Raw genomic sequence first — 265,129 nt, forward strand, 5'->3', positions numbered from 1 at the left:
ATCCCTTTGTAGCCTCCACCTGCATCCAGGTGACCCACTCAGAAGTCTCTCCTTGCAGGAACTGGACTATGGAGCCCTGTATGAGGTGCGGACCCCCCACTTCTACGTTGAGGCCAACAAGATGCCAATGGCCAGGGTAAGGGCTGAGCTGGTGTTCCTGGGAAGTGGAGGGTGGTGGGACATGGCGATTCTAGGAGTTCCTGGGCAGTGCCCCCTCAGACCCACCACATCTCCCACCACTGACCTGAGAAGGGGTGATTTTTTCCTGCATTTTTCTGATCTTCAAGTGACGCTGGAGCTGATGGGACCTTTTCCATCTCCCCATCACTTGGAGACAATCTGAGTTCCAGCAAGAGGATCGTAACACCATGGTGGGCAAGGTCTGGATAGAGCCCAGTCTGGAGCAAGCACCTGACCCAAGTTTGCCCCAAAAGGGAGGATCTCTTTGTTTTGAGGAACCCCCCAAAAAGCAGGTTTAGGGGCAATTCCCAGGTGGTGTAGCCTCCATCCTCAGACGTTCGTGGGACCAGGCTGGTCTTGGAGCTGACCCAAGTGGCTTCAGAGCTGGTCCAGTCTCCATCCTTAGAGATTTTGGGGACCAGGGTTGTCTTCGAGCTGACCCAGGTGGCTTCAGAGCTAGTCCAGTCTCCATCCTCTGAGGTTTGTGGGACCAGATTGATCTCAGAGTTGACCCAATCTCCATCCTTGGAGGTGTTTGAGACTGAGCTGTTCTTGGAGCTCACCTAATCTTTATCCTCAGAGGTTTTGGGGACCAGGCTGGTCTTGGAGCTGACCTTGGAAGATGCTGTACTGGAGTCCCAGGGTTCCTTCCCTATGATCCTACAATCCCATGGTCCAAAGCTGTTGTGTCCTAAAGGCCCCTTTGCAGCAGGGAAGTTCTCAGGCAAAGACCAGATGGAGGAAAGCTTAACCCGACCCCCACCCCTCATTCCAAGGAATGTGGGACTATCAGAAGATTAACCCCTTCAGCACCAGGAGAAACCACTGGGGAAACCAGAAGAGGAACCCACCTTGTGCTGAATGTGGTGGTCCTACAGGACCATGGGTGCCTTCAAACCTCCTGTCCCCTCTAACATGTCACATGGGCTATGTGGAGGCATCATTTGGGGTATTGGAACCTCAGGAACACCCTTACTCCACCGTGGGGCCTTGAGAAGTAGGACTGAGCAGGGCACTGGGTGGTGACACATGTTCTTCTTGGTGGTCCAGTGCACAGTGAAGGCTCTCTACGACTACAAAGCACAGCGGGAGGACGAGCTGTCGTTCTGCAAGCAGGCCATCATCCACAACGTTGACAAGCAGGACGGCGGCTGGTGAGGGCGGTTGGGTGGGCATCACCGTGGGTTGGATGGAGAGGACACCTCAGGTTGTCCCACGTTGGGTTTTAACTGCCTCCTTTTTTGTCCCCCCACCCCTTCTCCAACCGCTTCCCGACATTGCATGCAGCATGGACATCCCTGTCCCCCCCCAGATCGATCCACTTGCCTTGATCCTCTCACCCCTTGCAGGTGGCGAGGGGACTATGGGGGCAAGAAGCAACTGTGGTTCCCGGCCAACTACGTGGAGGAGTTCGTCAGCGCCCAAGCGCAGGAGCAGGACGAGGCCGTGAGTGTCCTGTCCCCACACACCCGGCCACACCGAGGCTGCCTCAGATGCTTCCAGCCTTGTATCAGCGCAGATCCTCCTCCAGAGGCTGGGGGATGCTCACGGTCCTGCTCCAGCCCAGACCCTCATCTGGAGGCTGGAGGATGCTCATGGTCCTGCTCCAGCTCAGACCCTTATCCAGAAGCTGGGGTATGGTCCCAACCCTGTGCCAACCCAGACCCTTATCCAGAGGACTGGAGGTGCTCATGATCCTGCTCCAGCCCGGACCTTCATCTGGAGACTGGGAGATGTTCTCAGACCCACGCCAACCCAGACCCTTATCTGGAGCTGGGTGGATTCTCATGGTCCTGCTCTAACCCAAACACTTGTCTGGAAGCTGGTGGATGCTTATGGTCCTGCTCCAGCATGGGCCCTTGTTTGGAGGCTGGGTGGTGTTCTCAGCCCTGTGCCAACCCAGACCCTTATCCAGAGGACTGGAGGAGCTCATGGTCCTGCTGCAGCCCGGACCTTCATCTGGAGACTGGGAGATGTTCTCAGCCCCATGCCAACCCAGACCCTTATCCAGAGGCTGGTGATGCTCAACCATGGAGCAGACCATGCCGAGATGGTGGTTTTTCCCTGCTTTTGCTTGGAGTTGTCCGATTTGAAGGGCTGGAAGGAGGTTGCCAAACAGAGTGGACACTGGGCTCAGCCCTTCACACCCAACCCCTCACCGTCCCCTCTTCCTTCTTCTCTTCCAGTCATCAGAAAACAGCCCCTTGGGGAACTTCTTGAAAGGCTTCATTGATGTCCCATCCTGCCACGTTGGTGAGTGTCCCCACCATGGCCCAACCACAGCTCTGGGAGCCTGTGGGGATGATGTGGACCCAGCCCTGAAGCTCAGTACCATGAGCTGAGGCTCCCCAAACTCATCACACAACTTCCAGCTGGTTTCATGCTTGGCCCAACGTGTTGAGGAGCAACGTGAGGTTGGGTTCTGAGGGATCTGGTTGATTTTGGGTGGATTCAGAGGTTTTTGGAGATCTGGACGGTTCAGGGGCTGAAAGAAAAATGTGTTTCAGCATGGAAAGCTGAAGCCATTCCTTAGGAAAAAATGGGACCCTCCCATGAGGAGGACCTCAACGGCTTCTGGGGTGCCAGGGGAGGCTGGTGGGGGCCAGGGAGTGGGACTGCTGAGGTTTTGTTTGCTCCACAGAACCATCCATTGGGAATGTCTTCGAGTAAAGCCCCCCTCTGATGTCCTTATAGTTATCTCCAAAGACGGGAGGAGCTCCAAACCATTTGTCTTCACCATCCATTCCCAGCAGATGTCCCACGCAGCCCAATCGCTGGACGTGGCCGCTGACACACAGGAGGAGCTCAGTGAGTGGGTGGCCAAGATTCGAGAGGCCACGCAGAACGCCGATGCCAGGGTGAGGGGCACCAGGGCACAGTGGGTGGGGGTGGATGGTCCCATTGTCCAGCTGATCATCTCAAACATCTCCAAAGGAGGAGGCTGGGTGTAGACTTTCAGCTCCTATTTTCCCTTGTGCAGATGCAAGAAGGGAAGATCATGGAGCGGAGGAAGAAGATCGCGCTGGAGCTCTCTGAGCTGGTTGTGTATTGTCGCCCAGTGCCATTCGATGAGGACAGTAAGAGCTGGAGAAGGGGGATGATGGGATGAGTGTGGGAAGAGATGGGTGGGAGAACCAAGCAGTCAAACCCCAGAGAGTCCGATGTCATAGAATCACTAGGTTGGAAAAGATCTTAGAGATCACCAGATCCAAAACATCAAAGTCCAAAAACGTCTTCCACTGATGGCCACCTTGGTTCTTTCAGAGATCGGCACGGACAAGGCGTGTTACCGGGACATGTCCTCCTTCCCGGAGACCAAGGCGGAGAAGTACGCCAACCGCAGCAAGGGCAAGAAGTTCCTGCAGTACAATCGACGCCAGCTGAGCCGCATCTACCCCAAAGGGCAGCGCCTGGACTCCTCCAACTATGACCCGTTGCCCATGTGGATCTGTGGCAGCCAGCTGGTGGCCCTCAACTTCCAGACACCTGGTAAATCCTACTCCTGGGGTTACTGCTATGCTCATCCCCACAGGTCACTCCAAAAGTCCCATCCCTGGTGGCTTTGCCCTGGGTCCTCTTTCTGGAGGTGGTTTGGATGATCTCTCCAACATTTGTTCTCATCCTGATGGAGACACCTCCATGCAGTTCTTGGATGCTTCATGCAAAATCCAGCTGCACTCCCACCACGTTTGGGGGTTCTTAGTGGGAAGAGGGGTCCAAAGAAAGATCAGCTGCCTGGGGACCTGACGGACTCCCTGAGCCTCACAGCTCAGACCTTCTCTGTCCTCATGGCCACAGACAAGCCAATGCAGCTGAACCAGGCGCTCTTCATGCTCGGTGGCCGCAGCGGCTACGTCCTACAGCCTGACATCATGAGGGACGAGACCTTTGACCCCTTTGACAAGAACAGCCTGAAGATTGTGGAGCCCATCACAGTCCAGCTGCAGGCAAGTGGGCGAGGACAGCAAAGACCACCCTGAGGTGGTCGCCATCAAGATGGGGACTTGCTTCTTCCTTGGGTTTGGGTCAACTGGGAGTGTTTTTCACATATTTCAGCCCCGTGTTTTCTCCATAGAGATCATTATCCCCTTGATCTCCTCAGTTTGTTGGTCAAGCTGGTCCAAGGTTATAAAGAAGGTGCAGTGTGGCTAATTATGGCCAGGAAGGTTTTGGCAAGGCCAAAACACCCAAAATTTTTTATGATGAAGGTGGTCAAACGCAGGACCAGGTTTATCCGAGAGGTGGTAAATGTCCCATCCCTGGAAACATTCAGGGTTAGGTTGGACGGGGCTCTGAGCAACCTGATCTGGTTGAAGATGTCCCTGCTCGTTGCAGTAGGTTGGAGTAGATGACCGTTAAATGTCTCTTCCAACCCAAACCACTCAGTGATTTCTATGATTCTATAAAGAGCCTTTCTTCATCTCATCCTCCTCTTCCTCCTGCAGATCCTTGGTGCCCGGCACCTACCCAAGAATGGGAGGAGCATCGTGTGTCCCTTCGTGGAGGTGGAGGTTTGCGGCTCTGAGTACGACAACAGCAAGAACAAGACGGATGTTGTAGGTGAGAAACCTTGTGGCTGATGTTCCCATCCAGCCTCTACGCCCTGGTGACATGCGGTGATGCCAGGACAACCCTATCTGTTCCCTTTGAGGTCCTCTTGGACATGTGGGTGATGGGGCTGGGTTTCATGGAGGAACAAAGAGAACAAGCATCTGCCGCTACCATGCTGGTGCCATGCCAGTGATGTCCGTGTGTCCACCCCTGCTCTGACCTTCCCTGCTCTCTCCTCGGTCCCCAGCCGACAACGGCTTCAACCCTGTCTGGCTCTTCAAGCAGTTCGTCTTCGACATCAACAACCCCGAGTTTGCCTTCCTCCGCTTCGTGGTGTATGAGGAGGACATGTTCAGTGACCCCAACTTCTTGGCACAAGCCACCTTCCCCGTCAAGGGCCTCAAAACAGGTTTGGACCCTCCATCCTCACTATCCTCATCATCATCATATCACAAAAACATAGAATGGTTTGGGTTGGAAGGGACCTTTAAAGGTCATCTGGTCCAACCCCGCCCCACAATTATCATCATCGTCGTCATCTCCTTGGGGATATGGCCATGGTGAGGTGCTCAAACCCTGCCATGGGGCTGAGCTCGTGTTCTGGTGTTGTGTCCAGGCTACCGGTCGGTGCCGTTGAAGAACAGTTACACCGAGGACCTGGAGCTCGCTTCCCTCCTCATCCACATTGAGATCATCAATGCCAAGGCAAGTGGCCCAGGCTTCTTGAGGAACCCCGTGCCTCAATTTCCCCAGCCAGAGCAAGGGCAAAAAGTCTACCCTAGGTTGTCCTGTCCACCCCACCAGTCTCATACCTTTGTGTCAGAGCAGGAGGAAGATGAGGAGAACCTCTACTCATCCATTCAGCAACTACGGGACCGTGCCAGTGAGCTCTCCAGCCAGGTCTCCAGCTATGAGCGCACCAACGGCTGCGACTCCCGCTACCAGCAGCGCCTTGATGAGTTACGGGCGGCACAGGAGCGGCTCATGGAGCTCACCGAAGTCCGCAACCGCAAGTGAGTGTCCCCTCCCTGTGCTTTCAGGAGGTCCCTTTCAGGAGGACCCTTTCAGGAGGGTTCCTAAGGCCACTACCTTGCTCTCCACTAGGTTGATGGAGAAGAAGAAGAGGGACCGGCAAATGGTCACCAAACGCAGCTGAGCTGGATGGGCACAAGCCTGTCAGCACGATGTGGACCCACCTGCCACCTCCTCTCCTGCTGCAAGGGGAGGTGGGGTGGCCAGATCTGGACACCCTCCCTCCTGCCTGGAGATGGGTGGGGTGACAAATTTGGGGACAAAAGGGGACTTGGAGTAGCTCAATATTTCTCCATCGGGGTGGGGTGGGAGGCAGGATGCTCTGGCGTAAATCCCAGGTGCCTCCAGCTTCATCCTATGTCCCCTAGGGCTAGTGGCCACATCCCTGTCTCCATGAGGTGGCTACCACAGCTCCTCTTCACCCCGTATCTACCTTGTCCCACCACCCCATGGCGAGGTGGGGCAATGAGCCCCACAACCACTGGGGAAACTGAGGCACAGGAAAGGTCTCCAACCAGCCCAGGATGGGGCAGAACCCACCACCCCTTGTCCTGCCGCCTCCCCGATGTGGCCAGGGGACAGGAGTGGCTGGCAGCAAGGCACTGTGGTGGGGACACAGGGGACACCTGGGGGGACATTTTGTCCCCCTCGCTATAAATATCTGTATTTTCATCTTTTATCCAGCGTGTACATAAGGCGCAGGGGGTGGGGGCCGCACCAGTATTAGGACATGGGGGGACACCAAAAGGTCCTTGAGATACCCTTGAGGTGGGCAGGAGGAAGCAGAAGACCACGACTGGAAGTGCCCTGTAGGGCAGGGTGGCCAGTGATGGGTCCACCTCACATCTCTGTCCCCAAGGTGACTCCAGCATTGCCACCAAACTCTGGGAATGGGGATGGATCCTGCCAATGGAGGTGGCACCTGATGGGGACATCTCGGGGTGTCCCCTGGGGTCGAGGTGTCCCGGTGGGGCGGGGGAATCTGTGTATTCTTTGTATGAAAATAAATCTATTTAGCCAATATTTATACCCCGTGGCCATGGTCTGGTCACCCCTGGCTCTGTGCCCATCACCAATGTCCCCAGGGTGGTGGCTTGGTGGCCCTGGATCTCCTGAGCTCTTTATCCATGATGTGTCCCAGTGGCAGTGGGGACACTAGGTGGCAGTGGGGACACTAGGTGGCAGATGGTCTGGGGGCTGGATTGTGTGTGCTGAGGTGGGCAGGGCCACCAGGGAGGGGACAGAGGACACAGGACACAGGGCATGGGGCCAGGGAGACATGGGGACAATGGACACAGTGCTGTAGGGATGAAGGGCAAGGGGTCATAGGTACAAAAGGTGAGGGGGACGCAGAATTATGGGGACAGAGGGCAGTGGGGACAGAGAGCTAAGGGGGCATTGGATCATGAGGACACACGGCTATGAGGACACAAGGCCATGAGGACACAAGGGGACACAGGGCTAGGGGGACACAGAGCTTTTGGGACATGTGGTTTTGGGGACACAGGGCCATGAGGACACAAGGGGACCTGGGGGCACAGAGCGCAGGGGCTGTAGGGGCACGGGGTCATGGGGACACAAAGGGACACAGGGCTGTGGGGACATGGGGATGTGGGGACACAGGGCCATGGAGACACAAGGGGACACAGGGCTGTGGGGACATGGGGATGTGGGGACACAGGGCCATGGAGACACAAGGGGACACAGGGCTGTGGGGACATGGGGATGTGGGGACACAGGGCTATGGAGACACAAGGGGACACAGAGCGATGGGGATGTGGGGACACAGGGCCATGAGGACACAAGGGGACCTGTGGCACGGGGCACAGGGTCATGGGGACACAAAGGGACACAGGGCTGTGGGGATGTGGGGACACAGGGCCATGGAGACACAAGGGGACACAGAGCTATGGGGATGTGGGGACTCAGGGCTGTGGGGACACAAGGCTATGGGGACACATGGCCATGGGGACACAAGGGGACACAGGGCCATGGGGACACAAGGGGACACAGCTGTGGGGATATGGGGATGTGGGGACACAGGGCTGTGGAGACACAGGGCTATGGGGACACATGGCCATGGGGACACAAGGGGACACAGGGCCATGGGGAGTTGGGGACACAAGGGGACACAGGGCCATGGGGACACAAGGGGACACAGAGCCATGGGGAGATGGGGACACAAGGGGACACAGGGCCATGGGGACACAAGGGGACACAGGGCCATGGGGAGATGGGGACACAAGGGGACACAGGGCCATGGGGACACAAGGGGACCTGGGGGCACAGAGCGCAGGGGCTGTAGGGGCACAGGGTCATGGGGACACAAAGGGACACAGGGCTGTGGGGACATGGGCATGTGGGGACACAGGGCCATGAGGACACAAGGGGACACAGAGCGATGGGGATGTGGGGACACAGAGCTATGGGGATGTGGGGACACAGGGCTATGGGGACACAAGGGGACACAGGGCAATGGGGACACAAGTGGACACAGGGCCATGGGGACACATGGGGACACAGGGCCATGGGGACACAAGGGGCCACATCGCTATGGGGACTCAGGGTTCTGGGGACACGGGGCCCTGGGGACACTGAGCCAGACGGGACCGACGCAGCGCTCTGTTCTTCCCCACCACACGCGGGACCAGGCGGGGGGCGTGGCTTCTGCGCCGCAGGCCACGCCCCCTCGCTGTCATTGGCTGCCGCCTGGCCTCGCCTCTCTCCCATTGGCTGCCGCCTCCTCCCGCCTCTCCCCATTGGCTGCCGACCCGGAAGCGCCCCGGCTCGCGGCGGCGCCCGCGGAGGCGGAAGGCGAGTCCGGGGGCGGTGGCGGAGACGGTGAGAGCTGAGGGGGGGGGGCGGTGCTTTTCCTCCCCCCCGGGATCCCATCCCGGGATCGTCCTGCGGCCACAGCCCCTCAGCGGCTCCTGCTCCCCCGCCCCCAGTCCTGCGTGGCCCTCCCACCCCCCCCCGCACCTTAAGGGAGGCTCTTGAGGGTCGCTCTCCCCGCCCACCCTCCTCTCCCTCCATTCATTCCCCTTCGGGTTTAATTATTCCCCTCGGATTTTAATTATCCGGCGCTTTCCTGGTTCCTGTCGGCCTCACCCGTCAGGTTTCAGCGCTTTTTGAAGCAACGTGAGCCTGAACAGCGCGCGTGGCCCTGGACGGGCTTTTAGTTCCCTTAAATTCGGCATCTTGTGGTGTGAAAGAGGTGATTTGATCTTGGTCTTGAGGAGAGAACTACTCTGTTCCTGGGTTTTGAGAAGAAAAAAACACTTTATTCATGGGGTTTGAGGAGAAAAAAAGCTTTTTTTCCTGGGTTTTGAGGAGGAAAAATGCTTTATTCTTGGGTTTCAAGGAGGGGGAAATGCTTGATTCGTGGGGTTTGGGGAGGAAAGAAGCTTGATTCCTGGGGTTTGGGGAGGAAACATGCTTGATTCGTGGGGTTTGGGCAGGAAAGACGCTTCATTCATGGGTTTCGAGGAGGGAAAAATGCTCAATTGTCAGGGAATCATGGAATAGTCTAGGTTGGAAGGGACCTTAGAGCCCATCCAGTTTCAACCCACTGCCATGAGCAGGGACGCCGTGTGCTGGGTCAGGTTGCTCAAAGCCTCATCCAACCTGGCCTTGAACACCTCCAGAGATGGAACAGGGGAAAATTCAATGAAAACTCAATTTATCAAGGATTTATCTAGGACTTACGTAGACTCTACACACAAAAATGTACTTTTGAATCCAGAACTTTGAGCTTCTTTTAATATAGCAGCAGCAGAAGGACATGGAACTGTTAGAGCAGGTCCAGAGGAGGCCACAAAGATGATCCAAGTGCTGAAGCATCTCCCATACAAGGACAGGCTGAGAGAGTTGGGGTTGCTTAACCTGGAGAAGAGAAGGCTCCAGGGAGACCTTAGAGCAGCTTCCAGTACCTGAAGGAGCTCCAGGAAAGCTGGGAGGGGCTCTTGATTAGAGAATGCAGAGATAGGACGAGTGGGAAGGGTTTTAAGCTGAAAGAGGGGAGATTGAGATGAGATTTTTGGAAGAAATTCTTCCCTATGAGGGTGGGGAGGCCCTGGCCCAGGTTGCCCAGAGCCCTGGAGGTGTTCAAGGTCAGGTTGGATGAGGCTTGGAGCAACTTGATCCAGTGGGAAGTGTCTGTGCCCATGGCAGGGGGTGGAACTGGATGGGCTTTAAGGTCCCTTCCAACCCAAACCATTCTTTGATTCATTCTAAAACGCTTTGTTGCTGGGATTTCCAGGAGGAAAATGGTTTATTCTAGTTTCCCTTCTCTCCGCTGCATTTAAAGCACAATGAGGTTTATCTTATTCCTTGTGGAAAGAGGACTTTAAAATACAGTAAATTAAGCCCAGTGTCCCCTAAATGGGGAATTGTGACACAGAACGTGATTCTTTATTTCTATCCTTTAAAAATCACAGATTTTCCAGCCTTTGCTCCACCAGCAGAGTTCTAAAAGGTCACCAGTGAGCTGTGTGCGTGAGACATACGGGAAGTTCTGTGCGCTACAGGATTTCTTCCACTTCTACAGCCTGTTGTCACCTCTCAGCTTCCTTATGGCAAAGTCGAGGAGCTCACTCAGGCACAGCTTTTCCCGCGTACCACCGTGACGTTGAGGTGGACATCCTGGAGTGACCTGCTCTAGGTTTCCTGCAGATCTGGGCTTCTCCAGGTAAGATTCCTTCAGCAGAAAGAAGTCAGAGGGTGGTTTCATAGAATCATGGAATGGTTTGTGTTGGAAGGGATCTCAAAGCCCATCTAGTTCCAACCCTCCTGCCATGGGCAGGGACACCTCCCACTGCATCACGTTGCTCAAGGCCCCATCCAACCTGGCCTTGAACACTTCCAGGGATGGGGCATCCACCACTCCTCTGGGCAACCTATGCTAGTGCCTCCCCACCCTTGTTGTGAAGAATTTCTTCCCAATGTCCCATCTCAATCTTCCCCCTTCCAATGTAAAACCATCCCCCCTCCTCATATCACCCCAGGCCCTTGGAAAAAGTCCCTCCCCAGCTTTCCTGGAGCCCCTTCAGTCTGCTATGAGGTCTCCTCAGAGCCTTCTTTTCTCCAGGCTGAACAACCCCAACTCTCTCTGCCTGACCTCGTGTGGGAGGTTCTCCAGCCCTGAGATCATCTCTGTGGCCTCCTCTGGACCCTTTCCAACAGTTCCATGTCCTTCTTGTCTTGAAGATTACACAGCTGGACACAGGACTCCAGGTGGGTTCTCACCAGAACAGGGTAGAGGCGCAGAATCCCTTCCCTGGCCCTGCTGCCCACGTTGCTTTGGATGCAGCCCAGGACACAGTCGCCTTTCTGGGCTGCAGGCACACATTTGCACCACTTTGGCTGAACCCGTGAACTCAGGTTCCTGAACCACTTTCTCTCCACGTGAAATCAACCCCACTCTAAAGGCAAGATCCCCTGCTTGAGGACACCTTTTGTACTTTTGGGGGCAGTTATTCCTTTTTGAGACCAGATCTTCAACCACAACACAGTATCATAACTACCTGAAAGGACGTTGTAGAGAGGAGGGTGCTGGCCTCTTCTCCCAAGTGACAGGGGACAGGACAAGAGGGAATGGCCTCAAGCTCCGACAGGGGAGGTTTAGGCTAGACGTTAGGAAAAAATTCTTTACAGAAAGGGTCATTGGACACTGGAACAGGCTGCCCAGGGAGGTGGTTGAGTCACCTTCCCTGGAGGTGTTTAAGGCACGGGTGGACGAGGTGCTGAGGGATATGGTTTAGTGTTTGGTAGGAACGGTTGGACTCGGTGATCCGGTGGGTCTCTTCCAGCCTGGTTATTCTGTGATTCTGTGATTTCCTCCAGGTCTTCAAGCCATCCTCTCATCCTCTAAGGTTAAAAGCTCAGAGTCAAAGTGTAGGAAGGTGCCATCATGCGCCTCAATGCAAGGAAAGCTCTAGGATCTATTTTTTCATAATCCATTAAAAACTGAGCTCTCCTGATATGAATCCCCGGGGATGTCCCTGGAAACACAACCCCTCTCTCTCCACCCTTTCTCTTCGAGTTCTGCCTACATTTTCCTCCCAACCCTCCTCTTTATTGTTCTCCTGAGCAGCCACATTCGTGCTTCCTGCCGCAATGCCCCAAGCGTGTTTCCGCTTCCCTTAATTGCATCAGCACAATTCCTCCTTTCTCCACTTCAGTCTTTTAAGGAGCTTCTACCAGGCAGCCCATAGAAAAGGCATCGGTTTTCTTCCTTAATTTCCTCCGTAGCCAAGAAAAAGGCGCATCTCTTATTTTCTGTCTAGTGGCCAGGCTGGGCCAACCCCTTCTGTCCCCCTGCAGGGAGAAGTTTCTGTATTCACCCCTTTTTTTGTGCTGTAACAAAGTGTCTGGGTCCTGACTGTGCATGGGATCATCAAAAGTGAGATGTGGAGGGGTAAATTCAATGAAAATTCAGTTTATCGAGGGTTTATCTAGGATTTATGAGACTTTAGGCACAAAAATTAATTGCTGATTCCAGGTGTTTGAGCTTCTTTTAATTAAGCAGCACAGGAAGGAGATGGAACTGTTGGAACAGGTCTGGAGGAGGCCACAAAGATGATCAGAGGGCTGGAGGACCTCTGCTCTGAGGACAGGCTGAGAGAGTTGGGGTTGTTCAGCCTGGAGAAGAGAAGGCTTCAAGGAGACCTTAGAGGAGCTTCCAGTACTTGAAGGGGCTCCGGGAAAGCTGGGGAGGGACTCTTGATCAGGGAGTGCAGGGATGGGACAAGGGGGCTGGTTTTAAGCTGAAAGAGCAGGGATTGAGATGAGATCTTGGGAAGAAATTCTTCATCATGAGGGTGATGAGGCACTGGTTCAAGTTGCCCAGAGAAATTGTGGCTGTCCCATCCCCGAAGGTGTTCAAGGCCAGGTGGATGGGCTTGGAACAACCTGATGCAGTGGGAGGTGTCCCTGCCCCTGGCAAGGGGGTTGGAATTGGGTGACCTCTAAGGTCCCTTCCAATCCAAACCAGTCCATGATATTTGTTTTGAAGGATGCTGATCTTCTGTGCCTCAGCGTGGTCATGCGGTAGGTGCTGTACTTTGCATCTACTTTAAATATTAATGTGGCGTTCCACAACGTCCAAGAGCTCTGCCCACAGACCAGAACTCCCTTTTTAGGGGGTTTGTCAAAGGCAGGATTTAGCCTTTACTCTGCTCCCACAATTAAGATGCAGAAGAACGCAGGAGGCGGAATTTAATGAGACCATTCTGGTTGTACGGTGTCATAGAGAACAGGACAGACAAGTTGCTCCTCTGTGCAGCTCCTTACTGGGAGCCTTTAGAAGACAAGACGTAGCCAGACTTGTCCTGTGGATGCATGGTGAGGGGACAGGAGGCAATGGGGACAAGCAGGAACGTGAGAAACCTTGCTTAGATGCCAAGGAAATTTTCCTTATCCACTGTGAGGGTGGTCAGACACTGGAACAAGGAAGGCTGGGGGATCTGTGTGGTTGGTGAGGTTCAAAACTCAACTGGATGAAGCTTAAAACTCAACTGGGTGAGGCTTTGGGCAACCTGATTTAAGCGCAGGGTTGGGCTTGACACCTTTTCCCACTGGAATTCTGACATCCTGCAAGAACGTGCACGTTTCCTCACTGGTGCGACTCTCGTTTCTCCCAACCCAGGGCAATGGCGATGACCAACTTCCTGCCTTCAACAGGGGATGGAAACTGCTACTACATCCTGACGGAAGACTGTCCGTATGGCAGCAAGTACTTCCAAGCTGGGAACATGTGCTACTGCAGTGAGAGAAGTTACCTACGCAACTTCTCCGATGAGAGGCACCCGGCTTGCTTCTTGAAGGTTATCATGCTGGATGACAGCTCCACCGTCACAATCAATGTTGAGATCCTTCAGCCGGTGCGTGAGGAGATGGCCGTCTTCCTCCTGGCTGTTAGCAGCCACAACGAGCGGTTGAACTACTTCTTGGAGAGGTTGGGGCTCGAAGCGGCTCTACGGGCAGTGCCAGGGCAAAAGGTGATGGTGGAGGTCGACCGGCAACATTTCCCCGGTGTTGTCCGCTACATTGGGACCATTTCCAAAAACACTTCTGCTGTGCTGGCTCCGTTCTTCTTCGGGGTAGAGTTACAGGTAAAGTTACAGATTTTTTGTTTCAGTTGGGTTCCTTGCTTCATTGTTGTCCTTTCTTTGCAGTGAAAGCACAAGGTGTTGCTTCTGATTGCGAGGTGACAGCTCAGATCACGTTATGTAGGTGTTCAGCTGGTACTACACCTCTGTTAGGTCTTACTAGGAGTCAGATGTGACGATCCCTGCCCTTCTTGTATCATGCATGGCGTTCATCACGTCTGTTCTCTGCTCCACCATCAGGCTTGTGCTTCTGAGCAGGACCTTCCAAGCTTCTGTGTGAACCTCATGAGGTTCAAGTGCAAGGTCCTACACCTTGTTCAGGGCAATCCACTGTTTCAGTACAGGCTGGGGGATGATGTGATTGAGAGCAGCGCCAAGGAGAAAGACTTGGGCTGCTGGGGGATGAGAAGATCAAAGTGAGCTGGCAGAGTGTACTCGCAGCCCAGAAGGCCAACTGTGCCCTGGGCTGCATCCAAAGGAGCGTGGCCAGCAGGGTGAGGGAAGGGTTTTTCCACCTCTGCTCTGCTCTTGTGAGACCCCACCTGGAGTCCTGTGTCCAGTTCTGGAATCCCCAACACAAGAAGGACATGGAACTCCTAGAACGGGTCCAGAGCAGGCCACAGAGATGATCCAGGGGCTGGAGCACCTCCCATATAAGGACAGGCTGAGAGAGTTGGGGTTGTTCAGCGGGGAGAAGAGAAGGCTCTGGGGAGACCTTAGAGCAGCTTCCAGTGCCGAAAGGGGCTCCAGGAAAGCTGGGGAGGGACTTTTTCCAAGGCCCGGAGTGATGGAACAAGGGGGAATGGCTTTAAATTGGAAGGAGGAAGGTTTAGGTGAGACATTGGGAAGAAATTCTTCCCTGTGGGGGTGGTTGAGGCCCTGGCCCAGGTTGCCTAGGGAAGTCATGGCTGCTCCATCCATGGAGGTGTTGAAGGCCGGGTTTGATGGGGATTTGAGCAACCTGATGCAGTGGGAGGTGTCCCTGCCCATGGCAGAAGGGGATGGAACTGGATGATCTTGAAGGTTCCTTCCAACCCAACCCATTCTAGGATTTTTCCTTGACGTCCGTGTGTGTAACATGCCTTTCTGATGTGTTTCCAGGGTGATGGTGAAAACAGAGGGCGCAGCGATGGATCTTACCATGGCACCGAGTATTTCAAGTGTAAGCGCAACTGTGGGATCTTCCTACCCTTCAGCAAAGTCCAGTTTGCTCCCGTGCCAGATGACAACTATGCTAAACAGAAGCCGAAAGTGGACGCGGAGGAAAGGGTTCCTGTGAAAGTGGGTGATGCAGTCAGCTTCTACGTGGATGAGGTCCTCACGAAAGGCATAGCGATGGCAGTTTACAAGGAGGGAACCCAATGGTTCGTTAAAGTTTGTCCGGTATGAGCGATCCTGCTGTCATTTCTTAGGTTTGGGGGACTTCAAAGGTGATGTTATGGTGGGACATCAAAGAGGAGCAGAAGGAACATTCAAAAGGGACATGCAAACTTTCCAGACCTAAAAAAATTCGTTCATTCTCCAGAAATGCTCCGAGTCTGATAAGTCATTATGGTGACAGAATTTTCTTTCCTTTCAGGAAGAAGAAGGCACAATTGACATTTTCAGAGAGATCCCTATGGATTCAGTTGTGAAGGAAAACTTGCAAAGTAAGTTATCATGGAATGGAATCCTGGAATGGTTTGGGTTGGAAGGGACCTTAAATCCATGGGCGAGGACATCTCCCACTGGATCAGGTTGCTCAAGGCCTCATCCAGCCTGGCCTTGAACATCTCCAGGGATGAGGCAGCCACAACTTCCCTAGGCAACCTGGGCCAGGGCCTCACCACCCTTATCATTAAGAATTTCTTCCTAATGTCTCATCTAAAGCTTCCCCCTTCCAATTTAAAGCCATTTCCCCTCATCCTATCACTCCAGCCCCCCTGCTCTGGGCCCTGGATTTGAGTCCATGGAGAAGTCTTCGGCCAAAACTCTTTGCATTAGGCAACTAAAGTCAAGTCTCCCATGTGTCAGGAAGAAGAAGAGTCTGATTGTGGTGCTGAAGCTTTTCCTCATGGAGAACACACCACTGGATAGAGTCTTCTCACCACTGGAAGGTTCTTTAATTTAGCTGTAGAAGGTGGAGCAGGAGATGCTAGACAAACTCAGAACGTCACCGATTCCAGCAGCATTGGTGCGAGTCGTTGGACAAAACAAGAAATTAATGGAAACTCTGCTGCTATCAAAAGACACCGTGAAGCTCTCAGGGCCAGACCAAGAAGAGGCATCATTAAACTCCTCCCTGAGTTGATTCATCTCACTAAAGGCAGAAAAATTGTTTGGAAATGACTACCCTGCTCTCTTTTCAGCTGTCTAAAGAGCTGGATTAGCTCCAGGGCCACCGAGAGGCTGGAGCGTGATACCTTCGGGGGGCAAATGAGGAGAAGAATCATCTCTTCTCAGCCTGTTAGACCAGCTTGGCCGTATCCCTGGGAATTACGCCTTGTGTCTCTGTAGCTTAGCTTGTCTGTGTGGTCTGTAATTCCAAAGCAGAGCTGGAATTAAGTGACATTTTGGACAGGTTGGATCCATGGGCCAAGGTCAGCTCTACGAGGTTCAACAAGGCCAAGTGTTGGGCCAAGTAGCACTCCAGGCTTGGGGACAAGTGGCTGGAAAGCTGCCTGGAGGAGGAGGACCTGGGGGCGTTGGTCAACAGTGGCTGAACATGACCCAGCAATGGCCCAGGTGGTCAGGAAGGCCAACAGCATCCTGGCTGTATCAGCCATGGTGTTGTCAGCAGGACCAGAGCAGTGATTGTACCCCTGGACTTGGCACTTGTCAGGCCACACTTCGAATCTTGGCTTTGGGTCCCTCACTCCAAGAAGAATATGGTGGACCGTGTCCAAAACAGGAACAGAGCTGGGGTTGTTTATCCTGGTGAAGAGGATGCTGAGGGGAGACCTCATGGCTGTCTACAACTCCATGAAAGGAAGTTCTGGTGAGCTGGGTGTTGATCTCTTCTCCCAAGGAACAAGTGATAGGACGAGAGGAAATGTCCTCATGTTGCACCAAGGGAGGCTTAGATTGATTATTAGGAAGAAATCCTTTACTGCAATGAGTGGTGAAGCATTGGAAGAGGCTGCCTAGGGCCGTGGTGGAGTCCGCATCCCTGGAGGGGGTCAGAAAGCATGTGGCCATGGCTCTCTGGGACATGGTTTAGTTGACATGCTAGTGTTGGGCTGATGGTTGGACTAAATGAGCTTAGATGTCTTTTCCAACCTTAATGATTCCATGAGATTCAGAGAATTCTGTCACTGGGTGCTGACTTCCTCCCTCCTCTGATGTCCCATGTCGCCCACCAGGTTTATATTCATCACTTGTGTCCGACGTTGGCGTGGGGCACCCAAACCAAATGAAACAAGGCATCAGAGAGAGCGGTGAGGAGTGTGAAACTGAGAATTCATCTCTGGAAGTGAACTCCATGGTCCAGATCACCTTGGACAAGGGAAATCAGGTTTCGGGAATCATCCGCTGGTTGGGCTACCTGCCCCAAATCAAGCACAAAATGGCAGGGGTTGAACTGGTAAGGAGCAAAATGTTTCCTGCTGGGCAATTGTATGTTGGAATGGGGAGGTTTTGGTTGCTCTTCTCTTCTCCATCCACTTCTGGATGTGTATCTTGGAGCTTAACCTAGGCGTCTGACTTGTCAGAGGGTGACCTGTGAGGACAAGCCCACAATTAGAGGTGTCGTGGCCTGTATCAGGAACAGAATGGCCGGCAGGAGCAGGGAAGGGACTTTCCCCTTGGACTCAGCGTTGGTGGGGCCACACCTCGAATCCTGGTTTTAGTTTTGGACCCCTCGCTCCAAGGACATTGAGGAGCTAGAGCACGTCCAGAGAAGGGCAATGGAGCTGGTTAAGGGACTGGAGAACAAGGGTTATGGGAGGTGGCAGAGGGACCTAGAGCTGTTTAGCCTGGAGAAGAGGAGTCTGAGGGGAGACCTCATCGCTATCTCCAGCTCTCTTAAAAGGATGTTGTGGCGAGGTAGGTGTTGGTCTCTTCTCCCAAGGAGCGAGTGATAGGATGAGAGGAAATGGCCTCTAGTTGCACCATGGCAGGTTTAGATTGGGTATTAGGATAGATTTCTTCATCAAAAGGGTTCTCGGGCATTGGAAGAGGCTGCCCAGGGCTGTGGTGGAGTCCCCGTCCCTGGGCAGGTTCAGAAAACCTGGCTGTGGCACTCTGGAACATGATTTAGTCGGCATGGTGGTGTTGGGCTGATGGTTGGACTGGATGAGCTTAGAGATCTTTTCCAGCCTTAATGATTGTATGATTCTCTGCGTGTCTATAGTTGGAGAATTTGACCCTGGATCCAAGCATGATGTACCCTAAAGCTGAGGGTGATTTAATGCTGCTAAAAGTTGCTTCCCCATGTTGACCATTCTCTGGGTCCACCAAGACCTGCAAGTGGTTTGACTTCTCCACTGATTTTGAAGCTTATCAGTCCTTTCCTTCCGGAGATCATGGATTGCTTAGTTGGAAAGGACCCCATTCCTGGAGGTCTTTAAAAGGCGGGTAGATGAGGTACTCGGGTTTCTGGTTTAGTAGTGGACAAGTACGGTTGTCTTGATCTCAAAGGTCTTTTCCAACTCAAGCGATTTTATGATAATTGTGCCTTCCCTTAGGCTTGGGAGGGGAGCAAGCAACATGATTATAGGGTTGGTTTGCTCTTTTCCACGGCAGCGTTATTGGAATGTGGGATGGAATAATCCTGAATGCATCAGTAGATACTACAAACACCATCAAGAGGTTCCAAACATAACCTGAATAAATGAAAACAGATGCAAAACGGGTCCAAACTCTTAATATCCTCAACAAAGAAGCTGTTCTCATGTTATTCCTCAATGTTCTTCTACAGGATGAAGATAAGGGCGTCAGTGCTGGTGAATGGTTGGGCAAATACTACTTCCGCTGCGCTCCCAAGCGTGGCCTCTTTGTGAAGCTGCAGTCCTGCCAACCTGACGTTCGCTTCCAGTGTTCACACTCTGGTGAGCTGGGCCTTGTGGATTATGGTAAGTTCTCTGAAAAGCAGGGAGAAACATCACCATGGTGGGACAGGGAATGCTATGGAGAAGCCTCATGCATCGTGTCTTAATTAATGGTTTAATATTCATGGTTTTCATTGAGTGTCTCAAAAGTTGTTGGTTTTAAAGATGCTGAGGTTGTCATGGGGGTATTTATAGGGAATGTCCACCAGTGTGAGAAATGGTAAGAATCATAGAATCCCTGGGTTGGAAAAGACCTTAGAGATCATCAAGCTCAACCAAACCTGTCCACGACTAAATACTAGATCCCCGAGCACCTCATCTGCCTGGCTTTTTAAACACCTCCAGGGATGGGGACTCCCACCACCTCTCTGGGCAGCCTCTGCCAGTGCCTGAGAACCCTTTTGGTGAAGAAATGTTTCCTAATGTCCCATCTGGACCTGCCCTGGTGCAACTTGAGGCCGTTCCCTCTTGTCCTATCACTTGGGAGAAGACACCAACACCTGCCTTGCTACAACCTCCTTTCAGGGAGTTGTAGACAGTGATGAAGGCTCCTCTCAGCCTCCATTTCTCCAGGCTAAACAGCTCTAGGTCCCTCAGACACCTCTTACAACCCTGGTTCTCCAGCTTTGAAGCGTAAGGAGGTGACAGGCCAGCAGGATGAGGCCTGTTTGTCCTCTTGCTACTGGTCTTTCAACAGAGAGATCCCAAGGGTGCCTATAGCAGAGCACGTGCTCGTTTGTGGCTCTTCTCATCTTCGTTAAACTTGGCAGAATGATGGCAGAGGGGGTTTGGTTTCCTAGGGCGCAGCTCTGGTGGAGAAGAGATGGTTTTGTCTCCATTTCCAGTAGATGAATTACTAAAGACGCAAGTCTTCATCCCACCATGGTTGGGAAGGTGCGAAGGAAGATGCAGAGCTCTGAGGTGTCAGGAAAGAGCAGACCTGACCCAGACAAGGTGGGAAGATAAAGGATGTTCCTTCTGTTCCTTCTTCTGCAGGAGAGCAGGAAGCTCTTCCACAAGCTCCAGAGAGTTTTCCACCCCTCAGGAATGAGACAGCGGTGCGCGTCCTGCGTGGGCGGATGAAGGGGATCCAAGGCCACTGTAATTCCTGCTATATGGACGCAGCTCTTTTCAGGTGAGCACCCGCTCGGGGGATGCCAATTCATTACACGAGTGCTTTTTGTGGCCCTAAACTGCAGCTGGGTTTCCAAGGTGGCCGGAAATTCACAGTGGAATTTAACAGTGTGGAGATGCAGCCTCGATGCTTGGTGCTCCTTGATCTCCTTCCCAGATCTGGTAGGTTCTCAGGCACCTTGTGAGTGCCTAAGGTGTGTCCATCATGCAAGGGGGTGAGAGATTTGGATTTGGACCGTGCTGAGTCTCCTTTACTGAGGGATCTGGCCAGGCTGGATCCATGGGCTGAGACCAATGGGATGAGGTTCAACAAGGCCAAGTGCTGGGACCCGCACTTAGGAAACAACAACCCCGTGCAGCTCCAGGCTTGGGGAAGAGCGGCTGGAAAGGTGCCTGGAGGAGAAGGACCTGGGGTTGCTGGCTGATAGAGGCTGAACATGAGCCAGCAGCGGCCCAGGTGGCCAAGAAGGCCAATGGCATCATGGTTGTAGCAGCCATGGTGATGTCAGCCGGACCAGGACAGTGATTGTACCCCTGGACTTGGCACTTGTGGGGCCACACCTTGAATCCCAGGTTCGTTTTTGGGGCCCTCGATCCAAGAAGGACATTGAGGGACTGGAGCAACGAAGTTAGTGAAGGGGTTGGAGAACGAGAGATCTGAGAAGCAGCTGAGAGACCTGGGGTTGTTTAGCCTGGAGAAAAGGGGACTGAGGGGAAACCTCATCACTGTCACCAACTCCCTGAAAGCAGGCTGTAGTGAGATGGGTGCTGATCTTTTCTCCCAAGTGACAGTTGAGAGGAAATGGCCTCAAGTTGTACCAGAGCAGGTTCAGACTGAATGTCAGGAAAAGGTTCTTCACTGAAAGGGTTCCCAGGCACTGGCAGGGGCTGCCCAGGGAGGTGGTGGAGCACCCTTCCCATGAGTTGTTCAAAAGACACCTGGTGATGTTTTAAAAGATTATGTGCTCAGGGATGGACAGGTATGATTGGTCTTAATGATCTTAAAAGTCTTTTCCAACCAAGCAATTCTACGATTCTGTAACTCTGTCGGTGGAGATAATGGCTGGAAACATTACAAAGAAACCGCCCCGGAGTTCCCAGCTGGAGAGGAAAAGACTCAGTGGTGCCCCCACGTGAACAGTTTTGGGTGCAAAGTATGAGATTAAATTTTCTCTGGGCTGGTTCCTTGCTTGCCACCAGATTTATCTCATTGTGGTGACGTGCTGTCACACACCTTTCGGTACCTGCATGCATGGATAGTTTGGAATAAAAGCCACCAACTGTCATCAGGCACAACGGTTTGGCTCCAAGTCCTTCTGGAAACCCACCAGACTTATGCAGTGCTCTTTTCACAGCCTCTTCTCTTGTACGTCCGTGCTGGACTCCATGCTTTTCAAGCCCTTCCCACTGTGTGACAGGAATGTCCAGAGCATTCTTCGGGATGAGATTGTTAATCCTCTCCGAAAGTGAGTAGAGTCATCCATCTGCCTTCGTGCGTTCTTTGCTGCCCTGCTAAATGATTCCTATCCCTGAGGGAAAGGGTTGCCTGGAGGGTTTCTCCTGTCAGGAACATCCATGGGTCTTCATATCAGGATTCTGTTCCAGTTGTTCCCTTCCCCAGCTTGTGACACTGTCCTGAATCCCACTGCACGTGCATAGAGTGATAGAATGGGTTGGGTTAGAAGGCACCTTAAAGCCCATCCAGTTCCAGCCCCCTGCCATGGGCAGGGACACCTCCCACTGGACCAGGCTGCTAAAAGCCCCATGCAACCTGGCCTTGAACATCTCCAGGGATGGGGCAGCCATGACTTCCCTGGACAACCTGAGCCAGGATCTCCCCATCATCATTGTGAAGAATTTCTTCCTAATGTCCCGTCTAAATCTTCCTCCCTCCAATTTAAAGCTGTTCCCCATCGTTCTGTCACTCCAGGCCCTTGGAAACACTCCCTCCCCAGCTTTCCTGGAGGCCCTTTCAGTCCTGGAAGCGGATCTAAGGTCTCCTTGGAGCCTTTTCTTCTCTAGGCTGAAGAACCACAAGTCTCTCAGCCTGTCCTCAGAGCAGAGGTGATCCAAGCCTTGGATTATCTTTGTGGCCTCATCTGGACCCATTCCAACAGTTCCATCTCCTTCTTGTGTTGGGGATTCCAGAACTGGACACAGGACTCCAGGTGGGGTCTCACCAGAGCAAAGCAGAGAGGCAGAATCCCCTCTCTCGCCCTGCTGGCCATTTGTATCAAAGATACCGTGTTCTTTCCTCATCCTCCCTTGAGAGGTGGGGAGAACAGTCATGCAGAGTCAATTGACCATAAGACGTTAGCATCTTCCCGATGGACCAGTCTCCTGGCACTGGCTGCAGAAATTACAGCCCTCAGGTGTCCTGTGATGCTGTCATTTGATTGAGAGCAGCCCTACAGAGAAGGATCTGGGGATGAAAAACTGGTAAGTGTGCGCTCACAGACCAGAAATCCAACTGTATCCTGGGCTGCGTCCAAAACAGCGTGGCCAGCAGGGCAAGGGAAGGTGTTCTACTCCTCTGCTCCGCTCTGGTGAGACCCCACCTGAAGTCCTGTGTCCAGTTCTGGAGTCCTCAGCACAAGAAGGACGTGGGTCTGTTGGAGTGGGGCCAGAGGAGGCCATGAAGATGATCTGAGTGCTGGAGCATCTCCTGTACAGGCTGAGAGAGTTGAGGTTGTTCAGCCTGGAGAAGAGCAGGTTCTGGGGAGACCTTCTTGGGGCCTTGCAGTGCTTAAAGGAGGCTGATAAGAAAGATGTGGATGGACTTTTTAGTAGGGTTGTAGTGAGATTTTAAACTGAAATAGCAGAGATTTAGATTGGACATTGAGAAGAACTTTGTTAAGATGAGGGTGGTGTACCAGGTTGTACAGAGAAGTTGTGGATGCCCCATCCCTGGAAACCATCAAGGCCCGGATGGATGGAGCTTTGAGCCATCTGGTCTGGTTGAAGATGCCCCTGCCCACGGTGAGGGGTTGGACTGGGTGACCTTTAAAGGTCCCTCCCCACCCAAACTGTTTGATTTGATGGTTGGGACAGATCATCTCTAGCTCCTTGTTTCTAGGGATGGTTTCGTCAACGCTAGGAGCATGATGCACCTTAGGGAGCAGCTAACGGAGAAGGGCCAGTGTTCGAGCTTTACCAATGCTGAGAAAGGTAATGTGGGGCCTTCTTCAGGCTACTTTGCTCTTCACCACCTCATCCAGGCCCCAGGTTGACAACTTAATTGCAGGCTTCACCCAGGAATGTGCCTTTCTACACCTTCTGCGTTCCTCATTTATGGAAAAACGCACGTCAGATACTTTCAGCTTTTAAAATTCTGCAGGCTTTTCAACTGCAACTTGTCCTGAAATTGGATAGAAAGGTAGGAATTGCTGGTGGCAGATGTTGCCAAGATCTGTGTGAACGGAACGCACAGAATCAGAATGGTTTGAGTTGGAAGGGACTTTAAAGCTCATCCACCCTCCCACAGGCATGGACACCTCCCACTGGATCAGGTTGCTCAAAGCCCCATCCAACCTGGTCTTGAACATTTCCAGGGGTGGGGCATCCACAACTTCCCTGGGCAACCTGTGCCAGGACCTCACCGCCCTCATGGTGAAGAATTTCTTCCTAATCTCCCATCTAAATCTTCCCCCTTCCAATTTAAAGCCAATCCCCCTCGTCCAATCACTCCAGGCTCTTGGAAAAAGTCCCTTCCCAGCTTTCCTGGAGCCCCTTCAGGTACTGGAAGGTTGCTCTAAGGTCTCCCTCTCTTCTCCAGACTGAAGAATCCCGACTCTCTCAACCTGTCCTCAATATCAGAGGTGCAGGGGGTTGGAACTGGAAGATCTTTAAAGTCCCTTCCAACCCAAACCATTCCATGTTTATGCTTTTGGTGGTAGCTCTAACTGTCCATCAAAGCCTCTGAGGTAGTGTTGCTGTGATGGCCGAGCTTCTGAAAGTGCAGTATCTGAGGGTGGTTGGTTTGATTTTTCTCATCATCCTCACCCTAGGATTTATGAATTCACCAGGTCCTCTCAGCTTGTAGCCCAGCTGACCTAAAACAAGAGGCAGTTCCGGGTTCAGGAAGCGCTGGCTCACGTTTTCATGGCAACTTCTGCCTCCTGGATGCTGTGGGGGGAAAACATCATTCCCAGTGGTGGTGTGACCCATGCTTTTCTCTTACCTTCCAGATCCAGAGGAGTTCCTCAATCTCATAATGCAGCACATCCTAGGAATAGAGCCACTTCTGAAGCTCCAGTAAGTTGCTGTAGCCAGGCTCGTTAAGTGTTCGTCTAACAATCACAAGGTGTTCCTTGCACCTCTTCATCAAAGTTCTGGACGCAGAGCTCAGTGAGTTGTCCATGTAACCTTGCTTGTCCCAGGTGACACATCTAGGAAAGGAGACTTCTAAACACTTCCTGGAGAGAAAAGGATGGAAAAAAAACTTCTGTCATCCTTCAGAAGAGCCCAAAGTGGTGTGGGAGATGTGGTGTCCAAACTTAGTGCAGAGCCAGTGCTATCTGACAGCTTTGGATGTGTTTGGGAGGTGTCCAGACTGCTGAGCTAGCTCGGGTCTTCCAGCCACTCCACCTGGAAGTGTGGATCTCCGTGAGGGTAGGGAGGCTCTGCAGAGGGATCTGGACAGGCTGGATCCACAGGCCAAGGCCAACAGGGTGAGGTTCAACAAGGCCGAGTCCTGCACTAGGGACAAAACAACCCTGTGCAGCGCTCCAGGCTTGGGGAAGAGTAGCTGGAAAGGTGCCTGGAGGAGAAGGACCTGGGGTTGTTGATTGACAGCAGCTGAACATGAGCCAGCAGTGGCCCAGGTGACCAAGAAGGCCAGTGGCATCTTGGCTTGGATCAACCATGGTGTGGTCAGCAGGAGCAGGGCTGGCAGGACTTGGCATTGGTGAGGCCTCACCTCGAATCCTGGGTTTGGTTTTGTGCCCCTCACTCCAAGAAGGACATTGAGGGGCTGGAGCATGTTCAGAGAAGGGCAACGAAGCTGGTGAAGGGGCTGGAGAACCTGAAGTGGTCTGAGAGGGTTATGAGAGGTGGCTGAGGTTGTTCAGGCTGCAGAAGAGGAGGCTGGGGGGAGACCTCATCACTGCACTGTTTGGGAGCACAGAGGGGGATTTGTTCGCTTTCTGTGCTCCTTTGTGGAGCTACGTCAGTCAAGCCGTAGACCGTGGAGGGCTCAGAAAGGCTGAGCACAAAGATGACTTTATACTGCAGCTCTTCTGCAGGGTCATCTAAAGGAAATCCTCTCTCTGGGGTGTTGGGGTTGTGGGAGAGCTGTTGCACAAAACTCACCTTCTGAATGCACCCAATTCTTGCTCTTTGGATTCTCTACGTGCAGATCTTTCATCAGAGAAGGGAGTTTATGCCGTAGTGAAGCTGATATCAAAAACTATTTGAATGTGTCCTGGGTTGCATCCAAAGCGTGGCCAGCAGGGCGAGGGAAGGGATTCTGCCCCTCTACTCTGCTCTAATGAGACCCCACCTGGAGTCCTGTGTCCAGTTCTGGAATCCCCAACACAAGAAGGAGATGGAACTGTTGGAATGGGTGCAGAGGAGGCCACAGAGATGATGCGAGGGCTGGAGCACCTCTGCTATAAGGACAGGCTGAGAGAGTTGTGGTTGTTCACCCTGGAGAAGACAAGGCTCTGGGGAAACCTCATAGCAGCCTTCCAGTACCTGGCGGGGCTCCAGGAAAGATGGGGAGGGTCTTTTTCCAAGGGCCTGGAGTGGTGGGACAAGGAGGAGTGGTTTTAAGCTGAAAGCTTGAGATGAGATCTCAGGAAGAAATGTTTTCCTGTGAGGATAGTTGAGGCCCTGGCCAGGTCGCCCAGAGAAGTCGTGGCTGCCCCATCCCTGGAGGTGCTGAAGGACAGGTTGGATGAGGCTTTGACCAACCTGATCCAACGGTGTCTCTGCCCATGGCAGGGATTGGAACTGGATGGGCTTAGAGATCCCTCCCAACCCAAACTATTCCACGATTCTGTGAGGTGTTATAACATTGATGAGGGGAAACTGAGTCTTGCTCATAGGATGCAATGGAAGGATGACAAGACTGAAGGTGGTACTCAAATCCTCCTCTCATGGCATCGATTTAGTATTTCTAGGTGGAAAAAGTGCTCTTATTGGTGTTGCCCTTGGTGCTAAGGCCCAGGAGCTCTTGCAGGACAAGACCATTACGTCCTCTGAGAGCTCAAGACGCTTGTGGCACCACATAAACAAGCCCCATGACCACTCCTTGCAGGTCAGGAGGCCAGAAGGAGCAGGAATGTTACTGCTACCAGATATTTATGGACAAACAGGAGGACCTGGTGGTTCCAGACGTGCAGCAGTTAGTGGAACACTCCTTCCTGTCCTCCAACCTGAAGCTAGTGGAGGTGAGCCCAGCTGCCTTCTGCCTACGCTGCGATCTGCTGCCTCTTTCTTGCTTCCTCCACTGTCCCTTCACCTGCCAGCGAGCAGTCTTCTATGTATTATCTCCCACATGGCATAGAAGCCACCAGAGATAGGTCTGGGACCTGGGAAGAGGTCTACGCTTTCCCTGTTTCCATTTGTCTTGTGAATAATGGGAGTGGAAAGTCTTTCCTCCCAGCAGGAATAAGGAGAGAAGAAGTCTCTGGGGCTTTGTTTCTTCTGGTGACTTGTTTGACTTTCTCTTCCCAGATCCCATCTTGCTTCATTATCCAAATGCCACGTTTTGGGAAGGACTATAAGATGTTCAGCAAAATCGTTCCTTCTTTGGAGCTGGATATAACGGATCTCCTGCTCGACAGTAAGTTGTTGGGTGATGGTAGCGCTGCCAGCTAGGACGGTGAGCAGCCAGGGGACAGGTCTCACCTTTTCAGGTTGTGAGATGGCATCATGGTGGGATTCTTCATCCCTGAACACCAGTTTTGGCAGGATATGTTGATTGCCAGGCAAGACCTGGAGAAGACACAGTCATAAGTGGTGGCACCAGGGCTCAGCACTGGGTCTGATTCTGTTCAATATCTTTATCCGTGATCAGAGAATCATAGAATAGTTTGGGTTGAAAGGGACCTTCAAGATCATCCTGTTCCAACCCCCCTGCCATGGGCAGGGGCAACTCCCGCTGGATCAGGGTGCTCAAGGCCTCATCTAACCTGGCTTTGATCAATTCCAAGGACCTGGATGAAGGGATTCATCCAGCCACTCCACCAGGAAGTGTGGATCTCCGTGAGGGTAGGGAGGCTCTATAGAGGGATCTGGCCAGGCTGGATCCACAGGCCAAGGCCAGTGGGGTGAGGTTCAACAAGGCCAAGAGTCCTGCACTTAGGACACAACAACCCTGTGCAGCGCTCCAGGCTTGGGGAAGAGTGGCTGGAAAGGTGCCTGGAGGAGAAGGACCTGGGGTTGTTGGTTGACAGCAGGTGAATATGAGCCAGCAGTGGCCCAGGTGACCAAGAAGGCCAATGGCATCTTGGCTTGGATCAACCATGGTGTGGTCAGCAGGACCAGGGAAGTGATTGTGCCCCTGGACTCAGCATAGGAGAGGCCACACCTTGAATCCTGGGTTTGGTTTTGTGCCCCTCACTCCAAGAAGGACATTGAGGGGCTGGAGCATGTCCAGAGAAGGGCAACGAAGCTGGTGAAGGGGCTGGAGAACCTGAAGCGTTCTGAGAGGGTTATGAGAGGTGGTTGAGGGACCTGGGGTTGTTCAGACTGGAGAAGAGGAGGCTGAGGGGAGACCTCATTACTGTCTACAACTCCCTGAACGGAGGTTGTGATGAGGTGGGTGTTGATCTCTTTTTCCCAAGTGACAGGCGATAGGACAAGATGGAATGGCCTCAAGTTGCACCAGGCCAGATTCAGATTGGACATCAGGAAATATTTCTCCACCAAAAGGGTTCTTGGGCACTGGCAGAAGCTGCCCAGGGAGGTGAAGGAGTCACCATCCCTGGAGGTGTTTAGAAGCTGGGGAGATGAGGTGCTCAGGGCTGTGGTTTAGTAGTGGACCGGTATGGTTGGACTCTGATCTCAAAGGTCTTTTCCAACCAAGTGATCTGTGGTTCTAAGACATCTCCTGTCCCCTCCAGGTCCCAGGGAGTGCTGCCTGTGTGGTGACGTTGCCACCTTGGAGTGTTCCGAGTGTTTCAAAGACAAAGTATTTGCAGCTACGGGCCTGAAGCAGTTCTGCAGCTCCTGCTCCAGACAGGTATTCTCATTTCTTTGGGTGCTTCTCAAATCCACCTTGGTGGCTGAACATCAGATGGAACCCACCTGAAATTCCCACTGTTCCCCCACTATCCCTTCAGCCATTCAGGTTGGGGATGGAGGGGTCCCTTCTTGAGCATCCATCCCACCAACCATGTCACCTGAGGGAGTGGGGTTAATGGTGGTGGTAGTTATGGAACTTTGGGCTTAGAGAGAGAAGAAATAAGGACTGGTCCTGTGTGTACTGAGCCTAAATAAGGACCGATCCTGCCCAGACTAGGCCTAAATAAGGACCGATTCAGTTCCCCAGGTAAAAAACTGGCTGGATATTCAGGAGCAAAGAGTGGTGGTAAAGGGAGTTCAATCCAGTTGGTGGCCAGTCACAAGTTGCATCCCCAGGGTTCAGTGTCGAGTACAGCTATCTTCAGCGCCCTCATCCATGATCAGGACACTAATGCGGGCAGAAGTGTTGAACTCCTTGAGGGCTGCGAGGCTCTACAGAGGGATCTGGCCAGGTTGGGTCCGTTGGCTGAGACCAGCAAGATAAGGTTCAACAAGGCCAAGTGCTGTGTCCTGCTCCCGTCTTGGGGAAGAGTGGCTGGAAAGTTGCCAGGAGTGGAAGGTCCTGGGAGGTGTTGGTCAATAGCATGAGCCAGCAGCAGCCCAGGTGGCCAAGAAGCATCTTGGTTGGGATCAGCCATGGTGTGGCCAGCAGGACCAGGGAAAGGATCGTCCCCCCTGGATTTGGCAATGGTGAAGGCGCACATTGAATCCTGGGTTGAGTTTTGGGCCCCTCACTCCAAAAAGGACATTGAGGGGCTGGAGTGCAGGCAGAGAAGAGCAACAAAGCTGGTGAAGGGTCTGGAGCACAAGGGTTATGAGGAGCAGCTGAGAGACCTGAGGTTGTTAAGCATGGAGGAGAAGAGTCTGAGGGGAGACATTATCACTGTCTACAACTGCCTGAAATGAGGCTGTGGTGAGGTGGGTGTTGGTCTTTTCTCCCAAGTGATAGGATGAGGGGGAATGGCCTCAAGTTGCACCAGGGCAGGTTCAGATTGGACATCAGGAAAATTTTTTTCACAGAAGGTTTCTCGGGCACTGGCAGAGGCTGCCCAGGGAGGTGGTGGAGTCACCATCCCTGAAGATGTTGAAAAGATGGGGAGATTAAGTGCTCAGGGCTATGGTTCAGTAGTGGACAGGTACGGTTGGACTTGATGATCTCAAAGGTCTTTTCCAACTTATGGATTCTATGATCTCTCCTCAGGTTCACTCCCACTACCGACGCAAAACTCACAAACCAACTAGGCTGCACATCCCAGAAGAATTCCACAGCCGGGGCAGCCAACAGGTCCCTCGCGAGACGATGGAGCTCTTCGCAGTGCTGTGCATCGAAACCAGCCATTACGTCTCCTTCGTGAAATATGGCCCCGAGAATGAACACTGGATGTTCTTCGACAGCATGGCTGACAGGCATGGTGAGGACGTGGTGGTGGGCTTGGAGCTTGGATTGCAGCCAGGTGCTTGCGTGATGGGCAGCTGTGAGGGTCTGCCATGCTCATTGTGTAGGCGCTGGTCCCATCAGCTTTGTCCTCTGAATTTCCTACATGATTTAGGGTCTCTCTGGACCCTGCTTCCAACAGTGGCCATTCAAGAAGACCTCAGAGCAGAGCATGACCAGGCCAAGCACATATGAGTTCCTCCTACTGCTTTCAGCTTCTGGCTGTGCTCAGTCAAGGGCTCATCTTGAGCTATATGTTCAGTTCTGGAGTCCTCAGCACAGGACTGACGTGAAGCTGTTGGATTGAGTCCAGAGGAGGCCATGAAGATGATCTGAATTATAGAATCATAGAAAAACCAGGTTGGAAGAGACCCACCGGATCATCGAGTCCAACCATTCCTATCAAACACTAAACCATGCCCCTTAGCACCTCGTCCACCCGTGCCTTAAACCCCTCCAGGGAAGGTGACTCAACCACCTCCCTGGGCAGCCTCTGCCAGTGCCCAATGACCCTTTCTGTGAAGAATTTTTTCCTAATGTCCAGCCTAAACCTCCCCTGGCGGAGCTTGAGGCCATTCCCTGTCATCCTGTCCCCTGTCACTTGGGAGAAGAGGCCAGCACCCTCCTCTCCACAAGCTCCTTTCAGGTAGTTGTAGAGAGCAAACAAGGGCTGAGGGGTCTGGAGCACCTCCTGTATGAGGACAGGCAGAGAGAGTTGGTGTTGTTCAGCCTGGAGAAGGGAACCCTGGCTCCAGGGAGACCTTCTAGCAGCTTCTGGTACAGAAAGGGGTTCCAGAAAAGCTGAAGAGGGGCTCTTGATCAGGGAGTGCAGGGATGAGACAAGGGAGGACAGTTTTAAGCTGAAAGAGGGGCGATTGAGATGAGATCTCAGGACGAAATGTTTTCCTGTGAGGGTGGGGAGGTCCTGGCCCAGGTTGCCCAGAGAAGCTGTAGCTGCCCCATCCATGGTGGTGTTCAAGGCCAGGATGGATGGGGCTTTGAGCATCTTGATCCAGTGGTGTCCCTGCCTATGGCAGGAGGTTGTAACTGGATGAGCTTTGAGGTCCCTTCAATCCAAACCGTTCCACGGTTGTATGATTCTCAAGCCAGCTGGGACCACCTGCCCTGGGGATGAGAATCATTCTGTCCTTCTCATTGTGTTGTTGGTCTCCAAGAACAGATTGGGTCACGTCCAGAGAAGGGCAACAAAGCTGGTGAAGGGACTGGAGCACAAGCCTTATGAGGAGCAGCTGAGGGAACTGGGGTAGCCTGGAGAAAAGGCGGCTGAGGGAAGACCTTATCACCCTACAGCTCCCTGAGTGGAGGTTGTGGTGAGGTGGTTGCTGGTCTCTTCTCCTAAGGAACAAGTGACAAAATGAGAGGAAAGAGCTTCAAGCTATGCCAGGGGAGGTTTAGATTGCACATTAGGAAACCTTTCTTCACTGAAAGGGTGGTCAAGCACTGGAAGAGGCTGCTCAGGGCAGTGGTGGAGTCCTCATCTCTGGAGGTGTTCAGAAAACATCTAAATGTGGCACTTTGAGACATGGCTTAGTCAGCACAGTGGTTTTGGGCTGAAGGTTGGACTGGATGTTTTTGGAGGCCTCTTCCAACCTTAATGATTTCATGATTCCAGATCTCTCAGCTTATGCACCAAGTTACTGTCAAGCGTGATGGTACCTGCTTGACCTGTAGGCCCTCAACCCTTGGGACCTGGATTGGACTTTTCTCCTTCTTTCTGGCTTAGGTGACCAAAACGGCTTCAACATTCCCACGGTGATGCTGTGCCCCGAAGTTGCCAAATATCTGGACTTGCCACTGGCCGTGCTGGCCCTGGAGCAACCTCGGGACATGGACGGAGTGGCTAAGCGCCTCTTCTGTGATGCCTACATGTACATGTACCAGAGCAAGAAGATGGCACTTTATAAGTGATCCAACCTTGGGCTGGTACCACAGAGCAGTGAGACATCGAGAATGTAAGCTTGGATCAACCCTGTGGCTTGGAAGTGCTGAAAGCAGCAGAGTTTGGGTCTACTGAGCTTGTGCTTCTGCCCCTTCTTACCTCTTCTAGTGTCTGGTGTCAAGCTGTCCATGTCAACCAGTCTGGGTTTGTTAAAGCCTGCATGTGGACGTATCAAGCGATGGTTTGTGCGTACAGAGGACCTGGACTCTGAATTCTTTACACTCAAATTCATTCACATTTCCTACCTCCCTTTCCAGCCTCCTCCTTCCTCCCTAGTTGTTCTGTCCTACATCAAAGTCCTCTCTAATGTCCTTTTCTCCCTGCTCGCCCTTCCCTCCAAAGCTGAGGACCAGCATCTAATGAAAACGTGAGCAGTTCTCCTCAGGTTTGCAAAGAGCACAAGAAAACCACAGTTGCGTCCTGAGGACATTTTCTCCTGGACCTGTGGAATCACAAAGTGGTTCCTAAACATTAGGATGAGGGTACTGAGATGAGTAGGCACTGGAACAGGACCAGCAGCTGAGCGGGAGAAGAAAGAGTTGCAGATTCACCAAGGGATCATCTTGAGGATGGGTTTATGCTGCTCCTGATGCCACGTGACCACAGAAAGGACTGAGAGGCTGGAGAGTTGTACCATCTGGTATGGTTGGGGTTCATGATATCAAAAGATTGTTCCCAACCTATGATCTTGCTGTTTCCCCTCATCTACTTCAAGCTGCTTCCTTCTCTCCTAAGAACTTGTGACAATCTGTGCTCAGGTACTGGGGGTTGGGCTTTTGTGTCTGCTCTAAAAATGTAACTTTTAATAGTAAACTTGCTCATTTTCCTAGAGTTTTGTTCCTCTCTTCAAAGGTCAAGTGTGACCCCTTGTGTTGGAGTCCCCAACACAAGGAGGATGTGGAATTGTTAGAGCAGGTCCAGAGAAGGCCATGAAGATGATCCGAGGGCTGGAGCCCCTCTGCTCTGAGGCCAAGCTGAGAGAGTTAGAGTTCTTCAGCCTGGAGAAAAGAAGGCTCCAAGGAGACCTTAGAGCAGCTTTGAGTACCTGAAGGAGCTCCAGGAAAGCTGGGGAGGGACTTTTACGAAGGGCCTGGAGTGATGGGACGATGTGGGATGGCTTTAAATTGGAAGGGAAAGATTTAGAGGGGCCATCACAAAGAAATTCTTCATGATGTGGGTGGTGAGGCTGTGGCACAGGTTGCCCAGGGAAGTTGTGGCTGCCCCATCCCCGGAGGTGTTGAACACCAGGTTGGCTGGGTCTTTGAGAAGCCTGCTTGAGTTGGAGTTGTCCCTGCCCATGGCAGGAGGGGTTAGAACTGGATGGGCTTTGGGGTCCCTTCCAACCCAAACCATTCCATGTGTCCAGGTTTGGAGTCCTCCACCCAGGAAGGATATGGAGCTGTTGGAGTGAGTCCAGAGGAGGCCATGGAGATGATCCAAGGGCTGGAGCACCCCTGCTCTGAGCACAGGCTCAGAGAGATGGGGTTGTTCAGCCTGGACATGGGCCTGGGGAGACCTTAGAGCAGCTTCCAGTACCTGAGTGGGCTCCAGGAAAGCTGGAGAGAGGCTCTTGTTTGGGGAGTGCAGAGCTAGGGTGAGGGGAACGGTTTTAAGCTGAAAGAGGGGAGATTGAGATGAAACCTTATGAAGAACTTCTTCCCTGTGAGGGTGGAGAGGCCCTAGCCCAGATTGCCCAGAGAAGTCATGGAAGCCTCATCCCTGGAGGTGTTGAAGGCCAGGTTGGATGAGGCTTGGAGCAACCTGATCCAGTGGGAGGTGTCCCTTCCCATTACAGGGGGTCGGAACTGGGTGATCTCTAGGGTCCCTTCAACCCAAATCAATCCATGAGTCTATGAATGTGTCTCAGAGAAGATTCAGTCTGTGCAGGTCTTTTCCCATTCCATGCTACAACTTCTCTTAACCCTGTTTTGACAAACCTTTCAGACTGTCACTGCCTGGGCAGAAGACCTTCCCTCAGTGGTGCTTGAAAAGGGGCTTCACTGTAATTTGGGTCATAGGATGCCACAAAAGGGGTCTGTGAGGGACCTTCTGAGGCCACCCCAGGTGCTCTCCTGGGTCAGCATTTGGTTCTTCATTCCAGCTTTTTTCAGTCATGAACCACAAAGCAAAGTGAAGGACGTAGAATTAAATGTTTAAGCTGAAGGCAATAAGTGTTTTGAAGGACCAGAGTAGCCACGTGGTGTGGCTGGAGCAGGTGAAGACCTTTATTTTGGTTGTTACTTAGGTTAATTGTGAGGATTAGTGGTTCCTCAATCGGGTTGAAGAGCGCTGGTGTCAACTCAGAGCTGGTGTCACCCTGGAGCAAGTATCAACCTGGACCTGCCTCCGTGCCCCAGGGAATGCAGACAAAGTGGAAAGAGATGAAGCACAGCCACAGAGCCAAAGCTGAGGATAAGAAGGACAAAGTGCATCTGCTGTGGATGTCCCACAGAACATGGGGTGGGCCACAGGTTGGCCCTTCTCATGGCAGGACCTTGTGTGCTCCAGACTTGGTCTCTGGTGCCACTGAGGAGCTTCAGCACGGGCTGTCACCACAGAAGGCGCAAAGCTGGTAGGGCCACCAAGGGACAGCGCTAACACAGCAGAAGGCACAAGGCTGGCAAGGCCACCAAGGTGGACAGTGGTGCCACAGTAGAAGGGGCAGTGCTGGGCAGGGCCACCAAGGATAGCATGGAAGGAGAGAATCACAGAATCACTACGTTGGAGAAGACCTCCAGGATCATCGAGTCCAACCATTCCTATCAACCTCTAAACCATGTCCCTGACCATCCCTTCCAGCACCCAGGGTCCTCCCAGCTCTGTCCACCCCCTCCCTCCATGCCTGTCTTCACTCCTAGGACCCCAGTGAGCCCTTCTAGTTCCCGCAGGCTCCTCAGCTCAGCACTACACGCAGCAGCAACCTCATTAACATCATTAATGCCCAATTAATCTCCCGGTCTTCAAAAAAGCCTGGAGGAGAAGACCTCACTAGGTGGCCTCCTGCAGCTCAGCAAGCAGGCGGTGCAGCTTCTCTGTCACAGCCACCTGGAATGGGAATGAGAAGAGATAGTGAGCATGGGGGCTGTAAGCTCATGTCCATCATCCACCCACCACTGCAGCTCCATGGTGGGCTTTGTCCAGGCCACCAGGATTCCTGTCTTTGTGCCAACCACGTCTGGGAAGTGGTGGACGTACCGGGTAGGGCTGTGGCTTATAGAGCTGGTGATGAGCTGGGTGGAGCTGGCTGAGGGACACTTGCGCATGGTTCCTCACCTCCAACAGGCTTGGCAGTGGCTCACACACCTGCAGGATGAAGATACAGGACCATGTTCGTGTGGAATGATGCCCCAATCCCCAATGAGCCAGCTCCACACCGGACTTCAGTGTCACCACTGGAGCAGGGGACATTGTGGATGCAAGGAAACCCAGGTTTAACCCTTTGATCCTGACAAGACACCAGCACCACCCTGGCTTGGTCCTTCACTCAACGTGGAAGAGGACATCCTAGCACCAGAAGGCAGAGGTGCTCCAACCTGGCCATTTCTGAAGTACGTTTGATGGAGACGCTCTACGGTGATAGGAATGACCGTGCTGGCCTCACCAAGCTGCCCCAGGACATGGACCACCAGCTCCTGCCCTACACTGGGTGAGGGCTCCTCCTCCAAGGCCATGAGGTCCATGAAGGGGTGACCTGCAGGGATGCCAGGTTAGGGACCAGCAGCTGCATGGGACAGGGTTATGGAGCAGGAATGGGGTATGGAGGCCAACCAGGCAACACCGTGGCAAGGGTGTCCATACTCACCATCAGCATCATAGAGCCGATAGATTGTCTTAGTCCCTGGGATGGTCATCTTCTCCTCATCTTCTGTGAGCTTCAGGCATGGGGAGCTATTGACCTCCACCAGCTGTAGGAGAAGGTGGTTATGGAGATGGCACTGCAAGAGGTTGCCCAGAGAAGTGGTGGCTGCCCCATCCCTGGAGGTGTTGAAGGCCAGGTTGGATGGGGCTTTGAGCAACCTGATCCAGTGGGAGAAGCCCCTGGTCATTGCAGGTAGGCTGGGCTGGATGACCCATGAAGACCCTTGCAACCCAAACCATTCCATGATTTGATGTTGGCATCTCTTAGGGCTGGATTCCCCTTAGAACTTGGCCCCATCCACACAAAGCCTGGGAGAAGCTGAGGAGCTCCCATCCCAGAAACCAAATAAGGAGAGAGCCACCACCCCTACCTTGTAAACACATCCCAGAGATGGCTGCAGGGGACACGTCACCAGGTTTGTCCCAACACCGATCACATCAATGTCACTCCCCTGGTGCAGCAGAGAAGACAGCGGCCATCAACAGCCCAGTCCTGGTTTTGACACCCAACACTGGAGCCAAGAAGCGAGTCAAATGACACTCTGCCCAAAGGTGCCTGATGTCCATCTGTCCCACCCAGAAACCATTTTTCCCAGCCTAGAAACCCTTCTCTTCTCAACAAGGGTGAAAGACCCTTATGTCTCCTGTCCACCCCACCCACCCCACACCTCAGCAGCACCAGCAAAAGTCAAGGTGACATCCCAGCCCTGATGGCAACCACCTCACCTCCCGGCTGAACTCCTCTAGACTCTGCTCGCTGATGTCGTTGCTGACAGCGATCGGGATGGTCTCGAACCACGGCACCTGGAAGCTGGAGGAGAACAGAAGAGTGAGCAAGGGAAGGGATAAGGACTTGAGGGCACCCGTGGCTCCACTCAAGGTACCTCCTTGCACAAGGAGGTCTCCCGCTCTAGTGTGGAAGCTGGAGATGGGGAGCAATCAACTTTGGTGGAGAACTCACTGGGCTCCGCAGGCTCGGAAAACTTTGCGGACCTCCTTGGACTGCTGGGCCAGGTCCCCGCTGTCCAGGCGCACCCCGATGGCCTTGTAGCCCAGTTGGTGAAGGGCCAACGCCACAGCGCAGAAGTTTGGCAAACCACTCCTGGGGTGGGTGAGATGAGGGTTAACATCCCTTGCCTGGTGAGACAGGAACCCAGGGCAGAACCAGCAGGAGCGCTGCCAGGTAGAAACGTCCCAGCTTCCTGGAGGAGATGGTCAACAGCAGCTGAACATGAACCAGCAGTGGCCCAGGTGGCCAAGAAGCCAACAGCATCCTGGCTTGGATCAGCCATGGTGTGGCCTGCAGGACCAAGGAAGTGATTGTGTCTCTGGACTCGGTGCTGGTGAGGACACACCTTGAATCCTGGGTTTGGTTTTGGGCCCCTCTAAGAAGAACATTGAGGGGCTGGAGTGTGGCTAGAGAAGGGAATGGAGCTGGGAAAGGCCTGGAGAACAAAGATTATGAGGAGCAGCTGAGGAGCAGCCTGGAGAAGAGGAGGCTGAGGGGAGACCTTATCACTGTCTACGACTGCCTGGAAGGAGGTTGTGGTGAGGTGGGTGCTGGTCTCTTCTCCCAAGAAACTAGCAATGGGACGAGAGGGAATGGCCTCAAGTTGCACCAAGGGGAGGTTCAGATGGGACATCAGGAAACATCACTTCACTGAAAGGGTTGTCAAGCAGTGGAAGAGAGATAGTGGAGTCCCCATCCCTAGAAGTGTTCAAAAAAAGGTGGAGACGTGGCACTTAGGGACATGGTTTGGTCACCCCAGCAGTGTTGGGCTGATGGTTGGACTGGATGAGCTTAGAGATTTTTCCAACCTTAATAAACCCATGACTGGAGGCCAGCAGGCAAAGAGGGACACATCCATTCCAAAGCCACCTTGGGGGTCCCAGCATCCTCACCTCTTAACGCAGTACGTGTCCAGCAGCCCCTGGAAGTCCTTTGGGAAGGCGATGGCATAGGACACGAAGGCAGCCAGCTCGCCCCGCTTGGCCTTCTCGGGGGGTGTCTGGAGCAGCTCACACACCCGTCCCAACCATGACTCGGCCAGAGCTGGGAGATCCACCGGCTGTCCTCCTGCCAGTGGTGACAGCTCCTGCACGGGGAATGGGGACATTGCTCATCCTGTGGTCTCCTGCATGGCACCAAGAACATGCCCATGGGAAAAGCATCCCATTCTCTCCCCATGGTGATGCTCACCCGGGGTTCCACCTCCTCCAGCGAGGTGAAGGACATGATGAAGGAATGGGCGATGGTGCCACACACCGGAATGCCGAAGAGCTTCCCAGCCAGGATGTTGCTGGTGAAGTCAAAGCCTACAAGGCAGGACAAGGGCAGAGGACACAGGTGACAGCACAGCCAAAGAGCCATGGGACACCACAGGGCAGCACTCACCCCCAATGTAGGAGTACTTGGATGCTGAGAGGGCACCATCTGGTCCCTGAGCGCGACGGAGCCCAATCTCCATCAGCTTCATGTCTGGGCCGGCGAGGAGGCGGAAACGAGCAGCATTAGTGGCCACCAGGCTGGAGGAGGAAGGGATGGGTCACACCAAGCCAGGTTTGGTGCCACCTCACAGCCAAGATTGGGGAGATTCCATCTCTGCTCCAATGCATAGGGATGTGGTAGGAACCACAGTGGAGACAGACATTGTTTCCAGAGACTGGAGGATGAAGGGATGGATCACACCAAGCCAGGCATGGTGCCACCACACGGCCAAGGGTGAAGAAACTCCATCTCTGCTCCAACATACAGGGATGTGGCAGGAACCACAGTGGAGGCAGACGTGGTCTCCAGCACGTGGAGAACAAATGGATGGGTCACACCAAGCCATGCTGATCATGGGCCACCACATGGCCAAGGGCGAGGAGACTGATCTCCATCATATTTTTGTCCAAGCCAGCAAGGAGATGGAAACAAGCAGCATTAGTAGCCACCAGGCCAGAGGACAAAGGGATGGGTCATACCAAGCCAGGCTTTGTGCTACTATATGGCCAAGAGTGAGGAGACTCCATCTTCACTCCAATGCATAGGGATGTGGTAGGGACCGCAGTGGGGACAGACATGGTCCCCAGCACCTGCAGGACCAGAGCAGGATGAGACCTTACCTGGCGTAGCTGACCAGGCACAGCAACGTGGTCTCCAGCAGCTGCACCACCAGTAGCGGCCCCTTGACCTGCAGGAACGGGACCTGTTGGGACAACCAGAAAGTGACATCCCCCTCCTCTCTGGGGACATGGGCACCAACAGTCCCTCAGGAGAGGAAGGTACCAAGCGTGTCCCACCCGTGGGAAGACGACAGAGCCCTCTGGCATGGCAGACACTGTCACCTCCGAGGTGTCCAAGGTGGCCAGGTAATCAAAGAAGGCATCTTCTGTGGTGGTGGGCAGGACAGAGCGAAGGTAGGCGACATCTGTGGGGAAGGAGCTCAGCGAGGGCAAGTGAGACCCCAGGACACTGAACCCCACCATGGCCCTCCAAGAACCTCTGAGGGATGTCCCTGTCCCACCATGTCCATCTGTTCCTTTTTAGCCTTCCATGTACCTCCAGGTCCTTCTGAGAGATGTCCCTGTCCCCTTAAGGTGTCCCACTCTTCTCCTAAGGGATGGCCCAGCCCCCAGCAACCCACCAGAGCCCCCTGGAGTCACCCTTGTGTCCCTCAGGCCTCCCTGAGGGCTGTCCCTGTCCCCTAGATCCCCCTGAGGGATGTCCCCATCCCCTAGAGCTGTCCCTGTCCCTTTGAGCAATGTCCCTGTCCCTATTAGTGCTCTCCCTGTACCCCAGCCCCCACTTAGGCTGTCCCTGTCACCCTGAGGACTGTTCTTGTCCCCCAGGCTCCCCTTGACAGATGTCCCTGTCCCTCTCAGAGCTGCCTGTGTCCTCCAGATCCCCCTTAGGGATGGCCCTGTGACCCTGAGGGATGTCTTTGTCCCCAAGCTCCCATTAGTGATGTACTTGTCCCTCTGAGAGCCAACCCCGTCCCCCCAAGTGATGTCCCTGTCCCCACGGCCCCGTTGAGGGATGCCCCCATCCCCTAGGGCTATCCCTGTCCCCTTGAGAGATGTCCCTGTCCCCCTGTGGGATCACCCTGTCCCGTCTAGGTGTGTCCTTGTCCCCCAGACCCCCTAAGGGCCATCTCTGTCCCCCTATGGGATCACCCTGTCCTCTCTAGGTATGTCCTTGTCCCCCAGCCCCCCCTTAGGGCCATCTCTGTCCCCCTGTGGGATCACCCTGTCCCATCTAGGTGTGTCCTTGTCCCCCAGCCCCCCCTTACGGCCATCTCTGTCCCCCTGTGGGATCACCCTGTCCCCTCTAGGTGTGTCCTTGTCCCCCAGCCCCCCCTTAGGGCCATCTCTGTCCCCCTGTGGGATCACCCTGTCCTCTCTAGGTATGTCCTTGTCCTCCAGCCCCCCACTTCAGGGCCATCCCTGTCCCCGGTAAGGGCTGCCCTCTGACCCCTTGTGAGGGACGTCCCTGTCCCCAAGCTCCCACTGAGAGCCCGTCCCTGTCCCCCCTGGTGTCCCCCCATCCCCACGCACCGGTGGCGGAGAAGCGGAAGGCACGGAGGCTGCGCAGCCCCTCGGCCACCCCAGCCACCAAGGCGAAGCCCCCCTGGAAGGGCGCACGGCGGAAGAAGAGCTCGGCGGCAGCGGGGAGGCGGTGGCGGCCAGCGCGCCACTGCCCGTAGGCCATGGTCAACTGGTAGAGGTCGGCCAGAGGCGCCATGGGCCAGCGCGGGGCAGGCTGGGAGAGGGAGGAGGGACGGGAGACAGGGATGGTGGGACGTGGGGACACTGGGAATCAGGGATGGTGGGACATGGGGAACACCAGGAATTGGGGATGGTGGGACGTGGGGATGGTGGGATACAGGGAACACCAGGAACTGGAAATGGTGGGTCATAGGGAACACCAGGAACTGGGACGGTGGGACACGGGGACACCAGGAACCAGAGATAGTGAGACACAAGGATGGCGGGACATGGGGAACACCAGGAACTGGAAATGGTGGGTCATAGGGAACACCAGGAACTGGGGATGGTGGGACATGGGGGACACCAGGAACCAGAGATGGCAGGACACAAGGATGGTGGGACATGGGGAACACCAGGAACTGGGGATGGTGGGACATGGGAACACTAGGAATCAAGAGATGGTAGGACATGGGGACACCAGGAACCAGAGATGGTGAGACACAAGGATGGTGGGACATGGGGAACACCAGGAACTGGGGATGGTGGGACATGGGGAACACCGGGAACCAGAGATGGTAGGACACAAGGATGGTGGGACATAGGGACACTGGGAATCAGGGATGGCAGGACACAAGGATGGTGGGACATAGGGACACTGGGAATCAGGGATGGTGGGACATGGGGACACTGGGACAATGGGAATCAGAGATGGCAGAACACAAAGATGGTGGGACATGGGGAACATCAGGAACCAGGGATGGCGGGACATAAAGATGGGGGCACATGGGGGACACAGGGAACCACGGATAGTGAGACATGGGGAAACAGGTGGCAAGCGAACCAGGGATGCTGGGACACAAGGGTGGCAGCACAGAGGGGACACAGAGCACACAGGGCACTTAGGGGGGACAGAACCCCAAGGATGGTGGGATAGAGGGGACATAAAAGACTAGGATGGTGGCACACAGGGGACCCATGGCACATACGGCACCATGGAAGGCAGCACTAAGGTGACACAGGGGACGTGGTGGTGGGGATGGCAGCACATAGGGATGGTGGCACCCATGGACCCACCTATGCCAGCACCCAGGACACCAGGGACTTGGTTGGTGGCACCTGGGACACCAGGCACCCAGCTGCCAGGACCATAGCAGGGAGGACACACGGGACACTGGGTAGGGGGAATAGCCAAGAGACACGGGGATGGTGGCACCAGGGATGGCAGCACAGAGGGACATAGGGCACAGGGATGGTGGCACACAGAGCACCGGGGTGGCAGGACATGGGAGACACAGGACACTGGGCAGTCAGGATGACATTGCACAGGGTACACAGGGATGGCGGCATACAGGTGACAGAGGACACCAGGGATGGTGGCACATGGGGGACACACGGCACTGAGCTCAGCCAGGGAAGCCAACACTGAAGTCATCGTCACCCAGCTGTCGTGCCCCACTGCGGCTCCACTCCGTGCCGAGAGGACAACCCCATAGCACGTCCATCTGCTTGGTGGTGCCACCACAGGACGTGTGCCTAGGCCTGGGACTCTGTGATGGGCAGCGTGTGCTGCCACTGGAAATGTCACCTTCCCTTCCCCCGGGCCACGCCCAGCATGTTCCTGGCTCTTGATGGGCCAAATGATCAGCTGATGTGGCCACCACGAGCAACAGGCAGGAATGAGGGAGGAACTTCAGCTCAACCCAGCAATTCGTAAGTCACTTGGTTAGAAAAGACCTTTGAGATCAAGTCCAACCACTCCTGTCCACTACCAAACCATAGCCCTGAGCACCTCATCTCCCTGGCTTTTATAACCATCAGGGATGAGGACTCCACCACCTCGCTAAGCAGCCTCTTCCAGGGACTGAGAACCCTTTCGGTGAAAAAATGTTTCCTGATGTCCAACCTGAACCTGCCCTCATGCAACTTAAGGTCATTTGCTCTTGTTCCATCACTTGTTCCTTTGGAGAAGCAACAAGCACCCACCTCACCACAACCTCCTTTCAGGCAGTGATAAGGTCGCCCTTCAGCCTCCTCTTCTCCAGGCTAAATAACCCCAAGTCCTTCAGGTGCTCCCCCCAACCCCTCTTCTCCAGATCCTTCCCCAGCTCTGTTCCTCTTCTCCAGACGCACTCCAGGACCTCAATGTTCTCCTTGGAGTGAGGGACCCAAAACCAAACCCAGAATTTGAGGTGCAGCCTTACCAGTGCCGAGGGCCAGGGGCACAATCCCTGCCCTGCTCTTGCTGGCCACACCGTGGCCAATGCAAGCCAAGATGCCAGTGGCCCTCTTGGCCACCTGGGCCACTGCTGGCTCACGTTCAGCCTCTGTCAACCAACACTCCCAGTTCCTTTTCCACCAGGCAGCTCTCCAGACACTCTTCCCCAAGCCTGGAGCTGCATGGGGTTGTTGTGCCTTGAATGCAGGACCCAACACTTGGCCCTGCTGAACATCGTCCCATAGGTAGCATCCCATGGTGGTTCATCCTGGTTTGGTTTCTTTTGGAATTCCATCTTGGGAAAGGTGATCACAAACACCCTGAGTGAGTGCAAACGCCCTGGACACTGGGACAGTTGCCACTCACACCATCATTCCAGCCTGGAAACAGAGGTCACCCCTAGCTCAAGGCCTTTCCTTCAATGATGGGACATCCCCAAGTCTTGCAGAGAAGACCATGATCCCATCTGCACTCCCACTCTTGCTCTTTATTAGTTACAGTTTCCGAAGGGATACAGTTTGACTTCTAAATCTTGTTGAAAGCAGCAATGTCAACACTTTGCACCTGTGAGGGAACAAAAGCAGATGAACCAGTGGTCACCAAGGTGGTTTCTGACACAATTATCTTCACAGATCAAACATGATCCAGGTCGCTCAGAACGCCAAGAGGACCTTTAAGAACTGTTATTTAAGCAACATCTCAATCAGACACTGCCCTGTGCCAGTCTTTAGACATTCCAGCCTATGAAGAACTCATATTCTGAGTTTCTACCAACATGAAGATCAAAGTTCCTGATTTACTCTAAATAGAAGCAAAAAAGCAGGCAAAAAGGACAGTAACTCCAGTTATTGGAACTGCTGATCTCCCAACAGTGAGACAGGAGCAGCGCTAAGCCTTACAAACCACTTGGCTGGGCAACCAGGGAAGGAGAAAGGATGGGGATGGAGATATCTTCTCCACCAAGCTCCAGGGAAGGAGGAAGGATGGAGATGCAGATGCCTCCTCCACCCAGCTCAAGGGAAGGAGGAAGGAAGAGTATGGAGATGTTTCCCCTGCCCTTGAACACCTTCAGGGACGGGGCAGCTACAGCTTCCCTGGGGGAAGATCATCCAGTTCCAACTCCCTCCATGGGCAGGGACACCTTCCATTAAAACCTGACCATAAAGTGACCCAGCAGGTCAGGCACCACCCAGCACAGCTTGCTGAAGGACTTACGTAGTCTTCAAACTTGGTGATCTCCTCCTCCAAGATGTCTGTCCCAACTTTGTCATCCTCCACCACACACTGGATTTGGAGCTTCTTGATGCCATAGCCTACCGGGACCAGTTTGGAGGCTCCCCAAACCAGCCCGTCCATGTGGATGGACCGGACACACTCCTCCATCTTCGCCATATCAGTCTCATCATCCCACTGCAAAAGCACAAGGTACGAGTGTTACTGTCTTCCCAGAGACCACTGTTAGGCCCAAGAGGTGTCCAGTGACCTCAAATTCAAAGCTGCTCCTCTCAGAACCTTTCAGCTAAAGCAAGTTGCCCTTTCTTGGCTGCCAGAAGTAGCCGATGGGCTCAACCAAGCCAACTGGGACTTTGCAGCAATGCTGAATGGGACATTGTTTTGATTCTACCTACAGGCACTGAAGATCATGGAATGGTTTGGGTTGGAAAGGACCTCAAAGATCATCCAGTTCCAACCCCCCTGCCATGGGCAGAGATACCTCCCATTGGACCGTGTTGCTCAAAGCCCCATCCAACCTGGCCTTCAATGCCTGCAGGGATGGGACAGCCATGACTTCCCTGGACAATTTGGGCCAGTTCCTCACCACCCTCATGATGAATTTCTTCCTAATGTCCAACCTAAATCTTCCCTTTTCCAATTTAAAGCCATTCCCCCTTGTACCCATCACTCCATGCCCATGGAAAAAGATCCTCCCCAGCTTTCCTGGAGCCCCTTCAGGTACTAGATGCTGCTCTAAGTTCTCCTCAGTTCTTCTCTTCTCCAGGCTGAACAACCTCAACTCTCTCAGCCTGTCCTCATAGCAGAGGTGCTCCAACCCTCAGATCATCTCCATGGCCTCCTCTGGACCTGTTCCAAGAGCTCCATGTCATTCCTAGGACAAAAGCGTTGGTCCTGGTGAGGAAAACCTCAGAGGAACACTGCACTTGCCACGGTGCAAGAAGCAGGGCAGCAGCGCAAAGGCTGCAGATCCCACCTCGCTCTGACCCCTTGATTTGGACATCTGGAGATCCTATCATCACCAGCCTGCTCGGATGTGCCAAGTGAGCTGATTTACATCCCCCACCAGAACAAGACACAGCTCCAAGCTCCCACCACTTTGGTTACTCACTGGTTTCACATCCAACAGGATAGAGGACTTGGCAATAAGACCTGGTTTCTTGGCCTTCTTCTCCGCATACTGACGCAGCCTCTCCTCCCGGACTTTGGCAGCTTCTTGGTCTTCCTCTTCATCATCACTACCAAAGAGGTCAATGTCATCGTCATCATCTTCCTCTGCAGCAGCTGGCTCAACTTTCTTCGCTGGTGAAGCAGAAGGAAGCTCCACTTTCTTGGAGGGAACACTGAATGGTTCCACTTTCTTTATTGAGGTGATGTGCGTTCACACAGACATTAAGGAAAAAGGGGAGAAGATTAACCTGAAGGTTGATTGAGGAGAACTGGGAAAAGCTGAGGAACAATGCTCACAACAGGGAACATGGCCCACACCATGCAATTTGACTGAAGAACTGGCCATCAAAATAGGACATTTAGAATCATAAAGGTTGGAAAAGACAGCTAAGCTCATCCAGTCCAACCATCAGCCCAACACCACTGTGCCCACTAAACCATGTTCAAAAGTGCCACGTCTACACATCTTTTGAACCCGTCCAGGGATGGAGATTACACCACTGCCCTGGGAAGCCTCTTCCAGTGCCTCCCTGCTCTTTCATTGAAGAAATGTTTCCCAACGTCCAACCTAAACCTGCCCTGGTACAACTTGGTGCTATTTCCTCTTGTACTACCACTTGTTACTTGGAAGAAGAGACCAACGCCCACCTCGCTACAACCTGCTTTCTAGGAGCAGCAGACAGTGATAAGGTCTCCCTTCCTGCTCTCCAGGCTGAGCAGCCCCAGGTCCCTCAGCCACTCCCCATAACCCCTGTGCTCCACACCCTTTCCCCAGCTCCCTTCCCCTTCTTGGATGCACTCCAGCCCCTCAATGTCCTTCTTCTAGTGAGGAACTCAAAACTGAACCCAGGATTGGCTGTGTGACCTCAACAACGCTGTTTACAGGGGAACAATCGCTTCTCTGCTCCTGCTGGCCACACCATGGCTGATCCAAACCAGGATGCTGTTGGCCTTCTTCCTCACCCGGGCCACTGCTGGCTCACGTTCAGCTGCTGTCAACCTGCACCCCAAGGTCCCCAGGTGCTCAAAGCCCCATCCAGCCTGGCCTTCAACACCTCCAGGGATGGGGCAGCCACAATGTCCCTGGGCAACCTGTGCCAGGACCTCATCACCCTCATCGTGAAGAATTTCTTCCTAATGTCTCATCTAAATCTTTCCCCCTTCCAATTTAAAGCCATTCCCCCTTGTCCCATCACTCCATGGCCTTGGAAAAAGTCCCTCCCCAGCTTTCCTAGAGCCCCTTCAGATTTGGAAACTGCTCTAAGGTCTACTTAGAGCCTTCTCCAGGCTGAACAACCCCAACACTCTCAGTGTGTGCTCATACGGTAGGTCCTCCAGCCCTCAGATCATCTTTGTAGCTTCCTCTGGAACTGTTCCAACCATTCCATATCCTTTTTATCTCGGGGATTTGAGGCAGCTGCCAAAGCTGTTGGAAAACCTACAACCAATTCATCCTAATTATGAGCACCTCTTCATCTTCAGACAGCCCGGAGACCTTGAATGTGTCCTGGCACTTTGTGACAGGAAAGCATTCAAGCTACTTTCCCAAGGCTCACCTGGGTTGGAGGAACTGGTGCGGGCTGGTGGGAGGTAGATGACTTTTCCAGAGCGTTCAGGCGGCTTTCCAACTTGTAGATGGCCTTCTGAAGGTCTGCCACAACTGCAAGAAGAAGGGTGGGGAAGGGAATTGAACCTTATTTTGTAGGCTCTGCAGGACAACTTTGCTTCTGCTGAATGTTGGCTTTAATAACCCCATCAGATATAAGCCTGCAAAGCTCTGATGGAGACTCTGCCACCTCATCTGATGACACACAAGCTCTGGAAGGGATACACTCCATAGGAGCAGGACCCTATCCAGTTTTGCTTTCAGGCCAAAAGATTCTCCTACTTACCACTGCGAAGGTTTTGATTTTCTACCTCCAGGTGAGAAATTCTGGAAACGAGATCATTTTGGTCAGCAGAAGGCCCAGGAGATGATGTGCTTGCGCTCTGCAACAAGGAAAAATGAGATCAAACAGTGTTGTTAGCCTATTCCCGAGCCCAGTGAAGCAAAGCAGAGTTGTGACTTCAGGGAAGAAGGAAATATGGGAGCTATCTAAGAACAACGACATGTTCTCTAAAGGGGTAGGAATCTACTGGCTCTATAGAATGAAGCATGGAACGTATCTCAAGAAGTTTCAGCTGGCACCAATGAGGAAAGGATAAAATTCCTCATGGTCCCACATCACAGATGGCCACTACGCACACACAAGTTTCTGGAAGTATCATGGAAGTATCATTCTGGAAGTCCCTCCCAGAGAGGCAGCTGGTCTCCTCTACAAGTGAGGCACAGAGCACAGAATGACCCACCTGACATCACTGTGGGAGCTGGAAAGAGATCTGGCTTCTAGAATCATGGAATGGGTTGAGTTGGGAGGGACCTCAAAGTCCATCCAGTTCCAACCTCACTGCCACAGGCAGGGACACATCCCACTGGATCAGGTTGCTCAAGGCCCCGTCCAACCTGGCCTTGAACACCTCCAGGGATGGGGCACCCACTTCTCTGAGTAACCTGGGCCAGGGCTTCACCACCCTCACAGGGAAGTTCTTCCTAAAATCTCATCTCAATCTCCCCTCTTTTGGCTTAAAACCATTCCTCCTTGTCCTGTCCCTTCACTCCTTGAACAAGTGCCCCTCCTCATCTTTCCTGGAGCCCCTTCCAGTACTGGAAGCTGCTCTAAGGTCTCCTCAGAGCCTCCTCTTCCCCAGGCTCAACAACCCCAACTCTCTCAGCCTGTCCTCATACAAGAGGTCCTCCAGCCCTTAAGATCATGCGCTCCCAACTTTTCTAGTCCAACCTTTACTCTAAACAACACAATCCTACGTCAACACATCCTGAGGGAGCTATTAAACCCAACCGGATTCTAAAGGATCCGCTTTGACAGCAAAAATCGAACTTTCATCGTTTTTAAGGAGGTCTTCATCTATAAATTTGTCAAAGTGGAAGAAAATGAAAGGTCTTCATGCTTTCAGTATCATTTATAACCGAGTACAACAGCAGAGAAGATGATTTCTTCTCTTTCAAGGGCACCTTCCATGGAATCACAGTGAGGTTCTCAGTTGCAACTGAGCTTCTGAGACCTCTGCAGTCACTTAAGATGGAGAGAGAGAAACCAAAGGGGTGGAGATGAGGAACACATGGTGCACAGAAAGCACATTTGGGAGATACCTGGCCCTGGTAGACACACGGGAGGAGGAAGGTCAGCAACTTCTCTCCACCCACCCAAATAGCAGAAATGGTCAGACACCAAAAGCACCAGGAAAACCATCTCCAATGCAGCCTCTGTGGGCTCTGGAACACAAGTGCAAATCCACAGTCTCCAAACACCAAGTTATGAGATCCAAATGCTAGAATACCCTATTTATAGGATGAGCTATGACCTCATGCTGAAAGACAAGTGTTTCTCGTCCTATGGAAGAAGAATTTGGTTCACGCTCCAAGGCAGGACTGTCCTTGCCCTACACTATCCTCTCACATCACACCACCAGCTCTATCCGTGCGCAGGTAACTTACAGTTGAGCGGCCCGACTGCTTCTTCTGACGGGCAGAAGGAGCTTCCTTACTACGAGGACCTGTCTTCTGCTGCAAAGGGCAAGAGGTTCGGGGGATGCTTGGTTCAACAGAGAAGATAGGAAAGGATTTCACACATGCTGGAAGAGTTCAGGCGCAAGAAACAGATCCACATGCAGGATAAATCTTCAAGCAACGAGATGCAGACTCACACCAACCACACACCAAAGCCTTCATAGAAACATCTCTCTGTGAACTTTGCCACCTTGCGGAACACAAGGACACACGATGCAATACCAACAGATGCCAAAAGACATGCAAGGCTCTTGGTAAGTCCCAAATAATCACAAGTTCATCTCTTCTGGAGAGGAGCAAAGCAACACAACACCTTTCTGCAGCAAGAACTTGATCGGACCTTCCATATGCCACCGAAGAACAGAGACCATTAGCTATGGTGGGCTCATCACACCTTGTACACCAAGGACAACTCAGGTGGACTCGTTGCCCAACCTCTTCCTGCTCTACCTATGCCATCAGGGCCAAGGTCTAAGTGAACTCAGTGAAAGTGAATTCTGGCAATGGTCACATCTGCCCTCATTCCCTGGAAAAGCACTTTTGACTCCTGGACAAACACAGGAGCTCTGTCACCTGCAAAGAAGACACACAGCTGAGGTTTCTTCCCCAAAAGCAGCTTCTGGATTCAACGAAGCAGTAAGCGCCACAGATAAATGGCCATTTGAAATGTAGAATGGTTTGAGTTGGAAGGGACCTCTAAGACCATTTAGTTCCAATCCCCTGCCAGGGGGGGATCTCCAACACCTCCCTCTGGATCAGGTTGCTCAAAGCCTCATCCAACTCAGCCTTGAACACCTCCAGGGATGAGGACTCCTCCACCTCCCTAGGCAGCCTCTGCCACTGCCCAAGAACCCTTTCAGTGAAGAAATGCTTCCTAATGTCCAATCTGAACCTGCCCCAGCACAACTTGAGTCCATTTCCTCTCATCCTATGGCCTGTCACTTGGGAGAAGAGATGAGGACCCACCTCACCACAACCTCCTTTCAGGCAGACATAGACAGTGATGAGGTCTCTCCTCAGCTTCCTCTCCTTCAGCCTAAACAATCCCAGCTCCCTCAGCCACCTCTCATAAACCTTGTTCTCTAGCCCCTCCACCAGTTTTGTTGCCCTTCTCTGGACACGTTATTGAACTTGAACAAGCTCAGGAAAATCCTCCCTAAACTTCTGGTTGAAATAGGAAACTGGCATCGGAAAACAGAATCCAAGCATTTTCTTCCTTGAAATGTTTTGGTTTGGTTTCAATATCACCAAGATGTCCCAACTTTCCATCGATTCCCTGCATTCAGGGCCACTTGAATCTCTGCAAAGCCAATTTCATCCTTTCCCACCATCGTTTAACCCTGCTCTTCCACTTCCAAATTTCCAGTGCAACACTGAGTAGGCTGGATCACTCACAAGAGCGGTTGCAGAGGTTGCTTTTGGAGTGATGAGACCACTGTGGAGAAAGCAACCAGCCCAACTCCTTCATATTCACCCCAAATGTATGGTTCCTTTATCCTTAAGGAGGAATAAGAAATATTCCTTTGGGAAATGCTCAATTCCCTGTTATTGTACTGATCTAGAGAGAAATTGAGGGTGGTAAATACCCTGTGAGGGAGCTATGAGGCCAATCAACTCAGAGAAAAGTTGGATGCCCTCGGATGGAAGATTTGTGCAGGCATGGAGGGAAGAAATCAAAACACGTGGGCTGTATTCTGTGAATTTTCTTCACCTAGTCCACTTACTAATTAAAGATCTCCACTTCCTCTTGAAAAATGAAGAGTTTTAACAGTGCTGCTTGTACATATCAGGACAAAAACATTTTCAGAAAGGATGTTACTCAACTATGGGATAGTCCAGACTTTGAACTATAGGATATCCGCAACAGGACGAGGATATGGAACTGCTAGAATGGGTACAGAGGAAGTCATGAAGATGGTCTGAGGGCTGGAGCTCCTGTGCTATGAGGACAGGCTGAGAGTGTTGGGGTTGTTCAGCCTGGAGAAGCCTGAGGAGACCTTAGAGTGGCCTTCCAATACCTGAAGGGTCTCCAGGAAAGCTGGGGAGGGACTTTTTCCAAGGGCACGGAATGACAGGATAAGGGGAAATGGCTTTAAATTGGAAGGGGGAAGACTTAGATGAGACATTAGGAAGAAATTCTTCACCATGAGGGTGGTGAGGAACTGGCCCAAATTGTCCAGGGAAGTTATGGCTGACCCATCCCTGGAGGTGTTGAAGGCCAGGTTGGATGGGGCTTGGAGCAACCTGATCCAGTGCGAGGTGTCCTTGCCCGTGGGAAGGGGTTAGAGCTGGATGAGCTTTAAGGTCCCTTCCAACCTAAACCATTCTATGATTTTCCAGCCTCTGAGCCAGCAGCCAAGCTGAATTCCCTCAATACAGCTGATGGAAAACAACATTTTTTTTTTGCACATACCCTAAACTCAAAGTGGAAGAGAAAAGAGAAGGTGGCATCTCAGCGTACCTCAGGAGGGACAAACACACTCCTGCTGGCAGCTCAGCGCTCTGCTACCCAGCAAGGTTATTTTAACAATGACTCAGGATGCATTAAATAAGACTTATGTGATCGTTTCATCAGGAGAAAAAGCAAAGAAAAGCACAGTTGGAGAATTTTAAGCCAAATCCAGTTAGTTTTTATAAAGCACTGCAGGCTAGCAAGCAGGTAAGCAACATGCACTCAACACTCTTGATGGGATGGAGCTATGGTGGTGGTATAAGGCACGGCACACCTTAAGCCTTCTCCTCTAACTTAAAAATACGAAGCCACACAAATCTACAAAGTGGTGAGAGCGGAATTGTGTGAGATGCACCCCAGCTAAAAATGGTTGCGGGCAGCCAGCTGGTGAGAGAGCTCGGGTACTCACTCCGGCCAGCGATTTCTGGATATTCTCCCTGGCTCTGGCAATGTCGCGTAGGATCGTGCTGGCTCCGTTCTCCTGCAAACAGCGCAGAAAGAACCAAGATTTGGGTTTTAAATAAAAAAAAAAAAAAAAAAGAAAACATGGGAAACTGGTTCAAAAAAAAAAAAAAAAAAAGGGAAGGGGTGGCAAGAACAGGGTGAGGGTTCCTTGCCATGATTCAGCAAGGGATTGCAAATTTAGCCATGAGGAGGACTCGTTCTAAATCAAGCAGCACCAGCTGCAAATCCCTGGTCACCTCAGGCCACGTGGCCAGAAGAGCTTTTTAAATACTGTGTTATGACCTGGAATGGTCTGGACAGCTGCCAGGCAGGCAGAGGGCTGGATTTACTGTCGCAATCCCGACAGATCCATCATTAGGGAGCTCTTTTTTGCAGCGTTCCCTGTCATCACGTTCAGGCAAGAAGCGTGAGCCCTAATCGAAGGTTTCTACCCAGAGAGCTGTGACCCAGGCTACAGCAGCACAAGTTTTTGCCCTCATCCTGCTGCCTGGACCTGGAAAAATAACCTTTCCAGGGTACAAATTCAGTTTCTATGATCCATTCACTCCTTGCCCTTCCCAGGCTGCAACCCCGCAAGCAAGATTTGGGACACGAAACTGGCCACAAGCCCAAAACCTTGTGTCAAACAGACCACAGAAGAGCAATAGTCTGGATGCCTCAGATTGGATATGGCTTCCAGGTTGCAGGAAGGTTTTAAGGAGCATGGATTCTTTTATCCTCAGAAGAGAAGTGCCCGATAAACTGCTGCAGATTCTCCCCCAAAGCCTTCACACCACCTCTCAAAGGCAGAAGTCCTTCAAGAGAAGGCATGAAATAGTCTGTTCTCCTAAGATCACAGCAGAGCTTTGCTCTTTAACATCTACTTCAAGCGCTTACCTATAGCTCCTGACTTTTAGGCAAGTGTCCTACGTGCTGCGCCACCACTACGGGCAGAGTAGCAGCCAGAGCATGCCTAGACTTAAGCAAAATGCTTCCCCTTAACCCCTTGTAAGGCAGGCGTTTAAAAGTCTAAGCAGCTTTCTATGTAACCACCCAAATGCATAAGCAGTTAACAGCTCTTTACACAGCAGGAAGAGGTTATGGTAGCTCTGTACCTTGAAATAGGAATGATTTCAAGCTAATATTTAAACTTGAAGGACTCCAGGTACACTGCAGCAGCCTACGCTTCCCCTCCATCTCACCACGACTGCAGTTTCCTGCAGGAGTACGCTGAATATTCCAGGGCGTACAGAGGAACATCATTGCCAGTCTCTTTAGAGCCATAATGCCTCTCCAGACATCAAATGTGTCACAAATACTCAGTGCATCCCTCACCAAAGGAAGGTGACCTGCTCCCAAACAGCGTTTTTCCTGGCTGAATGGGAACAGGACAATTCTTTGCCTGGCTCAGACTGTGTTTCCATGAGATCACAGTGTCCGTGCCCTGTTGGAGCAGCGTGGAGAGATTAAGAGGAACTGCTGCAAGCTGTAACTGGTTCACCTGCTCTTAAAAGTGTATCTCATCTTCCAGGACACTGGTTGCATTGGAAAAAACATTCACAACCCACAAACAGTCTTTCAAAAGGGGCCATAACTGGGAATAGGCTTAGAGTGCTCCAGAAAAGAGGAAAAAGCAGTGCCCAGAGTGGAAATAACACAGAAATGCACATCCAAGTGGATTGTGTCTGTTCTCCTGCTTGTAAAGCTCCAGCGTTCTGCTAAATCCCAGCTGGGAACAAGCATTACCTGCTGGCGTGAAGGGCTGCCGACCGGCCCATTCATCTGCTCGTAGTATCTTCTCTCGGCATCATCGTACTTGTATTTATCAAACCAGATCTTCTCGTGCATGAAGTAGTCAACTGCCATTGTTCTGCAGGAGAAAAAAACACCCGAAGTGAGTTCCTAGAAGTATTTAATAGCTCAGAATGAGCGCGGCAGAGAGGGCTTTCTACCCCACAGAGCTGCGCTCGCAGCTCTCTCCTTGGCCGTTTCCCTGCCGGTGGAAAGCTTTAAGTAAACCGGATCCTATTAAGAAAGCAGGACAGTCGAATCACCCACCCGTCTGTCCAGCCTGACCTGCATTTAGTGACGGGGGACCGGCATAAATCAGCTGATCTGTACCTTCTTTCCCCCCCAAAAAGCTTTCAGAACGGGATTTTCTAACATCACGAGAAACTGGTTGTGTAGGAGAATAAAAAAGAGAACAATTTTTAAGATGCCTGGCCATGGTGAAACTAGAATACACAGTTCCAAGCTACTCCTGACACACCAGCTCACCAGTCTGAACACATTTCAGTCTCCCTTGGACACCAAGGTTCATTCTTAACTTGAAGCCAAATGATGTGGCCCTTGCAACACTATAAGAAGATTTCAAGACAGAGGACAGCGAGAGCCAACATCAGATTGGAGAGGTGGTGACAGAGCATCACAGCATAACCACACGGTTACCAGGTTCTCCCACAAAGAGAGCAATTAACTGCAAATCCATCCCTTGTCAGGTCCAACACCACAGCTCTCTGGTCAAACATTCCCATGGAAGCCAATGGATGAGTTTAGAAAAACAAGCACCCTTCTCATCTGCCCACGAGGAATAGACCAGAGGCCACCACACAGGTCCTCTCCATGGAAGCCATTTCCAGCACTCAACCCTTCAAAAGGTCTAAAAGCTTCCCAATAAACCTTAAGGAACTCAAGGATTCCCAGAAACAAGGACTGATGGTTGCACTGCACCTCATCCAGGACTTAAAGAAAAACCTTCTGAAGTCTGTAAACTGATTTATAACTGCAAATTACATCCCTGAAGGTCATCTACAATTTGAGAATGCACTCTTCCTGCCCAGCCATGTGCGTCGAAGAGGCTGTAATCCAGACAGCCCCAAAATCAACAGATCAATGGTCTAATGAACTCCAAAGGCAACCTCCTCCCTCAATGGGGCAAACGAAACAGGCTCGCGCCAGATCGATGCCCTAAATTACATTTCCCTGCCATCCCCAAGCCTTCTTCAGGCTGGATGTGATGTTCAAACGTAGTCAAGTCTTGTAGAGCCCACTGGCAGCCTCCAGGGTAAAGTGAGGTTCTTCTCTGAAGGACCTTCTGTTTTAATACAAACACACAATAAATAAACACCCCTTCGTTTCTCAAAGACAAAGCACTGCACCCTCTGCAGTCGCAGTGCACCCAAAACACATGGTTACTCCCTCTAACGTCTCACCTCCATGAAAAGTGAAAGCTCGGCTCACTTACGAGCCCTGCTTAACCTCTAGCACGACAAAAATGTCACCTTCGGCCTTTCATCAGGAGAAGGGGGCTCCTCACAGGAGTTTTCCCCAGTTACTCTGCCCACAGCCTCCTGTTTCTGCACACACAAAGGACGCCTGTCTTCTACACATGCAAACTCCGCTCAATCCCGACCCATGTGTTACCCCAGAATAAACCACTCCTACTTTGTCTCTGGTGCAGGAATGGCTGGAGCAGAAGCAGCCGGCTGGGAAGGTTTTACTACAGAGGATTCCTGCATCCCCGCACTCTCTCCCGCTCTCGATACTTTTAGAGCCTCAGCTGCAAAGTATCGTGACTCAGCTCTGTCGTATGTCGGCTTATTAAGCCACACGGTTTCACTGTCCTCATGTAGGAAAAAGCTAGTAGGTGGAGGTTGCTCAGCATCATCAGGGAGCAGAGAGTTGGTGGTGATCTCATGTTTGATGCCTGCTTGCTTCTCAATGTCGTTCTTGACCGCTTCAGGGCAGCCACGTTGCTGCTGTTTGGCATTGCCAGGTGGATGATCATCAAACATCTTCTCATAGAAGCTCTTCTCGGCATCATCATAGAGAGGTTTCTCCAACCACACCTCCGACATGAGAGCCTGCAAACTCGAAATCTGCGGCTTCCCATTCACCGTCTGCTGTATGGAGCCAGGCAAACTGGTAACGAAGGAAGTGGAATTAGCAACGATGTCTGGGGCCAAGCTTGGTGTAGCAGGAGTAGGCAGGGCTGTGACATAGCCCTCATCTGGCGTTCCTGGCCCAATACTGCCAGTGTTTGACCACACAGCCGGGATGGTCAGGACATTTGGTGGAAGTAAGGCCATTGATTTTTCGATAAACGCCTCCTCTGCTCTATCAAAGTCAAGCTTGTTGACCCAGACACCCTGAATGACATGGTGACACGCAGACAGGTTCCCATGGGAGCAAGACAGGGCTGCTGAAACCACCCGTGGCTTAGGAACATCTTGGACAGCTTTGGCCACAGCCACTAATGGTGACGGCTCAGCAGTTGATGCCACCTCAGATGCTTCCTGGTTCTCACAATCTGCTAATTTTTTCCTGTAGGCATTCTCAGCGTGATCGTAGAACGGTTTGTCAAACCACACATGGTCAGCTGACAAACCGGTCAGAACAGAGTCTAACTTTGAGGCCACGCTTTTAGGCTTTGGAGATCGCTTCCGTTTCCTTTGTTTCTTCCCATTCTTGGCTTTCTTCAGGTCTCCCTTAAGTTCACTTTCAATGGAGTCATCGTTGCAGACTCCATTAACAGCCTCCACCTCCTGGCACTCATCAGGGGCCGCGGCAGCAAGCATCGCTTCTCTTTCATAATGCAGTCTCTCTGCTTCATCGTATTTGTGCTTGTCTACCCAGACTTTTTCTGCTGGGCAGGGTGGCTTCCTTGTCCTCATCCTCCAAAGAGCGGCAGCATTAAAAGATAAGCACAATAATGTAGTGGCAGCAAAACTAAATCAAGCAAGGGCATGCATCAGATTTCAGTCATTTCTTAAGCAATACAAGAGCGTCAAATACTATCCTGCCATTGTTACTCGTGGTAAAGAGCATTTAGTTTCATTTTTTCTTCATTATGTATTTTAATCTAAAGAAATTAAAGAGTCAAAGAGTTTAAGCTGTCACCGAAAATACTTCTGCTGTCTGACAAGTATCTTGCATGGTAACGTTTAAAAACAAAAGTGATTGGTGAAGGCACTTCAAATGTTACTTCTGAAAACAACTAGAAGGGAAAAAAACCACCCAGCGAGGCTTTGTTCAAATCATAGAATGGTTTGGGTTGGAAGGGACTTTAAAGATCACCCAGTTCCAACCCCCTGCCATGGGCAGGGCCACGTCCCACTGGATGAGGCTGCTCCAAGCTTCATCCAACCTGGCCCTAAACACCACCAGGGATGAGGCTTCCACAACTTCTCCAGGCAATCTGGGCCAGGGCCTTGCCACCCTCACAGGGAAGAAATTCTTCCTAAGATCTCACCTCAATCTTCCCTCTTTCAGCTTAAAACCATTCCCTGTTGTCCCATCCCTGCATTCCCTGAGAAAGAGGCCTTCCCAGCTTTCCTTGAGCCCCCTTCCATACTGGGAAGCTACTAGAAGGTCTCCCTGAAGCCTTTTCTTCTCCAGACTGAACAACCCCAACTCTCTCAGCCTGTCCTCACAGCAGAGATGCTCCAGCCCTTGGATCCTGTGGCCTTCTCTGCACTCTCTCCAACAGATCCATGTCCTTCCTGTAAGGTCTCACCAGAGAGACAGAATCACCATTTCTCCAGGTTAGGTTAGCGCTTCATTACTTGTCCAGGTTTCTCAACTAGGCACAGATTTGAGAAGATGGACTGAAAAAAGAAAGATGCCCCAGTTCTGGAGGATCTTTAGAGGTTGTTGCTTCCCCCTATGTAACCAGCAGAGGGAGCTGCCTGACTAATCTATGACCCCAGGTTTAAAATCCCAGTTAACAGAAAATTAAGACCAACCAAGAGTTGGAGATCTCATTTTTAATCCTGCTTACTGAAAAGATCTTGCAGTGAAATGAAAAATACTGCATCTGCTTTGTGTGTACAGTTGGACTCAATGATCTTAAAGGTCTTTTCCAACCTAAATGATTTTGTGATTCTGTGTTTTCCTGCCCTAGTCAGAAAAAAAACCCCAATCAAGCAGCTCGTAGGTGCGTGAATTATTGGGAATGCTATAGGAAATGACAGTTCCAGTACAGAGTTTCCTGCATTGCTCCAATATCCAACTGCAAACACTGGGTGGGCTGATCCCTTGAGTTAAAGAGAGGTTAGAAATGAGGCACCATTAATCCAGCTCTCTTTAGCTAACAACAGCTGTGTGTTTACAGCTATAAATCTGTTTGGGACAGGTTGGCAGTCACATACAGCCAAAATATCCTTTGGGATTCAGGCAACGGCTCACAGCTCCAGGCGTTTCCAGAAGACTTGACAAGCCTCAAGTCTGGGGCTTAAGCAACCCGAGAAAACAAATTATTATAAACATTTTTGCCTCTTCAAGTTTTCAATTTATAGGCATACAGTGTAGAAATGTAAATATATAAATAAATGTATATGCATACAGCTTAAAATAGCACAGAACCATTTAGGCTGGAAAAAGTTTAAAATATTAAAGCAATGTAATCATAGAATCAGGGAACAGTTTGGGTTGCAAGGGACTTTAAAAGCTCATCCAGTTTCAAGTTCCATGGGCAGGGACACCTCCAACTGGATCATGTTGCTCAAAGCCTCATCCAACCTGGCCTTGAGCACCTCCAGGGATGGGGCAGCCATAACTTCTCTGAGCAACCTGAGCCAGTTCCTCACCACCCTCATCGTGAAGAATTTCTTCTTAATGTCTCATCTAAGTCTTATCTAAGTCTATCTAATGTCTCATCTAAGAGCAGGTCTTATGAGGAGCGGCTGAGAGAGCTGGGGGTGTTTAGCCTGGAGAAGAAGAGGCTGAGGGGAGACCTCATTGCTCTCTACAACTACCTGAAAGGAGGTTGTGGAGAGGAGGGTGCTGGCCTCTTCTCCCAAGTGACAGGGGACAGGACAAGAGGGAATGGTCTCAAGCTCCACCAGGGGAGGTTTAGGCTGGACGTTAGGAAAAAATTCTTTACAGAAAGGGTCATTGGTCACTGGAACAGGCTGCCCAGGGAGGTGGTTGAGTCACCTTCCCTGGAGGTGTTTAAGGCACAGGTGGACAAGGTGCTAAGGGGCATGGTTTAGTGTTTGATAGGAATGGTTGGACTCGATGATCCAGTGGGTCTCTTCCAACCTGGTGATTCTATGATTCTATAAGTCTTCCCCCTTCCAACTTAAAGCCAGAAGGGGTCTCATGAGGGCAGAGCAGAGGGGCAGAATCCCCCCCTGGTGGCCACACTGCTTTGGATGCCACCCAGGATATGGCTATGTATGTATAATTATATGTATATTGAAATATATACAGTTTAAAACATTACAGAATCAGAGTCATTTAGATTGGAAAAGGCAGAATTGAAAGTATCAAAGCAATGTAAGGCTTTATTTCAGTTATAAAAGTTAGTAAGAAGAGCAGAATTAGGTCTTTCTTTTTCTTACACGACTGGTGGAAATCCTCTTCTACCTGAAAGCACTGAAACTCAATTTAAACCCTCTAAAAGTAGGTATATTGAACCTTATTTTCAGTACTTTATTTTAGTTTGCCCTCTTTACTTGCAGTTTGCAGACAACAACTGAAAACAGCCCTGAGGAGAAGGACTTGGGATGCTGGGGGAGAAGCAGCTTGACATGAGCCAGCAACATGAGCTCACACCCCAGAAGGCCAACCATGTCACGGGTTGCATCCAAAGCAGTGTGGCCAGCAAGACGAAGGAGGGGATTCTGCACCTCTGCTCTGCCCTCATGAGACCTCACCTGGAGTGCTATGTCCAGTTCTGGAATCCCCAACACAAGAAGGGGATGGAACTGTTGGATCAGGTCCAGAGGAGGCCATAAAGATGATGTTAGGGCTGAAGCACCTCTGCTCTTAGGACAGGCTGAAAAGCGTTGGGGTGGTTCAGCCTGGAGAAGGATCTGGGGAGACCTTGGAGCAGCTTCCAGTACCTGAAGGGGCTCCACTAAAGCTGAAGAGGGACTTTCTCCAAGGGCATGGAGTGATTTGAGGAGGAGGAGGAATGGCTTTAAATTGGAAGGGGGAAGATTTAGATGGGGCATTAGGAAGAAATTCTTTATTATGAAGCTGGTGGGGCTGCCGAGGGAAGTTGTGGTTGCCAGTCCCTGGAGGTGCTCAAGGCCAGGTTGGATGAGGCTTTGAGCAACCTGATCCAGTGGGAGGTGTCCCTGCTCATGGCAGAAGGGGGTGGAACTTGATAGGCTTTAAGGTCTCTTCAAACCCAAAGTGTTCCACGATTGTATCATTTCAGTCACACTGCAGGCTGGAAAAGGGTTAAATAATTCAAAGTAGAAGTGTTGTGCACAAAGGCCCCTGCTTTGCAGCATCAGCGTTCTAAAAATCACAGCCATCCGGATCCAGCGTCAGCACAAAAACCACAGGGAAAAGCAAAACACTCAACGGTAACTGCATGGGTAGGGGAATACACTTAAATTTTTAGGTTGGTAAGGACAACCAAGCAGAATGTAAAGTTACTGCTCTTCAGGGTCAGGTTGGAGGGGACTTTGAGCAACCTGATCCAGTGAGAGGTGTCCCTGCCCATGGTAGGGGGGTTGGACCTGAATGGGCTTTAAGGTCCCTTCAAACCCAAACTATTTCATGAATCTGTGATCTTCAAGGCCCCTTCCAACCAGAACCATTCTATGATCAAGCCCTCACCGACCACTCCTGCAGGAACCCCTGCTCTTACACCTACCCTACATGGACATAAATGTTTAACCTTGGTGGCTGAGGCTGGAGGAGACACCTCCATCTCCATTCCTTCCGCCTTCCCTAGAGCTCCAGCCTTTTGCTGGGTGGTCTTTAAGGTCCCTTCCGAGCCAAACCATTCTATGACACTGTGATTTATTCTACAATTTGCTGTTAGACTCCACATTCCCATTTGAGTTATTGCAAGGGAAAATCAGAGTCCAGAGCCTTTGAGGAGATCCCTCTCGACAATAACTCACTGACCTAGCACAGTTGTTATCCTGAGGTTACAACTTGAACCCTTTCAGTGGGCATGACAAGAAACCTGGCTGTGACTCAGAGCTGTGCACCTCTAAATATTTAATTCATAGTACAGCCATTAACATTTCCTACTCAACAAAACCAAAATTAATATCTAAGAACTAGTATTTTGGGGGTTTATTATGTGTGATTTTGTTCAAATCCCCGAGCAACCAGCCTCATGCACCCAAGCTGCACCCCCCCATCACTCAGCTCAAGGCTGAAGGGCTTGAGGACTCGAAGAGGTTCTCTGAAATCAAAGAACCATCCTGAATAAATGAGAAACATCTGAATTTAACAAATCAATCCAAAAAAGCACACTTATTTCCAGCAGAAACCAGAAAACTGTGCAATAATCTGTCTAGTAAGGAGCATTAGATCAGCGCTTGTACCTCTTGACCTTCCAGAAAACACTGCAACACAGCTTAAAACATCTAAAAAAACCTAAATTGCACTTTATATTCAGGTTTTCCTTTTACTTTATCCTCTCCTCTCACATCTTACGCCACTTATGGAACAATAAAACACACAACACCTAGAGAGTACTTACTTTTTCTGCTCCTACGAAAGCATTAAGAAAAGAAAGATAAGGTTAGAAGAAGTTTCCAGTTCTAGAGACATGTCAGCAAGGACACGGAATGACAACAGCAAAAGATTCCATCACACAGTTAATTCCCTCCATCCAAAATATATTGAATTAAACTTACAGCTGCTCCAGAATGACATCTTCATCAACCAAGGTCACAGACACTCAGTTCCTTCTAATTTTAAGTAACAGGCAATTAAGACAAGTATCCAAAATAACCTCCCCATCAGGACAGGGAAGCAGACAGAGAAGCTCCCACATTGCCACACCAACATTATCACCTAGTACAAGTGATGTTCAGCTCCCTTTGTTACAGGGAAATGAGCACCTGAACTAATTATCATGTCCACTAATGAATTCACATGATTGGTGAGACACTGGCCCAGATCACCCAGAGAAGTTGTGGACACCCTATTCTTGGAAGTGTTGAAGGCCAAGCTGGATGAGGGTTTGAGCACCTTGATCCAGTGGGAGGTGTCCCTGCCCATGGCAGGTGGGTTGGAACTGGATGGGCTTTGAGGTCCCTTCCAACCCAAACCATTCCACGGCTCTGTGAAGTCAGTGACACGTGCATCTTCGAAGGATCAGAGAAACACTGGCACCAATGCTCACCCTACTAGTTTGTGAAGGCAAGCATCAAGTTCACAGATGAATGCAGGACAATTTAAGACTTGAAGAGCCATAGCTATGAGGCTCCAGAGAATCACAGCATGGTTTTGGTTGGAAAAGGCCTTTCAGAGTCCAACCGTCAATCTAGCCCTGCCAAGTCTTCCACTAGACACGTCCCCAGGTACATCTACACCTATGCAAACACCTCCAGGGACGATGACTTAATCACCTCCCTGGGCAGGCTCTGCCAGTGCTTAACAACCCTTTCAGTAAAAGAATTTCCTCCTTAATATCCAACCCAAACCTCCCCTGGCACATCTGGAGGCCATTCCCCTTCGTTCCACCACTGGCTGGCAGGGAGAAGAGACCAACACCCACCTCACTACAACCTCCATTCAGGGAGCTGTAGACAGCAATGAGGTCTCCCCTCAGCCTCCTTCTCTCCAGGCTAAACAATCCCTGCACCCTCAGATGTTTCTCACAATGCTTGCTGTCCAGAACCTTCACCGGATTCACTGACCTTCTCTGAACATGCTCTTGAGTTCCTTCTTGGAGTGAGGGGTGCAAAACTGAACTCAGGATTCAAGATGTAGCCTCACCAGTGCACAGTTTGGTGGCACAGCCACTTCCCTGGTCCTGCTGGCCATACTGTTCCTGATACAAGTCAGGATGCTGCTGGCCTTCTTGGCCACCAGGGCCACCAGTGGCTCACATTCAGCTGCTGCCAACCAACAACCACAGGTCCTTTTCCACCAGGTGGCTTTCCAGCCACTCTTCAGCAAACCTGGAGCACTGCATGGAGCTGTGTCCCAAGTGTAGGACCTGGCCACTAGGAAACATAATTGTAAATGTTTATCAATACCAAATAATTAAATACTCCCAAGTAACAAAAAACCAAAAATCACAGGTTAAAACCTAACAGAAGAACTTTTAATCACAGCTTCTGCTTCAGAGCTTTGGACTTGGTGCTGTTATTGCCACGTCCTACGTATTTCAAGCCACAATAAATCTGTGCTGGGGCTTCCACCGCTGCAGAGAGGCGTAGAGTTAAAAATAGGCAGTGAAAGGTCTCTGTTGTTGCGTAAATCCAAAATAAGCTTTGGAGTTCAGCTGTGTGGCTGCATTATTCCCTGTAAATTTCCCTGCTTTCAAAAAGTCAGTAAAACAGAAACTGTAGCCATAAAAAGAAAGTGAAATCAACTCTTTCAACTCATCCTCTCTGTCCAGGTCACATTACAGAGGGACCTGGGCAAGATGTAGAAGTGGGCCTGTGTGAACCTCAAGAGCTTCAACAAGGCCAAATGCACAGTCTTACACCTTGGTCAGGGCAATCCCATGGTTTCAATACAGGATGGGGGACGATGCAATTGAGAGAAGCCCTGAGGAGAAGGACTGATGAGAAGCTCGACATTAGCCAGCAACATGCGCACGCAGCCCAGACCAACCGCATCCCAGGCTGCATCAGAAAAAGCATGGCCAGAAAGGCCAGGAAAGGCACAGCAGAACTCTGCCCTTCTACTTCACTATCCTGAGAGCCCCACCTGCAGTCCTGTGTCCAGTTCTGGAATCACCAACACAAGATGGAACTGTTGGAATGGGTCCAGAGGAGGCTACAAAGATGATCCAAGGGCTGGAGCACTGCCCGTACAAGGACAGGCTAAGAGAGGGCTAAGAGCTGGGGTTGTCCAGCCTGAAGAAGAGAAGGCTCTGCGGAGAACTTAGAGTGGCCTTCCCATACCTGAAAGGGCTACAAGAAAGCTCAGGAGGGACTTTTTCTAAGGACATGGAGTGATAGGACATGTGGAGAATGGCTTTAAATTGGAAGGGGGAAGGATTTAGGTGAGACATGAAGAAGATATTCTTCATGATGAGGGTGGCGAGGCCCTGGCCCAGGCTGCCCAGGGAAGCTGTGGTGGCCTTGTCCCCTGAGGTGTTCAAGGCCAGGCTGGATGGGGCTTTGAGCAACCTGATCCAGTGGGAGGTGTCTGTGCCCATGCAAGGTGGTTGGAACTGGATGGGCTTTAAGGTCTCTTCCAACCCAAACTGTTATATGATTCTATAAATCCATTTGTCCCAGCCACTCAGAGACCTCAATTACATCAGGCCCCTCGTAATTCCCTGTGCTGGAACTGAACTGTGATTTTCATTCCAGCTGTGGCCCAGGTTGATCCGTCAGCTCCCAACAAGGCACAGCGCATCATGCAGCACCACAATCTGGAAACAGCTTGCCCAGAAATCATTTAACAGCTTGATGCGGCTTAAAATATTTCCAATAGCGCTGAAAAATGATCTAAATATGACGAATTCTAAATGACAAGAGCAGCAAATCTCATCCATCACAGCTGTCCTGAGGGACATCAAGGTCCCTTCCAACCCAAAGCATTCTACAATCCCATGACATGGAAGTCACTTTCTGGAAGCCAAAATGATCAGTCAAGTTTTAACTCCTTTCTTCAGGAAAGGCATGAAAACTAGGCTTCAGGTGGCACCAGAGTCAAAGCTTGACAGAGACACAGGGCTGTGGTTTGACCCCAAAACACCCAGGGGCTCAGCCCCAGTGGCTGAGGCAGGAAAGCCCCGATTTCTGCATGTCCCAGCAGCAATTGAGCTGACACCGGCTGCTCTTCCCGCAGCCAGGTTCCCACTGCAGGAGATTCCATCCCAATCCTCCATCTGCGTAGTCGCTCACATGCCTTGGCACAGCTCATCTGCACCAGGCCAACACGGTTGTATTTTTAGTGCCCCTGTCCTACCGAATGTCCCACCACAAGCTTCGTATCGCTCAATCCCAGAAGCGGTGAGAAAAATAAATGCCAGTAAACCCACAGAGGGCCCACTTGATGTCAAGAAACAGAGCAGAGGAACAAGAAGATCCACAGGCAACAGCCTGTTCCTTCCTCAGCCTCATACCAGCACCTGTCAAAACATCTCCACTGTCCATGCCTTCCTAGGGAAATGTTTCATCTCTTCCCAAAATTCTAACTCACACAAAAGCAAAGGCCACTCCAGCCAAGCCTCTGGGCACCAAACAGTTGTCTCATTCCTACCTGCTCTACAGCACAGGAAAAGGTATCAACCCCACCCCGCTTCCTGCTCTTGTGATGATCCAAAGTGAAAAGATGCGAGACTGGTTTCACACCCAAAGGTCCGAAGGCCTCTTGCAGCTGCAGGGAGCAAATACAATCCCTCCTCAACACCGGCGCAGTGTTCATGCAGGCTGCAAAAGCAAAAGAAAACGCCAACGCTTGTGTAGAGTTGCTTTTCTGCTGGTTCAGGTCCCTAAATTGGCTCTCACTCCACTCCAAGCAGCAGAGCCGGTGGCTTAAAGCAGCAGGAGAGCAATCACCTTCCTCACTTCCATGCTTAACCTTCAGCCAGGGAAACAACATTGATTCCCAGCCTCAATCACCTAAAACCGCACCTCTTTGTTGATGCTAATGAAGAGATTAATTAGGAGTGGGGAAAGACAGGAAAAGAAGTCACCTTCATGAGAGAAAGGCAAAGCAGTAGAAAGCAAGAAGCTTAAGTGAAGAGAGAAGAGGCATACCTGCAAGGTCAGGGAGAAAGAGGGCACACCTGGAAAAGGAGAGGAAAGAATTACAGCCGTACAGCCAAGCAAAGTTATTTTCTCCACCACAACGAGTATGACAGGGTTGTCCACCTTAGATTACAATGAATTCCAAGCCACCAAACATCTAGAGGTGAAAGAACAAATCCATACTGATTTCCTTGAACACCAGAGGGGAGGAATGATGGCCTGAAGCAGCCTCAGCAACTGCTGCAATTCTTCACAACCCCACAGAGAGCAAAACAGCCTCTGCGTAACCCCCTCCTCCTTCCAGGCTCTGCCCATTCCCAAATATAGTTTCGGAATGGATACTTCCCAAACAAGCTGTTGGAAAAACAAGGAGAGAGCAGGACAGGCGGCTGGAGGCACCAGCAAGGTTGCAGCAATTAGGAAGAGCAGAACATGATGGGAAAAGCAAGGGGGATGACAAGAACAGGGAAAAACATGATTTCGTGGATCTCCTGGCTCCAAACTGAGGGTGTCTGGATGAGGGATAGGGAAAAGAGCAGATCCACAAGATACCTGGAGCTGCTGGGTACACGAGGGTCCCTTGAATTTCCCTCCCTGCCACAGCAGATCTCCCTGACTTGAAGGGATGAAACTTCATGTGGCAGGGACATCCCAGCAACCAACATCTCAAAGGAAAGAGAATCTGTCCCCGATCCCAAAAGCTCGACAGGTTTACGGGGATCCCAAGCCCTTGTACCAGTAAAAAAGTAGCTCTTGCAACCACCTACCTGCAACCTGAGAAGGTGAGAATCTAACAACCCAGTTCCCTAGGCCTTAGAGGGGAAAAGGGACCTCACAGACAATGAATGTTCCCTCCAACTTCATTTCTTGGTGTGTGAGGGGTGGGGCAGAGAATCCACAGGGAATAGGAGGGCTCCCACAATCCCCTTCCCAGATCTATTAGAGCCTTAGAGATCATGAGGAGCATGGGGTGCATCACCCCGATATTTCCTAACACTGAGACACGGTGAAAGTTAATTCCAAGGAAAAAGGGAATCCTAAGCCCTCTCTCTCTGGACTCCACAAGAACAAGGAAGGCCACAGGTAACAGGGAGGAGGGAACAATCCCCATTCCAGAGGCCATGAGGATGAAGGGATCACCCAGACAGTGGTGAAATGCTCCAATCTGAGCCTATAACAGAGGAAAAGACGCCCGCAAACAACAAAGGGCCCCCCAAACCCCCTTCCCCTCCACTATAGGCAGAAAGAGACCCCTCAGACCATACCAAAGTGTTCATAACCCCCTTCCTGGGGGCTCTGAGAGGAGAAAAGGCCCTGCAGCGATTGTGAGGAGACTCCAACAACTTCCTCTGTAAGGAAATGAGCCCTGTTTATAACAGGGGACCCCTAAAAGCCCCTTCACCTGCTCTATAAGAGGGAAGGGACCTTGTGGGGTGATGATAATCCCCTTTCTGCAGTCTGTGAGAGGAGAAAGGGTCCCACAACCACTGTGAAGAGTCCCCACATCCCCCTTTGTAAGGGAAGGGACTCCATGTACAACAAGGGATCCCCAAGTCATAGAATCACCAGGTGGGAAAAGATGCACAGGATCGAGTCCAACCATTCCTATCTACCACTAAACCATGTCCCTGAGCAATTCATCAAAGTCCTTTAAATACCTCTAGGTATTTAAAGTCAACCACCTCTCTTGGCAGTCTGTTCCAGTGCCCAATGAGCCTTTCCATGAAATTTTTTTTCCAGATATCCAGCCTGAACCTCCCCTGGCGGAGCTTGAGGCCATTCCCTCTTGTCCTATAACCTGTCACTTAGAAGAAGCAGCCAGCTCCCTCCTCTCTACAACCTCCTTTCAGGTAGTTGTAGAGAGCAATGAGGTCTCCCCTCAGCCTCCTCTTCTCCAGGCTAAACAACCCCAGCTCTCTCAGCCGTTCTTCATCAGGCCTGTTCTCCAGCCCCCATCACCAGCTTTGTTGCTCTTCTCTGGACTCGCTCCAGAGCCTCAACATCCTTCTTGTGGTGAGGGGCCCAGAACTGAATCCAGGATTCGAGGTGCGGTCACACCAGTGCCGAGTACAGAGGGAGAAAAACCTCCCTGGACCCGCCGGTCACGCCATTTCTGATACGGGCAAAACTCCCTCCTCCTCCACTATGAGAGGGGAAGAACCCCGCAGACCACAACGAGGTCCTCCTAATCCCCTTCCTGGAGGCTGTGAGGCAAGAAAAGGCCCCGCAGCGATCGGGATGAGCCCGCCCCCCAACCCCTCCTCAAGGCCCCTCATCTCCAGGGCCTCACTCCCCTCCCAAGACTGTGAGAGGCCGGTTACCAAGGCGCAGGGCGGGTGATGGGGCTCGGGGATAGGGGAAGGGGAGCGATGAGGTCCGGGGGGACCGACGGAACCCAGGGAAGCAGCGGTTGAAGCGCTCACCGGCAGCGCTGAGCCCCGCGCAAGCTCCGAGCCGCTCCGCTCCGTTCGCCTCGGCCCCCGCGAGGCGAAAAAGGAGGTGAGGGGCGGTGCGCGGGGGGTTGTGGGAGCGGCTCGCACCAACGCGCGAGGAAGGCGGGGGGCGAGAGGGACGACGGGGCGCGCGCTCCCAACGCAACGCGACGGCAGCGCGAGCCCGGCTCCCCCCTCTAACACTTCGTCATAATGGAACAATCCGGCAGGGCGGGGCGGGGCGGGAGAGCGAAGAGCGGCGCGCGGGGGATTGTGGGAGTGGATAGAGCCCCGCTGTTCTTCTGTTCTTTCTTAAGGTTAAGGGAGCGGCGCGTACCATGTGAAGCGAAGGGGGGTGGGGCGTACCATGTGCAGCCCTGGTGGGGGGAGACAACAGCAGGGCCACCTGTCCAATGAATGAATGAATGGACTTCTCAGTGGATAAGGGTGGGCTGCTCAGTAGATGAGGAATTAGTGGGATCGGGTGAAACCAATTGGAGTGGTGGAACTGCTCCTCCACCTGAAAACGCTGCGACTCACCTAAAACCATCTAAAAGCATCTATGTTGAAACCTCTTTTCAGGTCTTTATTTTACTTTGGCCTCTTCTCTTGCGTTTTGGGGACGTGATTGAGAGCAGCCCTGAGGAGAAGAACTCGGGATGTTGGGGGATGAGAAGCTCAACGTGAGCCGGCAATGTGCACTTGCAGACTAGAAGGCCAACCCTGTCCTGGGTTGCATCCAAAGTAGTGGGACCAGCAGGGCAAGGAAGGGGATTCTGCCCCTCTTCTCCACTCTCTTTAAACTCCACCAAGAGTCCTGTGTCCAGTTCTGGAATCCCCAACAGAAGAAGGAGATGGATTAGTTGGAATGGGTCCAGACAAGGCCAATAAGATGATGGACACCCTCTGCTCTGAGGACAGGTTGAGAGAGTTGGGGTTGTTCAGCCTGGAGAAGACAAGGCTTCTGGAAGACCTTAGAGCGACCTTCTAGTACCTAAAGGGGCTTCAGGAGAGCTGGGGAGGGACTTTTTCCAAGGGCCTGTAGTGCTGGGATGAGGAGGAATGGCTTTAAATTGGAAAGGGGAAGATTTACATGGGACATTACAAAGAAATTCTTCATCATGAGGCTGGTGACACACTGGCCCAGGTTGCCCAACACCCTGGAATGTTCAAGGCTAGGTTGAATGGGGCTTTGAGCAACCTGATCCCATGGGAGTTGTCCCTGCCCATGGCAGAGGGGATGGAACTGGGTGGGCTTTAAGGTCCCTTCCAGCACAAAGTGTTTTATGATTCTATGAAGAGGCTGTACAGGGAGTTTGTTGAGTTGCCATCCCTGGAGGTATTTAAAAGATGGGTCGACGAGGTGCTTAGGGCTACGGTTTAGTAGTGGACAGGTATGGTTAGACTCGATCTACACGGTCTTCTCCAGCTGAGTGATTCTATGATTCTACACTGAAGAGTGAGGAGGCACTGGCCCGGGGTGCCCAGAGAAGTTGTGGTTGCTCTGTTCCTGGAGATGTTCAAGGCCAGGTTGGATGGCATCTTGTGCAACCTGATCCTGTGGGAGGGCTCTCTACCCATGGCAGGGAGGTGGAACTGGACGATCTTTAGGTTCCCTTCTAACCAAAACCATTCTCTGTTTCTATGAATCCCTGAAGATCAGCTCCTAAATCCTTTCTTGGAGCTGTGTGTGCTCCTAGGAGGCATCTGTGGAGGCGGCCCAGGAAGGTAGTTGAGTCACCTTCCCTGGAGGTGTTTAAAGCTGGATGAGGTGCTGAAGGACATGGTTTAGTGGTTGATAGGAATGGTTGGACTCGATGATCCAGTGGGTCTTTTCCAACCTAGTGATTCTGTGGGAAAGGTCTCTACCCATGGCAGGGAGGTGGAACGGGATGATCTTTAGGTTCCCTTCCAACCCAAACCGTTCTCTGATTCTTCAAGCCCCTGAACATCAGCTCTTGAATCCTTTCTTGGAGCTGTGTATGCTCCATCCCTGGAGGCCGTCAAGACCTGGTTGGATGGGGGCTTTGAGCAACCTGATGCAGTGGGAGGAGGTGTCCCTGCCCATGGCAGGAGGTTGGAACTGGATGAACTTTAAGGTCCCTCCAACCCAACCCATTCCATCACTCTCAGCGCCACCTTGTCCCCCCCCCCTCACAGTGGAACAGGCTAGGGAGGGGGGGGAACCAAGGAGGCTCCTTCCCCCCCTTTGCGGCAGCGTGGTACAACCCAAACGCGTTGCCGGCGCTGTGGGGAAGAGTCCAAGTGAGGAAAAAAAAGGGGGGGTTCGGAGCAAACGAAGGCTTATGGAGGGGAGGGCTGCGCATGCGCAGTGCAGGCGGCCCCGCCTCTCCCTGCAAGCTCGGAGACAAAGGCGCTGCTGCCCCCCCCCCTCCATCCCCATCCCCATCCCCGGTTATAACGCGCCCACCTCCCCTCCCAGTAGCACGCTGGTTCATGGCTGTGGGAGCTGGAATTGGGTGGGAAGTCGGGTGGGATGGCAGGAGGGAGGCGGGGAGGCAGCAGCAAAGGGGTTTCGGTGAAGATGGCGTTGAGAAGGGCTTATTCCATCAAGGACAAGCTGCAAGCCATCGAGAGGGTGAAGAAAGGAGAGCGGCAAGCGTCTGTGTGCCGGGCGTTCGGGGTACCTGGTGGTACCTTGAGGGGTTGGTTGAAGGATGAAGCCAAGCTACGGTGGTTCCTGGAGCAGCTGGGGGGTGAGGTGGGCACCCAACGCAAGAAGATGCGCTTGGCCAACGAGGAGGAGATAGACCGCGCCGTCTACGCTTGGTTCCTTGCCCTCCGACAGCACGGAGTTCCGCTCTCCGGGCCGCTCATCCAAGCTCAAGCCGAAGCCTTCGCCCGGCAGATCTACGGCCCCGAGTGTACCTTCAAGGCGAGCCACGGTTGGTTCTGGCGTTGGCAGAAGCGTCATGGCATCTCCAGCCAACGTATCTACGGCGAGGGTGGCCTCCCTGCCGAGCCGGAGCGAGCTCCTACCACTTGCCCGGAGACTTTGCCGATGCCGGCTACTGATGCCGGTGGCTATGGGGACGAGCAGATCTACAACGCCAACGTCACCGGGCTCTACTGGAAGCTACTGCCAGGACAGAGCGGTGGGATGACAGCAACACCACGGCGGCGTCCATCTCCTCGCGAGCGGGTCACTGTGCTGCTGGCTGCCAACTTGACCGGCTCCCACAAGCTCAAGCCGTTGGTGGTTGGAGGTCTTCGGGATCCCCCCAGTCTCCGTCATCACAACCAGGACAAATTCCCTGCTTCCTATCGCTACAGCCCCGAAGCCAGGTTGGGGCCGGCTCTTCTCCGGGCTTGGTTCTTTGAGGACTTTGTGCCGAGCGTCAAACGCTATCTGCGCCGGAGCTGCCTGCAGCAGAGGGCTGTGTTGCTGCTCAGCTCCCCACCATCCCACTCCAGGATGGGCTCTGAGGAATCTCCGTTGCTCCAGACACCCGACGGCTCCATCCGCGCCCTCTTCCTCTCCAAGGGTCCTTCTGGGAGCAGCTCGGCTGGTGGAGGTGGCCGAATCCCAGCCCCGCTGGAGCAAGGGGTGGTGTCCACCTTCAAGCAGCTCTACAAACGGGAATTACTGCGCCTGGCTGTCTCTTGTGTGGCTGGTGGTGGTGGCAGCTCTGGTGGCCCCATGGACTTTGTGCAATCCTTTCTTCTCAAGGACATGTTGTACCTGGCTGGCCTTTCCTGGGACCTCATCCCTGCTGGCTCCATCGAGAAGTGCTGGCTGCTGGGGCTTCGTGCTGCCTTTGAGCCTCATCTTGGGAGCGAAGAGCATGGAGATGCGCCACGTGGGGAGGAATGTGGTGGGGACGAATGTGGTGGGGACAGCAAAGTCCTTAGTGACTTGACCCACCTTGCTGCATTGGCCTACAAACGCTTGGCTCCTGAGGAGGTGGCCAACTGGTTGCACTTGGATGATGCAGCTCTGGGTACAGAGGACGATGGGGAGGACGCTGAGGAGGAAGGCTCTGAGGGCTGTGGGGCAGAGGAGGCAGTGGAGGAGGAGGCAGCTGCTGGAGATGGGGATGGAAAAAAGGGTGGGGAAGGAGGGGATTCCTTGCTGCCTACAGCTCGGGAAGCCATCAAAGGTCTGGAGACGGCGTTGCGCTGGCTGGAGGGTCAAGACCCCGGGCAGGTGGGGCCGCTGAAGCTGGTGCAGCTCCGTTCCCTCATCAGCATGGCCCAGCGGCTGCACCGCGGTGCCAGCCTCCATTCCTAGGACGAGGCTCTCCATGACCTCTCGGCTACCAACCACCCCACTTGGGGTGGAGGGCATGGGGCTGGGGACACCCTGAATGTCCCAAGGGGCTGGTGGTGGAGGTGCCAGCTCCACTCATCCCTCCATCAGGGCCCAACCCCCCCTGGATTACCATGGCTAAGAGGGAGGGGGTTGCAATTTAGGGCTAACGGGGGATTTTGGTGCAACAACTTCTCCGTACATTATGTATCCGAGGGTTGTTCTTCATCCTAAGGATATTTTGGAGGTGCTATTTTCTAAATCCCATAGGACTGGTCACTGGCATCCCAAGAAGGGGGTGGGTGGATGCCCTCCACACTGCCTGGTCCCCCCAACTCCATGGGGAGAGTGGGTGAGGGAGGGCATCACCATGAGGAGCTGGGATGATGGGAGGTTGCACAAAGTAATCTCCCACATCTTGGAACGGGGTTGAAGTGGTAATAGCCACCTGGATGGGGACCACTCTTGAGGTGCTATCAGGCAAATGTTCTCAATTGGAAGGGGCTGGTGATGTCCTTCCCGCTGCTGGAATGGAGTTCTGTTAAAATGGGGAGATTTGGGGCTGGTTTAAGACAACTTTCTTTGTGCATTGGATTGGGACACTTGGGTGGCATCTAAGAAGCTGGAGAAGGTTACCTCCATCATTCACATGACAGCCCCACGCCAGGGAATACCTGGACCACGGAGACCTGCTGAATCAGGTACCATCATCCAAGCATCCTCATAAAGCCAAAGGCTCCAGGAATGGGGGTTGAGATGCCCACCATGGGATCTGTGGGGTGGTTGAGCTGGAGGATGGGTCTCTTGCAGGGGAGGTGGGTGATGTGTGTTGTGAGTTGAGATGGGAGCTGGGCAAGCTCCTGCTGCTACCTTCAAATACTGGAGACATCAGATTTAGCAGCTCTTCACCTGATTTTTGGTGTCATTTTAGCCTATTTAGCCAAAATTCTTGAAAGAAAGAAAAAAACCCAACACATCTGGGCCCCGTGTCAGCAGGTAGGGTGGGTGGTTCTTCTCATTGGGTCTTTGTCTCATGACTTGAGAGCTGATGGAAATTAAATGGCTTTTTATTCCCGCTTTGAGGTTGTTGTGTGTAAACGGTCACATGGAGACATTCCAGTGTGGCACAAAGGGGACCTCCATGCCATTGAGTCCTCTTGGTGTGGTCTTCAACATCATCTTCTCTATGTCTTCATAGCCCATTTAATGTGGCCGGGCCAGGCAGGTGCCCAAGCTGCTGCGGCTGCTCCTCAAGTTGACTTTGTGGAGTTAATTTCCTGATAAACGAGGCTGACAGGGAATTTAAGGAGCAGCAAGGATAAACGACCACACGAAATGTCAAATATGGACCTGAGGTTTGTCCTTTCATGTAACTCCCCTGCAGAACCAATGTCAGGAAAAGCTTCAACACGATTGAGGGCAGCCCTGAAAAGGACTTGGAGTGCTGGCTGAGGAGAAGCTCAACATGAGCTGGCAGTGTGTGCTCACAGCCCAGAAGGCCAACTGTGCCCTGGGCTGCATTCAAAGCAGTGTGGCCAGCAGCTTGAGGGAGGGGATTCTGCCCTTCTACTCCACTCTGGTGAGACCCCACCTGGAGTCCTGTGTCCAGTTCTGAAGAAGAAGGACATGGAACTGTTGGAATGGGTCCAGAGGAGGCCATGATGATGATGTGAGGGCTGGAGCCCCTCTGCTCTGAGGACAGGCTGAGAGAGTTCGGGGTTGTTCAGCCTGGAGAAGAGAAGGCTCCGTGGAGACCTTGTAGCAACCTTCCAGTCCCTGAAGGGGCTCCAGGAAAGCTGGGGAGGGACTTTTTCCAAGGGCCTGGAGTGATGGGACAAGGGGGACTGGCTTTAAATTGGAAGGGGGAAGATTTAGATTAGACATTAGGAAGAAACTTTTCACACTGAGAGTCGTGACGTTCAAAGATTACCCATTCCAAGCCTCCTGCCATGGGCAGGGACAACTCCACTGGATCAGGTTGCTCAAGTCCCCATCCAACCTGGCCTTGAACACCTCCAGGGAATGGGCAGCCACAACTTCTCTGGGCAACCTGTGCCAGGGCTTCCCCACCCTAGCGTGAAGAATTCCTTCCTTACAGAATCATGGAATAGTTTGGTTTGGAAGGGACCTTAAAGCTCGTCCGGTTCCAACCTCTTCTGCCATGGGGAGGGACACCTCCCACTGGATCATGTGGCTCGAGGCTCCATCCAGCCTGTTCTTATGTCCAGTCTAAATCTATCCCTCTTTAAGCTTAAAATTGTTGTTCCATCTTAATCTCCAAAGAGCCTTCTCATCTCCAGGCTGAAGAACCTCAAGTCATAGAATCATAGAATCACGTCGGTGCCATGAGCCCCTTCCCTGGATTCATGTCAAAGCATGGAGATGGACAAGAGTGACAGACAGGCTTGAGTTCCATCTCCAGCTTTCGTGCACCTCTGGTAATCAATGGTAATTAGATGCCTTGAGAAGATGCGCAGGGTAGTCATGGCTTGGCACGACCATCGTCCTGCCAGCTCCCCACTTCTGGAGGCCCCCTGACATCCTGATGGCACCTGTGATGGTCCTGGCCTCCTGCCACAGGGATGCGGCTGCTCTGCAAAGCCCCAGAAGGCTTGACTTGGGATCAACCCAAGCACCAAACCCCATCCCCATCCCTGTCCTCAGTGCCATCCCAACACAGTGCTGGTGAGCACGGGGCCAGTGTGGCACCAGCTCCATCCCTGGCACCAGCTCCATCCCTGGTGGCATCAGCTCCATCCCCGGTGAGCACAGAAACATGCTGGCATCACCTCCATCCTTGGTGAGAACAGAGCCAGGGTGGCATCATCGCCAATCCCTGGTAAGCCCAGGGGCCCATGGCTGTCACCTTCCTATGGAGGTGGCCCCGTGCCAGGTGTAGTAGCCCCTCAGGACAGAAGTGAAGGCTGCCATGAAGACAAAAGGTTGACAGAAGACTCAGGGTTGCCATGGTTCTGCCTATGTTTATTTGGTTCCAGCCCTGCAGAGGTAGCATATGGCATGGATGTGGATTCCACCATGGGTGTGGACTCCACCACCTCCCACCCCTAGCCAGGGTCTCCTGGGGCTCTCAGGATCCCCCTGCTCCCTGAAGGAGTTCAGTCTGGTCCCCATTGCCTCTCCTGCCTTATGAGGGACAGGATGGAGGAGCTCATCCGCAACCAAACTGCTAGTCCTTGGCCATGTCACGTGCTCGGTTGGTGGCCATCTCCACAGCATTCATGACGGTGGCCCTCAGCGCGCCCTTCTCCAGCTGGTACAGTCCGTGGATGGTGGTGCCTCCAGGAGTGCAGACATCTCCTCGCAGCTTTGCTGGGTGCTCACCTGTCTCCAGCATCATCTTCGCTGCACCCTATGGAAGACCAGGGCAGGTCAGAGAGAAGGCAACCTCCCCAAACTGCTTCTCCTTGCCCGGGGATTGGATGGCAGCGTCCTCCCATCACCACAGAATCATGGAATCATTGAGGTTGGAAAAGACCTCTGAGCTCATCCAGTCCAACCTTCAGCCCAACACCACTGTGCCCACTAAACCATGTCCCAAAGTGCCACATCTACACATTTTTTGAAGCCCTCCACAGGGATGGTGACTCCACCACCTGCCCTGGGGAGCCTCTCCCAATGCTTCACTACTCTGTCAGTAAAGAAATTTGTCCTAATGTCCAACCTAAACCTCCTGCCCTGGTGCAACCTGAGGCCATTTCTTCTGGTTCTATCACTTGCTCCTTGGGAGAAGAGACCAACACCCACCTCAGTACAACCTCCTTTCAGGCAGTTGTAGACAGTGATGAGGTCTCCCCTCAGCCTCCTTTTCTCCAGGCTAAACAACCCCAGGTCCCTCAACCGCTCCCAGAACCCCTGGGCTCCAGATCCTTCACCAGCTCCACTCCCTCCTCTGGATGTGCTCCAGCCCCTCAATGTCCTTCTTGGAGTGAGGGGCTCAAAACTCAACCCAGGATTCAAGGTGTGTCCTCACCAGCGTGAAGTCCAGGGGAACAATCCCTTCCTTGGTCCTGCTAGCCACGCTATGGCTGATCCAAGCCAGGATGCTGTTGGCCTTCTTGGCCACCTGGGCCACTGCTGGCTCATTCTCAGCTGCTGTTGACCAGCACCCCCAGGTCCTTCTCCAGGCAGCTTTCCAGCCACTCTTCTCGAAGTGTGGAAGTGTGGAGCTGCATGGGGTTGTTGTGTCTCAAGTGCAGGACTCAACGCGTGGCTTTGTTGAACCTCACCCCGCTGGTCACAGCCCATGGATCCAGCCTGGCCAGATCTCTCTGCAGAGCCTTCCTGTCCTCCAGCCCATGGATCCAGTATGTCCAGATCCCTCTGTAGACCCTTCCTGCTCTCCAGCAGATCAAGACGCCTGCCCAATTTGCCATCTGCAGACTGAGAGTCAATCCCCTCATCTAGATCATGGATAAAGACCCACAGCCCTGCGGTGGGGTCCAAGGTGCCAAAGCATCTCTCCCACCACCATGGCCTTCACCGTCTACTGGTGACCTCATCTTGGGTTTCAAGAGGGGAAACTGAGATCCAGCACCTCCTCCTTCACTTTGCCATCACATCAGGTACCACAGAGCCCATGGTGCCCAAGCTGGTGGAAGCTACGGAGATGTCAGGTGTCCCCAGGCAACGGCACTGACTCACCAGCAGCGTCTGAGCCGCGATTCTGCTGGCCAAGCCACCTGGCATGCCCATCTTCACCGCTCCTTCAGCCAAGGCTTCGGCAAACAGGTAGACCTGGAGGAGAAGAGTGTCAGGGCTGAATGTGAACAAAGGAGAAGGACCCCAAATCCCAACCCCACATGGGTGGGATTTCTGCTCGTGTCCTGTGTCCTGCTGGTGAGCCGGATCCCACCAAGCGCAGGTTCTTACATAGGCTACCCCGCTGCCGCTAAGGCCAGTGTGGATGTTGATGTAGGATTCGGGGACCTCCTCGCAGAGCCCGCAGGAGGACAGCAAGCTCTTCAGCAGAGCGGCTTCTCCATCACCAGCACCGCTGCCCCGGGCGAAGACCATTGCCCCTGCTTGCACCACACATGGAAGGTTGGGCATCAGCCGCAGCACTTTGGTCCCAGCAGGGAGAAGCTGGGGAGAAACAGGAATGGAAGAGGGGTTACCAGCTCTGGGAAGCACCCAAGGGTGTCCTGAGATCAGCAGAGAAGTGTGGTTCATGGGGAAGGACCTCAGGATGCAACCTGGGTTGGGAAAGCACCACAGTGACGTGGGCTTCTCCATGGGCCCAGGTGCAAATGGGATGAGAAGGAAGAGAAGAAGGAGGAAGAACAAAGAGGAGAAGGAGGAGATGGAGAAGGAGAAGGAAGGATGAAAAGAAGGAGGAGATGATGGAGGAGGAAGAAGGAGAAGATGGAGCAAGAGGAGAAGGAGGAAGGATGAAAAGAAGAAGGAGGAGATGGAAGAAGGAGGAGGAGATGGAGGAGAAAAAAGATGGAACAGAAGGAAGAGAAAGAGGAGGAGAAGGAGGAACAGGCAGAGAAAGATATGAAGGATAAGAAGGAGGAGGAAGAGAAGAAGGAGGAGGAGGAGGAAAAGGAGGAGAAGGGGGAAGAAGAGGAGGAAGAGGAGGAGGAAGAGAAGGATCTGAAGGATAAGAAGGAGGAGGAAGAGGAGGAGGAAATGGAAGAAAATGAAGAGATGGAGGAAAAGAAGGAGGACAAGGAGGAGGTGGAAGAAGTGGAGAAGGAAGAGATGGATGAGGAGGAGGCTCACCCGCTGCAGTGTCTGGAGGGTGACGCCGGCCGCCAGTGAGACAACAATGTGGTGGGGTCCCACAGCAGGACGGATCTCTTGCAGGACGCCTGGCAGGACATGGGGTTTGGTGGCCAGGAAGACCAGCGTGCTCTCCTGCAGCACCTCCAGGTTGCAGTGGGTGGTCCGGCAGCCCGATTCCTGTCCATGAGCAAGGAGAGGTGTCACAGCCTGGCACCCTCCACCCCCATGGACAAGACATGTCCCAGCTGGGTCGTGGGGACACAACTTGGGGACCTGCTCTGCCTGCAAAGCCACCAAGGCTCTGCCTGGGTCTAGAATCCCTTGGTTGGAAAATACCTTTGAGATCATCGAGTCCAACCGTGCCTGTCCACCACTAAACCATCCTTGAGCACCTCATCTCCTTGGCTTTTAAACACCTTCAGGGATGGGGACTCCACCACCTCCCTGGGCAGCCTCCGCCAGTGCCTGACAACCCTTTTGGTGGAGAAATTTTTCCTGATGTCCAATCCGAACCTGCCCTGGTGCAACTTGAGGCTATTTCCTGTCATCCTATCACTTGGGAGAAGAGACCAACACCCACCTCACCACAACTTCATTCCAGGCAGTTGTAGACAGTGATGAAGTCTCCCCTCAGCCTCCTTTTCTCCAGCCTAAACAACCCCAGGTCCCCCAGTCACTTCTCATAGCCCTTGTTCTCCAGCCCCTTCCCAGCTCTGTTCCCTTCTCCAGACGTCTTCTGGCCCCTCAATGTCCTTCTCCAAGCCTGGAGCTGCATGGGGTTGTTCTGTCCCAAGTGCAGAACCCAACACTTGGCCTTGTTGAACCTCATCCCGTTGGTCGCAGCCCATGGATCCAACCTGTCCGGATCCCTCTGCAGAGTCTCCCTGCCCTCAAGTAGATCAACTCTTCCATCCGACTTGGTGTAATCTGCAAACTTCTCAAGGTTGCACTCAATCCCCTCATCCAGATCATGGATAAAGACATTAAACAACCCCAACATGGAGCCCTGGGGACACCACTTGTAACCGGCCACCAAATGGATTTAGCTCTGCTCACCACCACTCTTTGGGCTGGGCCATCCACCCAGAAGAAGGAAGGATGATCCAAAGCCATCTGTGGTGGGAATGGATGCCCCAAAATCACGGTGAGGGACATCTCAACAGGCTTCCCACCACTGTGGCCACCGCGTTTGTCATCCCGCCAGCCCCACTCACCCGCCAGGCATCCAGGTTCTTGTCCGAGGGGGCACTGGTCAGGATGCTGCTGGGTGGCACCTTCCCTTAGGGACAATGGGGACTGGGGTGAGGACCAGAAGGAGGAAAAGGAGATGGAGGAGGAGATGGAGATGGAGGAGGAGATAGAGAAGGACGAAGAGGAGGAGGAGGAGATGCAGATGGAACGCCCTGATCTCCAAAGGAACGCCAGGAAGGGACCAGACAGGGCTGTCCCTGTGTCCCCAGCCCGACCTGTGGGGTAGGGACCCAAGGAGGGGACAGGATGGCGATGTCCCCGTGTCCCCACCCTGATCTGTGGGGCAGAGGCCCTGGGAGGGGACTGGATGGGGCTGTCTTTGTGTCCCTCTATGGGGCAGGGACCCCCGGAGGGGACAGGATAGGGCTGTCCTCGCATCCCCTCCCCGATCTATGGGGCAGGGATGCCAGGAGGGGACAGGATGGGGCTGTCCTTGTCCTTCTATGGGGCAGAGACCCCAGAAGGGGGCAGGACAGGGTTGTTCCCGTGTCCCTACCCTGATCTATGGGGCAGGGATGCCAGGAGGGGACAGGACAGGATTGTTCCCGTGTCCTTCTATGGGGCAGAGACCCCAGGAGGGGACAGGAGGGGGCTGTCCCCGTGTCCCCTCCCCGATCTATGGGGCAGAGACCCCAGGAGGGGACGGGATGGGGCTGTCCTTGTGACCCCACCCCGACCTGTGGGGCAGGGATGCCGAGAGGGGACAAGATGGGGCCGTCCCCGCGTCCTTCTATGGAGCGGAGACCCAAGGTGGGGACAGCACAGGGTTGTTCCCGTGCCCCCACCCCGATCTATGGGGTAGGGACCCCGTACCTGCCCGCAGCAGCCCCCGGGCCAGGCCCCCCGCCATCCGCCCGGCGCCCACGAACCCGACCCGCAGCTCCGCCGCCTCCATCGCCCCCTCGCTCTGAGCCCGCCCCCCCCGCCCATTGGTTGAGCCTCTCCCATCCCTCGAGGAGCCCGAGCCACAAGCCACGCCCCCCAGCGCGCCCATTGGCTGCGGCGCTCCTGACTCTGCGCCCATTGGCTGCGCCGCTCCCGCCCCCCCATAGCGCCCGCCTCAAGCCACGCCCCCTGCGTGCCCATTGGCTGCAACGTTGCCCTCCCTGCGCTTCCTATTGGCTACGCAGCTCCCGCCCCTTCCATAGCTCCCGCCTCAAGCCACGCCCCCTTCGCTCCCATTGGCTGCGCTGCCCCTATCCCCCAGCTCCCGCCCATCCTAAGCCACGCCCCCTTCGCTCCCATTGGCTGCGCTGCTCCCACCCCAGCTCCCTCCCGCCTAAGCCACGCCCCCTTCGCTCCCATTGGCTGCGCTGCTTCCGCTCCTCCCTCAGCTCCCGCCCACCCGAAGCCACGCTCCCTGCTCCCATTGGCTGCGCTGTTCCCGACCCCCGAGCCTTCACCCCCCCCAAGCCACGCCCCCTGCATGCCCATTGGCTGCGACGCTCCCGCCCCCCGAGGACTCCCAAGCCCCGCCCCCATGCGTCCATTGGCTGCCGAGCTTCCGCCTCTCCGCCAATTGGCTGCGACTCTGCCGCCCCCCGAGACCCCGCCCAGAGCCCCGCAGGCCACGCCCCCTCCTCTCTCATTGGCTGCGGCGCTCCCGCCCCTCGCAGCCTATTGGCCGCGCTTGGCTACAAGGGGCGGGGCTTGCCCAGCGTGGCGGGAGTTTGGGCAGGTGTGCGGGCTCTGGGACTGGCCGGCTCCTTTATTCCTTTATCTTTTATTCTTCTCTCCTTCCCTCATTGTTTCTTATTCCATCTGCCGTTCTTTTTTTCCTCCTCCTCCCCCCCTTCCACCTTCTTCCTTCTCCTCCTCCCCCCCCCTTTCCCCTTCTTCCTCCTTCTCCTCCCCCCCCTTTCCCCTTCTTCCTCCTCCTCCTCCTCCTCCCCCGACTTTCCCCTTCTTCCTCCTCCTGCCCCCCTCCTACTCCTCTTCCCCCCCCTTTCCCCTTCTTCCTCCTCCTCCTCCCCTCCTCTTTCCCCTTCTTCCTCCTCCTCCTCCCCTCCTCTTTCCCCTTCTCCTCCTCCTCCTCCCCTCCTCTTTCCCCTTCTTCCTCCTCCTCCCCTCCTCTTTCCCCTTCTTCCTCCTCCTCCCCTCCTCTTTCCCCTTCTTCCTCCTCCTCCTCCCCCCCTCTTTCCCCTTCTTCCTCCTCCTCTTCCCCCCCACTTTCCCCTTCTTCCTCCTCCTCCTCCTCCTCCTCCCCCCACTTTCCCCTTCTTCCTCCTCCTCCTCCTCCCCGCCTCTTTCCCCTTCTTCCTCCTCTTCCTCCTCCCCCCCTCTTTCCCCTTCTTCCTCCTCCTCCCCCCCCTTTCCCCTTCTTCCTCCTCCTCCCCCCCCTTTCCCCTTCTTCCTCCTCCTCCTCCTCCCCCCTCTTTCCCCTTCTTCCTCCTCCTCCTCCTCCCCCCCTCTTTCCCCTTCTTCCTTCTCCTCCTCCTCCCCCCTCTTTCCCCTTCTTCCTCCTCCTCCTCCTCCTCCCCCCCCACTTCCCCTTCTTCCTCTTCCTCCCCTGTCACCCCTCGGTGTGGTGTTGCCGTCCCCCCAGTTGGGTTCCTCCCCTTTAACAGCTTAGTCCCCCCTCAAATCTCCCTAGGTTTGGGGGGTCTTGTGGTGCTCCCCCCTTGCCTTTTCTCCCCACAGGACCCCACCACTATGATGCTTCTGCCCCAGAGCTCCTCGTCTCTGCTGCTCCTCTGCGCTGCTGCTCAGCTTTGGTGGAGGGCAGGCCTTGGCACCTCCCTGGAGGAGATGGGAACCCCACCAGAGAAGCTCAGGGTCCCCACAGAGCTGGGGCTCTCCACGCAAATTCCCTTTGAGGTGACCGTGGTCGACGAGCGGTTCCAAGCTGAAGCCACACGCTGGGAGCCGTCAACTTTGGACTCTGGCCACCATCAGGTGTGGTGGTGGGGATTCATCCTGGATGGGAAATGGGGGTCTCAGAGAGCTCCCACCCCACTTTTCCAGACGTGGAGTTCTATGTCTTGGTGTCTCATGTCTACATTTTGGGGTTGAAGGGCAAGTTTTGGCCTTGGCTCACACCTTTCTCCTCATGTTCCCACCTGAACCCCAAGCAGTGGGTGCCCCATGTCCATGTTTTGGGGTTGAAAGCTAAGTGGTGAGGTGGGTTCACACCTTTCTCCTTATGTTCCTACCTATGAGAGCACATGTGGGTGCTGAGCCCTGTCACTGGTGCTGTCACCTCGTTGTAGTGGAGCTCTGCTCACCCTGGGCCAGTCAGAATGAGGAGGAGGCAGCAGCCAAGATGGTGGTGGCCCTTTCCAACTGCAAGGCCAACGTTGAGGGTCACCAGACCCACCTGTCTACCCCAGACATGGGTAGATGGTGCCAGGACAGCGCACCCCAAGACCTCTTTTCTCCAGTTCCACGCTGGGAACAACGTGATTGAAAGCAGTCCTGAAAAGGGTTTGGGGTGCTGGTTGAGGAGACTCTCAACATGAGCTGGCAACGTGTGCTCACAGCCCAGAAGGCCAACTGTGCCCTGGGCTGCATCCAAAGCAGTGTGGCCAGCAGCTTGAGGGAGGGGACTCCACCCTTCTACTCTGCTCTGCTGAGACACAACCTGGAGTCCTGTGTCCACTTCTGGAGAACAAGGACATGGAACTGTTGGAATGGGTCCAGAGGAGGCCACAATGATGATGTGAGGGCTGGAACCCCTCTGCTCTGAGGACAGGCTGAGAGAGTTGGGGTTGTTCAGCCTGGAGAAGAGAAGGCTCCATGGAGACCTTATAGCAACCTTCAAGTCCCTGAAGGTGCTCCAGGAAAGCTGGGGAGAGACTTTTTCTAAGGGCCTGGAGTGATGAGACAAGGGGGACTGGCTTTAAATTGGAAGGGGGAAGACTTAGATTGACATTAGGAAGAAATTCTTCACACTGAAGGTGATGAGGCCCTGGCCCAGGTTTTCCAAAGAAGTTGTGGCTGTCCCATTCCTGGAGGTGTTGAAGACCAGGTTGGATGGGGGTTTTGAGCAATCTGATCCAGGAGGGGTCTTGGAACTGGATGAGCTTTGAGGTCCCTTCTAACCCAACCCATTCCATGATTTATGAAATTCCAAGCCTTGTAGCTGCAGAGCCCCAGAAGGATCCAGCTGTCTCATTTTGGGGTGAAACCTGCCCTTTTTTGCTCATTTCCCTCATGGGAGATGAGGTTTTTCCACCCCTAACCATCTTTCCTAGCTTCACTCTCTTCCAAAATCTCTTTCCTCCATGCCATGGGATGGACCTTCATCACTGGGGGATCCTTTTGGGATGCTGAGAGGTTGCCCATGGGGAGAACTAGCGTTCACCTGGTACATGGAGTTGGGCATCACCATGGGGTGTGGTGGTTTGCGTAGGTTGTGGAGTCACCTTCTCATCGTTCACCCCAGGAACAGCCAGCTGGAAGGCTGCGGCCAGGACTGGAGACCCCCAGCCTGCTGTGGCCAGCGCTGGATGAAGCCCTCATTGCCGGCGGGCAGCGCCAGGTGGTCCAGCTCATAGAGGACATCACACAGCGGACGGGTAAGAACCACCATCCAGGATGCTGCTCCATCCTCTGTCCCACCTTGGGGACCAACCTAACCTCTCATGCCTTCCTACAGGGAACGCGAGTGGCCATGGGACTTTGAGACTCCAGGAAGGCCCCCGGGCCAACCTGTCCAACCTCCAGCACATGCAGGAAAGAGCTTGGGATGTCTATTCCCAGCTAGGTGGGAATCCAACAAACCCCATTCCCAGCTCTTTTTGCACCTCTCCCAATGGAGAAGCTCATCCTGACACCATGTCCACCTCTTCCATGTGCAGAGAGCAACCTGGCCCTTCTCCTGGCCCAGCAGCACCAGATGGAGGAGGTGATGGAAAAGCTGTGGCAGATGAACCAGAGCCTGGGCTTGGCACTGCTGGCTGTAGAGGATGCACGGAACCAGGTGGAGAAACATCTGCAGCACCTCCAACGTGTCCAGGATCCAACTGGTGAGCCAGGAATGGGTGCTGGAGGTCTGATGGATGCTGGTAGGTGCCACCATCAGGCTATTCCTCCCTGTCCTGCAGGTCAGAGCCCAAATGTCATCTCCACCTGCATCCTACACGGATCCTACTTTGTGCTGCTGGTTTCGCTACTGGTGCCCATGCTGCCCCGTGCCATCCTCCTCCTCCTCTTCCTCGCCTCCAGTGTCCTTGCTGAGCTCCTCGGCATCTCAGCACTCTTCGCTCTCCTGGTCCTTGCTCTGGCAGGTGGGGATGGATGTGGGGGGACCTGTTTGGGGAGATGCCACCCTGGGATGTCATGAGGGTGAGATTTTGGGGCTTTTGTCCCCTTCCGATCTCTCTTCTCCCTGCAGGGAAGTGGCTTTTTGTGACCACCTCCCGTGGTGCTGGAGGAGCTTGCCTGGTAGTTCCTCCGGAGAAGCCCCGTACCTGGCTCACTTCCACTCCAGAGAGGTAGGAGATGGCTGGGGAGAATGGGCATGGCAACCTCGGGAGCTGCTAGGACCCATCCTGGATGTCACCTCCTGCTGCTATCTGGCAGAGGTCCCCAGGGTGGGCTACTGGTCCCCAGAAGGGAGCAGAACGCATCTTGATGGATGGCTTGCAGCTTTTGGGCACCTCATTCCAGCTCTCTTCCCTGGTTCTGCCCAGAGGAGGGTGTGGAGAGGCTGGAAAGGGGGCTGCTATCATGATGGGGGTGACCAAGGAGCCACCAAGGTGGTGGAACTCCAGGTTTCCTCCTTCCTGTGTAGGGAACACGAACTGGAGCTGTTGCAGGTGGAGCTGGACAAGATGGAGATGAGCTACCTGCAAGGTGAGAGCTGGTCAGGCAAGGGGGGGGGAATGTGGGAGGGGTGACCATGGGGTGGGAGGTGTGGTGGCTGTAGGACAGGGTCTGATGCCCCAGCATGTCCCCATCCTGTACTGGGGCACGTGTGTTACTCCAGTGTCTCCAAACTACATGAGGTGTACACCACCCCAAGGTGTCTCCATCCAACATCTGGTGACAGCAGTGCTGGCAGTGTCACCACCCGTGCTCATGAAGTTCAACAAGGCCAAGAGCAAGGTCCCTGCACCTGGGTGAGGGCCATCCTAGTACAAATCCATGCTAGGTGGAGAAAGGATTTGGAGCAGCCCTAAGGAGAAGGACTTGTGATGCTGGTGGATGACAAGCTCCACGTGAGCCAGCAACATGCCCCTCCTCATGGCTGCCCCACCTCTGGAGGTGTTACAGACCAGACTGGATGGGGCTTTGAGCAACCTGATCAAGTGGGAGGTGTCCCTGCCCACAACACAGGAGTAGGAAGTGGATGGGCTCTAAGGTCCCTTCCAACCCAACCCGTTCCATGATTCTATGTTCTTGCAGAGCCTTCATGCCTGAAGCAGCCCCCAGCAGTGGCTGGGGATGTCCCCAGCTTAGCAGGGCGGGTGTCATCCATCTGTGGTGGCTGGAGGACAAAGCTGAGATGTGGGGTAAGCCTGAGCTCCATGGCATGACCCAGGTTGGACCAGACCCTGTTCCTGGGGCCCAGCTGGGCCCTCCTGAGGGTCAGTTCCTCTAGGGTTGGGGTGTCCTCCTTGTGACTGCACCTCTAGGTGCTGGACACCCTGCTGGGAGAGGGGCCAGGGCTGGTCCTGCAGTGCTTGGGGGGAACTGATGCTCAAGGAGGACTTCTGGATGGAAGGGGATGTCCTTTAAGGATGGGTAGCCAAGGCACCCATCCTAACCCACACGGCCCCAGGGGACAAGGGACATCTTAGGCAGGACAGGATGGCCACCAAGGATGGAGGATGTAAACCCCTTTTTCCCCAACCAGGAGATGCTGGATATGACCACAGGTTCTGAGAAGCCCAAACCCTACAGCCCAAGCCGATCTCTGACCAGCGATGTGTGAGTACCAACCACAGGAACCATCCTTTCTCCAGGGCCATGCTGGGGCTGGTGTCACCTTGGACAGCAAGTGGGGGTGGCAGCCCTGCTGGGAGCTTCCTGAGTTACTCATGGTCTCTCTTCCATAGGTCCTTGCGGTCTCGATGCCAGGGGCTCACCAGGGCTGGGCAGCCGTGCAGGAAGAAAGCCAACCCTGGGCAAGACTTCTGCTATGTCCACACCACCAGTTGACCTTTGTGCAGTGGCTTGGCCACAGCCTTGTCCCACCAGAGTGGTTTTAAATCCTTCTTTTTGGCTCTTCCGGATCCTGCTGGAGAACACGAGGTGGTGCTCAGGGCCTTAAGGGTGCCATTTGATGTGTGAATGGGACCATGATGGGACGTAAATGTTCCTCATCCCACCAGTTTTAAACTATTTGCATATATTTTAATAAATGCCTTATTTACAGCTGGAGCCTTCCCTGTTCTGGTCCCAGCTGGTGTGGCTTTGGGACCATCCTGATCTGCTGAAGCCACCATCAAAAGCCTACCTGCTGTTCCTCCACCAACCACCAGCAGTGCAGCCCATTACAGCTCAGCAGGAGCCACCAGCCAAGGTGGTGGCTCCAGTTGGTGGCTTCCACCTGGTCTGGGGTCCTAGAACGTTCAGGATGCCCAACCTTCTACCCACCTGGGCATCCTGAGGAGAAGGCAGGAATGTGCAGGTTGCTCAAAGGGATCAGGACCCCCTTTACTTTGGAAATGTCACTGTCACCACCCCAGCCCTGTCCTCTGCCCCTGCAAAGGACAACCCTGAGTTGAAGATGATGATGCCGGTGCCAGGTGAGGCTGGTCCTGTGCCACGGTGGCTTCGTCACTTCCTAGCGCTGGCGTAGTTGGTGCTGAACCAGGTGCAGGTCTCCTTCACAGCTGGAGAGGAAGAAGATGGGATGGGGTTTGGGCTTAGGAACACAGTTTATTCATGGAATCATCAAAGGGTATTGGTTGGAAGGAACCTTTTGAAGTCCACTCAGTCCACCCCTCCCTGTAATGAGGAGGTTGCACTGAGTTCTGTCCAACTAGACATTGAATTTCCAGGAATGGGGCATCCACCATCTTTCTGGACAGCTTGGGCCAGTGTCCCACCACCCTCAGTGTGAACATAGAATCACAGAATGGTTTGGGTTGGAAGGTTCCTCAAAGTCCACCCAGTTCCAACCCCCTGCCATGGGCAGAGACACCTCCCACTGGATTAGGTTGCTCTGCTCAAAGCCCCATCCAACCTGTCCTTGAACACCTCCAGGGATGGAGCAGCCACAACTTCTCCGAGCAGCCTGTGCCAGGGCCTCACCACTCTCATCACGAAGAATTTCTTCCTAATGTGCCATCTAATGTCCCTTCCAATTTAAAGCCATTCCCCCTCGTCCTATCACTCCGTGCCCCTGGAAAAAGTTCCTCCCCAGCCCTTTCAGGTACTTGAAGCTGCTCTAAGGTCTCCTCAGAGCCTTCTCTTCAGGCTGAACAACTCCAACTCTCTTAGCCTGTCCTCATAGCAGAGGGGCTACAGCCCTCGGATCATCTCCGTGTCCTCCTCTGGACCTGTTCCAACAGTTCCATGTCCTCTTTCTCTTGGGGATTCCAGAACTGGACACAGGACTCCAGGTGGGGTCTCACCAGACAGGAGTAGAGGAGGAGAAATAATTCCTTCCTTTTATCCAATCTGGTTCTCCTCTCTTTCCATTCAAACCTTTCCTCCTTGTCTTGTCACCACTGGCTCTGGTAGAAAGTCCATGCCCATCTTTCTTATCTGCCCCCTTTAAGCACTGAAAGGATGGACCACCCTGATGCCATCAAGGCCCAACTGCATGAGTAGGACCTCTATGTTCCATGGAGCCTTCATCTCACCTTGCTTGAAGGGTGTGAACTGGAAGCCGGGCAGGTAGTGCTGGAGCTTGGCATTGCTGGCCGTCTTCTTGAACTGCCCATCTGCCTTGGTGGTGTCAAACTGGGATGGGAACAGTTAAGGAAAACCAAAGAGGAAAACTAGATCTCAACCAGGTCCTAGCTGGGGCGGTGGGAAGGATGATTGGACAACAGCATCTCCCCTGCAGCCCTGGTGGACACTGGGATGCCCTCCATGCTGCAGCAGCTCCAAAAGCAGGTTGAGCCAACCAGCACTGAAGGATACAACGAGCTCTCCCCTGAAGTCCATGGCCTCCACGATCGCCTCTGCTGCCTCCCTGATGGAGACTTCATCATCTTCTCCCACTGTGGAGAAGGGCATGGTGGTGGCTGTTCCTCCATCCTCTTGGAAAGGGGCTGGAGAGGGTGTCCTAGGGGGGCTTACCTGACAAAATGATGGGCTCTACCTCATCATATTCCCGCAGGACCCAAAGGAAGAGACGGGCCAAGTCCTGTGGAGGAGCAGATGTCTCTTGAGGTGCGGTGGCTGCTCTTCCCCAGCCCTCCCATCGCAAGGAGGACCCAACCCTGAGGATCTCCAATGCTGCCCAGGACAATCCAGGTGGGCTCAGATCCTACCGGGTTCCAGGTGCTGGACCCACCCCGAGTCCCATAGACTGCCCTCCCCAAGCCATGGGAGGCAAGATGTCCCTAAGGCCACACATACCAGGGAGTAGATGAATTGTCTTCTGGGCTTGCCTGTACCCCAGACAGTCAGAGCAGAGCCAGTCTCTGCAGGACGAAGGAGAACATGTCCATGAGGATCAGAGCCATCTCCACCCTCCTTGGCTACCCTGTGGAGTAGCTCATGGAGCAGGTAGAGGGGGGAAAACCCAAGCCAATTCAACCTTCTCCAAAAAAGCCACCAGAAGTTCTGCCACACTCACGTTTGGCCAGGTAGACCTTATGGATGAGCCCTGGCAAGACGTGGCCATCCTCAATGTTGAAGTTGTCATGTGGTCCAAAGACATTGGTGGGGATGACGGCAGTGAAGCGGCAGCCGTGCTGCTCAAAGTAGGCCCTGGGTGAGAGCAGGGGGGTTCAGGTGGGTTGTCTACAGCCACAGTCACCCCTCTCCCACACAAAGCCCAGAAGACCCCAACCAGAAGCATCCTCTTCTACTGAGCCCAAGTATCTCATAGAATCATAAAATGGTTTGGGTTGGAAGGGGCCTTAAAGCCCATCCAGTTTCAACCCCCTGACATGGGTCAACATCTTCTACTGGATCAGGTTGCTCAAAGCCTCATCCAGCCTGGCCTTGAACACCTCCAGGGATGGAGTATCCATGACTTCTCTGGACAACCCGGGGTAGTATCTCACCACCCTCATAATGAAGAATATCTTCCTAAGATCTCATCTCAATCTCCCCTCTTTCAGCTCAACCCCCTTTTCTCTCATCCTATCCCTGCAATTCCTGATCAAGAGCCCCTTCCCAGCTTTCCTGGAGCTCCTTCAGGTACTGGAAGTTGCTCTAAGGTCTCCCTTGAGTCTTGTTTTCTCCAGACTGAGCAACTCCAATTCTCTCAGCCTCTCCTCATAGCAGAGTTGCTCCAGCCCTTGGATCAACTCCGTGGCCTCCTTTGGACTCGCTCCTTTAATGTGCTGAGGACTCCAGTATTGGACACAGGACTACAGGTGGGGTCTATCCAGAGCAGAGTAGAGGGGCAGAGTCATCTCCCTCACCCTGCTGGCCACATTCCTTTGGAAGCAGCCCAGGATATGGTTGGCTTTGTGGGCTGCAAGTGCTCTGTTCAATTTCTGGAAGCCTCAGGAGACTCCCCTTGCCCAGAGGTTGCTTGCAGCCAACAAAAGCTCTTCGATGTCTCCCACCCACACCTATTCTGGACGTCGATCATCCTCTTGGCATAGGAGTAGCCGAAGTTGGAGCTGTGAGGTGGCCCGTTGTGAATCTGGGGACAAGAGAGCAGAGAATAAAGCAGGGCAGGGTTCTCCACCAGGCTGCATGTGGGGATGGAGATGCTCACCATGCTCTCGTCGATAGGGTACGTTGTCTTGTCTGGGAAGATGCAGGTGGAGAGGCAGGAGACCACCTTCTGCACCCCTGTCTCGTAAGCTGAGTGCAGGACGTTGTCATTGATATGGATGTTTCTCCTCTAGGGATGAAGAGATTAGTCAGATCCATGGGGTGGAGACCTCCAAAACCCTGTGCCCTCATTAATAACTCCAGAAATCAGAGAAGATCTGGTTTGTCCCCAGTTTGGAGTGAGAGGAGGTTGCTTCATCCACAAGGATCCCAATAGTGCCCCATTTCCTCGTTGCTCACCCAAAAATCCAGGTTGTAGCGGATGTTTTTGAAGAGGCCCCCAACCATGGCGGCCAAGTGGATGACGTGGGTGGGTTTGTGCCGCTCAAACAGGGTTTTGGTCTCCACAGCGCTCCTGGGATGGGAAATTTTGGGGTTCCGTGGGGTCAACAGAGCAGACAAGGGGGCTTTCCAAGCAAAAACCTGTGCTATCAACTCACGTCAAGTTGGCATCTTTGGAGGACACAAAGATCCACTCCTCATCTGGCTGCCCTTCTCCATCAGCCACCACCTTCTCGATGGCTTTGCCCACCAAGCCGGTGCCACCTGTCACCAGGATGCGCTTAGTTACTGGTCCCACCGCCTCCGTCATGGCCAAAACCCTTAAGGAGAGTGGAATTAAGGTGGGGTCACCTTGAGGTGCACCACGTTACAGACCAGCCACCTCAACCCATCATGATGCGGGCACCTGGGGCATCAGCCATGCTGGTGAGATTCATTTTTGGGGAGTTTTTACCCAATTCCACGAGGAAAAACAAAATGGAAAGCGGAAGCGGTGAGTTTGGCACAAATCCACACCTCTCTGCACCCCAGGTCTGCACCCCACGCCCTAGGTCTTCACCCCACACCTCCCCTGCACCCCAGGGCTGCACCCCACACCCCAGCTCTGTGCCCCACACCTCCCCTGCACCCCAGGGCTGCACCCCACACCCCAGCTCTGCGCCCCACACCTCCCCTGCACCCCAGGGCTGCACCCCACACCCCAGCTCTGTGCCCCACACCTCCCCTGCACCCCAGGGCTGCACCCCACACCCCAGCTCTGTGCTCCACACCCCAGCTCTGTGCCTCACACCTCCCCCGCACCCCAGGGCTGCACCCCACACCCCAGCTCTGTGCCCCACACCTCCACTGCACCCCAGGGCTGCACCCCACACCCCAGCTCTGTGCCCCACACCTCCCCCGCACCCCAGGGCTGCACCCCACACCCCAGCTCTGTGCCCCACACCTCCCCTGCACCCCAGGGCTGCACCCCGAGCCCCATCTCTGTGCCCCACACCTCCCCTGCACCCCAGGGCTGCACCCCACACCCCAGCTCTGCACCCCACACCTCCCCTGCACCCCAGGGCTGCACCCCATACCCCAGCTCTGCACCCCACACCTCCCCTGCACCCCAGGTCTGCACCCCACACCCCAGCTCTGTGCCCTGCACCCCAGGGCTGCACCCCGAGCCCCAGGGCTGTGCCCCACACCTCCCCTGCACCCCAGGGCTGCACCCCACACCCCAGCTCTGTGCCCCACACCTCCCCTGCACCCCAGGGCTGCACCCCGAGCCCCAGGGCTGTGCCCCACACCTCCCCTGCACCCCAGGGCTGCACCCTGAGCCCCATCTCTGTGCCCCACACCTCCCCTGCACCCCAGGGCTGCACCCCGAGCCCCATCTCTGTGCCCCACACCTCCCCTGCACCCCAGGGCTGCACCCCACACCCCAGCTCTGTGCCCCACACCTCCCCTGCACCCCAGGGCTGCACCCCACACCTCCCTGCACTCCAAACCCCAGCCCTGACCCCCACAACTCCTTTGCACTCCACCCCTGCACCCCACTCCCCCTCCGTCCCCTCCTTCCTCCCTCTCCCTTCCCCCCCCGAGCTCCGCCCCCTCCCCTCCGCCGCCACATCCCCCACCTCGGGGCTCTCCCCTCCGCACTGTGCCCCCCTCCAGGGGGTCTCCCCACTCCCACCTCTCCCCGAGAGCCTCCCAAACGCTCCCCAATGGGCCTGGGGGGAGGCAGAGTCTCACCCAGCCACGGGGCTCGGCTCCTCTCGGCCGGACTCGGCTCCTCTCGGCCGGACTCGGCTCCTCTCGGCCGGACTCGGCTCCTCTCGGCCGGACTCGGCTCCTCTCGGCCGGACTCGGCTCCTCTCGGCCGGACTCGGCTCCTCTCGGCTCGGCTGCCTTCGGCTCCGCTCGGCTCGGCCACGTTCGGCTCCGCTCGGCTGCCTTCGGCTCGGCCACGTTCGGCTCTACTCGGCAGGACTCGGCTCCGCTCGGCTCCCTTCGCTTCCTTGGGTGCGAGCCCAGGAGCTTGCGGACCCGAGCAGCGCTGAGCAGGGGAAAGGGGTCGTAGAATCATACAATCACCAGATTGGAAAAGACTGCTTGGATCATCGAGTCCAACCATCCCTAGCTGCCACTAAACCATAGAATCATAGAATCAGTATGCTGGAAAGGACCCACTGGATTATTGAGTCCAACCATTCCCATCAATCACTAAACCATGTCCCTCAGCACCTCGTCCACCCCTTAAACACCTCCAGGGAAGGTGAATCAACCACCTCCCTGGGCAGCCTGTTCCAGTGCCCAGTGCCCCTTTCCGTGAAAATTTTTTTCCTGATGTCAAACCTGAACCTCCCCTGGCGGAGCTTGAGGCCATTCGCTCTTGTCCTGTTCCCTGTCACTTGGGAGAAGAGGCCAGCTCCCTCCTCTCTACAACCTCCTTTCAGGTAGTTGGAGAGAGCAATGAGGTCTCCCCTCAGCCTCCTCTTCTCCAGGCTAAACACCCCCAGCTCTCTCAGCCGCTCCTTGTAAGACTTGTTCTCCAGCTCCTTCACCAGCTTTGTTGCTCTTCTCTGGACTCGTTCCAGAGCCTCAACATCCTTCTTGTGGTGAGGGGCCCAGAACTGAACACAGGATTCGAGGAGCGGTCTCACCAGTGCTGACTACAGAGGGAGAAGAACCTCCCTGGACCTGCTGGTCACACCGTTTCTTATACAAGCCAAGGTGCCATTGGCCTTCTTGGCCACCTGGGCCACTGCTGGCTCATATTCAGTCGGCTGTCAACCAACACCCCCAGGTCTTTCTCCTCCAGGCAGCTTTCTAGACAGACTTCTCCTAGTCTGTAGCACTGCATAGGGTTGTTGTGCCCCAAGTGCAGGACCCGGCATTTGGCCTTGTTAAACCTCACGCCGTTGGACTCTGCCCAGTGGTCCAGCCTGTTCAGATCCCTTTGCAGAGCCTCCCAACCCTCCAGCAGATCCACACTTCCACCCAGCTTAGTGTCGTCTGCAAACTTGCTAAGGGTGCACTCGATGCCTTCATCCAGGTCATTGATAAAGACATTGAAGAGGGCTGGACCCAGCACTGATCCCTGGGGAACCCCACTTGTCACTGGCCTCTAGCTGGAGTTAACTCCATTTACCAGCACTCTCTGGGCCCGGCCATCCAACCAGTTTTCCACCCAGGAGAGTGTGCGCCTCTCCAGGCCAGAGGTGACAGTTTCCAAAGCAGAACGCTGTGAGAAACTGTGTCAAAGGCTTTGCTGAAGTCCAGGAAGATACATCCACAGCCTTTCCCTCATCCAGTAGCCGGGTCACTTTGTCATAGAAGGCGATCAGGTTAGTTTGGCAAGACCTGCCTTTTGTGAACCCATGTTGACTGGGCCTGATCACCCGGTTCTCTTGCATGTGCTTCATGATAGCACTCAAGATCACCTGTTCCATGACTTTCCCTGGCACTGAGGTCAGACTGACAGGCCTGTAGTTCCCTGGGTCCTCCCTGCGGCCCTTTTTGTAGATGAGCACAACATCAGCCAGCCTCCAGTCCAGTGGGACTTCCCCAGTCTTCCAGGACTGTTGGAAGATGATGGAAAGGGATTTGGCCAGCACATCCGCCGGCTCCTTCAGTACCCTAGGGTGAATCCCGTCCGGCCCCATAGACTTGTGACTGTCCAGTCGGGCTAGCAAGGCTCTGACCACCTCCTCTTGGATCATGGGAGCCTCATTATGCTCCTCTAGCTCCTGGGTTTGTACACAGACGGAACAACTTGCTTTACAGTTAAAGACTGAGGCAAAGAAGGCATTAAGTACCTCAGCCTTTTCCTCATCCCCTTTCACTGTTGTTCCTTCTGCATCCAACAGGGACTGTATGGTCTCCCTGGTCCTCCTTTTATTATTTATATATTTATAGAAGGATTTTTTGTTATCTTTCACTGACTTGGCCAATCCAATTTCTAGCTGAGCCTTAGCCCTTCTGATTTTTTCCCTACACAATCTCACGTCCCTCCTGTAGTCCACCCAAGAGACCTGTCCCCTCTTCCAGAGCCCATAAACATTTCTTTTCTTCTTGATATCCCTCAAGATCTCTCTGTTCAACCAAGCTGGTTTTCTCCCCTGCCGGCTTTTTTTTTGGAACATGGGGATGGCTTTCTCCTGAGCTGCTAAGGAGGTTGTAGAGAGGAGGGTGATGGCCTCTTCTCCCAAGTGACAGGGGACAGGACAAGAGGGAATGGCCTCAAGCTCCACCAGGGGAGATTTAGGCTGGACATTAGGAAAAATTTTTTCACAGAAAGGGTCATTGGGCACTGGAACAGGCTACCCAGGGAGGTGGTTGAGTCACCTTCCATGGAGGTGTTTAAGGCATGGGTGGACGAAGTGCTAAGGGGCATGGTTTAGTGTTTGATAGGAATGGTTGGACTCGATGATCTGGTGGGTCTCTTCCAACCTGGTTATTCTATGATTCTATGATTCTATGATTTACTTTTTGAAGAGCTCTCAGCCCTCATGGGCTCCCTTGCCCTTAAGGACTGTCTCCCATGAGACTTTGCCAACCAGCCTTCTGAAGAGTTCAAAGTCTGCCCTCTGGAAATTTAAGGCTACTGTCCTACTAACCACCCTCTTCTCTTTCCCTAGAACAGAATACCCTATCATCTCATGATCACTTTGTCAGGGGAGATTTTGGCTGGACGTTAGGAAAAAATTCTTCACAGAAAGGGTCATTGGGCACTGGCAGAGGCTGCCCAGGGAGGTGGTTGATTCACCTTCCCTGGAGGTGTTTAAGGCACGGGTGGACGAAGTGCTAAGGGGCATGGTTTAGTGTTTGATAGGAATGGTTGAACTCGATGATCCGGTGGGTCGCTTCCAACCTGGTTATTCTATGGTTCTATGATTCTATGAAGAACTTCTTCCTGATGTTGAATCTAAATCTTCTCCTTTCCAATTTAAAGCCATTCCCTCTCATACTATTACTCCATGCCCTTGTAGAAAGTTCCCCCCATCAGCTTTCCTGGAACTCCTTCAGGTAGTGGAAGGTTGCTTGAAGTTCTCCCTGGTCCCTTGTCTTCTCCAGGCTGATGAACCCCAACTCTCAGCCTGTCCTCAGAGCAGAGGTTCTCCAGACCTCACATCATCTTCATGGCCTCCTCTGGACTGGTTCCAATAGTTCCATATCCTTCTTGTGTTGGCGATTCCGGAACTGGACACAGGACTACAGGTGAGGTCTCACCAGAGCAGAGTAGAGGGGCAAAATCCTCTCCCTCACTCTGCTGGCCACGCTTCTTTGGATGCTGCTCAGGACACAGTTGGCAAACATAAAAGATCATCTAGTTCCTACCCCTCATGACATCTTCCACTGGATCAGGTTGTTCAAAGCCCCACCCAACCTAACCTTGAGCCCTTCCAGTGATGGGGCATCCCTGAGATAAGCCAGGGAAATACAAAAGGCCAAGAAAGATTTTTCCGGTGCTAGTGGGAGAAGAGCTTCCTGGTGCACCCTGTGAGCTTTGGAGAGCTTTGGAAAACTCTTATTTCAACCAAGAATTGCTGGGAGGTGGCACAGACGGAGCTGCTGTGGCAGCAGCTGAAAAACCGCTGCTCTGGATTTAAATATGGTAATTTTGGAGGTCGTTCCCAAAGGAATGTTAGGGCATGAGGGAAGATCACAGGGGAGAAAGTGCAAACTTGCAATGACCTCACAGGATGGAGCAGGACTCTTGTTAATGAAATATAGCCCAGGCTTTTGATGTTATCTAGCAAGATCATGTGGGTTAAGGATGAAAGCCTGGAGGAGACCCATTAACTCAACTGGGCAGGTCTTCTGCGTGACCCAAACAAGAGGACAGTCCAAGAACTTGCAAGCAGGCAGGATAACGCGTGGGTGGCTTGGCCAGATCCCATCACTGTTGGAGAACTGCTACTTCACCTGACGCGTGGTTTCCATAATGAAGCTTCCCTGTGGGTGACCTCTTTCTCTCAAACTGGTCTGGTTTCTGCTCCAGCCCCACTCCCTGCTCTGCCCTTCTCATTTATCCTAGGAAAAAGCCAGCTGCATGCAGCAGATCCCAGCGTGGAAGACAGGTTGTGATGCTGCTGCACGGCTACAGCCAAGCGCCTGGAGCCCAGGTGAGACCCACCAGCTCTAAGCTCTTCCTCCCACTTGGATTTGAGTTCTGTGGCTCTTTTTTACACTTTTAGGTAGACATCCCGCCAATAGTGAACCTCTTTCCATGTCATGTCCTGCAGTACAACCTCCCTCCATGAATGTTTTTGGTCATTTGAAGTCCATTTCATCCCAAGCAGACAAGCTCAAACCAGTTTCCATAGGGGTTAATGGTTGTTCCCACTACCATGAAACCGCTTGGCAATGGGAGAGTGGTCCAAAAACATGGGAGACTGGGACAGGAACAGGAGCAACACCCATAGCTTCTTGTAGATCCTCGTGATAACATGTGGTTTCTCATCTGACTGACTTTTGAGCAGGGCCTGTTGCAACAGGATGAGGGGGAATGATTTTAAACTGGAAGAGGGGATATGCAGACTGGATAAAAGGAAGGAATTGTTCATGCTGAAGATGGTGAGACCTTGTCTTAGGTTGCCCAGAGAGGTGGGAGATGCCCCATCCCTGTAAACACTCAAGGTCAGGTTGGGTGGGGCTTTGAGAAATTTGGTTGAGGATTGCCCTGCTTGCTGCAAGGGGGTTATTCTATGGTTCTTCTGCAAGGGGGTTGGACTGGATGATCTTCAAGGTCCCTTCCATGATTCTATGGTCACATGGAATACAACCAGGAACAGTTTGAATGGAAAATATCTGACTTGGTTTGAGACAGGGATGAACTGGACCACTTGCAGGCTTCCAGTTCATGGGACTGGGAGTAGCTGCTGTACAAGAGATCTGTGCTGGTCATCACTTTGCATTTGGCCCTGGTCCAGTCCAGGAGGGAGAGAAGGGAGATTGGAGTCTCCTAGGAATGAGGTACAGAGAGCTGGGCAGAGGGCAATCAAAGGGACCTGGCTTCCCCTGGTTGAACGGAACAAAGGCATGTGCTGGTCCGTCCATCCTCTGAGCAGAGAGTAATCATAGAGTACAATCATAGAATTGTTAAGATTGGAAAAGACCTCTAAGATCATCAAGTCCAACCATCAACACACCACCACTGTGCCTACTAAACTGAGTCCCACAGCGTCCTATCTACACATTATTTGAACCTCTCCAGGGATGGTGACTCTGCCACTGTCCTGAGCAGCCTCTTGCAATGCTTCACCACCCTTTCTGTAAAGAATTTTTTCCTGCTGTCCAATCTAAGCCTCCCCTGGTGCAACTTGAGAATGTTTCTTCTTGTTCTATTGCTTGTTACTTGCGGGAAGGGACCAACACCCACCTTGCTACAACCTCTTTTCAGGGAGCTGAAGAGAGCAATAAGGTTGTCCCTCAACCTCTTTCTCTCCAGGCTAAGCAACCCCAGGTCCCTCATCTGCTCCTTATAAGACTTGTGCCCCTTCACCAGCCTTGTTGCCCTTCTCTGGACATGCTCCAGCCTGTCAATGTCCCTCTTGGAGTGAGGGGCCCAAAAACTGAACACAGGATTCAAGGTGTGGCCTCACAAGTGCTGAGCATAGGGGCACAATCCCTTCCCTGCTCCAGCTGGCCACACCATGACTGATCCAAGCCAAGATGCTGTTCACCTTCTTGGCCACCTGGGCTCACTGCTGGCCCATTTTCAGCCGGTTTTTGACCAGCAACCCCCAAAAATGTAGCTACAACCTCCTCCCAGTGCTCCTTTGAACCCATCTGAGCTGACTGTGCCCAAAATGAGCGGCTCTGGAGCAAGTTTGGGCAGAGATATCCTCTGAAGCTTGAGGCAGACATCCCAATGGGCCTGGTTGCTCAGGCATGTCGTGGGGCTGCAGGGAGGTGAGATTCTGCAGCTGTTTCAGTCCAAGGTTTGGTGTCAAGCTGGCTGAACTCCAAGGTGAATATCACTCCTAAGAGAAGGTATTACTTGAGTTCATCATTTATTGATTAACCATTACTTTGAGATGAGCTGAAAGACCCTCTTGAGCCAATGAAGACTATCTACAGGGCATTTTTTCACTAACTGACCACAAAAAAAAGGCCAAGCAGATCCAAACCTGGCTCCAAGACAGCTGACGTTTGGTTTGGATGTTAGGGATGGGCTTTGTTCCTAGGCAAAAGCTTCTTCTTTAAAGGAGGCCAACTCCAACTGTGCACAGACCTCTCCAGCTGTCTGGACTCCAGCTGCTCAGGAGTCATTCTCTTAATTTGCTTTTGATGATGTTTGATTGCTTTTTGAATTTTGCTTAATTTGCTTTTTTTTTTCAGTGCTGCCAAGAGCCCTGGAGACTGCAAGCTCCTTTCTCAGTCAAGGCCTCACCTGATTGCCTGAAGCCTTTTATTTTTCTGCTTACAGACAGTGAAAAATGAAAGCAACAAAGGAGTAAGAAGACTAAGTGGCATTGGTACTGAGCAATTTGGGGGTTAAAGGCCTGTTAGAGCAGGTTCAGAGGAGGCCACAGAGATGGTCTGAAGGCTGGAGCACCTCTGCTATGAGGGCAGGCTAAGAGAGTTTGTGTTATTCAGCCTGGAGAAGACAAGGCTCTGAAGAGACCTTAGAGCAGCTTCTAGTACCTGAAGGGGCTCCAGAAAACATGGGAAGGGGCTTTTACCAAGGGCATGGAGTGATGGGAGGAGGAGGAATGGCTATAAGTTGGAAGGAGGAAAATTTAGATGAGGTGTTAGGAAGAAATTCTTCACACTGAGGGTGGTGAGGCACTGGCCCAGTTTGCGTAGAAAAGTTGTGGATGTTCCATCCCTAGAGGTGTTCAAGGCCAGGTTGAATGAGGCTTTGAGCAGCCTGATCCGGTGGGAGGTGTCCCTGTCTGGCAGTGGGATTGGAACTGGATGGGTTTTGAGGTCTCTTCCAACCTGAACCATTCCGTGATTCGAAGTGGAGTGCTGCAATGGATGGCTACAAACTTTTCAGAAGGGAAAGGCAAGGAAGGAGAAGTGGTGGGGTGGCTCTGTATGTTAGGGATATTTTGGATTGTCTAGAGCCTAATGATGGTGATGGTAGTGTTGGATATGGGTCAGAATCAGGGGGAAGGCCAACAAGACAGATATCACCGTGGGAGTCTGTTACTGTCCACCCAAAAAGGATAATGAGGCAGATGGATTATTCTTTAAGGAACTGGGAGAAGCCTCACTAACACTGGCCCTTGGTCTCGTGGGAGACTTTAATCTACTAGATATCTACAGGAAATACAATATAGTGGAGAAGAAACAATCTAGGAGGTTACTGGAATGTGTGGCAGACGTCTTCCTGTCACAGCTGGTGATGGAGCCAGACAGGGAAGCACATCTGTGGACCTGTTGTCCATGAACAGAGAAAGATTTGTGGAAGATGTGATGATTGGAGGCTGCCTTGGGTGCAGCAATCCATAAATGGTAGAGTTTTTGAGTCTTGGAGAAGTGAAGAAGGAGGTCAGCAGAACAGCCACCTTGGACTTCCATAGGGGGCACTTTGGCCTGTTCAGGATACTGGAGTTAAATCCAGTTGGTGGCCAGTCAGCAGTGGTGTCCCCAAAGCTCTGTTAGGCCAGTTCTGTTCAATATCTTTACCAATAATGTTGATAAGGGCATTGAGTGCTCCCTCAGTGAATTTGCTGATGACACCAAGATGTAAGGGATTGTTGATCTGCTTGAGGGAAGCAAGGTTCTACAGAGGGATCTGGACAGGCTGGATTGATTGACCAAGGCTGACTCTACAGGGTGCAACAAGGCCAGGTACCAGGTCCTGGATTTGGGTCACAACAACCTCATTTAGTGCTCCAGGCTTGGGGTCAAGAAGGCCAACAGCATCTTGGCTTGGATCAGAAATGTGTGGCCAGCAGGAGCAGGGCAGGGATCGTCCCCCTGTACTCGGCACTAGTGAGGCCATACCTTGAATCCTGGGTTCAGTTTTGGACCTCTCAATCTAAGAAAGACATTGAGGGGCTGCATCATGTCCAGAGAGGGCAAAGGAGCTGGGGAAGAGGCTGGAGCACAGGGTTTATGAGGAACGGGGAAGGATCTGGGGTTGTTTAATTTGAAGAAAAGGAAGCTGAGGGGGGACCTCATTGCTCTCTACAGCTCCCCGAAAGGAGGTTGTAGTGGGGTGGGCGCTGGTTTCTTCTGTCATATAACAAGCAATAAGACAAGACAAAATGGCTTCAAGTTGTGGCGAGGGAGGTTTAAACTAGATAATTAGGAGATAGTACTTCACAGAGAGGGTGCTCAGGTACTGGAAGAGGCTGCCCAGGGCAATGGTTGAGTTATCATCCCTGGAGGTGTTTAGAAGATGAATAGATGTGGCGATTAGGGATGTGGTTTAGTGGTGTCAGTGTAAGGTTTACATTTGGACTTGATAAGCTTAAAGGTCTTTTCCAACCTAAATGATTCTATGTTCCATTATTTCCTTGTGCTGGACATACAGGAGTCTCAGGCAGTTGAGCGAAGTCCAGTTTCTGGGGAGGAGTCAGCCCATACAGCAAGAATAGCTGGAAGTCAAGTAGATAGAGACCAACTGAGCAGAGAAGGACCTTGTGATCATTGTGGAGAACCAATGGACCCAGAGCTGGCAACACACTTTTGAAGGAAAAGGGGCCACCAGTCTCCAGGATGGCATTAGAGAAGCATTGCTAGCACATCAAGGAAGGCCTTCCTATCTTCTCTGCACTGGTGAGGACCGATGTGGGGTGTCAAGGGAGCCTGGTGCTTCTGAGTGGTGTGCAAGGACTTCGTAGTGTGAGGGTGGTCAAAGACTAAAGGAGGTGGTGAAGTCTCCATCCAAGGAGATGCAGATTACTCAACTGGCCACAGTCCTGGAAAACCTGGTCTAGCTGGCCCTACTTGAGCAGGGGGTTGATGAACATGTTTTCAAGATGTTCTTACTGAACTAAAAGATTCTGTGATTCTGTTTGCTGGGATGGGAGGGATTGAGGGTCCTGCTGGGGAAGAGAGTCAGTCATATGAGTGCTGGCATGGAGAGACTTCATCAGTGCCATGTGCATGGGAGTGCTGTTGTGTTGAAGCCTTTGAGGAAGTGATGGGCTTATGTCACGTTCTGGAAGTCCCCCAGGTTCGGCTTTGTGCTGTTGGTGGTAGGGGCGTTGACCTACTTCATAAGAGAGTCTTGTGGCCCCTTTCCACCCAATACAATGGCCTGTGAGTCTTGGATTGTTGATGAGCGAAGTTGGAAAAGCCTTTGAGAAGAAATGAACGCTAGGAGTCTCAGGCTGGGATGCAAGAGAACTTTATTAAAGCCAAAGAGTAAAAAGGCAAAAACACCAAGTGGAAGGGCGCTAGTCTGAGGGGAAAGAATGGCAACCATCAGCCGAGATCACTTGCGTGCAGTAGTTTTGTTCAGAGCACTGAGATGTTCCTGCACTGTGGTGGGTGGAGACCACTGGGTCTTCCTGGCTGTCTTTATATTGTGAAAATTTGTTGTGGCAGCGGAGAGTAAAGGATACAGCAGAAGGAGAGATGCTCAGAAGGAAGCAGGAGAAGAGGAGGAATTAGATGGTCCATGTTTTCAGGTACCTGTTGTGACCACTTCCTTCCTTCCCTGCTTGTTGCCTTTAGAGGATGAGGAGAGGAAGGTGAACACACATGCCAGCAATGGCCTGGAGGTGCATCCTCAGTCCATGGTGTGGCTTCCAGGGTGTGGGTGGTTTGTGTCAAGGGTGTTGGAGAGGACCCTTAGCAGGGGTAGCAGCCTCTCCTGCCACCAAAGCAGCCCAGGCCTCCCAAGCCGTAGCCGTAGCCATAGCCGAAGGCCCCATTGGAGATGGGCACTCCCTGGTAGCTGAGTTCGCTGCCCACGGCAGCCGATGCAGAGGACCCGACGGCGGTGCTCTGGGGGAAGGAGGTGAGGATGGGTCCTGGCAGGGTGACCAGCACGGCGGGAGGCTGGATGATGACGGAGGAGTCCTGGCACTGCCTGACGCAGGGCTCGTTGCAGCTGTTGGCCAGTGGGGCGGGTGCGCAGGGGCGGCAGAGGTCGTTGCAGGCCATGGGTGTGGTGTGGAGGGTCCCTGGAAGAGAGGGTGTTGAGCAAGCGGTGGGGCATGGGGGTTTTGAGGTGTGGAGTGTGAGGAGGGCAATGGAGTGGGGAGGCGTGGGGTAGGTCTGTGAGGAGGGTGACAGTGGGGAGGTGTGCGGGATGGAGAAGCTGGGGCAGAGCGTGGTGGAAGAGAGGGTTCAGATGGAACAGGAGGAGGCTCAGGGGGTTGAGACTCACCTTTGTGAGAGTGGAGGAGAAAGCGTCCAGATACGAGTGTGAGGGAGAGAGGTGCTGGGCCAGCTTTTATGGTGGTGCGCGAGGGGCGGGACAGGCTTGGTGCGTGAGTGCATTTTGCAGGCAGCAGCTGTGTCCTGGCCCAGCGTGGCGAGTCATGAGGTGGGGTGTGTTTTCCTTGCCCCAGTTCTTCAATGTCATGTCCTCCTCTTGAGGACGTGTCCACTTGGTGGTGGCGGCATCTTTGAAGTGAGAGCGTTAGAGACCAAAGGCTTGGTGATTATGGCATGTGTCATGGCAAGGAGAAGAGGAGACCAAAGCATTGCAGATTTGGAGTTTTGTCAGTGGTATCATCACATGGCACTCGTGCTGTAGTTTATGGGTGTGCTGTGAAGAGGAAACCAAACTTCCTCACAGCCACAGCAGGTGCTGGTAGACCCTGCTGAAAAATTTGATGCAGTGTCAGCATGGATTCAGAAGAGTTAAACATCGTGCATGACTAAGCACTGTGTTTTCTACATGAAAGTGACTAGGTCTGTGAGTGACAAAATAACTTAGGCTGGTGTTTACCTTGAGTTTTGAGTAAAGACTTTGATGATTTCTCCCAATGCATCCTTATGGACAAGGCCAAAATACACGGTTTGAGTAAGTGGCCAGTGAGGTGGACTGCAAAGAGTTTTAATGGTTGGTCCCAGAGGCTTGAGATGAGTGTTGAGAAATGCCACTGGAGGGTAGTCTCAAGTGATGTAGCCCAGGACTTGTGTTGATGGGACCAACACTGTTGTACATCCTCCTCCTCAATGACCCACTGCTCAGTGGGACGGAGTGAAGACTCAGGAAGGTGACAGATGATAACCCTCATTTTTAAAGAGGCCAAAAAGGGAGACTCAAGTAATCTACCATCCCTTCAGTGTCCCCTCTATTCCTGGCATGTTCCATTTTGTCCCAGCAGCAGGTATGAAGAGAGAGTGTTAGAGGCCAAAACATTGGTGTTAATGACGTTTTTCTTGGCAGGCAGAAGAGGAGACCAAAGCATTCTAGAGGTGTTGTGTTGTCAGTTAGGTCATTACCTGGCATATTTCTTGTGTGGTTTGTGATGATGGGAGCCCATTTCCTGGCAGCCTGACCCAGCTCAGCCAGAATCAGGACAGGCAAGAAGGTCATCAACATGTCATGTCATCTTCTTGGCCCTGGAGGCAGCTTTTAAGGCAAAGGTTTGGAAGTCGAAGTCGTGGTGGTGATGGTGAATGTCAGGGTGGGCCGAAGAGGCAACCAAAGCATCGCAGAGTTGGGATGTTTTCCGTGAGGTCGTCATGTGGCACTCGTGTGTCGTGGTTCGTGGGTACATTGGGAAGAAGGCACCCCAAGCAGGGAGACCCAGAGCTGTCAGACAGCTCAGACAGAACAGACAAGAAGGTTGTGGGTAATCCTAAGCGTGTCGTATCAAAGGGGACATTGTGTTTGATAAGAATACGTTTCTTGTACATGAAGGTGGCTAGGTTTGTAGAGAAGTAAAGAACCAAGGCTGGTGTTTTCTGTGAGATTTGAGTAAAGCCTTTGATGATTTCTCACCTCGCATGCTTTAGACAAGACAAAATTTTTGTGTTGCATAAGTGACCTGTGAGATGGACTGCAAAAGGGAGACCAAAGTCAACTACCAGCCTGTCAGTGTCACCTCTGTTCCTGGCATGGTCACGAATCCTGGTGGATCCTGCTGGATATTATGTCAAGGAAGATGGAAATTCTGGAGGCGATAGCTGAAAGGCAAGAGGGCTTCCCAAAGTCAAATTGTTTCTGACAAGTATTGAGGCTTTCTGCAATGGGGCTACAGCAGTGGGGGAGAAGGGAAGAGCAAGTGATCTCATCCACCTGGCCTTGTGCAAAGCATGTGATACTGTTGCACACAGCGCCCTTGTCTGTATCATGGAGAGATGTGGATTTGATGGGTGGACATCTTGGTGAGTAAGGAATATGCAGGAGCGTTCCACTGAAAATGTTGCGGTCAATGCCTTGATGCCCACGTGGAGACCAGTAATGTGCGGTGTCCATCTGGTGTCTGCAGTGGGGCCAGGAATATTTACTGTCTTTGCCAGGCACGAGGATAGTGGGCTTGAGTGCACCCTTAGCGAGTTTGCAGATAACACCATGCTGGGTGTTGCGATAGATACCCAAGGGGGGAAAGGTGTGCCAGCCAGAGGGGCATTGACAGGCTAGCGACACGGACCCCGTGCGTACATCACGACACTCCACAAGATCAAGCGTCTAATTCTTCACCTGGGTGGAGGAACTCCTAAAGAAGGATACAGGCTCATTGTTAAATGGATTGTGAGTTGTCCCGTGGAGAAGGATGTGTGCATAGTGGTGGATGACAAACTGAACATAAGCCAGCAATGTGCCCTTGTGGCCAAAAAGATCAACAGTATCCTGGGGAGCATGAAGTAGAGTGTAGCAAGCAGGTCAGGGGAGATTCTACTCCCCGTCTATGAGGAGATGCTGAGAGACGTGGGTGTGTTTACAATGGAGAAGAGAAGGATGAGGGCCTCGTATACATGCTTATGAATATCACCAGGGCCTAGGCCAACAGGATGGGTCCAGATCATTTTCAGTGTTTCCCTACGACAGGACAAGGGGCATCAGGTACAAAATTGAACTTGCCACGTTCTGCGTGAACATCTCAAAATGCTGTTCTTGTGAGAGTGATGGTGCACTGGAATTGGCTGCCCAGAGAGGGAGTGGAGTCTTGTTCCCTGGAGACAGTGAAATCCAATCTGGATGCATTCCTATACAGCCTGATTGAGGTGTCCCTGCTTTAGCAGGAGGTTTGGACTTGGAGATCTCCAGAGATCTCTTCCAACCCAACCCAACCATTCTGTGATTCTGCAGTTCTGTGATTTTGCTTCTGTGGTGGGGAGAGAGTCATCCTGGGGAAGAGAGTCAAGTGTCTGCTTTCCTGGGAAGCTGGCATCAGAGGTCTGGATAGTGGTGCATGAGCAGGGGCAATTTTTGTCTTGGCAAGTGAAGGGGTTGTGTCATGTTCTGGAAGTGTCCCTGTGCTGCTCTGTGTTGTTGTTGTGGCGGGGGACGTAGAGCCTAGGAGGAGCTTGTAATCTCTTTCTGCCCACCCCAATGGCCACTGTAGCCCTGGCTTTGTGCTGGGTGGGGTTGGAAGAACCTTGGAGAAGAAAGAAGAGGAGGCTTCTCAGGCTGGGATGCAGGAAAACTTTATTGGGTGGGTGCGGAAATAGAGAAGAAAAAAGTGTCAAGAGGTAAGGAGGCGGTCTGAGGCGTAAGGAATTGCATCCTCAAACCCTGGTGTGGGTTCCAGGTTGTGGGTGGTTGTTGTCAGGGGTGGTGGAGAGGACCCTTAGCATGGGTAGCAGCCTCTCCTGCCACCATAGCAGCCCAGGCCTCCCAAGCCGTAGCCGTAGCCATAGCCGAAGGCCCCATTGGAGATGGGCACTCCCTGGTAGCTGAGTTCACTGCCCACGGCAGCCGATGCGGAGGATCCGACGGCGGTGCTCTGGGGGAAGGAGGTGAGGATGGGTCCTGGCAGGGTGACCAGCACGGCAGGAGGCTGGATGACGACGGAGGAGTCCTGGCACTGCCTGACGCAGGGCTCGTTGCAGCTGTTGGCCAGCGGGGCGGGTGCGCAGGGGCGGCAGAGGTCGTTGCAGGCCATGGGTGTGGTGTGGAGGGTCCCTGGAAGAGAAGGTGTTGAGCAAGCGGTGGGGCATGGGGGTTTTGAGGTGTGGAGTGTGAGGAGGGCAGGGAAGTTGGGAGGTTGGGGTGGTTCTGTGGGGAATGTGGCGGTGGGGAGGAATGTCGGCGGGAGAGGCTGGGGCAGAGCGTGGTGGAAGAGAGGGAGGAGGTGGGTCAGGAGGAGGAGGCTCAGGGTTTTGAGACTCACCTTGTTGAGTGCAGAGGAGAAGGTGTGCAGAGAAGGTTGTGAGGGAGAGAGGTGCTGGGCCAGCTTTTATGGTGGTGCGCGAGGGGCGGGACGGGCTTTGTGGATGAGTGCATTTTGCAGGCAGCAGCTGTGTCCTGGCCCAGCGTGGCGAGTCATGAGGTGGGGTGTGTTTTCCTTGCCCCAGTTCTTCAATGTCATGTCCTCCTCTTGAGGACGTGTCCACTATGTGGTGGCAGCATCTTTGAAGTGTGAGTGTTAGAGGCTGAAGACTTGCTGCTGCTGATGTGTGTCAGGGCAGGCGCAAGAGGTGACCAAAGCGTAGGAGAGGTGTAATGGTGTCAGTGAGGCCATTGCTTAGCACTTTTGTTGTGTGGTTTTTGGGTGCATTGTGAGGAGGAAATGGCAATTGCTGGTAGCCACGCAAACCACTGCTCAACCCTGGTCAGAAAAGTTGATGACGAGGTATGAATATGGATTTCTGAAGAGGACATCATGCTTGACCAAGCTATGCATCTTCTGCATTAAAGTGAGTAGGTCTGTAGAGGGGGAAAGAACAAAGGCTTGTGTTTACCTTGAATTTTGCATGAAGCCTTTTATGTTTTCTCTCCTTGCATCCTCCTAGAAAAGACCAAAATGCATGCTTTGCATAAGTGACCAGCAAGTTGAACTGCCAAGTGGTTGAATGGTTGGGGCCAGAGGCTTGTGATGGGTGGCAGGGTGTCCTGATGGAAAGAAATCTCAATTAATGTAGCCCAGGAAGTGGATCTTTGGGAACAAATCTGTTCAGCATCCTTCGCAATGACATGAGCAGTGGGATGGAGTGAACCCTCAGCAAGGCGGCAGATGGTAACTCTCATTTTAAAGACGCAAAAGGGAGACCCAGGTCAACTATCAGCCTGTCAGTGTCACCTCTGTGCCTGCCAATGTCACGGATTGTGGCAGATCCTCCTGGAAACTATGCCAAGGCGTGTGGAAATTAAGGAGGAGATTGCTGAAAGACAAGATGCCTTCCCAAAAGGCAAATTGTTCCTTAGAAATTTGGAGTCTTTGTGCGATGGGTCTACAATGTTGGTGGGGAAGGGAAGAGGAACAGAACTCACCTACCTGGCCTTCTGCAAATCATATGGAAGTGTCTCACGCATCATCCTTTTCTAAATGGAGGCTGCGTGCAGTGAGGCTACAGTGTTGGTGGAGAAGGGAAGAGGAACTGGCCTCATCTACTTGGCCTTGTGTAATGTATTTGATACTGCCACTCACAGCACCCTTGTCTCTGACATTGAAAGATGTGGATTTGGTGGGTGGACCTCTTGGTTTGTAAGAATTATGCAGGATTTTTCCACTCAGAGTGCTGGGGTCAAGGTCTCGATGTACAGGTGGAGATCAGTGACTAGCGGTGTCCACCTAGTGTCTGTCCTGGGACAAGGATTATTCACTGTCTTTGTCAGGGACATACAGAGTGGGAGTGAGTGCACCCTCAGGGAGTCTGAAGAAGACACCAAGCTGAGTGGTATGATGGATACCCAAGAGGAAAGGTCTGTCCTTGTCTAAATGGAGAGATGTGGATCTGATGAGTGGATCGCTTGGTCGATAAGGAATCGTCTGGATGCCGAAGTATTGTGGTCAATAGCTTGTTGTCCGGGTAGAGACCAGTCACGATTGGTGTCGTCAGGAGTCCATATTGAGACCAGTATTATTTACGGTCTTTGCCAGGGCCGCAGACAATGGCATTGAGTGCACCCTCTGCCAGTTTGCAGATGACACCAAGCTGAATGATGTTGTGGACTCTCCAGAGGAAAAGGTTGCCAGCCAGAGCAGCCTTGACCAGCTAGGGACATGAGCCTATGCAAATCTGCGAGTTCGACAAGGCCAAATGCCAGGTCCTTGTCCTTGATATGAGTCAGCAATGTGCACTGGTGGTGAAGACTGAGGGTATTCTGGAGTGTGTCACGAAGAGTGTAGCAGGAGGGTTGAATGAAATGCTCCTCCCCATCTACTCTGCCCTAGGGAGGCTGCATAGAATCCTAGAATAGTTGGGGTTGGAAGGGATCTTAAAGATCATCTAGTTCCATCCCCTTGCCATGGGGAAGGACATCCCACTAGATGAGGTTACCCAAGCCCCTATCCAATCTGGCCTTAAACAAGTCCTGGGGTGGAGCATCGCCAGCTCCAGAAACTCAAGGAACTATTGGAGAGAGTCCAGTGGAGGCCATGGAGGTGCTTAAAAGGCCTAGAGCTTCTCTCTGACTTTGAAAGGTTGAAAGACCCTGGTTGCTTTTGCTTGGAGAAGAGAAGATTGAGAAGAGAAATCATCAAAGAAGATCAATATGCAAAGAGAAGGATTCAAGAGGATGGGGCCAGACTTTTCTAAGTAGACGCTAGCTACTGGACAAGGAGCAACGGGCGCAAATAGTAGCACAGGAAGTTAAACGTGAACATGAGCAAAGCCTGATTTATTGTAAGGGTGATAGAGCACTGGGCAGCCAGTTCTGGAAAAACTGAAATCCAATCTGATGCATTCCTGTACAGCCTGATTGAGGTGACCCTGCTTTAGCAGGAGGTTTGGACTGGGAGATCTCCAGAGATCTCTTCCAATGCAACCCAACCATTCTGTGGTTCTGTAGTTCTGTGATTTTGCTTGCTGTGGTGGCCAGAGAGTCATCCTGGGGAAGAGTCAAGAGTTTGTTAACCAGGGGAGCTGACATCGGAGGTCTGGATAGCGGTGAACTAGCATGGGCATGATTTGCCTGGGCAAGCGAAGGGCTTTTGTCATGTTCTGGAAGTGTCTCTGCCCTGCTCTCTATTGTTGTTGTGGCTGGGGATATAAACCATACGTGGAGATTGCAACATCTTTCCAACCACCTCAATGGCCAGTGTAGCCTTGGTGTTGTGCTGGGTGAGGTTGGAGGAACTTTAAAAGAAGAGAGGAGGCGACTCAAGCTTGAATGCAGGAGAACTTTATTGAATGGAGAGAAATTGAGAAGGCAGGAGCGCCAAGAGGAAGAGAGCAGATCTGAGGTGCAAGGAGGTGCATCCTCAACCCATGGTGTGGCTTCCAGGGGGTGGGTGGTCAGTGTCAGGGGTGATGGTGACGACCTTTAGCAGGTGTAGCAGCCTCTCCTGCCACTGAACCAGCCGAGACCTCTGCCACCATAGCAGCCCAAGCCTCCCAAGCCGTAGCCATAGCCGAAGGCCCCGTTGGAGACGGGCACTCCCTGGTAGCTGAGTTCGCTGCCCACGGCAGCCGATGCGGAGGATCCGACGGCGGTACTCTGGGGGTAGGAGGTGAGGATGGGTCCTGGCAGGGTGACCAGCACGGCAGGAGGCTGGATGACGACGGAGGAGTCCTGGCACTGCCTGATGCAGGGCTCGTTGCAGCTGTTGGCCAGCGGGGCGGGTGCGCAGGGGCGGCAGAGGTCGTTGCAGGCCATGGGTGTGGTGTGGAGGGTCCCTGGAAGAGAAGGTGTTGAGCAAGGGTCAGGATGTTGGTTTGCAAGGGGCAAAGTGTGAGGAGGGCAGGAGAATGGGGAGGCGTGGGTGGGTCTGTGAGGTTTGTGGTGGTGGGGAGGCATGTGGGCTGTTGAGGCTGGGGTAGAGCATGGTGGAAGAGAGGGAGGAGGTTGGACAGGAGAAGGAGCCTCAGGGTTTTGAGACTCACCTTGTTGAGCGTGGAGGAGATGGTGTGCAGGGAAGGTTGTGAGGGAGAGAGGTGCTGGGCCAGCTTTTATGGTGGTGCGCGAGGGGCGGGACGGGCTTTGTGCATGAGTGCATTTTGCAGGCAGCAGCTGTGTCCTGGCCTAGCGTGGCGAGTCATGAGGTGGGGTGTGTTTTCCTTGCCCCAGTTCTTCAATGTCATGTCCTCCTCTTGAGGACGTGTCCACTATGTGGTGGCGGCTGCTTTGATGTGAGGATCTTAGAGGTAAAAGGCTTGGTGTCGATGTTGGGTGCCAGGGCAGGCGCAAGAGGTGACCGAAGCGTAGGAGAGGTGTAATGGTGTCAGTGAGGTAATCACATGGTACATTTCTTGTGTGGTTTGTGAGTGCGTTGTGATGATGGGAGCCCATTTCCTGGCAGCCTGACCCAGCTCAGCCCGAATTAGGAGAGGCAAGAAGGTCATCAACATGTCATGCCATCTACTTGGCCCTGGTGGCAGCTTTCAAGGCAAAGGTTTGGAAATCTAAGTCTTGGTGGTGATGGTGAATGTCAGGGTGGGCCAAAGAGGCAACCAAAGCATCGCAGAGTTGGGATGTTGTCCGTGAGGTCGTCTTTTGGCACTCGTGTGGCGTGGTTCGTGGGTACATTGGGAAGAAGGCACCCCAAGCAGGGAGACCCAGAGCTGTCAGACACAGAACAGACAAAAAGGTGGTGGGTAGTCCCGAGCGTGTCGTTTCAAAGGGAACATTGTGTTTGACAAGCATCTGTGTCTTCTACATCAAAGTGGCTAGGTTTGTATAAAAGTAAAGAATCAAGGCTGGTGTTTTCCTTGAGTTTTGATGATTTCTCGCCTCACATGCTCCTAGACAAGACAAAAATGTACGTGTGTCAGAAGTGACCTGCGAGATGGACTGCAAAAGGGAAACCCAAATCAACAACCAGCCTGTCAGTGTTACCTCTGTTCCTGGCATGGTCACGAATCCTGGTGGATCCTGCTGGATATTATGTCAAGGAAGATGGAAATTCTGGAGGCCATAGCTGAAAGGCAAGAGGGCTTCACAAAAGGCAAATTGTGCCTCACAAGTTTTGAGGTTTTCTTCAATGGCACTACAGCGTTGATGGATAATGGAGGATGAGCTACCTCATCCACCTGGCCTTGTGCAAAGCATTTGATTCTATTGCACACAACAGACTTGTCTCTATGATAGAGAGATGTGGATTTGATGGGTGGATGTTTCGGTGAGTAAGGAATATGCAGGAGTCCAAGTGCACTCAAAGCGTTGCGGTTAATGCCTTGATGTCCAGGTGGAGACCAGTAATGTGTGGTGTTCATCTGGTGTCCTTAGGGGAACCAGGACAATTTACTGCCTTTGCCAGGCACACGGAGACAGGGATTGAGTGCACCCTTAGCGAGTTTGTATGTGACACCAAGCTGAACGTGAGCCAGCAATGTGCCCTTCTGGCCAAGGAGACCAGTAGTATCCTGGGCTGCATGAAGAAGTGTGTAATAAACAGGTCAGGGGAGATGCTCCTCCCTGCCTACTCTGCGGTAGTGAGGCTGCATCTGGAGTCTTGTGTCCCGTTCCATGCTCCTCAACTCAAGACAGAAAAGGTACCAGTGGAGAAACTGCAGTAGAGTACAAGATGATGTTTGGACTGGAATTTGTGTCTCCTAAGGAGAGGCAGAGACGTGGGTGTGTTTATCCTGGAGAAGAGAAGGACGAGGGGCTCCTATCACTGCTTATGAATATCACCAGGGCCTAGGCCAACAGGATGGGCCCAGATCATTTTGAGTGGTGCCCAGCTACAGGACAAGGGGCATCAGGTACAAAATGGAACTTGCGTTTCCCAAGCAAACATCTCAAAATGTTATTCTTGTGAGAGTGATGGTGCACTGGAATTGGCTGCCCAGGGAGGGAGTGCAGTCTACTTCTCCGGAGTTCCCGAAATCCAGTCTGGATGCATTCGTGTAGAGCCTGATTGAGGTGACCCTGCTTTAGCAGAAGGTTTGGACTTGGAGATCTCCAGAGATCTCTTCCAAAATAACCCAACCATTCTGTGATTCTGCAGTTCTGTGATTTTGCTTCTGTGGTGGGGAGAGAGTCGTCCTGGGGAAGAGAGTCAAGTGTCTGCTTTCCTGGGGAGCTGGCATCAGAGGTCTGGATAGTGGTGCATGAGCAGGGGCAATTTTTGTCTTGGCAAGTGAAGGGCTTGTGTCATGTTCTGGAAGTGTCCCTGTGCTGCTCTGTGTTGTTGTTGTGGCTGGGGACGTAGAGCCTAGGAGGAGCTTGTAATCTCTTTCTACCCACCCCAATGGCCACTGTAACCTTGGCTTTGTGCTGGGTGGGGTTGGAAGAAGCTTGGGAGAAGAAAGAAGAGGAGGCTTCTCAGGCTGGGATGCAGGAAAACTTTATTGGGTGGGTGCGGAAATAGAGAAGACAGAAGCGTCAAGTGGAAGGGAGCAAGTTCGAGGTGCAAGGACGTGCATCTTCAAGCCATGGTGTGGCTTCCAGGGTGTGAGTGGTTGGAGTCAAGGGTGGTGGAGAGGACCCTTAGCAAGGGTAGCAGCCTCTCCTGCCACCGAACCAGCTGAGACCTCTGCCACCATAGCAGCCCAGACCTCCCAAGCCGTAGCCGTAGCCGTAGCCGAAGGCCCCGTTGGAGACTGGCACTCCCTGGTAGCTGAGTTCGCTGCCCACGGCAGCCGATGCAGAGGATCCGACGGTGGTGCTCTGGGGGAAGGAGGTGAGGATGGGTCCTGGCAGGGTGACCAGCACGGTGGAAGGCTGGATGACGACGGAGGAGTCCTGGCACTGCCTGACACAGGGCTCGTTGCAGCTGTTGGCCAGCGGGGCGGGTGCGCAGGGGCGGCAGAGGTCGTTGCAGGCCATGGGTGTGGTGTGGAGGGTCCCTGGAAGAGAAGGTGTTGAGCAAGGGTCAGGATGTTGGTTTGCGAGGGGCAAAGTGTGAGAAGCGCAGGGGAATTGGGAGGCGTGGGTGGGTCTGTGAGGTTCGTGGTGGTGGGGAGGCGTGTGGGCTGTTGAGGATGGGGTAGAGCATGGTGGAAGAGAGGGAGGAGGTCGGACAGGAGAAGGAGCCTCAGGGTTTTGAGACTCACCTTGTTGAGCGTGGAGGAGACGGTGTGCAGGGAAGGTTGTGAGGGAGAGAGGTGCTGGGCCAGCTTTTATGGTGGTGCGCGAGGGGCGGGACGGGCTTTGTGCGTGAGTGCATTTTGCAGGCAGCAGCTGGGTATTGGCCCAGCGTGGCGAGTCATGAGGTGGGGTGTGTTTTCCTTGCCCCAGTTCTTCAATGTCATGTCCTCCTCTTGAGGACGTGTCCACTTGGTGCTGGCGGCTGCTTTGATGTGAGAGTGTTAGAGGCCAAAGTCTTGGTGCTGCTGAAGTGGGTCAGGGCAGGCGCAAGAGGTGACCAAAGCGTAGGAGAGGTGTAATGGTGTCAGTGAGGTAATCGCATGGTATATTTCTTGTGTGGTTTGTGAGTGCGTTGTGATGATGGGAGCCCATTTCCTGGCAGCCTGACCCAGCTCAGCCCGAATTAGGAGAGGCAAGAAGGTCATCAACATGTCATGCCATCTACTTGGCCCTGGTGGCAGCTTTCAAGGCAAAGGTCTGGAAGTCTAAATCTTGGTGGTGATGGTGAATGTCAGGGTGGGCCGAAGAGGCAACCAAAGCATCGCAGAGTTGGGATGTTGTCCGTGAGGTCGTCATGTGGCACTCGTGTGGCGTGGTTCGTGGGTACATTGGGAAGAAGGCACCCCAAGCAGGGAGACCCAGAGCTGTCAGACACAGAACAGACAAAAAGGTTGTGGGTAGTCCCGAGCGTGTCGTTTCAAAGGGAACATTGTGTTTGACAAGCATCTGTGTCTTCTACATCAAAGTGGCTAGGTTTGTATAAAAGTAAAGAATCAAGGCTGGTGTTTTCCTTGAGTTTTGATGATTTCTCGCCTCACATGCTCCTAGACAAGACAAAAATGTACGTGTGTCAGAAGTGACCTGCGAGATGGACTGCAAAAGGGAAACCCAAATCAACAACCAGCCTGTCAGTGTTACCTCTATTCCTGGCATGGTCACGAATCCTGGTGGATCCTGCTGGATATTATGTCAAGGAAGATGGAAATTCTGGAGGCGATAGCTGAAAGGCAAGAGGGCTTCACAAAAGGCAAATTGTGCCTCACAAGTTTTGAGGTTTTCTTCAATGGGACTACAGCGTTGATGGATAATGGAGGATGAACTACCTCATCCACCTGGCCTTGTGCAAATCATTTGATTCTATTGCACACAACAGACTTGTCTCTACGATAGAGAGATGTGGATTTGATGGGTGGATGTTTCGGTGAGTAAGGAATATGCAGGAGTCCAAGTGCACTCAAAGCGTTGCGGTTAATGCCTTGATGTCCAGGTGGAGACCAGTAATGTGTGGTGTTCATCTGGTGTCCTTAGGGGAACCAGGACAATTTACTGCCTTTGCCAGGCACACGGAGACAGGGATTGAGTGCACCCTTAGCGAGTTTGTATGTGACACCAAGCTGAACGTGAGCCAGCAATGTGCCCTTCTGGCCAAGGAGGCCAGTAGTATCCTGGGCTGCGTGAAGAAGTGTGTAATAAACAGGTCAGGGGAGATGCTCCTCCCTGCCTACTCTGCGGTAGTGAGGCTGCATCTGGAGTCTTGTGTCCCGTTCCATGCTCCTCAACTCAAGACAGAAAAGGTACCAGTGGAGAAACTGCAGTAGAGTACAAGATGATGTTTGGACTGGAATTTGTGTCTCCTAAGGAGAGGCAGAGATGTGGGTGTGTTTATCCTGGAGAAGAGAAGGACGAGGGGCTCCTATCACTGCTTATGAATATCACCAGGGCCTAGGCCAACAGGATGGGCCCAGATCATTTTGAGTGGTGCCCAGCTACAGGACAAGGGGCATCAGGTACAAAATGGAACTTGCGTTTCCCAAGCAAACATCTCAAAATGTTATTCTTGTGAGAGTGATGGTGCACTGGAATTGGCTGCCCAGGGAGGGAGTGCAGTCTACTTCTCCGGAGTTCCTGAAATCCAGTCTGGATGCATTCGTGTAGAGCCTGATTGAGGTGACCCTGCTTTAGCAGAAGGTTTGGACTTGGAGATCTCCAGAGATCTCTTCCAAAATAACCCAACCATTCTGTGATTCTGCAGTTCTGTGATTTTGCTTCTGTGGTGGGGAGAGAGTCGTCCTGGGGAAGAGAGTCAAGTGTCTGCTTTCCTGGGGAGCTGGCATCAGAGGTCTGGATAGTGGTGCATGAGCAGGGGCAATTTTTGTCTTGGCAAGTGAAGGGCTTGTGTCATGTTCTGGAAGTGTCCCTGTGCTGCTCTGTGTTGTTGTTGTGGCTGGGGACGTAGAGCCTAGGAGGAGCTTGTAATCTCTTTCTACCCACCCCAATGGCCACTGTAACCTTGGCTTTGTGCTGGGTGGGGTTGGAAGAAGCTTGGGAGAAGAAAGAAGAGGAGGCTTCTCAGGCTGGGATGCAGGAAAACTTTATTGGGTGGGTGCGGAAATAGAGAAGACAGAAGCGTCAAGTGGAAGGGAGCAAGTTCGAGGTGCAAGGACGTGCATCTTCAAGCCATGGTGTGGCTTCCAGGGTGTGAGTGGTTGGTGTCAAGGGTGGTGGAGAGGACCCTTAGCAAGGGTAGCAGCCTCTCCTGCCACCGAACCAGCCGAGACCTCTGCCACCATAGCAGCCCAGACCTCCCAAGCCGTAGCCGTAGCCATAGCCGAAGGCCCCGTTGGAGACAGGCACTCCCTGGTAGCTGAGTTCGCTGCCCACGGCAGCCGATGCGGAGGATCCGACGGTGGTGCTCTGGGGGAAGGAGGTGAGGATGGGTCCTGGCAGGGTGACCAGCACGGTGGAAGGCTGGATGACGACGGAGGAGTCCTGGCACTGCCTGACACAGGGCTCGTTGCAGCTGTTGGCCAGCGGGGCGGGTGCGCAGGGGCGGCAGAGGTCGTTGCAGGCCATGGTGTGGTGTGGAGGGTCCCTGGAAGAGAAGGTGTTGAGCAAGTGGTGGCGCATGGGGGTTTTGAAGTGTGGAGTGTGAGGAGGGCAGGGATGTTGGGAGGTTGGGGTGGTTCTGTGGGGAGTGTGGCGGTGGGGAGGAATGTCGGCGGGAGAGGCTGGGGCAGAGCGTGGTGGAAGAGAGGGAGGAGGTTGGACAGGAGGAGGAGGCTCAGGGTTTTGAGACTCACCTTGTTGAGTGCAGAGGAGAAGGTGTGCAGAGAAGGTTGTGAGGGAGAGAGGTGCTGGGCCAGCTTTTATAGTGGTGCACGAGGGGCGGGACGGGCTTTGTGCATGAGTGCATTTTGCAGGCAGCAGCTGTGTCCTGGCCCAGCGTGGCGAGTCATGAGGTGGGGTGTGTTTTCCTTGCCCCAGTTCTTCAATGTCATGTCCTCCTCTTGAGGACGTGTCCACTATGTGGTGGCAGCATCTTTGAAGTGTGAGTGTTAGAGGCTGAAGACTTGCTGCTGCTGATGTGTGTCAGGGCAGGCGCAAGAGGTGACCAAAGCGTAGGAGAGGTGTAATGGTGTCAGTGAGGCCATTGCTTAGCACTTTTGTTGTGTGGTTTGTGGGTGCATTGTGAGGAGGAAATGGCAATTGCTGGTAGCCACACAAACCACTGCTCAACCCTGGTCAGAAAAGTTGATGAGGACGTATGAATATGGATTTCTGAAGAGGACATCATGCTTGACCAAGCTATGCATCTTCTGCATTAAAGTGAGTAGGTCTGTAGAGGGGGAAAGAACAAAGGCTTGTGTTTACCTTGAATTTTGCGTGAAGCTTTTTATGTTTTCTCTCCTTGCATCCTCCTAGAAAAGACCAAAATGCATGCTTTGCATAAGTGACCAGCGAGTTGAACTGCCAAGTGGTTGAATGGTTGGGGCCAGAGGCTTGTGATGGGTGGCAGGGTGTCCTGATGGAAAGAAATCTCAATTAATGTAGCCCAGGAAGTGGATCTTTGGGAACAAATCTGTTCAGCATCCTTCGCAATGACATGAGCAGTGGGATGGAGTGAACCCTCAGCAAGGCAGCAGATGGTAACTCTCATTTTAAAGACGCAAAAGGGAGACCCAGGTCAACTATCAGCCGGTCAGTGTCACCTCTGTGCCTGCCAATGTCACGGATTGTGGCAGATCCTCCTGGAAACTATGCCAAGGCGTGTGGAAATTAAGGAGGAGATTGCTGAAAGACAAGATGCCTTCCCAAAAGGCAAATTGTTCCTTAGAAATTTGGAGTCTTTGTGCGATGGGTCTACAATGTTGGTGGGGAAGGGAAGAGGAACAGAACTCACCTACCTGGCCCTCTGCAAATCATATGAAAGTGTCTCACGCATCATCCTTTTCTAAATGGAGGCTGCGTGCAGTGAGGCTACAGTGTTGGTGGAGAAGGGAAGAGGAACTGGCCTCATCTACTTGGCCTTGTGTAATGTATTTGATACTGCCACTCACAGCACCCTTGTCTCTGACATTGAAAGATGTGGATTTGATGGGTGGACCTCTTGGTTTGTAAGAATTATGCGGGATTGTTCCACTCAGAGTGCTGGGGTCAAGGTCTCGATGTACAGGTGGAGATCAGTGACTAGCGGTGTCCACCTAGTGTCTGTCCTGGGACAACGATTATTCACTGTCTTTGTCAGGGACATAGAGAGTGGGAGTGAGTGCACCCTCAGTGAGTCTGAAGAAGACACCAAGCTGAGTGGTATGATGGATACCCAAGAGGAAAGGTCTGTCCTTGTCTAAATGGAGAGATGTGGATCTGATGAGTGGATTGCTTGGTTGATAAGGAATCATCTGGATGCCGAAGGATTGTGGTCAATAGCTTGTTGTCCCGGTAGAGACCAGTCACGAGTGGTGTCGTCAGGAGTCCATATTGGGACCAGTATTATTTACGGTCTTTTCCAGGGCCGCAGACAATGGCATTGAGTGCACCCTCTGCCAGTTTGCAGATGACACCAAGGTGAATGATGTTGTGGACTCTCCAGAGGAAAGGGTTGCCAGCCAGAGCAGCCTTGACCAGCTAGGGACACGAGCCCATGCAAATCTGCGAGTTCGACAAGGCCAAATGCCAGGTCCTTGTCCTTGATATGAGTCAGCAATGTGCACTGGTGGTGAAGACTGAGGGTATTCTGGAGTGTGTCAAGAAGAGTGTAGCAAGAGGGTTGAATGAGATGCTCCTCCCCATCTACTCTGCCCTAGAGAGGCCGCATAGAATCCTAGAATAGTTGGGGTTGGAAGGGATCTTAAAGATCATCTAGTTCCATCCCCTTGCCATGGGGAAGGACATCCCACTAGATGAGGTTACCCAAGCCCCTATCCAATCTGGCCTTAAACAAGTCCTGGGGTGGAGCATCGCCAGCTCCAGAAACTCAAGAATCTATTGGAGAGAGTCCAGTGGAGGCCATGGAGGTGCTTAAAAGGCCTAGAGCTTCTCTCTGACTTTGAAAGGTTGAAAGACCCTGGTTGCTTTTGCTTGGAGAAGAGAAGATTGAGAAGAGAAATCATCAAAGAAGATCAATATGCAAAGAGAAGGATTCAAGAGGATGGGGCCAGACTTTTCTAAGTAGACGCTAGCTACTGGACAAGGAGCAACGGGCGCAAATAGTAGCACAGGAAGTTAAACGTGAGCATGAGCAAAGCCTGATTTATTGTAAGGGTGATAGAGCACTGGGCAGCCAGTTCTGGAAAAACTGAAATCCAATCTGATGCATTCCTGTACAGCCTGATTGAGGTGACCCTGCTTTAGCAGGAGGTTTGGACTGGGAGATCTCCAGAGATCTCTTCCAATGCAACCCAACCATTCTGTGGTTCTGTAGTTCTGTGATTTTGCTTGCTGTGGTGGCCAGAGAGTCATCCTGGGGAAGAGTCAAGAGTTTGTTAACCAGGGGAGCTGACATCGGAGGTCTGGATAGCGGTGAACTAGCATGGGCATGATTTGCCTGGGCAAGCGAAGGGCTTTTGTCATGTTCTGGAAGTGTCTCTGCCCTGCTCTCTATTGTTGTTGTGGCTGGGGACATAAACCATACGTGGAGATTGCAACATCTTTCCAACCACCTCAATGGCCAGTGTAGCCTTGGTGTTGTGCTGGGTGAGGTTGGAGGAACTTTAAAAGAAGAGAGGAGGCGACTCAAGCTTGAATGCAGGAGAACTTTATTGAATGGAGAGAAATTGAGAAGGCAGGAGCGCCAAGAGGAAGAGAGCAGATCTGAGGTGCAAGGAGGTGCATCCTCAACCCATGGTGTGGCTTCCAGGGGGTGGGTGGTCAGTGTCAGGGGTGATGGTGACGACCTTTAGCAGGTGTAGCAGCCTCTCCTGCCACCGAACCAGCCGAGACCTCTGCCACCATAGCAGCCCAGGCCTCCCAAGCCGTAGCCGTAGCCATAGCCGAAGGCCCCGTTGGAGACAGGCACTCCCTGGTAGCTGAGTTCGCTGCCCACGGCAGCCGATGCGGAGGATCCGACGGCGGTGCTCTGGGGGAAGGAGGTGAGGATGGGTCCTGGCAGGGTGACCAGCACGGCAGGAGGCTGGATGACGACGGAGGAGTCCTGGCACTGCCTGATGCAGGGCTCGTTGCAGCTGTTGGCCAGCGGGGCGGGTGCGCAGGGGCGGCAGAGGTCGTTGCAGGCCATGGGTGTGGTGTGGAGGGTCCCTGGAAGAGAAGGTGTTGAGCAAGGGTCAGGATGTTGGTTTGCAAGGGGCAAAGTGTGAGGAGGGCAGGAGAATGGGGAGGCGTGGGTGGGTCTGTGAGGTTTGTGGTGGTGGGGAGGCATGTGGGCTGTTGAGGCTGGGGTAGAGCATGGTGGAAGAGAGGGAGGAGGTTGGACAGGAGAAGGAGCCTCAGGGTTTTGAGACTCACCTTGTTGAGCGTGGAGGAGACGGTGTGCAGGGAAGGTTGTGAGGGAGAGAGGTGCTGGGCCAGCTTTTATGGTGGTGCGCGAGGGGTGGGACAGGCTTTGTGCATGAGTGCATTTTGCAGGCAGCAGCTGTGTCCTGGCTCAGCGTGGCGAGTCATGAGGTGGGGTGTGTTTTCCTTGCCCCAGTTCTTCAATGTCATGTCCTCCTCTTGAGGACGTGTCCACTATGTGGTGGCGGCTGCTTTGAAGTGAGGATCTTAGAGGTAAAAGGCTTGGTGTCGATGTTGGGTGCCAGGGCAGGCGCAAGAGGTGACCGAAGCGTAGGAGAGGTGTAATGGTGTCAGTGAGGTCATTACCTGGCACATTTCTTGTGTGGTTTGTGAGTGTGTTCTGATGATGGGAGCCCATTTCCTGGCAGCCTGACCCAGCTCAGCCCGAATTAGGAGAGGCAAGGAGGTCATCAACATGTCATGCCATCTACTTGGCCCTGGTGGCAGCTTTCAAGGCAAAGGTTTTGAAGTCTAAGTCTTGGTGGTGATGGTGAATGTCAGGGTGGGCCGAAGAGGCAACCAAAGCATCGCAGAGTTGGGATGTTGTCCGTGAGGTCGTCATGTGGCACTCGTGTGGCGTGGTTCGTGGGTACATTGGGAAGAAGGCACCCCAAGCAAGGAGACCCAGAGCTGTTGGACACAGAACAGACAAGAAGGTTGTGGGAAGTCCCGAGCGTGTTGTTTCAAAGGGGACATTGTGTTTGACAAGCATCTGTGTCTTCCACATCAAAGTGGCTAGGTTTGTATAAAAGTAAAGAATCAAGGCTGGTGTTTTCCTTGAGTTTTGATGATTTCTCGCCTCACATGCTCCTAGACAAGACAAAAATGTACGTGTGTCAGAAGTGACCTGCGAGATGGACTGCAAAAGGGAAACCCAAATCAACAACCAGCCTGTCAGTGTTACCTCTATTCCTGGCATGGTCACGAATCCTGGTGGATCCTGCTGGATATTATGTCAAGGAAGATGGAAATTCTGGAGGCGATAGCTGAAAGGCAAGAGGGCTTCACAAAAGGCAAATTGTGCCTCACAAGTTTTGAGGTTTTCTTCAATGGGACTACAGCGTTGATGGATAATGGAGGATGAACTACCTCATCCACCTGGCCTTGTGCAAATCATTTGATTCTATTGCACACAACAGACTTGTCTCTACGATAGAGAGATGTGGATTTGATGGGTGGATGTTTCGGTGAGTAAGGAATATGCAGGAGTCCAAGTGCACTCAAAGCGTTGCGGTTAATGCCTTGATGTCCAGGTGGAGACCAGTAATGTGTGGTGTTCATCTGGTGTCCTTAGGGGAACCAGGACAATTTACTGCCTTTGCCAGGCACACGGAGACAGGGATTGAGTGCACCCTTAGCGAGTTTGTATGTGACACCAAGCTGAACGTGAGCCAGCAATGTGCCCTTCTGGCCAAGGAGGCCAGTAGTATCCTGGGCTGCGTGAAGAAGTGTGTAATAAACAGGTCAGGGGAGATGCTCCTCCCTGCCTACTCTGCGGTAGTGAGGCTGCATCTGGAGTCTTGTGTCCCGTTCCATGCTCCTCAACTCAAGACAGAAAAGGTACCAGTGGAGAAACTGCAGTAGAGTACAAGATGATGTTTGGACTGGAATTTGTGTCTCCTAAGGAGAGGCAGAGATGTGGGTGTGTTTATCCTGGAGAAGAGAAGGACGAGGGGCTCCTATCACTGCTTATGAATATCACCAGGGCCTAGGCCAACAGGATGGGCCCAGATCATTTTGAGTGGTGCCCAGCTACAGGACAAGGGGCATCAGGTACAAAATGGAACTTGCGTTTCCCAAGCAAACATCTCAAAATGTTATTCTTGTGAGAGTGATGGTGCACTGGAATTGGCTGCCCAGGGAGGGAGTGCAGTCTACTTCTCCGGAGTTCCTGAAATCCAGTCTGGATGCATTCGTGTAGAGCCTGATTGAGGTGACCCTGCTTTAGCAGAAGGTTTGGACTTGGAGATCTCCAGAGATCTCTTCCAAAATAACCCAACCATTCTGTGATTCTGCAGTTCTGTGATTTTGCTTCTGTGGTGGGGAGAGAGTCGTCCTGGGGAAGAGAGTCAAGTGTCTGCTTTCCTGGGGAGCTGGCATCAGAGGTCTGGATAGTGGTGCATGAGCAGGGGCAATTTTTGTCTTGGCAAGTGAAGGGCTTGTGTCATGTTCTGGAAGTGTCCCTGTGCTGCTCTGTGTTGTTGTTGTGGCTGGGGACGTAGAGCCTAGGAGGAGCTTGTAATCTCTTTCTACCCACCCCAATGGCCACTGTAACCTTGGCTTTGTGCTGGGTGGGGTTGGAAGAAGCTTGGGAGAAGAAAGAAGAGGAGGCTTCTCAGGCTGGGATGCAGGAAAACTTTATTGGGTGGGTGCGGAAATAGAGAAGACAGAAGCGTCAAGTGGAAGGGAGCAAGTTCGAGGTGCAAGGACGTGCATCTTCAACCCATGGTGTGGCTTCCAGGGTGTGAGTGGTTGGTGTCAAGGGTGGTGGAGAGGACCCTTAGCAAGGGTAGCAGCCTCTCCTGCCACCGAACCAGCCGAGACCTCTGCCACCATAGCAGCCCAGGCCTCCCAAGCCGTAGCCGTAGCCATAGCCGAAGGCCCCGTTGGAGACAGGCACTCCCTGGTAGCTGAGTTCGCTGCCCACGGCAGCCGATGCGGAGGATCCGACGGTGGTGCTCTGGGGGAAGGAGGTGAGGATGGGTCCTGGCAGGGTGACCAGCACGGTGGAAGGCTGGATGACGACGGAGGAGTCCTGGCACTGCCTGACACAGGGCTCGTTGCAGCTGTTGGCCAGCGGGGCGGGTGCGCAGGGGCGGCAGAGGTCGTTGCAGGCCATGGTGTGGTGTGGAGGGTCCCTGGAAGAGAAGGTGTTGAGCAAGTGGTGGCGCATGGGGGTTTTGAAGTGTGGAGTGTGAGGAGGGCAGGGATGTTGGGAGGTTGGGGTGGTTCTGTGGGGAGTGTGGCGGTGGGGAGGAATGTCGGCGGGAGAGGCTGGGGCAGAGCGTGGTGGAAGAGAGGGAGGAGGTTGGACAGGAGGAGGAGGCTCAGGGTTTTGAGACTCACCTTGTTGAGTGCAGAGGAGAAGGTGTGCAGAGAAGGTTGTGAGGGAGAGAGGTGCTGGGCCAGCTTTTATAGTGGTGCACGAGGGGCGGGACGGGCTTTGTGCATGAGTGCATTTTGCAGGCAGCAGCTGTGTCCTGGCCCAGCGTGGCGAGTCATGAGGTGGGGTGTGTTTTCCTTGCCCCAGTTCTTCAATGTCATGTCCTCCTCTTGAGGACGTGTCCACTATGTGGTGGCAGCATCTTTGAAGTGTGAGTGTTAGAGGCTGAAGACTTGCTGCTGCTGATGTGTGTCAGGGCAGGCGCAAGAGGTGACCAAAGCGTAGGAGAGGTGTAATGGTGTCAGTGAGGCCATTGCTTAGCACTTTTGTTGTGTGGTTTGTGGGTGCATTGTGAGGAGGAAATGGCAATTGCTGGTAGCCACACAAACCACTGCTCAACCCTGGTCAGAAAAGTTGATGAGGACGTATGAATATGGATTTCTGAAGAGGACATCATGCTTGACCAAGCTATGCATCTTCTGCATTAAAGTGAGTAGGTCTGTAGAGGGGGAAAGAACAAAGGCTTGTGTTTACCTTGAATTTTGCGTGAAGCTTTTTATGTTTTCTCTCCTTGCATCCTCCTAGAAAAGACCAAAATGCATGCTTTGCATAAGTGACCAGCGAGTTGAACTGCCAAGTGGTTGAATGGTTGGGGCCAGAGGCTTGTGATGGGTGGCAGGGTGTCCTGATGGAAAGAAATCTCAATTAATGTAGCCCAGGAAGTGGATCTTTGGGAACAAATCTGTTCAGCATCCTTCGCAATGACATGAGCAGTGGGATGGAGTGAACCCTCAGCAAGGCAGCAGATGGTAACTCTCATTTTAAAGACGCAAAAGGGAGACCCAGGTCAACTATCAGCCGGTCAGTGTCACCTCTGTGCCTGCCAATGTCACGGATTGTGGCAGATCCTCCTGGAAACTATGCCAAGGCGTGTGGAAATTAAGGAGGAGATTGCTGAAAGACAAGATGCCTTCCCAAAAGGCAAATTGTTCCTTAGAAATTTGGAGTCTTTGTGCGATGGGTCTACAATGTTGGTGGGGAAGGGAAGAGGAACAGAACTCACCTACCTGGCCCTCTGCAAATCATATGAAAGTGTCTCACGCATCATCCTTTTCTAAATGGAGGCTGCGTGCAGTGAGGCTACAGTGTTGGTGGAGAAGGGAAGAGGAACTGGCCTCATCTACTTGGCCTTGTGTAATGTATTTGATACTGCCACTCACAGCACCCTTGTCTCTGACATTGAAAGATGTGGATTTGATGGGTGGACCTCTTGGTTTGTAAGAATTATGCGGGATTGTTCCACTCAGAGTGCTGGGGTCAAGGTCTCGATGTACAGGTGGAGATCAGTGACTAGCGGTGTCCACCTAGTGTCTGTCCTGGGACAACGATTATTCACTGTCTTTGTCAGGGACATAGAGAGTGGGAGTGAGTGCACCCTCAGTGAGTCTGAAGAAGACACCAAGCTGAGTGGTATGATGGATACCCAAGAGGAAAGGTCTGTCCTTGTCTAAATGGAGAGATGTGGATCTGATGAGTGGATTGCTTGGTTGATAAGGAATCATCTGGATGCCGAAGGATTGTGGTCAATAGCTTGTTGTCCCGGTAGAGACCAGTCACGAGTGGTGTCGTCAGGAGTCCATATTGGGACCAGTATTATTTACGGTCTTTTCCAGGGCCGCAGACAATGGCATTGAGTGCACCCTCTGCCAGTTTGCAGATGACACCAAGGTGAATGATGTTGTGGACTCTCCAGAGGAAAGGGTTGCCAGCCAGAGCAGCCTTGACCAGCTAGGGACACGAGCCCATGCAAATCTGCGAGTTCGACAAGGCCAAATGCCAGGTCCTTGTCCTTGATATGAGTCAGCAATGTGCACTGGTGGTGAAGACTGAGGGTATTCTGGAGTGTGTCAAGAAGAGTGTAGCAAGAGGGTTGAATGAGATGCTCCTCCCCATCTACTCTGCCCTAGAGAGGCCGCATAGAATCCTAGAATAGTTGGGGTTGGAAGGGATCTTAAAGATCATCTAGTTCCATCCCCTTGCCATGGGGAAGGACATCCCACTAGATGAGGTTACCCAAGCCCCTATCCAATCTGGCCTTAAACAAGTCCTGGGGTGGAGCATCGCCAGCTCCAGAAACTCAAGAATCTATTGGAGAGAGTCCAGTGGAGGCCATGGAGGTGCTTAAAAGGCCTAGAGCTTCTCTCTGACTTTGAAAGGTTGAAAGACCCTGGTTGCTTTTGCTTGGAGAAGAGAAGATTGAGAAGAGAAATCATCAAAGAAGATCAATATGCAAAGAGAAGGATTCAAGAGGATGGGGCCAGACTTTTCTAAGTAGACGCTAGCTACTGGACAAGGAGCAACGGGCGCAAATAGTAGCACAGGAAGTTGAACGTGAACATGAGCAAAGCCTGATTTATTGTAAGGGTGATAGAGCACTGGGCAGCCAGTTCTGGAAAAACTGAAATCCAATCTGATGCATTCCTGTACAGCCTGATTGAGGTGACCCTGCTTTAGCAGGAGGTTTGGACTGGGAGATCTCCAGAGATCTCTTCCAATGCAACCCAACCATTCTGTGGTTCTGTAGTTCTGTGATTTTGCTTGCTGTGGTGGCCAGAGAGTCATCCTGGGGAAGAATCAAGAGTTTGTTAACCAGGGGAGCTGACATCGGAGGTCTGGATAGCGGTGAACTAGCATGGGCATGATTTGCCTGGGCAAGCGAAGGGCTTTTGTCATGTTCTGGAAGTGTCTCTGCCCTGCTCTCTATTGTTGTTGTGGCTGGGGACATAAACCATACGTGGAGATTGCAACATCTTTCCAACGACCTCAATGGCCAGTGTAGCCTTGGTGTTGTGCTGGGTGAGGTTGGATGAACTTTAAAAGAAGAGAGGAGGCGACTCAAGCTTGAATGCAGGAGAACTTTATTGAATGGAGAGAAATTGAGAAGGCAGGAGCGCCAAGAGGAAGAGAGCAGATCTGAGGTGCAAGGAGGTGCATCCTCAACCCATGGTGTGGCTTCCAGGGGGTGGGTGGTCAGTGTCAGGGGTGATGGTGACGACCTTTAGCAGGTGTAGCAGCCTCTCCTGCCACCGAACCAGCCGAGACCTCTGCCACCATAGCAGCCCAGGCCTCCCAAGCCGTAGCCGTAGCCATAGCCGAAGGCCCCGTTGGAGACAGGCACTCCCTGGTAGCTGAGTTCGCTGCCCACGGCAGCCGATGCGGAGGATCCGACGGCGGTGCTCTGGGGGAAGGAGGTGAGGATGGGTCCTGGCAGGGTGACCAGCACGGCAGGAGGCTGGATGACGACGGAGGAGTCCTGGCACTGCCTGATGCAGGGCTCGTTGCAGCTGTTGGCCAGCGGGGCGGGTGCGCAGGGGCGGCAGAGGTCGTTGCAGGCCATGGGTGTGGTGTGGAGGGTCCCTGGAAGAGAAGGTGTTGAGCAAGGGTCAGGATGTTGGTTTGCAAGGGGCAAAGTGTGAGGAGGGCAGGAGAATGGGGAGGCGTGGGTGGGTCTGTGAGGTTTGTGGTGGTGGGGAGGCATGTGGGCTGTTGAGGCTGGGGTAGAGCATGGTGGAAGAGAGGGAGGAGGTTGGACAGGAGAAGGAGCCTCAGGGTTTTGAGACTCACCTTGTTGAGCGTGGAGGAGACGGTGTGCAGGGAAGGTTGTGAGGGAGAGAGGTGCTGGGCCAGCTTTTATGGTGGTGCGCGAGGGGCGGGACGGGCTTTGTGCATGAGTGCATTTTGCAGGCAGCAGCTGTGTCCTGGCCCAGCGTGGCGAGTCATGAGGTGGGGTGTGTTTTCCTTGCCCCAGTTCTTCAATGTCATGTCCTCCTCTTGAGGACGTGTCCACTATGTGGTGGCGGCTGCTTTGAAGTGAGGATCTTAGAGGTAAAAGGCTTGGTGTCGATGTTGGGTGCCAGGGCAGGCGCAAGAGGTGACCGAAGCGTAGGAGAGGTGTAATGGTGTCAGTGAGGTAATCACATGGTACATTTCTTGTGTGGTTTGTGAGTGCGTTGTGATGATGGGAGCCCATTTCCTGGCAGCCTGACCCAGCTCAGCCCGAATTAGGAGAGGCAAGAAGGTCATCAACATGTCATGCCATCTACTTGGCCCTGGTGGCAGCTTTCAAGGCAAAGGTTTGGAAATCTAAGTCTTGCTGGTGATGGTGAATGTCAGGGTGGGCCGAAGAGGCAACCAAAGCATCGCAGAGTTGGGATGTTGTCCGTGAGGTCGTCATGTGGCACTCGTGTGGCGTGGTTCGTGGGTACATTGGGAAGAAGGCACCCCAAGCAGGGAGACCCAGAGCTGTCAGACACAGAACAGACAAAAAGGTTGTGGGTAGTCCCGAGCGTGTCGTTTCAAAGGGAACATTGTGTTTGACAAGCATCTGTGTCTTCTACATCAAAGTGGCTAGGTTTGTATAAAAGTAAAGAATCAAGGCTGGTGTTTTCCTTGAGTTTTGATGATTTCTCGCCTCACATGCTCCTAGACAAGACAAAAATGTACGTGTGTCAGAAGTGACCTGCGAGATGGACTGCAAAAGGGAAACCCAAATCAACAACCAGCCTGTCAGTGTTACCTCTGTTCCTGGCATGGTCACGAATCCTGGTGGATCCTGCTGGATATTATGTCAAGGAAGATGGAAATTCTGGAGGCCATAGCTGAAAGGCAAGAGGGCTTCACAAAAGGCAAATTGTGCCTCACAAGTTTTGAGGTTTTCTTCAATGGCACTACAGCGTTGATGGATAATGGAGGATGAGCTACCTCATCCACCTGGCCTTGTGCAAAGCATTTGATTCTATTGCACACAACAGACTTGTCTCTATGATAGAGAGATGTGGATTTGATGGGTGGATGTTTCGGTGAGTAAGGAATATGCAGGAGTCCAAGTGCACTCAAAGCGTTGCGGTTAATGCCTTGATGTCCAGGTGGAGACCAGTAATGTGTGGTGTTCATCTGGTGTCCTTAGGGGAACCAGGACAATTTACTGCCTTTGCCAGGCACACGGAGACAGGGATTGAGTGCACCCTTAGCGAGTTTGTATGTGACACCAAGCTGAACGTGAGCCAGCAATGTGCCCTTCTGGCCAAGGAGACCAGTAGTATCCTGGGCTGCATGAAGAAGTGTGTAATAAACAGGTCAGGGGAGATGCTCCTCCCTGCCTACTCTGCGGTAGTGAGGCTGCATCTGGAGTCTTGTGTCCCGTTCCATGCTCCTCAACTCAAGACAGAAAAGGTACCTGTGGAGAAACTGCAGTAGAGTACAAGATGATGTTTGGACTGGAATTTGTGTCTCCTAAGGAGAGGCAGAGAAGTGGGTGTGTTTATCCTGGAGAAGAGAAGGACGAGGGGCTCCTATCACTGCTTATGAATATCACCAGGGCCTAGGCCAACAGGATGGGCCCAGATCATTTTGAGTGGTGCCCAGCTACAGGACAAGGGGCATCAGGTACAAAATGGAACTTGCGTTTCCCAAGCAAACATCTCAAAATGTTATTCTTGTGAGAGTGATGGTGCACTGGAATTGGCTGCCCAGGGAGGGAGTGCAGTCTACTTCTCCGGAGTTCCCGAAATCCAGTCTGGATGCATTCGTGTAGAGCCTGATTGAGGTGACCCTGCTTTAGCAGAAGGTTTGGACTTGGAGATCTCCAGAGATCTCTTCCAAAATAACCCAACCATTCTGTGATTCTGCAGTTCTGTGATTTTGCTTCTGTGGTGGGGAGAGAGTCGTCCTGGGGAAGAGAGTCAAGTGTCTGCTTTCCTGGGGAGCTGGCATCAGAGGTCTGGATAGTGGTGCATGAGCAGGGGCAATTTTTGTCTTGGCAAGTGAAGGGCTTGTGTCATGTTCTGGAAGTGTCCCTGTGCTGCTCTGTGTTGTTGTTGTGGCTGGGGACGTAGAGCCTAGGAGGAGCTTGTAATCTCTTTCTACCCACCCCAATGGCCACTGTAACCTTGGCTTTGTGCTGGGTGGGGTTGGAAGAAGCTTGGGAGAAGAAAGAAGAGGAGGCTTCTCAGGCTGGGATGCAGGAAAACTTTATTGGGTGGGTGCGGAAATAGAGAAGACAGAAGCGTCAAGTGGAAGGGAGCAAGTTCGAGGTGCAAGGACGTGCATCTTCAAGCCATGGTGTGGCTTCCAGGGTGTGAGTGGTTGGAGTCAAGGGTGGTGGAGAGGACCCTTAGCAAGGGTAGCAGCCTCTCCTGCCACCGAACCAGCCGAGACCTCTGCCACCATAGCAGCCCAGACCTCCCAAGCCGTAGCCGTAGCCGTAGCCGAAGGCCCCGTTGGAGACTGGCACTCCCTGGTAGCTGAGTTCGCTGCCCACGGCAGCCGATGCGGAGGATCCGACGGTGGTGCTCTGGGGGAAGGAGGTGAGGATGGGTCCTGGCAGGGTGACCAGCACGGTGGAAGGCTGGATGACGACGGAGGAGTCCTGGCACTGCCTGACACAGGGCTCGTTGCAGCTGTTGGCCAGCGGGGCGGGTGCGCAGGGGCGGCAGAGGTCGTTGCAGGCCATGGGTGTGGTGTGGAGGGTCCCTGGAAGAGAAGGTGTTGAGCAAGTGGTGGCGCATGGGGGTTTTGAAGTGTGGAGTGTGAGGAGGGCAGGGATGTTGGGAGGTTGGGGTGGTTCTGTGGGGAGTGTGGCGGTGGGGAGGAATGTCGGCGGGAGAGGCTGGGGCAGAGCGTGGTGGAAGAGAGGGAGGAGGTTGGACAGGAGGAGGAGGCTCAGGGTTTTGAGACTCACCTTGTTGAGTGCAGAGGAGAAGGTGTGCAGAGAAGGTTGTGAGGGAGAGAGGTGCTGGACCAGCTTTTATGGTGGTGTGTGAGGGGCGGGACGGGCTTTGTGCATGAGTGCATTTTGCAGGCAGCAGCTGTGTCCTGGCCCAGCGTGGCGAGTCATGAGGTGGGGTGTGTTTTCCTTGCCCCAGTTCTTCAATGTCATGTCCTCCTCTTGAGGACGTGTCCACTTGGTGGTGGCGGCATCTTTGAAGTGTGAGTGTTAGAGGCCAAAGACTTGGTGCTGCTGAAGTGTGTCTGGGCAAGCGCAAGAGGTGACCAAAGCGTAGGAGAGGTGTAATGGTGTCAGTGAGGCCATTGCTTACCACTTTTGTTGTGTGGTTTGTGGGTGCATTGTGAGGAGGAAATGGCAATTGCTGGTAGCCACACAAACCACTGCTCAACCCTGGTCAGAAAAGTTGATGAGGACGTATGAATATGGATTTCTGAAGAGGACATCATGCTTGACCAAGCTATGCATCTTCTGCATTAAAGTGAGTAGGTCTGTAGAGGGGGAAAGAACAAAGGCTTGTGTTTACCTTGAATTTTGCGTGAAGCTTTTTATGTTTTCTCTCCTTGCATCCTCCTAGAAAAGACCAAAATGCATGCTTTGCATAAGTGACCAGCGAGTTGAACTGCCAAGTGGTTGAATGGTTGGGGCCAGAGGCTTGTGATGGGTGGCAGGGTGTCCTGATGGAAAGAAATCTCAATTAATGTAGCCCAGGAAGTGGATCTTTGGGAACAAATCTGTTCAGCATCCTTCGCAATGACATGAGCAGTGGGATGGAGTGAACCCTCAGCAAGGCAGCAGATGGTAACTCTCATTTTAAAGACGCAAAAGGGAGACCCAGGTCAACTATCAGCCGGTCAGTGTCACCTCTGTGCCTGCCAATGTCACGGATTGTGGCAGATCCTCCTGGAAACTATGCCAAGGCGTGTGGAAATTAAGGAGGAGATTGCTGAAAGACAAGATGCCTTCCCAAAAGGCAAATTGTTCCTTAGAAATTTGGAGTCTTTGTGCGATGGGTCTACAATGTTGGTGGGGAAGGGAAGAGGAACAGAACTCACCTACCTGGCCCTCTGCAAAGCATATGAAAGTGTCTCACGCATCATCCTTTTCTAAATGGAGGCTGCGTGCAGTGAGGCTACAGTGTTGGTGGAGAAGGGAAGAGGAACTGGCCTCATCTACTTGGCCTTGTGTAATGTATTTGATACTGCCACTCATAGCACCCTTGTCTCTGACATTGAAAGATGTGGATTTGATGGGTGGACCTCTTGGTTTGTAAGAATTATGCGGGATTGTTCCACTCAGAGTGCTGGGGTCAAGGTCTCGATGTACAGGTGGAGATCAGTGACTAGCGGTGTCCACCTAGTGTCTGTCCTGGGACAACGATTATTCACTGTCTTTGTCAGGGACATAGAGAGTGGGAGTGAGTGCACCCTCAGTGAGTCTGAAGAAGACACCAAGCTGAGTGGTATGATGGATACCCAAGAGGAAAGGTCTGTCCTTGTCTAAATGGAGAGATGTGGATCTGATGAGTGGATTGCTTGGTTGATAAGGAATCATCTGGATGCCGAAGGATTGTGGTCAATAGCTTGTTGTCCCGGTAGAGACCAGTCACGAGTGGTGTCGTCAGGAGTCCATATTGGGACCAGTATTATTTACGGTCTTTTCCAGGGCCGCAGACAATGGCATTGAGTGCACCCTCTGCCAGTTTGCAGATGACACCAAGCTGAATGATGTTGTGGACTCTCCAGAGGAAAGGGTTGCCAGCCAGAGCAGCCTTGACCAGCTAGGGACACGAGCCCATGCAAATCTGCGAGTTCGACAAGGCCAAATGCCAGGTCCTTGTCCTTGATATGAGTCAGCAATGTGCACTGGTGGTGAAGACTGAGGGTATTCTGGAGTGTGTCAAGAAGAGTGTAGCAAGAGGGTTGAATGAGATGCTCCTCCCCATCTACTCTGCCCTAGAGAGGCCGCATAGAATCCTAGAATAGTTGGGGTTGGAAGGGATCTTAAAGATCATCTAGTTCCATCCCCTTGCCATGGGGAAGGACATCCCACTAGATGAGGTTACCCTAGCCCCTATCCAATCTGGCCTTAAACAAGTCCTGGGGTGGAGCATCGCCAGCTCCAGAAACTCAAGGAACTATTGGAGAGAGTCCAGTGGAGGCCATGGAGGTGCTTAAAAGGCCTAGAGCTTCTCTCTGACTTTGAAAGGTTGAAAGACCCTGGTTGCTTTTGCTTGGAGAAGAGAAGATTGAGAAGAGAAATCATCAAAGAAGATCAATATGCAAAGAGAAGGAGTCAAGAGGATGGGGCTAGACTCTTCTAAGTAGACGCTAGCTACTGGACAAGGAGCAAAAGGCGCAAATAGTAGCACAGGAAGTTGAACGTGAGCATGAGCAAAGCCTGATTTATTGTAAGGGTGATGGAGCACTGGGCAGCCGGTTCTGGAGATACTGAAATCCAATCTGGATGCCTTCCTGTACAGCCTGATTGAGGTGACCCTGCTTTAGCAGGAGGTTTGGACTGGGAGATCTCCAGAGATCTCTTCCAACCCAACCCAACCCAACCATTCTGTGGTTCTGTAGTTCTGTAATTTTGCTTGCTGTGGTGGCCAGAGAGTTGTCCTGGGGAAGAGTCAAGAGTTTGTTACCTAGGGGAGCTGACATCGGAGGTCTGGATAGTGGTGAACTAGCATGGGCATGATTTGCCTGGGCAAGCGAAGGGCTTTTGTCATGTTCTGGAAGTGTCTCTGCTCTGCTCTCTATAGTTGTTGTGGCTGGGGACATAAACCATACGTGGAGATTGCAACATCTTTCCAGCCACCTCAATGGCCAGTGTAGCCTTGGTGTTGTGCTGGGTGCGGTTGGAAGAACCTTAAAAGAAGAGAGGAGGCGACTCAAGCTTGAATGCAGGAGAACTTTATTGAGGGGGAGAGAAATTGAGAAGGCAGGAGTGCCAAGAGGAAGGGATCATGTCCGAGGTGCAAGGAGGTGCATCCTCAACCCATGGTGTGGCTTCCAGGGTGTGGGTGGTCAGTGTCAGGGGTGATGGTGATGACCTTTAGCAGGCATACAGGACAAGGGGCATCAAGTACAAAATGGAACTTGCGTTTCCCAAGCAAACATCTCAAAATGTTATTCTTGTGAGAGTGATGGTGCGCTAGAATTGGTGGCCCAGGGAGGGAGTGCAGTCTACTTCTCCGGAGTTCCCGAAATCCAGTCTGGATGCATTCCTGTAGAGCCTGATTGAGGTGACCCTGCTTTAGCAGTAGGTTTGGACTTGGCGATCTCCAGAGATCTCTTCCAAAATAACCCAACCATTCTGTGATTCTGCAGTTCTGTGATTTTGCTTCTGTGGTGGGGAGAGAGTCGTCCAGGGGAAGAGAGTCAAGTGTCTGCTTTCCTGGGGAGCTGGCATCAGAGGTCTGGATAGTGGTGCATGAGCAGGGGCAATTTTTGTCTTGGCAAGTGAAGGGCTTGTGTCATGTTCTGGAAGTGTCCCTGTGCTGCTCTGTGTTGTTGTTGTGGCGGGGGACGTAGAGCCTAGGAGGAGCTTGTAATCTCTTTCTACCCACCCCAATGGCCACTGTAGCCCTGGCTTTGTGCTGGGTGGGGTTGGAAGAAGCTTGGGAGAAGAAAGAAGAGGAGGCTTCTCAGGCTGGGATGCAGGAAAACTTTATTGGGTGGGTGCGGAAATAGAGAAGACAAAAGCGTCAAGTGGAAGGGAGCAAGTTCGAGGTGCAAGGACGTGCATCTTCAAGCCATGGTGTGGCTTCCAGGGTGTGAGTGGTTGGTGTCAAGTGTGGTGGAGAGGACCCTTAGCAAGGGTAGCAGCCTCTCCTGCCACCGAACCAGCCGAGACCTCTGCCACCATAGCAGCCCAGGCCTCCCAAGCCGTAGCCGTAGCCGTAGCCGAAGGCCCCGTTGGAGACAGGCACTCCCTGGTAGCTGAGTTCGCTGCCCACGGCAGCCGATGCGGAGGATCCGACGGTGGTGCTCTGGGGGAAGGAGGTGAGGATGGGTCCTGGCAGGGTGACCAGCACGGTGGAAGGCTGGATGACGACGGAGGAGTCCTGGCACTGCCTGACGCAGGGCTCGTTGCAGCTGTTGGCCAGCGGGGCGGGTGCGCAGGGGCGGCAGAGGTCATTACAGGCCATGGGTGTGGTGTGGAGGGTCCCTGGAAGAGAAGGTGTTGAGCAAGGGTCAGGATGTTGGTTTGCGAGGGGCAAAGTGTGAGGAGGGCAGGGGAATGGGGAGGCGTGGGTGGGTCTGTGAGGTTTGTGGTGGTGGGGAGGCGTGTGGGCTGTTGAGGCTGGGGTAGAGCATGGTGGAAGAGAGGGAGGAGGTCGGACAGGAGAAGGAGCCTCAGGGTTTTGAGACTCACCTTGTTGAGCGTGGAGGAGACGGTGTGCAGGGAAGGTTGTGAGGGAGAGAGGTGCTGGGCCAGCTTTTATGGTGGTGCGCGAGGGGCGGGACGGGCTTTGTGCATGAGTGCATTTTGCAGGCAGCAGCTGTGTCCTGGCCCAGCGTGGCGAGTCATGAGGTGGGGTGTGTTTTCCTTGCCCCAGTTCTTCAATGTCATGTCCTCCTCTTGAGGACGTGTCCACTATGTGGTGGCGGCTGCTTTGAAGTGAGAATCTTAGAGGTAAAAGGCTTGGTGTCGATGTTGGGTGCCAGGGCAGGCGCAAGAGGTGACCGAAGCGTAGGAGAGGTGTAATGGTGTCAGTGAGGTAATCGCATGGTATATTTCTTGTGTGGTTTGTGAGTGCGTTGTGATGATGGGAGCCCATTTCCTGGCAGCCCGACCCAGCTCAGCCCGAATTAGGAGAGGCAAGAAGGTCATCAACATGTCATGCCATCTACTTGGCCCTGGTGGCAGCTTTCAAGGCAAAGGTCTGGAAGTCTAAATCTTGGTGGTGATGGTGAATGTCAGGGTGGGCCGAAGAGGCAACCAAAGCATCGCAGAGTTGGGATGTTGTCCGTGAGGACGTCATGTGGCACTCGTGTGGCGTGGTTCGTGGGTACATTGGGAAGAAGGCACCCCAAGCAGGGAGACCCAGAGCTGTCAGACACAGAACAGACAAAAAGGTTGTGGGTAGTCCCGAGCGTGTCGTTTCAAAGGGAACATTGTGTTTGACAAGCATCTGTGTCTTCTACATCAAAGTGGCTAGGTTTGTATAAAAGTAAAGAATCAAGGCTGGTGTTTTCCTTGAGTTTTGATGATTTCTCGCCTCACATGCTCCTAGACAAGACAAAAATGTACGTGTGTCAGAAGTGACCTGCGAGATGGACTGCAAAAGGGAAACCCAAATCAACAACCAGCCTGTCAGTGTTACCTCTATTCCTGGCATGGTCACGAATCCTGGTGGATCCTGCTGGATATTATGTCAAGGAAGATGGAAATTCTGGAGGCGATAGCTGAAAGGCAAGAGGGCTTCACAAAAGGCAAATTGTGCCTCACAAGTTTTGAGGTTTTCTTCAATGGGACTACAGCGTTGATGGATAATGGAGGATGAACTACCTCATCCACCTGGCCTTGTGCAAATCATTTGATTCTATTGCACACAACAGACTTGTCTCTACGATAGAGAGATGTGGATTTGATGGGTGGATGTTTCGGTGAGTAAGGAATATGCAGGAGTCCAAGTGCACTCAAAGCGTTGCGGTTAATGCCTTGATGTCCAGGTGGAGACCAGTAATGTGTGGTGTTCATCTGGTGTCCTTAGGGGAACCAGGACAATTTACTGCCTTTGCCAGGCACACGGAGACAGGGATTGAGTGCACCCTTAGCGAGTTTGTATGTGACACCAAGCTGAACGTGAGCCAGCAATGTGCCCTTCTGGCCAAGGAGGCCAGTAGTATCCTGGGCTGCGTGAAGAAGTGTGTAATAAACAGGTCAGGGGAGATGCTCCTCCCTGCCTACTCTGCGGTAGTGAGGCTGCATCTGGAGTCTTGTGTCCCGTTCCATGCTCCTCAACTCAAGACAGAAAAGGTACCAGTGGAGAAACTGCAGTAGAGTACAAGATGATGTTTGGACTGGAATTTGTGTCTCCTAAGGAGAGGCAGAGAAGTGGGTGTGTTTATCCTGGAGAAGAGAAGGACGAGGGGCTCCTATCACTGCTTATGAATATCACCAGGGCCTAGGCCAACAGGATGGGCCCAGATCATTTTGAGTGGTGCCCAGCTACAGGACAAGGGGCATCAGGTACAAAATGGAACTTGCGTTTCCCAAGCAAACATCTCAAAATGTTATTCTTGTGAGAGTGATGGTGCACTGGAATTGGCTGCCCAGGGAGGGAGTGCAGTCTACTTCTCCGGAGTTCCCGAAATCCAGTCTGGATGCATTCGTGTAGAGCCTGATTGAGGTGACCCTGCTTTAGCAGTAGGTTTGGACTTGGCGATCTCCAGAGATCTCTTCCAAAATAACCCAACCATTCTGTGATTCTGCAGTTCTGTGATTTTGCTTCTGTGGTGGGGAGAGAGTCGTCCTGGGGAAGAGAGTCAAGTGTCTGCTTTCCTGGGGAGCTGGCATCAGAGGTCTGGATAGTGGTGCATGAGCAGGGGCAATTTTTGTCTTGGCAAGTGAAGGGCTTGTGTCATGTTCTGGAAGTGTCCCTGTGCTGCTCTGTGTTGTTGTTGTGGCGGGGGACGTAGAGCCTAGGAGGAGCTTGTAATCTCTTTCTAGCCACCCCAATGGCCACTGTAGCCCTGGCTTTGTGCTGGGTGGGGTTGGAAGAAGCTTGGGAGAAGAAAGAAGAGGAGGCTTCTCAGGCTGGGATGCAGGAAAACTTTATTGGGTGGGTGCGGAAATAGAGAAGACAGAAGCGTCAAGTGGAAGGGAGCAAGTTCGAGGTGCAAGGACGTGCATCTTCAAGCCATGGTGTGGCTTCCAGGGTGTGAGTGGTTGGTGTCAAGTGTGGTGGAGAGGACCCTTAGCAAGGGTAGCAGCCTCTCCTGCCACCGAACCAGCCGAGACCTCTGCCACCATAGCAGCCCAGGCCTCCCAAGCCGTAGCCGTAGCCGTAGCCGAAGGCCCCGTTGGAGACAGGCACTCCCTGGTAGCTGAGTTCGCTGCCCACGGCAGCCGATGCGGAGGACCCGACGGTGGTGCTCTGGGGGAAGGAGGTGAGGATGGGTCCTGGCAGGGTGACCTGCACGGTGGAAGGCTGGATGACGACGGAGGAGTCCTGGCACTGCCTGACGCAGGGCTCGTTGCAGCTGTTGGCCAGCGGGGCGGGTGCGCAGGGGCGGCAGAGGTCGTTACAGGCCATGGGTGTGGTGTGGAGGGTCCCTGGAAGAGAAGGTGTTGAGCAAGGGTCAGGATGTTGGTTTGCGAGGGGCAAAGTGTGAGGAGGGCAGGGGAATGGGGAGGCGTGGGTGGGTCTGTGAGGTTTGTGGTGGTGGGGAGGCGTGTGGGCTGTTGAGGCTGGGGTAGAGCATGGTGGAAGAGAGGGAGGAGGTCGGACAGGAGAAGGAGCCTCAGGGTTTTGAGACTCACCTTGTTGAGCGTGGAGGAGACGGTGTGCAGGGAAGGTTGTGAGGGAGAGAGGTGCTGGGCCAGCTTTTATGGTGGTGCGCGAGGGGCGGGACGGGCTTTGTGCATGAGTGCATTTTGCAGGCAGCAGCTGTGTCCTGGCCCAGCGTGGCGAGTCATGAGGTGGGGTGTGTTTTCCTTGCCCCAGTTCTTCAATGTCATGTCCTCCTCTTGAGGACGTGTCCACTATGTGGTGGCGGCTGCTTTGAAGTGAGAATCTTAGAGGTAAAAGGCTTGGTGTCGATGTTGGGTGCCAGGGCAGGCGCAAGAGGTGACCGAAGCGTAGGAGAGGTGTAATGGTGTCAGTGAGGTAATCACATGGTATATTTCTTGTGTGGTTTGTGAGTGCGTTGTGATGATGGGAGCCCATTTCCTGGCAGCCCGACCCAGCTCAGCCCGAATTAGGAGAGGCAAGAAGGTCATCAACATGTCATGCCATCTACTTGGCCCTGGTGGCAGCTTTCAAGGCAAAGGTCTGGAAGTCTAAATCTTGGTGGTGATGGTGAATGTCAGGGTGGGCCGAAGAGGCAACCAAAGCATCGCAGAGTTGGGATGTTGTCCGTGAGGACGTCATGTGGCACTCGTGTGGCGTGGTTCGTGGGTACATTGGGAAGAAGGCACCCCAAGCAGGGAGACCCAGAGCTGTCAGACACAGAACAGACAAAAAGGTTGTGGGTAGTCCCGAGCGTGTCGTTTCAAAGGGAACATTGTGTTTGACAAGCATCTGTGTCTTCTACATCAAAGTGGCTAGGTTTGTATAAAAGTAAAGAATCAAGGCTGGTGTTTTCCTTGAGTTTTGATGATTTCTCGCCTCACATGCTCCTAGACAAGACAAAAATGTACGTGTGTCAGAAGTGACCTGCGAGATGGACTGCAAAAGGGAAACCCAAATCAACAACCAGCCTGTCAGTGTTACCTCTATTCCTGGCATGGTCACGAATCCTGGTGGATCCTGCTGGATATTATGTCAAGGAAGATGGAAATTCTGGAGGCCATAGCTGAAAGGCAAGAGGGCTTCACAAAAGGCAAATTGTGCCTCACAAGTTTTGAGGTTTTCTTCAATGGGACTACAGCGTTGATGGATAATGGAGGATGAACTACCTCATCCACCTGGCCTTGTGCAAAGCATTTGATTCTATTGCACACAACAGACTTGTCTCTACGATAGAGAGATGTGGATTTGATGGGTGGATGTTTCGGTGAGTAAGGAATATGCAGGAGTCCAAGTGCACTCAAAGCGTTGCGGTTAATGCCTTGATGTCCAGGTGGAGACCAGTAATGTGTGGTGTTCATCTGGTGTCCTTAGGGGAACCAGGACAATTTACTGCCTTTGCCAGACACACGGAGACAGGGATTGAGTGCACCCTTAGCGAGTTTGTATGTGACACCAAGCTGAACGTGAGCCAGCAATGTGCCCTTCTGGCCAAGGAGGCCAGTAGTATCCTGGGCTGCATGAAGAAGTGTGTAATAAACAGGTCAGGGGAGATGCTCCTCCCTGCCTACTCTGCGGTAGTGAGGCTGCATCTGGAGTCTTGTGTCCCGTTCCATGCTCCTCAACTCAAGACAGAAAAGGTACCAGTGGAGAAACTGCAGTAGAGTACAAGATGATGTTTGGACTGGAATTTGTGTCTCCTAAGGAGAGGCAGAGACGTGGGTGTGTTTATCCTGGAGAAGAGAAGGACGAGGGGCTCCTATCACTGCTTATGAATATCACCAGGGCCTAGGCCAACAGGATGGGCCCAGATCATTTTGAGTGGTGCCCAGCTACAGGACAAGGGGCATCAGGTACAAAATGGAACTTGCGTTTCCCAAGCAAACATCTCAAAATGTTATTCTTGTGAGAGTGATGGTGCACTGGAATTGGCTGCCCAGGGAGGGAGTGCAGTCTACTTCTCCGGAGTTCCCGAAATCCAGTCTGGATGCATTCGTGTAGAGCCTGATTGAGGTGACCCTGCTTTAGCAGTAGGTTTGGACTTGGCGATCTCCAGAGATCTCTTCCAAAATAACCCAACCATTCTGTGATTCTGCAGTTCTGTGATTTTGCTTCTGTGGTGGGGAGAGAGTCGTCCTGGGGAAGAGAGTCAAGTGTCTGCTTTCCTGGGGAGCTGGCATCAGAGGTCTGGATAGTGGTGCATGAGCAGGGGCAATTTTTGTCTTGGCAAGTGAAGGGCTTGTGTCATGTTCTGGAAGTGTCCCTGTGCTGCTCTGTGTTGTTGTTGTGGCGGGGGACGTAGAGCCTAGGAGGAGCTTGTAATCTCTTTCTACCCACCCCAATGGCCACTGTAGCCCTGGCTTTGTGCTGGGTGGGGTTGGAAGAAGCTTGGGAGAAGAAAGAAGAGGAGGCTTCTCAGGCTGGGATGCAGGAAAACTTTATTGGGTGGGTGCGGAAATAGAGAAGACAGAAGCGTCAAGTGGAAGGGAGCAAGTTCGAGGTGCAAGGACGTGCATCTTCAAGCCATGGTGTGGCTTCCAGGGTGTGAGTGGTTGGTGTCAAGGGTGGTGGAGAGGACCCTTAGCAAGGGTAGCAGCCTCTCCTGCCACCGAACCAGCCGAGACCTCTGCCACCATAGCAGCCCAGACCTCCCAAGCCGTAGCCGTAGCCGTAGCCGAAGGCCCCGTTGGAGACAGGCACTCCCTGGTAGCTGAGTTCGCTGCCCACGGCAGCCGATGCGGAGGACCCGACGGTGGTGCTCTGGGGGAAGGAGGTGAGGATGGGTCCTGGCAGGGTGACCTGCACGGTGGAAGGCTGGATGACGACAGAGGAGTCCTGGCACTGCCTGACGCAGGGCTCGTTGCAGCTGTTGGCCAGCGGGGCGGGTGCGCAGGGGCGGCAGAGGTTGTTGCAGGCCATGGGTGTGGTGTGGAGGGTCCCTGGAAGAGAAGGTGTTGAGCAAGAGTCAGGATGTTGGTTTGCGAGGGGCAAAGTGTGAGGAGGGTAGGGGAATGGGGAGGCGTGGGTGGGTCTGTGAGGTTCGTGGTGGTGGGGAGGCGTGTGGGCTGTTGAGGCTGGGGTAGAGCATGGTGGAAGAGAGGGAGCAGGTCGGACAGGAGAAGGAGCCTCAGGGTTTTGAGACTCACCTTGTTGAGCGTGGAGGAGACGGTGTGCAGGGAAGGTTGTGAGGGAGAGAGGTGCTGGGCCAGCTTTTATGGTGGTGCGCGAGGGGCGGGACGGGCTTTGTGTGTGAGTGCATTTTGCAGGCAGCAGCTGTGTCCTGGCCCAGCGTGGCGAGTCATGAGGTGGGGTGTGTTTTCCTTGCCCCAGTTCTTCAATGTCATGTCCTCCTCTTGAGGACGTGTCCACTATGTGGTGGCGGCTGCTTTGAAGTGAGAATCTTAGAGGTAAAAGGCTTGGTGTCGATGTTGGGTGCCAGGGCAGGCGCAAGAGGTGACCGAAGCGTAGGAGAGGTGTAATGGTGTCAGTGAGGTTATCGCATGGTACATTTCTTGTGCGGTTTGTGAGTGCGTTGTGATGATCTGACCCCATTTCCTGGCAGCCTGACCCAGCTCAGCCCGAATTAGGAGAGGCAAGAAGGTCATCAACATGTCATGCCATCTACTTGGCCCTGGTGGCAGCTTTCAAGGCAAAGGTCTGGAAGTCTAAATCTTGGTGGTGATGGTGAATGTCAGGGTGGGCCGAAGAGGCAACCAAAGCATCGCAGAGTTGGGATGTTGTCCGTGAGGTCGTCATGTGGCACTCGTGTGGCGTGGTTCGTGGGTACATTGGGAAGAAGGCACCCCAAGCAGGGAGACCCAGAGCTGTCAGACACAGAACAGACAAAAAGGTTGTGGGTAGTCCCGAGCGTGTCGTTTCAAAGGGAACATTGTGTTTGACAAGCATCTGTGTCTTCTACATCGAAGTGGCTAGGTTTGTATAAAAGTAAAGAATCAAGGCTGGTGTTTTCCTTGAGTTTTGATGATTTCTCGCCTCACATGCTCCTAGACAAGACAAAAATATATGTGATGCATAAATGACCTGCGAGATGGACTGCAAAAGGGAAACCCAAATCAACAACCAGCCTGTCAGTGTTACCTCTATTCCTGGCATGGTCACGAATCCTGGTGGATCCTGCTGGATATTATGTCAAGGAAGATGGAAATTCTGGAGGCCATAGCTGAAAGGCAAGAGGGCTTCACAAAAGGCAAATTGTGCCTCACAAGTTTTGAGGTTTTCTTCAATGGCACTACAGCGTTGATGGATAATGGAGGATGAGCTACCTCATCCACCTGGCCTTGTGCAAAGCATTTGATTCTATTGCACACAACAGACTTGTCTCTACGATAGAGAGATGTGGATTTGATGGGTGGATGTTTCGGTGAGTAAGGAATATGCAGGAGTCCAAGTGCACTCAAAGCGTTGCGGTTAATGCCTTGATGTCCAGGTGGAGACCAGTAATGTGTGGTGTTCATCTGGTGTCCTTAGGGGAACCAGGACAATTTACTGCCTTTGCCAGGCACACGGAGACAGGGATTGAGTGCACCCTTAGCGAGTTTGTATGTGACACCAAGCTGAACGTGAGCCAGCAATGTGCCCTTCTGGCCAAGGAGACCAGTAGTATCCAGGGCTGCATGAAGAAGTGTGTAATAAACAGGTCAGGGGAGATGCTCCTCCCTGCCTACTCTGCGGTAGTGAGGCTGCATCTGGAGTCTTGTGTCCCGTTCCATGCTCCTCAACTCAAGACAGAAAAGGTACCAGTGGAGAAACTGCAGTAGAGTACAAGATGATGTTTGGACTGGAATTTGTGTCTCCTAAGGAGAGGCAGAGACGTGGGTGTGTTTATCCTGGAGAAGAGAAGGACGAGGGGCTCCTATCACTGCTTATGAGTATCACCAGGGCCTTGGCCAACAGGATGGGCCCAGATCATTTTGAGTGGTGCCCAGCTACAGGACAAGGGGCATCAGGTACAAAATGGAACTTGCGTTTCCCAAGCAAACATCTCAAAATGTTATTCTTGTGAGAGTGATGGTGCGCTGGAATTGGCTGCCCAGGGAGGGAGTGCAGTCTACTTCTCCGGAGTTCCCGAAATCCAGTCTGGATGCATTCGTGTAGAGCCTGATTGAGGTGACCCTGCTTTAGCAGAAGGTTTGGACTTGGAGATCTCCAGAGATCTCTTCTACAATAATCCAACCATTCTGTGATTCTGCAGTTCTGTGATTTTGCTTCTGTGGTGGGGAGAGAGTCGTCCTGGGGAAGAGAGTCAAGTGTCTGCTTTCCTGGGGAGCTGGCATCAGAAGTCTGGATAGTGGTGCATGAGCAGGGGCAATTTTTGTCTTGGCAAGTGAAGGGCTTGTGTCATGTTCTGGAAGTGTCCCTGTGCTGCTCTGTGTTGTTGTTGTGGCGGGGGACGTAGAGCCTAGGAGGAGCTTGTAATCTCTTTCTACCCACCCCAATGGCCACTGTAGCCCTGGCTTTGTGCTGGGTGGGGTTGGAAGAAGCTTGGGAGAAGAAAGAAGAGGAGGCTTCTCAGGCTGGGATGCAGGAAAACTTTATTGGGTGGGTGCGGAAATAGAGAAGACAGAAGCGTCAAGTGGAAGGGAGCAAGTTCGAGGTGCAAGGACGTGCATCTTCAAGCCATGGTGTGGCTTCCAGGGTGTGAGTGGTTGGTGTCAAGGGTGGTGGAGAGGACCCTTAGCAAGGGTAGCAGCCTCTCCTGCCACCGAACCAGCCGAGACCTCTGCCACCATAGCAGCCCAGACCTCCCAAGCCGTAGCCGTAGCCGTAGCCGAAGGCCCCGTTGGAGACTGGCACTCCCTGGTAGCTGAGTTCGCTGCCCACGGCAGCCGATGCGGAGGATCCGACGGTGGTGCTCTGGGGGAAGGAGGTGAGGATGGGTCCTGGCAGGGTGACCAGCACGGTGGAAGGCTGGATGACGACGGAGGAGTCCTGGCACTGCCTGACACAGGGCTCGTTGCAGCTGTTGGCCAGCGGGGCGGGTGCGCAGGGGCGGCAGAGGTCGTTGCAGGCCATGGGTGTGGTGTGGAGGGTCCCTGGAAGAGAAGGTGTTGAGCAAGGGTCAGGATGTTGGTTTGCGAGGGGCAAAGTGTGAGGAGGGCAGGGGAATGGGGAGGCGTGGGTGGGTCTGTGAGGTTTGTGGTGGTGGGGAGGCGTGTGGGCTGTTGAGGCTGGGGTAGAGCATGGTGGAAGAGAGGGAGGAGGTCGGACAGGAGAAGGAGCCTCAGGGTTTTGAGACTCACCTTGTTGAGCGTGGAGGAGACGGTGTGCAGGGAAGGTTGTGAGGGAGAGAGGTGCTGGGCCAGCTTTTATGGTGGTGCGCGAGGGGCGGGACACGCTTTGTGCATGAGTGCATTTTGCAGGCAGCAGCTGTGTCCTGGCCCAGCGTGGCGAGTCATGAGGTGGGGTGTGTTTTCCTTGCCCCAGTTCTTCAATGTCATGTCCTCCTCTTGAGGACGTGTCCACTATGTGGTGGCGGCTGCTTTGAAGTGAGAATCTTAGAGGTAAAAGGCTTGGTGTCGATGTTGGGTGCCAGGGCAGGCGCAAGAGGTGACCGAAGCGTAGGAGAGGTGTAATGGTGTCAGTGAGGTTATCGCATGGTACATTTCTTGTGCGGTTTGTGAGTGCGTTGTGATGATCTGACCCCATTTCCTGGCAGCCTGACCCGGCTCAGCCCGAATTAGGAGAGGCAAGAAGGTCATCAACATGTCATGCCATCTACTTGGCCCTGGTGGCAGCTTTCAAGGCAAAGGTCTGGAAGTCTAAATCTTGGTGGTGATGGTGAATGTCAGGGTGGGCCGAAGAGGCAACCAAAGCATCGCAGAGTTGGGATGTTGTCTGTGAGGACGTCATGTGGCACTCGTGTGGCGTGGTTCGTGGGTACATTGGGAAGAAGGCACCCCAAGCAGGGAGACCCAGAGCTGTCAGACACAGAACAGACAAAAAGGTTGTGGGTAGTCCCGAGCGTGTCGTTTCAAAGGGAACATTGTGTTTGACAAGCATCTGTGTCTTCTACATCAAAGTGGCTAGGTTTGTATAAAAGTAAAGAATCAAGGCTGGTGTTTTCCTTGAGTTTTGATGATTTCTCGCCTCACATGCTCCTAGACAAGACAAAAATGTACGTGTGTCAGAAGTGACCTGCGAGATGGACTGCAAAAGGGAAACCCAAATCAACAACCAGCCTGTCAGTGTTACCTCTATTCCTGGCATGGTCACGAATCCTGGTGGATCCTGCTGGATATTATGTCAAGGAAGATGGAAATTCTGGAGGCCATAGCTGAAAGGCAAGAGGGCTTCACAAAAGGCAAATTGTGCCTCACAAGTTTTGAGGTTTTCTTCAATGGGACTACAGCGTTGATGGATAATGGAGGATGAACTACCTCATCCACCTGGCCTTGTGCAAATCATTTGATTCTATTGCACACAACAGACTTGTCTCTACGATAGAGAGATGTGGATTTGATGGGTGGATGTTTCGGTGAGTAAGGAATATGCAGGAGTCCAAGTGCACTCAAAGCGTTGCGGTTAATGCCTTGATGTCCAGGTGGAGACCAGTAATGTGTGGTGTTCATCTGGTGTCCTTAGGGGAACCAGGACAATTTACTGCCTTTGCCAGACACACGGAGACAGGGATTGAGTGCACCCTTAGCGAGTTTGTATGTGACACCAAGCTGAACGTGAGCCAGCAATGTGCCCTTCTGGCCAAGGAGGCCAGTAGTATCCTGGGCTGCATGAAGAAGTGTGTAATAAACAGGTCAGGGGAGATGCTCCTCCCTGCCTACTCTGCGGTAGTGAGGCTGCATCTGGAGTCTTGTGTCCCGTTCCATGCTCCTCAACTCAAGACAGAAAAGGTACCAGTGGAGAAACTGCAGTAGAGTACAAGATGATGTTTGGACTGGAATTTGTGTCTCCTAAGGAGAGGCAGAGACGTGGGTGTGTTTATCCTGGAGAAGAGAAGGACGAGGGGCTCCTATCACTGCTTATGAATATCACCAGGGCCTAGGCCAACAGGATGGGCCCAGATCATTTTGAGTGGTGCCCAGCTACAGGACAAGGGGCATCAGGTACAAAATGGAACTTGCGTTTCCCAAGCAAACATCTCAAAATGTTATTCTTGTGAGAGTGATGGTGCACTGGAATTGGCTGCCCAGGGAGGGAGTGCAGTCTACTTCTCCGGAGTTCCCGAAATCCAGTCTGGATGCATTCGTGTAGAGCCTGATTGAGGTGACCCTGCTTTAGCAGTAGGTTTGGACTTGGCGATCTCCAGAGATCTCTTCCAAAATAACCCAACCATTCTGTGATTCTGCAGTTCTGTGATTTTGCTTCTGTGGTGGGGAGAGAGTCGTCCTGGGGAAGAGAGTCAAGTGTCTGCTTTCCTGGGGAGCTGGCATCAGAGGTCTGGATAGTGGTGCATGAGCAGGGGCAATTTTTGTCTTGGCAAGTGAAGGGCTTGTGTCATGTTCTGGAAGTGTCCCTGTGCTGCTCTGTGTTGTTGTTGTGGCGGGGGACGTAGAGCCTAGGAGGAGCTTGTAATCTCTTTCTACCCACCCCAATGGCCACTGTAGCCCTGGCTTTGTGCTGGGTGGGGTTGGAAGAAGCTTGGGAGAAGAAAGAAGAGGAGGCTTCTCAGGCTGGGATGCAGGAAAACTTTATTGGGTGGGTGCAGAAATAGAGAAGACAGAAGCGTCAAGTGGAAGGGAGCAAGTTCGAGGTGCAAGGACGTGCATCTTCAAGCCATGGTGTGGCTTCCAGGGTGTGAGTGGTTGGTGTCAAGGGTGGTGGAGAGGACCCTTAGCAAGGGTAGCAGCCTCTCCTGCCACCGAACCAGCCGAGACCTCTGCCACCATAGCAGCCCAGACCTCCCAAGCCGTAGCCGTAGCCGTAGCCGAAGGCCCCATTGGAGACAGGCACTCCCTGGTAGCTGAGTTCGCTGCCCACGGCAGCCGATGCGGAGGACCCGACGGTGGTGCTCTGGGGGAAGGAGGTGAGGATGGGTCCTGGCAGGGTGACCTGCACGGTGGAAGGCTGGATGACGACGGAGGAGTCCTGGCACTGCCTGACGCAGGGCTCGTTGCAGCTGTTGGCCAGCGGGGCGGGTGCGCAGGGGCGGCAGAGGTTGTTGCAGGCCATGGGTGTGGTGTGGAGGGTCCCTGGAAGAGAAGGTGTTGAGCAAGAGTCAGGATGTTGGTTTGCGAGGGGCAAAGTGTGAGGAGGGTAGGGGAATGGGGAGGCGTGGGTGGGTCTGTGAGGTTCGTGGTGGTGGGGAGGCGTGTGGGCTGTTGAGGCTGGGGTAGAGCATGGTGGAAGAGAGGGAGCAGGTCAGACAGGAGAAGGAGCCTCAGGGTTTTGAGACTCACCTTGTTGAGCGTGGAGGAGACGGTGTGCAGGGAAGGTTGTGAGGGAGAGAGGTGCTGGGCCAGCTTTTATGGTGGTGCGCGAGGGGCGGGACGGGCTTTGTGTGTGAGTGCATTTTGCAGGCAGCAGCTGTGTCCTGGCCCAGCGTGGCGAGTCATGAGGTGGGGTGTGTTTTCCTTGCCCCAGTTCTTCAATGTCATGTCCTCCTCTTGAGGACGTGTCCACTATGTGGTGGCGGCTGCTTTGAAGTGAGAATCTTAGAGGTAAAAGGCTTGGTGTCGATGTTGGGTGCCAGGGCAGGCGCAAGAGGTGACCGAAGCGTAGGAGAGGTGTAATGGTGTCAGTGAGGTTATCGCATGGTACATTTCTTGTGCGGTTTGTGAGTGCGTTGTGATGATCTGACCCCATTTCCTGGCAGCCTGACCCAGCTCAGCCCGAATTAGGAGAGGCAAGAAGGTCATCAACATGTCATGCCATCTACTTGGCCCTGGTGGCAGCTTTCAAGGCAAAGGTCTGGAAATCTAAATCTTGGTGGTGATGGTGAATGTCAGGGTGGGCCGAAGAGGCAACCAAAGCATCGCAGAGTTGGGATGTTGTCCGTGAGGTCGTCATGTGGCACTCGTGTGGCGTGGTTCGTGGGTACATTGGGAAGAAGGCACCCCAAGCAGGGAGACCCAGAGCTGTCAGACACAGAACAGACAAAAAGGTTGTGGGTAGTCCCGAGCGTGTCGTTTCAAAGGGAACATTGTGTTTGACAAGCATCTGTGTCTTCTACATCAAAGTGGCTAGGTTTGTATAAAAGTAAAGAATCAAGGCTGGTGTTTTCCTTGAGTTTTGATGATTTCTCGCCTCACATGCTCCTAGACAAGACAAAAATGTACGTGTGTCAGAAGTGACCTGCGAGATGGACTGCAAAAGGGAAACCCAAATCAACAACCAGCCTGTCAGTGTTACCTCTATTCCTGGCAGGGTCACGAATCCTGGTGGATCCTGCTGGATATTATGTCAAGGAAGATGGAAATTCTGGAGGCCATAGCTGAAAGGCAAGAGGGCTTCACAAAAGGCAAATTGTGCCTCACAAGTTTTGAGGTTTTCTTCAATGGCACTACAGCGTTGATGGATAATGGAAGATGAACTACCTCATCCACCTGGCCTTGTGCAAAGCATTTGATTCTATTGCACACAACAGACTTGTCTCTACGATAGAGAGATGTGGATTTGATGGGTGGATGTTTCAGTGAGTAAGGAATATGCAGGAGTCCAAGTGCACTCAAAGCGTTGCGGTTAATGCCTTGATGTCCAGGTGGAGACCAGTAATGTGTGGTGTTCATCTGGTGTCCTTAGGGGAACCAGGACAATTTACTGCCTTTGCCAGACACACGGAGACAGGGATTGAGTGCACCCTTAGCGAGTTTGTATGTGACACCAAGCTGAACGTGAGCCAGCAATGTGCCCTTCTGGCCAAGGAGACCAGTAGTATCCTGGGCTGCATGAAGAAGTGTGTAATAAACAGGTCTGGGGAGATGCTCCTCCCTTCCTACTCTGCGGTAGTGAGGCTGCATCTGGAGTCTTGTGTCCCGTTCCATGCTCCTCAATTCAAGACAGAAAAGGTACCAGTGGAGAAACTGCAGTAGAGTACAAGATGATGTTTGGACTGGAATTTGTGTCTCCTAAGGAGAGGCAGAGACGTAGGTGTGTTTATCCTGGAGAAGAGAAGGACGAGGGGCTCCTATCACTGCTTATGAATATCACCAGGGCCTTGGCCAACAGGATGGGCCCAGATCATTTTGAGTGGTGCCCAGCTACAGGACAAGGGGCATCAGGTACAAAATGGAACTTGCATTTCCCAAGCAAGCATATCGAACTGTTATTCTTGTGAGAGTGATGGTGCGCTGGAATTGGCTGCCCAGGGAGGGAGTGCAGTCTACTTCTCCGGAGTTCCCGAAATCCAGTCTGGATGCATTCGTGTAGAGCCTGATCGAGGTGACCCTGCTTTAGCAGTAGGTTTGGACTTGGAGATCTCCAGAGATCTCTTCCAAAATAACCCAACCATTCTGTGATTCTGCAGTTCTGTGATTTTGCTTCTGTGGTGGGGAGAGAGTCATCCTGGGGAAGAGAGTCAAGTGTCTACTTTCCTGGGGAGCTGGCATCAGAGGTCTGGATAGTGGTGCATGAGCAGGGGCAATTTTTGTCTTGGCAAGTGAAGGGCTTGTGTCATGTTCTGGAAGTGTCCCTGTGCTGCTCTGTGTTGTTGTTGTGGCGGGGGACGTAAAGCCTAGGAGGAGCTTGTAATCTCTTTCTACCCACCCCAATGGCCACTGTAGCCCTGGCTTTGTGCTGGGTGGGGTTGGAAGAAGCTTGGGAGAAGAAAGAAGAGGAGGCTTCTCAGGCTGGGATGCAGGAAAACTTTATTGGGTGGGTGCGGAAATAGAGAAGACAGAAGCGTCAAGTGGAAGGGAGCAAGTTCGAGGTGCAAGGACGTGCATCTTCAAGCCATGGTGTGGCTTCCAGGGTGTGAGTGGTTGGTGTCAAGTGTGGTGGAGAGGACCCTTAGCAAGGGTAGCAGCCTCTCCTGCCACCGAACCAGCCGAGACCTCTGCCACCATAGCAGCCCAGGCCTCCCAAGCCGTAGCCGTAGCCATAGCCGAAGGCCCCGTTGGAGACAGGCACTCCCTGGTAGCTGAGTTCGCTGCCCACGGCAGCCGATGTGGAGGATCCGACGGTGGTGCTCTGGGGGAAGGAGGTGAGGATGGGTCCTGGCAGGGTGACCAGCACGGTGGAAGGCTGGATGACGACGGAGGAGTCCTGGCACTGCCTGACACAGGGCTCGTTGCAGCTGTTGGCCAGCGGGGTGGGTGCGCAGGGGCGGCAGAGGTCGTTGCAGGCCATGGGTGTGGTGTGGAGGGTCCCTGGAAGAGAAGGTGTTGAGCAAGTGGTGGCGCATGGGGTTTTGAAGTGTGGAGTGTGAGGAGGGCAGGGATGTTGGGAGGTTGGGGTGGTTCTGTGGCGAGTGTGGCGGTGGGGAGGAATGTCGGCGGGAGAGGCTGGGGCAGAGCGTGGTGGAAGAGAGGGAGGAGGTTGGACAGGAGGAGGAGGCTCAGGGTTTTGAGACTCACCTTGTTGAGTGCAGAGGAGAAGGTGTGCAGAGAAGGTTGTGAGGGAGACAGGTGCTGGGCCAGCTTTTATGGTGGTGCGCGAGGGGCGGGACGGGCTTTGTGCGTGAGTGCATTTTGCAGGCAGCAGCTGTGTCCTGGCCCAGCGTGGCGAGTCATGAGGTGGGGTGTGTTTTCCTTGCCCCAGTTCTTCAATGTCATGTCCTCCTCTTGAGGACGTGTCCACTTGGTGGTGGCGGCATCTTTGAAGTGTGAGTGTTAGAGGCCAAAGACTTGGTGCTGCTGAAGTGTGTCAGGGCAGGCGCAAGAGGTGACCAAAGCGTAGGAGAGGTGTAATGGTGTCAGTGAGGCCATTGCTTACCACTTTTGTTGTGTGGTTTGTGGGTGCATTGTGAGGAGGAAATGGCAATTGCTGGTAGCCACACAAACCACTGCTCAATCCTGGTCAGAAAAGTTGATGAGGACGTATGAATATGGATTTCTGAAGAGGACATCATGCTTGACCAAGCTATGCATCTTCTGCATTAAAGTGAGTAGGTCTGTAGAGGGGGAAAGAACAAAGGCTTGTGTTTACCTTGAATTTTGCGTGAAGCTTTTTATGTTTTCTCTCCTTGCATCCTCCTAGAAAAGACCAAAATGCATGCTTTGCATAAGTGACCAGCGAGTTGAACTGCCAAGTGGTTGAATGGTTGGGGCCAGAGGCTTGTGATGGGTGGCAGGGTGTCCTGATGGAAAGAAATCTCAATTAATGTAGCCCAGGAAGTGGATCTTTGGGAACAAATCTGTTCAGCATCCTTCGCAATGACATGAGCAGTGGGATGGAGTGAACCCTCAGCAAGGCAGCAGATGGTAACTCTCATTTTAAAGACGCAAAAGGGAGACCCAGGTCAACTATCAGCCTGTCAGTGTCACCTCTGTGCCTGCCAATGTCACGGATTGTGGCAGATCCTCCTGGAAACTATGCCAAGGCGTGTGGAAATTAAGGAGGAGATTGCTGAAAGACAAGATGCCTTCCCAAAAGGCAAATTGTTCCTTAGAAATTTGGAGTCTTTGTGCGATGGGTCTACAATGTTGGTGGGGAAGGGAAGAGGAACAGAACTCACCTACCTGGCCCTCTGCAAATCATATGAAAGTGTCTCACGCATCATCCTTTTCTAAATGGAGGCTGCGTGCAGTGAGGCTACAGTGTTGGTGGAGAAGGGAAGAGGAACTGGCCTCATCTACTTGGCCTTGTGTAATGTATTTGATACTGCCACTCACAGCACCCTTGTCTCTGACATTGAAAGATGTGGATTTGATGGGTGGACCTCTTGGTTTGTAAGAATTATGCGGGATTGTTCCACTCAGAGTGCTGGGGTCAAGGTCTCGATGTACAGGTGGAGATCAGTGACTAGCGGTGTCCACCTAGTGTCTGTCCTGGGACAACGATTATTCACTGTCTTTGTCAGGGACATAGAGAGTGGGAGTGAGTGCACCCTCAGTGAGTCTGAAGAAGACACCAAGCTGAGTGGTATGATGAATACCCAAGAGGAAAGGTCTGTCCTTGTCTAAATGGAGAGATGTGGATCTGATGAGTGGATTGCTTGGTTGATAAGGAATCATCTGGATGCCGAAGGATTGTGGTCAATAGCTTGTTGTCCCGGTAGAGACCAGTCACGAGTGGTGTCGTCAGGAGTCCATATTGGGACCAGTATTATTTACGGTCTTTGCCAGGGCCGCAGACAATGGCATTGAGTGCACCCTCTGCCAGTTTGCAGATGACACCAAGCTGAATGATGTTGTGGACTCTCCAGAGGAAAGGGTTGCTAGCCAGAGCAGCCTTGACCAGCTAGGGACACGAGCCCATGCAAATCTGCGAGTTCGACAAGGCCAAATGCCAGGTCCTTGTCCTTGATATGAGTCAGCAATGTGCACTGGTGGTGAAGACTGAGGGTATTCTGGAGTGTGTCAAGAAGAGTGTAGCAAGAGGGTTGAATGAGATGCTCCTCCCCATCTACTCTGCCCTAGAGAGGCCGCATAGAATCCTAGAATAGTTGGGGTTGGAAGGGATCTTAAAGATCATCTAGTTCCATCCCCTTGCCATGGGGAAGGACATCCCACTAGATGAGGTTACCCTAGCCCCTATCCAATCTGGCCTTAAACAAGTCCTGGGGTGGAGCATCGCCAGCTCCAGAAACTCAAGGAACTATTGGAGAGAGTCCAGTGGAGGCCATGGAGGTGCTTAAAAGGCCTAGAGCTTCTCTCTGACTTTGAAAGGTTGAAAGACCCTGGTTGCTTTTGCTTGGAGAAGAGAAGATTGAGAAGAGAAATCATCAAAGAAGATCAATATGCAAAGAGAAGGATTCAAGAGGATGGGGCCAGACTTTTCTAAGTAGACGCTAGCTACTGGACAAGGAGCAACGGGCGCAAATAGTAGCACAGGAAGTTGAACGTGAACATGAGCAAAGCCTGATTTATTGTAAGGGTGATAGAGCACTGGGCAGCCAGTTCTGGAAAAACTGAAATCCAATCTGATGCATTCCTGTACAGCCTGATTGAGGTGACCCTGCTTTAGCAGGAGGTTTGGACTGGGAGATCTCCAGAGATCTCTTCCAATGCAACCCAACCATTCTGTGGTTCTGTAGTTCTGTGATTTTGCTTGCTGTGGTGGCCAGAGAGTCATCCTGGGGAAGAATCAAGAGTTTGTTAACCAGGGGAGCTGACATCGGAGGTCTGGATAGCGGTGAACTAGCATGAGCATGATTTGCCTGGGCAAGCGAAGGGCTTTTGTCATGTTCTGGAAGTGTCTCTGCCCTGCTCTCTATTGTTGTTGTGGCTGGGGACATAAACCATACGTGGAGATTGCAACATCTTTCCAACCACCTCAATGGCCACTGTAGCCTTGGTGTTGTGCTGGGAGAGGTTGGATGAACTTTAAAAGAAGAGAGGAGGCGACTCAAGCTTGAATGCAGGAGAACTTTATTGAGGGGGAGTGAAATTGAGAAGGAAGGAGCACCAAGTGGAAGGGAGCAAGTCTGAGGTGCAAGGAGGCGAATCCTCAGTGCATGCTGTGTCTTCCAAGGTGTATGTCGCTAGTCTCAGGGGTGGTGGAGAGGACCCTTAGCATGGGTAGCAGCCGCTCCTGCCACCGAACCAGCCGAGACCTCTGCCACCATAGCAGCCCAGGCCTCCCAAGCCGTAGCCGTAGCCATAGCCGAAGGCCCCGTTGGAGACGGGCACTCCCTGGTAGCTGAGTTCGCTGCCCACGGCAGCCGATGCGGAGGATCCGACGGTGGTGCTCTGGGGGAAGGAGGTGAGGATGGGTCCTGGCAGGGTGACCAGCACGGCAGGAGGCTGGATGACGACGGAGGAGTCCTGGCACTGCCTGATGCAGGGCTCGTTGCAGCTGTTGGCCAGCGGGGCGGGTGCGCAGGGGCGGCAGAGGTCGTTGCAGGCCATGGGTGTGGTGTGGAGGGTCCCTGGAAGAGAAGGTGTTGAGCAAGGGTCAGGATGTTGGTTTGCGAGGGGCAAAGTGTGAGGAGGGCAGGAGAATGGGGAGGCGTGGGTGGGTCTGTGAGGTTTGTGGTGGTGGGGAGGCATGTGGGCTGTTGAGGCTGGGGTAGAGCATGGTGGAAGAGAGGGAGGAGGTTGGACAGGAGAAGGAGCCTCAGGGTTTTGAGACTCACCTTGTTGAGCGTGGAGGAGATGGTGTGCAGGGAAGGTTGTGAGGGAGAGAGGTGCTGGGCCAGCTTTTATGGTGGTGCGCGAGGGGCGGGACGGGCTTTGTGCATGAGTGCATTTTGCAGGCAGCAGCTGTGTCCTGGCCCAGCGTGGCGAGTCATGAGGTGGGGTGTGTTTTCCTTGCCCCAGTTCTTCAATGTCATGTCCTCCTATTGAGGACGTGTCCACTATGTGGTGGCGGCTGCTTTGAAGTGAGGATCTTAGAGGTAAAAGGCTTGGTGTCGATGTTGGGTGCCAGGGCAGGCGCAAGAGGTGACCAAAGCGTAGGAGAGGTGTAATGGTGTCAGTGAGGTAATCACATGGTACATTTCTTGTGTGGTTTGTGAGTGCGTTGTGATGATGGGAGCCCATTTCCTGGCAGCCTGACCCAGCTCAGCCCGAATTAGGAGAGGCAAGGAGGTCATCAACATGTCATGCCATCTACTTGGCCCTGGTGGCAGCTTTCAAGGCAAAGGTTTGGAAATCTAAGTCTTGGTGGTGATGGTGAATGTCAGGGTGGGCCAAAGAGGCAACCAAAGCATCGCAGAGTTGGGATGTTGTCCGTGAGGTCGTCATGTGGCACTCGTGTGGCGTGGTTCGTGGGTACATTGGGAAGAAGGCACCCCAAGCAGGGAGACCCAGAGCTGTCAGACACAGAACAGACAAAAAGGTGGTGGGTAGTCCCGAGCGTGTCGTTTCAAAGGGAACATTGTGTTTGACAAGCATCTGTGTCTTCTACATCAAAGTGGCTAGGTTTGTATAAAAGTAAAGAATCAAGGCTGGTGTTTTCCTTGAGTTTTGATGATTTCTCGCCTCACGTGCTCCTAGACAAGACAAAAATATATGTGATGCATAAATGACCTGCGAGATGGACTGCAAAAGGGAAACCCAAATCAACAACCAGCCTGTCAGTGTTACCTCTATTCCTGGCATGGTCACGAATCCTGGTGGATCCTGCTGGATATTATGTCAAGGAAGATGGAAATTCTGGAGGCGATAGCTGAAAGGCAAGAGGGCTTCACAAAAGGCAAATTGTGCCTCACAAGTTTTGAGGTTTTCTTCAATGGCACTACAGCGTTGATGGATAATGGAGGATGAGCTACCTCATCCACCTGGCCTTGTGCAAAGCATTTGATTCTATTGCACACAACAGACTTGTCCCTACGATAGAGAGATGTGGATTTGATGGGTGGATGTTTCGGTGAGTAAGGAATATGCAGGAGTCCAAGTGCACTCAAAGCGTTGCGGTTAATGCCTTGATGTCCAGGTGGAGACCAGTAATGGGTGGTGTTCATCTGGTGTCCTTAGGGGAACCAGGACAATTTACTGCCTTTGCCAGGCACACGGAGACAGGGATTGAGTGCACCCTTAGCGAGTTTGTATATGACACCAAGCTGAACGTGAGCCAGCAATGTGCCTTTCTGGCCAAGGAGACCAGTAGTATCCTAGGCTGCATGAAGAAGTGTGTAATAAACAGGTCAGGGGAGATGCTCCTCCCTGCCTACTCTGCAGTAGTGAGGCTGCATCTGGAGTCTTGTGTCCCGTTCCATGCTCCTCAACTCAAGACAGAAAAGGTACCAGTGGAGAAACTGCAGTAGAGTACAAGATGATGTTTGGACTGGAATTTGTGTCTCCTAAGGAAAGGCAGAGACGTGGGTGTGTTTATCCTGGAGAAGAGAAGGACGAGGGGCTCCTATCACCGCTTATGAATATCACCAGGGCCTAGGCCAACAGGATGGGCCCAGATCATTTTGAGTGGTGCCCAGCTACAGGACAAGGGGCATCAGGTACAAAATGGAACTTGCGTTTCCCAAGCAAACATCTCAAAATGTTATTCTTGTGAGAGTGATGGTGCGCTGGAATTGGCTGCCCAGGGAGGGAGTGCAGTCTACTTCTCCGGAGTTCCCGAAATCCAGTCTGGATGCATTCGTGTAGAGCCTGATCGAGGTGACCCTGCTTTAGCAGTAGGTTTGGACTTGGAGATCTCCAGAGATCTCTTCCAAAATAACCCAACCATTCTGTGATTCTGCAGTTCTGTGATTTTGCTTCTGTGGTGGGGAGAGAGTCATCCTGGGGAAGAGAGTCAAGTGTCTGCTTTCCTGGGGAGCTGGCATCAGAGGTCTGGATAGTGGTGCATGAGCAGGGGCAATTTTTGTCTTGGCAAGTGAAGGGCTTGTGTCATGTTCTGGAAGTGTCCCTGTGCTGCTCTGTGTTGTTGTTGTGGCGGGGGACGTAGAGCCTAGGAGGAGCTTGTAATCTCTTTCTACCCACCCCAATGGCCACTGTAGCCCTGGCTTTGTGCTGGGTGGGGTTGGAAGAAGCTTGGGAGAAGAAAGAAGAGGAGGCTTCACAGGCTGGGATGCAGGAAAACTTTATTGGGTGGGTGCGGAAATAGAGAAGACAGAAGCGTCAAGTGGAAGGGAGCAAGTTCGAGGTGCAAGGACGTGCATCTTCAAGCCATGGTGTGGCTTCCAGGGTGTGAGTGCTTGGAGTCAAGGGTGGTGGAGAGGACCCTTAGCAAGGGTAGCAGCCTCTCCTGCCACCGAACCAGCCGAGACCTCTGCCACCATAGCAGCCCAGGCCTCCCAAGCCGTAGCCGTAGCCATAGCCGAAGGCCCCGTTGGAGACAGGCACTCCCTGGTAGCTGAGTTCGCTGCCCACGGCAGCCGATGCAGAGGATCCGACGGTGGTGCTCTGGGGGAAGGAGGTGAGGATGGGTCCTGGCAGGGTGACCAGCACGGTGGAAGGCTGGATGACGACGGAGGAGTCCTGGCACTGCCTGACACAGGGCTCGTTGCAGCTGTTGGCCAGCGGGGCGGGTGCGCAGGGGCGGCAGAGGTCGTTGCAGGCCATGGGTGTGGTGTGGAGGGTCCCTGGAAGAGAAGGTGTTGAGCAAGGGTCAGGATGTTGGTTTGCGAGGGGCAAAGTGTGAGGAGGGTAGGGGAATGGGGAGGCGTGGGTGGGTCTGTGAGGTTCGTGGTGGTGGGGAGGCGTGTGGGCTGTTGAGGCTGGGGTAGAGCATGGTGGAAGAGAGGGAGCAGGTCGGACAGGAGAAGGAGCCTCAGGGTTTTGAGACTCACCTTGTTGAGCGTGGAGGAGAAGGTGTGCGGAGAAGGTTGTGAGGGAGAGAGGTGCTGGGCCAGCTTTTATGGTGGTGCGCGAGGGGCGGGACGGGCTTTGTGCATGAGTGCATTTTGCAGGCAGCAGCTGTGTCCTGGCCCAGCGTGGCGAGTCATGAGGTGGGGTGTGTTTTCCTTGCCCCAGTTCTTCAATGTCATGTCCTCCTCTTGAGGACGTGTCCACTATGTGGTGGCGGCTGCTTTGAAGTGAGAATCTTAGAGGTAAAAGGCTTGGTGTCGATGTTGGGTGCCAGGGCAGGCGCAAGAGGTGACCGAAGCGTAGGAGAGGTGTAATGGTGTCAGTGAGGTAATCGCATGGTACATTTCTTGTGCGGTTTGTGAGTGCGTTGTGATGATCTGACCCCATTTCCTGGCAGCCTGACCCAGCTCAGCCCGAATTAGGAGAGGCAAGGAGGTCATCAACATGTCATGCCATCTACTTGGCCCTGGTGGCAGCTTTCAAGGCAAAGATTTGGAAGTCTAAGTCTTGGTGGTGATGGTGAATGTCAGGGTGGGCCGAAGAGGCAACCAAAGCATCGCAGAGTTGGGATGTTGTCCGTGAGGTCGTCATGTGGCACTCGTGTGGCGTGGTTCGTGGGTACATTGGGAAGAAGGCACCCCAAGCAGGGAGACCCAGAGCTGTCAGACACAGAACAGACAAAAAGGTTGTGGGTAGTCCCGAGCGTGTCGTTTCAAAGGGAACATTGTGTTTGACAAGCATCTGTGTCTTCTACATCAAAGTGGCTAGGTTTGTATAAAAGTAAAGAATCAAGGCTGGTGTTTTCCTTGAGTTTTGATGATTTCTCGCCTCACATGCTCCTAGACAAGACAAAAATGTACGTGTGTCAGAAGTGACCTGCGAGATGGACTGCAAAAGGGAAACCCAAATCAACAACCAGCCTGTCAGTGTTACCTCTGTTCCTGGCACGGTCACGAATCCTGGTGGATCCTGCTGGATATTATGTCAAGGAAGATGGAAATTCTGGAGGCGATAGCTGAAAGGCAAGAGGGCTTCACAAAAGGCAAATTGTGCCTCACAAGTTTTGAGGTTTTCTTCAATGGCACTACAGCGTTGATGGATAATGGAGGATGAGCTACCTCATCCACCTGGCCTTGTGCAAAGCATTTGATTCTATTGCACACAACAGACTTGTCCCTACGATAGAGAGATGTGGATTTGATGGGTGGATGTTTCGGTGAGTAAGGAATATGCAGGAGTCCAAGTGCACTCAAAGCATTGCAGTTAATGCCTTGATGTCCAGGTGGAGACCAGTAATGTGTGGTGTTCATCTGGTGTCCTTAGGGGAACCAGGACAATTTACTGCCTTTGCCAGACACACGGAGACAGGGATTGAGTGCACCCTTAGCGAGTTTGTATGTGACACCAAGCTGAACGTGAGCCAGCAATGTGCCCTTCTGGCCAAGGAGACCAGTAGTATCCTGGGCTGCATGAAGAAGTGTGTAATAAACAGGTCTGGGGAGATGCTCCTCCCTTCCTACTCTGCGGTAGTGAGGCTGCATCTGGAGTCTTGTGTCCCGTTCCATGCTCCTCAATTCAAGACAGAAAAGGTACCAGTGGAGAAACTGCAGTAGAGTACAAGATGATGTTTGGACTGGAATTTGTGTCTCCTATGGAGAGGCAGAGACGTAGGTGTGTTTATCCTGGAGAAGAGAAGGACGAGGGGCTCCTATCACTGCTTATGAGTATCACCAGGGCCTTGGCCAACAGGATGGGCCCAGATCATTTTGAGTGGTGCCCAGCTACAGGACAAGGGGCATCAGGTACAAAATGGAACTTGCGTTTCCCAAGCAAACATCTCAAAATGTTATTCTTGTGAGAGTGATGGTGCGCTGGAATTGGCTGCCCAGGGAGGGAGTGCAGTCTACTTCTCCGGAGCTCCCGAAATCCAGTCTGGATGCATTCCTGTAGAGCCTGATCGAGGTGACCCTGCTTTAGCAGTAGGTTTGGACTTGGAGATCTCCAGAGATCTCTTCCAAAATAACCCAACCATTCTGTGATTCTGCAGTTCTGTGATTTTGCTTCTGTGGTGGGGAGAGAGTCATCCTGGGGAAGAGAGTCAAGTGTCTGCTTTCCTGGGGAGCTGGCATCAGAGGTCTGGATAGTGGTGCATGAGCAGGGGCAATTTTTGTCTTGGCAAGTGAAGGGCTTGTGTCATGTTCTGGAAGTGTCCCTGTGCTGCTCTGTGTTGTTGTTTTGGCTGGGGACGTAGAGCCTAGGAGGAGCTTGTAATCTCTTTCTACCCACCCCAATGGCCACTGTAACCTTGGCTTTGTGCTGGGTGGGGTTGGAAGAAGCTTGGGAGAAGAAAGAAGAGGAGGCTTCTCAGGCTGGGATGCAGGAAAACTTTATTGGGTGGGTGCGGAAATAGAGAAGACAGAAGCGTCAAGTGGAAGGGAGCAAGTTCGAGGTGCAAGGACGTGCATCTTCAAGCCATGGTGTGGCTTCCAGGGTGTGAGTGCTTGGAGTCAAGGGTGGTGGAGAGGACCCTTAGCAAGGGTAGCAGCCTCTCCTGCCACCGAACCAGCCGAGACCTCTGCCACCATAGCAGCCCAGACCTCCCAAGCCGTAGCCATAGCCGAAGGCCCCGTTGGAGACTGGCACTCCCTGGTAGCTGAGTTCGCTGCCCACGGCAGCCGATGCAGAGGATCCGACGGTGGTGCTCTGGGGGAAGGAGGTGAGGATGGGTCCTGGCAGGGTGACCAGCACGGTGGAAGGCTGGATGACGACGGAGGAGTCCTGGCACTGCCTGACACAGGGCTCGTTGCAGCTGTTGGCCAGCGGGGCGGGTGCGCAGGGGCGGCAGAGGTCGTTGCAGGCCATGGGTGTGGTGTGGAGGGTCCCTGGAAGAGAAGGTGTTGAGCAAGTGGTGGCGCATGGGGGTTTTGAAGTGTGGAGTGTGAGGAGGGCAGGGATGTTGGGAGGTTGGGGTGGTTCTGTGGGGAGTGTGGCGGTGGGGAGGAATGTCGGCGGGAGAGGCTGGGGCAGAGCATGGTGGAAGAGAGGGAGGAGGTTGGACAGGAGGAGGAGGCTCAGGGTTTTGAGACTCACCTTGTTGAGTGCAGAGGAGAAGGTGTGCAGAGAAGGTTGTGAGGGAGAGAGGTGCTGGGCCAGCTTTTATAGTGGTGCACGAGGGGCGGGACAGGCTTTGTGCGTGAGTGCATTTTGCAGGCAGCAGCTGTGTCCTGGCCCAGCGTGGCGAGTCATGAGGTGGGGTGTGTTTTCCTTGCCCCAGTTCTTCAATGTCATGTCCTCCTCTTGAGGACGTGTCCACTTGGTGGTGGCGGCATCTTTGAAGTGTGAGTGTTAGAGGCCAAAGACTTGGTGCTGCTGAAGTGTGTCAGGGCAGGCGCAAGAGGTGACCAAAGCGTAGGAGAGGTGTAATGGTGTCAGTGAGGCCATTGCTTACCACTTTTGTTGTGTGGTTTGTGGGTGCATTGTGAGGAGGAAATGGCAATTGCTGGTAGCCACACAAACCACTGCTCAACCCTGGTCAGAAAAGTTGATGAGGACGTATGAATATGGATTTCTGAAGAGGACATCATGCTTGACCAAGCTATGCATCTTCTGCATTAAAGTGAGTAGGTCTGTAGAGGGGGAAAGAACAAAGGCTTGTGTTTACCTTGAATTTTGCGTGAAGCTTTTTATGTTTTCTCTCCTTGCATCCTCCTAGAAAAGACCAAAATGCATGCTTTGCATAAGTGACCAGCGAGTTGAACTGCCAAGTGGTTGAATGGTTGGGGCCAGAGGCTTGTGATGGGTGGCAGGGTGTCCTGATGGAAAGAAATCTCAATTAATGTAGCCCAGGAAGTGGATCTTTGGGAACAAATCTGTTCAGCATCCTTCGCAATGACATGAGCAGTGGGATGGAGTGAACCCTCAGCAAGGCAGCAGATGGTAACTCTCATTTTAAAGACGCAAAAGGGAGACCTAGGTCAACTATCAGCCTGTCAGTGTCACCTCTGTGCCTGCCAATGTCACGGATTGTGGCAGATCCTCCTGGAAACTATGCCAAGGCGTGTGGAAATTAAGGAGGAGATTGCTGAAAGACAAGATGCCTTCCCAAAAGGCAAATTGTTCCTTAGAAATTTGGAGTCTTTGTGCGATGGGTCTACAATGTTGGTGGGGAAGGGAAGAGGAACAGAACTCACCTACCTGGCCCTCTGCAAATCATATGAAAGTGTCTCACGCATCATCCTTTTCTAAATGGAGGCTGCGTGCAGTGAGGCTACAGTGTTGGTGGAGAAGGGAAGAGGAACTGGCCTCATCTACTTGGCCTTGTGTAATGTATTTGATACTGCCACTCACAGCACCCTTGTCTCTGACATTGAAAGATGTGGATTTGATGGGTGGACCTCTTGGTTTGTAAGAATTATGCGGGATTGTTCCACTCAGAGTGCTGGGGTCAAGGTCTCGATGTACAGGTGGAGATCAGTGACTAGCGGTGTCCACCTAGTGTCTGTCCTGGGACAACGATTATTCACTGTCTTTGTCAGGGACATAGAGAGTGGGAGTGAGTGCACCCTCAGTGAGTCTGAAGAAGACACCAAGCTGAGTGGTATGATGAATACCCAAGAGGAAAGGTCTGTCCTTGTCTAAATGGAGAGATGTGGATCTGATGAGTGGATTGCTTGGTTGATAAGGAATCATCTGGATGCCGAAGGATTGTGGTCAATAGCTTGTTGTCCCGGTAGAGACCAGTCACGAGTGGTGTCGTCAGGAGTCCATATTGGGACCAGTATTATTTACGGTCTTTTCCAGGGCCGCAGACAATGGCATTGAGTGCACCCTCTGCCAGTTTGCAGATGACACCAAGCTGAATGATGTTGTGGACTCTCCAGAGGAAAGGGTTGCTAGCCAGAGCAGCCTTGACCAGCTAGGGACACGAGCCCATGCAAATCTGCGAGTTCGACAAGGCCAAATGCCAGGTCCTTGTCCTTGATATGAGTCAGCAATGTGCACTGGTGGTGAAGACTGAGGGTATTCTGGAGTGTGTCAAGAAGAGTGTAGCAAGAGGGTTGAATGAGATGCTCCTCCCCATCTACTCTGCCCTAGAGAGGCCGCATAGAATCCTAGAATAGTTGGGGTTGGAAGGGATGTTAAAGATCATCTAGTTCCATCCCCTTGCCATGGGGAAGGACATCCCACTAGATGAGGTTACCCTAGCCCCTATCCAATCTGGCCTTAAACATGTCCTGGGGTGGAGCATCGCCAGCTCCAGAAACTCAAGGAACTATTGGAGAGAGTCCAGTGGAGGCCATGGAGGTGCTTAAAAGGCCTAGAGCTTCTCTCTGACTTTGAAAGGTTGAAAGACCCTGGTTGCTTTTGCTTGGAGAAGAGAAGATTGAGAAGAGAAATCATCAAAGAAGATCAATATGCAAAGAGAAGGATTCAAGAGGATGGGGCCAGACTTTTCTAAGTAGACGCTAGCTACTGGACAAGGAGCAACGGGCGCAAATAGTAGCACAGGAAGTTGAACGTGAACATGAGCAAAGCCTGATTTATTGTAAGGGTGATAGAGCACTGGGCAGCCAGTTCTGGAAAAACTGAAATCCAATCTGATGCATTCCTGTACAGCCTGATTGAGATGACCCTGCTTTAGCAGGAGGTTTGGACTGGGAGATCTCCAGAGATCTCTTCCAATGCAACCCAACCATTCTGTGGTTCTGTAGTTCTGTGATTTTGCTTGCTGTGGTGGCCAGAGAGTCATCCTGGGGAAGAATCAAGAGTTTGTTAACCAGGGGAGCTGACATCGGAGGTCTGGATAGCGGTGAACTAGCATGGGCATGATTTGCCTGGGCAAGCGAAGGGCTTTTGTCATGTTCTGGAAGTGTCTCTGCCCTGCTCTCTATTGTTGTTGTGGCTGGGGACATAAACCATACGTGGAGATTGCAACATCTTTCCAACCACCTCAATGGCCACTGTAGCCTTGGTGTTGTGCTGGGTGAGGTTGGATGAACTTTAAAAGAAGAGAGGAGGCGACTCAAGCTTGAATGCAGGAGAACTTTATTGAATGGAGAGAAATTGAGAAGGCAGGAGCGCCAAGAGGAAGAGAGCAGATCTGAGGTGCAAGGAGGTGCATCCTCAACCCATGGTGTGGCTTCCAGGGGGTGGGTGGTCAGTGTCAGGGGTGATGGTGACGACCTTTAGCAGGTGTAGCAGCCTCTCCTGCCACCGAACCAGCCGAGACCTCTGCCACCATAGCAGCCCAGGCCTCCCAAGCCGTAGCCGTAGCCATAGCCGAAGGCCCCGTTGGAGACAGGCACTCCCTGGTAGCTGAGTTCGCTGCCCACGGCAGCCGATGCGGAGGATCCGACGGCGGTGCTCTGGGGGAAGGAGGTGAGGATGGGTCCTGGCAGGGTGACCAGCACGGCAGGAGGCTGGATGACGACGGAGGAGTCCTGGCACTGCCTGATGCAGGGCTCGTTGCAGCTGTTGGCCAGCGGGGCGGGTGCGCAGGGGCGGCAGAGGTCGTTGCAGGCCATGGGTGTGGTGTGGAGGGTCCCTGGAAGAGAAGGTGTTGAGCAAGGGTCAGGATGTTGGTTTGCAAGGGGCAAAGTGTGAGGAGGGCAGGAGAATGGGGAGGCGTGGGTGGGTCTGTGAGGTTCGTGGTGGTGGGGAGGCATGTGGGCTGTTGAGGCTGGGGTAGAGCATGGTGGAAGAGAGGGAGGAGGTTGGACAGGAGAAGGAGCCTCAGGGTTTTGAGACTCACCTTGTTGAGCGTGGAGGAGACGGTGTGCAGGGAAGGTTGTGAGGGAGAGAGGTGCTGGGCCAGCTTTTATGGTGGTGCGCGAGGGGCGGGACGGGCTTTGTGCGTGAGTGCATTTTGCAGGCAGCAGCTGTGTCCTGGCCCAGCGTGGCGAGTCATGAGGTGGGGTGTGTTTTCCTTGCCCCAGTTCTTCAATGTCATGTCCTCCTCTTGAGGACGTGTCCACTATGTGGTGGCGGCTGCTTTGAAGTGAGGATCTTAGAGGTAAAAGGCTTGGTGTCGATGTTGGGTGCCAGGGCAGGCGCAAGAGGTGACCGAAGCGTAGGAGAGGTGTAATGGTGTCAGTGAGGTAATCACATGGTACATTTCTTGTGTGGTTTGTGAGTGCGTTGTGATGATGGGAGCCCATTTCCTGGCAGCCTGACCCAGCTCAGCCCGAATTAGGAGAGGCAAGAAGGTCATCAACATGTCATGCCATCTACTTGGCCCTGGTGGCAGCTTTCAAGGCAAAGGTTTGGAAATCTAAGTCTTGGTGGTGATGGTGAATGTCAGGGTGGGCCGAAGAGGCAACCAAAGCATCGCAGAGTTGGGATGTTGTCCGTGAGGACGTCATGTGGCACTCGTGTGGCGTGGTTCGTGGGTACATTGGGAAGAAGGCACCCCAAGCAGGGAGACCCAGAGCTGTCAGACACAGAACAGACAAAAAGGTGGTGGGTAGTCCCGAGCGTGTCGTTTCAAAGGGAACATTGTGTTTGACAAGCATCTGTGTCTTCTACATCAAAGTGGCTAGGTTTGTATAAAAGTAAAGAATCAAGGCTGGTGTTTTCCTTGAGTTTTGATGATTTCTCGCCTCACATGCTCCTAGACAAGACAAAAATGTACGTGTGTCAGAAGTGACCTGCGAGATGGACTGCAAAAGGGAAACCCAAATCAACAACCAGCCTGTCAGTGTTACCTCTGTTCCTGGCATGGTCACGAATCCTGGTGGATCCTGCTGGATATTATGTCAAGGAAGATGGAAATTCTGGAGGCCATAGCTGAAAGGCAAGAGGGCTTCACAAAAGGCAAATTGTGCCTCACAAGTTTTGAGGTTTTCTTCAATGGCACTACAGCGTTGATGGATAATGGAGGATGAGCTACCTCATCCACCTGGCCTTGTGCAAAGCATTTGATTCTATTGCACACAACAGACTTGTCTCTATGATAGAGAGATGTGGATTTGATGGGTGGATGTTTCGGTGAGTAAGGAATATGCAGGAGTCCAAGTGCACTCAAAGCGTTGCGGTTAATGCCTTGATGTCCAGGTGGAGACCAGTAATGTGTGGTGTTCATCTGGTGTCCTTAGGGGAACCAGGACAATTTACTGCCTTTGCCAGGCACACGGAGACAGGGATTGAGTGCACCCTTAGCGAGTTTGTATGTGACACCAAGCTGAACGTGAGCCAGCAATGTGCCCTTCTGGCCAAGGAGACCAGTAGTATCCTGGGCTGCATGAAGAAGTGTGTAATAAACAGGTCAGGGGAGATGCTCCTCCCTGCCTACTCTGCGGTAGTGAGGCTGCATCTGGAGTCTTGTGTCCCGTTCCATGCTCCTCAACTCAAGACAGAAAAGGTACCAGTGGAGAAACTGCAGTAGAGTACAAGATGATGTTTGGACTGGAATTTGTGTCTCCTAAGGAGAGGCAGAAACGTGGGTGTGTTTATCCTGGAGAAGAGAAGGACGAGGGGCTCCTATCACTGCTTATGAATATCACCAGGGCCTAGGCCAACAGGATGGGCCCAGATCATTTTGAGTGGTGCCCAGCTACAGGACAAGGGGCATCAGGTACAAAATGGAACTTGCGTTTCCCAAGCAAACATCTCAAAATGTTATTCTTGTGAGAGTGATGGTGCACTGGAATTGGCTGCCCAGGGAGGGAGTGCAGTCTACTTCTCCAGAGTTCCCGAAATCCAGTCTGGATGCATTCGTGTAGAGCCTGATTGAGGTGACCCTGCTTTAGCAGAAGGTTTGGACTTGGAGATCTCCAGAGATCTCTTCCAAAATAACCCAACCATTCTGTGATTCTGCAGTTCTGTGATTTTGCTTCTGTGGTGGGGAGAGAGTCGTCCTGGGGAAGAGAGTCAAGTGTCTGCTTTCCTGGGGAGCTGGCATCAGAGGTCTGGATAGTGGTGCATGAGCAGGGGCAATTTTTGTCTTGGCAAGTGAAGGGCTTGTGTCATGTTCTGGAAGTGTCCCTGTGCTGCTCTGTGTTGTTGTTGTGGCTGGGGACGTAGAGCCTAGGAGGAGCTTGTAATCTCTTTCTACCCACCCCAATGGCCACTGTAACCTTGGCTTTGTGCTGGGTGGGGTTGGAAGAAGCTTGGGAGAAGAAAGAAGAGGAGGCTTCTCAGGCTGGGATGCAGGAAAACTTTATTGGGTGGGTGCGGAAATAGAGAAGACAGAAGCGTCAAGTGGAAGGGAGCAAGTTCAAGGTGCAAGGACGTGCATCTTCAAGCCATGGTGTGGCTTCCAGGGTGTGAGTGGTTGGTGTCAAGGGTGGTGGAGAGGACCCTTAGCAAGGGTAGCAGCCTCTCCTGCCACCGAACCAGCCGAGACCTCTGCCACCATAGCAGCCCAGACCTCCCAAGCCGTAGCCGTAGCCGTAGCCGAAGGCCCCGTTGGAGACTGGCACTCCCTGGTAGCTGAGTTCGCTGCCCACGGCAGCCGATGCGGAGGATCCGACGGCGGTGCTCTGGGGGAAGGAGGTGAGGATGGGTCCTGGCAGGGTGACCAGCACGGTGGAAGGCTGGATGACGACGGAGGAGTCCTGGCACTGCCTGACACAGGGCTCGTTGCAGCTGTTGGCCAGCGGGGCGGGTGCGCAGGGGCGGCAGAGGTCGTTGCAGGCCATGGGTGTGGTGTGGAGGGTCCCTGGAAGAGAAGGTGTTGAGCAAGTGGTGGCGCATGGGGGTTTTGAAGTGTGGAGTGTGAGGAGGGCAGGGATGTTGGGAGGTTGGGGTGGTTCTGTGGGGAGTGTGGCGGTGGGGAGGAATGTCGGCGGGAGAGGCTGGGGCAGAGCGTGGTGGAAGAGAGGGAGGAGGTTGGACAGGAGGAGGAGGCTCAGGGTTTTGAGACTCACCTTGTTGAGTGCAGAGGAGAAGGTGTGCAGAGAAGGTTGTGAGGGAGAGAGGTGCTGGACCAGCTTTTATGGTGGTGCGCGAGGGGCGGGACGGGCTTTGTGCGTGAGTGCATTTTGCAGGCAGCAGCTGTGTCCTGGCCCAGCGTGGCGAGTCATGAGGTGGGGTGTGTTTTCCTTGCCCCAGTTCTTCAATGTCATGTCCTCCTCTTGAGGACGTGTCCACTTGGTGGTGGCGGCATCTTTGAAGTGTGAGTGTTAGAGGCCAAAGACTTGGTGCTGCTGATGTGTGTCAGGGCAGGCGCAAGAGGTGACCAAAGCGTAGGAGAGGTGTAATGGTGTCAGTGAGGCCATTGCTTACCACTTTTGTTGTGTGGTTTGTGGGTGCATTGTGAGGAGGAAATGGCAATTGCTGGTAGCCACACAAACCACTGCTCAATCCTGGTCAGAAAAGTTGATGAGGACGTATGAATATGGATTTCTGAAGAGGACATCATGCTTGACCAAGCTATGCATCTTCTGCATTAAAGTGAGTAGGTCTGTAGAGGGGGAAAGAACAAAGGCTTGTGTTTACCTTGAATTTTGCGTGAAGCTTTTTATGTTTTCTCTCCTTGCATCCTCCTAGAAAAGACCAAAATGCATGCTTTGCATAAGTGACCAGTGAGTTGAACTGCCAAGTGGTTGAATGGTTGGGGCCAGAGGCTTGTGATGGGTGGCAGGGTGTCCTGATGGAAAGAAATCTCAATTAATGTAGCCCAGGAAGTGGATCTTTGGGAACAAATCTGTTCAGCATCCTTCGCAATGACATGAGCAGTGGGATGGAGTGAACCCTCAGCAAGGCAGCAGATGGTAACTCTCATTTTAAAGACGCAAAAGGGAGACCCAGGTCAACTATCAGCCTGTCAGTGTCACCTCTGTGCCTGCCAATGTCACGGATTGTGGCAGATCCTCCTGGAAACTATGCCAAGGCATGTGGAAATTAAGGAGGAGATTGCTGAAAGACAAGATGCCTTCCCAAAAGGCAAATTGTTCCTTAGAAATTTGGAGTCTTTGTGCGATGGGTCTACAATGTTGGTGGGGAAGGGAAGAGGAACAGAACTCACCTACCTGGCCCTCTGCAAATCATATGAAAGTGTCTCACGCATCATCCTTTTCTAAATGGAGGCTGCGTGCAGTGAGGCTACAGTGTTGGTGGAGAAGGGAAGAGGAACTGGCCTCATCTACTTGGCCTTGTGTAATGTATTTGATACCGCCACTCACAGCACCCTTGTCTCTGACATTGAAAGATGTGGATTTGATGGGTGGACCTCTTGGTTTGTAAGAATTATGCGGGATTGTTCCACTCAGAGTGCTGGGGTCAAGGTCTCGATGTACAGGTGGAGATCAGTGACTAGCGGTGTCCACCTAGTGTCTGTCCTGGGACAACGATTATTCACTGTCTTTGTCAGGGACATAGAGAGTGGGAGTGAGTGCACCCTCAGTGAGTCTGAAGAAGACACCAAGCTGAGTGGTATGATGAATACCCAAGAGGAAAGGTCTGTCCTTGTCTAAATGGAGAGATGTGGATCTGATGAGTGGATTGCTTGGTTGATAAGGAATCATCTGGATGCCGAAGGATTGTGGTCAATAGCTTGTTGTCCCGGTAGAGACCAGTCACGAGTGGTGTCGTCAGGAGTCCATATTGGGACCAGTATTATTTACGGTCTTTGCCAGGGCCGCAGACAATGGCATTGAGTGCACCCTCTGCCAGTTTGCAGATGACACCAAGCTGAATGATGTTGTGGACTCTCCAGAGGAAAGGGTTGCTAGCCAGAGCAGCCTTGACCAGCTAGGGACACGAGCCCATGCAAATCTGCGAGTTCGACAAGGCCAAATGCCAGGTCCTTGTCCTTGATATGAGTCAGCAATGTGCACTGGTGGTGAAGACTGAGGGTATTCTGGAGTGTGTCAAGAAGAGTGTAGCAAGAGGGTTGAATGAGATGCTCCTCCCCATCTACTCTGCCCTAGAGAGGCCGCATAGAATCCTAGAATAGTTGGGGTTGGAAGGGATCTTAAAGATCATCTAGTTCCATCCCCTTGCCATGGGGAAGGACATCCCACTAGATGAGGTTACCCTAGCCCCTATCCAATCTGGCCTTAAACAAGTCCTGGGGTGGAGCATCGCCAGCTCCAGAAACTCAAGGAACTATTGGAGAGAGTCCAGTGGAGGCCATGGAGGTGCTTAAAAGGCCTAGAGCTTCTCTCTGACTTTGAAAGGTTGAAAGACCCTGGTTGCTTTTGCTTGGAGAAGAGAAGATTGAGAAGAGAAATCATCAAAGAAGATCAATAGGCAAAGAGAAGGATTCAAGAGGATGGGGCCAGACTTTTCTAAGTAGACGCTAGCTACTGGACAAGGAGCAACGGGCGCAAATAGTAGCACAGGAAGTTGAACGTGAACATGAGCAAAGCCTGATTTATTGTAAGGGTGATAGAGCACTGGGCAGCCAGTTCTGGAAAAACTGAAATCCAATCTGATGCATTCCTGTACAGCCTGATTGAGGTGACCCTGCTTTAGCAGGAGGTTTGGACTGGGAGATCTCCAGAGATCTCTTCCAATGCAACCCAACCATTCTGTGGTTCTGTAGTTCTGTGATTTTGCTTGCTGTGGTGGCCAGAGAGTCATCCTGGGGAAGAATCAAGAGTTTGTTAACCAGGGGAGCTGACATCGGAGGTCTGGATAGCGGTGAACTAGCATGGGCATGATTTGCCTGGGCAAGCGAAGGGCTTTTGTCATGTTCTGGAAGTGTCTCTGCCCTGCTCTCTATTGTTGTTGTGGCTGGGGACATAAACCATACGTGGAGATTGCAACATCTTTCCAACGACCTCAATGGCCAGTGTAGCCTTGGTGTTGTGCTGGGTGAGGTTGGAGGAACTTTAAAAGAAGAGAGGAGGCGACTCAAGCTTGAATGCAGGAGAACTTTATTGAATGGAGAGAAATTGAGAAGGCAGGAGCGCCAAGAGGAAGAGAGCAGATCTGAGGTGCAAGGAGGTGCATCCTCAACCCATGGTGTGGCTTCCAGGGGGTGGGTGGTCAGTGTCAGAGGTGATGGTGACGACCTTTAGCAGGTGTAGCAGCCTCTCCTGCCACCGAACCAGCCGAGACCTCTGCCACCATAGCAGCCCAGGCCTCCCAAGCCGTAGCCGTAGCCATAGCCGAAGGCCCCGTTGGAGACAGGCACTCCCTGGTAGCTGAGTTCGCTGCCCACGGCAGCCGATGCGGAGGATCCGACGGCGGTGCTCTGGGGGAAGGAGGTGAGGATGGGTCCTGGCAGGGTGACCAGCACGGCAGGAGGCTGGATGACGACGGAGGAGTCCTGGCACTGCCTGATGCAGGGCTCGTTGCAGCTGTTGGCCAGCGGGGCGGGTGCGCAGGGGCGGCAGAGGTCGTTGCAGGCCATGGTGTGGTGTGGAGGGTCCCTGGAAGAGAAGGTGTTGAGCAAGTGGTGGCGCATGGGGGTTTTGAAGTGTGGAGTGTGAGGAGGGCAGGGATGTTGGGAGGTTTGGGTGGTTCTGTGGGGAGTGTGGCGGTGGGGAGGAATGTCGGCGGGAGAGGCTGGGGCAGAGCGTGGTGGAAGAGAGGGAGGAGGTGGGTCAGGAGGAGGAGGCTCAGGGTTTTGAGACTCACCTTGTTGAGTGCAGAGGAGAAGGTGTGCAGAGAAGGTTGTGAGGGAGAGAGGTGCTGGGCCAGCTTTTATGGTGGTGCGCGAGGGGCGGGACGGGCTTTGTGCATGAGTGCATTTTGCAGGCAGCAGCTGTGTCCTGGCCCAGCGTGGCGAGTCATGAGGTGGGTGTGTTTTCCTTGCCCCAGTTCTTCAATGTCATGTCCTCCTCTTGAGGACGTGTCCACTTGGTGGTGGCGGCATCTTTGAAGTGTGAGTGTTAGAGGCCAAAGACTTGGTGCTGCTGAAGTGTGTCAGGGCAGGCGCAAGAGGTGACCAAAGCGTAGGAGAGGTGTAATGGTGTCAGTGAGGCCATTGCTTACCACTTTTGTTGTGTGGTTTGTGGGTGCATTGTGAGGAGGAAATGGCAATTGCTGGTAGCCACACAAACCACTGCTCAACCCTGGTCAGAAAAGTTGATGAGGACGTATGAATATGGATTTCTGAAGAGGACATCATGCTTGACCAAGCTATGCATCTTCTGCATTAAAGTGAGTAGGTCTGTAGAGGGGGAAAGAACAAAGGCTTGTGTTTACCTTGAATTTTGCGTGAAGCTTTTTATGTTTTCTCTCCTTGCATCCTCCTAGAAAAGACCAAAATGCATGCTTTGCATAAGTGACCAGCGAGTTGAACTGCCAAGTGGTTGAATGGTTGGGGCCAGAGGCTTGTGATGGGTGGCAGGGTGTCCTGATGGAAAGAAATCTCAATTAATGTAGCCCAGGAAGTGGATCTTTGGGAACAAATCTGTTCAGCATCCTTCGCAATGACATGAGCAGTGGGATGGAGTGAACCCTCAGCAAGGCAGCAGATGGTAACTCTCATTTTAAAGACGCAAAAGGGAGACCCAGGTCAACTATCAGCCGGTCAGTGTCACCTCTGTGCCTGCCAATGTCACGGATTGTGGCAGATCCTCCTGGAAACTATGCCAAGGCGTGTGGAAATTAAGGAGGAGATTGCTGAAAGACAAGATGCCTTCCCAAAAGGCAAATTGTTCCTTAGAAATTTGGAGTCTTTGTGCGATGGGTCTACAATGTTGGTGGGGAAGGGAAGAGGAACAGAACTCACCTACCTGGCCCTCTGCAAATCATATGAAAGTGTCTCACGCATCATCCTTTTCTAAATGGAGGCTGCGTGCAGTGAGGCTACAGTGTTGGTGGAGAAGGGAAGAGGAACTGGCCTCATCTACTTGGCCTTGTGTAATGTATTTGATACTGCCACTCACAGCACCCTTGTCTCTGACATTGAAAGATGTGGATTTGGTGGGTGGACCTCTTGGTTTGTAAGAATTATGCGGGATTGTTCCACTCAGAGTGCTGGGGTCAAGGTCTCGATGTACAGGTGGAGATCAGTGACTAGCGGTGTCCACCTAGTGTCTGTCCTGGGACAACGATTATTCACTGTCTTTGTCAGGGACATAGAGAGTGGGAGTGAGTGCACCCTCAGTGAGTCTGAAGAAGACACCAAGCTGAGTGGTATGATGGATACCCAAGAGGAAAGGTCTGTCCTTGTCTAAATGGAGAGATGTGGATCTGATGAGTGGATTGCTTGGTTGATAAGGAATCATCTGGATGCCGAAGGATTGTGGTCAATAGCTTGTTGTCCCGGTAGAGACCAGTCACGAGTGGTGTCGTCAGGAGTCCATATTGGGACCAGTATTATTTACGGTCTTTGCCAGGGCCGCAGACAATGGCATTGAGTGCACCCTCTGCCAGTTTGCAGATGACACCAAGCTGAATGATGTTGTGGACTCTCCAGAGGAAAGGGTTGCTAGCCAGAGCAGCCTTGACCAGCTAGGGACACGAGCCCATGCAAATCTGCGAGTTCGACAAGGCCAAATGCCAGGTCCTTGTCCTTGATATGAGTCAGCAATGTGCACTGGTGGTGAAGACTGAGGGTATTCTGGAGTGTGTCAAGAAGAGTGTAGCAAGAGGGTTGAATGAGATGCTCCTCCCCATCTACTCTGCCCTAGAGAGGCCGCATAGAATCCTAGAATAGTTGGGGTTGGAAGGGATCTTAAAGATCATCTAGTTCCATCCCCTTGCCATGGGGGAGGACATCCCACTAGATGAGGTTACCCAAGCCCCTATCCAATCTGGCCTTAAACAAGTCCTGGGGTGGAGCATCGCCAGCTCCAGAAACTCAAGGAACTATTGGAGAGAGTCCAGTGGAGGCCATGGAGGTGCTTAAAAGGCCTAGAGCTTCTCTCTGACTTTGAAAGGTTGAAAGACCCTGGTTGCTTTTGCTTGGAGAAGAGAAGATTGAGAAGAGAAATCATCAAAGAAGATCAATAGGCAAAGAGAAGGATTCAAGAGGATGGGGCCAGACTTTTCTAAGTAGACGCTAGCTACTGGACAAGGAGCAACGGGCGCAAATAGTAGCACAGGAAGTTGAACGTGAACATGAGCAAAGCCTGATTTATTGTAAGGGTGATAGAGCACTGGGCAGCCAGTTCTGGAAAAACTGAAATCCAATCTGATGCATTCCTGTACAGCCAGATTGAGGTGACCCTGCTTTAGCAGGAGGTTTGGACTGGGAGATCTCCAGAGATCTCTTCCAATGCAACCCAACCATTCTGTGGTTCTGTAGTTCTGTGATTTTGCTTGCTGTGGTGGCCAGAGAGTCATCCTGGGGAAGAATCAAGAGTTTGTTAACCAGGGGAGCTGACATCGGAGGTCTGGATAGCGGTGAACTAGCATGGGCATGATTTGCCTGGGCAAGCGAAGGGCTTTTGTCATGTTCTGGAAGTGTCTCTGCCCTGCTCTCTATTGTTGTTGTGGCTGGGGACATAAACCATACGTGGAGATTGCAACATCTTTCCAACGACCTCAATGGCCAGTGTAGCCTTGGTGTTGTGCTGGGAGAGGTTGGATGAACTTTAAAAGAAGAGAGGAGGCGACTCAAGCTTGAATGCAGGAGAACTTTATTGAGGGGGAGTGAAATTGAGAAGGAAGGAGCACCAAGTGGAAGGGAGCAAGTCTGAGGTGCAAGGAGGCGAATCCTCAGTGCATGCTGTGTCTTCCAAGGTGTATGTCGCTAGTCTCAGGGGTGGTGGAGAGGACCCTTAGCATGGGTAGCAGCCGCTCCTGCCACCGAACCAGCCGAGACCTCTGCCACCATAGCAGCCCAGGCCTCCCAAGCCGTAGCCGTAGCCATAGCCGAAGGCCCCGTTGGAGACGGGCACTCCCTGGTAGCTGAGTTCGCTGCCCACGGCAGCCGATGCGGAGGATCCGACGGCGGTGCTCTGGGGGAAGGAGGTGAGGATGGGTCCTGGCAGGGTGACCAGCACGGCAGGAGGCTGGATGACGACGGAGGAGTCCTGGCACTGCCTGACGCAGGGCTCGTTGCAGCTGTTGGCCAGCGGGGCGGGTGCGCAGGGGCGGCAGAGGTCGTTGCAGGCCATGGGTGTGGTGTGGAGGGTCCCTGGAAGAGAAGGTGTTGAGCAAGGGTCAGGATGTTGGTTTGCGAGGGGCAAAGTGTGAGGAGGGCAGGAGAATGGGGAGGCGTGGGTGGGTCTGTGAGGTTTGTGGTGGTGGGGAGGCATGTGGGCTGTTGAGGCTGGGGTAGAGCATGGTGGAAGAGAGGGAGGAGGTTGGACAGGAGAAGGAGCCTCAGGGTTTTGAGACTCACCTTGTTGAGCGTGGAGGAGATGGTGTGCAGGGAAGGTTGTGAGGGAGAGAGGTGCTGGGCCAGCTTTTATGGTGGTGCGCGAGGGGCGGGACGGGCTTTGTGCATGAGTGCATTTTGCAGGCAGCAGCTGTGTCCTGGCCCAGCGTGGCGAGTCATGAGGTGGGGTGTGTTTTCCTTGCCCCAGTTCTTCAATGTCATGTCCTCCTATTGAGGACGTGTCCACTATGTGGTGGCGGCTGCTTTGAAGTGAGGATCTTAGAGGTAAAAGGCTTGGTGTCGATGTTGGGTGCCAGGGCAGGCGCAAGAGGTGACCGAAGCGTAGGAGAGGTGTAATGGTGTCAGTGAGGTAATCGCATGGTACATTTCTTGTGTGGTTTGTGAGTGCGTTGTGATGATGGGAGCCCATTTCCTGGCAGCCTGACCCAGCTCAGCCCGAATTAGGAGAGGCAAGAAGGTCATCAACATGTCATGCCATCTACTTGGCCCTGGTGGCAGCTTTCAAGGCAAAGGTTTGGAAATCTAAGTCTTGGTGGTGATGGTGAATGTCAGGGTGGGCCAAAGAGGCAACCAAAGCATCGCAGAGTTGGGATGTTGTCCGTGAGGTCGTCATGTGGCACTCGTGTGGCGTGGTTCGTGGGTACATTGGGAAGAAGGCACCCCAAGCAGGGAGACCCAGAGCTGTCAGACACAGAACAGACAAAAAGGTGGTGGGTAGTCCCGAGCGTGTCGTTTCAAAGGGAACATTGTGTTTGACAAGCATCTGTGTCTTCTACATCAAAGTGGCTAGGTTTGTATAAAAGTAAAGAATCAAGGCTGGTGTTTTCCTTGAGTTTTGATCATTTCTCGCCTCACGTGCTCCTAGACAAGACAAAAATATATGTGATGCATAAATGACCTGCGAGATGGACTGCAAAAGGGAAACCCAAATCAACAACCAGCCTGTCAGTGTTACCTCTATTCCTGGCATGGTCACGAATCCTGGTGGATCCTGCTGGATATTATGTCAAGGAAGATGGAAATTCTGGAGGCCATAGCTGAAAGGCAAGAGGGCTTCACAAAAGGCAAATTGTGCCTCACAAGTTTTGAGGTTTTCTTCAATGGGACTACAGCGTTGATGGATAATGGAGGATGAGCTACCTCATCCACCTGGCCTTGTGCAAAGCATTTGATTCTATTGCACACAACAGACTTGTCCCTACGATAGAGAGATGTGGATTTGATGGGTGGATGTTTCGGTGAGTAAGGAATATGCAGGAGTCCAAGTGCACTCAAAGCGTTGCGGTTAATGCCTTGATGTCCAGGTGGAGACCAGTAATGGGTGGTGTTCATCTGGTGTCCTTAGGGGAACCAGGACAATTTACTGCCTTTGCCAGGCACACGGAGACAGGGACTGAGTGCACCCTTAGCGAGTTTGTATATGACACCAAGCTGAACGTGAGCCAGCAATGTGCCTTTCTGGCCAAGGAGACCAGTAGTATCCTAGGCTGCATGAAGAAGTGTGTAATAAACAGGTCAGGGGAGATGCTCCTCCCTGCCTACTCTGCGGTAGTGAGGCTGCATCTGGAGTCTTGTGTCCCGTTCCATGCTCCTCAACTCAAGACAGAAAAGGTACCTGTGGAGAAACTGCAGTAGAGTACAAGATGATGTTTGGACTGGAATTTGTGTCTCCTAAGGAGAGGCAGAGACGTGGGTGTGTTTATCCTGGAGAAGAGAAGGACGAGGGGCTCCTATCACCGCTTATGAATATCACCAGGGCCTAGGCCAACAGGATGGGCCCAGATCATTTTGAGTGGTGCCCAGCTACAGGACAAGGGGCATCAGGTACAAAATGGAACTTGCGTTTCCCAAGCAAACATCTCAAAATGTTATTCTTGTGAGAGTGATGGTGCACTGGAATTGGCTGCCCAGGGAGGGAGTGCAGTCTACTTCTCCGGAGTTCCCGAAATCCAGTCTGGATGCATTCCTGTAGAGCCTGATCGAGGTGACCCTGCTTTAGCAGTAGGTTTGGACTTGGAGATCTCCAGAGATCTCTTCCAAAATAACCCAACCATTCTGTGATTCTGCAGTTCTGTGATTTTGCTTCTGTGGTGGGGAGAGAGTCATCCTGGGGAAGAGAGTCAAGTGTCTGCTTTCCAGGGGAGCTGGCATCAGAGGTCTGGATAGTGGTGCATGAGCAGGGGCAATTTTTGTCTTGGCAAGTGAAGGGCTTGTGTCATGTTCTGGAAGTGTCCCTGTGCTGCTCTGTGTTGTTGTTGTGGCGGGGGACGTAGAGCCTAGGAGGAGCTTGTAATCTCTTTCTACCCACCCCAATGGCCACTGTAGCCCTGGCGCTTGTGCTGGGTGGGGTTGGAAGAAGCTTGGGAGAAGAAAGAAGAGGAGGCTTCACAGGCTGGGATGCAGGAAAACTTTATTGGGTGGGTGCGGAAATAGAGAAGACAGAAGCGTCAAGTGGAAGGGAGCAAGTTCGAGGTGCAAGGACGTGCATCTTCAAGCCATGGTGTGGCTTCCAGGGTGTGAGTGGTTGGTGTCAAGGGTGGTGGAGAGGACCCTTAGCAAGGGTAGCAGCCTCTCCTGCCACCGAACCAGCCGAGACCTCTGCCACCATAGCAGCCCAGGCCTCCCAAGCCGTAGCCGTAGCCATAGCCGAAGGCCCCGTTGGAGACAGGCACTCCCTGGTAGCTGAGTTCGCTGCCCACGGCAGCCGATGCAGAGGATCCGACGGTGGTGCTCTGGGGGAAGGAGGTGAGGATGGGTCCTGGCAGGGTGACCAGCACGGTGGAAGGCTGGATGACGACGTAGGAGTCCTGGCACTGCCTGACACAGGGCTCGTTGCAGCTGTTGGCCAGCGGGGCGGGTGCGCAGGGGCGGCAGAGGTCGTTGCAGGCCATGGGTGTGGTGTGGAGGGTCCCTGGAAGAGAAGGTGTTGAGCAAGTGGTGGCGCATGGGGGTTTTGAAATGTGGAGTGTGAGGAGGGAAGGGATGTTGGGAGGTTGGGGTGGTTCTGTGGGGAGTGTGGCGGTGGGGAGGAATGTCGGCGGGAGAGGCTGGGGCAGAGCGTGGTGGAAGAGAGGGAGGAGGTTGGACAGGAGGAGGAGGCTCAGGGCTTTGAGACTCACCTTGTTGAGTGCAGAGGAGAAGGTGTGCAGAGAAGGTTGTGAGGGAGAGAGGTGCTGGGCCAGCTTTTATGGTGGTGCGCGAGGGGCGGGACAGGCTTTGTGCATGAGTGCATTTTGCAGGCAGCAGCTGTGTCCTGGCCCAGCGTGGCGAGTCATGAGGTGGGGTGTGTTTTCCTTGCCCCCGTTCTTCAATGTCATGTCCTCCTCTTGAGGACGTGTCCACTTGGTGGTGGCGGCATCTTTGAAGTGTGAGTGTTAGAGGCCAAAGACTTGGTGCTGCTGAAGTGTGTCAGGGCAGGCGCAAGAGGTGACCAAAGCGTAGGAGAGGTGTAATGGTGTCAGTGAGGCCATTGCTTACCACTTTTGTCGTGTGGTTTGTGGGTGCATTGTGAGGAGGAAATGGCAATTGCTGGTAGCCACACAAACCACTGCTCAACCCTGGTCAGAAAAGTTGATGAGGACGTATGAATATGGATTTCTGAAGAGGACATCATGCTTGACCAAGCTATGCATCTTCTGCATTAAAGTGAGTAGGTCTGTAGAGGGGGAAAGAACAAAGGCTTGTGTTTACCTTGAATTTTGCGTGAAGCTTTTTATGTTTTCTCTCCTTGCATCCTCCTAGAAAAGACCAAAATGCATGCTTTGCATAAGTGACCAGCGAGTTGAACTGCCAAGTGGTTGAATGGTTGGGGCCAGAGGCTTGTGATGGGTGGCAGGGTGTCCTGATGGAAAGAAATCTCAATTAATGTAGCCCAGGATGTGGATCTTTGGGAACAAATCTGTTCAGCATCCTTCGCAATGACATGAGCAGTGGGATGGAGTGAACCCTCAGCAAGGCAGCAGATGGTAACTCTCATTTTAAAGACGCAAAAGGGAGACCCAGGTCAACTATCAGCCGGTCAGTGTCACCTCTGTGCCTGCCAATGTCACGGATTGTGGCAGATCCTCCTGGAAACTATGCCAAGGCGTGTGGAAATTAAGGAGGAGATTGCTGAAAGACAAGATGCCTTCCCAAAAGGCAAATTGTTCCTTAGAAATTTGGAGTCTTTGTGCGATGGGTCTACAATGTTGGTGGGGAAGGGAAGAGGAACAGAACTCACCTACCTGGCCCTCTGCAAATCATATGAAAGAGTCTCACGCATCATCCTTTTCTAAATGGAGGCTGCGTGCAGTGAGGCTACAGTGTTGGTGGAGAAGGGAAGAGGAACTGGCCTCATCTACTTGGCCTTGTGTAATGTATTTGATACTGCCACTCACAGCACCCTTGTCTCTGACATTGAAAGATGTGGATTTGATGGGTGGACCTCTTGGTTTGTAAGAATTATGCGGGATTGTTCCACTCAGAGTGCTGGGGTCAAGGTCTCGATGTACAGGTGGAGATCAGTGACTAGCGGTGTCCACCTAGTGTCTGTCCTGGGACAACGATTATTCACTGTCTTTGTCAGGGACATAGAGAGTGGGAGTGAGTGCACCCTCAGTGAGTCTGAAGAAGACACCAAGCTGAGTGGTATGATGAATACCCAAGAGGAAAGGTCTGTCCTTGTCTAAATGGAGAGATGTGGATCTGATGAGTGGATTGCTTGGTTGATAAGGAATCGTCTGGATGCCGAAGGATTGTGGTCAATAGCTTGTTGTCCCGGTAGAGACCAGTCACGAGTGGTGTCGTCAGGAGTCCATATTGGGACCAGTATTATTTACGGTCTTTGCCAGGGCCGCAGACAATGGCATTGAGTGCACCCTCTGCCAGTTTGCAGATGACACCAAGCTGAATGATGTTGTGGACTCTCCAGAGGAAAGGGTTGCTAGCCAGAGCAGCCTTGACCAGCTAGGGACACGAGCCCATGCAAATCTGCGAGTTCGACAAGGCCAAATGCCAGGTCCTTGTCCTTGATATGAGTCAGCAATGTGCACTGGTGGTGAAGACTGAGGGTATTCTGGAGTGTGTCAAGAAGAGTGTAGCAAGAGGGTTGAATGAGATGCTCCTCCCCATCTACTCTGCCCTAGAGAGGCCGCATAGAATCCTAGAATAGTTGGGGTTGGAAGGGATCTTAAAGATCATCTAGTTCCATCCCCTTGCCATGGGGAAGGACATCCCACTAGATGAGGTTACCCTAGCCCCTATCCAATCTGGCCTTAAACAAGTCCTGGGGTGGAGCATCGCCAGCTCCAGAAACTCAAGGAACTATTGGAGAGAGTCCAGTGGAGGCCATGGAGGTGCTTAAAAGGCCTAGAGCTTCTCTCTGACTTTGAAAGGCTGAAAGACCCTGGTTGCTTTTGCTTGGAGAAGAAAAGATTGAGAAGAGAAATCGTCAAAGAAGATCAATATGCAAAGAGAAGGAGTCAAGAGGATGGGGCTAGACTCTTCTAAGTAGACGCTAGCTACTGGACAAGGAGCAAAAGGCGCAAATAGTAGCACAGGAAGTTGAACGTGAGCATGAGCAAAGCCTGATTTATTGTAAGGGTGATGGAGCACTGGGCAGCCGGTTCTGGAGATACTGAAATCCAATCTGGATGCCTTCCTGTACAGCCTGATTGAGGTGACCCTGCTTTAGCAGGAGGTTTGGACTGGGAGATCTCCAGAGATCTCTTCCAACCCAACCCAACCCAACCATTCTGTGGTTCTGTAGTTCTGTAATTTTGCTTGCTGTGGTGGCCAGAGAGTTGTCCTGGGGAAGAGTCAAGAGTTTGTTACCTAGGGGAGCTGACATCGGAGGTCTGGATAGTGGTGAACTAGCATGGGCATGATTTGCCTGGGCAAGCGAAGGGCTTTTGTCATGTTCTGGAAGTGTCTCTGCTCTGCTCTCTATAGTTGTTGTGGCTGGGGATATAAACCATACGTGGAGATTGCAACGTCTTTCCAACCACCTCAATGGCCACTGTAGCCTTGGTGTTGTGCTGGTTGCGGTTGGAAGAACCTTAAAAGAAGAGAGGAGGCGACTCAAGCTTGAATGCAGGAGAACTTTATTGAGGGGGAGAGAAATTGAGAAGGCAGGAGTGCCAAGAGGAAGGGATCATGTCCGAGGTGCAAGGAGGTGCATCCTCAACCCATGGTGTGGCTTCCAGGGTGTGGGTGGTCAGTGTCAGGGGTGATGGCGATGACCTTTAGCAGGCATACAGGACAAGGGGCATCAGGTACAAAATGGAACTTGCGTTTCCCAAGCAAACATCTCAAAATGTTATTCTTGTGAGAGTGATGGTGCGCTAGAATTGGTGGCCCAGGGAAGGAGTGCAGTCTACTTCTCCGGAGTTCCCGAAATCCAGTCTGGATGCATTCCTGTAGAGCCTGATTGAGGTGACCCTGCTTTAGCAGAAGGTTTGGACTTGGAGATCTCCAGAGATCTCTTCCAAAATAACCCAACCATTCTGTGATTCTGCAGTTCTGTGATTTTGCTTCTGTGGTGGGGAGAGAGTCGTCCTGGGGAAGAGAGTCAAGTGTCTGCTTTCCTGGGGAGCTGGCATCAGAGGTCTGGATAGTGGTGCATGAGCAGGGACAATTTTTGTCTTGGCAAGTGAAGGGCTTGTGTCATGTTCTGGAAGTGTCCCTGTGCTGCTCTGTGTTGTTGTTGTGGCGGGGGACGTAGAGCCTAGGAGGAGCTTGTAATCTCTTTCTACCCACCCCAATGGCCACTGTAGCCCTGGCTTTGTGCTGGGTGGGGTTGGAAGAAGCTTGGGAGAAGAAAGAAGAGGAGGCTTCTCAGGCTGGGATGCAGGAAAACTTTATTGGGTGGGTGCGGAAATAGAGAAGACAGAAGCGTCAAGTGGAAGGGAGCAAGTTCGAGGTGCAAGGACGTGCATCTTCAAGCCATGGTGTGGCTTCCAGGGTGTGAGTGGTTGGTGTCAAGGGTGGTGGAGAGGACCCTTAGCAAGGGTAGCAGCCTCTCCTGCCACCGAACCAGCCGAGACCTCTGCCACCATAGCAGCCCAGACCTCCCAAGCCGTAGCCGTAGCCGTAGCCGAAGGCCCCGTTGGAGACAGGCACTCCCTGGTAGCTGAGTTCGCTGCCCACGGCAGCCGATGCGGAGGACCCGACGGTGGTGCTCTGGGGGAAGGAGGTGAGGATGGGTCCTGGCAGGGTGACCTGCACGGTGGAAGGCTGGATGACGACGTAGGAGTCCTGGCACTGCCTGACACAGGGCTCGTTGCAGCTGTTGGCCAGCGGGGCGGGTGCGCAGGGGCGGCAGAGGTCGTTGCAGGCCATGGGTGTGGTGTGGAGGGTCCCTGGAAGAGAAGGTGTTGAGCAAGAGTCAGGATGTTGGTTTGCGAGGGGCAAAGTGTGAGGAGGGCAGGAGAATGGGGAGGCGTGGGTGGGTCTGTGTGGTTCGTGGTGGTGGGGAGGCGTGTGGGCTGTTGAGGCTGGGGTAGAGCATGGTGGAAGAGAGGGAGCAGGTCGGACAGGAGAAGGAGCCTCAGGGTTTTGAGACTCACCTTGTTGAGCGTGGAGGAGACGGTGTGCAGGGAAGGTTGTGAGGGAGAGAGGTGCTGGGCCAGCTTTTATGGTGGTGCGCGAGGGGCGGGACGGGCTTTGTGCGTGAGTGCATTTTGCAGGCAGCAGCTGTGTCCTGGCCCAGCGTGGCGAGTCATGAGGTGGGGTGTGTTTTCCTTGCCCCAGTTCTTCAATGTCATGTCCTCCTCTTGAGGACGTGTCCACTATGTGGTGGCGGCTGCTTTGAAGTGAGAATCTTATAGGTAAAAGGCTTGGTGTCGATGTTGGGTGCCAGGGCAGGCGCAAGAGGTGACCGAAGCGTAGGAGAGGTGTAATGGTGTCAGTGAGGTAATCGCATGGTACATTTCTTGTGCGGTTTGTGAGTGCGTTGTGATGATGGGAGCCCATTTCCTGGCAGCCTGACCCAGCTCAGCCCGAATTAGGAGAGGCAAGGAGGTCATCAACATGTCATGCCATCTACTTGGCCCTGGTGGCAGCTTTCAAGGCAAAGGTTTGGAAATCTAAGTCTTGGTGGTGATGGTGAATGTCAGGGTGGGCCAAAGAGGCAACCAAAGCATCGCAGAGTTGGGATGTTGTCCGTGAGGTCGTCATGTGGCACTCGTGTGGCGTGGTTCGTGAGTGCATTGGGAAGAAGGCACCCCAAGCAGGGAGACCCAGAGCTGTCGGACACAGAACAGACAAGAAGGTTGTGGGTAGTCCCGAGCGTGTCGTTTCAAAGGGAACATTGTGTTTGACAAGCATCTGTGTCTTCTACATCAAAGTGGCTAGGTTTGTATAAAAGTAAAGAATCAAGGCTGGTGTTTTCCTTGATTTTGATGATTTCTCGCCTCACGTGCTCCTAGACAAGACAAAAATATATGTGATGCATAAATGACCTGCGAGATGGACTGCAAAAGGGAAACCCAAATCAACAACCAGCCTGTCAGTGTTACCTCTATTCCTGGCATGGTCACGAATCCTGGTGGATCCTGCTGGATATTATGTCAAGGAAGATGGAAATTCTGGAGGCCATAGCTGAAAGGCAAGAGGGCTTCACAAAAGGCAAATTGTGCCTCACAAGTTTTGAGGTTTTCTTCAATGGGACTACAGCGTTGATGGATAATAGAGGATGAGCTACCTCATCCACCTGGCCTTGTGCAAAGCATTTGATTCTATTGCACACAACAGACTTGTCTCTACGATAGAGAGATGTGGATTTGATGGGTGGATGTTTCAGTGAGTAAGGAATATGCAGGAGTCCAAGTGCACTCAAAGCGTTGCGGTTAATGCCTTGATGTCCAGGTGGAGACCAGTAATGTGTGGTGTTCATCTGGTGTCCTTAGGGGAACCAGGACAATTTACTGCCTTTGCCAGACACACGGAGACAGGGATTGAGTGCACCCTTAGCGAGTTTGTATGTGACACCAAGCTGAACGTGAGCCAGCAATGTGCCCTTCTGGCCAAGGAGACCAGTAGTATCCAGGGCTGCATGAAGAAGTGTGTAATAAACAGGTCAGGGGAGATGCTCCTCCCTGCCTACTCTGCGGTAGTGAGGCTGCATCTGGAGTCTTGTGTCCCGTTCCATGCTCCTCAACTCAAGACAGAAAAGGTACCCGTGGAGAAACTGCAGTAGAGTACAAGATGATGTTTGGACTGGAATTTGTGTCTCCTAAGGAGAGGCAGAGACGTGGGTGTGTTTATCCTGGAGAAGAGAAGGACGAGGGGCTCCTATCACTGCTTATGAATATCACCAGGGCCTTGGCCAACAGGATGGGCCCAGATCATTTTGAGTGGTGCCCAGCTACAGGACAAGGGGCATCAGGTACAAAATGGAACTTGCATTTCCCAAGCAAGCATATCGAACTGTTATTCTTGTGAGAGTGATGGTGCGCTGGAATTGGCTGCCCAGGGAGGGAGTGCAGTCTACTTCTCCGGAGTTCCCGAAATCCAGTCTGGATGCATTCGTGTAGAGCCTGATCGAGGTGACCCTGCTTTAGCAGTAGGTTTGGACTTGGAGATCTCCAGAGATCTCTTCCAAAATAACCCAACCATTCTGTGATTCTGCAGTTCTGTGATTTTCCTTCGGTAGTGGGGAGAGAGTCGTCCTGGGGAAGAGAGTCAAGTGTCTGCTTTCCTGGGGAGCTGGCATCAGAGGTCTGGATAGTGGTGCATGAGCAGGGGCAATTTATGTGTTGGAAAGTGAAAGGCTTGTGTCATGTTCTGGAAGTGTCCCTGTGCTGCTCTGTGTTGTTGTTGTGGCTGGGGATGTAGAGCCTAGGAGGAGCTTGTAATCTCTTTCTACCCACCCCAATGGCCACTGTAACCTTGGCTTTGTGCTGGGTGGGGTTGGAAGAAGCTTGGGAGAAGAAAGAAGAGGAGGCTTCTCAGGCTGGGATGCAGGAAAACTTTATTGGGTGGGTGTGGAAATAGAGAAGACAGAAGCGTCAAGTGGAAGGGAGCAAGTTCGAGGCGCAAGGACGTGCATCTTCAACCCATGGTGTGGCTTCCAGGGTGTGAGTGGTTGGTGTCAAGGGTGGTGGAGAGGACCCTTAGCATGGGTAGCAGCCTCTCCTGCCACCGAACCAGCCGAGACCTCTGCCACCATAGCAGCCCAGACCTCCCAAGCCGTAGCCGTAGCCATAGCCGAAGGCCCCGTTGGAGACAGGCACTCCCTGGTAGCTGAGTTCGCTGCCCACGGCAGCCGATGCAGAGGATCCGACGGTGGTGCTCTGGGGAAAGGAGGTGAGGATGGGTCCTGGCAGGGTGACCAGCACGGTGGAAGGCTGGATGACGACGGAGGAGTCCTGGCACTGCCTGACACAGGGCTCGTTGCAGCTGTTGGCCAGCGGGGCGGGTGCACAGGGGCGGCAGAGGTCGTTGCAGGCCATGGGTGTGGTGTGGAGGGTCCCTGGAAGAGAAGGTGTTGAGCAAGGGTCAGGATGTTGGTTTGCGAGGGGCAAAGTGTGAGGAGGGCAGGGGAATGGGGAGGCGTGGGTGGGTCTGTGAGGTTCGTGGTGGTGGGGAGGCGTGTGGGCTGTTGAGGCTGGGACAGAGCATGGTGGAAGAGAGGGAGGAGTTTGGACAGGAGAAGGAGCCTCAGGGTTTTGAGACTCACCTTGTTGAGCGTGGAGGAGACGGTGTGCAGGGAAGGTTGTGAGGGAGAGAGGTGCTGGGCCAGCTTTTATGGTGGTGCGTGAGGGGCGGGACGGGCTTTGTGCGTGAGTGCATTTTGCAGGCAGCAGCTGTGTCCTGGCCCAGCGTGGCGAGTCATGAGGTGGGGTGTGTTTTCCTTGCCCCAGTTCTTCAATGTCATGTCCTCCTCTTGAGGACGTGTCCACTATGTGGTGGCGGCTGCTTTGAAGTGAGAATCTTAGAGGTAAAAGGCTTGGTGTCGATGTTGGGTGTCAGGGCAGGCACAAGAGGTGACCGAAGCGTAGGAGAGGTGTAATGGTGTCAGTGAGGTAATCGCATGGTACATTTCTAGTGTGGTTTGTGAGTGCGTTGTGATGATGGGAGCCCATTTCCTGGCAGCCTGACCCAGCTCAGCCCGAATTGGGAGAGGCAAGAAGGTCATCAACATGTCATGCCATCTACTTGGCCCTGGTGGCAGCTTTCAAGGCAAAGGTCTGGAAGTCTAAGTCTTGGTGGTGATGGTGCATGTCAGGGTGGGCCGAAGAGGCAACCAAAGCATCACAGAGTTGGGATGTTGTCCATGAGGTCGTCATGTGGCACTCGTGTGGCGTGGTTCATGGGTACATTGGGAAGAAGGCACCCCAAGCAGGGAGACCCAGAGCTGTCAGACACAGAACAGACAAAAAGGTTGTGGGTAGTCCCGAGCGTGTCGTTTCAAAGGGGACATTGTGTTTGACAAGCATCTGTGTCTTCCACATCAAAGTGGCTAGGTTTGTATAAAAGTAAAGAATCAAGGCTGGTGTTTTCCTTGAGTTTTGATGATTTCTCGCCTCACATGCTCCTAGAGAAGACAAAAATGTATGTGTTGCAGAAGTGACCTGCGAGATGGACTGCAAAAGGGAAACCCAAATCAACAACCAGCCTGTCAGTGTTACCTCTGTTCCTGGCATGGTCACGAATCCTGGTGGATCCTGCTGGATATTATGTCAAGGAAGATGGAAATTCTGGAGGCGATAGCTGAAAGGCAAGAGGGCTTCACAAAAGGCAAATTGTGCCTCACAAGTTTTGAGGTTTTCTTCAATGGCACTACAGCGTTGATGGATAATGGAGGATGAGCTACCTCATCCACCTGGCCTTGTGCAAAGCATTTGATTCTATTGCACACAACAGACTTGTCTCTATGATAGAGAGATGTGGATTTGATGGATGGATGTTTCGGTGAGTAAGGAATATGCAGGAGTCCAAGTGCACTCAAAGCGTTGCGGTTAATGCCTTGATGTCCAGGTGGAGACCAGTAATGTGTGGTGTTCATCTGGTGTCCTTAGGGGAACCAGGACAATTTACTGCCTTTGCCAGGCACACGGAGACAGGGATTGAGTGCACCCTTAGCGAGTCTGTATGTGACACCAAGCTGAACGTGAGCCAGCAATGTGCCCTTCTGGCCAAGGAGACCAGTAGTATCCTGGGCTGCATGAAGAAGTGTGTAATAAACAGGTCAGGGGAGATGCTCCTCCCTGCCTACTCTGCGGTAGTGAGGCTGCATCTGGAGTCTTGTGTCCCGTTCCATGCTCCTCAACTCAAGACAGAAAAGGTACCAGTGGAGAAACTGCAGTAGAGTACAAGATGATGTTTGGACTGGAATTTGTGTCTCCTATGGAGAGGCAGAGACGTGGGTGTGTTTATCCTGGAGAAGAGAAGGACGAGGGGCTCCTATCACTGCTTATGAATATCACCAGGGCCTTGGCCAACAGGATGGGCCCAGATCATTTTGAGTGGTGCCCAGCTACAGGACAAGGGGCATCAGGTACAAAATGGAACTTGTGTTTCCCAAGCAAACATCTCGAACTGTTATTCTTGTGAGAGTGATGGTGCGCTGGAATTGGCTGCCCAGGGAGGGAGTGCAGTCTACTTCTCCAGAGTTCCCAAAATCCAGTCTGGATGCATTCCTGTAGAGCCTGATCGAGGTGACCCTGCTTTAGCAGGAGGTTTGGACTTGGAGATCTCCAGAGATCTCTTCCAAAATAACCCAACCATTCTGTGATTCTGCAGTTCTGTGATTTTGCTTCTGTGGTGGGGAGAGAGTCATCCTGGGGAAGAGAGTCAAGTGTCTGCTTTCCTGGGGAGCTGGCATCAGAGGTCTGGATAGTGGTGCATGAGCAGGGGCAATTTTTGTCTTGGCAAGTGAAGGGCTTGTGTCATGTTCTGGAAGTGTCCCTGTGCTGCTCTGTGTTGTTGTTGTGGCTGGGGACGTAGAGCCTGGGAGGAGCTTGTAATCTCTTTCTACCCACCTCAATGGCCCCTGTAACCTTGGCTTTGTGCTGGGTGGGGTTGGAAGAAGCTTGGGAGAAGAAAGAAGAGGAGGCTTCTCAGGCTGGGATGCAGGAAAACTTTATTGGGTGGGTGCGGAAATAGAGAAGACAGAAGCGTCAAGTGGAAGGGAGCAAGTTCGAGGTGCAAGGACGTGCATCTTCAACCCATGGTGTGGCTTCCAGGGTGTGAGTGGTTGGTGTCAAGGGAGGTGGAGAGGACCCTTAGCAAGGGTAGCAGCCTCTCCTGCCACCGAACCAGCCGAGACCTCTGCCACCATAGCAGCCCAGGCCTCCCAAGCCGTAGCCGTAGCCATAGCCGAAGGCCCCGTTGGAGACAGGCACTCCCTGGTAGCTGAGTTCGCTGCCCACGGCAGCCGATGCGGAGGATCCGACGGTGGTGCTCTGGGGGAAGGAGGTGAGGATGGGTCCTGGCAGGGTGACCAGCACGGTGGAAGGCTGGATGACGACGGAGGAGTCCTGGCACTGCCTGACACAGGGCTCGTTGCAGCTGTTGGCCAGCGGGGCGGGTGCGCAGGGGCGGCAGAGGTCGTTGCAGGCCATGGGTGTGGTGTCAGGGTCCCTGGAAGAGAAGGTGTTGAGCAAGGGTCAGGATGTTGGTTTGCGAGGGGCAAAGTGTGAGGAGGGCAGGGGAATGGGGAGGCGTGGGTGGGTCTGTGAGGTTCGTGGTGGTGGGGAGGCATGTGGGCTGTTGAGGCTGGGGTAGAGCATGGTGGAAGAGAGGGAGGAGGTCGGACAGGAGAAGGAGCCTCAGGGTTTTGAGACTCACCTTGTTGAGCGTGGAGGAGACGGTGTGCAGGGAAGGTTGTGAGGGAGAGAGGTGCTGGGGCAGCTTTTATGGTGTTGCGCGAGGGGCGGGACGGGCTTTGTGCGTGAGTGCATTTTGCAGGCAGCAGCTGTGTCCTGGCCCAGCGTGGCGAGTCATGAGATGGGGTGTGTTTTCCTTGCCCCAGTTCTTCAATGTCATGTCCTCCTCTTGAGGACGTGTCCACTATGTGGTGGCGGCTGCTTTGAAGTGAGAATCTTAGAGGTAAAAGGCTTGGTGTCGATGTTGGGTGCCAGGGCAGGCGCAAGAGGTCACCGAAGCGTAGGAGAGGTGTAATGGTGTCAGTGAGGTAATCGCATGGTACATTTCTTGTGTGGTTTGTGAGTGCGTTGTGATGATCTGACCCCATTTCCTGGCAGCCTGACCCAGCTCAGCCCGAATTAGGAGAGGCAAGGAGGTCATCAACATGTCATGCCATCTACTTGGCCCTGGTGGCAGCTTTCAAGGCAAAGGTTTGGAAGTCTAAGTCTTGGTGGTAATGGTGAATGTCAGGGTGGGCCGAAGAGGCAACCAAAGCATCGCAGAGTTGGGATGTTGTCCGTGAGGTCGTCATGTGGCACTCGTGTGGCGTGGTTCGTGGGTACATTGGGAAGAAGGCACCCCAAGCAGGGAGACCCAGAGCTGTCAGACACAGAACAGACAAAAAGGTTATGGGTAGTCCCGAGCGTGTTGTTTCAAAGGGAACATTGTGTTTGACAAGCATCTGTGTCTTCTACATCAAAGTGGCTAAGTTTGTATAAAAGTAAAGAATCAAGGCTGGTGTTTTCCTTGAGTTTTGATGATTTCTCGCCTCACATGCTCCTAGACAAGACAAAAATGTACGTGTGTCAGAAGTGACCTGCGAGATGGACTGCAAAAGGGAAACCCAAATCGACAACCAGCCTGTCAGTGTTACCTCTGTTCCTGGCATGGTCACGAATCCTGGTGGATCCTGCTGGATATTATGTCAAGGAAGATGGAAATTCTGGAGGCGATAGCTGAAAGGCAAGAGGGCTTCACAAAAGGCAAATTGTGCCTCACAAGTTTTGAGGTTTTCTTCAATGGCACTACAGCGTTGATGGATAATGGAGGATGAGCTACCTCATCCACCTGGCCTTGTGCAAATCATTTGATTCTATTGCACACAACAGACTTGTCTCTACGATAGAGAGATGTGGATTTGATGGGTGGATGTTTCGGTGAGTAAGGAATATGCAGGAGTCCAAGTGCACTCAAAGCGTTGCGGTTAATGCCTTGATGTCCAGGTGGAGACCAGTAATGTGTGGTGTTCATCTGGTGTCCTTAGGGGAACCAGGACAATTTACTGCCTTTGCCAGGCACACGGAGACAGGGATTGAGTGCACCCTTAGCGAGTTTGTATGTGACACCAAGCTGAACGTGAGCCAGCAATGTGCCCTTCTGGCCAAGGAGACCAGTAGTATCCTGGGCTGCATGAAGAAGTGTGTAATAAACAGGTCAGGGGAGATGCTCCTCCCTGCCTACTCTGCGGTAGTGAGGCTGCATCTGGAGTCTTGTGTCCCGTTCCATGCTCCTCAACTCAAGACAGAAAAGGTACCAGTGGAGAAACTGCAGTAGAGTACAAGATGATGTTTGGACTGGAATTTGTGTCTCCTATGGAGAGGCAGAGACGTGGGTGTGTTTATCCTGGAGAAGAGAAGGACGAGGGGCTCCTATCACTGCTTATGAATATCACCAGGGCCTTGGCCAACAGGATGGGCCCAGATCATTTTGAGTGGTGCCCAGCTACAGGACAAGGGGCATCAGGTACAAAATGGAACTTGCGTTTCCCAAGCAAGCATATCGAACTGTTATTCTTGTGAGAGTGATGGTGCACTGGAATTGGCTGCCCAGGGAGGGAGTGCAGTCTACTTCTCCGGAGTTCCCGAAATCCAGTCTGGATGCATTCGTGTAGAGCCTGATTGAGGTGACCCTGCTTTAGCAGAAGGTTTGGACTTGGAGATCTCCAGAGATCTCTTCCAAAATAACCCAACCATTCTGTGATTCTGCAGTTCTGTGATTTTGCTTCTGTGGTGGGGAGAGAGTCGTCCTGGGGAAGAGAGTCAAGTGTCTGCTTTCCTGGGGAGCTGGCATCAGAGGTCTGGATAGTGGTGCATGAGCAGGGGCAATTTTTGTCTTGGCAAGTGAAGGGCTTGTGTCATGTTCTGGAAGTGTCCCTGTGCTGCTCTGTGTTGTTGTTGTGGCTGGGGACGTAGAGCCTAGGAGGAGCTTGTAATCTCTTTCTACCCACACCAACGGCCACTGTAACCTTGGCTTTGTGCTGGGTGGGGTTGGAAGAAGCTTGGGAGAAGAAAGAAGAGGAGGCTTCTCAGGCTGGGATGCAGGAAAACTTTATTGGGTGGGTGCGGAAATAGAGAAGACAGAAGCGTCAAGTGGAAGGGAGCAAGTTCAAGGTGCAAGGACGTGCATCTTCAAGCCATGGTGTGGCTTCCAGGGTGTGAGTGGTTGGTGTCAAGGGTGGTGGAGAGGACCCTTAGCAAGGGTAGCAGCCTCTCCTGCCACCGAACCAGCCGAGACCTCTGCCACCATAGCAGCCCAGACCTCCCAAGCCGTAGCCGTAGCCGTAGCCGAAGGCCCCGTTGGAGACTGGCACTCCCTGGTAGCTGAGTTCGCTGCCCACGGCAGCCGATGCGGAGGATCCGACGGCGGTGCTCTGGGGGAAGGAGGTGAGGATGGGTCCTGGCAGGGTGACCAGCACGGTGGAAGGCTGGATGACGACGGAGGAGTCCTGGCACTGCCTGACACAGGGCTCGTTGCAGCTGTTGGCCAGCGGGGCGGGTGCGCAGGGGCGGCAGAGGTCGTTGCAGGCCATGGGTGTGGTGTGGAGGGTCCCTGGAAGAGAAGGTGTTGAGCAAGTGGTGGCGCATGGGGGTTTTGAAGTGTGGAGTGTGAGGAGGGCAGGGATGTTGGGAGGTTGGGGTGGTTCTGTGGCGAGTGTGGCGGTGGGGAGGAATGTCGGCGGGAGAGGCTGGGGCAGAGCGTGGTGGAAGAGAGGGAGGAGGTTGGACAGGAGGAGGAGGCTCAGGGTTTTGAGACTCACCTTGTTGAGTGCAGAGGAGAAGGTGTGCAGAGAAGGTTGTGAGGGAGAGAGGTGCTGGGCCAGCTTTTATGGTGGTGCGCGAGGGGCGGGACACGCTTTGTGCATGAGTGCATTTTGCAGGCAGCAGCTGTGTCCTGGCCCAGCGTGGCGAGTCATGAGGTGGGGTGTGTTTTCCTTGCCCCAGTTCTTCAATGTCATGTCCTCCTCTTGAGGACGTGTCCACTATGTGGTGGCAGCATCTTTGAAGTGTAAGTGTTAGAGGCCGAAGACTTGGTGCTGCTGAAGTGTGTCAGGGCAGGCGCAAGAGGTGACCAAAGCGTAGGAGAGGTGTAATGGTGTCAGTGAGGCCATTGCTTAGCACTTTTGTCGTGTAGTTTGTGGGTGCATTGTGAAGAGGAAATGACAATTGCTGGTAGCCACGCAAACCACTGCTCAACCCTGGTCAGAAGAGTTGATGACGAGGTATGAATATGGATTTCTGAAGAGGACATCATGCTTGACCAAGCTATGCATCTTCTGCATTAAAGTGAGTAGGTCTGTAGAGGGGGAAAGAACAAAGGCTTGTGTTTACCTTGAATTTTGCATGAAGCCTTTTATGTTTTCTCTCCTTGCATCCTCCTAGAAAAGACCAAAATGCATGCTTTGCATAAGTGACCAGCAAGTTGAACTGCCAAGTGGTTGAATGGTTGGGGCCAGAGGCTTGTGATGGGTGGCAGGGTGTCCTGATGGAAAGAAATCTCAATTAATGTAGCCCAGGAAGTGGATCTTTGGGAACAAATCTGTTCAGCATCCTTCGCAATGACATGAGCAGTGGGATGGAGTGAACCCTCAGCAAGGCGGCAGATGGTAACTCTCATTTTAAAGACGTAAAATGGAGACCCAGGTCAACTATCAGCCTGTCAGTGTCACCTCTGTGCCTGCCAATGTCACGGATTGTGGCAGATCCTCCTGGAAACTATGCCAAGGCATGTGGAAATTAAGGAGGAGATTGCTGAAAGACAAGATGCCTTCCCAAAAGGCAAATTGTTCCTTAGAAATTTGGAGTCTTTGTGCGATGGGTCTACAATGTTGGTGGGGAAGGGAAGAGGAACAGAACTCACCTACCTGGCCTTCTGCAAATCACATGGAAGTGTCTCACGCATCATCCTTTTCTAAATGGAGGCTGCGTGCAGTGAGGCTACAGTGTTGGTGGAGAAGGGAAGAGGAACTGGCCTCATCTACTTGGCCTTGTGTAATGTATTTGATACTGCCACTCACAGCACCCTTGTCTCTGACATTGAAAGATGTGGATTTGGTGGGTGGACCTCTTGGTTTGTAAGAATTATGCGGGATTGTTCCACTCAGAGTGCTGGGGTCAAGGTCTCGATGTACAGGTGGAGATCAGTGACTAGCGGTGTCCACCTAGTGTCTGTCCTGGGACAACGATTATTCACTGTCTTTGTCAGGGACATAGAGAGTGGGAGTGAGTGCACCCTCAGGGAGTCTGAAGAAGACACCAAGCTGAGTGGTATGATGGATACCCAAGAGGAAAGGTCTGTCCTTGTCTAAATGGAGAGATGTGGATCTGATGAGTGGATCGCTTGGTTGATAAGGAATCATCTGGATGCCGAAGTATTGTGGTCAATAGCTTGTTGTCCGGGTAGAGACCAGTCACGATTGGTGTCGTCAGGAGTCCATATTGAGACCAGTATTATTTACGGTCTTTGCCAGGGCCGCAGACAATGGCATTGAGTGCACCCTCTGCCAGTTTGCAGATGACACCAAGCTGAATGATGTTGTGGACTCTCCAGAGGAAAAGGTTGCCAGCCAGAGCAGCCTTGACCAGCTAGGGACATGAGCCTATGCAAATCTGCGAGTTCGACAAGGCCAAATGCCAGGTCCTTGTCCTTGATATGAGTCAGCAATGTGCACTGGTGGTGAAGACTGAGGGTATTCTGGAGTGTGTCAAGAAGAGTGTAGCAGGAGGGTTGAATGAAATGCTCCTCCCCATCTACTCTGCCCTAGGGAGGCTGCATAGAATCCTAGAATAGTTGGGGTTGGAAGGGATCTTAAAGATCATCTAGTTCCATCCCCTTGCCATGGGGAAGGACATCCCACTAGATGAGGTTACCCAAGCCCCTATCCAATCTGGCCTTAAACAAGTCCTGGGGTGGAGCATCGCCAGCTCCAGAAACTCAAGGAACTATTGGAGAGAGTCCAGTGGAGGCCATGGAGGTGCTTAAAAGGCCTAGAGCTTCTCTCTGACTTTGAAAGGTTGAAAGACCCTGGTTGCTTTTGCTTGGAGAAGAGAAGATTGAGAAGAGAAATCATCAAAGAAGATTAATATGCAAAGAGAAGGATTCAAGAGGATGGGGCCAGACTTTTCTAAGTAGACGCTAGCTACTGGACAAGGAGCAACGGGCGCAAATAGTAGCACAGGAAGTTAAACGTGAGCATGAGCAAAGCCTGATTTATTGTAAGGGTGATAGAGCACTGGGCAGCCAGTTCTGGAGATACTGAAATCCAATCTGATGCATTCCTGTACAGCCTGATTGAGGTGACCCTGCTTTAGCAGGAGGTTTGGACTGGGAGATCTCCAGAGATCTCTTCCAATGCAACCCAACCATTCTGTGGTTCTGTAGTTCTGTGATTTTGCTTGCTGTGGTGGCCAGAGAGTCATCCTGGGGAAGAGTCAAGAGTTTGTTAACCAGGGGAGCTGACATCGGAGGTCTGGATAGCGGTGAACTAGCATGGGCATGATTTGCCTGGGCAAGCGAAGGGCTTTTGTCATGTTCTGGAAGTGTCTCTGCCCTGCTCTCTATTGTTGTTGTGGCTGGGGATATAAACCATACGTGGAGATTGCAACATCTTTCCAACCACCTCAATGGCCAGTGTAGCCTTGGTGTTGTGCTGGGTGAGGTTGGAGGAACTTTAAAAGAAGAGAGGAGGCGACTCAAGCTTGAATGCAGGAGAACTTTATTGAATGGAGAGAAATTGAGAAGGCAGGAGCGCCAAGAGGAAGAGAGCAGATCTGAGGTGCAAGGAGGTGCATCCTCAACCCATGGTGTGGCTTCCAGGGGGTGGGTGGTCAGTGTCAGGGGTGATGGTGACGACCTTTAGCAGGTGTAGCAGCCTCTCCTGCCACCGTACCAGCCGAGACCTCTGCCACCATAGCAGCCCAGGCCTCCCAAGCCGTAGCCGTAGCCATAGCCGAAGGCCCCGTTGGAGACAGGCACTCCCTGGTAGCTGAGTTCGCTGCCCACGGCAGCCGATGCGGAGGATCCGACGGTGGTGCTCTGGGGGAAGGAGGTGAGGATGGGTCCTGGCAGGGTGACCAGCACGGCAGGAGGCTGGATGACGACGGAGGAGTCCTGGCACTGCCTGACACAGGGCTCGTTGCAGCTGTTGGCCAGCGGGGCGGGTGCGCAGGGGCGACAGAGGTCGTTGCAGGCCATGGGTGTGGTGTGGAGGGTCCCTGGAAGAGAAGGTGTTGAGCAAGGGTCAGGATGTTGGTTTGCAAGGGGCAAAGTGTGAGGAGGGCAGGAGAATGGGGAGGCGTGGGTGGGTCTGTGAGGTTTGTGGTGGTGGGGAGGCATGTGGGCTGTTGAGGCTGGGGTAGAGCATGGTGGAAGAGAGGGAGGAGGTTGGACAGGAGAAGGAGCCTCAGGGTTTTGAGACTCACCTTGTTGAGCGTGGAGGAGACGGTGTGCAGGGAAGGTTGTGAGGGAGAGAGGTGCTGGGCCAGCTTTTATGGTGGTGCGCGAGGGGCGGGACGGGCTTTGTGCATGAGTGCATTTTGCAGGCAGCAGCTGTGTCCTGGCCCAGCGTGGCGAGTCATGAGGTGGGGTGTGTTTTCCTTGCCCCAGTTCTTCAATGTCATGTCCTCCTCTTGAGGACGTGTCCACTATGTGGTGGCGGCTGCTTTGATGTGAGAGTGTTAGAGGCCAAAGTCTTGGTGCTGCTGAAGTGGGTCAGGGCAGGCGCAAGAGGTGACCAAAGCGTAGGAGAGGTGTAATGGTGTCAGTGAGGTAATCGCATGGTATATTTCTTGTGTGGTTTGTGAGTGCGTTGTGATGATCTGACCCCATTTCCTGGCAGCCTGACCCAGCTCAGCCCGAATTAGGAGAGGCAAGGAGGTCATCAACATGTCATGCCATCTACTTGGCCCTGGTGGCAGCTTTCAAGGCAAAGGTCTGGAAGTCTAAATCTTGGTGGTGATGGTGAATGTCAGGGTGGGCCGAAGAGGCAACCAAAGAATCGCAGAGTTGGGATGTTGTCTGTGAGGACGTCATGTGGCACTCGTGTGGCGTGGTTCGTGGGTACATTGGGAAGAAGGCACCCCAAGCAGGGAGACCCAGAGCTGTCAGACACAGAACAGACAAAAAGGTTGTGGGTAGTCCCGAGCGTGTCGTTTCAAAGGGAACATTGTGTTTGACAAGCATCTGTGTCTTCTACATCAAAGTGGCTAGGTTTGTATAAAAGTAAAGAATCAAGGCTGGTGTTTTCCTTGAGTTTTGATGATTTCTCGCCTCACATGCTCCTAGACAAGACAAAAATGTACGTGTGTCAGAAGTGACCTGCGAGATGGACTGCAAAAGGGAAACCCAAATCAACAACCAGCCTGTCAGTGTTACCTCTGTTCCTGGCACGGTCACGAATCCTGGTGGATCCTGCTGGATATTATGTCAAGGAAGATGGAAATTCTGGAGGCCATAGCTGAAAGGCAAGAGGGCTTCACAAAAGGCAAATTGTGCCTCACAAGTTTTGAGGTTTTCTTCAATGGCACTACAGCGTTGATGGATAATGGAGGATGAACTACCTCATCCACCTGGCCTTGTGCAAAGCATTTGATTCTATTGCACACAACAGACTTGTCCCTACGATAGAGAGATGTGGATTTGATGGGTGGATGTTTCGGTGAGTAAGGAATATGCAGGAGTCCAAGTGCACTCAAAGCGTTGCGGTTAATGCCTTGATGTCCAGGTGGAGACCAGTAATGTGTGGTGTTCATCTGGTGTCCTTAGGGGAACCAGGACAATTTACTGCCTTTGCCAGACACACGGAGACAGGGATTGAGTGCACCCTTAGCGAGTTTGTATGTGACACCAAGCTGAACGTGAGCCAGCAATGTGCCCTTCTGGCCAAGGAGACCAGTAGTATCCTGGGCTGCATGAAGAAGTGTGTAATAAACAGGTCAGGGGAGATGCTCCTCCCTGCCTACTCTGCGGTAGTGAGGCTGCATCTGGAGTCTTGTGTCCCGTTCCATGCTCCTCAACTCAAGACAGAAAAGGTACCTGTGGAGAAACTGCAGTAGAGTACAAGATGATGTTTGGACTGGAATTTGTGTCTCCTAAGGAGAGGCAGAGACGTGGGTGTGTTTATCCTGGAGAAGAGAAGGACGAGGGGCTCCTATCACTGCTTATGAATATCACCAGGGCCTTGGCCAACAGGATGGGCCCAGATCATTTTGAGTGGTGCCCAGCTACAGGACAAGGGGCATCAGGTACAAAATGGAACTTGCGTTTCCCAAGCAAACATCTCAAAATGTTATTCTTGTGAGAGTGATGGTGCGCTGGAATTGGCTGCCCAGGGAGGGAGTGCAGTCTACTTCTCCGGAGTTCCCGAAATCCAGTCTGGATGCATTCGTGTAGAGCCTGATTGAGGTGACCCTGCTTTAGCAGAAGGTTTGGACTTGGAGATCTCCAGAGATCTCTTCTACAATAACCCAACCATTCTGTGATTCTGCAGTTCTGTGATTTTGATTCTGTGGTGGGGAGAGAGTCGTCCTGGGGAAGAGAGTCAAGTGTCTGCTTTCCTGGGGAGCTGGCATCAGAAGTCTGGATAGTGGTGCATGAGCAGGGGCAATATTTGTCTTGGCAAGTGAAGGGCTTGTGTCATGTTCTGGAAGTGTCCCTGTGCTGCTCTGTGTTGTTGTTGTGACGGGGGACGTAAAGCCTAGGAGGAGCTTGTAATCTCTTTCTAGCCACCCCAATGGCCACTGTAGCCCTGGCTTTGTGCTGGGTGGGGTTGGAAGAAGCTTGGGAGAAGAAAGAAGAGGAGGCTTCTCAGGCTGGGATGCAGGAAAACTTTATTGGGTGGGTGCGGAAATAGAGAAGACAGAAGCGTCAAGTGGAAGGGAGCAAGTTCGAGGTGCAAGGACGTGCATCTTCAAGCCATGGTGTGGCTTCCAGGGTATGAGTGGTTGGTGTCAAGGGTGGTGGAGAGGACCCTTAGCAAGGGTAGCAGCCTCTCCTGCCACCGAACCAGCCGAGACCTCTGCCACCATAGCAGCCCAGGCCTCCCAAGCCGTAGCCGTAGCCGTAGCCGAAGGCCCCGTTGGAGACGGGCACTCCCTGGTAGCTGAGTTCGCTGCCCACGGCAGCCGATGCGGAGGATCCGACGGTGGTGCTCTGGGGGAAGGAGGTGAGGATGGGTCCTGGCAGGGTGACCAGCACGGTGGAAGGCTGGATGACGACGGAGGAGTCCTGGCACTGCCTGACGCAGGGCTCGTTGCAGCTGTTGGCCAGCGGGGCGGGTGCGCAGGGGCGGCAGAGGTCGTTGCAGGCCATGGTGTGGTGTGGAGGGTCCCTGGAAGAGAAGGTGTTGAGCAAGTGGTGGCGCATGGGGTTTTGAAGTGTGGAGTGTGAGGAGGGCAGGGATGTTGGGAGGTTGGGGTGGTTCTGTGGCGAGTGTGGCGGTGGGGAGGAATGTCGGCGGGAGAGGCTGGGGCAGAGCGTGGTGGAAGAGAGGGAGGAGGTTGGACAGGAGGAGGAGGCTCAGGGTTTTGAGACTCACCTTGTTGAGTGCAGAGGAGAAGGTGTGCAGAGAAGGTTGTGAGGGAGAGAGGTGCTGGGCCAGCTTTTATGGTGGTGCGCGAGGGGCGGGACGGGCTTTGTGCGTGAGTGCATTTTGCAGGCAGCAGCTGTGTCCTGGCCCAGCGTGGCGAGTCATGAGGTGGGGTGTGTTTTCCTTGCCCCCGTTCTTCAATGTCATGTCCTCCTCTTGAGGACGTGTCCACTTGGTGGTGGCGGCATCTTTGAAGTGTGAGTGTTAGAGGCCAAAGACTTGGTGCTGCTGAAGTGTGTCAGGGCAGGCGCAAGAGGTGACCAAAGCGTAGGGGAGGTGTAATGGTGTCAGTGAGGCCATTGCTTACCACTTTTGTTGTGTGGTTTGTGGGTGCATTGTGAGGAGGAAATGGCAATTGCTGGTAGCCACACAAACCACTGCTCAACCCTGGTCAGAAAGGTTGATGAGGACGTATGAATATGGATTTCTGAAGAGGACATCATGCTTGACCAAGCTATGCATCTTCTGCATTAAAGTGAGTAGGTCTGTAGAGGGGGAAAGAACAAAGGCTTGTGTTTACCTTGAATTTTGCGTGAAGCTTTTTATGTTTTCTCTCCTTGCATCCTCCTAGAAAAGACCAAAATGCATGCTTTGCATAAGTGACCAGCGAGTTGAACTGCCAAGTGGTTGAATGGTTGGGGCCAGAGGCTTGTGATGGGTGGCAGGGTGTCCTGATGGAAAGAAATCTCAATTAATGTAGCCCAGGAAGTGGATCTTTGGGAACAAATCTGTTCAGCATCCTTCGCAATGACATGAGCAGTGGGATGGAGTGAACCCTCAGCAAGGCAGCAGATGGTAACTCTCATTTTAAAGACGCAAAAGGGAGACCCAGGTCAACTATCAGCCTGTCAGTGTCACCTCTGTGCCTGCCAATGTCACGGATTGTGGCAGATCCTCCTGGAAACTATGCCAAGGCGTGTGGAAATTAAGGAGGAGATTGCTGAAAGACAAGATGCCTTCCCAAAAGGCAAATTGTTCCTTAGAAATTTGGAGTCTTTGTGCGATGGGTCTACAATGTTGGTGGGGAAGGGAAGAGGAACAGAACTCACCTACCTGGCCCTCTGCAAATCATATGAAAGTGTCTCACGCATCATCCTTTTCTAAATGGAGGCTGCGTGCAGTGAGGCTACAGTGTTGGTGGAGAAGGGAAGAGGAACTGGCCTCATCTACTTGGCCTTGTGTAATGTATTTGATACTGCCACTCACAGCACCCTTGTCTCTGACATTGAAAGATGTGGATTTGATGGGTGGACCTCTTGGTTTGTAAGAGTTATGCGGGATTGTTCCACTCAGAGTGCTGGGGTCAAGGTCTCGATGTACAGGTGGAGATCAGTGACTAGCGGTGTCCACCTAGTGTCTGTCCTGGGACAACGATTATTCACTGTCTTTGTCAGGGACATAGAGAGTGGGAGTGAGTGCACCCTCAGTGAGTCTGAAGAAGACACCAAGCTGAGTGGTATGATGAATACCCAAGAGGAAAGGTCTGTCCTTGTCTAAATGGAGAGATGTGGATCTGATGAGTGGATTGCTTGGTTGATAAGGAATCATCTGGATGCCGAAGGATTGTGGTCAATAGCTTGTTGTCCCGGTAGAGACCAGTCACGAGTGGTGTCGTCAGGAGTCCATATTGGGACCGGTATTATTTACGGTCTTTTCCAGGGCCGCAGACAATGGCATTGAGTGCACCCTCTGCCAGTTTGCAGATGACACCAAGCTGAATGATGTTGTGGACTCTCCAGAGGAAAGGGTTGCTAGCCAGAGCAGCCTTGACCAGCTAGGGACACGAGCCCATGCAAATCTGCGAGTTCGACAAGGCCAAATGCCAGGTCCTTGTCCTTGATATGAGTCAGCAATGTGCACTGGTGGTGAAGACTGAGGGTATTCTGGAGTGTGTCAAGAAGAGTGTAGCAAGAGGGTTGAATGAGATGCTCCTCCCCATCTACTCTGCCCTAGAGAGGCCGCATAGAATCCTAGAATAGTTGGGGTTGGAAGGGATCTTAAAGATCATCTAGTTCCATCCCCTTGCCATGGGGAAGGACATCCCACTAGATGAGGTTACCCAAGCCCCTATCCAATCTGGCCTTAAACAAGTCCTGGGGTGGAGCATCGCCAGCTCCAGAAACTCAAGGAACTATTGGAGAGAGTCCAGTGGAGGCCATGGAGGTGCTTAAAAGGCCTAGAGCTTCTCTCTGACTTTGAAAGGTTGAAAGACCCTGGTTGCTTTTGCTTGGAGAAGAGAAGATTGAGAAGAGAAATCATCAAAGAAGATCAATATGCAAAGAGAAGGATTCAAGAGGATGGGGCCAGACTTTTCTAAGTAGACGCTAGCTACTGGACAAGGAGCAACGGGCGCAAATAGTAGCACAGGAAGTTAAACGTGAACATGAGCAAAGCCTGATTTATTGTAAGGGTGATAGAGCACTGGGCAGCCAGTTCTGGAAAAACTGAAATCCAATCTGATGCATTCCTGTACAGCCTGATTGAGGTGACCCTGCTTTAGCAGGAGGTTTGGACTGGGAGATCTCCAGAGATCTCTTCCAATGCAACCCAACCATTCTGTGGTTCTGTAGTTCTGTGATTTTGCTTGCTGTGGTGGCCAGAGAGTCATCCTGGGGAAGAATCAAGAGTTTGTTAACCAGGGGAGCTGACATCGGAGGTCTGGATAGCGGTGAACTAGCATGGGCATGATTTGCCTGGGCAAGCGAAGGGCTTTTGTCATGTTCTGGAAGTGTCTCTGCCCTGCTCTGTATTGTTCTTGTGGCTGGGGACATAAACCATACGTGGAGATTGCAACATCTTTCCAACCACCTCAATGGCCACTGTAGCCTTGGTGTTGTGCTGGGAGAGGTTGGATGAACTTTAAAAGAAGAGAGGAGGCGACTCAAGCTTGAATGCAGGAGAACTTAATTGAATGGAGAGAAATTGAGAAGGCAGGAGCGCCAAGAGGAAGAGAGCAGATCTGAGGTGCAAGGAGGTGCATCCTCAACCCATGGTGTGGCTTCCAGGGGGTGGGTGGTCAGTGTCAGGGGTGATGGTGACGACCTTTAGCAGGTGTAGCAGCCTCTCCTGCCACCGAACCAGCCGAGACCTCTGCCACCATAGCAGCCCAGGCCTCCCAAGCCGTAGCCGTAGCCATAGCCGAAGGCCCCGTTGGAGACGGGCACTCCCTGGTAGCTGAGTTCGCTGCCCACGGCAGCCGATGCGGAGGATCCGACGGCGGTGCTCTGGGGGAAGGAGGTGAGGATGGGTCCTGGCAGGGTGACCAGCACGGCAGGAGGCTGGATGACGACGGAGGAGTCCTGGCACTGCCTGACACAGGGCTCGTTGCAGCTGTTGGCCAGCGGGGCGGGTGCGCAGGGGCGGCAGAGGTCGTTGCAGGCCATGGGTGTGGTGTGGAGGGTCCCTGGAAGAGAAGGTGTTGAGCAAGGGTCAGGATGTTGGTTTGCGAGGGGCAAAGTGTGAGGAGGGCAGGGGAATGGGGAGGCGTGGGTGGGTCTGTGGGGTTCGTGGTGGTGGGGAGGCATGTGGGCTGTTGAGGCTGGGGTAGAGCATGGTGGAAGAGAGGGAGGAGGTTGGACAGGAGAAGGAGCCTCAGGGTTTTGAGACTCACCTTGTTGAGCGTGGAGGAGATGGTGTGCAGGGAAGGTTGTGAGGGAGAGAGGTGCTGGGCCAGCTTTTATGGTGGTGCGCGAGGGGCGGGACGGGCTTTGTGCATGAGTGCATTTTGCAGGCAGCAGCTGTGTCCTGGCCCAGCGTGGCGAGTCATGAGGTGGGGTGTGTTTTCCTTGCCCCAGTTCTTCAATGTCATGTCCTCCTCTTGAGGACGTGTCCACTATGTGGTGGCGGCTGCTTTGAAGTGAGGATCTTAGAGGTAAAAGGCTTGGTGTCGATGTTGGGTGCCAGGGCAGGCGCAAGAGGTGACCGAAGCGTAGGAGAGGTGTAATGGTGTCAGTGAGGTAATCACATGGTACATTTCTTGTGTGGTTTGTGAGTGCGTTGTGATGATGGGAGCCCATTTCCTGGCAGCCTGACCCAGCTCAGCCCGAATTAGGAGAGGCAAGGAGGTCATCAACATGTCATGCCATCTACTTGGCCCTGGTGGCAGCTTTCAAGGTAAAGGTTTGGAAATCTAAGTCTTGGTGGTGATGGTGAATGTCAGGGTGGGCCGAAGAGGCAACCAAAGCATCGCAGAGTTGGGATGTTGTCCGTGAGGTCGTCATGTGGCACTCGTGTGGCGTGGTTCGTGGGTACATTGGGAAGAAGGCACCCCAAGCAGGGAGACCCAGAGCTGTCAGACACAGAACAGACAAAAAGGTTGTGGGTAGTCCCGAGCGTGTCGTTTCAAAGGGAACATTGTGTTTGACAAGCATCTGTGTCTTCTACATCAAAGTGGCTAGGTTTGTATAAAAGTAAAGAATCAAGGCTTGTGTTTTCCTTGAGTTTTGATGATTTCTCACCTCACGTGCTCCTAGACAAGACAAAAATATATGTGATGCATAAATGACCTGCGAGATGGACTGCAAAAGGGAAACCCAAATCAACAACCAGCCTGTCAGTGTTACCTCTATTCCTGGCATGGTCACGAATCCTGGTGGATCCTGCTGGATATTATGTCAAGGAAGATGGAAATTCTGGAGGCCATAGCTGAAAGGCAAGAGGGCTTCACAAAAGGCAAATTGTGCCTCACAAGTTTTGAGGTTTTCTTCAATGGCACTACAGCGTTGATGGATAATGGAGGATGAGCTACCTCATCCACCTGGCCTTGTGCAAAGCATTTGATTCTATTGCACACAACAGACTTGTCTCTACGATAGAGAGATGTGGATTTGATGGGTGGATGTTTCGGTGAGTAAGGAATATGCAGGAGTCCAAGTGCACTCAAAGCGTTGCGGTTAATGCCTTGATGTCCAGGTGGAGACCAGTAATGTGTGGTGTTCATCTGGTGTCCTTAGGGGAACCAGGACAATTTACTGCCTTTGCCAGGCACACGGAGACAGGGATTGAGTGCACCCTTAGCGAGTTTGTATATGACACCAAGCTGAACGTGAGCCAGCAATGTGCCTTTCTGGCCAAGGAGACCAGTAGTATCCTGGGCTGCATGAAGAAGTGTGTAATAAACAGGTCAGGGGAGATGCTCCTCCCTGCCTACTCTGCGGTAGTGAGGCTGCATCTGGAGTCTTGTGTCCCGTTCCATGCTCCTCAACTCAAGACAGAAAAGGTACCAGTGGAGAAACTGCAGTAGAGTACAAGATGATGTTTGGACTGGAATTTGTGTCTCCTAAGGAAAGGCAGAGACGTGGGTGTGTTTATCCTGGAGAAGAGAAGGACGAGGGGCTCCTATCACCGCTTATGAATATCACCAGGGCCTAGGCCAACAGGATGGGCCCAGATCATTTTGAGTGGTGCCCAGCTACAGGACAAGGGGCATCAGGTACAAAATGGAACTTGCGTTTCCCAAGCAAACATCTCGAACTGTTATTCTTGTGAGAGTGATGGTGCGCTGGAATTGGCTGCCCAGGGAGGGAGTGCAGTCTACTTCTCCGGAGTTCCCGAAATCCAGTCTGGATGCATTCGTGTAGAGCCTGATCGAGGTGACCCTGCTTTAGCAGTAGGTTTGGACTTGGAGATCTCCAGAGATCTCTTCCAAAATAACCCAACCATTCTGTGATTCTGCAGTTCTGTGATTTTGCTTCTGTGGTGGGGAGAGAGTCATCCTGGGGAAGAGAGTCAAGTGTCTGCTTTCCTGGGGAGCTGGCATCAGAGGTCTGGATAGTGGTGCATGAGCAGGGGCAATTTTTGTCTTGGCAAGTGAAGGGCTTGTGTCATGTTCTGGAAGTGTCCCTGTGCTTCTCTGTGTTGTTGTTGTGGCGGGGGACGTAGAGCCTAGGAGGAGCTTGTAATCTCTTTCTACCCACCCCAATGGCCACTGTAGCCCTGGCTTTGTGCTGGGTGGGGTTGGAAGAAGCTTGGGAGAAGAAAGAAGAGGAGGCTTCTCAGGCTGGGATGCAGGAAAACTTTATTGGGTGGGTGCGGAAATAGAGAAGACAGAAGCGTCAAGTGGAAGGGAGCAAGTTCGAGGTGCAAGGACGTGCATCTTCAAGCCATGGTGTGGCTTCCAGGGTATGAGTGGTTGGTGTCAAGGGTGGTGGAGAGGACCCTTAGCAAGGGTAGCAGCCTCTCCTGCCACCGAACCAGCCGAGACCTCTGCCACCATAGCAGCCCAGGCCTCCCAAGCCGTAGCCGTAGCCATAGCCGAAGGCCCCGTTGGAGACAGGCACTCCCTGGTAGCTGAGTTCGCTGCCCACGGCAGCCGATGCAGAGGATCCGACGGTGGTGCTCTGGGGGAAGGAGGTGAGGATGGGTCCTGGCAGGGTGACCAGCACGGTGGAAGGCTGGATGACCACGGAGGAGTCCTGGCACTGCCTGACACAGGGCTCGTTGCAGCTGTTGGCCAGCGGGGCGGGTGCGCAGGGGCGGCAGAGGTCGTTGCAGGCCATGGGTGTGGTGTGGAGGGTCCCTGGAAGAGAGGGTGTTGAGCAAGTGGTGGCGCATGGGGGTTTTGAAGTGTGGAGTGTGAGGAGGGCAGGGTTGTTGGGAGGTTGGGGTGGTTCTGTGGCGAGTGTGGCGGTGGGGAGGAATGTCGGCGGGAGAGGCTGGGGCAGAGCGTAGTGGAAGAGAGGGAGGAGGTTGGACAGGAGGAGGAGGCTCAGGGTTTTGAGACTCACCTTGTTGAGTGCAGAGGAGAAGGTGTGCAGAGAAGGTTGTGAGGGAGAGAGGTGCTGGACCAGCTTTTATGGTGGTGCGCGAGGGGCGGGACGGGCTTTGTGCATGAGTGCATTTTGCAGGCAGCAGCTGTGTCCTGGCCCAGCGTGGCGAGTCATGAGGTGGGGTGTGTTTTCCTTGCCCCAGTTCTTCAATGTCATGTCCTCCTCTTGAGGACGTGTCCACTTGGTGGTGGCGGCATCTTTGAAGTGTGAGTGTTAGAGGCCAAAGACTTGGTGCTGCTGACGTGTGTCAGGGCAGGCGCAAGAGGTGACTAAAGCGTAGGAGAGGTGTAATGGTGTCAGTGAGGCCATTGCTTAGCACTTTTGTCGTGTGGTTTGTGGGTGCATTGTGAGGAGGAAATGGCAATTGCTGGTAGCCACACAAACCACTGCTCAACCCTGGTCAGAAAAGTTGATGAGGACGTATGAATATGGATTTCTGAAGAGGACATCATGCTTGACCAAGCTATGCATCTTCTGCATTAAAGTGAGTAGGTCTGTAGAGGGGGAAAGAACAAAGGCTTGTGTTTACCTTGAATTTTGTGTGAAGCCTTTTATGTTTTCTCTCCTTGCATCCTCCTAGAAAAGACCAAAATGCATGCTTTGCATAAGTGACCAGCGAGTTGAACTGCCAAGTGGTTGAATGGTTGGGGCCAGAGGCTTGTGATGGGTGGCAGGACGTCCTGATGGAGGGAAATCTCAATTAATGTAGCCCAGGAAGTGGATCTTTGGGAACAAATCTGTTCAGCATCCTTCGCAATGACATGAGCAGTGGGATGGAGTGAACCCTCAGCAAGGCAGCAGATGGTAACTCTCATTTTAAAGACGTAAAATGGAGACCCAGGTCAACTCTCAGCCTGTCAATGTCACCTCTGTGCCTGCCAATGTCACGGATTGTGGCAGATCCTCCTGGAAACTATGCCAAGGCGTGTGGAAATTAAGGAGGAGATTGCTGAAAGACAAGATGCCTTCCCAAAAGGCAAATTGTTCCTTAGAAATTTGGAGTCTTTGTGCGATGGGTCTACAATGTTGGTGGGGAAGGGAAGAGGAACAGAACTCACCTACCTGGCCTTCTGCAAATCATATGGAAGTGTCTCACGCATCATCCTTTTCTAAATGGAGGCTGCGTGCAGTGAGGCTACAGTGTTGGTGGAGAAGGGAAGAGGAACTGGCCTCATCTACTTGGCCTTGTGTAATGTATTTGATACTGCCACTCACAGCACCCTTGTCTCTGACATTGAAAGATGTGGATTTGATGGGTGGACCTCTTGGTTTGTAAGAATTATGCAGGATTGTTCCACTCAGAGTGCTGGGGTCAAGGTCTCGATGTACAGGTGGAGATCAGTGACTAGCGGTGTCCACCTAGTGTCTGTCCTGGGACAACGATTATTCACTGTCTTTGTCAGGGACATAGAGAGTGGGAGTGAGTGCACCCTCAGTGAGTCTGAAGAAGACACCAAGCTGAGTGGTATGATGAATACCCAAGAGGAAAGGTCTGTCCTTGTCTAAATGGAGAGATGTGGATCTGATGAGTGGATCGCTTGGTCGATAAGGAATCATCTGGATGCCGAAGGATTGTGGTCAATAGCTTGTTGTCCGGGTAGAGACCAGTCACGATTGGTGTCGTCAGGAGTCCATATTGAGACCAGTATTATTTACGGTCTTTGCCAGGGCCGCAGACAATGGCATTGAGTGCACCCTCTGCCAGTTTGCAGATGACACCAAGCTGAATGATGTTGTGGACTCTCCAGAGGAAAGGGTTGCCAGCCTGAGCAGCCTTGACCAGCTAGGGACACGAGCCCATGCAAATCTGCGAGTTCGACAAGGCCAAATGCCAGGTCCTTGTCCTTGATATGAGTCAGCAATGTGCACTGGTGGTGAAGACTGAGGGTATTCTGGAGTGTGTCAAGAAGAGTGTAGCAAGAGGGTTGAATGAGATGCTCCTCCCCATCTACTCTGCCCTAGAGAGGCCACATAGAATCCTAGAATAGTTGGGGTTGGAAGGGATCTTAAAGATCATCTAGTTCCATCCCCTTGCCATGGGGAAGGACATCCCACTAGATGAGGTTACCCAAGCCCCTATCCAATCTGGCCTTAAACAAGTCCTGGGGTGGAGCATCGCCAGCTCCAGAAACACAAGGAACTATTGGAGAGAGTCCAGTGGAGGCCATGGAGGTGCTTAAAAGTCCTAGAGCTTCTCTCTGACTTTGAAAGGCTGAAAGACCCTGGTTGCTTTTGCTTGGAGAAGAAAAGATTGAGAAGAGAAATCGTCAAAGAAGATCAATATGCAAAGAGAAGGAGTCAAGAGGATGGGGCCAGACTCTTCTAAGTAGACGCTAGCTACTGGACAAGGAGCAACGGGCGCAAATAGTAGCACAGGAAGTTGAACGTGAACATGAGCAAAGCCTGATTTATTGTAAGGGTGATGGAGCACTGGGCAGCCGGTTCTGGAGATACTGAAATCCAATCTGGATGCCTTCCTGTACAGCCTGATTGAGGTGACCCTGCTTTAGCAGGAGGTTTGGACTGGGAGATCTCCAGAGATCTCTTCCAACCCAACCCAATCCAACCCAACCATTCTGTGGTTCTGTAGTTCTGTAATTTTGCTTGCTGTGGTGGCCAGAGTGTTGTCCTGGGGAAGAGTCAAGAGTTTGTTACCTAGGGGAGCTGACATCGGAGGTCTGGATAGTGGTGAACTAGCATGGGCATGATTTGCCTGGGCAAGCGAAGGGCTTTTGTCATGTTCTGGAAGTGTCTCTGCTCTGCTCTCTATAGTTGTTGTGGCTGGGCATATAAACCATACGTGGAGATTGCAACATCTTTCCAACCACCTCAATGGCCACTGTAGCCTTGGTGTTGTGCTGGGTGCGGTTGGAAGAACCTTAAAAGAAGAGAGGAGGCGACTCAAGCTTGAATGCAGGAGAACTTCATTGAGGGGGAAAAAAATTGAGAAGGCAGGAGTGCCAGAGGAAGGGATCATGTCCGAGGTGCAAGGAGGTGCATCCTCAACCCATGGTGTGGCTTCCAGGGTGTGGGTGGTCAGTGTCAGGGGTGATGGTGATGACCTCTAGCAGGCATACAGGACAAGGGGCATCAGGTACAAAATGGAACTTGCGTTTCCCAAGCAAACATCTCAAAATGTTATTCTTGTGAGAGTGATGGTGCGCTGGAATTGGTGGCCCAGGGAGGGAGTGCAGTCTACTTCTCCGGAGTTCCCGAAATCCAGTCTGGATGCATTCCTGTAGAGCCTGATTGAGGTGTCCCTGCTTTAGCAGTAGGTTTGGACTTGGTGATCTCCAGAGATCTCTTCCAAAATAACCCAACCATTCTGTGATTCTGCAGTTCTGTGATTTTGCTTCTGTGGTGGGGAGAGAGTCGTCCTGGGGAAGAGAGTCAAGTGTCTGCTTTCCTGGGGAGTTGGCATCAGAGGTCTGGATAGTGGTGCATGAGCAGGGACAATTTTTGTCTTGGCAAGTGAAGGGCTTGTGTCATGTTCTGGAAGTGTCCCTATGCTGCTCTGTGTTGTTGTTGTGGCTGGGGACGTAGAGCCTGGGAGGAGCTTGTAATCTCTTTCTACCCAACCCAATGGCCACTGTAGCCCTGGCTTTGTGCTGGGTGGGGTTGGAAGAAGCTTGGGAGAAGAAAGAAGAGGAGGCTTCTCAGGCTGGGATGCAGGAAAACTTTATTGGGTGGGTGTGGAAATAGAGAAGACAGAAGTGTCAAGTGGAAGGGATCAAGTTCGAGGCGCAAGGACGTGCATCTTCAACCCATGGTGTGGCTTCCAGGGTGTGAGTGGTTGGTGTCAAGGGTGGTGGAGAGGACCCTTAGCAAGGGTAGCAGCCTCTCCTGCCACCGAACCAGCCGAGACCTCTGCCACCATAGCAGCCCAGGCCTCCCAAGCCGTAGCCGTAGCCATAGCCGAAGGCCCCGTTGGAGACGGGCACTCCCTGGTAGCTGAGTTCGCTGCCCACGGCAGCCGATGCGGAGGATCCGACGGTGGTGCTCTGGGGGAAGGAGGTGAGGATGGGTCCTGGCAGGGTGACCAGCACGGTGGAAGGCTGGATGACGACGGAGGAGTCCTGGCACTGCCTGACACAGGGCTCGTTGCAGCTGTTGGCCAGCGGGGCGGGTGCGCAGGGGCGGCAGAGGTCATTGCAGGCCATGGGTGTGGTGTGGAGGGTCCCTGGAAGAGAAGGTGTTGAGCAAGGGTCAGGATGTTGGTTTGCGAGGGGCAAAGTGTGAGGAGGGCAGGGGAATGGGGAGGCGTGGGTGGGTCTGTGAGGCTCGTGGTGGTGGGGAGGCGTGTGGGCTGTTGAGGATGGGGTAGAGCATGGTGGAAGAGAGGGAGGAGGTTGGACAGGAGAAGGAGCCTCAGGGTTTTGAGACTCACCTTGTTGAGCGTGGAGGAGACGGTGTGCAGAGAAGGTTGTGAGGGAGAGAGGTGCTGGGCCAGCTTTTATGGTGGTGCGTGAGGGGCGGGACGGGCTTTGTGTGTGAGTGCATTTTGCAGGCAGCAGCTGTGTCCTGGCCCAGCGTGGCGAGTCATGAGGTGGGGTGTGTTTTCCTTGCCCCCGTTCTTCAATGTCATGTCCTCCTCTTGAGGACGTGTCCACTCGGTGCTGGCGGCATCTTTGAAGTGAGAGTGTTAGAGGCCAAATTCTTGGTGCTGCTGAAGTGTGTCAGGGCAGGCGCAAGAGGTGACCGAAGCGTAGGAGAGGTGTTATGTTGTCAGTGAGGTAATCACATGGTACATTTCTTGTGTGGTTTGTGAGTGCGTTGTGATGATGGGAGCCCATTTCCTGGCAGCCTGACCCAGCTCAGCCCGAATTGGGAGAGGCAAGAAGGTCATCAACATGTCATGCCACCTACTTGGCCCTGGTGGCAGCTTTCAAGGCAAAGGTTTGGAAGTCTATGTCTTGGTGGTGATGGTGAATGTCAGGGTGGGCCGAAGAGGCAACCAAAGCATCACAGAGTTGGGATGTTGTCCGTGAGGTCGTCATGTGGCACTTGTGTGGCGTGGTTCGTGGGTACATTGGGAAGAAGATACCCCAAGCAGGGAGACCCAGAGCTGTCAGACACAGAACAGACAAGAAGGTTGTGGGTAGTCCCAAGCGTGTCGTTTCAAAGGGGACATTGTGTTTGACAAGCATCTGTGTCTTCTACATCAAAGTGGCTAGGTTTGTATAAAAGTAAAGAATCAAGGCTGGTGTTTTCCTTGAGTTTTGATGATTTCTCGCCTCACATGCTCCTAGACAAGACAAAAATGTATGTGTGTCAGAAGTGACCTGCGAGATGGACTGCAAAAGGGAAACCCAAATCAACAACCAGCCTGTCAGTGTTACCTCTGTTCCTGGCATGGTCACGAATCCTGGTGGATCCTGCTGGATATTATGTCAAGGAAGATGGAAATTCTGGAGGTGATAGCTGAAAGGCAAGAGGGCTTCACAAAAGGCAAATTGTGCCTCACAAGTTTTGAGGTTTTCTTCAATGGGACTACAGCGTTGATGGATAATGGAGGATGAACTACCTCATCCACCTGGCCTTGTGCAAAGCATTTGATTCTATTGCACACAACAGACTTGTCTCTACGATAGAGAGATGTGGATTTGATGGGTGGATGTTTCGGTGAGTAAGGAATATGCAGGAGTCCAAGTGCACTCAGAATCACAGAATCACAGAATAACCAGGTTGGAAGAGACCCACCGGATCATCGAGTCCAACCATTCCTATCAAACACTAATCCATGCCCCTTAGCTCCTCTTCCATCTGTGCCTTAAACACCTCCAGGGAAGGTGACTCAACCACCTCCCTGGGCAGCCTGTTCCAGTGCCCAATGACGTTTCCTGTGAAGAATTTTTTCCTAATGTCCAGCCTAAACCTCCCCTGGCGGAGCTTGAGGCCATTCCCTCTTGTCCTGTCCCCTGACACTTGGGAGAAAGGCCAGCACCCTCCTCTCTACAACCTCCTTTCAGGTAGTTATAGAGAGCAATGAGGTCACCCCTCAGCCTCCTCTTCTCCAGGCTAAACAACCCCAGCTCTCTCAGCCGCTCCTCATAAGGCCTGTTCTCCAGCCCTTTCACCAGCTTTGTTGCTCTTCTCTGGACTCTCTCCAGAGCCTCAACATCCTTCCTGTGGTGAGGGGCCCAGAACTGAACACAGGATTCGAGGAGCGGTCTCACCAGTGCCGAGTACAGAGGGAGGATAACCTCCCTGGACCTGCTGGTCACGCCGTTTCTGATACAAGCCAAGATGCCATTGGCCTTCTTGGCCACCTGGGCACACTGCTGGCTCATATTCAGTCGGTTGTCAACCAACACACCCAGGTCCCTCTCCTCCAGGCAGCTTTCTAGACAGACTTCTCCTAGTCTGTAGCACTGCACAGGGTTGTTGTGCCCCAAGTGCAGGACCTGGCATTTGGCCTTGTTAAACCTCATGCCATTGGACTCTGCCCAGCGGTCCAGCCTGTTCAGATCCCTTTGCAGAGCCTCCCGACCCTCCAGCAGATCGACACTTCCACCCAGCTTAGTGTCGTCCACAAACTTGCTAAGGGTGCACTCGATGCCTTCATCCAGATCATTGATGAAGACATTGAAGAGGGCTGGACCCAGCACTGAGCCCTGGGGAACCCCACTTGTCCCTGGCCTCCAGCTGGATTTCACACCATTTACCACCACTCTCTGGGCCTGGCCATCCAACCAGTTTTCCACCCAGGAGAGTGTGCGCCTGTCCAGGCCAGAGGCTGACAGTTTCTCAAGCAGAACACTGTAAGAAACTGTGTCAAAGGCTTTGCTGAAGTCCAGGAAGACCACATCCACAGCCTTTCCCTCATCCAGCAGCCGAGTCACTTTGTCATAGAAGGCGATCAGGTTAGTCTGGCAAGAGCTGCCTTTTGTGAACCCATGTTGACTGGGCCTGATTACCCGGTTCTCTTGCATGTGCTTCATGATAGCACTCAAGATCACCTGCTCCATGACTTTCCCTGGCACTGAGGTCAGACTGACAGGCCTGTAGTTCCCTGGGTCCTCCCTGCGGCCCTTTTTGTAGATGGGCACAACATCAGCCAGCCTCCAGTCCAGTGGGACTTCCCCAGTCTTCCAGGACTGTTGGAAGATGATGGAAAGGGGTTTGGCCAGCACATCCGCCAGCTCCTTCAGTACCCTAGGGTGAATCCCGTCCGGCCCCATAGACTTGTGACTGTCCAGTCGGGCTAGCAAGTCTCTGACCACCTCCTCTTGGATCATGGGAGCCTCATTATGCTCCTCTAGCTCCTGGGTTAGTACACAGACGGAACGACCCTCCTTATGACTAAAGACTGAGGCAAAGAAGGCATTAAGTACCTCAGCGTTTTCCTCATCCCCTGTTACTGTTGTTCCTTCTGTGTCCAACAGGGACTGTATGGTCTCCCTAGTCCGCCTTTTATTATTTATATATTTGTAGAAAGATTTTTTGTTATCTTTCACTGACTTGGCCAATCCAATTTCTAGCTGAGCCTTAGCCCTTCTGATTTTTTCCCTACACAATCTCACTTCCCTCCTGTAGTCCACCCAAGAGGCCTGTCCCTTCTTCCAGAGGCCATAAACATTTCTCTTCTTCTTGATATCCCTCAAGATCTCTCTATTCAACCAAGCTGGCTTTCTCCCCTGCCGGCTTTTTTTCCGGACCACGGGGATGGCTTTCTCCTGAGCTGGTAGGACCACCCTTTTGAAGAGCTCCCAGCCCTCCTGGGCTCCCTTGCCCTTGAGTACTGTCTCCCATGAGACTTCACCAACCAGCCTGCTGAAGAGATCAAAGTCTGCCCTCTGGAAATTTAATGTTACCGTCTTGCTAACCACCCTCTTCACTTCACCTAGAACAGAAAATTTTATCATCTCATGGTCGCTTAGTCCTAGGCGTCCACCTACCGCCACATCCCCTACAAGGCCTTCTCTGTTCACCAACAGCAGGTCCAGGAGGGCACCTTCCCTGGTTGGTTCATTCACCAACTGTGCGAGGAAGTTGTCTCCCACGCACTCCAGGAACCTCCTAGACTGCTTCCTTTCTGCCGTGTTGTACACCCAGCAGATATCAGGCAGATTGAAGTCTCCCACCAGAACGAGAGGCATCGATCTAGAGATTGACCGCAGCTGTTTATAGAAGAGCTCATCAGCTGCTTCTCCTTGGTTGGGTGGTCTGTAACAGACTCCCATCACAAAATCTACCTTCTGGTGGGCTCCTCTGATTTTGACCCACAGGCACTCAACCTCCTGATCGCCACAATCCATCTCAGTGATGTCCAAGTCCTCCCTTACAAAGAGGGCTACCCCGCCTCCTCTCCTACCCTTCCTGTCCCGCCTGAAAAGCTTATACCCCACCATAGCCGTACTCCAGTTATATGAGTCGTCCCACCACGTTTCCGTGATGGCAACGACATCATAGGCCCCTTGCCCTACGACAGCTTCCAGCTCTTCCTTCTTATTTCCCATGCTGCATGCATTGGTGTAAATGCACTTCAGCTGAGCTGCCGAGCCTTCAGCCCTCCTAGAGGGAACAGGGTTCGTTCCCAACTGCCTGGTAACTGGAGTAGTTAACACCAGAGTGCCTGCATCTTCCTTAGCACCCCGAGGTGTGTTCTCCCCCACTTTTTGTGCGGTGAGGTACTGGTGGTCCTCACCCGCGCACCCTCTCCCAATCACCAATTCCCCACATCCAGGCTCGTTCCTGTCTAGCCTGGGCTCAACCCCCTCCCCCTTCACATCTAGTTTAAGCTCGATTTATGAGCTTGGCTAGGTTTCTAGCAAGGGCTTTAGCCCCGCTAGGAGACGCATGTGTCCTGCCCTTAGCGAGAAAGCCTGGGGGTGCGTAAGCCCCGCCATGATCAAAAAAGCCAAAGCCCCTCTCCTCGCACCAGGCTCGGAGCCAGGTATTAATCGAATTCTTCATCCTGGCTTCCCGCTCCTCTCTATTTAGCATTGGGATGGAGCAGAATACTACTTGTGCCCCAGAGCCCTCCATCATTCTCCCAATTGCCCTGAAGCCATTCTTGATGGCTTTGGCCTTTTTGTTTGTTAGGTTGTCATTACCAGTTTGGACTACTATCAGAGGATAGTAGTCTGTCTCGTGAACCAGGGAAGGAAGTTTTCTAGCTACCTCCTTCCCTGATGCACCCAGTAAGCAGCAGACCTCTCTGTGGAGGGGGTCCGGTCTGCAAATGGGTCCCTCTGTTCCTTTTAGGAGGGAGTCCCCTACAACAATCACCCTCCTCCTCTTCTTGATGGAGGATGTTTTTATCTATTTCTGAGAATGGTGCAGCCTAGGGAAGGATTCTAGGCTGTGGGAGACACCATCCTCATCCTCAGGGCTGGATTCCACCTGCAGCACCTGGTACTTGTTCGCCAGGGGGATCTGGGGCTTTGCTGTCTGGGTGAGGGGAGCAGGTTTCCTTCCTCTGGCAGGAACTTGCTGCCACTCCCCATCTCTTGTTCCCCCAAACCGTGCAGTTTGCAGGTGGATGATGTTCGGACACACTAGCTCGAGCAGGCTGCTGAGTTAGTGAGAGGGCCCTGCTCCACTGGTCAATCTCCCTCTCACACTCCCTGATGGTCCTCAGCCTCTTCACCTCCTCTCTTAGCTCCTTCACCATGTGAAGGAGTTCCCCTACTCGAGCGCAGCTTTCACGAGTGGGGCCAGTACCAGAGGCACTCAAAGCATTACGGTTAATGCCTTGATGTCCAGGTGGACACCAGTAATGTGTGGTGTTCATCTGGTGTCCTTAGGGGAACTAGGACAATATACTGCCTTTGCCAGGCACATGGAGACAGGGATTGAGTGCACCCTTAGTGAGTTTGTATGTGACACCAAGCTGAACGTGAGCCAGCAATGTGCCCTTCTGGCCAAGGAGACCAGTAGTATCCTGGGCTGCATGAAGAAGTGTGTAATAAACAGGTCAGGGGAGATGCTCCTCCCTGCCTACTCTGCAGTAGTGAGGCTGCATCTGGAGTCTTGTGTCCCGTTCCATGCTCCTCAACTCAAGACAGAAAAGGTACCAGTGGAGAAACTGCAGTAGAGTACAAGATGATGTTTGGACTGGAATTTGTGTCTCCTAAGGAGAGGCAGAGATGTGGGTGTGTTTATCCTGGAGAAGAGAAGGACGAGGGGCTCCTATCACTGCTTATGAATATCACCAGGGCCTTGGCCAACAGGATGGGCCCAGATCATTTTGAGTGGTGCCCAGCTACAGGACAAGGGGCATCAGGTACAAAATGGAACTTGCGTTTCCCAAGCAAACATCTCGAAATGTTATTCTTGTGAGAGTGATGGTGCACTGGAATTGGCTGCCCAGGGAGGGAGTGCAGTCTACTTCTCCGGAGTTCCCGAAATCCAGTCTGGATGCATTCGTGTAGAGCCTGATCGAGGTGACCCTGCTTTAGCAGTAGGTTTGGACTTGGAGATCTCCAGAGATCTCTTCCAAAATAACCCAACCATTCTGTGATTCTGCAGTTCTGTGATTTTCCTTCGGTAGTGGGGAGAGAGTCGTCCTGGGGAAGAGAGTCAAGTGTCTGCTTTCCTGGGGAGCTGGCATCAGAGGTCTGGATAGTGGTGCATGAGCAGGGGCAATTTATGTGTTGGAAAGTGAAAGGCTTGTGTCATGTTCTGGAAGTGTCCCTGTGCTGCTCTGTGTTGTTGTTGTGGCTGGGGATGTAGAGCCTAGGAGGAGCTTGTAATCTCTTTCTACCCACCCCAATGGCCACTGTAACCTTGGCTTTGTGCTGGGTGGGGTTGGAAGAAGCTTGGGAGAAGAAAGAAGAGGAGGCTTCTCAGGCTGGGATGCAGGAAAACTTTATTGGGTGGGTGTGGAAATAGAGAAGACAGAAGCGTCAAGTGGAAGGGAGCAAGTTCGAGGCGCAAGGACGTGCATCTTCAACCCATGGTGTGGCTTCCAGGGTGTGAGTGGTTGGTGTCAAGGGTGGTGGAGAGGACCCTTAGCATGGGTAGCAGCCTCTCCTGCCACCGAACCAGCCGAGACCTCTGCCACCATAGCAGCCCAGACCTCCCAAGCCGTAGCCGTAGCCATAGCCGAAGGCCCCGTTGGAGACAGGCACTCCCTGGTAGCTGAGTTCGCTGCCCACGGCAGCCGATGCAGAGGATCCGACGGTGGTGCTCTGGGGAAAGGAGGTGAGGATGGGTCCTGGCAGGGTGACCAGCACGGTGGAAGGCTGGATGACGACGGAGGAGTCCTGGCACTGCCTGACACAGGGCTCGTTGCAGCTGTTGGCCAGCGGGGCGGGTGCACAGGGGCGGCAGAGGTCGTTGCAGGCCATGGGTGTGGTGTGGAGGGTCCCTGGAAGAGAAGGTGTTGAGCAAGGGTCAGGATGTTGGTTTGCGAGGGGCAAAGTGTGAGGAGGGCAGGGGAATGGGGAGGCGTGGGTGGGTCTGTGAGGTTCGTGGTGGTGGGGAGGCGTGTGGGCTGTTGAGGCTGGGACAGAGCATGGTGGAAGAGAGGGAGGAGTTTGGACAGGAGAAGGAGCCTCAGGGTTTTGAGACTCACCTTGTTGAGCGTGGAGGAGACGGTGTGCAGGGAAGGTTGTGAGGGAGAGAGGTGCTGGGCCAGCTTTTATGGTGGTGCGTGAGGGGCGGGACGGGCTTTGTGCGTGAGTGCATTTTGCAGGCAGCAGCTGTGTCCTGGCCCAGCGTGGCGAGTCATGAGGTGGGGTGTGTTTTCCTTGCCCCAGTTCTTCAATGTCATGTCCTCCTCTTGAGGACGTGTCCACTATGTGGTGGCGGCTGCTTTGAAGTGAGAATCTTAGAGGTAAAAGGCTTGGTGTCGATGTTGGGTGTCAGGGCAGGCACAAGAGGTGACCGAAGCGTAGGAGAGGTGTAATGGTGTCAGTGAGGTAATCGCATGGTACATTTCTAGTGTGGTTTGTGAGTGCGTTGTGATGATGGGAGCCCATTTCCTGGCAGCCTGACCCAGCTCAGCCCGAATTAGGAGAGGCAAGAAGGTCATCAACATGTCATGCCATCTACTTGGCCCTGGTGGCAGCTTTCAAGGCAAAGGTCTGGAAGTCTAAGTCTTGGTGGTGATGGTGCATGTCAGGGTGGGCCGAAGAGGCAACCAAAGCATCACAGAGTTGGGATGTTGTCCATGAGGTCGTCATGTGGCACTCGTGTGGCGTGGTTCATGGGTACATTGGGAAGAAGGCACCCCAAGCAGGGAGACCCAGAGCTGTCAGACACAGAACAGACAAAAAGGTTGTGGGTAGTCCCGAGCGTGTCGTTTCAAAGGGGACATTGTGTTTGACAAGCATCTGTGTCTTCCACATCAAAGTGGCTAGGTTTGTATAAAAGTAAAGAATCAAGGCTGGTGTTTTCCTTGAGTTTTGATGATTTCTCGCCTCACATGCTCCTAGAGAAGACAAAAATGTATGTGTTGCAGAAGTGACCTGCGAGATGGACTGCAAAAGGGAAACCCAAATCAACAACCAGCCTGTCAGTGTTACCTCTGTTCCTGGCATGGTCACGAATCCTGGTGGATCCTGCTGGATATTATGTCAAGGAAGATGGAAATTCTGGAGGCGATAGCTGAAAGGCAAGAGGGCTTCACAAAAGGCAAATTGTGCCTCACAAGTTTTGAGGTTTTCTTCAATGGGACTACAGCGTTGATGGATAATGGAGGATGAGCTACCTCATCCACCTGGCCTTGTGCAAAGCATTTGATTCTATTGCACACAACAGACTTGTCTCTATGATAGAGAGATGTGGATTTGATGGATGGATGTTTCGGTGAGTAAGGAATATGCAGGAGTCCAAGTGCACTCAAAGCGTTGCGGTTAATGCCTTGATGTCCAGGTGGAGACCAGTAATGTGTGGTGTTCATCTGGTGTCCTTAGGGGAACCAGGACAATTTACTGCCTTTGCCAGGCACACGGAGACAGGGATTGAGTGCACCCTTAGCGAGTTTGTATGTGACACCAAGCTGAACGTGAGCCAGCAATGTGCCCTTCTGGCCAAGGAGACCAGTAGTATCCTGGGCTGCATGAAGAAGTGTGTAATAAACAGGTCAGGGGAGATGCTCCTCCCTGCCTACTCTGCGGTAGTGAGGCTGCATCTGGAGTCTTGTGTCCCGTTCCATGCTCCTCAACTCAAGACAGAAAAGGTACCAGTGGAGAAACTGCAGTAGAGTACAAGATGATGTTTGGACTGGAATTTGTGTCTCCTATGGAGAGGCAGAGACGTGGGTGTGTTTATCCTGGAGAAGAGAAGGACGAGGGGCTCCTATCACTGCTTATGAATATCACCAGGGCCTTGGCCAACAGGATGGGCCCAGATCATTTTGAGTGGTGCCCAGCTACAGGACAAGGGGCATCAGGTACAAAATGGAACTTGTGTTTCCCAAGCAAACATCTCGAACTGTTATTCTTGTGAGAGTGATGGTGCGCTGGAATTGGCTGCCCAGGGAGGGAGTGCAGTCTACTTCTCCAGAGTTCCCAAAATCCAGTCTGGATGCATTCCTGTAGAGCCTGATCGAGGTGACCCTGCTTTAGCAGGAGGTTTGGACTTGGAGATCTCCAGAGATCTCTTCCAAAATAACCCAACCATTCTGTGATTCTGCAGTTCTGTGATTTTGCTTCTGTGGTGGGGAGAGAGTCATCCTGGGGAAGAGAGTCAAGTGTCTGCTTTCCTGGGGAGCTGGCATCAGAGGTCTGGATAGTGGTGCATGAGCAGGGGCAATTTTTGTCTTGGCAAGTGAAGGGCTTGTGTCATGTTCTGGAAGTGTCCCTGTGCTGCTCTGTGTTGTTGTTGTGGCTGGGGACGTAGAGCCTGGGAGGAGCTTGTAATCTCTTTCTACCCACCTCAATGGCCCCTGTAACCTTGGCTTTGTGCTGGGTGGGGTTGGAAGAAGCTTGGGAGAAGAAAGAAGAGGAGGCTTCTCAGGCTGGGATGCAGGAAAACTTTATTGGGTGGGTGCGGAAATAGAGAAGACAGAAGCGTCAAGTGGAAGGGAGCAAGTTCGAGGTGCAAGGACGTGCATCTTCAACCCATGGTGTGGCTTCCAGGGTGTGAGTGGTTGGTGTCAAGGGAGGTGGAGAGGACCCTTAGCAAGGGTAGCAGCCTCTCCTGCCACCGAACCAGCCGAGACCTCTGCCACCATAGCAGCCCAGGCCTCCCAAGCCGTAGCCGTAGCCATAGCCGAAGGCCCCGTTGGAGACAGGCACTCCCTGGTAGCTGAGTTCGCTGCCCACGGCAGCCGATGCGGAGGATCCGACGGTGGTGCTCTGGGGGAAGGAGGTGAGGATGGGTCCTGGCAGGGTGACCAGCACGGTGGAAGGCTGGATGACGACGGAGGAGTCCTGGCACTGCCTGACACAGGGCTCGTTGCAGCTGTTGGCCAGCGGGGCGGGTGCGCAGGGGCGGCAGAGGTCGTTGCAGGCCATGGGTGTGGTGTCAGGGTCCCTGGAAGAGAAGGTGTTGAGCAAGGGTCAGGATGTTGGTTTGCGAGGGGCAAAGTGTGAGGAGGGCAGGGGAATGGGGAGGCGTGGGTGGGTCTGTGAGGTTCGTGGTGGTGGGGAGGCATGTGGGCTGTTGAGGCTGGGGTAGAGCATGGTGGAAGAGAGGGAGGAGGTCGGACAGGAGAAGGAGCCTCAGGGTTTTGAGACTCACCTTGTTGAGCGTGGAGGAGACGGTGTGCAGGGAAGGTTGTGAGGGAGAGAGGTGCTGGGGCAGCTTTTATGGTGTTGCGCGAGGGGCGGGACGGGCTTTGTGCGTGAGTGCATTTTGCAGGCAGCAGCTGTGTCCTGGCCCAGCGTGGCGAGTCATGAGATGGGGTGTGTTTTCCTTGCCCCAGTTCTTCAATGTCATGTCCTCCTCTTGAGGACGTGTCCACTATGTGGTGGCGGCTGCTTTGAAGTGAGAATCTTAGAGGTAAAAGGCTTGGTGTCGATGTTGGGTGCCAGGGCAGGCGCAAGAGGTCACCGAAGCGTAGGAGAGGTGTAATGGTGTCAGTGAGGTAATCGCATGGTACATTTCTTGTGTGGTTTGTGAGTGCGTTGTGATGATCTGACCCCATTTCCTGGCAGCCTGACCCAGCTCAGCCCGAATTAGGAGAGGCAAGGAGGTCATCAACATGTCATGCCATCTACTTGGCCCTGGTGGCAGCTTTCAAGGCAAAGGTTTGGAAGTCTAAGTCTTGGTGGTAATGGTGAATGTCAGGGTGGGCCGAAGAGGCAACCAAAGCATCGCAGAGTTGGGATGTTGTCCGTGAGGTCGTCATGTGGCACTCGTGTGGCGTGGTTCGTGGGTACATTGGGAAGAAGGCACCCCAAGCAGGGAGACCCAGAGCTGTCAGACACAGAACAGACAAAAAGGTTATGGGTAGTCCCGAGCGTGTTGTTTCAAAGGGAACATTGTGTTTGACAAGCATCTGTGTCTTCTACATCAAAGTGGCTAAGTTTGTATAAAAGTAAAGAATCAAGGCTGGTGTTTTCCTTGAGTTTTGATGATTTCTCGCCTCACATGCTCCTAGACAAGACAAAAATGTACGTGTGTCAGAAGTGACCTGCGAGATGGACTGCAAAAGGGAAACCCAAATCGACAACCAGCCTGTCAGTGTTACCTCTGTTCCTGGCATGGTCACGAATCCTGGTGGATCCTGCTGGATATTATGTCAAGGAAGATGGAAATTCTGGAGGCGATAGCTGAAAGGCAAGAGGGCTTCACAAAAGGCAAATTGTGCCTCACAAGTTTTGAGGTTTTCTTCAATGGCACTACAGCGTTGATGGATAATGGAGGATGAGCTACCTCATCCACCTGGCCTTGTGCAAATCATTTGATTCTATTGCACACAACAGACTTGTCTCTACGATAGAGAGATGTGGATTTGATGGGTGGATGTTTCGGTGAGTAAGGAATATGCAGGAGTCCAAGTGCACTCAAAGCGTTGCGGTTAATGCCTTGATGTCCAGGTGGAGACCAGTAATGTGTGGTGTTCATCTGGTGTCCTTAGGGGAACCAGGACAATTTACTGCCTTTGCCAGGCACACGGAGACAGGGATTGAGTGCACCCTTAGCGAGTTTGTATGTGACACCAAGCTGAACGTGAGCCAGCAATGTGCCCTTCTGGCCAAGGAGACCAGTAGTATCCTGGGCTGCATGAAGAAGTGTGTAATAAACAGGTCAGGGGAGATGCTCCTCCCTGCCTACTCTGCGGTAGTGAGGCTGCATCTGGAGTCTTGTGTCCCGTTCCATGCTCCTCAACTCAAGACAGAAAAGGTACCAGTGGAGAAACTGCAGTAGAGTACAAGATGATGTTTGGACTGGAATTTGTGTCTCCTATGGAGAGGCAGAGACGTGGGTGTGTTTATCCTGGAGAAGAGAAGGACGAGGGGCTCCTATCACTGCTTATGAATATCACCAGGGCCTTGGCCAACAGGATGGGCCCAGATCATTTTGAGTGGTGCCCAGCTACAGGACAAGGGGCATCAGGTACAAAATGGAACTTGTGTTTCCCAAGCAAACATCTCGAACTGTTATTCTTGTGAGAGTGATGGTGCGCTGGAATTGGCTGCCCAGGGAGGGAGTGCAGTCTACTTCTCCAGAGTTCCCAAAATCCAGTCTGGATGCATTCCTGTAGAGCCTGATCGAGGTGACCCTGCTTTAGCAGGAGGTTTGGACTTGGAGATCTCCAGAGATCTCTTCCAAAATAACCCAACCATTCTGTGATTCTGCAGTTCTGTGATTTTGCTTCTGTGGTGGGGAGAGAGTCATCCTGGGGAAGAGAGTCAAGTGTCTGCTTTCCTGGGGAGCTGGCATCAGAGGTCTGGATAGTGGTGCATGAGCAGGGGCAATTTTTGTCTTGGCAAGTGAAGGGCTTGTGTCATGTTCTGGAAGTGTCCCTGTGCTGCTCTGTGTTGTTGTTGTGGCTGGGGACGTAGAGCCTGGGAGGAGCTTGTAATCTCTTTCTACCCACCTCAATGGCCCCTGTAACCTTGGCTTTGTGCTGGGTGGGGTTGGAAGAAGCTTGGGAGAAGAAAGAAGAGGAGGCTTCTCAGGCTGGGATGCAGGAAAACTTTATTGGGTGGGTGCGGAAATAGAGAAGACAGAAGCGTCAAGTGGAAGGGAGCAAGTTCGAGGTGCAAGGACGTGCATCTTCAACCCATGGTGTGGCTTCCAGGGTGTGAGTGGTTGGTGTCAAGGGAGGTGGAGAGGACCCTTAGCAAGGGTAGCAGCCTCTCCTGCCACCGAACCAGCCGAGACCTCTGCCACCATAGCAGCCCAGGCCTCCCAAGCCGTAGCCGTAGCCATAGCCGAAGGCCCCGTTGGAGACAGGCACTCCCTGGTAGCTGAGTTCGCTGCCCACGGCAGCCGATGCGGAGGATCCGACGGTGGTGCTCTGGGGGAAGGAGGTGAGGATGGGTCCTGGCAGGGTGACCAGCACGGTGGAAGGCTGGATGACGACGGAGGAGTCCTGGCACTGCCTGACACAGGGCTCGTTGCAGCTGTTGGCCAGCGGGGCGGGTGCGCAGGGGCGGCAGAGGTCGTTGCAGGCCATGGGTGTGGTGTCAGGGTCCCTGGAAGAGAAGGTGTTGAGCAAGGGTCAGGATGTTGGTTTGCGAGGGGCAAAGTGTGAGGAGGGCAGGGGAATGGGGAGGCGTGGGTGGGTCTGTGAGGTTCGTGGTGGTGGGGAGGCATGTGGGCTGTTGAGGCTGGGGTAGAGCATGGTGGAAGAGAGGGAGGAGGTCGGACAGGAGAAGGAGCCTCAGGGTTTTGAGACTCACCTTGTTGAGCGTGGAGGAGACGGTGTGCAGGGAAGGTTGTGAGGGAGAGAGGTGCTGGGGCAGCTTTTATGGTGTTGCGCGAGGGGCGGGACGGGCTTTGTGCGTGAGTGCATTTTGCAGGCAGCAGCTGTGTCCTGGCCCAGCGTGGCGAGTCATGAGATGGGGTGTGTTTTCCTTGCCCCAGTTCTTCAATGTCATGTCCTCCTCTTGAGGACGTGTCCACTATGTGGTGGCGGCTGCTTTGAAGTGAGAATCTTAGAGGTAAAAGGCTTGGTGTCGATGTTGGGTGCCAGGGCAGGCGCAAGAGGTCACCGAAGCGTAGGAGAGGTGTAATGGTGTCAGTGAGGTAATCGCATGGTACATTTCTTGTGTGGTTTGTGAGTGCGTTGTGATGATCTGACCCCATTTCCTGGCAGCCTGACCCAGCTCAGCCCGAATTAGGAGAGGCAAGGAGGTCATCAACATGTCATGCCATCTACTTGGCCCTGGTGGCAGCTTTCAAGGCAAAGGTTTGGAAGTCTAAGTCTTGGTGGTAATGGTGAATGTCAGGGTGGGCCGAAGAGGCAACCAAAGCATCGCAGAGTTGGGATGTTGTCCGTGAGGTCGTCATGTGGCACTCGTGTGGCGTGGTTCGTGGGTACATTGGGAAGAAGGCACCCCAAGCAGGGAGACCCAGAGCTGTCAGACACAGAACAGACAAAAAGGTTATGGGTAGTCCCGAGCGTGTTGTTTCAAAGGGAACATTGTGTTTGACAAGCATCTGTGTCTTCTACATCAAAGTGGCTAAGTTTGTATAAAAGTAAAGAATCAAGGCTGGTGTTTTCCTTGAGTTTTGATGATTTCTCGCCTCACATGCTCCTAGACAAGACAAAAATGTACGTGTGTCAGAAGTGACCTGCGAGATGGACTGCAAAAGGGAAACCCAAATCGACAACCAGCCTGTCAGTGTTACCTCTGTTCCTGGCATGGTCACGAATCCTGGTGGATCCTGCTGGATATTATGTCAAGGAAGATGGAAATTCTGGAGGCGATAGCTGAAAGGCAAGAGGGCTTCACAAAAGGCAAATTGTGCCTCACAAGTTTTGAGGTTTTCTTCAATGGCACTACAGCGTTGATGGATAATGGAGGATGAGCTACCTCATCCACCTGGCCTTGTGCAAATCATTTGATTCTATTGCACACAACAGACTTGTCTCTACGATAGAGAGATGTGGATTTGATGGGTGGATGTTTCGGTGAGTAAGGAATATGCAGGAGTCCAAGTGCACTCAAAGCGTTGCGGTTAATGCCTTGATGTCCAGGTGGAGACCAGTAATGTGTGGTGTTCATCTGGTGTCCTTAGGGGAACCAGGACAATTTACTGCCTTTGCCAGGCACACGGAGACAGGGATTGAGTGCACCCTTAGCGAGTTTGTATGTGACACCAAGCTGAACGTGAGCCAGCAATGTGCCCTTCTGGCCAAGGAGACCAGTAGTATCCTGGGCTGCATGAAGAAGTGTGTAATAAACAGGTCAGGGGAGATGCTCCTCCCTGCCTACTCTGCGGTAGTGAGGCTGCATCTGGAGTCTTGTGTCCCGTTCCATGCTCCTCAACTCAAGACAGAAAAGGTACCAGTGGAGAAACTGCAGTAGAGTACAAGATGATGTTTGGACTGGAATTTGTGTCTCCTATGGAGAGGCAGAGACGTGGGTGTGTTTATCCTGGAGAAGAGAAGGACGAGGGGCTCCTATCACTGCTTATGAATATCACCAGGGCCTTGGCCAACAGGATGGGCCCAGATCATTTTGAGTGGTGCCCAGCTACAGGACAAGGGGCATCAGGTACAAAATGGAACTTGTGTTTCCCAAGCAAACATCTCGAACTGTTATTCTTGTGAGAGTGATGGTGCGCTGGAATTGGCTGCCCAGGGAGGGAGTGCAGTCTACTTCTCCAGAGTTCCCAAAATCCAGTCTGGATGCATTCGTGTAGAGCCTGATCGAGGTGACCCTGCTTTAGCAGGAGGTTTGGACTTGGAGATCTCCAGAGATCTCTTCCAAAATAACCCAACCATTCTGTGATTCTGCAGTTCTGTGATTTTGCTTCTGTGGTGGGGAGAGAGTCATCCTGGGGAAGAGAGTCAAGTGTCTGCTTTCCTGGGGAGCTGGCATCAGAGGTCTGGATAGTGGTGCATGAGCAGGGGCAATTTTTGTCTTGGCAAGTGAAGGGCTTGTGTCATGTTCTGGAAGTGTCCCTGTGCTGCTCTGTGTTGTTGTTGTGGCTGGGGACGTAGAGCCTGGGAGGAGCTTGTAATCTCTTTCTACCCACCTCAATGGCCCCTGTAACCTTGGCTTTGTGCTGGGTGGGGTTGGAAGAAGCTTGGGAGAAGAAAGAAGAGGAGGCTTCTCAGGCTGGGATGCAGGAAAACTTTATTGGGTGGGTGCGGAAATAGAGAAGACAGAAGCGTCAAGTGGAAGGGAGCAAGTTCGAGGTGCAAGGACGTGCATCTTCAACCCATGGTGTGGCTTCCAGGGTGTGAGTGGTTGGTGTCAAGGGAGGTGGAGAGGACCCTTAGCAAGGGTAGCAGCCTCTCCTGCCACCGAACCAGCCGAGACCTCTGCCACCATAGCAGCCCAGGCCTCCCAAGCCGTAGCCGTAGCCATAGCCGAAGGCCCCGTTGGAGACAGGCACTCCCTGGTAGCTGAGTTCGCTGCCCACGGCAGCCGATGCGGAGGATCCGACGGTGGTGCTCTGGGGGAAGGAGGTGAGGATGGGTCCTGGCAGGGTGACCAGCACGGTGGAAGGCTGGATGACGACGGAGGAGTCCTGGCACTGCCTGACACAGGGCTCGTTGCAGCTGTTGGCCAGCGGGGCGGGTGCGCAGGGGCGGCAGAGGTCGTTGCAGGCCATGGGTGTGGTGTGGAGGGTCCCTGGAAGAGAAGGTGTTGAGCAAGTGGTGGCGCATGGGGGTTTTGAAATGTGGAGTGTGAGGAGGGAAGGGATGTTGGGAGGTTGGGGTGGTTCTGTGGGGAGTGTGGCGGTGGGGAGGAATGTCGGCAGGAGAGGCTGGGGCAGAGCGTGGTGGAAGAGAGGGAGGAGGTTGGACAGGAGGAGGAGGCTCAGGGTTTTGAGACTCACCTTGTTGAGTGCAGAGGAGAAGGTGTGCAGAGAAGGTTGTGAGGGAGAGAGGTGCTGGGCCAGCTTTTATGGTGGTGCGTGAGGGGCGGGACAGGCTTTGTGCATGAGTGCATTTTGCAGGCAGCAGCTGTGTCCTGGCCCAGCGTGGCGAGTCATGAGGTGGGGTGTGTTTTCCTTGCCCCCGTTCTTCAATGTCATGTCCTCCTCTTGAGGACGTGTCCACTTGGTGGTGGCGGCATCTTTGAAGTGTGAGTGTTAGAGGCCAAAGACTTGGTGCTGCTGAAGTGTGTCAGGGCAGGCGCAAGAGGTGACCAAAGCGTAGGAGAGGTGTAATGGTGTCAGTGAGGCCATTGCTTACCACTTTTGTTGTGTGGTTTGTGGGTGCATTGTGAGGAGGAAATGGCAATTGCTGGTAGCCACACAAACCACTGCTCAACCCTGGTCAGAAGAGTTGATGAGGACGTATGAATATGGATTTCTGAAGAGGACATCATGCTTGACCAAGCTATGCATCTTCTGCATTAAAGTGAGTAGGTCTGTAGAGGGGGAAAGAACAAAGGCTTGTGTTTACCTTGAATTTTGCGTGAAGCTTTTTATGTTTTCTCTCCTTGCATCCTCCTAGAAAAGACCAAAATGCATGCTTTGCATAAGTGACCAGCGAGTTGAACTGCCAAGTGGTTGAATGGTTGGGGCCAGAGGCTTGTGATGGGTGGCAGGGTGTCCTGATGGAAAGAAATCTCAATTAATGTAGCCCAGGAAGTGGATCTTTGGGAACAAATCTGTTCAGCATCCTTCGCAATGACATGAGCAGTGGGATGGAGTGAACCCTCAGCAAGGCAGCAGATGGTAACTCTCATTTTAAAGACGCAAAAGGGAGACCCAGGTCAACTATCAGCCTGTCAGTGTCACCTCTGTGCCTGCCAATGTCACGGATTGTGGCAGATCCTCCTGGAAACTATGCCAAGGCGTGTGGAAATTAAGGAGGAGATTGCTGAAAGACAAGATGCCTTCCCAAAAGGCAAATTGTTCCTTAGAAATTTGGAGTCTTTGTGCGATGGGTCTACAATGTTGGTGGGGAAGGGAAGAGGAACAGAACTCACCTACCTGGCCCTCTGCAAATCATATGAAAGTGTCTCACGCATCATCCTTTTCTAAATGGAGGCTGCGTGCAGTGAGGCTACAGTGTTGGTGGAGAAGGGAAGAGGAACTGGCCTGATCTACTTGGCCTTGTGTAATGTATTTGATACCGCCACTCACAGCACCCTTGTCTCTGACATTGAAAGATGTGGATTTGATGGGTGGACAGAATCACACAGAATCACAGAATCACAGAATAACCAGGTTGGAAGAGACCCACCGGATCACCGAGTCCAACCGTTCCTACCAAACACTAAACCATATCCCTCAGCACCTCGTCCACCCGTGCCTTAAACACCTCCAGGGAAGGTGACTCAACCACCTCCCTGGGCAGCCTGTTCCAGTGCCCAATGACCCTTTCTGTAAAGAATTTTTTCCTAACGTCTAGCCTAAACCTCCCCTGTCGGAGCTTGAGGCCATTCCCTCTTGTCCTGTCCCCTGTCACTTGGGAGAAGAGGACCTCTTGGTTTGTAAGAATTATGCGGGATTGTTCCACTCAGAGTGCTGGGGTCAAGGTCTCGATGTACAGGTGGAGATCAGTGACTAGCGGTGTCCACCTAGTGTCTGTCCTGGGACAACGATTATTCACTGTCTTTGTCAGGGACATAGAGAGTGGGAGTGAGTGCACCCTCAGTGAGTCTGAAGAAGACACCAAGCTGAGTGGTATGATGAATACCCAAGAGGAAAGGTCTGTCCTTGTCTAAATGGAGAGATGTGGATCTGATGAGTGGATTGCTTGGTTGATAAGGAATCATCTGGATGCCGAAGGATTGTGGTCAATAGCTTGTTGTCCCGGTAGAGACCAGTCACGAGTGGTGTCGTCAGGAGTCCATATTGGGACCGGTATTATTTACGGTCTTTTCCAGGGCCGCAGACAATGGCATTGAGTGCACCCTCTGCCAGTTTGCAGATGACACCAAGCTGAATGATGTTGTGGACTCTCCAGAGGAAAGGGTTGCTAGCCAGAGCAGCCTTGACCAGCTAGGGACACGAGCCCATGCAAATCTGCGAGTTCGACAAGGCCAAATGCCAGGTCCTTGTCCTTGATATGAGTCAGCAATGTGCACTGGTGGTGAAGACTGAGGGTATTCTGGAGTGTGTCAAGAAGAGTGTAGCAAGAGGGTTGAATGAGATGCTCCTCCCCATCTACTCTGCCCTAGAGAGGCCGCATAGAATCCTAGAATAGTTGGGGTTGGAAGGGATCTTAAAGATCATCTAGTTCCATCCCCTTGCCATGGGGAAGGACATCCCACTAGATGAGGTTACCCAAGCCCCTATCCAATCTGGCCTTAAACAAGTCCTGGGGTGGAGCATCGCCAGCTCCAGAAACTCAAGGAACTATTGGAGAGAGTCCAGTGGAGGCCATGGAGGTGCTTAAAAGGCCTAGAGCTTCTCTCTGACTTTGAAAGGTTGAAAGACCCTGGTTGCTTTTGCTTGGAGAAGAGAAGATTGAGAAGAGAAATCATCAAAGAAGATCAATATGCAAAGAGAAGGATTCAAGAGGATGGGGCCAGACTTTTCTAAGTAGACGCTAGCTACTGGACAAGGAGCAAAAGGCGCAAATAGTAGCACAGGAAGTTGAACGTGAACATGAGCAAAGCCTGATTTATTGTAAGGGTGATAGAGCACTGGGCAGCCAGTTCTGGAAAAACTGAAATCCAATCTGATGCATTCCTGTACAGCCTGATTGAGGTGACCCTGCTTTAGCAGGAGGTTTGGACTGGGAGATCTCCAGAGATCTCTTCCAATGCAACCCAACCATTCTGTGGTTCTGTAGTTCTGTGATTTTGCTTGCTGTGGTGGCCAGAGAGTCATCCTGGGGAAGAATCAAGAGTTTGTTAACCAGGGGAGCTGACATCGGAGGTCTGGATAGCGGTGAACTAGCATGGGCATGATTTGCCTGGGCAAGCGAAGGGCTTTTGTCATGTTCTGGAAGTGTCTCTGCCCTGCTCTCTATTGTTGTTGTGGCTGGGGACATAAACCATACGTGGAGATTGCAACATCTTTCCAACCACCTCAATGGCCACTGTAGCCTTGGTGTTGTGCTGGGAGAGGTTGGATGAACTTTAAAAGAAGAGAGGAGGCGACTCAAGCTTGAATGCAGGAGAACTTTATTGAGGGGGAGTGAAATTGAGAAGGAAGGAGCACCAAGTGGAAGGGAGCAAGTCTGAGGTGCAAGGAGGCGAATCCTCAGTGCATGCTGTGTCTTCCAAGGTGTATGTCGCTAGTCTCAGGGGTGGTGGAGAGGACCCTTAGCATGGGTAGCAGACGCTCCTGCCACCGAACCAGCCGAGACCTCTGCCACCATAGCAGCCCAGGCCTCCCAAGCCGTAGCCGTAGCCATAGCCGAAGGCCCCGTTGGAGACGGGCACTCCCTGGTAGCTGAGTTCGCTGCCCACGGCAGCCGATGCGGAGGATCCGACGGTGGTGCTCTGGGGGAAGGAGGTGAGGATGGGTCCTGGCAGGGTGACCAGCACGGCAGGAGGCTGGATGACGACGGAGGAGTCCTGGCACTGCCTGATGCAGGGCTCGTTGCAGCTGTTGGCCAGCGGGGCGGGTGCGCAGGGGCGGCAGAGGTCGTTGCAGGCCATGGGTGTGGTGTGGAGGGTCCCTGGAAGAGAAGGTGTTGAGCAAGGGTCAGGATGTTGGTTTGCGAGGGGCAAAGTGTGAGGAGGGCAGGAGAATGGGGAGGCGTGGGTGGGTCTGTGAGGTTTGTGGTGGTGGGGAGGCATGTGGGCTGTTGAGGCTGGGGTAGAGCATGGTGGAAGAGAGGGAGGAGGTTGGACAGGAGAAGGAGCCTCAGGGTTTTGAGACTCACCTTGTTGAGCGTGGAGGAGATGGTGTGCAGGGAAGGTTGTGAGGGAGAGAGGTGCTGGGCCAGCTTTTATGGTGGTGCGCGAGGGGCGGGACGGGCTTTGTGCATGAGTGCATTTTGCAGGCAGCAGCTGTGTCCTGGCCCAGCGTGGCGAGTCATGAGGTGGGGTGTGTTTTCCTTGCCCCAGTTCTTCAATGTCATGTCCTCCTATTGAGGACGTGTCCACTATGTGGTGGCGGCTGCTTTGAAGTGAGGATCTTAGAGGTAAAAGGCTTGGTGTCAATGTTGGGTGCCAGGGCAGGCGCAAGAGGTGACCGAAGCGTAGGAGAGGTGTAATGGTGTCAGTGAGGTAATCACATGGTACATTTCTTGTGTGGTTTGTGAGTGCGTTGTGATGATGGGAGCCCATTTCCTGGCAGCCTGACCCAGCTCAGCCCGAATTAGGAGAGGCAAGGAGGTCATCAACATGTCATGCCATCTACTTGGCCCTGGTGGCAGCTTTCAAGGCAAAGGTTTGGAAATCTAAGTCTTGGTGGTGATGGTGAATGTCAGGGTGGGCCAAAGAGGCAACCAAAGCATCGCAGAGTTGGGATGTTGTCCGTGAGGTCGTCATGTGGCACTCGTGTGGCGTGGTTCGTGGGTACATTGGGAAGAAGGCACCCCAAGCAGGGAGACCCAGAGCTGTCAGACACAGAACAGACTAAAAGGTGGTGGGTAGTCCCGAGCGTGTCGTTTCAAAGGGAACATTGTGTTTGACAAGCATCTGTGTCTTCTACATCAAAGTGGCTAGGTTTGTATAAAAGTAAAGAATCAAGGCTGGTGTTTTCCTTGAGTTTTGATGATTTCTCGCCTCACGTGCTCCTAGACAAGACAAAAATATATGTGATGCATAAATGACCTGCGAGATGGACTGCAAAAGGGAAACCCAAATCAACAACCAGCCTGTCAGTGTTACCTCTATTCCTGGCATGGTCACGAATCCTGGTGGATCCTGCTGGATATTATGTCAAGGAAGATGGAAATTCTGGAGGCGATAGCTGAAAGGCAAGAGGGCTTCACAAAAGGCAAATTGTGCCTCACAAGTTTTGAGGTTTTCTTCAATGGCACTACAGCGTTGATGGATAATGGAGGATGAGCTACCTCATCCACCTGGCCTTGTGCAAAGCATTTGATTCTATTGCACACAACAGACTTGTCCCTACGATAGAGAGATGTGGATTTGATGGGTGGATGTTTCGGTGAGTAAGGAATATGCAGGAGTCCAAGTGCACTCAAAGCGTTGCGGTTAATGCCTTGATGTCCAGGTGGAGACCAGTAATGGGTGGTGTTCATCTGGTGTCCTTAGGGGAACCAGGACAATTTACTGCCTTTGCCAGGCACACGGAGACAGGGATTGAGTGCACCCTTAGCGAGTTTGTATATGACACCAAGCTGAACGTGAGCCAGCAATGTGCCTTTCTGGCCAAGGAGACCAGTAGTATCCTAGGCTGCATGAAGAAGTGTGTAATAAACAGGTCAGGGGAGATGCTCCTCCCTGCCTATTCTGCGGTAGTGAGGCTGCATCTGGAGTCTTGTGTCCCGTTCCATGCTCCTCAACTCAAGACAGAAAAGGTACCAGTGGAGAAACTGCAGTAGAGTACAAGATGATGTTTGGACTGGAATTTGTTTCTCCTAAGGAAAGGCAGAGACGTGGGTGTGTTTATCCTGGAGAAGAGAAGGACGAGGGGCTCCTATCACCGCTTATGAATATCACCAGGGCCTAGGCCAACAGGATGGGCCCAGATCATTTTGAGTGGTGCCCAGCTACAGGACAAGGGGCATCAGGTACAAAATGGAACTTGCGTTTCCCAAGCAAACATCTCAAAATGTTATTCTTGTGAGAGTGATGGTGCGCTGGAATTGGCTGCCCAGGGAGGGAGTGCAGTCTACTTCTCCGGAGTTCCCGAAATCCAGTCTGGATGCATTCGTGTAGAGCCTGATCGAGGTGACCCTGCTTTAGCAGTAGGTTTGGACTTGGAGATCTCCAGAGATCTCTTCCAAAATAACCCAACCATTCTGTGATTCTGCAGTTCTGTGATTTTGCTTCTGTGGTGGGGAGAGAGTCATCCTGGGGAAGAGAGTCAAGTGTCTGCTTTCCAGGGGAGCTGGCATCAGAGGTCTGGATAGTGGTGCATGAGCAGGGGCAATTTTTGTCTTGGCAAGTGAAGGGCTTGTGTCATGTTCTGGAAGTGTCCCTGTGCTGCTCTGTGTTGTTGTTGTGGCGGGGGACGTAGAGCCTAGGAGGAGCTTGTAATCTCTTTCTACCCACCCCAATGGCCACTGTAGCCCTGGCTTTGTGCTGGGTGGGGTTGGAAGAAGCTTGGGAGAAGAAAGAAGAGGAGGCTTCACAGGCTGGGATGCAGGAAAACTTTATTGGGTGGGTGCGGAAATAGAGAAGACAGAAGCGTCAAGTGGAAGGGAGCAAGTTCGAGGTGCAAGGACGTGCATCTTCAAGCCATGGTGTGGCTTCCAGGGTGTGAGTGCTTGGAGTCAAGGGTGGTGGAGAGGACCCTTAGCAAGGGTAGCAGCCTCTCCTGCCACCGAACCAGCCGAGACCTCTGCCACCATAGCAGCCCAGGCCTCCCAAGCCGTAGCCGTAGCCGTAGCCGAAGGCCCCGTTGGAGACAGGCACTCCCTGGTAGCTGAGTTCGCTGCCCACGGCAGCCGATGCAGAGGATCCGACGGTGGTGCTCTGGGGGAAGGAGGTGAGGATGGGTCCTGGCAGGGTGACCAGCACGGTGGAAGGCTGGATGACGACGGAGGAGTCCTGGCACTGCCTGACACAGGGCTCGTTGCAGCTGTTGGCCAGCGGGGCGGGTGCGCAGGGGCGGCAGAGGTCGTTGCAGGCCATGGGTGTGGTGTGGAGGGTCCCTGGAAGAGAAGGTGTTGAGCAAGGGTCAGGATGTTGGTTTGCGAGGGGCAAAGTGTGAGGAGGGTAGGGGAATGGGGAGGCGTGGGTGGGTCTGTGAGGTTCGTGGTGGTGGGGAGGCGTGTGGGCTGTTGAGGCTGGGGTAGAGCATGGTGGAAGAGAGGGAGCAGGTCGGACAGGAGAAGGAGCCTCAGGGTTTTGAGACTCACCTTGTTGAGCGTGGAGGAGAAGGTGTGCGGAGAAGGTTGTGAGGGAGAGAGGTGCTGGGCCAGCTTTTATGGTGGTGCGCGAGGGGCGGGACGGGCTTTGTGCGTGAGTGCATTTTGCAGGCAGCAGCTGTGTCCTGGCCCAGCGTGGCGAGTCATGAGGTGGGGTGTGTTTTCCTTGCCCCAGTTCTTCAATGTCATGTCCTCCTCTTGAGGACGTGTCCACTATGTGGTGGCGGCTGCTTTGAAGTGAGGATCTTAGAGGTAAAAGGCTTGGTGTCGATGTTGGGTGCCAGGGCAGGCGCAAGAGGTGACCGAAGCGTAGGAGAGGTGTAATGGTGTCAGTGAGGTAATCGCATGGTACATTTCTTGTGTGGTTTGTGAGAGCGTTGTGATGATGGGAGCCCATTTCCTGGCAGCCTGACCCAGCTCAGCCCGAATTAGGAGAGGCAAGGAGGTCATCAACATGTCATGCCATCTACTTGGCCCTGGTGGCAGCTTTCAAGGCAAAGGTTTGGAAGTCTAAGTCTTGGTGGTGATGGTGAATGTCAGGGTGGGCCGAAGAGGCAACCAAAGCATCGCAGAGTTGGGATGTTGTCCGTGAGGTCGTCATGTGGCACTCGTGTGGCGTGGTTCGTGGGTACATTGGGAAGAAGGCACCCCAAGCAGGGAGACCCAGAGCTGTCAGACACAGAACAGACAAAAAGGTGGTGGGTAGTCCCGAGCGTGTCGTTTCAAAGGGGACATTGTGTTTGACAAGCATCTGTGTCTTCTACATCAAAGTGGCTAGGTTTGTATAAAAGTAAAGAATCAAGGCTGGTGTTTTCCTTGAGTTTTGATGATTTCTCGCCTCACATGCTCCTAGACAAGACAAAAATGTACGTGTGTCAGAAGTGACCTGCGAGATGGACTGCAAAAGGGAAACCCAAATCGACAACCAGCCTGTCAGTGTTACCTCTGTTCCTGGCATGGTCACGAATCCTGGTGGATCCTGCTGGATATTATGTCAAGGAAGATGGAAATTCTGGAGGCGATAGCTGAAAGGCAAGAGGGCTTCACAAAAGGCAAATTGTGCCTCACAAGTTTTGAGGTTTTCTTCAATGGCACTACAGCGTTGATGGATAATGGAGGATGAGCTACCTCATCCACCTGGCCTTGTGCAAATCATTTGATTCTATTGCACACAACAGACTTGTCCCTACGATAGAGAGATGTGGATTTGATGGGTGGATGTTTCGGTGAGTAAGGAATATGCAGGAGTCCAAGTGCACTCAAAGCGTTGCGGTTAATGCCTTGATGTCCAGGTGGAGACCAGTAATGTGTGGTGTTCATCTGGTGTCCTTAGGGGAACCAGGACAATTTACTGCCTTTGCCAGACACACGGAGACAGGGATTGAGTGCACCCTTAGCGAGTTTGTATGTGACACCAAGCTGAACGTGAGCCAGCAATGTGCCCTTCTGGCCAAGGAGACCAGTAGTATCCTGGGCTGCATGAAGAAGTGTGTAATAAACAGGTCTGGGGAGATGCTCCTCCCTGCCTACTCTGCGGTAGTGAGGCTGCATCTGGAGTCTTGTGTCCCGTTCCATGCTCCTCAACTCAAGACAGAAAAGGTACCAGTGGAGAAACTGCAGTAGAGTACAAGATGATGTTTGGACTGGAATTTGTGTCTCCTAAGGAGAGGCAGAGACGTGGGTGTGTTTATCCTGGAGAAGAGAAGGACGAGGGGCTCCTATCACTGCTTATGAGTATCACCAGGGCCTTGGCCAACAGGATGGGCCCAGATCATTTTGAGTGGTGCCCAGCTACAGGACAAGGGGCATCAGGTACAAAATGGAACTTGCGTTTCCCAAGCAAACATCTCGAACTGTTATTCTTGTGAGAGTGATGGTGCGCTGGAATTGGCTGCCCAGGGAGGGAGTGCAGTCTACTTCTCCGGAGCTCCCGAAATCCAGTCTGGATGCATTCCTGTAGAGCCTGATCGAGGTGACCCTGCTTTAGCAGGAGGTTTGGACTTGGAGATCTCCAGAGATCTCTTCCAAAATAACCCAACCATTCTGTGATTCTGCAGTTCTGTGATTTTGCTTCTGTGGTGGGGAGAGAGTCGTCCTGGGGAAGAGAGTCAAGTGTCTGCTTTCCTGGGGAGCTGGCATCAGAGGTCTGGATAGTGGTGCATGAGCAGGGGCAATTTTTGTCTTGGCAAGTGAAGGGCTTGTGTCATGTTCTGGAAGTGTCCCTGTGCTGCTCTGTGTTGTTGTTGTGGCGGGGGACGTAAAGCCTAGGCGGAGCTTGTAATCTCTTTCTAGCCACCCCAATGGCCACTGTAGCCCTGGCTTTGTGCTGGGTGGGGTTGGAAGAAGCTTGGGAGAAGAAAGAAGAGGAGGCTTCTCAGGCTGGGATGCAGGAAAACTTTATTGGGTGGGTGCGGAAATAGAGAAGACAGAAGCGTCAAGTGGAAGGGAGCAAGTTCGAGGTGCAAGGACGTGCATCTTCAAGCCATGGTGTGGCTTCCAGGGTGTGAGTGGTTGGTGTCAAGGGTGGTGGAGAGGACCCTTAGCAAGGGTAGCAGCCTCTCCTGCCACCGAACCAGCCGAGACCTCTGCCACCATAGCAGCCCAGGCCTCCCAAGCCGTAGCCGTAGCCATAGCCGAAGGCCCCGTTGGAGACAGGCACTCCCTGGTAGCTGAGTTCGCTGCCCACGGCAGCCGATGCAGAGGATCCGACGGTGGTGCTCTGGGGGAAGGAGGTGAGGATGGGTCCTGGCAGGGTGACCAGCACGGTGGAAGGCTGGATGACGACGGAGGAGTCCTGGCACTGCCTGACACAGGGCTCGTTGCAGCTGTTGGCCAGCGGGGCGGGTGCGCAGGGGCGGCAGAGGTCGTTGCAGGCCATGGGTGTGGTGTGGAGGGTCCCTGGAAGAGAAGGTGTTGAGCAAGTGGTGGCGCATGGGGGTTTTGAAATGTGGAGTGTGAGGAGGGAAGGGATGTTGGGAGGTTGGGGTGGTTCTGTGGGGAGTGTGGCGGTGGGGAGGAATGTCGGCGGGAGAGGCTGGGGCAGAGCGTGGTGGAAGAGAGGGAGGAGGTTGGACAGGAGGAGGAGGCTCAGGGTTTTGAGACTCACCTTGTTGAGTGCAGAGGAGAAGGTGTGCAGAGAAGGTTGTGAGGGAGAGAGGTGCTGGGCCAGCTTTTATGGTGGTGCGCGAGGGGCGGGACAGGCTTTGTGCATGAGTGCATTTTGCAGGCAGCAGCTGTGTCCTGGCCCAGCGTGGCGAGTCATGAGGTGGGGTGTGTTTTCCTTGCCCCCGTTCTTCAATGTCATGTCCTCCTCTTGAGGACGTGTCCAATTGGTGGTGGCGGCATCTTTGAAGTGTGAGTGTTAGAGGCCAAAGACTTGGTGCTGCTGAAGTGTGTCAGGGCAGGCGCAAGAGGTGACCAAAGCGTAGGAGAGGTGTAATGGTGTCAGTGAGGCCATTGCTTACCACTTTTGTTGTGTGGTTTGTGGGTGCATTGTGAGGAGGAAATGGCAATTGCTGGTAGCCACACAAACCACTGCTCAACCCTGGTCAGAAAAGTTGATGAGGACGTATGAATATGGATTTCTGAAGAGGACATCATGCTTGACCAAGCTATGCATCTTCTGCATTAAAGTGAGTAGGTCTGTAGAGGGGGAAAGAACAAAGGCTTGTGTTTACCTTGAATTTTGCGTGAAGCTTTTTATGTTTTCTCTCCTTGCATCCTCCTAGAAAAGACCAAAATGCATGCTTTGCATAAGTGACCAGCGAGTTGAACTGCCAAGTGGTTGAATGGTTGGGGCCAGAGGCTTGTGATGGGTGGCAGGGTGTCCTGATGGAAAGAAATCTCAATTAATGTAGCCCAGGATGTGGATCTTTGGGAACAAATCTGTTCAGCATCCTTCGCAATGACATGAGCAGTGGGATGGAGTGAACCCTCAGCAAGGCAGCAGATGGTAACTCTCATTTTAAAGACGCAAAAGGGAGACCCAGGTCAACTATCAGCCTGTCAGTGTCACCTCTGTGCCTGCCAATGTCACGGATTGTGGCAGATCCTCCTGGAAACTATGCCAAGGCGTGTGGAAATTAAGGAGGAGATTGCTGAAAGACAAGATGCCTTCCCAAAAGGCAAATTGTTCCTTAGAAATTTGGAGTCTTTGTGCGATGGGTCTACAATGTTGGTGGGGAAGGGAAGAGGAACAGAACTCACCTACCTGGCCCTCTGCAAATCATATGGAAGTGTCTCACGCATCATCCTTTTCTAAATGGAGGCTGCGTGCAGTGAGGCTACAGTGTTGGTGGAGAAGGGAAGAGGAACTGGCCTCATCTACTTGGCCTTGTGTAATGTATTTGATACCGCCACTCACAGCACCCTTGTCTCTGACATTGAAAGATGTGGATTTGATGGGTGGACCTCTTGGTTTGTAAGAATTATGCGGGATTGTTCCACTCAGAGTGCTGGGGTCAAGGTCTCGATGTACAGGTGGAGATCAGTGACTAGCGGTGTCCACCTAGTGTCTGTCCTGGGACAACGATTATTCACTGTCTTTGTCAGGGACATAGAGAGTGGGAGTGAGTGCACCCTCAGGGAGTCTGAAGAAGACACCAAGCTGAGTGGTATGATGAATACCCAAGAGGAAAGGTCTGTCCTTGTCTAAATGGAGAGATGTGGATCTGATGAGTGGATTGCTTGGTTGATAAGGAATCATCTGGATGCCGAAGGATTGTGGTCAATAGCTTGTTGTCCCGGTAGAGACCAGTCACGAGTGGTGTCGTCAGGAGTCCATATTGGGACCAGTATTATTTACGGTCTTTGCCAGGGCCGCAGACAATGGCATTGAGTGCACCCTCTGCCAGTTTGCAGATGACACCAAGCTGAATGATGTTGTGGACTCTCCAGAGGAAAGGGTTGCTAGCCAGAGCAGCCTTGACCAGCTAGGGACACGAGCCCATGCAAATCTGCGAGTTCGACAAGGCCAAATGCCAGGTCCTTGTCCTTGATATGAGTCAGCAATGTGCACTGGTGGTGAAGACTGAGGGTATTCTGGAGTGTGTCAAGAAGAGTGTAGCAAGAGGGTTGAATGAGATGCTCCTCCCCATCTACTCTGCCCTAGAGAGGCCGCATAGAATCCTAGAATAGTTGGGGTTGGAAGGGATCTTAAAGATCATCTAGTTCCATCCCCTTGCCATGGGGAAGGACATCCCACTAGATGAGGTTACCCAAGCCCCTATCCAATCTGGCCTTAAACAAGTCCTGGGGTGGAGCATCGCCAGCTCCAGAAACTCAAGGAACTATTGGAGAGAGTCCAGTGGAGGCCATGGAGGTGCTTAAAAGGCCTAGAGCTTCTCTCTGACTTTGAAAGGTTGAAAGACCCTGGTTGCTTTTGCTTGGAGAAGAGAAGATTGAGAAGAGAAATCATCAAAGAAGATCAATATGCAAAGAGAAGGATTCAAGAGGATGGGGCCAGACTTTTCTAAGTAGACGCTAGCTACTGGACAAGGAGCAAAAGGCGCAAATAGTAGCACAGGAAGTTGAACGTGAACATGAGCAAAGCCTGATTTATTGTAAGGGTGATAGAGCACTGGGCAGCCAGTTCTGGAAAAACTGAAATCCAATCTGATGCATTCCTGTACAGCCTGATTGAGGTGACCCTGCTTTAGCAGGAGGTTTGGACTGGGAGATCTCCAGAGATCTCTTCCAATGCAACCCAACCATTCTGTGGTTCTGTAGTTCTGTGATTTTGCTTGCTGTGGTGGCCAGAGAGTCATCCTGGGGAAGAATCAAGAGTTTGTTAACCAGGGGAGCTGACATCGGAGGTCTGGATAGCGGTGAACTAGCATGGGCATGATTTGCCTGGGCAAGCGAAGGGCTTTTGTCATGTTCTGGAAGTGTCTCTGCCCTGCTCTCTATTGTTGTTGTGGCTGGGGACATAAACCATACGTGGAGATTGCAACATCTTTCCAACCACCTCAATGGCCACTGTAGCCTTGGTGTTGTGCTGGGAGAGGTTGGATGAACTTTAAAAGAAGAGAGGAGGCGACTCAAGCTTGAATGCAGGAGAACTTTATTGAGGGGGAGTGAAATTGAGAAGGAAGGAGCACCAAGTGGAAGGGAGCAAGTCTGAGGTGCAAGGAGGCGAATCCTCAGTGCATGCTGTGTCTTCCAAGGTGTATGTCGCTAGTCTCAGGGGTGGTGGAGAGGACCCTTAGCATGGGTAGCAGACGCTCCTGCCACCGAACCAGCCGAGACCTCTGCCACCATAGCAGCCCAGGCCTCCCAAGCCGTAGCCGTAGCCATAGCCGAAGGCCCCGTTGGAGACGGGCACTCCCTGGTAGCTGAGTTCGCTGCCCACGGCAGCCGATGCGGAGGATCCGACGGTGGTGCTCTGGGGGAAGGAGGTGAGGATGGGTCCTGGCAGGGTGACCAGCACGGCAGGAGGCTGGATGACGACGGAGGAGTCCTGGCACTGCCTGATGCAGGGCTCGTTGCAGCTGTTGGCCAGCGGGGCGGGTGCGCAGGGGCGGCAGAGGTCGTTGCAGGCCATGGGTGTGGTGTGGAGGGTCCCTGGAAGAGAAGGTGTTGAGCAAGGGTCAGGATGTTGGTTTGCGAGGGGCAAAGTGTGAGGAGGGCAGGAGAATGGGGAGGCGTGGGTGGGTCTGTGAGGTTTGTGGTGGTGGGGAGGCATGTGGGCTGTTGAGGCTGGGGTAGAGCATGGTGGAAGAGAGGGAGGAGGTTGGACAGGAGAAGGAGCCTCAGGGTTTTGAGACTCACCTTGTTGAGCGTGGAGGAGATGGTGTGCAGGGAAGGTTGTGAGGGAGAGAGGTGCTGGGCCAGCTTTTATGGTGGTGCGCGAGGGGCGGGACGGGCTTTGTGCATGAGTGCATTTTGCAGGCAGCAGCTGTGTCCTGGCCCAGCGTGGCGAGTCATGAGGTGGGGTGTGTTTTCCTTGCCCCAGTTCTTCAATGTCATGTCCTCCTATTGAGGACGTGTCCACTATGTGGTGGTGGCTGCTTTGAAGTGAGGATCTTAGAGGTAAAAGGCTTGGTGTCGATGTTGGGTGCCAGGGCAGGCGCAAGAGGTGACCGAAGCGTAGGAGAGGTGTAATGGTGTCAGTGAGGTAATCGCATGGTACATTTCTTGTGTGGTTTGTGAGTGCGTTGTGATGATGGGAGCCCATTTCCTGGCAGCCTGACCCAGCTCAGCCCGAATTAGGAGAGGCAAGGAGGTCATCAACATGTCATGCCATCTACTTGGCCCTGGTGGCAGCTTTCAAGGCAAAGGTTTGGAAATCTAAGTCTTGGTGGTGATGGTGAATGTCAGGGTGGGCCAAAGAGGCAACCAAAGCATCGCAGAGTTGGGATGTTGTCCGTGAGGTCGTCATGTGGCACTCGTGTGGCGTGGTTCGTGGGTACATTGGGAAGAAGGCACCCCAAGCAGGGAGACCCAGAGCTGTCAGACACAGAACAGACAAAAAGGTGGTGGGTAGTCCCGAGCGTGTCGTTTCAAAGGGAACATTGTGTTTGACAAGCATCTGTGTCTTCTACATCAAAGTGGCTAGGTTTGTATAAAAGTAAAGAATCAAGGCTGGTGTTTTCCTTGAGTTTTGATGATTTCTCGCCTCACGTGCTCCTAGACAAGACAAAAATATATGTGATGCATAAATGACCTGCGAGATGGACTGCAAAAGGGAAACCCAAATCAACAACCAGCCTGTCAGTGTTACCTCTATTCCTGGCATGGTCACGAATCCTGGTGGATCCTGCTGGATATTATGTCAAGGAAGATGGAAATTCTGGAGGCGATAGCTGAAAGGCAAGAGGGCTTCACAAAAGGCAAATTGTGCCTCACAAGTTTTGAGGTTTTCTTCAATGGCACTACAGCGTTGATGGATAATGGAGGATGAGCTACCTCATCCACCTGGCCTTGTGCAAAGCATTTGATTCTATTGCACACAACAGACTTGTCCCTACGATAGAGAGATGTGGATTTGATGGGTGGATGTTTCGGTGAGTAAGGAATATGCAGGAGTCCAAGTGCACTCAAAGCGTTGCGGTTAATGCCTTGATGTCCAGGTGGAGACCAGTAATGGGTGGTGTTCATCTGGTGTCCTTAGGGGAACCAGGACAATTTACTGCCTTTGCCAGGCACACGGAGACAGGGATTGAGTGCACCCTTAGCGAGTTTGTATATGACACCAAGCTGAACGTGAGCCAGCAATGTGCCTTTCTGGCCAAGGAGACCAGTAGTATCCTAGGCTGCATGAAGAAGTGTGTAATAAACAGGTCAGGGGAGATGCTCCTCCCTGCCTATTCTGCGGTAGTGAGGCTGCATCTGGAGTCTTGTGTCCCGTTCCATGCTCCTCAACTCAAGACAGAAAAGGTACCAGTGGAGAAACTGCAGTAGAGTACAAGATGATGTTTGGACTGGAATTTGTGTCTCCTAAGGAAAGGCAGAGACGTGGGTGTGTTTATCCTGGAGAAGAGAAGGACGAGGGGCTCCTATCACCGCTTATGAATATCACCAGGGCCTAGGCCAACAGGATGGGCCCAGATCATTTTGAGTGGTGCCCAGCTACAGGACAAGGGGCATCAGGTACAAAATGGAACTTGCGTTTCCCAAGCAAACATCTCAAAATGTTATTCTTGTGAGAGTGATGGTGCGCTGGAATTGGCTGCCCAGGGAGGGAGTGCAGTCTACTTCTCCGGAGTTCCCGAAATCCAGTCTGGATGCATTCGTGTAGAGCCTGATCGAGGTGACCCTGCTTTAGCAGTAGGTTTGGACTTGGAGATCTCCAGAGATCTCTTCCAAAATAACCCAACCATTCTGTGATTCTGCAGTTCTGTGATTTTGCTTCTGTGGTGGGGAGAGAGTCATCCTGGGGAAGAGAGTCAAGTGTCTGCTTTCCAGGGGAGCTGGCATCAGAGGTCTGGATAGTGGTGCATGAGCAGGGGCAATTTTTGTCTTGGCAAGTGAAGGGCTTGTGTCATGTTCTGGAAGTGTCCCTGTGCTGCTCTGTGTTGTTGTTGTGGCGGGGGACGTAGAGCCTAGGAGGAGCTTGTAATCTCTTTCTACCCACCCCAATGGCCACTGTAGCCCTGGCTTTGTGCTGGGTGGGGTTGGAAGAAGCTTGGGAGAAGAAAGAAGAGGAGGCTTCACAGGCTGGGATGCAGGAAAACTTTATTGGGTGGGTGCGGAAATAGAGAAGACAGAAGCGTCAAGTGGAAGGGAGCAAGTTCGAGGTGCAAGGACGTGCATCTTCAAGCCATGGTGTGGCTTCCAGGGTGTGAGTGCTTGGAGTCAAGGGTGGTGGAGAGGACCCTTAGCAAGGGTAGCAGCCTCTCCTGCCACCGAACCAGCCGAGACCTCTGCCACCATAGCAGCCCAGGCCTCCCAAGCCGTAGCCGTAGCCATAGCCGAAGGCCCCGTTGGAGACAGGCACTCCCTGGTAGCTGAGTTCGCTGCCCACGGCAGCCGATGCAGAGGATCCGACGGTGGTGCTCTGGGGGAAGGAGGTGAGGATGGGTCCTGGCAGGGTGACCAGCACGGTGGAAGGCTGGATGACGACGGAGGAGTCCTGGCACTGCCTGACACAGGGCTCGTTGCAGCTGTTGGCCAGCGGGGCGGGTGCGCAGGGGCGGCAGAGGTCGTTGCAGGCCATGGGTGTGGTGTGGAGGGTCCCTGGAAGAGAAGGTGTTGAGCAAGGGTCAGGATGTTGGTTTGCGAGGGGCAAAGTGTGAGGAGGGTAGGGGAATGGGGAGGCGTGGGTGGGTCTGTGAGGTTCGTGGTGGTGGGGAGGCGTGTGGGCTGTTGAGGCTGGGGTAGAGCATGGTGGAAGAGAGGGAGCAGGTCGGACAGGAGAAGGAGCCTCAGGGTTTTGAGACTCACCTTGTTGAGCGTGGAGGAGAAGGTGTGCGGAGAAGGTTGTGAGGGAGAGAGGTGCTGGGCCAGCTTTTATGGTGGTGCGCGAGGGGCGGGACGGGCTTTGTGCGTGAGTGCATTTTGCAGGCAGCAGCTGTGTCCTGGCCCAGCGTGGCGAGTCATGAGGTGGGGTGTGTTTTCCTTGCCCCAGTTCTTCAATGTCATGTCCTCCTCTTGAGGACGTGTCCACTATGTGGTGGCGGCTGCTTTGAAGTGAGGATCTTAGAGGTAAAAGGCTTGGTGTCGATGTTGGGTGCCAGGGCAGGCGCAAGAGGTGACCGAAGCGTAGGAGAGGTGTAATGGTGTCAGTGAGGTAATCGCATGGTACATTTCTTGTGTGGTTTGTGAGTGCGTTGTGATGATCTGACCCCATTTCCTGGCAGCCTGACCCAGCTCAGCCCGAATTAGGAGAGGCAAGGAGGTCATCAACATGTCATGCCATCTACTTGGCCCTGGTGGCAGCTTTCAAGGCAAAGGTTTGGAAGTCTAAGTCTTGGTGGTGATGGTGAATGTCAGGGTGGGCCGAAGAGGCAACCAAAGCATCGCAGAGTTGGGATGTTGTCCGTGAGGTCGTCATGTGGCACTCGTGTGGCGTGGTTCGTGGGTACATTGGGAAGAAGGCACCCCAAGCAGGGAGACCCAGAGCTGTCAGACACAGAACAGACAAAAAGGTGGTGGGTAGTCCCGAGCGTGTCGTTTCAAAGGGAACATTGTGTTTGACAAGCATCTGTGTCTTCTACATCAAAGTGGCTAGGTTTGTATAAAAGTAAAGAATCAAGGCTGGTGTTTTCCTTGAGTTTTGATGATTTCTCGCCTCACATGCTCCTAGACAAGACAAAAATGTACGTGTGTCAGAAGTGACCTGCGAGATGGACTGCAAAAGGGAAACCCAAATCGACAACCAGCCTGTCAGTGTTACCTCTGTTCCTGGCACGGTCACGAATCCTGGTGGATCCTGCTGGATATTATGTCAAGGAAGATGGAAATTCTGGAGGCGATAGCTGAAAGGCAAGAGGGCTTCACAAAAGGCAAATTGTGCCTCACAAGTTTTGAGGTTTTCTTCAATGGCACTACAGCGTTGATGGATAATGGAGGATGAGCTACCTCATCCACCTGGCCTTGTGCAAAGCATTTGATTCTATTGCACACAACAGACTTGTCCCTACGATAGAGAGATGTGGATTTGATGGGTGGATGTTTCGGTGAGTAAGGAATATGCAGGAGTCCAAGTGCACTCAAAGCGTTGCGGTTAATGCCTTGATGTCCAGGTGGAGACCAGTAATGTGTGGTGTTCATCTGGTGTCCTTAGGGGAACCAGGACAATTTACTGCCTTTGCCAGACACACAGAGACAGGGATTGAGTGCACCCTTAGCGAGTTTGTATGTGACACCAAGCTGAACGTGAGCCAGCAATGTGCCCTTCTGGCCAAGGAGGCCAGTAGTATCCTGGGCTGCATGAAGAAGTGTGTAATAAACAGGTCAGGGGAGATGCTCCTCCCTGCCTACTCTGCGGTAGTGAGGCTGCATCTGGAGTCTTGTGTCCCGTTCCATGCTCCTCAACTCAAGACAGAAAAGGTACCAGTGGAGAAACTGCAGTAGAGTACAAGATGATGTTTGGACTGGAATTTGTGTCTCCTAAGGAGAGGCAGAGATGTGGGTGTGTTTATCCTGGAGAAGAGAAGGACGAGGGGCTCCTATCACTGCTTATGAATATCACCAGGGCCTAGGCCAACAGGATGGGCCCAGATCATTTTGAGTGGTGCCCAGCTACAGGACAAGGGGCATCAGGTACAAAATGGAACTTGCGTTTCCCAAGCAAACATCTCAAAATGTTATTCTTGTGAGAGTGATGGTGCACTGGAATTGGCTGCCCAGGGAGGGAGTGCAGTCTACTTCTCCGGAGTTCCCGAAATCCAGTCTGGATGCATTCGTGTAGAGCCTGATTGAGGTGACCCTGCTTTAGCAGTAGGTTTGGACTTGGCGATCTCCAGAGATCTCTTCCAAAATAACCCAACCATTCTGTGATTCTGCAGTTCTGTGATTTTGCTTCTGTGGTGGGGAGAGAGTCGTCCTGGGGAAGAGAGTCAAGTGTCTGCTTTCCTGGGGAGCTGGCATCAGAGGTCTGGATAGTGGTGCATGAGCAGGGGCAATTTTTGTCTTGGCAAGTGAAGGGCTTGTGTCATGTTCTGGAAGTGTCCCTGTGCTGCTCTGTGTTGTTGTTGTGGCGGGGGACGTAGAGCCTAGGAGGAGCTTGTAATCTCTTTCTACCCACCCCAATGGCCACTGTAGCCCTGGCTTTGTGCTGGGTGGGGTTGGAAGAAGCTTGGGAGAAGAAAGAAGAGGAGGCTTCTCAGGCTGGGATGCAGGAAAACTTTATTGGGTGGGTGCGGAAATAGAGAAGACAGAAGCGTCAAGTGGAAGGGAGCAAGTTCGAGGTGCAAGGACGTGCATCTTCAAGCCATGGTGTGGCTTCCAGGGTGTGAGTGGTTGGTGTCAAGGGTGGTGGAGAGGACCCTTAGCAAGGGTAGCAGCCTCTCCTGCCACCGAACCAGCCGAGACCTCTGCCACCATAGCAGCCCAGACCTCCCAAGCCGTAGCCGTAGCCGTAGCCGAAGGCCCCGTTGGAGACTGGCACTCCCTGGTAGCTGAGTTCGCTGCCCACGGCAGCCGATGCGGAGGACCCGACGGTGGTGCTCTGGGGGAAGGAGGTGAGGATGGGTCCTGGCAGGGTGACCAGCACGGTGGAAGGCTGGATGACGACGGAGGAGTCCTGGCACTGCCTGACGCAGGGCTCGTTGCAGCTGTTGGCCAGCGGGGCGGGTGCGCAGGGGCGGCAGAGGTCGTTGCAGGCCATGGGTGTGGTGTGGAGGGTCCCTGGAAGAGAAGGTGTTGAGCAAGAGTCAGGATGTTGGTTTGCGAGGGGCAAAGTGTGAGGAGGGTAGGGGAATAGGGAGGCGTGGGTGGGTCTGTGAGGTTCGTGGTGGTGGGGAGGCGTGTGGGCTGTTGAGGCTGGGGTAGAGCATGGTGGAAGAGAGGGAGCAGGTCGGACAGGAGAAGGAGCCTCAGGGTTTTGAGACTCACCTTGTTGAGCGTGGAGGAGACGGTGTGCAGGGAAGGTTGTGAGGGAGAGAGGTGCTGGGCCAGCTTTTATGGTGGTGCGCGAGGGGCGGGACGGGCTTTGTGTGTGAGTGCATTTTGCAGGCAGCAGCTGTGTCCTGGCCCAGCGTGGCGAGTCATGAGGTGGGGTGTGTTTTCCTTGCCCCAGTTCTTCAATGTCATGTCCTCCTCTTGAGGACGTGTCCACTATGTGGTGGCGGCTGCTTTGAAGTGAGAATCTTAGAGGTAAAAGGCTTGGTGTCGATGTTGGGTGCCAGGGCAGGCGCAAGAGGTGACCGAAGCGTAGGAGAGGTGTAATGGTGTCAGTGAGGTAATCGCATGGTATATTTCTTGTGTGGTTTGTGAGTGCGTTGTGATGATGGGAGCCCATTTCCTGGCAGCCTGACCCAGCTCAGCCCGAATTAGGAGAGGCAAGAAGGTCATCAACATGTCATGCCATCTACTTGGCCCTGGTGGCAGCTTTCAAGGCAAAGGTCTGGAAGTCTAAATCTTGGTGGTGATGGTGAATGTCAGGGTGGGCCGAAGAGGCAACCAAAGCATCGCAGAGTTGGGATGTTGTCCGTGAGGTCGTCATGTGGCACTCGTGTGGCGTGGTTCGTGGGTACATTGGGAAGAAGGCACCCCAAGCAGGGAGACCCAGAGCTGTCAGACACAGAACAGACAAAAATGTTGTGGGTAGTCCCGAGCGTGTCGTTTCAAAGGGAACATTGTGTTTGACAAGCATCTGTGTCTTCTACATCAAAGTGGCTAGGTTTGTATAAAAGTAAAGAATCAAGGCTGGTGTTTTCCTTGAGTTTTGATGATTTCTCGCCTCACATGCTCCTAGACAAGACAAAAATGTACGTGTGTCAGAAGTGACCTGCGAGATGGACTGCAAAAGGGAAACCCAAATCAACAACCAGCCTGTCAGTGTTACCTCTATTCCTGGCATGGTCACGAATCCTGGTGGATCCTGCTGGATATTATGTCAAGGAAGATGGAAATTCTGGAGGCCATAGCTGAAAGGCAAGAGGGCTTCACAAAAGGCAAATTGTGCCTCACAAGTTTTGAGGTTTTCTTCAATGGCACTACAGCGTTGATGGATAATGGAGGATGAACTACCTCATCCACCTGGCCTTGTGCAAATCATTTGATTCTATTGCACACAACAGACTTGTCTCTACGATAGAGAGATGTGGATTTGATGGGTGGATGTTTCGGTGAGTAAGGAATATGCAGGAGTCCAAGTGCACTCAAAGCGTTGCGGTTAATGCCTTGATGTCCAGGTGGAGACCAGTAATGTGTGGTGTTCATCTGGTGTCCTTAGGGGAACCAGGACAATTTACTGCCTTTGCCAGACACACGGAGACAGGGATTGAGTGCACCCTTAGCGAGTTTGTATGTGACACCAAGCTGAACGTGAGCCAGCAATGTGCCCTTCTGGCCAAGGAGGCCAGTAGTATCCTGGGCTGCATGAAGAAGTGTGTAATAAACAGGTCAGGGGAGATGCTCCTCCCTGCCTACTCTGCGGTAGTGAGGCTGCATCTGGAGTCTTGTGTCCCGTTCCATGCTCCTCAACTCAAGACAGAAAAGGTACCAGTGGAGAAACTGCAGTAGAGTACAAGATGATGTTTGGACTGGAATTTGTGTCTCCTAAGGAGAGGCAGAGATGTGGGTGTGTTTATCCTGGAGAAGAGAAGGACGAGGGGCTCCTATCACTGCTTATGAATATCACCAGGGCCTAGGCCAACAGGATGGGCCCAGATCATTTTGAGTGGTGCCCAGCTACAGGACAAGGGGCATCAGGTACAAAATGGAACTTGCGTTTCCCAAGCAAACATCTCAAAATGTTATTCTTGTGAGAGTGATGGTGCACTGGAATTGGCTGCCCAGGGAGGGAGTGCAGTCTACTTCTCCGGAGTTCCCGAAATCCAGTCTGGATGCATTCGTGTAGAGCCTGATTGAGGTGACCCTGCTTTAGCAGTAGGTTTGGACTTGGCGATCTCCAGAGATCTCTTCCAAAATAACCCAACCATTCTGTGATTCTGCAGTTCTGTGATTTTGCTTCTGTGGTGGGGAGAGAGTCGTCCTGGGGAAGAGAGTCAAGTGTCTGCTTTCCTGGGGAGCTGGCATCAGAGGTCTGGATAGTGGTGCATGAGCAGGGGCAATTTTTGTCTTGGCAAGTGAAGGGCTTGTGTCATGTTCTGGAAGTGTCCCTGTGCTGCTCTGTGTTGTTGTTGTGGCGGGGGACGTAGAGCCTAGGAGGAGCTTGTAATCTCTTTCTACCCACCCCAATGGCCACTGTAGCCCTGGCTTTGTGCTGGGTGGGGTTGGAAGAAGCTTGGGAGAAGAAAGAAGAGGAGGCTTCTCAGGCTGGGATGCAGGAAAACTTTATTGGGTGGGTGCGGAAATAGAGAAGACAGAAGCGTCAAGTGGAAGGGAGCAAGTTCGAGGTGCAAGGACGTGCATCTTCAAGCCATGGTGTGGCTTCCAGGGTGTGAGTGGTTGGTGTCAAGGGTGGTGGAGAGGACCCTTAGCAAGGGTAGCAGCCTCTCCTGCCACCGAACCAGCCGAGACCTCTGCCACCATAGCAGCCCAGACCTCCCAAGCCGTAGCCGTAGCCGTAGCCGAAGGCCCCGTTGGAGACTGGCACTCCCTGGTAGCTGAGTTCGCTGCCCACGGCAGCCGATGCGGAGGACCCGACGGTGGTGCTCTGGGGGAAGGAGGTGAGGATGGGTCCTGGCAGGGTGACCAGCACGGTGGAAGGCTGGATGACGACGGAGGAGTCCTGGCACTGCCTGACGCAGGGCTCGTTGCAGCTGTTGGCCAGCGGGGCGGGTGCGCAGGGGCGGCAGAGGTCGTTGCAGGCCATGGGTGTGGTGTGGAGGGTCCCTGGAAGAGAAGGTGTTGAGCAAGGGTCAGGATGTTGGTTTGCGAGGGGCAAAGTGTGAGGAGGGTAGGGGAATGGGGAGGCGTGGGTGGGTCTGTGAGGTTCGTGGTGGTGGGGAGGCGTGTGGGCTGTTGAGGCTGGGGTAGAGCATGGTGGAAGAGAGGGAGCAGGTCGGACAGGAGAAGGAGCCTCAGGGTTTTGAGACTCACCTTGTTGAGCGTGGAGGAGAAGGTGTGCGGAGAAGGTTGTGAGGGAGAGAGGTGCTGGGCCAGCTTTTATGGTGGTGCGCGAGGGGCGGGACGGGCTTTGTGCGTGAGTGCATTTTGCAGGCAGCAGCTGTGTCCTGGCCCAGCGTGGCGAGTCATGAGGTGGGGTGTGTTTTCCTTGCCCCAGTTCTTCAATGTCATGTCCTCCTCTTGAGGACGTGTCCACTATGTGGTGGCGGCTGCTTTGAAGTGAGGATCTTAGAGGTAAAAGGCTTGGTGTCGATGTTGGGTGCCAGGGCAGGCGCAAGAGGTGACCGAAGCGTAGGAGAGGTGTAATGGTGTCAGTGAGGTAATCGCATGGTACATTTCTTGTGTGGTTTGTGAGAGCGTTGTGATGATGGGAGCCCATTTCCTGGCAGCCTGACCCAGCTCAGCCCGAATTAGGAGAGGCAAGGAGGTCATCAACATGTCATGCCATCTACTTGGCCCTGGTGGCAGCTTTCAAGGCAAAGGTTTGGAAGTCTAAGTCTTGGTGGTGATGGTGAATGTCAGGGTGGGCCGAAGAGGCAACCAAAGCATCGCAGAGTTGGGATGTTGTCCGTGAGGTCGTCATGTGGCACTCGTGTGGCGTGGTTCGTGGGTACATTGGGAAGAAGGCACCCCAAGCAGGGAGACCCAGAGCTGTCAGACACAGAACAGACAAAAAGGTGGTGGGTAGTCCCGAGCGTGTCGTTTCAAAGGGGACATTGTGTTTGACAAGCATCTGTGTCTTCTACATCAAAGTGGCTAGGTTTGTATAAAAGTAAAGAATCAAGGCTGGTGTTTTCCTTGAGTTTTGATGATTTCTCGCCTCACATGCTCCTAGACAAGACAAAAATGTACGTGTGTCAGAAGTGACCTGCGAGATGGACTGCAAAAGGGAAACCCAAATCGACAACCAGCCTGTCAGTGTTACCTCTGTTCCTGGCATGGTCACGAATCCTGGTGGATCCTGCTGGATATTATGTCAAGGAAGATGGAAATTCTGGAGGCGATAGCTGAAAGGCAAGAGGGCTTCACAAAAGGCAAATTGTGCCTCACAAGTTTTGAGGTTTTCTTCAATGGCACTACAGCGTTGATGGATAATGGAGGATGAGCTACCTCATCCACCTGGCCTTGTGCAAATCATTTGATTCTATTGCACACAACAGACTTGTCCCTACGATAGAGAGATGTGGATTTGATGGGTGGATGTTTCGGTGAGTAAGGAATATGCAGGAGTCCAAGTGCACTCAAAGCGTTGCGGTTAATGCCTTGATGTCCAGGTGGAGACCAGTAATGTGTGGTGTTCATCTGGTGTCCTTAGGGGAACCAGGACAATTTACTGCCTTTGCCAGACACACGGAGACAGGGATTGAGTGCACCCTTAGCGAGTTTGTATGTGACACCAAGCTGAACGTGAGCCAGCAATGTGCCCTTCTGGCCAAGGAGACCAGTAGTATCCTGGGCTGCATGAAGAAGTGTGTAATAAACAGGTCTGGGGAGATGCTCCTCCCTGCCTACTCTGCGGTAGTGAGGCTGCATCTGGAGTCTTGTGTCCCGTTCCATGCTCCTCAACTCAAGACAGAAAAGGTACCAGTGGAGAAACTGCAGTAGAGTACAAGATGATGTTTGGACTGGAATTTGTGTCTCCTAAGGAGAGGCAGAGACGTGGGTGTGTTTATCCTGGAGAAGAGAAGGACGAGGGGCTCCTATCACTGCTTATGAGTATCACCAGGGCCTTGGCCAACAGGATGGGCCCAGATCATTTTGAGTGGTGCCCAGCTACAGGACAAGGGGCATCAGGTACAAAATGGAACTTGCGTTTCCCAAGCAAACATCTCGAACTGTTATTCTTGTGAGAGTGATGGTGCGCTGGAATTGGCTGCCCAGGGAGGGAGTGCAGTCTACTTCTCCGGAGCTCCCGAAATCCAGTCTGGATGCATTCCTGTAGAGCCTGATCGAGGTGACCCTGCTTTAGCAGGAGGTTTGGACTTGGAGATCTCCAGAGATCTCTTCCAAAATAACCCAACCATTCTGTGATTCTGCAGTTCTGTGATTTTGCTTCTGTGGTGGGGAGAGAGTCGTCCTGGGGAAGAGAGTCAAGTGTCTGCTTTCCTGGGGAGCTGGCATCAGAGGTCTGGATAGTGGTGCATGAGCAGGGGCAATTTTTGTCTTGGCAAGTGAAGGGCTTGTGTCATGTTCTGGAAGTGTCCCTGTGCTGCTCTGTGTTGTTGTTGTGGCGGGGGACGTAAAGCCTAGGCGGAGCTTGTAATCTCTTTCTAGCCACCCCAATGGCCACTGTAGCCCTGGCTTTGTGCTGGGTGGGGTTGGAAGAAGCTTGGGAGAAGAAAGAAGAGGAGGCTTCTCAGGCTGGGATGCAGGAAAACTTTATTGGGTGGGTGCGGAAATAGAGAAGACAGAAGCGTCAAGTGGAAGGGAGCAAGTTCGAGGTGCAAGGACGTGCATCTTCAAGCCATGGTGTGGCTTCCAGGGTGTGAGTGGTTGGTGTCAAGGGTGGTGGAGAGGACCCTTAGCAAGGGTAGCAGCCTCTCCTGCCACCGAACCAGCCGAGACCTCTGCCACCATAGCAGCCCAGGCCTCCCAAGCCGTAGCCGTAGCCATAGCCGAAGGCCCCGTTGGAGACAGGCACTCCCTGGTAGCTGAGTTCGCTGCCCACGGCAGCCGATGCAGAGGATCCGACGGTGGTGCTCTGGGGGAAGGAGGTGAGGATGGGTCCTGGCAGGGTGACCAGCACGGTGGAAGGCTGGATGACGACGGAGGAGTCCTGGCACTGCCTGACACAGGGCTCGTTGCAGCTGTTGGCCAGCGGGGCGGGTGCGCAGGGGCGGCAGAGGTCGTTGCAGGCCATGGGTGTGGTGTGGAGGGTCCCTGGAAGAGAAGGTGTTGAGCAAGTGGTGGCGCATGGGGGTTTTGAAATGTGGAGTGTGAGGAGGGAAGGGATGTTGGGAGGTTGGGGTGGTTCTGTGGGGAGTGTGGCGGTGGGGAGGAATGTCGGCGGGAGAGGCTGGGGCAGAGCGTGGTGGAAGAGAGGGAGGAGGTTGGACAGGAGGAGGAGGCTCAGGGTTTTGAGACTCACCTTGTTGAGTGCAGAGGAGAAGGTGTGCAGAGAAGGTTGTGAGGGAGAGAGGTGCTGGGCCAGCTTTTATGGTGGTGCGCGAGGGGCGGGACAGGCTTTGTGCATGAGTGCATTTTGCAGGCAGCAGCTGTGTCCTGGCCCAGCGTGGCGAGTCATGAGGTGGGGTGTGTTTTCCTTGCCCCCGTTCTTCAATGTCATGTCCTCCTCTTGAGGACGTGTCCAATTGGTGGTGGCGGCATCTTTGAAGTGTGAGTGTTAGAGGCCAAAGACTTGGTGCTGCTGAAGTGTGTCAGGGCAGGCGCAAGAGGTGACCAAAGCGTAGGAGAGGTGTAATGGTGTCAGTGAGGCCATTGCTTACCACTTTTGTTGTGTGGTTTGTGGGTGCATTGTGAGGAGGAAATGGCAATTGCTGGTAGCCACACAAACCACTGCTCAACCCTGGTCAGAAAAGTTGATGAGGACGTATGAATATGGATTTCTGAAGAGGACATCATGCTTGACCAAGCTATGCATCTTCTGCATTAAAGTGAGTAGGTCTGTAGAGGGGGAAAGAACAAAGGCTTGTGTTTACCTTGAATTTTGCGTGAAGCTTTTTATGTTTTCTCTCCTTGCATCCTCCTAGAAAAGACCAAAATGCATGCTTTGCATAAGTGACCAGCGAGTTGAACTGCCAAGTGGTTGAATGGTTGGGGCCAGAGGCTTGTGATGGGTGGCAGGGTGTCCTGATGGAAAGAAATCTCAATTAATGTAGCCCAGGATGTGGATCTTTGGGAACAAATCTGTTCAGCATCCTTCGCAATGACATGAGCAGTGGGATGGAGTGAACCCTCAGCAAGGCAGCAGATGGTAACTCTCATTTTAAAGACGCAAAAGGGAGACCCAGGTCAACTATCAGCCTGTCAGTGTCACCTCTGTGCCTGCCAATGTCACGGATTGTGGCAGATCCTCCTGGAAACTATGCCAAGGCGTGTGGAAATTAAGGAGGAGATTGCTGAAAGACAAGATGCCTTCCCAAAAGGCAAATTGTTCCTTAGAAATTTGGAGTCTTTGTGCGATGGGTCTACAATGTTGGTGGGGAAGGGAAGAGGAACAGAACTCACCTACCTGGCCCTCTGCAAATCATATGGAAGTGTCTCACGCATCATCCTTTTCTAAATGGAGGCTGCGTGCAGTGAGGCTACAGTGTTGGTGGAGAAGGGAAGAGGAACTGGCCTCATCTACTTGGCCTTGTGTAATGTATTTGATACCGCCACTCACAGCACCCTTGTCTCTGACATTGAAAGATGTGGATTTGATGGGTGGACCTCTTGGTTTGTAAGAATTATGCGGGATTGTTCCACTCAGAGTGCTGGGGTCAAGGTCTCGATGTACAGGTGGAGATCAGTGACTAGCGGTGTCCACCTAGTGTCTGTCCTGGGACAACGATTATTCACTGTCTTTGTCAGGGACATAGAGAGTGGGAGTGAGTGCACCCTCAGGGAGTCTGAAGAAGACACCAAGCTGAGTGGTATGATGAATACCCAAGAGGAAAGGTCTGTCCTTGTCTAAATGGAGAGATGTGGATCTGATGAGTGGATTGCTTGGTTGATAAGGAATCATCTGGATGCCGAAGGATTGTGGTCAATAGCTTGTTGTCCCGGTAGAGACCAGTCACGAGTGGTGTCGTCAGGAGTCCATATTGGGACCAGTATTATTTACGGTCTTTGCCAGGGCCGCAGACAATGGCATTGAGTGCACCCTCTGCCAGTTTGCAGATGACACCAAGCTGAATGATGTTGTGGACTCTCCAGAGGAAAGGGTTGCTAGCCAGAGCAGCCTTGACCAGCTAGGGACACGAGCCCATGCAAATCTGCGAGTTCGACAAGGCCAAATGCCAGGTCCTTGTCCTTGATATGAGTCAGCAATGTGCACTGGTGGTGAAGACTGAGGGTATTCTGGAGTGTGTCAAGAAGAGTGTAGCAAGAGGGTTGAATGAGATGCTCCTCCCCATCTACTCTGCCCTAGAGAGGCCGCATAGAATCCTAGAATAGTTGGGGTTGGAAGGGATCTTAAAGATCATCTAGTTCCATCCCCTTGCCATGGGGAAGGACATCCCACTAGATGAGGTTACCCAAGCCCCTATCCAATCTGGCCTTAAACAAGTCCTGGGGTGGAGCATCGCCAGCTCCAGAAACTCAAGGAACTATTGGAGAGAGTCCAGTGGAGGCCATGGAGGTGCTTAAAAGGCCTAGAGCTTCTCTCTGACTTTGAAAGGTTGAAAGACCCTGGTTGCTTTTGCTTGGAGAAGAGAAGATTGAGAAGAGAAATCATCAAAGAAGATCAATATGCAAAGAGAAGGATTCAAGAGGATGGGGCCAGACTTTTCTAAGTAGACGCTAGCTACTGGACAAGGAGCAAAAGGCGCAAATAGTAGCACAGGAAGTTGAACGTGAACATGAGCAAAGCCTGATTTATTGTAAGGGTGATAGAGCACTGGGCAGCCAGTTCTGGAAAAACTGAAATCCAATCTGATGCATTCCTGTACAGCCTGATTGAGGTGACCCTGCTTTAGCAGGAGGTTTGGACTGGGAGATCTCCAGAGATCTCTTCCAATGCAACCCAACCATTCTGTGGTTCTGTAGTTCTGTGATTTTGCTTGCTGTGGTGGCCAGAGAGTCATCCTGGGGAAGAATCAAGAGTTTGTTAACCAGGGGAGCTGACATCGGAGGTCTGGATAGCGGTGAACTAGCATGGGCATGATTTGCCTGGGCAAGCGAAGGGCTTTTGTCATGTTCTGGAAGTGTCTCTGCCCTGCTCTCTATTGTTGTTGTGGCTGGGGACATAAACCATACGTGGAGATTGCAACATCTTTCCAACCACCTCAATGGCCACTGTAGCCTTGGTGTTGTGCTGGGAGAGGTTGGATGAACTTTAAAAGAAGAGAGGAGGCGACTCAAGCTTGAATGCAGGAGAACTTTATTGAGGGGGAGTGAAATTGAGAAGGAAGGAGCACCAAGTGGAAGGGAGCAAGTCTGAGGTGCAAGGAGGCGAATCCTCAGTGCATGCTGTGTCTTCCAAGGTGTATGTCGCTAGTCTCAGGGGTGGTGGAGAGGACCCTTAGCATGGGTAGCAGACGCTCCTGCCACCGAACCAGCCGAGACCTCTGCCACCATAGCAGCCCAGGCCTCCCAAGCCGTAGCCGTAGCCATAGCCGAAGGCCCCGTTGGAGACGGGCACTCCCTGGTAGCTGAGTTCGCTGCCCACGGCAGCCGATGCGGAGGATCCGACGGTGGTGCTCTGGGGGAAGGAGGTGAGGATGGGTCCTGGCAGGGTGACCAGCACGGCAGGAGGCTGGATGACGACGGAGGAGTCCTGGCACTGCCTGATGCAGGGCTCGTTGCAGCTGTTGGCCAGCGGGGCGGGTGCGCAGGGGCGGCAGAGGTCGTTGCAGGCCATGGGTGTGGTGTGGAGGGTCCCTGGAAGAGAAGGTGTTGAGCAAGGGTCAGGATGTTGGTTTGCGAGGGGCAAAGTGTGAGGAGGGCAGGAGAATGGGGAGGCGTGGGTGGGTCTGTGAGGTTTGTGGTGGTGGGGAGGCATGTGGGCTGTTGAGGCTGGGGTAGAGCATGGTGGAAGAGAGGGAGGAGGTTGGACAGGAGAAGGAGCCTCAGGGTTTTGAGACTCACCTTGTTGAGCGTGGAGGAGATGGTGTGCAGGGAAGGTTGTGAGGGAGAGAGGTGCTGGGCCAGCTTTTATGGTGGTGCGCGAGGGGCGGGACGGGCTTTGTGCATGAGTGCATTTTGCAGGCAGCAGCTGTGTCCTGGCCCAGCGTGGCGAGTCATGAGGTGGGGTGTGTTTTCCTTGCCCCAGTTCTTCAATGTCATGTCCTCCTATTGAGGACGTGTCCACTATGTGGTGGTGGCTGCTTTGAAGTGAGGATCTTAGAGGTAAAAGGCTTGGTGTCGATGTTGGGTGCCAGGGCAGGCGCAAGAGGTGACCGAAGCGTAGGAGAGGTGTAATGGTGTCAGTGAGGTAATCGCATGGTACATTTCTTGTGTGGTTTGTGAGTGCGTTGTGATGATGGGAGCCCATTTCCTGGCAGCCTGACCCAGCTCAGCCCGAATTAGGAGAGGCAAGGAGGTCATCAACATGTCATGCCATCTACTTGGCCCTGGTGGCAGCTTTCAAGGCAAAGGTTTGGAAATCTAAGTCTTGGTGGTGATGGTGAATGTCAGGGTGGGCCAAAGAGGCAACCAAAGCATCGCAGAGTTGGGATGTTGTCCGTGAGGTCGTCATGTGGCACTCGTGTGGCGTGGTTCGTGGGTACATTGGGAAGAAGGCACCCCAAGCAGGGAGACCCAGAGCTGTCAGACACAGAACAGACAAAAAGGTGGTGGGTAGTCCCGAGCGTGTCGTTTCAAAGGGAACATTGTGTTTGACAAGCATCTGTGTCTTCTACATCAAAGTGGCTAGGTTTGTATAAAAGTAAAGAATCAAGGCTGGTGTTTTCCTTGAGTTTTGATGATTTCTCGCCTCACGTGCTCCTAGACAAGACAAAAATATATGTGATGCATAAATGACCTGCGAGATGGACTGCAAAAGGGAAACCCAAATCAACAACCAGCCTGTCAGTGTTACCTCTATTCCTGGCATGGTCACGAATCCTGGTGGATCCTGCTGGATATTATGTCAAGGAAGATGGAAATTCTGGAGGCGATAGCTGAAAGGCAAGAGGGCTTCACAAAAGGCAAATTGTGCCTCACAAGTTTTGAGGTTTTCTTCAATGGCACTACAGCGTTGATGGATAATGGAGGATGAGCTACCTCATCCACCTGGCCTTGTGCAAAGCATTTGATTCTATTGCACACAACAGACTTGTCCCTACGATAGAGAGATGTGGATTTGATGGGTGGATGTTTCGGTGAGTAAGGAATATGCAGGAGTCCAAGTGCACTCAAAGCGTTGCGGTTAATGCCTTGATGTCCAGGTGGAGACCAGTAATGGGTGGTGTTCATCTGGTGTCCTTAGGGGAACCAGGACAATTTACTGCCTTTGCCAGGCACACGGAGACAGGGATTGAGTGCACCCTTAGCGAGTTTGTATATGACACCAAGCTGAACGTGAGCCAGCAATGTGCCTTTCTGGCCAAGGAGACCAGTAGTATCCTAGGCTGCATGAAGAAGTGTGTAATAAACAGGTCAGGGGAGATGCTCCTCCCTGCCTATTCTGCGGTAGTGAGGCTGCATCTGGAGTCTTGTGTCCCGTTCCATGCTCCTCAACTCAAGACAGAAAAGGTACCAGTGGAGAAACTGCAGTAGAGTACAAGATGATGTTTGGACTGGAATTTGTGTCTCCTAAGGAAAGGCAGAGACGTGGGTGTGTTTATCCTGGAGAAGAGAAGGACGAGGGGCTCCTATCACCGCTTATGAATATCACCAGGGCCTAGGCCAACAGGATGGGCCCAGATCATTTTGAGTGGTGCCCAGCTACAGGACAAGGGGCATCAGGTACAAAATGGAACTTGCGTTTCCCAAGCAAACATCTCAAAATGTTATTCTTGTGAGAGTGATGGTGCGCTGGAATTGGCTGCCCAGGGAGGGAGTGCAGTCTACTTCTCCGGAGTTCCCGAAATCCAGTCTGGATGCATTCGTGTAGAGCCTGATCGAGGTGACCCTGCTTTAGCAGTAGGTTTGGACTTGGAGATCTCCAGAGATCTCTTCCAAAATAACCCAACCATTCTGTGATTCTGCAGTTCTGTGATTTTGCTTCTGTGGTGGGGAGAGAGTCATCCTGGGGAAGAGAGTCAAGTGTCTGCTTTCCAGGGGAGCTGGCATCAGAGGTCTGGATAGTGGTGCATGAGCAGGGGCAATTTTTGTCTTGGCAAGTGAAGGGCTTGTGTCATGTTCTGGAAGTGTCCCTGTGCTGCTCTGTGTTGTTGTTGTGGCGGGGGACGTAGAGCCTAGGAGGAGCTTGTAATCTCTTTCTACCCACCCCAATGGCCACTGTAGCCCTGGCTTTGTGCTGGGTGGGGTTGGAAGAAGCTTGGGAGAAGAAAGAAGAGGAGGCTTCACAGGCTGGGATGCAGGAAAACTTTATTGGGTGGGTGCGGAAATAGAGAAGACAGAAGCGTCAAGTGGAAGGGAGCAAGTTCGAGGTGCAAGGACGTGCATCTTCAAGCCATGGTGTGGCTTCCAGGGTGTGAGTGCTTGGAGTCAAGGGTGGTGGAGAGGACCCTTAGCAAGGGTAGCAGCCTCTCCTGCCACCGAACCAGCCGAGACCTCTGCCACCATAGCAGCCCAGGCCTCCCAAGCCGTAGCCGTAGCCATAGCCGAAGGCCCCGTTGGAGACAGGCACTCCCTGGTAGCTGAGTTCGCTGCCCACGGCAGCCGATGCAGAGGATCCGACGGTGGTGCTCTGGGGGAAGGAGGTGAGGATGGGTCCTGGCAGGGTGACCAGCACGGTGGAAGGCTGGATGACGACGGAGGAGTCCTGGCACTGCCTGACACAGGGCTCGTTGCAGCTGTTGGCCAGCGGGGCGGGTGCGCAGGGGCGGCAGAGGTCGTTGCAGGCCATGGGTGTGGTGTGGAGGGTCCCTGGAAGAGAAGGTGTTGAGCAAGGGTCAGGATGTTGGTTTGCGAGGGGCAAAGTGTGAGGAGGGTAGGGGAATGGGGAGGCGTGGGTGGGTCTGTGAGGTTCGTGGTGGTGGGGAGGCGTGTGGGCTGTTGAGGCTGGGGTAGAGCATGGTGGAAGAGAGGGAGCAGGTCGGACAGGAGAAGGAGCCTCAGGGTTTTGAGACTCACCTTGTTGAGCGTGGAGGAGAAGGTGTGCGGAGAAGGTTGTGAGGGAGAGAGGTGCTGGGCCAGCTTTTATGGTGGTGCGCGAGGGGCGGGACGGGCTTTGTGCGTGAGTGCATTTTGCAGGCAGCAGCTGTGTCCTGGCCCAGCGTGGCGAGTCATGAGGTGGGGTGTGTTTTCCTTGCCCCAGTTCTTCAATGTCATGTCCTCCTCTTGAGGACGTGTCCACTATGTGGTGGCGGCTGCTTTGAAGTGAGGATCTTAGAGGTAAAAGGCTTGGTGTCGATGTTGGGTGCCAGGGCAGGCGCAAGAGGTGACCGAAGCGTAGGAGAGGTGTAATGGTGTCAGTGAGGTAATCGCATGGTACATTTCTTGTGTGGTTTGTGAGTGCGTTGTGATGATCTGACCCCATTTCCTGGCAGCCTGACCCAGCTCAGCCCGAATTAGGAGAGGCAAGGAGGTCATCAACATGTCATGCCATCTACTTGGCCCTGGTGGCAGCTTTCAAGGCAAAGGTTTGGAAGTCTAAGTCTTGGTGGTGATGGTGAATGTCAGGGTGGGCCGAAGAGGCAACCAAAGCATCGCAGAGTTGGGATGTTGTCCGTGAGGTCGTCATGTGGCACTCGTGTGGCGTGGTTCGTGGGTACATTGGGAAGAAGGCACCCCAAGCAGGGAGACCCAGAGCTGTCAGACACAGAACAGACAAAAAGGTGGTGGGTAGTCCCGAGCGTGTCGTTTCAAAGGGAACATTGTGTTTGACAAGCATCTGTGTCTTCTACATCAAAGTGGCTAGGTTTGTATAAAAGTAAAGAATCAAGGCTGGTGTTTTCCTTGAGTTTTGATGATTTCTCGCCTCACATGCTCCTAGACAAGACAAAAATGTACGTGTGTCAGAAGTGACCTGCGAGATGGACTGCAAAAGGGAAACCCAAATCGACAACCAGCCTGTCAGTGTTACCTCTGTTCCTGGCACGGTCACGAATCCTGGTGGATCCTGCTGGATATTATGTCAAGGAAGATGGAAATTCTGGAGGCGATAGCTGAAAGGCAAGAGGGCTTCACAAAAGGCAAATTGTGCCTCACAAGTTTTGAGGTTTTCTTCAATGGCACTACAGCGTTGATGGATAATGGAGGATGAGCTACCTCATCCACCTGGCCTTGTGCAAAGCATTTGATTCTATTGCACACAACAGACTTGTCCCTACGATAGAGAGATGTGGATTTGATGGGTGGATGTTTCGGTGAGTAAGGAATATGCAGGAGTCCAAGTGCACTCAAAGCGTTGCGGTTAATGCCTTGATGTCCAGGTGGAGACCAGTAATGTGTGGTGTTCATCTGGTGTCCTTAGGGGAACCAGGACAATTTACTGCCTTTGCCAGACACACAGAGACAGGGATTGAGTGCACCCTTAGCGAGTTTGTATGTGACACCAAGCTGAACGTGAGCCAGCAATGTGCCCTTCTGGCCAAGGAGGCCAGTAGTATCCTGGGCTGCATGAAGAAGTGTGTAATAAACAGGTCAGGGGAGATGCTCCTCCCTGCCTACTCTGCGGTAGTGAGGCTGCATCTGGAGTCTTGTGTCCCGTTCCATGCTCCTCAACTCAAGACAGAAAAGGTACCAGTGGAGAAACTGCAGTAGAGTACAAGATGATGTTTGGACTGGAATTTGTGTCTCCTAAGGAGAGGCAGAGATGTGGGTGTGTTTATCCTGGAGAAGAGAAGGACGAGGGGCTCCTATCACTGCTTATGAATATCACCAGGGCCTAGGCCAACAGGATGGGCCCAGATCATTTTGAGTGGTGCCCAGCTACAGGACAAGGGGCATCAGGTACAAAATGGAACTTGCGTTTCCCAAGCAAACATCTCAAAATGTTATTCTTGTGAGAGTGATGGTGCACTGGAATTGGCTGCCCAGGGAGGGAGTGCAGTCTACTTCTCCGGAGTTCCCGAAATCCAGTCTGGATGCATTCGTGTAGAGCCTGATTGAGGTGACCCTGCTTTAGCAGTAGGTTTGGACTTGGCGATCTCCAGAGATCTCTTCCAAAATAACCCAACCATTCTGTGATTCTGCAGTTCTGTGATTTTGCTTCTGTGGTGGGGAGAGAGTCGTCCTGGGGAAGAGAGTCAAGTGTCTGCTTTCCTGGGGAGCTGGCATCAGAGGTCTGGATAGTGGTGCATGAGCAGGGGCAATTTTTGTCTTGGCAAGTGAAGGGCTTGTGTCATGTTCTGGAAGTGTCCCTGTGCTGCTCTGTGTTGTTGTTGTGGCGGGGGACGTAGAGCCTAGGAGGAGCTTGTAATCTCTTTCTACCCACCCCAATGGCCACTGTAGCCCTGGCTTTGTGCTGGGTGGGGTTGGAAGAAGCTTGGGAGAAGAAAGAAGAGGAGGCTTCTCAGGCTGGGATGCAGGAAAACTTTATTGGGTGGGTGCGGAAATAGAGAAGACAGAAGCGTCAAGTGGAAGGGAGCAAGTTCGAGGTGCAAGGACGTGCATCTTCAAGCCATGGTGTGGCTTCCAGGGTGTGAGTGGTTGGTGTCAAGGGTGGTGGAGAGGACCCTTAGCAAGGGTAGCAGCCTCTCCTGCCACCGAACCAGCCGAGACCTCTGCCACCATAGCAGCCCAGACCTCCCAAGCCGTAGCCGTAGCCGTAGCCGAAGGCCCCGTTGGAGACTGGCACTCCCTGGTAGCTGAGTTCGCTGCCCACGGCAGCCGATGCGGAGGACCCGACGGTGGTGCTCTGGGGGAAGGAGGTGAGGATGGGTCCTGGCAGGGTGACCAGCACGGTGGAAGGCTGGATGACGACGGAGGAGTCCTGGCACTGCCTGACGCAGGGCTCGTTGCAGCTGTTGGCCAGCGGGGCGGGTGCGCAGGGGCGGCAGAGGTCGTTGCAGGCCATGGGTGTGGTGTGGAGGGTCCCTGGAAGAGAAGGTGTTGAGCAAGAGTCAGGATGTTGGTTTGCGAGGGGCAAAGTGTGAGGAGGGTAGGGGAATAGGGAGGCGTGGGTGGGTCTGTGAGGTTCGTGGTGGTGGGGAGGCGTGTGGGCTGTTGAGGCTGGGGTAGAGCATGGTGGAAGAGAGGGAGCAGGTCGGACAGGAGAAGGAGCCTCAGGGTTTTGAGACTCACCTTGTTGAGCGTGGAGGAGACGGTGTGCAGGGAAGGTTGTGAGGGAGAGAGGTGCTGGGCCAGCTTTTATGGTGGTGCGCGAGGGGCGGGACGGGCTTTGTGTGTGAGTGCATTTTGCAGGCAGCAGCTGTGTCCTGGCCCAGCGTGGCGAGTCATGAGGTGGGGTGTGTTTTCCTTGCCCCAGTTCTTCAATGTCATGTCCTCCTCTTGAGGACGTGTCCACTATGTGGTGGCGGCTGCTTTGAAGTGAGAATCTTAGAGGTAAAAGGCTTGGTGTCGATGTTGGGTGCCAGGGCAGGCGCAAGAGGTGACCGAAGCGTAGGAGAGGTGTAATGGTGTCAGTGAGGTAATCGCATGGTATATTTCTTGTGTGGTTTGTGAGTGCGTTGTGATGATGGGAGCCCATTTCCTGGCAGCCTGACCCAGCTCAGCCCGAATTAGGAGAGGCAAGAAGGTCATCAACATGTCATGCCATCTACTTGGCCCTGGTGGCAGCTTTCAAGGCAAAGGTCTGGAAGTCTAAATCTTGGTGGTGATGGTGAATGTCAGGGTGGGCCGAAGAGGCAACCAAAGCATCGCAGAGTTGGGATGTTGTCCGTGAGGTCGTCATGTGGCACTCGTGTGGCGTGGTTCGTGGGTACATTGGGAAGAAGGCACCCCAAGCAGGGAGACCCAGAGCTGTCAGACACAGAACAGACAAAAATGTTGTGGGTAGTCCCGAGCGTGTCGTTTCAAAGGGAACATTGTGTTTGACAAGCATCTGTGTCTTCTACATCAAAGTGGCTAGGTTTGTATAAAAGTAAAGAATCAAGGCTGGTGTTTTCCTTGAGTTTTGATGATTTCTCGCCTCACATGCTCCTAGACAAGACAAAAATGTACGTGTGTCAGAAGTGACCTGCGAGATGGACTGCAAAAGGGAAACCCAAATCAACAACCAGCCTGTCAGTGTTACCTCTATTCCTGGCATGGTCACGAATCCTGGTGGATCCTGCTGGATATTATGTCAAGGAAGATGGAAATTCTGGAGGCCATAGCTGAAAGGCAAGAGGGCTTCACAAAAGGCAAATTGTGCCTCACAAGTTTTGAGGTTTTCTTCAATGGCACTACAGCGTTGATGGATAATGGAGGATGAACTACCTCATCCACCTGGCCTTGTGCAAATCATTTGATTCTATTGCACACAACAGACTTGTCTCTACGATAGAGAGATGTGGATTTGATGGGTGGATGTTTCGGTGAGTAAGGAATATGCAGGAGTCCAAGTGCACTCAAAGCGTTGCGGTTAATGCCTTGATGTCCAGGTGGAGACCAGTAATGTGTGGTGTTCATCTGGTGTCCTTAGGGGAACCAGGACAATTTACTGCCTTTGCCAGACACACGGAGACAGGGATTGAGTGCACCCTTAGCGAGTTTGTATGTGACACCAAGCTGAACGTGAGCCAGCAATGTGCCCTTCTGGCCAAGGAGGCCAGTAGTATCCTGGGCTGCATGAAGAAGTGTGTAATAAACAGGTCAGGGGAGATGCTCCTCCCTGCCTACTCTGCGGTAGTGAGGCTGCATCTGGAGTCTTGTGTCCCGTTCCATGCTCCTCAACTCAAGACAGAAAAGGTACCAGTGGAGAAACTGCAGTAGAGTACAAGATGATGTTTGGACTGGAATTTGTGTCTCCTAAGGAGAGGCAGAGATGTGGGTGTGTTTATCCTGGAGAAGAGAAGGACGAGGGGCTCCTATCACTGCTTATGAATATCACCAGGGCCTAGGCCAACAGGATGGGCCCAGATCATTTTGAGTGGTGCCCAGCTACAGGACAAGGGGCATCAGGTACAAAATGGAACTTGCGTTTCCCAAGCAAACATCTCAAAATGTTATTCTTGTGAGAGTGATGGTGCACTGGAATTGGCTGCCCAGGGAGGGAGTGCAGTCTACTTCTCCGGAGTTCCCGAAATCCAGTCTGGATGCATTCGTGTAGAGCCTGATTGAGGTGACCCTGCTTTAGCAGTAGGTTTGGACTTGGCGATCTCCAGAGATCTCTTCCAAAATAACCCAACCATTCTGTGATTCTGCAGTTCTGTGATTTTGCTTCTGTGGTGGGGAGAGAGTCGTCCTGGGGAAGAGAGTCAAGTGTCTGCTTTCCTGGGGAGCTGGCATCAGAGGTCTGGATAGTGGTGCATGAGCAGGGGCAATTTTTGTCTTGGCAAGTGAAGGGCTTGTGTCATGTTCTGGAAGTGTCCCTGTGCTGCTCTGTGTTGTTGTTGTGGCGGGGGACGTAGAGCCTAGGAGGAGCTTGTAATCTCTTTCTACCCACCCCAATGGCCACTGTAGCCCTGGCTTTGTGCTGGGTGGGGTTGGAAGAAGCTTGGGAGAAGAAAGAAGAGGAGGCTTCTCAGGCTGGGATGCAGGAAAACTTTATTGGGTGGGTGCGGAAATAGAGAAGACAGAAGCGTCAAGTGGAAGGGAGCAAGTTCGAGGTGCAAGGACGTGCATCTTCAAGCCATGGTGTGGCTTCCAGGGTGTGAGTGGTTGGTGTCAAGGGTGGTGGAGAGGACCCTTAGCAAGGGTAGCAGCCTCTCCTGCCACCGAACCAGCCGAGACCTCTGCCACCATAGCAGCCCAGACCTCCCAAGCCGTAGCCGTAGCCGTAGCCGAAGGCCCCGTTGGAGACTGGCACTCCCTGGTAGCTGAGTTCGCTGCCCACGGCAGCCGATGCGGAGGACCCGACGGTGGTGCTCTGGGGGAAGGAGGTGAGGATGGGTCCTGGCAGGGTGACCAGCACGGTGGAAGGCTGGATGACGACGGAGGAGTCCTGGCACTGCCTGACGCAGGGCTCGTTGCAGCTGTTGGCCAGCGGGGCGGGTGCGCAGGGGCGGCAGAGGTCGTTGCAGGCCATGGGTGTGGTGTGGAGGGTCCCTGGAAGAGAAGGTGTTGAGCAAGAGTCAGGATGTTGGTTTGCGAGGGGCAAAGTGTGAGGAGGGTAGGGGAATAGGGAGGCGTGGGTGGGTCTGTGAGGTTCGTGGTGGTGGGGAGGCGTGTGGGCTGTTGAGGCTGGGGTAGAGCATGGTGGAAGAGAGGGAGCAGGTCGGACAGGAGAAGGAGCCTCAGGGTTTTGAGACTCACCTTGTTGAGCGTGGAGGAGACGGTGTGCAGGGAAGGTTGTGAGGGAGAGAGGTGCTGGGCCAGCTTTTATGGTGGTGCGCGAGGGGCGGGACGGGCTTTGTGTGTGAGTGCATTTTGCAGGCAGCAGCTGTGTCCTGGCCCAGCGTGGCGAGTCATGAGGTGGGGTGTGTTTTCCTTGCCCCAGTTCTTCAATGTCATGTCCTCCTCTTGAGGACGTGTCCACTATGTGGTGGCGGCTGCTTTGAAGTGAGAATCTTAGAGGTAAAAGGCTTGGTGTCGATGTTGGGTGCCAGGGCAGGCGCAAGAGGTGACCAAAGCGTAGGAGAGGTGTAATGGTGTCAGTGAGGTAATCGCATGGTATATTTCTTGTGTGGTTTGTGAGTGCGTTGTGATGATGGGAGCCCATTTCCTGGCAGCCTGACCCAGCTCAGCCCGAATTAGGAGAGGCAAGAAGGTCATCAACATGTCATGCCATCTACTTGGCCCTGGTGGCAGCTTTCAAGGCAAAGGTCTGGAAGTCTAAATCTTGGTGGTGATGGTGAATGTCAGGGTGGGCCGAAGAGGCAACCAAAGCATCGCAGAGTTGGGATGTTGTCCGTGAGGTCGTCATGTGGCACTCGTGTGGCGTGGTTCGTGGGTACATTGGGAAGAAGGCACCCCAAGCAGGGAGACCCAGAGCTGTCAGACACAGAACAGACAAAAAGGTTGTGGGTAGTCCCGAGCGTGTCGTTTCAAAGGGAACATTGTGTTTGACAAGCATCTGTGTCTTCTACATCAAAGTGGCTAGGTTTGTATAAAAGTAAAGAATCAAGGCTGGTGTTTTCCTTGAGTTTTGATGATTTCTCGCCTCACATGCTCCTAGACAAGACAAAAATGTACGTGTGTCAGAAGTGACCTGCGAGATGGACTGCAAAAGGGAAACCCAAATCAACAACCAGCCTGTCAGTGTTACCTCTATTCCTGGCATGGTCACGAATCCTGGTGGATCCTGCTGGATATTATGTCAAGGAAGATGGAAATTCTGGAGGCCATAGCTGAAAGGCA

The 265,129-nt window shown here is 52.9% G+C and overlaps 39 protein-coding genes across 47 annotated transcripts in view; 4 read left to right on the forward strand and 35 right to left on the reverse strand.

Moving 5' to 3' along the window:
• LOC138719427 (1-phosphatidylinositol 4,5-bisphosphate phosphodiesterase gamma-1-like) overlaps nt 1–6,786 on the forward strand; it is a 22,613-nt gene extending 15,827 nt beyond the window's left edge. Inside the window, exons 20-32 of one of the 2 annotated variants that reach the window (XM_069854754.1) lie at nt 59–136; nt 1,231–1,334; nt 1,530–1,626; nt 2,367–2,433; nt 2,875–3,038; nt 3,161–3,257; nt 3,445–3,669; nt 3,979–4,127; nt 4,626–4,740; nt 4,979–5,140; nt 5,348–5,436; nt 5,560–5,744; nt 5,836–6,786. In XM_069854754.1, coding sequence (XP_069710855.1) covers nt 59–136; nt 1,231–1,334; nt 1,530–1,626; nt 2,367–2,433; nt 2,875–3,038; nt 3,161–3,257; nt 3,445–3,669; nt 3,979–4,127; nt 4,626–4,740; nt 4,979–5,140; nt 5,348–5,436; nt 5,560–5,744; nt 5,836–5,887 — 1,584 coding nt within the window. In that variant the 3' untranslated portion in view covers nt 5,888–6,786. Of the gene's footprint in view, nt 1–58; nt 137–1,230; nt 1,335–1,529; nt 1,627–2,366; nt 2,434–2,874; nt 3,039–3,160; nt 3,258–3,444; nt 3,670–3,978; nt 4,128–4,625; nt 4,741–4,978; nt 5,141–5,347; nt 5,437–5,559; nt 5,745–5,835 lie in introns of those variants that run through there. The other variant, XM_069854755.1, reaches the window with a different exon arrangement.
• Nucleotides 6,787–13,041: 6,255 nt separating this feature from the next.
• Nucleotides 13,042–32,506, forward strand: LOC138719429 (ubiquitin carboxyl-terminal hydrolase CYLD-like). Its single transcript, XM_069854759.1, has 15 exons — nt 13,042–13,104; nt 13,409–13,874; nt 14,973–15,254; nt 15,451–15,520; nt 17,213–17,433; nt 18,769–18,922; nt 19,895–20,033; nt 21,388–21,498; nt 23,109–23,200; nt 24,220–24,286; nt 26,292–26,424; nt 26,711–26,819; nt 28,102–28,220; nt 29,484–29,694; nt 31,462–32,506. The coding sequence occupies exons 2-15, from the start codon at nt 13,413–13,415 to the stop codon at nt 31,644–31,646; spliced, it is 2,355 nt and encodes a 784-aa protein (XP_069710860.1). The 5' UTR covers nt 13,042–13,104; nt 13,409–13,412; the 3' UTR covers nt 31,647–32,506.
• A 1,345-nt stretch (nt 32,507–33,851) lies between these two features.
• On the reverse strand, nt 33,852–40,296 carry NAPRT (nicotinate phosphoribosyltransferase). 4 transcript variants are annotated; one of them, XM_069854770.1, is made up of 13 exons: nt 40,075–40,143; nt 38,821–38,992; nt 38,644–38,726; nt 37,931–38,061; nt 37,736–37,851; nt 37,438–37,631; nt 36,497–36,637; nt 36,262–36,346; nt 35,907–35,987; nt 35,480–35,582; nt 35,211–35,368; nt 34,873–34,980; nt 33,853–34,722 (listed from the first exon to the last, which is right to left on the reverse strand). In XM_069854770.1, the coding sequence occupies exons 2-13, from the start codon at nt 38,848–38,850 to the stop codon at nt 34,666–34,668; spliced, it is 1,287 nt and encodes a 428-aa protein (XP_069710871.1). In that variant the 5' UTR covers nt 38,851–38,992; nt 40,075–40,143; the 3' UTR covers nt 33,853–34,665. The 4 variants fall into 4 exon arrangements, 3 of the variants coding, with proteins under 3 accessions (XP_069710870.1, XP_069710871.1, XP_069710869.1); XM_069854768.1 differs by having other exon boundaries at nt 33,854–34,722; nt 38,821–38,948; nt 40,075–40,295; XM_069854769.1 differs by lacking the exon at nt 35,907–35,987 and having other exon boundaries at nt 33,852–34,722; nt 38,821–38,948; nt 40,075–40,296.
• A 2,613-nt stretch (nt 40,297–42,909) lies between these two features.
• On the reverse strand, nt 42,910–56,054 carry EEF1D (eukaryotic translation elongation factor 1 delta). 4 transcript variants are annotated; one of them, XM_069854760.1, is made up of 9 exons: nt 54,811–56,054; nt 53,113–53,236; nt 51,332–51,403; nt 48,399–48,467; nt 46,738–46,834; nt 46,402–46,505; nt 44,787–45,035; nt 43,658–43,852; nt 42,910–43,006 (listed from the first exon to the last, which is right to left on the reverse strand). In XM_069854760.1, the coding sequence occupies exons 1-9, from the start codon at nt 56,037–56,039 to the stop codon at nt 42,968–42,970; spliced, it is 2,178 nt and encodes a 725-aa protein (XP_069710861.1). In that variant the 5' UTR covers nt 56,040–56,054; the 3' UTR covers nt 42,910–42,967. The 4 variants fall into 4 exon arrangements, with proteins under 4 accessions (XP_069710861.1, XP_069710863.1, XP_069710862.1 ...); XM_069854762.1 differs by lacking the exon at nt 51,332–51,403; XM_069854761.1 differs by lacking the exon at nt 48,399–48,467.
• A 13,731-nt stretch (nt 56,055–69,785) lies between these two features.
• Nucleotides 69,786–72,724, forward strand: TIGD5 (tigger transposable element derived 5). The gene has a single exon (XM_069854784.1). The coding sequence runs from the start codon at nt 69,933–69,935 to the stop codon at nt 71,685–71,687; it is 1,755 nt and encodes a 584-aa protein (XP_069710885.1). The 5' UTR covers nt 69,786–69,932; the 3' UTR covers nt 71,688–72,724.
• A 1,950-nt stretch (nt 72,725–74,674) lies between these two features.
• On the reverse strand, nt 74,675–104,349 carry PYCR3 (pyrroline-5-carboxylate reductase 3). 2 transcript variants are annotated; one of them, XM_069854791.1, is made up of 7 exons: nt 104,344–104,349; nt 79,518–79,593; nt 78,668–78,732; nt 77,451–77,630; nt 76,596–76,808; nt 76,368–76,460; nt 74,675–75,075 (listed from the first exon to the last, which is right to left on the reverse strand). In XM_069854791.1, exons 2-7 carry the CDS (start codon nt 79,552–79,554, stop codon nt 74,893–74,895), a joined length of 771 nt encoding a protein of 256 aa, XP_069710892.1. In that variant the 5' UTR covers nt 79,555–79,593; nt 104,344–104,349; the 3' UTR covers nt 74,675–74,892. The 2 variants fall into 2 exon arrangements, with proteins under 2 accessions (XP_069710892.1, XP_069710891.1); XM_069854790.1 differs by lacking the exon at nt 104,344–104,349 and having other exon boundaries at nt 79,518–79,599.
• Nucleotides 81,432–85,848, forward strand: LOC138718650 (protein brambleberry-like). Its single transcript, XM_069853150.1, has 10 exons — nt 81,432–81,599; nt 83,089–83,221; nt 83,302–83,409; nt 83,504–83,671; nt 83,750–83,932; nt 84,040–84,139; nt 84,439–84,500; nt 85,053–85,159; nt 85,504–85,577; nt 85,706–85,848. The coding sequence occupies exons 1-10, from the start codon at nt 81,453–81,455 to the stop codon at nt 85,806–85,808; spliced, it is 1,185 nt and encodes a 394-aa protein (XP_069709251.1). The 5' UTR covers nt 81,432–81,452; the 3' UTR covers nt 85,809–85,848.
• Nucleotides 85,982–91,657, reverse strand: GFUS (GDP-L-fucose synthase). The gene is made up of 11 exons (XM_069853151.1): nt 91,578–91,657; nt 90,002–90,163; nt 89,802–89,916; nt 89,503–89,631; nt 89,354–89,427; nt 88,405–88,538; nt 88,185–88,249; nt 87,903–87,969; nt 87,744–87,823; nt 87,461–87,560; nt 85,982–86,485 (listed from the first exon to the last, which is right to left on the reverse strand). The coding sequence occupies exons 2-11, from the start codon at nt 90,151–90,153 to the stop codon at nt 86,430–86,432; spliced, it is 972 nt and encodes a 323-aa protein (XP_069709252.1). The 5' UTR covers nt 90,154–90,163; nt 91,578–91,657; the 3' UTR covers nt 85,982–86,429.
• LOC138719460 (feather keratin-like) lies at nt 101,518–101,916 on the reverse strand. The gene has a single exon (XM_069854807.1). It carries the CDS (start codon nt 101,898–101,900, stop codon nt 101,586–101,588), a length of 315 nt encoding a protein of 104 aa, XP_069710908.1. The 5' UTR covers nt 101,901–101,916; the 3' UTR covers nt 101,518–101,585.
• Nucleotides 104,350–105,399: 1,050 nt separating the features above from the next.
• On the reverse strand, nt 105,400–105,818 carry LOC138719461 (feather keratin-like). Its single transcript, XM_069854808.1, has one exon. It carries the CDS (start codon nt 105,800–105,802, stop codon nt 105,488–105,490), a length of 315 nt encoding a protein of 104 aa, XP_069710909.1. The 5' UTR covers nt 105,803–105,818; the 3' UTR covers nt 105,400–105,487.
• Nucleotides 105,819–115,347: 9,529 nt separating this feature from the next.
• LOC138718688 (feather keratin-like) lies at nt 115,348–115,686 on the reverse strand. The gene has a single exon (XM_069853188.1). It carries the CDS (start codon nt 115,684–115,686, stop codon nt 115,348–115,350), a length of 339 nt encoding a protein of 112 aa, XP_069709289.1.
• Nucleotides 115,687–119,008: 3,322 nt separating this feature from the next.
• On the reverse strand, nt 119,009–122,461 carry LOC138718689 (feather keratin-like). The gene is made up of 2 exons (XM_069853189.1): nt 122,193–122,461; nt 119,009–119,108 (listed from the first exon to the last, which is right to left on the reverse strand). Exons 1-2 carry the CDS (start codon nt 122,459–122,461, stop codon nt 119,009–119,011), a joined length of 369 nt encoding a protein of 122 aa, XP_069709290.1.
• A 3,207-nt stretch (nt 122,462–125,668) lies between these two features.
• Nucleotides 125,669–126,131, reverse strand: LOC138718652 (feather keratin-like). Its single transcript, XM_069853152.1, has one exon. It carries the CDS (start codon nt 126,120–126,122, stop codon nt 125,784–125,786), a length of 339 nt encoding a protein of 112 aa, XP_069709253.1. The 5' UTR covers nt 126,123–126,131; the 3' UTR covers nt 125,669–125,783.
• A 2,766-nt stretch (nt 126,132–128,897) lies between these two features.
• LOC138718690 (feather keratin-like) lies at nt 128,898–133,662 on the reverse strand. The gene is made up of 2 exons (XM_069853190.1): nt 133,394–133,662; nt 128,898–128,997 (listed from the first exon to the last, which is right to left on the reverse strand). Exons 1-2 carry the CDS (start codon nt 133,660–133,662, stop codon nt 128,898–128,900), a joined length of 369 nt encoding a protein of 122 aa, XP_069709291.1.
• Nucleotides 133,663–136,437: 2,775 nt separating this feature from the next.
• Nucleotides 136,438–136,792, reverse strand: LOC138718653 (feather keratin-like). The gene has a single exon (XM_069853153.1). It carries the CDS (start codon nt 136,774–136,776, stop codon nt 136,438–136,440), a length of 339 nt encoding a protein of 112 aa, XP_069709254.1. The 5' UTR covers nt 136,777–136,792.
• Nucleotides 136,793–139,551: 2,759 nt separating this feature from the next.
• On the reverse strand, nt 139,552–139,890 carry LOC138718654 (feather keratin-like). Its single transcript, XM_069853154.1, has one exon. It carries the CDS (start codon nt 139,888–139,890, stop codon nt 139,552–139,554), a length of 339 nt encoding a protein of 112 aa, XP_069709255.1.
• Nucleotides 139,891–145,779: 5,889 nt separating this feature from the next.
• LOC138718691 (feather keratin-like) lies at nt 145,780–156,256 on the reverse strand. The gene is made up of 2 exons (XM_069853191.1): nt 156,236–156,256; nt 145,780–146,138 (listed from the first exon to the last, which is right to left on the reverse strand). The coding sequence occupies exon 2, from the start codon at nt 146,116–146,118 to the stop codon at nt 145,780–145,782; it is 339 nt and encodes a 112-aa protein (XP_069709292.1). The 5' UTR covers nt 146,119–146,138; nt 156,236–156,256.
• LOC138718657 (feather keratin-like) lies at nt 148,894–149,232 on the reverse strand. Its single transcript, XM_069853156.1, has one exon. The coding sequence runs from the start codon at nt 149,230–149,232 to the stop codon at nt 148,894–148,896; it is 339 nt and encodes a 112-aa protein (XP_069709257.1).
• LOC138718655 (feather keratin-like) lies at nt 152,556–152,894 on the reverse strand. The gene has a single exon (XM_069853155.1). It carries the CDS (start codon nt 152,892–152,894, stop codon nt 152,556–152,558), a length of 339 nt encoding a protein of 112 aa, XP_069709256.1.
• A 2,527-nt stretch (nt 156,257–158,783) lies between the features above and the next one.
• On the reverse strand, nt 158,784–159,116 carry LOC138718692 (feather keratin-like). Its single transcript, XM_069853192.1, has one exon. It carries the CDS (start codon nt 159,114–159,116, stop codon nt 158,784–158,786), a length of 333 nt encoding a protein of 110 aa, XP_069709293.1.
• Nucleotides 159,117–162,439: 3,323 nt separating this feature from the next.
• On the reverse strand, nt 162,440–162,787 carry LOC138718694 (feather keratin-like). The gene has a single exon (XM_069853193.1). It carries the CDS (start codon nt 162,776–162,778, stop codon nt 162,440–162,442), a length of 339 nt encoding a protein of 112 aa, XP_069709294.1. The 5' UTR covers nt 162,779–162,787.
• Nucleotides 162,788–165,553: 2,766 nt separating this feature from the next.
• On the reverse strand, nt 165,554–166,614 carry LOC138718695 (uncharacterized). Its single transcript, XM_069853194.1, has 3 exons — nt 166,479–166,614; nt 166,121–166,342; nt 165,554–165,912 (listed from the first exon to the last, which is right to left on the reverse strand). Exons 1-3 carry the CDS (start codon nt 166,612–166,614, stop codon nt 165,554–165,556), a joined length of 717 nt encoding a protein of 238 aa, XP_069709295.1.
• Nucleotides 166,615–169,215: 2,601 nt separating this feature from the next.
• Nucleotides 169,216–169,554, reverse strand: LOC138718696 (feather keratin-like). Its single transcript, XM_069853195.1, has one exon. It carries the CDS (start codon nt 169,552–169,554, stop codon nt 169,216–169,218), a length of 339 nt encoding a protein of 112 aa, XP_069709296.1.
• Nucleotides 169,555–172,876: 3,322 nt separating this feature from the next.
• LOC138718697 (uncharacterized) lies at nt 172,877–177,052 on the reverse strand. The gene is made up of 4 exons (XM_069853197.1): nt 176,917–177,052; nt 176,559–176,780; nt 176,062–176,350; nt 172,877–172,976 (listed from the first exon to the last, which is right to left on the reverse strand). Exons 1-4 carry the CDS (start codon nt 177,050–177,052, stop codon nt 172,877–172,879), a joined length of 747 nt encoding a protein of 248 aa, XP_069709298.1.
• Nucleotides 177,053–179,330: 2,278 nt separating this feature from the next.
• Nucleotides 179,331–181,949, reverse strand: LOC138718698 (feather keratin 4-like). Its single transcript, XM_069853198.1, has 4 exons — nt 181,935–181,949; nt 181,835–181,889; nt 180,462–180,776; nt 179,331–179,473 (listed from the first exon to the last, which is right to left on the reverse strand). The coding sequence occupies exons 1-4, from the start codon at nt 181,947–181,949 to the stop codon at nt 179,331–179,333; spliced, it is 528 nt and encodes a 175-aa protein (XP_069709299.1).
• Nucleotides 181,950–183,530: 1,581 nt separating this feature from the next.
• Nucleotides 183,531–183,890, reverse strand: LOC138718658 (feather keratin-like). Its single transcript, XM_069853157.1, has one exon. The coding sequence runs from the start codon at nt 183,867–183,869 to the stop codon at nt 183,531–183,533; it is 339 nt and encodes a 112-aa protein (XP_069709258.1). The 5' UTR covers nt 183,870–183,890.
• Nucleotides 183,891–186,644: 2,754 nt separating this feature from the next.
• On the reverse strand, nt 186,645–186,983 carry LOC138718699 (feather keratin-like). Its single transcript, XM_069853199.1, has one exon. It carries the CDS (start codon nt 186,981–186,983, stop codon nt 186,645–186,647), a length of 339 nt encoding a protein of 112 aa, XP_069709300.1.
• Nucleotides 186,984–189,757: 2,774 nt separating this feature from the next.
• LOC138718659 (feather keratin-like) lies at nt 189,758–190,096 on the reverse strand. Its single transcript, XM_069853158.1, has one exon. It carries the CDS (start codon nt 190,094–190,096, stop codon nt 189,758–189,760), a length of 339 nt encoding a protein of 112 aa, XP_069709259.1.
• Nucleotides 190,097–193,419: 3,323 nt separating this feature from the next.
• LOC138718700 (feather keratin-like) lies at nt 193,420–196,872 on the reverse strand. Its single transcript, XM_069853200.1, has 2 exons — nt 196,604–196,872; nt 193,420–193,519 (listed from the first exon to the last, which is right to left on the reverse strand). The coding sequence occupies exons 1-2, from the start codon at nt 196,870–196,872 to the stop codon at nt 193,420–193,422; spliced, it is 369 nt and encodes a 122-aa protein (XP_069709301.1).
• Nucleotides 196,873–200,078: 3,206 nt separating this feature from the next.
• Nucleotides 200,079–200,532, reverse strand: LOC138718660 (feather keratin-like). Its single transcript, XM_069853160.1, has one exon. The coding sequence runs from the start codon at nt 200,530–200,532 to the stop codon at nt 200,194–200,196; it is 339 nt and encodes a 112-aa protein (XP_069709261.1). The 3' UTR covers nt 200,079–200,193.
• Nucleotides 200,533–203,307: 2,775 nt separating this feature from the next.
• On the reverse strand, nt 203,308–208,076 carry LOC138718701 (feather keratin-like). The gene is made up of 2 exons (XM_069853201.1): nt 207,808–208,076; nt 203,308–203,407 (listed from the first exon to the last, which is right to left on the reverse strand). Exons 1-2 carry the CDS (start codon nt 208,074–208,076, stop codon nt 203,308–203,310), a joined length of 369 nt encoding a protein of 122 aa, XP_069709302.1.
• Nucleotides 208,077–214,871: 6,795 nt separating this feature from the next.
• On the reverse strand, nt 214,872–215,210 carry LOC138718661 (feather keratin-like). The gene has a single exon (XM_069853161.1). It carries the CDS (start codon nt 215,208–215,210, stop codon nt 214,872–214,874), a length of 339 nt encoding a protein of 112 aa, XP_069709262.1.
• A 2,775-nt stretch (nt 215,211–217,985) lies between these two features.
• Nucleotides 217,986–221,437, reverse strand: LOC138718702 (feather keratin-like). The gene is made up of 2 exons (XM_069853202.1): nt 221,169–221,437; nt 217,986–218,085 (listed from the first exon to the last, which is right to left on the reverse strand). The coding sequence occupies exons 1-2, from the start codon at nt 221,435–221,437 to the stop codon at nt 217,986–217,988; spliced, it is 369 nt and encodes a 122-aa protein (XP_069709303.1).
• Nucleotides 221,438–222,138: 701 nt separating this feature from the next.
• Nucleotides 222,139–231,620, reverse strand: LOC138718703 (feather keratin-like). Its single transcript, XM_069853204.1, has 3 exons — nt 231,352–231,620; nt 224,256–224,311; nt 222,139–222,341 (listed from the first exon to the last, which is right to left on the reverse strand). The coding sequence occupies exons 1-3, from the start codon at nt 231,618–231,620 to the stop codon at nt 222,139–222,141; spliced, it is 528 nt and encodes a 175-aa protein (XP_069709305.1).
• LOC138718479 (feather keratin-like) lies at nt 228,168–228,515 on the reverse strand. The gene has a single exon (XM_069852984.1). It carries the CDS (start codon nt 228,504–228,506, stop codon nt 228,168–228,170), a length of 339 nt encoding a protein of 112 aa, XP_069709085.1. The 5' UTR covers nt 228,507–228,515.
• A 2,775-nt stretch (nt 231,621–234,395) lies between the features above and the next one.
• Nucleotides 234,396–234,734, reverse strand: LOC138718704 (feather keratin-like). Its single transcript, XM_069853205.1, has one exon. It carries the CDS (start codon nt 234,732–234,734, stop codon nt 234,396–234,398), a length of 339 nt encoding a protein of 112 aa, XP_069709306.1.
• Nucleotides 234,735–238,058: 3,324 nt separating this feature from the next.
• On the reverse strand, nt 238,059–238,397 carry LOC138718705 (feather keratin-like). The gene has a single exon (XM_069853206.1). It carries the CDS (start codon nt 238,395–238,397, stop codon nt 238,059–238,061), a length of 339 nt encoding a protein of 112 aa, XP_069709307.1.
• Nucleotides 238,398–250,514: 12,117 nt separating this feature from the next.
• Nucleotides 250,515–250,853, reverse strand: LOC138718706 (feather keratin-like). The gene has a single exon (XM_069853207.1). It carries the CDS (start codon nt 250,851–250,853, stop codon nt 250,515–250,517), a length of 339 nt encoding a protein of 112 aa, XP_069709308.1.
• A 3,324-nt stretch (nt 250,854–254,177) lies between these two features.
• LOC138718707 (feather keratin-like) lies at nt 254,178–254,516 on the reverse strand. Its single transcript, XM_069853208.1, has one exon. The coding sequence runs from the start codon at nt 254,514–254,516 to the stop codon at nt 254,178–254,180; it is 339 nt and encodes a 112-aa protein (XP_069709309.1).
• Between the last annotated feature and the right edge of the window lie 10,613 nt (nt 254,517–265,129).

The sequence above is a fragment of the Phaenicophaeus curvirostris genome, chromosome 3 (genome assembly GCF_032191515.1).
Source record: "Phaenicophaeus curvirostris isolate KB17595 chromosome 3, BPBGC_Pcur_1.0, whole genome shotgun sequence".
Classification (NCBI taxonomy): domain Eukaryota; kingdom Metazoa; phylum Chordata; class Aves; order Cuculiformes; family Cuculidae; genus Phaenicophaeus; species Phaenicophaeus curvirostris.

Coding starts and splice junctions, on each gene's coding strand:
- LOC138719461 (XM_069854808.1), bottom strand. CDS start 105,802: ATGGCCTGCAACGACCTCTGCCGCCCCTGCGCACCCGCCCCGCTGGCC.
- TIGD5 (XM_069854784.1), top strand. CDS start 69,933: ATGGCAGGAGGGAGGCGGGGAGGCAGCAGCAAAGGGGTTTCGGTGAAG.
- LOC138718690 (XM_069853190.1), bottom strand. CDS start 133,662: ATGGCCTGTAATGACCTCTGCCGCCCCTGCGCACCCGCCCCGCTGGCC. Junction 128,998..133,393: donor GGCTACGGCTACGGCTTGGG/AGGCCTGGGCTG, acceptor CTCCAACGGGGC/CTTCGGCTACGGCTACGGCT.
- LOC138719429 (XM_069854759.1), top strand. CDS start 13,413: ATGGCGATGACCAACTTCCTGCCTTCAACAGGGGATGGAAACTGCTAC. Junction 17,434..18,768: donor AAATGGCAGGGGTTGAACTG/GTAAGGAGCAAA, acceptor GTTCTTCTACAG/GATGAAGATAAGGGCGTCAG. Junction 18,923..19,894: donor GCTGGGCCTTGTGGATTATG/GTAAGTTCTCTG, acceptor CTTCTTCTGCAG/GAGAGCAGGAAGCTCTTCCA.
- LOC138718655 (XM_069853155.1), bottom strand. CDS start 152,894: ATGGCCTGCAACGACCTCTGCCGCCCCTGCGCACCCGCCCCGCTGGCC.
- LOC138718653 (XM_069853153.1), bottom strand. CDS start 136,776: ATGGCCTGTAACGACCTCTGCCGCCCCTGCGCACCCGCCCCGCTGGCC.
- LOC138719460 (XM_069854807.1), bottom strand. CDS start 101,900: ATGGCCTGCAACGACCTCTGCCGCCCCTGCGCACCCGCCCCACTGGCC.
- LOC138718701 (XM_069853201.1), bottom strand. CDS start 208,076: ATGGCCTGCAATGACCTCTGCCGCCCCTGCGCACCCGCCCCGCTGGCC. Junction 203,408..207,807: donor GGCTACGGCTACGGCTTGGG/AGGCCTGGGCTG, acceptor CTCCAACGGGGC/CTTCGGCTATGGCTACGGCT.
- LOC138718702 (XM_069853202.1), bottom strand. CDS start 221,437: ATGGCCTGCAACGACCTCTGCCGCCCCTGCGCACCCGCCCCGCTGGCC. Junction 218,086..221,168: donor GGCTACGGCTACGGCTTGGG/AGGCCTGGGCTG, acceptor CTCCAACGGGGC/CTTCGGCTATGGCTACGGCT.
- LOC138718699 (XM_069853199.1), bottom strand. CDS start 186,983: ATGGCCTGCAACGACCTCTGCCGCCCCTGCGCACCCGCCCCGCTGGCC.
- PYCR3 (XM_069854790.1), bottom strand. CDS start 79,599: ATGGAGGCGGCGGAGCTGCGGGTCGGGTTCGTGGGCGCCGGGCGGATG. Junction 78,733..79,517: donor CCGGGGGCTGCTGCGGGCAG/GTACGGGGTCCC, acceptor ATTGTCCCTAAG/GGAAGGTGCCACCCAGCAGC. Junction 76,809..77,450: donor CCCTCCAGACACTGCAGCGG/GTGAGCCTCCTC, acceptor GTTTCTCCCCAG/CTTCTCCCTGCTGGGACCAA.
- LOC138718703 (XM_069853204.1), bottom strand. CDS start 231,620: ATGGCCTGCAACGACCTCTGCCGCCCCTGCGCACCCGCCCCGCTGGCC. Junction 224,312..231,351: donor GGCTACGGCTACGGCTTGGG/AGGCCTGGGCTG, acceptor CTCCAACGGGGC/CTTCGGCTATGGCTACGGCT. Junction 222,342..224,255: donor GGGCTGCTATGGTGGCAGAG/GTCTCGGCTGGT, acceptor TGTGTCTGACAG/CTCTGGGTCTCCCTGCTTGG.
- LOC138718660 (XM_069853160.1), bottom strand. CDS start 200,532: ATGGCCTGCAACGACCTCTGCCGCCCCTGCGCACCCGCCCCGCTGGCC.
- LOC138718696 (XM_069853195.1), bottom strand. CDS start 169,554: ATGGCCTGCAACGACCTCTGCCGCCCCTGCGCACCCGCCCCGCTGGCC.
- LOC138718479 (XM_069852984.1), bottom strand. CDS start 228,506: ATGGCCTGCAACGACCTCTGCCGCCCCTGCGCACCCGCCCCGCTGGCC.
- LOC138718695 (XM_069853194.1), bottom strand. CDS start 166,614: ATGATGTCCTCTTCAGAAATCCATATTCATACGTCCTCATCAACTTTT. Junction 166,343..166,478: donor CAAACCACACAACAAAAGTG/GTAAGCAATGGC, acceptor GCCACCACCAAG/TGGACACGTCCTCAAGAGGA. Junction 165,913..166,120: donor TCTCCTCTGCACTCAACAAG/GTGAGTCTCAAA, acceptor CTTCTCTTCCAG/GGACCCTCCACACCACACCC.
- LOC138718689 (XM_069853189.1), bottom strand. CDS start 122,461: ATGGCCTGCAACGACCTCTGCCGCCCCTGCGCACCCGCCCCGCTGGCC. Junction 119,109..122,192: donor GGCTACGGCTACGGCTTGGG/AGGCCTGGGCTG, acceptor CTCCAACGGGGC/CTTCGGCTATGGCTACGGCT.
- LOC138718707 (XM_069853208.1), bottom strand. CDS start 254,516: ATGGCCTGCAACGACCTCTGCCGCCCCTGCGCACCCGCCCCGCTGGCC.
- LOC138718700 (XM_069853200.1), bottom strand. CDS start 196,872: ATGGCCTGCAACGACCTCTGCCGCCCCTGCGCACCCGCCCCGCTGGCC. Junction 193,520..196,603: donor GGCTACGGCTACGGCTTGGG/AGGCCTGGGCTG, acceptor CTCCAACGGGGC/CTTCGGCTATGGCTACGGCT.
- LOC138718659 (XM_069853158.1), bottom strand. CDS start 190,096: ATGGCCTGCAACGACCTCTGCCGCCCCTGCGCACCCGCCCCGCTGGCC.
- EEF1D (XM_069854760.1), bottom strand. CDS start 56,039: ATGAGGACAAGGAAGCCACCCTGCCCAGCAGAAAAAGTCTGGGTAGAC. Junction 48,468..51,331: donor TCCAGAAATCGCTGGCCGGA/GTGAGTACCCGA, acceptor TGCCCTTTGCAG/CAGAAGACAGGTCCTCGTAG. Junction 46,506..46,737: donor AAATCAAAACCTTCGCAGTG/GTAAGTAGGAGA, acceptor TTCTTCTTGCAG/TTGTGGCAGACCTTCAGAAG.
- LOC138718706 (XM_069853207.1), bottom strand. CDS start 250,853: ATGGCCTGCAACGACCTCTGCCGCCCCTGCGCACCCGCCCCGCTGGCC.
- LOC138718691 (XM_069853191.1), bottom strand. CDS start 146,118: ATGGCCTGCAACAACCTCTGCCGCCCCTGCGCACCCGCCCCGCTGGCC.
- LOC138718661 (XM_069853161.1), bottom strand. CDS start 215,210: ATGGCCTGCAACGACCTCTGCCGCCCCTGTGCACCCGCCCCGCTGGCC.
- LOC138718652 (XM_069853152.1), bottom strand. CDS start 126,122: ATGGCCTGCAACGACCTCTGCCGCCCCTGCGCACCCGCCCCGCTGGCC.
- LOC138718692 (XM_069853192.1), bottom strand. CDS start 159,116: ATGGCCTGCAACGACCTCTGCCGCCCCTGCGCACCCGCCCCGCTGGCC.
- LOC138718694 (XM_069853193.1), bottom strand. CDS start 162,778: ATGGCCTGCAACGACCTCTGCCGCCCCTGCGCACCCGCCCCGCTGGCC.
- LOC138718688 (XM_069853188.1), bottom strand. CDS start 115,686: ATGGCCTGCAACGACCTCTGCCGCCCCTGCGCACCCGCCCCGCTGGCC.
- LOC138718658 (XM_069853157.1), bottom strand. CDS start 183,869: ATGGCCTGCAACGACCTCTGCCGCCCCTGTGCACCCGCCCCGCTGGCC.
- LOC138718705 (XM_069853206.1), bottom strand. CDS start 238,397: ATGGCCTGCAACGACCTCTGCCGCCCCTGCGCACCCGCCCCGCTGGCC.
- LOC138718698 (XM_069853198.1), bottom strand. Junction 180,777..181,834: donor TTTGTCTTGTCTAGGAGCAC/GTGAGGCGAGAA, acceptor CTTCTCTTCCAG/GGACCCTCCACACCACACCC. Junction 179,474..180,461: donor GGGCTGCTATGGTGGCAGAG/GTCTCGGCTGGT, acceptor TCTTCTTTTAAG/GTTCTTCCAACCGCAACCAG.
- LOC138718657 (XM_069853156.1), bottom strand. CDS start 149,232: ATGGCCTGCAACGACCTCTGCCGCCCCTGCGCACCCACCCCGCTGGCC.
- LOC138718697 (XM_069853197.1), bottom strand. CDS start 177,052: ATGATGTCCTCTTCAGAAATCCATATTCATACGTCCTCATCAACTTTT. Junction 176,351..176,558: donor TCTCCTCTGCACTCAACAAG/GTGAGTCTCAAA, acceptor CTTCTCTTCCAG/GGACCCTCCACACCACACCC. Junction 172,977..176,061: donor GGCTACGGCTACGGCTTGGG/AGGCCTGGGCTG, acceptor CTCCAACGGGGC/CTTCGGCTATGGCTACGGCT.
- LOC138718654 (XM_069853154.1), bottom strand. CDS start 139,890: ATGGCCTGCAACAACCTCTGCCGCCCCTGCGCACCCGCCCCGCTGGCC.
- NAPRT (XM_069854768.1), bottom strand. CDS start 40,261: ATGGCGCCTCTGGCCGACCTCTACCAGTTGACCATGGCCTACGGGCAG. Junction 38,727..38,820: donor GCTCTGTCGTCTTCCCACGG/GTGGGACACGCT, acceptor TTGTCCCAACAG/GTCCCGTTCCTGCAGGTCAA. Junction 35,988..36,261: donor TAGAGGAGTTCAGCCGGGAG/GTGAGGTGGTTG, acceptor CTGCTGCACCAG/GGGAGTGACATTGATGTGAT.
- LOC138718650 (XM_069853150.1), top strand. CDS start 81,453: ATGGGAACCCCACCAGAGAAGCTCAGGGTCCCCACAGAGCTGGGGCTC. Junction 83,222..83,301: donor GGACATCACACAGCGGACGG/GTAAGAACCACC, acceptor GCCTTCCTACAG/GGAACGCGAGTGGCCATGGG. Junction 85,578..85,705: donor CGATCTCTGACCAGCGATGT/GTGAGTACCAAC, acceptor TCTCTTCCATAG/GTCCTTGCGGTCTCGATGCC.
- GFUS (XM_069853151.1), bottom strand. CDS start 90,153: ATGACGGAGGCGGTGGGACCAGTAACTAAGCGCATCCTGGTGACAGGT. Junction 89,428..89,502: donor ACCCTATCGACGAGAGCATG/GTGAGCATCTCC, acceptor TCTTGTCCCCAG/ATTCACAACGGGCCACCTCA. Junction 87,970..88,184: donor GACAATTCATCTACTCCCTG/GTATGTGTGGCC, acceptor GCTCCTCCACAG/GACTTGGCCCGTCTCTTCCT.
- LOC138718704 (XM_069853205.1), bottom strand. CDS start 234,734: ATGGCCTGCAACGACCTCTGCCGCCCCTGCGCACCCGCCCCGCTGGCC.